This window comes from Oikopleura dioica, chromosome 2 (genome assembly GCF_907165135.1).
Source record: "Oikopleura dioica chromosome 2, OKI2018_I68_1.0, whole genome shotgun sequence".
In the NCBI taxonomy this organism is placed as follows: Eukaryota; Metazoa; Chordata; class Appendicularia; order Copelata; family Oikopleuridae; genus Oikopleura; species Oikopleura dioica.
In genome coordinates this window covers 2,599,547-2,846,512 of record NC_137292.1, presented here as the reverse complement: position 1 = coordinate 2,846,512, position 246,966 = coordinate 2,599,547, and the positions used below count along the sequence as shown (strand labels likewise).

General features: G+C 40.5%; 75 protein-coding genes, 6 long non-coding RNA genes and 2 other non-coding genes across 89 annotated transcripts in view; 30 read left to right on the top strand and 53 right to left on the bottom strand.

The window, feature by feature from the left end:
* The window catches only part of LOC145698607 (uncharacterized), a 6,848-nt gene extending 4,699 nt beyond the window's left edge, over window positions 1-2,149 (top strand). Inside the window, exons 3-8 of the mRNA XM_081775814.1 lie at window positions 1-82; window positions 125-156; window positions 278-824; window positions 900-1,333; window positions 1,527-1,878; window positions 1,924-2,149. The exon at window positions 1-82 is cut by the window's left edge and continues 87 nt beyond it. Of these exons, the coding sequence (XP_081631940.1) occupies window positions 1-82; window positions 125-156; window positions 278-824; window positions 900-1,333; window positions 1,527-1,781 (1,350 nt within the window). The 3' untranslated portion in view covers window positions 1,782-1,878; window positions 1,924-2,149. The remainder of the gene's footprint in view (window positions 83-124; window positions 157-277; window positions 825-899; window positions 1,334-1,526; window positions 1,879-1,923) is intronic.
* Window positions 2,150-4,968: 2,819 nt separating this feature from the next.
* On the bottom strand, window positions 4,969-13,105 carry LOC145698606 (uncharacterized). The gene is made up of 3 exons (XM_081775813.1): window positions 12,801-13,105; window positions 5,990-12,715; window positions 4,969-5,892 (listed from the first exon to the last, which is right to left on the bottom strand). Exons 1-2 carry the CDS (start codon window positions 13,073-13,075, stop codon window positions 5,998-6,000), a joined length of 6,993 nt encoding a protein of 2,330 aa, XP_081631939.1. The 5' UTR covers window positions 13,076-13,105; the 3' UTR covers window positions 4,969-5,892; window positions 5,990-5,997.
* On the bottom strand, window positions 5,123-5,806 carry LOC145697630 (uncharacterized). The gene is made up of 2 exons (XM_081774848.1): window positions 5,372-5,806; window positions 5,123-5,254 (listed from the first exon to the last, which is right to left on the bottom strand). The coding sequence occupies exons 1-2, from the start codon at window positions 5,804-5,806 to the stop codon at window positions 5,123-5,125; spliced, it is 567 nt and encodes a 188-aa protein (XP_081630974.1).
* A 2,995-nt stretch (window positions 13,106-16,100) lies between the features above and the next one.
* LOC145698620 (calsequestrin-1-like) lies at window positions 16,101-18,281 on the bottom strand. Its single transcript, XM_081775830.1, has 9 exons — window positions 17,980-18,281; window positions 17,849-17,914; window positions 17,414-17,690; window positions 17,058-17,233; window positions 16,883-17,011; window positions 16,668-16,845; window positions 16,538-16,627; window positions 16,309-16,492; window positions 16,101-16,262 (listed from the first exon to the last, which is right to left on the bottom strand). The coding sequence occupies exons 1-9, from the start codon at window positions 18,081-18,083 to the stop codon at window positions 16,186-16,188; spliced, it is 1,281 nt and encodes a 426-aa protein (XP_081631956.1). The 5' UTR covers window positions 18,084-18,281; the 3' UTR covers window positions 16,101-16,185.
* Window positions 18,282-19,249: 968 nt separating this feature from the next.
* Window positions 19,250-21,847, top strand: LOC145698633 (uncharacterized). The gene is made up of 4 exons (XM_081775845.1): window positions 19,250-19,722; window positions 19,770-20,207; window positions 20,252-20,421; window positions 20,462-21,847. The coding sequence occupies exons 1-4, from the start codon at window positions 19,665-19,667 to the stop codon at window positions 20,498-20,500; spliced, it is 705 nt and encodes a 234-aa protein (XP_081631971.1). The 5' UTR covers window positions 19,250-19,664; the 3' UTR covers window positions 20,501-21,847.
* Window positions 21,848-22,000: 153 nt separating this feature from the next.
* Window positions 22,001-22,935, bottom strand: LOC145698641 (histone H1-delta-like). Its single transcript, XM_081775855.1, has 2 exons — window positions 22,785-22,935; window positions 22,001-22,662 (listed from the first exon to the last, which is right to left on the bottom strand). The coding sequence occupies exons 1-2, from the start codon at window positions 22,870-22,872 to the stop codon at window positions 22,259-22,261; spliced, it is 492 nt and encodes a 163-aa protein (XP_081631981.1). The 5' UTR covers window positions 22,873-22,935; the 3' UTR covers window positions 22,001-22,258.
* Window positions 22,936-24,153: 1,218 nt separating this feature from the next.
* LOC145698637 (uncharacterized) lies at window positions 24,154-25,353 on the top strand. The gene is made up of 5 exons (XM_081775849.1): window positions 24,154-24,290; window positions 24,571-24,663; window positions 24,765-24,833; window positions 24,872-24,967; window positions 25,093-25,353. Exons 1-5 carry the CDS (start codon window positions 24,216-24,218, stop codon window positions 25,312-25,314), a joined length of 555 nt encoding a protein of 184 aa, XP_081631975.1. The 5' UTR covers window positions 24,154-24,215; the 3' UTR covers window positions 25,315-25,353.
* Window positions 25,354-26,314: 961 nt separating this feature from the next.
* On the bottom strand, window positions 26,315-35,414 carry LOC145698649 (uncharacterized). Its single transcript, XM_081775864.1, is given in 8 exon segments — window positions 26,315-26,900; window positions 27,007-27,794; window positions 29,326-30,596; window positions 31,149-33,832; window positions 34,552-34,613; window positions 34,694-34,819; window positions 34,895-35,230; window positions 35,372-35,414. Coding segments are annotated over 8 exon segments (5,829 nt in total). The 5' UTR covers window positions 35,391-35,414; the 3' UTR covers window positions 26,315-26,357.
* Window positions 35,415-37,205: 1,791 nt separating this feature from the next.
* On the bottom strand, window positions 37,206-38,546 carry LOC145698642 (uncharacterized). Of its 2 annotated transcripts, XM_081775857.1 has the most exons (5): window positions 38,451-38,546; window positions 38,306-38,408; window positions 38,137-38,226; window positions 37,617-38,095; window positions 37,206-37,570 (listed from the first exon to the last, which is right to left on the bottom strand). In XM_081775857.1, the coding sequence occupies exons 3-4, from the start codon at window positions 38,138-38,140 to the stop codon at window positions 37,788-37,790; spliced, it is 312 nt and encodes a 103-aa protein (XP_081631983.1). In that variant the 5' UTR covers window positions 38,141-38,226; window positions 38,306-38,408; window positions 38,451-38,546; the 3' UTR covers window positions 37,206-37,570; window positions 37,617-37,787. The 2 variants fall into 2 exon arrangements, with proteins under 2 accessions (XP_081631983.1, XP_081631982.1); XM_081775856.1 differs by lacking the exon at window positions 38,306-38,408 and having other exon boundaries at window positions 38,137-38,195; window positions 38,477-38,544.
* Window positions 38,547-38,578: 32 nt separating this feature from the next.
* On the bottom strand, window positions 38,579-40,482 carry LOC145698632 (protein GrpE-like). Its single transcript, XM_081775843.1, has 4 exons — window positions 40,278-40,482; window positions 39,957-40,133; window positions 38,908-39,091; window positions 38,579-38,863 (listed from the first exon to the last, which is right to left on the bottom strand). Exons 1-4 carry the CDS (start codon window positions 40,461-40,463, stop codon window positions 38,688-38,690), a joined length of 723 nt encoding a protein of 240 aa, XP_081631969.1. The 5' UTR covers window positions 40,464-40,482; the 3' UTR covers window positions 38,579-38,687.
* Window positions 40,483-40,499: 17 nt separating this feature from the next.
* Window positions 40,500-41,640, bottom strand: LOC145698636 (cobalamin trafficking protein CblD-like). The gene is made up of 4 exons (XM_081775848.1): window positions 41,579-41,640; window positions 41,304-41,535; window positions 40,744-40,965; window positions 40,500-40,697 (listed from the first exon to the last, which is right to left on the bottom strand). The coding sequence occupies exons 1-4, from the start codon at window positions 41,637-41,639 to the stop codon at window positions 40,613-40,615; spliced, it is 600 nt and encodes a 199-aa protein (XP_081631974.1). The 5' UTR covers window position 41,640; the 3' UTR covers window positions 40,500-40,612.
* A 127-nt stretch (window positions 41,641-41,767) lies between these two features.
* On the bottom strand, window positions 41,768-43,912 carry LOC145698616 (uncharacterized). The gene is made up of 5 exons (XM_081775826.1): window positions 43,814-43,912; window positions 43,340-43,766; window positions 42,753-43,232; window positions 42,452-42,707; window positions 41,768-42,406 (listed from the first exon to the last, which is right to left on the bottom strand). The coding sequence occupies exons 1-5, from the start codon at window positions 43,874-43,876 to the stop codon at window positions 41,980-41,982; spliced, it is 1,653 nt and encodes a 550-aa protein (XP_081631952.1). The 5' UTR covers window positions 43,877-43,912; the 3' UTR covers window positions 41,768-41,979.
* A 112-nt stretch (window positions 43,913-44,024) lies between these two features.
* On the bottom strand, window positions 44,025-45,838 carry LOC145698627 (tetraspanin-5-like). The gene is made up of 7 exons (XM_081775837.1): window positions 45,682-45,838; window positions 45,444-45,638; window positions 45,231-45,401; window positions 44,951-45,154; window positions 44,788-44,904; window positions 44,306-44,740; window positions 44,025-44,263 (listed from the first exon to the last, which is right to left on the bottom strand). Exons 1-6 carry the CDS (start codon window positions 45,778-45,780, stop codon window positions 44,669-44,671), a joined length of 858 nt encoding a protein of 285 aa, XP_081631963.1. The 5' UTR covers window positions 45,781-45,838; the 3' UTR covers window positions 44,025-44,263; window positions 44,306-44,668.
* Window positions 45,839-45,870: 32 nt separating this feature from the next.
* LOC145698635 (uncharacterized) lies at window positions 45,871-46,679 on the bottom strand. Its single transcript, XM_081775847.1, has 2 exons — window positions 46,492-46,679; window positions 45,871-46,451 (listed from the first exon to the last, which is right to left on the bottom strand). The coding sequence occupies exons 1-2, from the start codon at window positions 46,621-46,623 to the stop codon at window positions 45,981-45,983; spliced, it is 603 nt and encodes a 200-aa protein (XP_081631973.1). The 5' UTR covers window positions 46,624-46,679; the 3' UTR covers window positions 45,871-45,980.
* A 143-nt stretch (window positions 46,680-46,822) lies between these two features.
* On the top strand, window positions 46,823-48,061 carry LOC145697629 (stomatin-like). The gene is made up of 5 exons (XM_081774847.1): window positions 46,823-46,838; window positions 46,880-47,381; window positions 47,463-47,541; window positions 47,583-47,663; window positions 47,707-48,061. Exons 1-5 carry the CDS (start codon window positions 46,823-46,825, stop codon window positions 47,893-47,895), a joined length of 867 nt encoding a protein of 288 aa, XP_081630973.1. The 3' UTR covers window positions 47,896-48,061.
* A 42-nt stretch (window positions 48,062-48,103) lies between these two features.
* On the bottom strand, window positions 48,104-49,967 carry LOC145698619 (uncharacterized). Its single transcript, XM_081775829.1, has 5 exons — window positions 49,848-49,967; window positions 49,595-49,805; window positions 49,430-49,549; window positions 48,574-49,383; window positions 48,104-48,530 (listed from the first exon to the last, which is right to left on the bottom strand). Exons 1-5 carry the CDS (start codon window positions 49,851-49,853, stop codon window positions 48,157-48,159), a joined length of 1,521 nt encoding a protein of 506 aa, XP_081631955.1. The 5' UTR covers window positions 49,854-49,967; the 3' UTR covers window positions 48,104-48,156.
* Window positions 49,968-50,454: 487 nt separating this feature from the next.
* LOC145698617 (uncharacterized) lies at window positions 50,455-52,456 on the bottom strand. Its single transcript, XM_081775827.1, has 5 exons — window positions 52,372-52,456; window positions 52,115-52,322; window positions 51,910-52,029; window positions 50,983-51,867; window positions 50,455-50,939 (listed from the first exon to the last, which is right to left on the bottom strand). Exons 1-5 carry the CDS (start codon window positions 52,375-52,377, stop codon window positions 50,566-50,568), a joined length of 1,593 nt encoding a protein of 530 aa, XP_081631953.1. The 5' UTR covers window positions 52,378-52,456; the 3' UTR covers window positions 50,455-50,565.
* A 70-nt stretch (window positions 52,457-52,526) lies between these two features.
* On the bottom strand, window positions 52,527-53,114 carry LOC145698643 (uncharacterized). Its single transcript, XM_081775858.1, has 2 exons — window positions 52,825-53,114; window positions 52,527-52,765 (listed from the first exon to the last, which is right to left on the bottom strand). Exons 1-2 carry the CDS (start codon window positions 53,081-53,083, stop codon window positions 52,593-52,595), a joined length of 432 nt encoding a protein of 143 aa, XP_081631984.1. The 5' UTR covers window positions 53,084-53,114; the 3' UTR covers window positions 52,527-52,592.
* A 62-nt stretch (window positions 53,115-53,176) lies between these two features.
* LOC145698650 (uncharacterized) lies at window positions 53,177-57,024 on the bottom strand. The gene is made up of 10 exons (XM_081775865.1): window positions 56,753-57,024; window positions 56,305-56,519; window positions 55,911-56,203; window positions 54,856-55,864; window positions 54,690-54,814; window positions 54,449-54,574; window positions 54,245-54,403; window positions 53,916-54,138; window positions 53,665-53,868; window positions 53,177-53,474 (listed from the first exon to the last, which is right to left on the bottom strand). The coding sequence occupies exons 1-10, from the start codon at window positions 56,878-56,880 to the stop codon at window positions 53,338-53,340; spliced, it is 2,619 nt and encodes an 872-aa protein (XP_081631991.1). The 5' UTR covers window positions 56,881-57,024; the 3' UTR covers window positions 53,177-53,337.
* TRNAD-GUC (transfer RNA aspartic acid (anticodon GUC)) lies at window positions 53,555-53,626 on the bottom strand. The gene has a single exon. It is a non-coding gene; the product is annotated as a tRNA-Asp (tRNA).
* Window positions 57,025-57,219: 195 nt separating the features above from the next.
* On the bottom strand, window positions 57,220-61,012 carry LOC145698615 (stromal interaction molecule 1-like). Of its 3 annotated transcripts, none has more exons than XM_081775824.1 (10): window positions 60,818-61,012; window positions 60,056-60,602; window positions 59,900-60,012; window positions 59,557-59,736; window positions 59,334-59,498; window positions 59,129-59,198; window positions 58,854-59,080; window positions 58,198-58,345; window positions 57,980-58,122; window positions 57,220-57,791 (listed from the first exon to the last, which is right to left on the bottom strand). In XM_081775824.1, exons 1-10 carry the CDS (start codon window positions 60,894-60,896, stop codon window positions 57,775-57,777), a joined length of 1,689 nt encoding a protein of 562 aa, XP_081631950.1. In that variant the 5' UTR covers window positions 60,897-61,012; the 3' UTR covers window positions 57,220-57,774. The 3 variants fall into 3 exon arrangements, with proteins under 3 accessions (XP_081631950.1, XP_081631949.1, XP_081631951.1); XM_081775823.1 differs by having other exon boundaries at window positions 57,222-57,791; window positions 57,980-58,146; XM_081775825.1 differs by having other exon boundaries at window positions 57,224-57,791; window positions 57,980-58,146; window positions 59,557-59,726; window positions 59,920-60,012.
* A 2,241-nt stretch (window positions 61,013-63,253) lies between these two features.
* Window positions 63,254-64,973, bottom strand: LOC145697628 (tetraspanin-8-like). Its single transcript, XM_081774845.1, has 5 exons — window positions 64,934-64,973; window positions 64,177-64,327; window positions 63,923-64,102; window positions 63,560-63,801; window positions 63,254-63,514 (listed from the first exon to the last, which is right to left on the bottom strand). The coding sequence occupies exons 1-5, from the start codon at window positions 64,971-64,973 to the stop codon at window positions 63,273-63,275; spliced, it is 855 nt and encodes a 284-aa protein (XP_081630971.1). The 3' UTR covers window positions 63,254-63,272.
* Window positions 64,974-64,994: 21 nt separating this feature from the next.
* LOC145698648 (uncharacterized) lies at window positions 64,995-65,625 on the bottom strand. The gene is made up of 3 exons (XM_081775862.1): window positions 65,391-65,625; window positions 65,222-65,301; window positions 64,995-65,177 (listed from the first exon to the last, which is right to left on the bottom strand). The coding sequence occupies exons 1-3, from the start codon at window positions 65,538-65,540 to the stop codon at window positions 65,090-65,092; spliced, it is 318 nt and encodes a 105-aa protein (XP_081631988.1). The 5' UTR covers window positions 65,541-65,625; the 3' UTR covers window positions 64,995-65,089.
* A 1,132-nt stretch (window positions 65,626-66,757) lies between these two features.
* Window positions 66,758-68,084, top strand: LOC145698624 (uncharacterized). Its single transcript, XM_081775833.1, has 7 exons — window positions 66,758-66,920; window positions 66,962-67,125; window positions 67,193-67,282; window positions 67,326-67,570; window positions 67,619-67,742; window positions 67,791-67,931; window positions 67,974-68,084. The coding sequence occupies exons 1-7, from the start codon at window positions 66,766-66,768 to the stop codon at window positions 68,060-68,062; spliced, it is 1,008 nt and encodes a 335-aa protein (XP_081631959.1). The 5' UTR covers window positions 66,758-66,765; the 3' UTR covers window positions 68,063-68,084.
* Window positions 68,085-68,470: 386 nt separating this feature from the next.
* Window positions 68,471-71,235, bottom strand: LOC145697627 (uncharacterized). The gene is made up of 4 exons (XM_081774844.1): window positions 71,107-71,235; window positions 70,440-71,039; window positions 68,770-70,325; window positions 68,471-68,727 (listed from the first exon to the last, which is right to left on the bottom strand). Exons 1-4 carry the CDS (start codon window positions 71,150-71,152, stop codon window positions 68,557-68,559), a joined length of 2,373 nt encoding a protein of 790 aa, XP_081630970.1. The 5' UTR covers window positions 71,153-71,235; the 3' UTR covers window positions 68,471-68,556.
* A 1,406-nt stretch (window positions 71,236-72,641) lies between these two features.
* LOC145698613 (uncharacterized) lies at window positions 72,642-77,577 on the bottom strand. Of its 2 annotated transcripts, none has more exons than XM_081775819.1 (4): window positions 77,447-77,577; window positions 75,684-77,403; window positions 72,966-72,978; window positions 72,642-72,922 (listed from the first exon to the last, which is right to left on the bottom strand). In XM_081775819.1, the coding sequence occupies exons 1-4, from the start codon at window positions 77,490-77,492 to the stop codon at window positions 72,752-72,754; spliced, it is 1,950 nt and encodes a 649-aa protein (XP_081631945.1). In that variant the 5' UTR covers window positions 77,493-77,577; the 3' UTR covers window positions 72,642-72,751. The 2 variants fall into 2 exon arrangements, with proteins under 2 accessions (XP_081631945.1, XP_081631946.1); XM_081775820.1 differs by having other exon boundaries at window positions 72,807-72,922; window positions 72,966-72,974; window positions 75,679-77,403.
* A 1,430-nt stretch (window positions 77,578-79,007) lies between these two features.
* LOC145698647 (eukaryotic translation initiation factor 4E-binding protein 2-like) lies at window positions 79,008-80,283 on the bottom strand. Its single transcript, XM_081775861.1, has 4 exons — window positions 80,129-80,283; window positions 79,946-80,083; window positions 79,753-79,813; window positions 79,008-79,194 (listed from the first exon to the last, which is right to left on the bottom strand). The coding sequence occupies exons 1-4, from the start codon at window positions 80,159-80,161 to the stop codon at window positions 79,103-79,105; spliced, it is 324 nt and encodes a 107-aa protein (XP_081631987.1). The 5' UTR covers window positions 80,162-80,283; the 3' UTR covers window positions 79,008-79,102.
* Window positions 80,284-81,606: 1,323 nt separating this feature from the next.
* LOC145697484 (uncharacterized) lies at window positions 81,607-83,853 on the bottom strand. The gene is made up of 7 exons (XM_081774694.1): window positions 83,410-83,853; window positions 82,538-83,004; window positions 82,343-82,497; window positions 82,206-82,300; window positions 82,086-82,163; window positions 81,807-82,044; window positions 81,607-81,758 (listed from the first exon to the last, which is right to left on the bottom strand). The coding sequence occupies exons 1-7, from the start codon at window positions 83,851-83,853 to the stop codon at window positions 81,634-81,636; spliced, it is 1,602 nt and encodes a 533-aa protein (XP_081630820.1). The 3' UTR covers window positions 81,607-81,633.
* A 2,263-nt stretch (window positions 83,854-86,116) lies between these two features.
* On the top strand, window positions 86,117-89,051 carry LOC145696709 (ras-specific guanine nucleotide-releasing factor 2-like). The gene is made up of 4 exons (XM_081773790.1): window positions 86,117-86,292; window positions 87,172-87,935; window positions 87,980-88,512; window positions 88,877-89,051. The coding sequence occupies exons 1-4, from the start codon at window positions 86,191-86,193 to the stop codon at window positions 89,002-89,004; spliced, it is 1,527 nt and encodes a 508-aa protein (XP_081629916.1). The 5' UTR covers window positions 86,117-86,190; the 3' UTR covers window positions 89,005-89,051.
* Window positions 89,052-92,087: 3,036 nt separating this feature from the next.
* LOC145699145 (uncharacterized) lies at window positions 92,088-93,351 on the bottom strand. Its single transcript, XM_081776397.1, has 3 exons — window positions 92,588-93,351; window positions 92,339-92,548; window positions 92,088-92,293 (listed from the first exon to the last, which is right to left on the bottom strand). The coding sequence occupies exons 1-3, from the start codon at window positions 93,349-93,351 to the stop codon at window positions 92,092-92,094; spliced, it is 1,176 nt and encodes a 391-aa protein (XP_081632523.1). The 3' UTR covers window positions 92,088-92,091.
* Window positions 93,352-93,611: 260 nt separating this feature from the next.
* On the bottom strand, window positions 93,612-94,496 carry LOC145697626 (uncharacterized). Its single transcript, XM_081774843.1, has 4 exons — window positions 94,406-94,496; window positions 94,028-94,360; window positions 93,904-93,981; window positions 93,612-93,814 (listed from the first exon to the last, which is right to left on the bottom strand). The coding sequence occupies exons 1-4, from the start codon at window positions 94,494-94,496 to the stop codon at window positions 93,612-93,614; spliced, it is 705 nt and encodes a 234-aa protein (XP_081630969.1).
* A 668-nt stretch (window positions 94,497-95,164) lies between these two features.
* On the top strand, window positions 95,165-97,241 carry LOC145697153 (uncharacterized). Its single transcript, XM_081774315.1, has 5 exons — window positions 95,165-95,427; window positions 95,524-96,819; window positions 96,861-96,950; window positions 96,992-97,067; window positions 97,122-97,241. Exons 2-5 carry the CDS (start codon window positions 96,780-96,782, stop codon window positions 97,222-97,224), a joined length of 309 nt encoding a protein of 102 aa, XP_081630441.1. The 5' UTR covers window positions 95,165-95,427; window positions 95,524-96,779; the 3' UTR covers window positions 97,225-97,241.
* Window positions 97,242-97,598: 357 nt separating this feature from the next.
* Window positions 97,599-100,770, top strand: LOC145697624 (lysosomal alpha-glucosidase-like). The gene is made up of 8 exons (XM_081774842.1): window positions 97,599-97,653; window positions 97,721-97,897; window positions 97,938-97,959; window positions 98,046-98,532; window positions 98,576-98,948; window positions 99,222-99,711; window positions 99,776-100,256; window positions 100,298-100,770. The coding sequence occupies exons 1-8, from the start codon at window positions 97,599-97,601 to the stop codon at window positions 100,745-100,747; spliced, it is 2,535 nt and encodes an 844-aa protein (XP_081630968.1). The 3' UTR covers window positions 100,748-100,770.
* Window positions 100,771-100,916: 146 nt separating this feature from the next.
* Window positions 100,917-103,855, top strand: LOC145697623 (uncharacterized). The gene is made up of 11 exons (XM_081774841.1): window positions 100,917-101,024; window positions 101,305-101,458; window positions 101,499-101,668; window positions 101,740-101,828; window positions 101,873-102,002; window positions 102,148-102,259; window positions 102,301-102,429; window positions 102,503-102,652; window positions 102,691-102,758; window positions 102,845-103,239; window positions 103,643-103,855. Exons 1-11 carry the CDS (start codon window positions 100,950-100,952, stop codon window positions 103,731-103,733), a joined length of 1,563 nt encoding a protein of 520 aa, XP_081630967.1. The 5' UTR covers window positions 100,917-100,949; the 3' UTR covers window positions 103,734-103,855.
* On the bottom strand, window positions 103,248-104,778 carry LOC145696763 (uncharacterized). The gene is made up of 5 exons (XM_081773848.1): window positions 104,674-104,778; window positions 104,372-104,497; window positions 104,197-104,331; window positions 104,058-104,156; window positions 103,248-104,013 (listed from the first exon to the last, which is right to left on the bottom strand). The coding sequence occupies exons 1-5, from the start codon at window positions 104,697-104,699 to the stop codon at window positions 103,944-103,946; spliced, it is 456 nt and encodes a 151-aa protein (XP_081629974.1). The 5' UTR covers window positions 104,700-104,778; the 3' UTR covers window positions 103,248-103,943.
* A 3,091-nt stretch (window positions 104,779-107,869) lies between these two features.
* LOC145699238 (uncharacterized) lies at window positions 107,870-113,574 on the top strand. Its single transcript, XM_081776499.1, has 8 exons — window positions 107,870-107,963; window positions 110,234-110,409; window positions 110,630-110,782; window positions 112,135-112,163; window positions 112,235-112,305; window positions 112,354-112,592; window positions 112,912-113,019; window positions 113,225-113,574. The coding sequence occupies exons 2-8, from the start codon at window positions 110,311-110,313 to the stop codon at window positions 113,363-113,365; spliced, it is 840 nt and encodes a 279-aa protein (XP_081632625.1). The 5' UTR covers window positions 107,870-107,963; window positions 110,234-110,310; the 3' UTR covers window positions 113,366-113,574.
* Window positions 113,575-115,139: 1,565 nt separating this feature from the next.
* Window positions 115,140-116,910, top strand: LOC145697622 (uncharacterized). Its single transcript, XM_081774840.1, has 7 exons — window positions 115,140-115,514; window positions 115,559-115,618; window positions 115,658-115,798; window positions 115,839-115,955; window positions 116,001-116,336; window positions 116,380-116,754; window positions 116,792-116,910. Exons 1-7 carry the CDS (start codon window positions 115,469-115,471, stop codon window positions 116,908-116,910), a joined length of 1,194 nt encoding a protein of 397 aa, XP_081630966.1. The 5' UTR covers window positions 115,140-115,468.
* Window positions 116,911-117,699: 789 nt separating this feature from the next.
* LOC145698704 (carbohydrate sulfotransferase 7-like) lies at window positions 117,700-118,926 on the bottom strand. Its single transcript, XM_081775915.1, has 2 exons — window positions 118,499-118,926; window positions 117,700-118,336 (listed from the first exon to the last, which is right to left on the bottom strand). The coding sequence occupies exons 1-2, from the start codon at window positions 118,844-118,846 to the stop codon at window positions 117,758-117,760; spliced, it is 927 nt and encodes a 308-aa protein (XP_081632041.1). The 5' UTR covers window positions 118,847-118,926; the 3' UTR covers window positions 117,700-117,757.
* LOC145697621 (chondroitin sulfate synthase sqv-5-like) lies at window positions 118,906-122,085 on the bottom strand (the record flags this gene model as incomplete). The annotated part of the gene is made up of 3 exons (XM_081774839.1): window positions 118,906-119,519; window positions 121,012-121,535; window positions 121,669-122,085. Coding segments are annotated over 3 exons (1,497 nt in total), but the record flags the coding sequence as incomplete, so codon positions are not given.
* A 1,036-nt stretch (window positions 122,086-123,121) lies between these two features.
* On the top strand, window positions 123,122-123,754 carry LOC145697620 (tetraspanin-18-like). The gene is made up of 3 exons (XM_081774838.1): window positions 123,122-123,347; window positions 123,389-123,486; window positions 123,530-123,754. The coding sequence occupies exons 1-3, from the start codon at window positions 123,275-123,277 to the stop codon at window positions 123,752-123,754; spliced, it is 396 nt and encodes a 131-aa protein (XP_081630964.1). The 5' UTR covers window positions 123,122-123,274.
* Window positions 123,755-124,117: 363 nt separating this feature from the next.
* Window positions 124,118-126,885, top strand: LOC145700006 (uncharacterized). Its single transcript, XR_014134125.1, has 3 exons — window positions 124,118-124,197; window positions 124,239-124,460; window positions 126,507-126,885. It is a non-coding gene; the product is annotated as an uncharacterized LOC145700006 (long non-coding RNA).
* Window positions 126,886-127,025: 140 nt separating this feature from the next.
* On the top strand, window positions 127,026-128,288 carry LOC145698939 (uncharacterized). The gene is made up of 4 exons (XM_081776178.1): window positions 127,026-127,205; window positions 127,311-127,424; window positions 127,625-127,684; window positions 127,728-128,288. The coding sequence occupies exons 1-4, from the start codon at window positions 127,118-127,120 to the stop codon at window positions 127,820-127,822; spliced, it is 357 nt and encodes a 118-aa protein (XP_081632304.1). The 5' UTR covers window positions 127,026-127,117; the 3' UTR covers window positions 127,823-128,288.
* A 1,716-nt stretch (window positions 128,289-130,004) lies between these two features.
* LOC145696476 (uncharacterized) lies at window positions 130,005-131,232 on the top strand. Its single transcript, XM_081773522.1, has 5 exons — window positions 130,005-130,250; window positions 130,486-130,632; window positions 130,683-130,859; window positions 130,905-130,969; window positions 131,107-131,232. The coding sequence occupies exons 1-5, from the start codon at window positions 130,141-130,143 to the stop codon at window positions 131,193-131,195; spliced, it is 588 nt and encodes a 195-aa protein (XP_081629648.1). The 5' UTR covers window positions 130,005-130,140; the 3' UTR covers window positions 131,196-131,232.
* A 312-nt stretch (window positions 131,233-131,544) lies between these two features.
* On the top strand, window positions 131,545-137,509 carry LOC145696475 (uromodulin-like). Its single transcript, XM_081773520.1, has 9 exons — window positions 131,545-131,683; window positions 133,390-133,434; window positions 135,093-135,217; window positions 135,865-136,018; window positions 136,139-136,250; window positions 136,297-136,399; window positions 136,473-136,618; window positions 136,736-137,163; window positions 137,308-137,509. The coding sequence occupies exons 2-9, from the start codon at window positions 133,392-133,394 to the stop codon at window positions 137,436-137,438; spliced, it is 1,242 nt and encodes a 413-aa protein (XP_081629646.1). The 5' UTR covers window positions 131,545-131,683; window positions 133,390-133,391; the 3' UTR covers window positions 137,439-137,509.
* Window positions 137,510-137,613: 104 nt separating this feature from the next.
* Window positions 137,614-138,410, top strand: LOC145697430 (protein P80-like). Its single transcript, XM_081774633.1, has 4 exons — window positions 137,614-137,772; window positions 137,954-138,050; window positions 138,089-138,199; window positions 138,239-138,410. The coding sequence occupies exons 1-4, from the start codon at window positions 137,704-137,706 to the stop codon at window positions 138,382-138,384; spliced, it is 423 nt and encodes a 140-aa protein (XP_081630759.1). The 5' UTR covers window positions 137,614-137,703; the 3' UTR covers window positions 138,385-138,410.
* Window positions 138,292-143,865, bottom strand: LOC145697429 (uncharacterized). The gene is made up of 8 exons (XM_081774632.1): window positions 143,730-143,865; window positions 143,623-143,685; window positions 143,148-143,448; window positions 142,881-143,103; window positions 142,105-142,700; window positions 141,596-142,061; window positions 138,938-141,551; window positions 138,292-138,895 (listed from the first exon to the last, which is right to left on the bottom strand). Exons 1-8 carry the CDS (start codon window positions 143,826-143,828, stop codon window positions 138,764-138,766), a joined length of 4,494 nt encoding a protein of 1,497 aa, XP_081630758.1. The 5' UTR covers window positions 143,829-143,865; the 3' UTR covers window positions 138,292-138,763.
* A 646-nt stretch (window positions 143,866-144,511) lies between these two features.
* On the bottom strand, window positions 144,512-145,184 carry LOC145699611 (uncharacterized). The gene is made up of 4 exons (XR_014134048.1): window positions 145,029-145,184; window positions 144,902-144,985; window positions 144,788-144,857; window positions 144,512-144,623 (listed from the first exon to the last, which is right to left on the bottom strand). It is a non-coding gene; the product is annotated as an uncharacterized LOC145699611 (long non-coding RNA).
* A 379-nt stretch (window positions 145,185-145,563) lies between these two features.
* LOC145697619 (uncharacterized) lies at window positions 145,564-146,449 on the bottom strand. Its single transcript, XM_081774837.1, has 5 exons — window positions 146,379-146,449; window positions 146,223-146,335; window positions 146,045-146,181; window positions 145,733-146,002; window positions 145,564-145,689 (listed from the first exon to the last, which is right to left on the bottom strand). The coding sequence occupies exons 1-5, from the start codon at window positions 146,444-146,446 to the stop codon at window positions 145,564-145,566; spliced, it is 714 nt and encodes a 237-aa protein (XP_081630963.1). The 5' UTR covers window positions 146,447-146,449.
* Window positions 146,450-148,351: 1,902 nt separating this feature from the next.
* On the bottom strand, window positions 148,352-150,587 carry LOC145697618 (uncharacterized). Its single transcript, XM_081774836.1, has 8 exons — window positions 150,485-150,587; window positions 150,297-150,404; window positions 149,932-150,131; window positions 149,699-149,758; window positions 149,096-149,174; window positions 148,925-149,049; window positions 148,724-148,775; window positions 148,352-148,623 (listed from the first exon to the last, which is right to left on the bottom strand). The coding sequence occupies exons 1-8, from the start codon at window positions 150,585-150,587 to the stop codon at window positions 148,352-148,354; spliced, it is 999 nt and encodes a 332-aa protein (XP_081630962.1).
* On the bottom strand, window positions 150,176-150,247 carry TRNAQ-CUG (transfer RNA glutamine (anticodon CUG)). The gene has a single exon. It is a non-coding gene; the product is annotated as a tRNA-Gln (tRNA).
* A 1,074-nt stretch (window positions 150,588-151,661) lies between the features above and the next one.
* On the top strand, window positions 151,662-152,534 carry LOC145699217 (uncharacterized). The gene is made up of 4 exons (XM_081776480.1): window positions 151,662-151,716; window positions 151,768-151,987; window positions 152,031-152,270; window positions 152,312-152,534. Exons 1-4 carry the CDS (start codon window positions 151,687-151,689, stop codon window positions 152,500-152,502), a joined length of 681 nt encoding a protein of 226 aa, XP_081632606.1. The 5' UTR covers window positions 151,662-151,686; the 3' UTR covers window positions 152,503-152,534.
* Window positions 152,535-154,329: 1,795 nt separating this feature from the next.
* On the top strand, window positions 154,330-155,677 carry LOC145697500 (uncharacterized). Its single transcript, XM_081774712.1, has 5 exons — window positions 154,330-154,507; window positions 154,590-154,725; window positions 154,796-155,036; window positions 155,081-155,192; window positions 155,292-155,677. The coding sequence occupies exons 1-5, from the start codon at window positions 154,386-154,388 to the stop codon at window positions 155,380-155,382; spliced, it is 702 nt and encodes a 233-aa protein (XP_081630838.1). The 5' UTR covers window positions 154,330-154,385; the 3' UTR covers window positions 155,383-155,677.
* Window positions 155,678-155,834: 157 nt separating this feature from the next.
* On the top strand, window positions 155,835-160,493 carry LOC145697617 (uncharacterized). Its single transcript, XM_081774834.1, has 9 exons — window positions 155,835-155,876; window positions 155,918-156,648; window positions 158,388-159,241; window positions 159,409-159,676; window positions 159,716-159,836; window positions 159,877-159,978; window positions 160,018-160,101; window positions 160,142-160,269; window positions 160,312-160,493. The coding sequence occupies exons 1-9, from the start codon at window positions 155,835-155,837 to the stop codon at window positions 160,490-160,492; spliced, it is 2,511 nt and encodes an 836-aa protein (XP_081630960.1). The 3' UTR covers window position 160,493.
* Window positions 160,494-160,725: 232 nt separating this feature from the next.
* LOC145700168 (uncharacterized) lies at window positions 160,726-167,042 on the bottom strand. 2 transcript variants are annotated; one of them, XM_081777419.1, is made up of 9 exons: window positions 166,928-167,042; window positions 165,260-166,881; window positions 164,701-165,215; window positions 164,516-164,658; window positions 162,402-164,017; window positions 161,845-162,353; window positions 161,660-161,802; window positions 161,289-161,570; window positions 160,726-161,241 (listed from the first exon to the last, which is right to left on the bottom strand). In XM_081777419.1, the coding sequence occupies exons 1-8, from the start codon at window positions 166,938-166,940 to the stop codon at window positions 161,551-161,553; spliced, it is 4,581 nt and encodes a 1,526-aa protein (XP_081633545.1). In that variant the 5' UTR covers window positions 166,941-167,042; the 3' UTR covers window positions 160,726-161,241; window positions 161,289-161,550. The 2 variants fall into 2 exon arrangements, with proteins under 2 accessions (XP_081633545.1, XP_081633544.1); XM_081777418.1 differs by having other exon boundaries at window positions 160,726-161,234.
* A 321-nt stretch (window positions 167,043-167,363) lies between these two features.
* Window positions 167,364-169,716, top strand: LOC145700169 (CCN family member 3-like). The gene is made up of 9 exons (XM_081777420.1): window positions 167,364-167,547; window positions 168,252-168,491; window positions 168,545-168,623; window positions 168,667-168,770; window positions 168,812-168,914; window positions 168,958-169,106; window positions 169,150-169,415; window positions 169,458-169,562; window positions 169,606-169,716. Exons 1-9 carry the CDS (start codon window positions 167,518-167,520, stop codon window positions 169,643-169,645), a joined length of 1,116 nt encoding a protein of 371 aa, XP_081633546.1. The 5' UTR covers window positions 167,364-167,517; the 3' UTR covers window positions 169,646-169,716.
* A 91-nt stretch (window positions 169,717-169,807) lies between these two features.
* LOC145697616 (gamma-butyrobetaine dioxygenase-like) lies at window positions 169,808-170,827 on the bottom strand. Its single transcript, XM_081774833.1, has 5 exons — window positions 170,491-170,827; window positions 170,255-170,444; window positions 170,066-170,211; window positions 169,956-170,027; window positions 169,808-169,914 (listed from the first exon to the last, which is right to left on the bottom strand). Exons 1-5 carry the CDS (start codon window positions 170,825-170,827, stop codon window positions 169,808-169,810), a joined length of 852 nt encoding a protein of 283 aa, XP_081630959.1.
* Window positions 170,828-172,972: 2,145 nt separating this feature from the next.
* On the top strand, window positions 172,973-175,885 carry LOC145697449 (cholinesterase-like). Its single transcript, XM_081774656.1, has 13 exons — window positions 172,973-173,336; window positions 173,390-173,545; window positions 173,589-173,654; window positions 173,741-173,817; window positions 174,024-174,335; window positions 174,374-174,900; window positions 174,961-175,038; window positions 175,080-175,132; window positions 175,174-175,317; window positions 175,360-175,428; window positions 175,476-175,560; window positions 175,616-175,690; window positions 175,734-175,885. Exons 1-13 carry the CDS (start codon window positions 173,172-173,174, stop codon window positions 175,775-175,777), a joined length of 1,851 nt encoding a protein of 616 aa, XP_081630782.1. The 5' UTR covers window positions 172,973-173,171; the 3' UTR covers window positions 175,778-175,885.
* Window positions 175,886-175,888: 3 nt separating this feature from the next.
* Window positions 175,889-178,471, bottom strand: LOC145697447 (uncharacterized). Its single transcript, XM_081774655.1, has 10 exons — window positions 178,057-178,471; window positions 177,838-178,008; window positions 177,618-177,797; window positions 177,487-177,575; window positions 177,232-177,344; window positions 177,037-177,183; window positions 176,650-176,831; window positions 176,464-176,608; window positions 176,314-176,419; window positions 175,889-176,270 (listed from the first exon to the last, which is right to left on the bottom strand). The coding sequence occupies exons 1-10, from the start codon at window positions 178,385-178,387 to the stop codon at window positions 176,142-176,144; spliced, it is 1,593 nt and encodes a 530-aa protein (XP_081630781.1). The 5' UTR covers window positions 178,388-178,471; the 3' UTR covers window positions 175,889-176,141.
* Window positions 178,472-178,547: 76 nt separating this feature from the next.
* LOC145697448 (uncharacterized) lies at window positions 178,548-179,694 on the bottom strand. Its single transcript, XR_014133879.1, has 2 exons — window positions 179,414-179,694; window positions 178,548-178,792 (listed from the first exon to the last, which is right to left on the bottom strand). It is a non-coding gene; the product is annotated as an uncharacterized LOC145697448 (long non-coding RNA).
* Window positions 179,695-181,198: 1,504 nt separating this feature from the next.
* LOC145699071 (uncharacterized) lies at window positions 181,199-182,507 on the bottom strand. Its single transcript, XM_081776321.1, has 6 exons — window positions 182,360-182,507; window positions 181,996-182,161; window positions 181,809-181,922; window positions 181,572-181,765; window positions 181,385-181,530; window positions 181,199-181,345 (listed from the first exon to the last, which is right to left on the bottom strand). The coding sequence occupies exons 1-6, from the start codon at window positions 182,468-182,470 to the stop codon at window positions 181,285-181,287; spliced, it is 792 nt and encodes a 263-aa protein (XP_081632447.1). The 5' UTR covers window positions 182,471-182,507; the 3' UTR covers window positions 181,199-181,284.
* A 40-nt stretch (window positions 182,508-182,547) lies between these two features.
* Window positions 182,548-184,261, bottom strand: LOC145697615 (beta-1,4-galactosyltransferase 4-like). The gene is made up of 3 exons (XM_081774832.1): window positions 184,035-184,261; window positions 183,366-183,791; window positions 182,548-183,211 (listed from the first exon to the last, which is right to left on the bottom strand). The coding sequence occupies exons 1-3, from the start codon at window positions 184,121-184,123 to the stop codon at window positions 182,548-182,550; spliced, it is 1,179 nt and encodes a 392-aa protein (XP_081630958.1). The 5' UTR covers window positions 184,124-184,261.
* A 342-nt stretch (window positions 184,262-184,603) lies between these two features.
* On the top strand, window positions 184,604-185,100 carry LOC145699686 (uncharacterized). 2 transcript variants are annotated; one of them, XR_014134062.1, is made up of 3 exons: window positions 184,604-184,719; window positions 184,762-184,868; window positions 184,912-185,100. It is a non-coding gene; the product is annotated as an uncharacterized LOC145699686 (long non-coding RNA). The 2 variants fall into 2 exon arrangements; XR_014134061.1 differs by having other exon boundaries at window positions 184,903-185,100.
* Window positions 185,101-187,488: 2,388 nt separating this feature from the next.
* LOC145696453 (serine/threonine-protein kinase Pink1, mitochondrial-like) lies at window positions 187,489-189,636 on the bottom strand. Its single transcript, XM_081773492.1, has 5 exons — window positions 189,419-189,636; window positions 188,825-189,377; window positions 188,278-188,367; window positions 187,974-188,238; window positions 187,489-187,931 (listed from the first exon to the last, which is right to left on the bottom strand). The coding sequence occupies exons 1-5, from the start codon at window positions 189,568-189,570 to the stop codon at window positions 187,504-187,506; spliced, it is 1,488 nt and encodes a 495-aa protein (XP_081629618.1). The 5' UTR covers window positions 189,571-189,636; the 3' UTR covers window positions 187,489-187,503.
* A 37-nt stretch (window positions 189,637-189,673) lies between these two features.
* On the bottom strand, window positions 189,674-191,657 carry LOC145699907 (uncharacterized). Its single transcript, XM_081777168.1, has 3 exons — window positions 191,386-191,657; window positions 190,198-190,340; window positions 189,674-190,155 (listed from the first exon to the last, which is right to left on the bottom strand). The coding sequence occupies exons 1-3, from the start codon at window positions 191,593-191,595 to the stop codon at window positions 189,861-189,863; spliced, it is 648 nt and encodes a 215-aa protein (XP_081633294.1). The 5' UTR covers window positions 191,596-191,657; the 3' UTR covers window positions 189,674-189,860.
* On the top strand, window positions 190,441-191,379 carry LOC145699908 (uncharacterized). Its single transcript, XM_081777169.1, has 5 exons — window positions 190,441-190,586; window positions 190,689-190,791; window positions 190,831-191,024; window positions 191,065-191,156; window positions 191,199-191,379. The coding sequence occupies exons 1-5, from the start codon at window positions 190,523-190,525 to the stop codon at window positions 191,370-191,372; spliced, it is 627 nt and encodes a 208-aa protein (XP_081633295.1). The 5' UTR covers window positions 190,441-190,522; the 3' UTR covers window positions 191,373-191,379.
* Window positions 191,629-197,736, bottom strand: LOC145699906 (serine/threonine-protein kinase mig-15-like). Its single transcript, XM_081777167.1, has 15 exons — window positions 197,481-197,736; window positions 196,936-197,363; window positions 195,798-195,924; window positions 195,591-195,698; window positions 195,388-195,543; window positions 195,209-195,324; window positions 194,967-195,165; window positions 194,558-194,656; window positions 194,218-194,423; window positions 193,903-194,101; window positions 193,669-193,860; window positions 193,551-193,625; window positions 193,299-193,483; window positions 193,099-193,256; window positions 191,629-192,719 (listed from the first exon to the last, which is right to left on the bottom strand). Exons 1-15 carry the CDS (start codon window positions 197,704-197,706, stop codon window positions 192,671-192,673), a joined length of 2,523 nt encoding a protein of 840 aa, XP_081633293.1. The 5' UTR covers window positions 197,707-197,736; the 3' UTR covers window positions 191,629-192,670.
* A 2,335-nt stretch (window positions 197,737-200,071) lies between these two features.
* Window positions 200,072-202,501, top strand: LOC145700725 (uncharacterized). The gene is made up of 6 exons (XM_081778050.1): window positions 200,072-200,331; window positions 200,476-200,551; window positions 200,595-200,768; window positions 200,809-202,007; window positions 202,052-202,324; window positions 202,365-202,501. The coding sequence occupies exons 1-6, from the start codon at window positions 200,072-200,074 to the stop codon at window positions 202,477-202,479; spliced, it is 2,097 nt and encodes a 698-aa protein (XP_081634176.1). The 3' UTR covers window positions 202,480-202,501.
* Window positions 202,502-202,523: 22 nt separating this feature from the next.
* LOC145700726 (ras GTPase-activating protein-binding protein 1-like) lies at window positions 202,524-206,051 on the top strand. The gene is made up of 7 exons (XM_081778051.1): window positions 202,524-202,683; window positions 202,731-203,025; window positions 203,671-203,860; window positions 203,902-204,101; window positions 204,144-204,423; window positions 204,478-204,676; window positions 204,724-206,051. Exons 1-7 carry the CDS (start codon window positions 202,630-202,632, stop codon window positions 204,982-204,984), a joined length of 1,479 nt encoding a protein of 492 aa, XP_081634177.1. The 5' UTR covers window positions 202,524-202,629; the 3' UTR covers window positions 204,985-206,051.
* An 87-nt stretch (window positions 206,052-206,138) lies between these two features.
* On the top strand, window positions 206,139-207,568 carry LOC145700727 (retinol dehydrogenase 12-like). Its single transcript, XM_081778052.1, has 4 exons — window positions 206,139-206,545; window positions 206,588-206,891; window positions 206,936-207,308; window positions 207,353-207,568. The coding sequence occupies exons 1-4, from the start codon at window positions 206,418-206,420 to the stop codon at window positions 207,523-207,525; spliced, it is 978 nt and encodes a 325-aa protein (XP_081634178.1). The 5' UTR covers window positions 206,139-206,417; the 3' UTR covers window positions 207,526-207,568.
* Window positions 207,569-207,803: 235 nt separating this feature from the next.
* On the top strand, window positions 207,804-208,855 carry LOC145697613 (uncharacterized). The gene is made up of 5 exons (XM_081774831.1): window positions 207,804-207,920; window positions 207,966-208,041; window positions 208,086-208,199; window positions 208,242-208,755; window positions 208,807-208,855. The coding sequence occupies exons 1-5, from the start codon at window positions 207,804-207,806 to the stop codon at window positions 208,853-208,855; spliced, it is 870 nt and encodes a 289-aa protein (XP_081630957.1).
* A 22-nt stretch (window positions 208,856-208,877) lies between these two features.
* On the bottom strand, window positions 208,878-211,470 carry LOC145697612 (uncharacterized). Its single transcript, XM_081774830.1, has 5 exons — window positions 210,597-211,470; window positions 209,698-210,549; window positions 209,475-209,653; window positions 209,276-209,433; window positions 208,878-209,217 (listed from the first exon to the last, which is right to left on the bottom strand). Exons 1-5 carry the CDS (start codon window positions 211,156-211,158, stop codon window positions 208,929-208,931), a joined length of 2,040 nt encoding a protein of 679 aa, XP_081630956.1. The 5' UTR covers window positions 211,159-211,470; the 3' UTR covers window positions 208,878-208,928.
* A 34-nt stretch (window positions 211,471-211,504) lies between these two features.
* LOC145697611 (uncharacterized) lies at window positions 211,505-212,232 on the bottom strand. Its single transcript, XM_081774829.1, has 3 exons — window positions 212,071-212,232; window positions 211,726-211,975; window positions 211,505-211,614 (listed from the first exon to the last, which is right to left on the bottom strand). Exons 1-3 carry the CDS (start codon window positions 212,158-212,160, stop codon window positions 211,505-211,507), a joined length of 450 nt encoding a protein of 149 aa, XP_081630955.1. The 5' UTR covers window positions 212,161-212,232.
* A 3,704-nt stretch (window positions 212,233-215,936) lies between these two features.
* On the bottom strand, window positions 215,937-219,028 carry LOC145697610 (uncharacterized). Its single transcript, XM_081774828.1, has 12 exons — window positions 218,813-219,028; window positions 218,151-218,406; window positions 217,854-217,914; window positions 217,628-217,812; window positions 217,481-217,585; window positions 217,351-217,411; window positions 217,183-217,306; window positions 217,038-217,141; window positions 216,846-216,997; window positions 216,686-216,712; window positions 216,355-216,563; window positions 215,937-216,313 (listed from the first exon to the last, which is right to left on the bottom strand). The coding sequence occupies exons 1-12, from the start codon at window positions 219,026-219,028 to the stop codon at window positions 216,137-216,139; spliced, it is 1,677 nt and encodes a 558-aa protein (XP_081630954.1). The 3' UTR covers window positions 215,937-216,136.
* A 736-nt stretch (window positions 219,029-219,764) lies between these two features.
* On the bottom strand, window positions 219,765-223,588 carry LOC145697609 (uncharacterized). The gene is made up of 7 exons (XM_081774827.1): window positions 223,008-223,588; window positions 222,883-222,966; window positions 221,192-222,837; window positions 220,928-221,151; window positions 220,383-220,851; window positions 220,060-220,339; window positions 219,765-219,982 (listed from the first exon to the last, which is right to left on the bottom strand). The coding sequence occupies exons 1-7, from the start codon at window positions 223,445-223,447 to the stop codon at window positions 219,847-219,849; spliced, it is 3,279 nt and encodes a 1,092-aa protein (XP_081630953.1). The 5' UTR covers window positions 223,448-223,588; the 3' UTR covers window positions 219,765-219,846.
* A 1,696-nt stretch (window positions 223,589-225,284) lies between these two features.
* On the bottom strand, window positions 225,285-226,732 carry LOC145697608 (beta-1,4-galactosyltransferase 4-like). Its single transcript, XM_081774826.1, has 4 exons — window positions 226,463-226,732; window positions 226,058-226,330; window positions 225,704-226,016; window positions 225,285-225,666 (listed from the first exon to the last, which is right to left on the bottom strand). The coding sequence occupies exons 1-4, from the start codon at window positions 226,605-226,607 to the stop codon at window positions 225,285-225,287; spliced, it is 1,113 nt and encodes a 370-aa protein (XP_081630952.1). The 5' UTR covers window positions 226,608-226,732.
* Window positions 226,733-228,357: 1,625 nt separating this feature from the next.
* Window positions 228,358-230,442, bottom strand: LOC145697607 (uncharacterized). Its single transcript, XM_081774825.1, has 6 exons — window positions 230,192-230,442; window positions 229,933-230,028; window positions 229,128-229,209; window positions 228,866-229,085; window positions 228,674-228,816; window positions 228,358-228,625 (listed from the first exon to the last, which is right to left on the bottom strand). Exons 1-6 carry the CDS (start codon window positions 230,280-230,282, stop codon window positions 228,358-228,360), a joined length of 900 nt encoding a protein of 299 aa, XP_081630951.1. The 5' UTR covers window positions 230,283-230,442.
* A 1,514-nt stretch (window positions 230,443-231,956) lies between these two features.
* LOC145699538 (uncharacterized) lies at window positions 231,957-232,395 on the top strand. The gene is made up of 2 exons (XM_081776807.1): window positions 231,957-232,050; window positions 232,095-232,395. Exons 1-2 carry the CDS (start codon window positions 231,963-231,965, stop codon window positions 232,373-232,375), a joined length of 369 nt encoding a protein of 122 aa, XP_081632933.1. The 5' UTR covers window positions 231,957-231,962; the 3' UTR covers window positions 232,376-232,395.
* A 6-nt stretch (window positions 232,396-232,401) lies between these two features.
* Window positions 232,402-232,771, bottom strand: LOC145699540 (uncharacterized). Its single transcript, XR_014134041.1, has 2 exons — window positions 232,619-232,771; window positions 232,402-232,519 (listed from the first exon to the last, which is right to left on the bottom strand). It is a non-coding gene; the product is annotated as an uncharacterized LOC145699540 (long non-coding RNA).
* A 235-nt stretch (window positions 232,772-233,006) lies between these two features.
* LOC145697606 (N-acetylgalactosamine-6-O-sulfatase-like) lies at window positions 233,007-235,269 on the bottom strand. The gene is made up of 4 exons (XM_081774823.1): window positions 234,320-235,269; window positions 233,784-234,174; window positions 233,181-233,557; window positions 233,007-233,117 (listed from the first exon to the last, which is right to left on the bottom strand). Exons 1-4 carry the CDS (start codon window positions 235,178-235,180, stop codon window positions 233,007-233,009), a joined length of 1,740 nt encoding a protein of 579 aa, XP_081630949.1. The 5' UTR covers window positions 235,181-235,269.
* A 104-nt stretch (window positions 235,270-235,373) lies between these two features.
* Window positions 235,374-237,296, bottom strand: LOC145698793 (GDP-D-glucose phosphorylase 1-like). The gene is made up of 4 exons (XM_081776016.1): window positions 236,803-237,296; window positions 235,661-236,096; window positions 235,505-235,616; window positions 235,374-235,467 (listed from the first exon to the last, which is right to left on the bottom strand). Exons 1-2 carry the CDS (start codon window positions 237,254-237,256, stop codon window positions 235,870-235,872), a joined length of 681 nt encoding a protein of 226 aa, XP_081632142.1. The 5' UTR covers window positions 237,257-237,296; the 3' UTR covers window positions 235,374-235,467; window positions 235,505-235,616; window positions 235,661-235,869.
* A 2,562-nt stretch (window positions 237,297-239,858) lies between these two features.
* Window positions 239,859-241,239, top strand: LOC145697605 (uncharacterized). Its single transcript, XM_081774822.1, has 2 exons — window positions 239,859-240,996; window positions 241,034-241,239. Exons 1-2 carry the CDS (start codon window positions 239,859-239,861, stop codon window positions 241,237-241,239), a joined length of 1,344 nt encoding a protein of 447 aa, XP_081630948.1.
* A 116-nt stretch (window positions 241,240-241,355) lies between these two features.
* Window positions 241,356-243,175, bottom strand: LOC145698918 (uncharacterized). Its single transcript, XM_081776156.1, has 3 exons — window positions 243,054-243,175; window positions 241,614-243,013; window positions 241,356-241,576 (listed from the first exon to the last, which is right to left on the bottom strand). Exons 2-3 carry the CDS (start codon window positions 242,821-242,823, stop codon window positions 241,374-241,376), a joined length of 1,413 nt encoding a protein of 470 aa, XP_081632282.1. The 5' UTR covers window positions 242,824-243,013; window positions 243,054-243,175; the 3' UTR covers window positions 241,356-241,373.
* Window positions 243,176-245,643: 2,468 nt separating this feature from the next.
* LOC145699765 (uncharacterized) lies at window positions 245,644-246,094 on the bottom strand. The gene is made up of 3 exons (XR_014134076.1): window positions 245,977-246,094; window positions 245,848-245,920; window positions 245,644-245,755 (listed from the first exon to the last, which is right to left on the bottom strand). It is a non-coding gene; the product is annotated as an uncharacterized LOC145699765 (long non-coding RNA).
* Between the last annotated feature and the right edge of the window lie 872 nt (window positions 246,095-246,966).

Genomic DNA, 246,966 nt, shown 5'->3' with positions numbered 1-246,966 from the left:
GAATCGATCGCCTCGATAACTGAGTCAGAGTCTCTCGAAAAAGTCCGATCGGATAAGCTAGTTCTCGAAGATGAAGCTCCAGGTTCATTTTCTTAAAAACCTTCATTTTGACGAAAATCTTTAGAAAATATCCAAACTGAATTTGCTTTGGAACAGGTTTATAACTAAATGTCCTGACTAAAATCAGTGCTCATTTTTTGACAAAATGTTTTGTGAAATATTTTTGATGTTCGTGGAGTGAACTCATCGTTTTCCCAACTAACAATTCATTTTGTAGCAAGTTACTGAAGAAGTCAAGGAGGAAATTGCAGAGCTCAGGAGCTCGAGCTTCGCTCCTCAAGAAGAAGAAGAGAAGCAAGAGGAAGAAATCGTCGACGAGGTGAAAGTTGATGAAAGCGCCGATGTTGACAAATTCGTCGGAGAACTCGTCAGCGAAGCCGTTCAGAAAGCAAAAGACGAAGATCAAGAGAAAAATGAAGAAGTCATCGAAAAAACCGAAGACGCTGAGTCATCAGAACCAACTCAAGTCGAAGAAACTTCCGCTGAAACCAAGCAAAAAACTGTGGACGAGCCAGTGGACGAAATCAACGAGGACAATAAGGAAACTGAGCCAGAAATTTCTGAAGAAAAGGCGGAAGAGATTCCAGTTCTTGAGGAGAAAATTGACCCGGAAGATCAGATTGAAATCGTCTCGTCCTCGGCGGAAATCGACGATCGCAAGGTTGACGATGAAAAAGTAGAAGAAGGAAAGGTCGAAGAAGTCGGTGAGGAAAAAGACGATGGAGAGGACAACTTAGAAGAAATCAAAGAAATTGAAACTAAAGGTTGGTTGAAAAAAAAACATATTCTTTTTTTTTTGCAAACAATTTTTCTTTTTTTTTGAATACAATTATCTTAAGAATTCCCGGAAATCGAGACCGCGATCTCTGATGTCCAAGAATCGCAAGACAACTCTGCCCGAAAATCACCATCTCCCGCCCCCGAAGAACAAAAAGAAGCCTCGATTCCCGAGCCAAAGGAGGATTCTCCCGAGATTCCTCTGACAGTCATTCCAGACCCAGAAGAAAAAGCCGCGATCGAGGAAGCCGTCAAAGCTCTTTCTAGACCTTCTGAAGAATCGGAGCCAGCTCAGGTGGAGGACGAAGAGGTGGATGAGATTCTGGAAGAAACCGATTTGGTCAAACAGGCGATCAGCAGCGCGGTCGACGCGATCAACAGCGAACCAGCTTCTTCGACTGAGAAAGAGAAGGTTGAACAGAATGATGAGGAGCCGAAGGGTGAGGAAAGCTATCAAGGAAGTGATCCGAAGGAGCTTGAAGACGCGATCATCAAGGTAAGAATTTCGGGTACAAATACGAGTTTAGTGCTAGTATAAATTAAAATCTCATATTAATTGATAAAGAATATGACAGAACTAACGATGTTTGTGAAACTTAGATTATCAAATCAATTTTTTAAAGTATTTAAACTATATAAAACTCTTCATCACTGCTCTGTTATGGTTTTGTTTTAAAAATTCTCTTCAGGAGAGCATAAAAGAAGGAGTCGCAGCTCTGAACAAAACCGACGATTCCGGCGCAGCAGGCCTCTCGGAAACCTCCGCTGAAAACGTGGAAGTAGTCGAGCCAAGTGAAGTTGAACTCCCCGCTTCGGAAGTTGAAGAATCGAAAGAACAAACTATCGACGAGAAAAAGGACGAAACGTCACTTTTGAAAGACGAAGGCATCAGTGATCATTTCACGAGCGAAAAAGCAGCAGCGGCGCCATCTGGCGAACATTGAACAAAGCACGACCAGCTTGCCGCTTCAACGGTTAAACTATTTCTTTCGCCGTAGGATTATTACTTGTGCCTTGCCAACCAATCACGACTTCATACCGGTAAGTTTCAATGAGCAGAACAGCCCTAATCGAAGGCTTTTTTAGATAGCCCGGAAAATATTTATCACAACTCGCAAAACAACTCAAGCTGCTTCCTGATTGCTCAAAAAATGAAAAACAAAAAATATTCTTTCTTTTTGCCGTTGTCTCAATTCTCGTGAAGCTGGTGTTCTTAACTCTTTTCACTCCTTTTCTGATAATTAAAAATCCCTCTTTTTTATATTCTTTTGTTAATAAAGCACCTTTCATTTTTTAAAATAAAGTAACCAAAACTGAAGAAACTTCTTGTCTCTTTTATTATTTAAAAGAATAAATCATCAAAGAGCATAGCAGCAGCGATGAGAAGAGCTTTGTGTTCCACATTTAGAGTACTAAAGGAGACAAGTAAGACATTCATGCATAATTTGGCTACTTTTAGATAGGCTTGTACCTTGGAAGTTTTAAGTGTAGATTGTCGAATTTAGAAATTGTTCCAATGCCGAATTTTTCCATGGAGAGAATTGGGAAGCTCAGGCGGCTAAAATGATGAGAATGAGAGTTCAAATTTAGGTTTTACTTGTGGCAGGGAAAACTAAGGACAGGCCCACGAATTCGACAGACAGGTGCTCCTTGGGCATCTTGGACTTCGAAGGCTTTTCTTGTTCAGGAAAAAGTTTTCAATAGATGACAAGTGTTTTAAATAACCAGAACTTATAGATTACCCTGATCGTACAAACAAAAATTGTGATATTTAATTGGCGTCGTTCATCTACAAAATAAAAAAAAATATATTTTGCTTTTGTAATATCTTTTTATGGTTTCCTGGAAAAAGATTCTGTGATAATCTAATCTTATAAGTACCCCGGTATAACCCCGGAAGAAAACTAAGCTGATCGACAAACGAGACCTGGAAGAAAAACTTTGCACAACTGTTGAATCTTTCCAACAATAACGCCATTCGACCTTATGATCACAAAGCGTCGACAAAGACAAACTGCGCAGCAGTGGCAACTCGCGCTCCATTCAATTTCTTTCTCAAAATTATTCAACAATCTCATTGACATTCGGTGGATAATTTTGAACCCTGTCAATATTGCACGAGCCATCCATATTGTAAAGATCTATTGTAAAACCTCTTCCGTGAATGAGGTTCGGGATTATTTGGACTTTTCGCATGATGAAGAGGATTTCGTTTTCCTGGTTCTTCAGAGCAGCAATCTTAATGACACCCTTATTCTCTCGTCTCAAAAATGACTCGTACCTTTGAATGCGATAAATGATCTGGGTTAAAGACCTCTCCTCTAAGACACAAAGGAACATCAAGAATCGCTGGATCTTCGAACCACTCCAAATGGCTTCAAAATGAACTCTTCTAGCTCTAGAATCAGTTTCTAACCACAAGTTCAGGCCCTTTCCCGACTCCAACTAGAACATGCAGGCCTTTAGGCGCAAGTCTCGTTTCGATTTTTGTCAGAGCCTCTGTAATAACGATCTTTTTTCCGTTGATCTTAAATTTTGAGGAGAACGAGTCTATCAGACAATATCCCGTATTCTTTGTTTTAAGATTATTGAACCGAGCGGTTAAGAAGCCTCGCGCCAATTCAGAACTTGAGGCGTTTCTTTTTTAAAAATTGATTCCAAAGGACTGATTGCCCGAAATCAAAGTTGTCCATCATCTAATATTAAAAATCAACGGGCCTTTGTTTTTTCGTCAATTTTCGACATTATCGTTGCCTTTTCCGTCTTCTTTCGAAACGTTCTTTTTGGCCTGTAGCTGGCATTGTTACAGCTGTGCATACGAAGGCTGCAAATATGAGGCTTTTCTTCGCGGTATGGTAGTATGATCTCAAAATTCGGCCAAATGCCGAATTTTCATAAACTCATATTTTGAATGAATAATTCGGCCAGGTTGGCCGAATTTTTCGACCGAAATTGAACGATTTTTGAATGAAAAATTCGGTCCCCAAGAATAAAGGCCGCGTCCTAAACCCACTAATTTATTCAGAGTCTCCATTTTATCAGAAGAAAATAATCTAATCAAATGGTCCTAACCTCGGGGCTCCGCCCCTTCGGGCCTAAGATGCCGGGGTCTAGTCTAGGGTTACTTAGGGTTACCTTCGGTAACCCTAACTAACCCTAGCCTATCCCCCTCGGGTAATTTGTTCCGTCATTTTTGCAGGTGCCCCCTAACCCTAACCTTTATACTAGCAATACTACAATTATAATTTTCTTGACGAAAAAATAGTCTTGGGGGAGCTGCAACTTTCTCCTAGCCATCTAGGGCAAATCAGTTATTATTATAACGAGGTCGATCGGAATTTTCGTGGTAATGAAAAGTCGAGTTACATTCCTAGATATTCGAATTATCAGAATTGATAACAAGCATTCATAGCGATTGAAAGAGCCCTCAAAAAAGAATAATGAGTGTCCACCCAGAATTTCGCTGACCGAATTTTTCACCAGAATACTTTGTGAAATCTGCCCAATAATTCGGCCAGTTTGGCCGAATTTTTCATTCAGAATGATTGAAAATTCAGACGAATAATTCGGCTATAGGTGGCCGAATTTTGAGATCATACTACGCGCGGTATTTGTAGAGACAGCCGAAGATGACAAGGAGAAGTTGGTCGTAGAAACCGTGATTGGGGTAGACAGATGGCTCTTTATGAAATTTCAGAAATATAATGAATCATTTTATGTAGATGTATAACATTCTTCAAATTATGCTAACCTTAACAAGGACACCTGTACAAGTGATTGAGGATTATTTTCAATATCTATTAATTGAAAAAAAATTTCATATAATATCATTTTGGTATTTTATTGTTTCACTTTAATTCTCTAGAAAAAAAAAAGTTTAATTTGAAATTTTTCCTGCAGGTAAGCCGGTGCTGGGAAGCTGAAGAGTCGCCGTTTCCGTCGCCATTTTCTCTGGCCTAAGTTCTTGAACCTAGGAAGGAACTTTTGTTCTTCTCTATTATTGTGAGGGTCAATGAAGCAAGGTTCTGACACGGGGAGGCAATGAATACTTGATGCCGACCCCTTGTGCCGCTGAGTATCGCCCAGAGAGGTGGTCTCCTTCAGTAATTTGTTAAATTCAGAAAACTTCAATTAACATTCTTGAGATGTTTATTATGCAGAAAGAAGATAAAGAAAAAGATAAAATAAAATGTTTCCAGTATTCAAGTCAGTCCAGGCAAATTTTGACAAAATGGTTTCTCAAAATTTTATATTCGTTTTTCCAGTTTTGTTCGTTGGTTCTTTCTCAATTGCAGATTGATTGAGAATCAGACTTGTCGCAAACAACGACAGCGCAGATGATCTCTTCTGTCATCGGACTGTAGTCATCTCCAAGATCGAATCGGAAAGCGGTGAACTTTATTTTCGCCGAGTTAGTCTTTCAATGGCTTATATAAAATCTGATCTTAAAAATAAATGAGATTGCAAAGATAAAAAATAATAGTAAGCCAAGTTCCTGATCGAATGGCAGTTCATTCAAGAATTCCGCTCCAACCATTTGATTCGCCACTCCTTCCTCGATAAATTTGAAGCTTTGATTATGCTCCGCATTCACAACCGTACACTCCTTCACCATGAAATTGACATTCTGTGGCAGATTTGGCGCTTCGACGGCAAAGAAAACTTCCTCACCAACTCTGATGATGTCTTGTGATGGAACTGGTTGAGTGAAGCTTTCAGAGACATATTTGACCAGGTTGAATTGGAATTCTCCATCGCTCGAGTCTGATCCTTTGCCGACGACATCATGGACTGTTATTGTATCTGTGACGTCAACTGTACTGTCATAATGACACTCAAAGCTGAGGAGGATCGCGTTTGATAGGGTGAAGATTCCGGAGTCCTGGAAGATGGTGATTGTATTTCGGAAGATAAGCTTATCCGACTGCTGGAAGACTTCAGTACCACAGTTGTCAAGCTCAGTTGTCATGTTCAGGTATGAATTTGAGTCGATGACACCGGAAGATTTACAGTCAGAGGAGCCACCGTCGATCCAAGCTGCGTTGTAATTGTATTCTGAGAAAAGACACTTTTTGTGATTTTGAAAAAAAAAAATTCAGAATCGAAAATTTTTTCAAAAGAAATTCTATTTGATAATTAGGGAAGGTATTACCTTTAAAATCATTCCTGATCGATGACAGCATTCATTGAACTTGTTGAGCAGGACACTTCTGCCATGCCAGTTTTCGGTCTGCACCCTTCGGTGGTCATGACCCAGCAATCCGACGGGCATGGTACAAGTGGCTGCGTAGTGGTTGTCTCAAACGTTGTTGTTGTCGTAACAATTGTTGTCGTAGTTGAAACGGGCTCAGTTGTTGCGGTCGTCAGCTCAGTTGTTGTCGGAACATCTGTCGTGGTTGTTGGCATGAAGCAGTTGCTAGTATCGACAATGGATGGCCAATTACAGATTTTTGAAATCGGGTCGAAAACAGTTCCTGGTCCGCAAGATTTTACAAATGTCTGAGAAGGAAGCCCACATTGATAGAACTTCTCACATTCTGGATGCGCTTGGAGCGAGTTTGGAGCTTTGTCGCAGCAGAAACCGAAGCATGGATTCGTAGTCGTTGTTGTGGTGGTCGTTGTGGTGGTCGTTGTGGTGGGGTTGACATTAATGTTCACGGAGATATCGATTGTCACATTGATATTAGTTGCCGCGGAATTGATTCCACCAGATTGAATACCAAGATTGATTGACACCGAAACATCAAGGTTCACTTTTTGACCAAGTGCTTTCTTGTCTTTATCAGATTTGCGACCTGGGAAGCCAAAAGAAACGCTCATATCAATCTTTAGTCCAAAACTGAAGAATCTTTCTGATCTAGCGAGAGAGTTCTCTGGAGTGTTCTCATATCGGCTCAGTATGCACTCATGGTCGGCGATATATCCACCGTTTTCAGTTGCAGTGTTTTCGTGATCAGCTTGCAGTTGTTTTTTCATTTCTTCGCATTTCGCTATCGATTCTGGCGAGTTCGGATCGTCATATGCTTCCTCGTACGGCTCGTCTAATGGAACAGAGAAATCGGATTTGACAATTGTGACTTCTTCGACTTCGCCGCAGGTTTCACCCAAAGCGTCTTGACCGAGAGGGCATCTGCAGATTGATTGATGGTCAGCTGTTACTGCGGTTTCGATATCGCCGAGGAAATAGTTCACACAGACAGCTTCGCCGGTGCAGCTCAAATCGCACGTAGCATCACTTCTCGCAAAACATTCAGATAAGTCGATATCAATTTCTGATTCTTGATCTCCTGATCCATCTCCAGATCCGGATCCCTCTGCTCCTTCAATGCCCTTGCAGATGATTTCAACATCAGTGAATCCTTGATTGACAAGATCGTCATAAACGGGAGTCTCGCATGACTTTGACTCCTCGTCAAAGATGAATCCATGTTCGCAGCTGCATGTATAGAAGGTGCCGTCAACGTTGTACTCTTTGTTCTCACAAATGCCTTCTCCACAGATATTGGAGTCCGAGCACTCATCAACGTCAATACACGGCCAGGAATTATCAGTAAAATCAATTGTCGATTCATAACCTTCCTGGCAAGAGCAATCAGTTATCGAATTACCGATGCCATAGTACGCTTGCTTGCACTTGTAATTTTCTGGTCTGCCAAATCCGCATGGACTTGCTTCACAAAGATCATCAGACGTGCACCGGCAGAAATTTCCCGAGGTTATTTCGCACTCGCAAATATCAGCACAATTCAGATCATCACAGCTCGCAGAAACGCAGACACCATCTTCCATTAGGTAACCTTCATTACAGAAACACTGGTATACTTCTTCTCCGACTGTTGCATCACCGTCAATACAGAAACTGTTTTCTGGACAAAGTGCCGAGCCAAAAGAACATTCATCAATATTCACGCATGAGTGCGTCATTTGACCGGCTTCAAAGATTATTCGATCTTCAGTGCCCTCCCGGCAAGAGCAGTGAGTTCCAAAATGAGCTCCGCCATTTATATCAAATGAGAAAATATTCGAGCATTTGCCGAAATCGCAAATTGGGGCTTCTCCAGAAGCCTCGCCCGATCCAGACCCTTCTCCCGATCCTTCACCAGATCCTTCTAATTGACAGAAATCTTCATCAACGCACATGCAATCGTCGCTGTTGATCACATTATCGCCTTCGTAGAAACAAGCGCAAGAATTTTCACAATCGAGATTCTCACACGACATTCTCTCACAAACATCGTTTTTCATGAAGAATCCTGGGAGACATACACATTCATATTTTTCACCATCTTGTTCCGGACTTCTATCGATACAATCAGATGTTTCCAAGTCACATGGAATTTCCGTCTCGCATTCGTTGATATTTTCGCATTCAAATTGAACTTCTGAGCCAACGAATCGCATTTGCTCACTTGTTCCATCTGGACAGGAGCAATATGAGCCGAAGTTTACATCAGTTTCATTGGCGACAAATATATTGAAACAAGTTTCGATCGAGCATCCGAAATCGGCATCTGATCCATCAAATCTATTTGCACATCCGTCTTCCCAGTGGCACTTACAGTAAGTGTCATCAACAATGTCTCCTTTGAAACAGGCGCACGAACTCGGGCAGTTCAAATTCTCGCATGTTGCTTGCTCACAAGAATAAGATGACTTATTGAAAAAGAAGCCTTCTTCGCAAGTACAGGTGAACTTGGATTCATCAATTGATGGATCCAGATCAAGACAATTTGCGTCGATAGGGCAAGTGTATGAACCAACGGCACATTCATCGATATTGACGCACGACATTCGGACTGGATTCTGAGTGAAATCAAATTGCTGCTCAGTTCCATCGATGCAGTCACAGACGGGAAATGAACCGGCGTCAGTCAACATCTGTGAGCATGATTGACCAGCAGCACATGAGCTGCCATCGCAGAAGTCGACTTCTTCGCATCTACAATCGGTGTGATCGACGGCAGTTTCTCCATTTTCAAGACTTGCTCTGCAGGAGCACGAGACATCACAGTTCAAATTCTCACAAGTTGCAAGTAGACACGAATTAGACGACTCATCGAATATGAAACCCTCCTCACAAAGACATGTGAATTTTGGCTCATCACTTGAGGGAACAAGATCGATACACGTTGCAGTAGATGGGCAAGTGTCAGTTCCAAGGGCACATTCATCAATATTGAGGCACAGTAGTTCAACTGGATTCTTGGTGAAGTCAAGATGCTTTTCAGTTCCATCAATACAATTACAGACTGGGAATGATCCTGCAAAAGTGAATATCTGTGAACATTCTTGAGAATCGTTACAGCTATGGTTTTCGCAATGATTTTCTGCCTCGCATTTGCATTGTGAATGATCGACCGCGCTTTCTCCGTTCTGAAGGCCTAATTTGCAAGAACAAGAAGAGTTGCAATTAAGAGCATCACAGGAGGCGAAATCGATGCACGATGCTTCATCCAAGGCGAGGAACTGGGTTTCGGAGCAGACGAGAGGTGTCGTTGTCGTAGACGTTGTAGTTGTCGTAGTTGTCGTCGAAGTTGTCGTCGTTGGCGTTGTCGTACTTGTAGTTGTGGTTGTAGTTGTCGAAGTTGTTGTTGTCGTCGTCGTCGTGCTTGTAGTTGTGGATGTTGTTGTAGTTGATGTTGTCGTAGTAGTCGTAGTTGTTGTACTTGTAGTTGTCGTACTTGTAGTCGTGGTTGTAGTTGTCGAAGTTGTTGTAGTCGTTGTCGTTGTCGTACTTGTTGTTGTCGTCGTCGTCGTGCTTGTAGTTGTGGATGTCGTTGTAGTTGATGTTGTCGATGTAGTCGTAGTTGTTGTACTTGTAGTCGTGGTTGTAGTTGTCGAAGTTGTTGTAGTCGTTGTCGTACTTGTAGTTGTCGTCGTTGTGCTTGTAGTCGTGGTTGTTGTTGTAGTTGTACTTGAAGTAGTTGTTGTGGTTGTTGTGGTTGTCGTCGTGGTTGGCTCAACAGTTTTCTCCACAGAAACTTCAGTTGCAACAGCGACTGGTGCTATCGCATTGATAGAACCGTCATTGATTTTTTCATTAACAATTGTTTCGACGCCTGAGCCAATATTCTCACCAAGTTCGTTTCTTGCGTTTTCAGATTTTCGTCCCTCGAAACTGAACTCTACTTCAAAGTCTAGTCGAAGATAAAGTTCTGCCGATCTTGATTCGCCAGCGATCCTGGGATAGCTAGATGTGGAGCAGTCTTGATTTGTGACATGACCACCATGTTGATCAGCAGTACTTGCGATTTCGTCTTCAAACGTCTGTTGGACCTCATCACATGTTTCCCAAGGTGTTTTGAAAAGAGATCCGTCCAACGAATCGTCGTATGATTCGTCCATTGACACACTAAATCTAGCCAATACAATGGTTGTTTCAATAACTTCTCCACATGTGTCCCCGAGATCATCTTCACCAAGTGGGCATTTACAGACTGATTGATGACTCCTTTCAAGAGAGTCAAGAATATCTCCTTCAAAATAGTTTACGCAGACTTTATCTCCCGAGCAAGAGAAATCACAAGTCGCATTTATTCTAGCGAAGCACTGAGAAAGGTCAATTTCAACTTCATAGGACTCGCCAGAACCCTCACCAGATCCTGAACCTTCGCCAGAGCTTTCGATGAATGAACCTTGGCAAATAATTTCTGTATCTGAGAACCCCTGGCTAACGAGATCGTCATAGACGGGAACATCGCAAAATCCATCCTCTGTTGGAATGAAGCCGTAATCACAAGTACAATCAGTAGGAGAGCATCTGAGAGGAGTCGTTGTTGTTGTCGTTGTAGTGGTTGTCGTAGTTGTAGTTGTTGTTGTCGTCATAGTCGTTGTCGTTGTTGTAGTTGTTGTGGCTGATGTGGTCGTAGTTGTTGTTGTTGTTGTTGTGGTCGTAGTGCTTGTGGTTGTCGTTGTCGTGGATGTTGTTGTCGTTGTCGTTGTTGTGGTCGTTGTGCTTGTGGTTGTAGTTGTAGACGTTGTTGTAGTTGTAGACGTTGTTGTAGTTGTAGGCGTTGTTGTCGTGGTAGTGGTTGTTGTAGTTGTAGGCGTTGTTGTCGTGGTAGTGGTTGTTGTAGTAGATGATGTGGTAGATGTTGTTGAAGTTGTTGTGCTTGATGTCTTAGTAGAAGTAGTTGATGTCGTCGTTATGGTGGAACACGTGTACCCAAGCTCACCAACAACCTGACTAGAATTACGATTGATACAGATTTGCTCTTCTTTACAATTATGAACTCCTTTTTCGCATTCATTCAATTCAACGCATGATTGATCAAATATAAAAGTCGACAGGTTGAATTCCATCTTCATTTCTTGACCAGAAGGACATGCGCAATTTTCTCTGCTTCCAGTATCCGAGAAAAAATGTCTTGGGACCATGCCACTAGGACAGCTCGTTTTTGATACGAGATCTGTATTGCACCGGCATTTATTTGTCAAGAACAAAACACTGCCATCTTCGCTGTTACCCAGGAGACACTCGCAAGCGCTGAATGTCTCGACGTTACTTGTGGCATCACCGGAACAATTAAGAATTTCGCAGTGCTCTGTTGGTAGAGTTAAGTCCTTTGAAGTCGTTGTCGTAGATGTGGTTGTAGAGGTCGTTGTTGTGGAAGTTGTTGTTGTGCTAGTCGTACTGGTAGTCGTTGTAGATGTTGTGGTTGTGGTTGTGGTTGATGTTGTAGTGGTAGATGTTGTTGTCGTGCTTGTTGTTGTGGATGACTTAGTGGTTGACGTTGTAGTTGTTGTCGATTTCTTAGTGGAGGTTGTACTCGTTGTCGTGATTTCTTCAGTTGTCAGTTCTTTTGTAGTTGTGCTTGTTGTTGTGGTTGTGGTTGTCGTTATTTTGTTACACGCAAACCAATTCATGGGGTCCCGTTCATAACCGTTCGAGCACTCACAGTCGTATCCGATTCCCATCAGTGAAGTTCCACTGTCAACATTTACGCATTCCGAATTCGGCCCGCACTTATTGTCATCTGCTTTTTTGCACTCGTTCATCTCCCCACAAGTGGTGACTATAGAAAATGTGACGAGGCTGAAAGACGTCGTTGGAGTCATTCCATCAGTGCAGGTACACACGGACTTGACTCGTCCGAAGCTGTCATGATGGTATCTTTTGACAAGAGGAGCAGTACAGTCTTGAACTAGGGACTCGAAGGACTCATCGAGGCATTCGCAAATGTGATTGTTGATTTTCCATCCTTCTTGTTCATTCGTAGTTGAGAGACAAGAACATTCGCCAGCGCAATTGAGAATTCCGCAGTGATCAGCATCTGGTGAGTCTTCCGTCACTTTGGGCTCAGTTGTTGTCAGCGCAGAGTTGCAGCGGAAACCGCCCTCGGCAGGAGACAGATTAATGCATTCTTGGTCTTCCTTGCAGTTGTGAACTTTGAATTCGCATTCATTGTAGGCTTTGCAAGTCGAGACCATCTTAAACGTCTTCCAATCGAAAGCACTGTCTCTTTTGTACCCACGCGGACAGTCGCAGCGATTTCTGATCCGACCATTCGCGTAAATTGTCTGACAGACAAGAGGATCAGTGCACTTCTTCGGATTGGACTCGCATCCGAAATCTGAGCACTGGCAGCTGGTGTAATCAATCCGCCCGACGTCGAACTTATCCTTCATGACGTCACAGGCACACTCGAGACCGTGTGAGCCGCAATCAAGAGCTTCGCAGTCACGCTTGCCTCCACCGCTTCTCATCCAGTTCGGCCGGTTGTTTCTTTCTCCCAGAAGGCTCGACTCTGGAGCGCACCGGAAAAGTCCTTCCGAAGAGGGAAGATCGATGCATTCTTCGTCAAGACCGCAGTCGTCCAGCTCTTCCTCGCATTCGTTGATTTCTTCGCAGTGAGTTTTGAATTGAAAACTCCACGCACTATAATAATTTTGAAATCAAGTTTTGCAAAGATTAGTTTTCTCAAAGGGAAAGGAATTAAATAATGATGAAAAAAGGAAATTACCTGAATCGTGAAACCGGTTTCGTTCCAGCCGGACAATGGCAGATTTGTCTGACTGTTTCGCTTTTATCAAACGTTCCAACGCATTCTAGCGGCGAGTCGCAGCTTTCTTCACAAGTTTGATCCGTACACTGGCACTGGTCGAAGTTGATTTTTCCAGCGTCGTTCTCTTTCTCTAGAAGACAGCTGCATCCCGCCGCGCAACCGAGTCGGTGGCAATAGTCGACTGAACTGCCAGCTATGTGACCGACCGTCAGCAACAAAAATGCTAGTTTCATTTTTCGTCACTGCCGCTTGTGCCTTCATTTTCATCCTCATTTTATAGCGGCAAGAGTTATCGAAACCCAAAAATCTGACAGCTACAAAAGCGCGATTTGACAAACAAGCCCGGCTCAGAGATTTCCATAAGCCGAAAATTTACCGGGCTCTCCACGTTTTTATGGACACAATTTCACGTCAATGGAAGCCGCTAGAAGGTCGAGCCAAAAAGTCTGACAGTCACATGATAAGAAACAAGGCTCCAAGCCCGCTTTTGAAGATTTTTTTCTTTTTCTTGTTTGCGAACAATTCCCTCCCTTTTGTCCCGTTCGCTCAGATTCAAAGTAAAATTAAACACTTGATTTACCGCCAAGTTTCGAACTCTTTTGAAATCAGATATTTGATAGATTCGAAAGAAACAATTTGCGGCGAGAGGATAGGTCATAAAATGTTGCGGATGTGCTCTGGTGAGCGTTTTTAATGAACCTGACCGCGGTTCGTCATACGTTTAAGGCTCGTAATCACCCCTTTAGAGAATCAGGAGACGTAATAGTCCGTTTGAAATCGGAAAAGGGAGATATTTTATCGAAATGAGAGAGAATTGAGAAAGGAAGAATAGAGGATGAGCAGCAATCTTCATCTGCAAGGTTTAGACTTTTATTTTATCGAAATTTAGTCATTCAGAAATTTTAAAGATATTTTGAATTCGAGGATAACCAAGAAGAGAACCATAAACGATTTTCCATCTTTTTACTTTTGAGTTTTTTCTTGAATTATTTCTGTGGTTAAATTTTATCAATCAAAAGAATCAAAAGTGCCAATTTTCGGAAAATTTTCGTACAAAAAATCTTCTTTCAGTCAGTTTACGACGAGCATCGGCATCTGGCGACCTTTCCGAGGTCATTAGACTTGTCGAGTCGGAGAAAGCGGAAATAAATGGACGTGGAAAAACTGGCTGGTCGGCTCTCCACAAAGCTGCGGAACACGGACAAGCGAAAGTCATTAGATATTTGTGCCGAAAAGGAGCGGAGGTGAACTGTTCTGGAGGCCTGTTCGATGGAACGCCTTTGCATCATGCTGTTTATTGGGGACAAGTCAGAGCCGTGCAGCAGTTGTTAAAGTCTGGCGCTGATCCGAGCATCGAAAACTCAAATGGAGATACGTCGCTCACGATCGCAAGGGATAGAAATTATGAGACGATAATCATGCTCATGGAAAATCATGACCCGAGTTTGATAAAGTAAGTTTTCTCTCCTTTCTTTGACTTTTTAGCTTCTAATGCTCATAACATCAAAAATATTTATTGCGCATCGCGACTCGTAAACTCAAATTTGCGATTTGATATGTTTAATACATCAAAATTGATTTATTTTGTCAAGAGAAGCGACGCTATCGATAAATAACGATGTAAAAAGAGGAAAGAATGGTTTTAATAATTAGAAAAACTTTCGAAAAACTTGAAAAGTCAAAAATATGGGGCTTCATAAAGTAAGTTTAAAGCTGTTGAAAGTGTTTCTTATTCAAGATCATCAATTTTTGGCTGAGCTTGAATGATATTCCGGGACACAAAAAGCATAAAAACAAAGCTCATAATGCGCGGATCAGCTACAATCAAACTTTTCTCTCACGAAAAAGTTTCAGATCTCCAAAAGAAAAAGAGAACATTCCAGCTTTCTTTCCACCTGCAGAAGAAAAAGTCTCGAAAGAAGAAGTTTCGAAAGCTGACACAGAAAAAGAGCTCTCCGAGAAACATGAAGAGAAAATAGAGAAAGAAGCTGAAATTCCGATGCGATCTCCGGGAACAGAATCAGAATTCGACCTGGATAACTCGTTTGCTGAGACTCAAGAAAGCGAAAATGCGCCCAGAAAGAGACCATCGATGCAAATTGTGAGAAAACCGTCGAATGATCCGGAAGAGAGCAAACCAACAGTAGCATTCAAAATCCCACTCCCGCGCCAAGAAGTTCCTGTCCAACCATTCTTCCATCTCAAAAGAAAAAGGAAGAACTAAAAGTTCCAAACCACCGATCCTCAGTTTCGGTTCTTCAACAAGCAAATTATTACGACACGAAGCTTCAAGGTAAATTAAGCCCTTTAAAAACTCGTTCTTATTTATACCAAGGCGTTATCCCGGCAAAAGTAAGCGAGGTGCGAGCTACCCCCGATGCTCTACTTGAGAAGAATCACGTGTCGAATTTGATCTTTCAATTTTCGCAAAAGAAAGAGGCGCCAAGTCAAAGAAGAAGCGTGAGCTCGATTGAAAGAAATTCCAACTCTGACGCGTCAGAAGTCTCAAGTAAAATTCCAGAGGAGAGAAAGGTAAGCCGCTCTTCAGATTCTTTTCATAACCAAACTTCAAGACCGAAATGAGCGAGAGAAAAGAGGAAGATGGGGAAATGACGATGATTTCGCCGACTGAGGAGGCTCTAGAAGATTTACTTTCGATTATTCCGCAGTTGCATAGTGGAACTGGGGAATTAAGGTAAAAGTCCTGAATTAAAAACCATAAAATAAACTATTCTTTAGTCGAATATAATGTTTTAATTATTATTTTCGAGGATTTTCTTCTCGAAAAATTAGGACACAAATAAAGTCTCGCCTTTCGTTACGTATTTTGTCGAATAAAAAACTCCTTTAGAAACTTGAAATTTTCTGAAGACTTCCGGCCAAAATGGGATTATGTCGCTGAAATTTTCGTCGATCTCATGGACCTTCACGATGATCCGTCTATCCCGGTCATCATCGACACAATAAACGAGTAAATCAACCCCTCCTCAAGCCTATTTTCAACCTTTTTTAAGTCTACGAGGAGGAGATTCTATTGGAACTTTACTGCAAGACATTACCAGTGCAGTTGCGCGCATCCAAGGTTAGCATGTAACTTTGGAAGGGAATGAAAAACTAACTGTAGAGATTTTTATGCGAGAAATTTTTGACATCGGAAAATTTCACCAACTCACATTTAACCTTTTAGACCACCGCCAGGCGAATTATCGCTCCCGTCCGAGGGCGCAAGTAATGTTTCATACTGTATAAAGAATAAAATATCTATCTGAATCTGTGATTTTATTTTTACAGGATTGGTTGATAAGCAGGCAAATTGATGATTATTTTGAAGAATCGCAGGTTTCTAGAGCTCATCTTTTTCGTCATCATCATCATCATCATCGTCGTCGGCATCGGCATCATCTTCATCTTCCGCGGAATCTTTAAATTTGAAATTTTGCCTTCTTAGAAATTCAAAATCGCTTACCATCATCGTCGTCATCATCATCGTTGTCATCTTCATCGTCGTCGTCATCGTCATCATCTTCATCATAATAATTCAGATCGAAATCTTTGTCATCATTTTCCGTCGAGATTCGACCCTCGAGAACATCAACGATCCACTTATCCAGCTCTTCTACAGTTGGGCATCGTGTATTTCGCATCTCCATCTTGCAAAAAATTTTCAAAAAATGCAGGCCAAAATGAACATTTACCCAGACAGAATCAGCATCTGTAACATTGACGATTCCAATCTGTGGCTCCTTGAGGTCGATTCCAAAAGTTCGCTCCCAGTACTCATGCATCTAAATACAGTCTTATAGCTGAATAGGAAGACTATCTTACCAGTGGGAATTCATCAGGGTCGATCCAGACGATTGAAAGCTCCTCATTGTCGGTATGAATTTGAGCAGCTGCCTTGAGGTTTTGAGAGAATTCGTAGCCTTCTGGATCTTCGTCATCGGAGAAAGCGACGATGTGGATACCGTTGATTTCGTCTTCCCAGACTTCGTACATGTTCAGCCTGAAATGATGGCGAAGCTCTTCATAATTCGACTTACTTGGTGAGTTGTCGGAGAGTTGCTCGTTTGTGTCGAGCGATAAAAGCTTCCAAATCGATGTTGTCATGTGGTGGCTCTCCTTCCATAGGAATGCCTTTGTTCATAAATGGCTCGTAAAATTGAACTTCGCTGAATAAAAAGCCCTTCAGAAAGTATTTCTCATAAGAAAAATTACCCGACAGTTTTCATTCCCAAACTCTTCGCGAGCTGCTTGTTTGAAACTGTGTAGAAAGAGATGAGAGGGACAAAATCGAGGGCAGCGTCGACGAACTCGTCATAGGCGACAGATTTCTTTGTGTCAATGTAGCTGACGACTTTTGCGGAGTCATCTCGAAGAAAAGCATCAAGCTCCTTAGAAATATTCATTAAGTATAACTCGGGCAATATGATAGCACTCTGTTCGCAGATGACTGTCTTTCTATGCTAAAATTAACGAATTCATTGAATAATCGAAAATAAAAATCGATATTGTGAAATAAATCTCATCATTACGGTGTTAATTTTTAGAGTTTGGATATTCATGAAAAAAACCTTTTTATTATTAATGTCTTCGACTGGATACTCATCAAGTTCGAGCAAAAACTCGACCAAAACGTCGGCAGATCTCTGGCCATTGAATTCCACTTCATGTCCTCGATGAAAGCACCAGATCGCACCGATCTCAAAGATCTGAAGTTTCTTCGCCAATTTCTTATCTTTCGACAAGTCAACAACTCCAATCCCGACACCTTCGCGTTCAACGATCTGGGCGGATAGTTCAAGCATTCGCTCAGTCAACTGCCAGTTTGTTTCTTCAGCAGAATTGCTTTTTTATAGATTGAGGATTAAACTCGATAGACTTTTGTTGGCCTATTTTTCTTTTCGCTTCATCTTCTAATTCAATAAAAGGTCGTAAAATAAAAATGGGGTTGATAATTAAAATAATTAATTATGGTCAGTCATTTATTTTCTTTCAATCCGTTCCTTGGAGGAGAATAAAAATAAACAACGAGGATTTCATATTTCTTCGTGAATCGGTCGAAATTCTTTTTGCTAAAAACGTATTGGTAAGAAAAAAATGTTCAATTTTTAATTTGGAAAAGGCAAGTATATTTTACCTCAAATTGATAATTCTATCTTTTCCATCATGAACTGGAAACTCAAGTCCTTGTTCAGCCGATATCAAAGCTATCAAACTCGCGAAAATCGCCCAACTTCTCATCGTCCGACAAATTTTCTCTTTGAATAAACGTCAATTGCAAAAAAAAGCTGCTGCTGCTTTGGGCACACAGTGACAGATTTCGCTGAAAAGAGGAGCAGTCAAGTGGCACTTTTTTTTTCTCTCGTTTTAAAATGCGATGACAGTTACTGTTTTTTGGCTTGATTAAATGAGGATGCTCTTTTTTGAAATATTATTTGTGAGTTGTGGTCTGAGTTAGGTCAGGTGTTGGCCCCTGCGGCGGGTGACGAGCGGCGACGTGGGTGATTAGGGAAATGCAGAAATTAACGACAAAAGTGATAAGGCGGCGTGGATATAAATTCTAACCATAATTGTATTGAACCGTTTCGAAACATACATCATTTCCAGAATTTAAGGGTACTACCGTCGATTACCCCAATGACCGGTTATGTTAAATTTTTCATCGGAAATCAATTCCTCAAAAATTTTGACCAAAAAAGGTCCGAACGTTTCATTCATAACGTCAAGCGTTTTCATAATAATAAGAATTCTTTTGGTATTTTAATTGATTTCTGTACTAGAAAGAATTTTTTCCGAAAAAATTTTTGGTGTCCGATTCCTTCAAATAAGGGCTCGTTTTGAAGCTTAGAACAAGATGAGGATTATGGTGAGCTCATAAATTCTTGAACTAAGATACCTAGATATTTTAGCTTCTAGAGACAAAAATGCGTCGCCAAATTTTGAAAAATGCTCAATTTTAGCAAAATCATAGAGACACAATTTTCAAAAAATAAATTTTGGTATTTTTCCTTTTTCAATCAAGAAAACCTTCTGTCATTTTTAAGATGAAGGTTCAATTTACACATAAAAAATAAAATCAGGCAGAGTTTTCAAGCTACTTTTCGAGCTATTTCGCCGTTTATTCAATCTATTTTTGCAACAATGATATTTTTAAGCTAGAAATTAGCCGACTTTTCATTGAGCTATTCAAAAACGCCTCTGACAGATTAAAGATCTAAGATAGTTTAACTTTTAGAGGCCATATGATACCCGCTATCCATGCCACGTTAAGGGTTATTCTAGGCTAAAGTTGGGGAAATCGAAGGTAGTACCCTTAAACATAATTTCTTGGCAGATTTTCTTGGTACATTGTTTCATGGCAGCTTCAGGCACAGAAACTACCTCCTCAAGAAGAGAGGCAGCAAGTACTGACTTGGGAGCATCTTTGGCAGCTTCGAGTGCTTTCTTGAATTTGATAGCAGCGAGTTCGGCCTCATTTTTCTGCAATCCACCGGCGAAATATTGAAATGTATACTTTTTTATAAATTAACCTAAATGGCTCTATTTTTCTCATTTAAAAACACCATCATTCGTGAATCAGATCAATTTCCACCAAAATGCTTAAATTTTTAACCGGTCCGGGACGCTGAATAAACCCAGTCGATGATTCAAGCACCTTCTCAACACTCTTTTTCAAGCAGAAACTGGCAGAGCGCATCGGCCGCGGGCGAAAATTACCTCCTTTAGCCATTATAAAAAAGCTAGTTTCGCTTTTTACTCGGAAAAAGACATAAGAAAACTTTTTTATTAGCAAACAAATCTTTATCGAAAAAGCAAGAGAAAATGTCAGAAGAAACAAAAGTGAAGCTAAATCATAGAAGAACATCAGTAGCTGGGCTTGGTAAGAAGATCAGTAAAACTGAGAAATTTTCATTTTTAACATTCAAGGAATGGCCAGTTTGGGTCTCATAATAACGGGCCTTGGAGTTGTTGAAATCGCGATTTCATCCCTTTTACGATATCTGACAGTAAAGAACGGAATCGCGAGCGTTGTGGCTGGTGGATCCTTAATCTTTGTCGGCGGTCTTGGCATGATTGCTTCCAGGAACGGTTTAAATCTTAATCTTTTTTTTAAGAAAGGCTTTAAGAATATCTATTTGAAAACCGACAAAAGGTCGCGATTACATCTTTACGTTCTCATGTCATGTTTCGCAATTGGCGACATCATCGTCTTGGCTTTGTTATTGACAGACATTGTCGCCGAATTCCAGGAACTTTCCTCGGCATATTCGAGCAGAAATACGTACTGGTCAAACATGGCGACCCAGCTAAATATGACGCTGCCGGAGATAAGCTCCAGCAAACTGAGTCCTTCTGAAGCACTTGGTAAACTAGAGAGACAAAAAATAATAATCACAAACTCCTTTTAGATTCAACAACGCTATCTTCGTTATCGGACAAATGCTACAAAGTGGCAAATGATATCAACAAAGAATACCTTGAAGCCAGGGCTAAAAATGAAACGTTCGAAACTCCAAATCTCGAAAACTGCGATGGCTGGCGATTCTTCGAAACCGCTGGGATCCTCTCTGTCACTCAGGTAGCTGTTTATTCGTGCGCTTCAGTCCTCTTATTTTCAGATAACCCTCGCTGTTTTGGGAATCGTGCTGACTCTCTGAGTGGTCTCCGTTTGCCCAAGTCGCCGTTTGCCCAAGTCGCCGTCTGCCCAAGATCGCCGTTTGCCCAACTTGGGCAGACGGAGACTTGGGCAAACGGCGATCAAATTGAAAATATAATCATAATTCAATTAAGAAATTAATTCAAGGTTTCAGAAGGCGCAAAGGATACGCCATGAAGTGATCAACTTAATCCAAAGTCCAAAAACTGTTGCGGGGAGATTACTCGGGATGATTATAATAGGTGAAAATATTTTTGTGAGATTAATAGACACCTTAATGGCATTTTTTGGTCGCAGGTAATCCGAAAGGACCCAGAATCAACGGCCCTGGTGGTAAAGTTAAATCGCTAGTTTTACGTCCGAGGGCTACAGATTGAGGGAACGATGGATGCGCCGAGTCCTCACAAGCGCTAATCCGAACTTGGTTGAATTGATGGTTTCCCATATTGCTGTTTCTTGTGATTCATTTTCGGTTCGTTCTATTTTTGGAGTTGTTTCTGATTGAAACTGAGGGAAATCAGTCATTGTGAGAATTGAGAAAAAGAGAAAAAGGGGAAAACTGATGAAACTCTTCCCAAACCTTCTCTTAGCGAAGAGGAGTACTCAGGCTTGTTTTACAAACATCAAATGCACAATCTAATCACAACCGAATCCGATCCCGTCTCAGTAAACCGGAGCCTTTTTTCTTCTTGATAAACTCTTACGAGAATAATTTATTAGGACTTTGATTGAGAATTTAGCGACTCTCATAATTAAACCATCAGTTACGAAGGCACTTCGTTATCAATGTAAACGATGTCATAATTCGGAAAGCTCCCTTAGAGTCCACGATACTGTTTTTTTTTCATTTCGTCTCTCTCTGATTATGCTGTGTTATGAGAATTTATTCGAAAATCGGATACAACTATTGAAAAACAATGAAAATTGTGGTGGTCTTGTCAAGGATCGCCGCCCACGGAGTCAGCAGACTCAGTGATGATAATGAAATTGTCGCCTTACTTCTATCATTTTATGATCAATCAATTGAAAAAAAAATCACATCGCCGTTTGCCTAAGATCTCCGTCTGCCCAAGTTGGGCAAACTGCGACTTGGGCAGACGGCGACTTGGGCAAACGGCGACTTGGGCAAACGGAGACCACTCGACTCTCTACGTGATGTTAATTGTGCTCAAAATCAATCCTCTCAAAAAAATGCGAAACATTCCAAAAACCTCCGAAACTCCAACAGAACTGACCGCTAGTAATACTGTCATTGCAAACTCCAACACAGAAGCCGATCAGAAGTAAAACTAGTTTCCTCTTGTACAAAATCAAATAAAAAAATGATATTCTCGACTTGAAAAGACAATTTCTAAAAATATCAATTGAATCGTTTTCGAGAAACAACAACTTCAAATTCTTTGAAGCGTGAAAATTAAGGGTATCGACTCGAAAAAGACTTCTTTTTAATCTGAAAATTCTCATGCTAAAAAGGAAGAGGCGGAAGAAAACGATATTTTGAGTTTTGTAGATTTTTATTGTAAATATTTTAATTTGTGTTTTTTGCAATTTAGTTTATGAACAGGGTTGAACATGATATATTCGGCAGGTGAGAAATAGGTTTGCGTGGAGTCAGTTTTGCTTTTTTTCGAGACTTATCCCTTTGCGGCTATTGAGCTGAAACTTTTGCTGCAGAGGGATAAAAAGGTTTTTTTCAAGACTTAGATGTTTTCGTTTCCTGAGGTCGCGAATTCGTTGTTTCTCCTTTTCGAGAAGGTTTTTACTTCTTGCCGGTCTTCTTTGCTGGCTTCTTCGCGGCTTTTTTGGCTGCTGGCTTCTTCGCCACGGTCTTCTTGACGGTCACCTTCTTGGCTGGCTTTTTGGCGGCAGCCTTCTTGGTTGGAGACTTTTTAGCAGCGGGCTTCTTTGCAGCCTTCTTTGCGACGGGTTTTTTGGCAGCAGGCTTGGCCTTGGGAGCGGCCTTCTTGGCGGCGGGAGCGGGCTTGACTGGAGCAGCGAGCTTGAAAGAACCGGCGAGGCCGACTCCCTTGACCTTGACGAGGGATTTGTCCTCAATGCCTCGCTTGAGAGCCATCTTGAGAGAAGTTTCGTGTCGGGGACCGAGTCCCTTCTGGTTGGCCTGGATCATCTTGGAGATGGCGATGACGGAGAGTCCCTTTCGACCTGGAAATAAACGGTTAATCTTTGCTCATTTCGTTTAGATTAGAATAGGTTAAATTTATTTGGTTTCGAAAGCCGCGAGCGGCTTTCTCAACTGTTTTTTTTCCTTTGTTTCTCTAGCTTACCTTGACCCTTGAGAGTTTCAGCGATCATCTGCTTGTATGGTGGGTGAGATTGGGCGGCTTTCTTGTCTGCGGCTTTGGCAGCTGGCATGGTGGTAGAGTTGGTAAGTTGTCGGTGAAGAAAACTGTAAAATTCAAGTTTTAGCTGAAAAGCTGAAGTGAGCTTGATGCGCAGCGCGCGTGGTTTAAATGTGCTGCGAGGTGACGGGAGGGAGACAACCTCAGCGCTGGGCGATTTCGCTCGCGCGCCCCGTGCTTTGTGTGTTTCTTGCGCTCTTTTACAGGCGATTTCTGACCGTTCTGTTTATCGGATTCTTTTCAAACCTTCAAAGATGCTCATTCAGATATTAATCTTATGAAATAAAGAAGAAATTTCAAAATTGATTGGTATTAAGGATGTCTAAAGAGCATCAAAGTGGACCTAACCATGAAAGCAAAATGAGCAAACCCCACAAAACCCCTAAATAACCTAAGACGCCGATATCATACGAACATCAAACTTCCGCAGATGGAAACTTCATCGTTTTTACACTAGAAAAAGTGAAAATTGCATGGAAATCGGCCCGCTGGGCAGCAGTAGAGAGCGTTGGAAAAGTGGAAGAAACACAATTTCGGGCAGCGTGGAGCGGCATAGGAGGCACGGGCGAGAGCATTCAAAAGGATTGAACTGAAGAAATACCGAAAGAAACTGGATTGGAGCTGAATTAAGACGACTGCAAGGGGATCTCAACGATAATAAGTAATAGGAAATAAAAATATGAAAGTGTGAAAAAGTGAGAATTGAAAAACAAAAGTCATTTTTCATTAATTAGAATACGGACCCGGGCAAACGTTTCTTTCCAAATAAGGATTCACAGACTTTGATTAAGGGCAACAAACAGGGACTGTTAAACTTGTTAATAAGCTCAATATGAATCAATACAGTAATGATATCATCAGTCTTCGAACATCAAAATGTAAATTTACAATTAATTATAGGCTATAATTTATAGCAATGGTTAAAAAAACAACTTCACTCAAATATTTTATGCCAACGGCAGTGATAGAAATGAGAAAATCAAGAAGAAAACCATTTCAAATTTTAGAAAAAAATTTTTTATAAAGAAGTAAGTTTATTCCCGTGAGGATAATCCTAAGTAATAAAGACAAGATAACAAAACATGATCAGATTAAGAGCAAAAATCATCATTTGCAAAATCCTCGGTCAAAAAAGGCTCAGTTCAATAAATGAAAAGAAGAAAACACGATATGAAGCTCTCGACAGCAAATCCAGCTCAGAGCACTAGAATTTCGCCAGCTAAATTCGCTCAATCCGGGCTCGCGCGTGCTATAAATGCTTGATCAAAAACGTGATGGCCCTCACATTTCAAGCAGAATACGTATTTGTCAGATTTTTGGAAAAAAACACAGAGCTTCTAAAAACAAACTAAAAAAATGAGGACAGTTTTTCTTTTGATCGCTCAACCGCATCAAGCTCTTGCCGAGCACGATAATGGCTATTTACGAGAGGTAACGGGGAGCGCAGCAGGTTTAGATGCCGGATATGGACTTTTGGTGTTGGCAAGGGTCGGTTGTGAATTATTGATTGAGTGGTAATTAAATTGATTTTCAATGAGGCCCTTGATGATGTCAAGACTTGATTAGAAAAATATATTTGTAAATAACCGACTACCTATTCCCACAGAAGAAGCTGTGTTTCTATGTTTTACTCTTTTATCAAACTGTCATTACTAGAAAAATCTATATTTTCTGAAATCAGAGCATAGATATGGTTTTCAATCTCATTCAGATCGCGAGACAACAAAATATCGGCTACCATGCTCGACCCGTCCAAGCGAGCTATTCATTGTCATCCTCCTCAAACATCAACAGTTTTCGCCAAGTAAGTGCAAACAGGGAATTTTTTCGGGCGCGTCGATCCAGCACTTATGATTTTACGCCCCACTTATTTTCCAAAAAGATAAACCTAAAGCCTCGTTTTAGAGGTCAGCTGTTGTTCCGCGGAGTGATGATGACTTCGGAGCGTATGATTACTACTATGCTGGTTTACAGGTAGATTTACAGTCGCTGCGGATTCGTAGAACTTCTAGGATGAAACTTCCGATATAGCAATTAAAAAAGTGTCCCGGATCGCTGGACAAGCACGAGACTGGATCGAAAACAACGTCCAAAGCGACTACATAAAGGTCACTGGGGTCACTCTCATAAATCATACTGTAAAAATATGTCTCCAACTGTGCCGTTTCGAAATTGAAAAACGGTGAATCGATGAATCTGAAAACGAGCGTTATAAAAAAGTGACCCCCTGAAGCGCGGAAAATTGGATCGCGCGATCAAAAAGGTTGAAGACAAACTGCTCAAAACGTTGAGCCGCCCCTGTGCAAAAGATGAACTCACTCAGGAGGAAAGTTTGGCGTTGCAGTCTACCTTTTTGAGTGCGAAAAGGTCCACTGCGCCGTTGGATGAGATTTTAAGGTTTACTACGATTTGGCGAAAGGAACGGATTCTCGTTTTCATTGAATGTCTTGATTAAGGGATCACCCCCCGATTTTTCAAAACCTTGGCACGGGTCATTATCCCCTATTATTATATTCCTCGTGTTCTGAGGATCATTTTGATATATGATAGTACCCCTTTACATAAATACATCCCCAAAATTTTGGCGCCCAAAGTTCGGGAAAATGCATGTAAATTGTACTTAGCGTGAAAATTGCAATTTTTTTCGATTTTTCACTGTCATCGAAATAGGACAAATAAGGTGTCTATTGAAAGCTTAGAATGTGTAGATTACGAAAATAATAACCGCACTAGAATTTTCGGCCAATTGTTGGCGCTAGAGAGCATTTAAACACCCAAAAAACGGCAAAAATGGTTTCAAAAAGTTTTAAAACTAGAATTTTTTTATTTACTTATCCGATAATGCTGATTCTACCAGAATATGAAGTTTAGGGTCTGAACTTTCTAGCAAAACAAAAAGATTCTTAATCAAAAAGGCCACAAAAAAGTAGATACACTTTGAAAATGGTCTAAAATGGCCATTTTCGCGAATCTTAATCACTTTGATGGCCTCTAATGCATAAGCAAATTTTGAGCTAGGAAGCTGATTCTACCAAAATATGCTCATTAAAAAACGAGCTTTTAAATGAGCTACTAACCAGCCTCACACGTATGACCAGAAAAAAGTAGATACGGGTCAAAGTTCGGGAAATCGGGGGGGGATCCCTTAATCTTATTGGCTAGATAAAAGAAAAAAATTGTAGCACAATGTTTTTTTCATCACCTGAATCCGATGAAAGATGGCCACAACGTACCTTGTCGACTGTCCAAGAATGGAAAAACTCAAAAACAAAATTTTCAAGTTTCAGAAGCAATTCGTCAATCATTTGGACAAATCCAAAAAAGACTAATGCATAAAATATTTTATCTATGAAAATTTCTACTTGTACTCATTTTCCTTCTTCATTAAAAATCTCCGTCCTTCTAGTCTGTAAACATCGTTTTCTCCATTGAATAAATTTCACATTTTTTCACGGCAAAAGAACTTTATTATAAATAATGTCGAAAGTCAAGAGATTCTTAGTATTTTGAGTGAGTTCGAATCTTGCAAAGAGCAGCTTCAGCAGTTTCCGCTCGCTCCTCGGCTTCGTCCAATTCGTGGTGGAATTTTCGGTAGAGAGCAAGATTCTTGTTAGCATTTTCTTCAGCTTCTTCGGCGGCGCGCTTGTACGACTTGACCTTGAGTTGAAGCTGATCTGCGAGGTCCTGAAGCCGTCCGGATTTTTTCGAGTCCTCTTCAGTCGCGTACTGGAGTTCCTTGAGCTTTCTTTCGGATTTTCTCAGCATCTTCTGAGCATCACAGCCGCGTCGGGTTTCAGCTTCTAGCTCACTTTCCAACTCTCGAATCTTCGCTTCCAACCGCTGCTGTTGCTTCTTGCCGCCCTTGAGCGCTTGTTGTTCAGTATCAGTGAGTCGTTGTTGGAGTTCCTTGACGACTCCTTCAAGAGTTTTTCGAGCCTTTTGGAGATGCATGGATTGATCTTGTTCTTTTCGCAAATCGTCGGCCATTCCACAAGCATCGGTGACAGCTTTTTTGGCTTTTTCAGCGGCATTTTTCGCTTCCTGAAAAACAAGTATACAGAGCTGAAGTAAGGCTTAGATAATCATGATCGTAAAATATGGGAAACTCTTTATCAATAGCGAAAAATTCATACTTATAGTCTGTTACCTGAGTAGCTTCATCAACTTCATCGGTCAACGCCTGAACATCCTTGTCAAACTTTCTCTTTTGATTCATCAGCGCTGCGTTCTGCGTATGCAGCATATTTGCCCGATCCCTTGCCTCATTCAACTCGCCCTCAGCCACCTTTCTCGCTCTTTCAAGCGATTCAAAGTTGCTTCGAAGGTCGCTAATCTCTTCAGCAAGCATCTTGTTTCGTCGGTCGGAGATGGCGAAGTTTTCTCGAATGGACTCGTTGACTCGCTCATATTCGTCGATTCTAGCGTCGTTGTCTTTGATTTCGGCCATGATGTCCTTCACCTGTCGCTGGAATTCGTTCTTTTGGCGGAGAGAATGAGCAAGTTGAACTTCAATATCGGCCATTTCACCTTCGAGCTTCTTTTTCGATTTGATCGCATCAGCACGTGATTTAGTTTCCGCATCAAGAGAGTTTTGAAGAGAATCGGAGCTTCGTTGGCAATTTCGTCTAGACGAGTCGATATCGTCTTCCTTCTCACGAATGCGAATGTCATAGTCATTTTTGAGCTGATTAAGCTCGACTTGGATTCGGAGGATCTTGTTCTCTTCCTGCTCAACGGCCGCTTCGGATTCCTCGTACTGCGCTTGGAGCTGATTAAGTTCAACCTCACTCTCACGTTTCGCACGTTCCAGCTCGGAGATGTGACGCTGGGCCTCGGCGTTTTGGTCTTGGTAGTCGATCAGTTCTTCTTGCGTCTGTTTGACCTCGCGCATGAGAGTTTCAGTATGCTCCAAGGATTCTTCATATGCGTTTCGTACTGAAATTAAACTCAAGTTAAACTTTACGAGCGCACGCTGGTCGTTTTTTCAAAGGTCGCTCTAAAAACCGGAGCGCCACAAGCAATAATCCGTTTTGTCGACTGAGCTAAAAAACTAGTTCACTCACGTGTTTATGGAAATGAACGATTTATCTACAGAATCAGAGAGTCCCTTAGACACAACTACTGATACTGAAATTTTGAATCTGCCGCAGGTAAATTTTGTAAAATATTTTAGTTGTTTTTGAAAAATGTAACTGGATATTAAGGGATCCCCCGTTTTCGCCATTTTCAACGGCGAACTACTTTTTTTTGGGCTAACAATTTTACGCGTGCAATAGGCTATTGCCAATAGCGCAAATGAAAGCTCGTTCATAGCGGCTAATTCTCTAGTACAGAGATAAAAATCCATAGACGCAAACCTACCACACGGGGGCGCTGAAGTTAGTGTATTTTGAAAAAACGCTGTTTTTGGCCATTTTCATCGGCAAACTACTTTTTTTAGGGCTTAGCTAGTATAAATTTGGGACTAGATTTAGAAAGAGTAGAGTTTAATCTAAAAACTCTAGTACAGAGAAGTCATTTCATCAAGTAATAAAAATTTTTTCTTAAGAACAACCAAATGTACCCATTTTTGGCGTTTTTTGGTGTTTTTTTGCTCTCTAGCGCCAACATAAGGCCGATATTTCTAGTGCGGTTATTATTTTCTTATTCAGTCAATTCTAAGCTTTCGATAGACCCCTTATATGTCTTATTTCGATGATATTGAAAAACCGAAAAAAATTCCGATTTTCACGCTAAGTACAATTTACATGCATTTTTGAAATTTTTGAAGGCTAAAATTTTGGGGAAAGATGTTCATAAGGGGGTCATATGATACATCAAAATGATCCTCAGAACACGAGGAATCTAAAAATATCAAAGATAGACCCTTATCAAGTACTTGAAAAAACAGGGGGGGATCCCTTAAGACACCGAAAAAATCGACGCCACATAGAAAACCTTTGCGGCAGCTGAATCTTCACACTGAAAAATGCCAAATATCTTGCTGCGATGCGATGGTCTGCGAGAGAAAATGGCTAGACCTTGTGGTCGAGCTAAAAGAAGTTTTTTATAAGTTACGTTTGATATATTATCCCTTTTCTTAGAAAGCAAAAGCTTTGAAACAAGACCACAAGTCGATCTGTGAAGAACTTGAAAATGAAAAATGGGCGTTCAAAAATCAACTTCACGAAAACAAGCTTTTGAAAGAGAACCACAAAAACGAGATGAAAGCTTGGGCAGAGGAGAAACGAAAACTGTTATCGTCAATAAATTTGAAGGACCAAAAAATCAAGGAGTTGGAAGAGGAGTTAGCCATTGTGAATAACTCAGAGCCAACCAAACAACGGAAGAAATGTAGACTGTCGCAAGATAGTGGCCTTGGCGACGAAAACTGCCACAAATAGCTTTTCCCTTTTTAATTACGATTTAAATTCAAACAATGCAACATTTTGCGCTATTTGCTCAGGAAATTAATAAAGAATCTTACATTTGTACACTTCTGTGCTTCGTTCTCTAGCAGCTTTGTTCGCAGCGTCAACTTCAGATTGCAATTGATTTTGTCTTGCAACGCAGTCTTCTACTTGCTTATCAAAAGTTTTCTGCTTCTTTTCTAACGTGGAAATCTGGTTGTTTGTCTTTTCGAGCGAAACGGTGATCGTCTCAATTTCTCCTTGATATCGAGTCTTTGACTTATCTAGAGATCCGCACTTGGCAGAAATTGACTCAACTTGTTCTTCAACGTCTCCAAGTCTAGTAGACAGCTTCTTTTTTGCATCCTCGAGCTCTTCTGTCTTCTGAATCGCGTCAGTCTCATACTTGCCCTTCCAATGTTGAATTTCTCCTTGCGACTTCGTCAGCTGAGTTTGAAGCTCGACTTTAGCTTCAACTTCATCATCGTATTGTTCTTTTAGCAATTCAGCATCGTGAAGAGCATTTTGATACTGATGGGCGAGCGAGTTCTTGACTTTCTGCTCCTCTTCGAATGTTCGTTTTGTTTCCTCGATTTGCTGATTGACGGAGTTTTGCTGACGCTTCAACTGGCTGTTCATCGCTTCTTTTTCCTCCACAAGTCGCTTCAACTCGTTCAACTCGGCAATGCCCCGCGCTTTGGATGCATTGGCATCGGCGACTTCTCGCTCGGACTTTTCGTATTTTTCTTGGAGGTCGTTGAACTGATCTTCGACGGTTCTCATTTGCTTTTCAAGAAGAACTCGCTGCTTGGTTAGGGTGTCGATGGTGGAGAGAAGATCATCAGCTTCCATTCGCATCTCAGATCGTTCTTTTTCCAACTTGGCCTTGATTCGAGTCAGGTTTTCGATCGTTTCGCCAATTTCCGAAGTATGATCAGCATGTTTTTTTCGAAGAACAACGATTTGCGATTCCTGAGCCAAAGTCAGTTCCTCCATGTCTCTAGCCAACTTCGCCAGCTCGGCGTCTCGCTTCTTCGACTTTTCAATTTGCGAAGTTGTCGCATTCGTCGCAATATCAAGCCGCTCGGCAAATTCTTCAAGCTCTCGGGAAATCTCCATTCGAGCTTTTTCGGATTTCGCCTTGGCAGCTCGCTCGGCTTCTAGCTCTTCTTCTAGTTCTTCGATTCGGGCGAGAAGCTCTTTGATCTTTTTGGAAAGCTGGGCGATGAGGGCTTGCTCATCTTCGCATTTGGTTCGGATTTGGTTGCATTCGAATTCGGCCTTTTTGATCTTTTCTTCAAGACGCTGCTTGTCGTTTTCAAGATCCATGATAGTTTCCTGGTTGAGTCTGTTTCATGATCAAAAATGCTCTAGAATAAAAATTTTTTTATTTTCATTTTGAAAATAGTTTTTTTTTTCAAAATTCTTCTAGATCGTTTACATAATCGTTTTTCAATGTTGTCAAGTCCCGTTTTTGCCCGATTTCATTTTGCTGGAAGACGAAGCTTGGGTCGTCGGGATCTGTGCTGAGAAGCCCTGAGAAAATGATAAGCTGTCTCACAAGTATCTTGAACCCATGCTGCGTCATTCCAAAATCGACGAGAGAATGCATCTTTCTTATCGATAGACAATTAGAGATCGGATTTGTGTTTGAAAGGCGTGCTGAGGTTTTTGGGTAAAAGAACTTTTCTCAAGTCCTCTCTCGTCTTCAAATCACCAGATTCAAAATCGACAAATTCGAAAAAGAGATTCAAAAAAAAAAATAAGAAAAGCAAAGAAGGGTCGCGTATATCTGACCTGAAAGAAATTAAAATCTCTCTGAGCGGAAACACTGCCCTCCTTTGCTTTTTCTTACAATCGCCATTATATTTCTAACTCTAGAATCTCGGAAAATTTTGACCATTTCCTGAGATCTCCCTCCAACTTGCGCTTCTGTCTCTCCAGATCCACCCTGCATTTCTTCTCGTGAGAAAGCGCTGAGTCCAAATCATCAACCAGCTGTTCCATCTTATTTTTCGATTTCGTTAGAGAATGGACCTTGTCTTCTTCAACTTGAAGATCGTCGAGGACCTGCTGGTGCTGCTCCTGAAGCGCTCTTTTTTCCTTGGCCAGCTTGTCCATGTGCTCTTCTGTCGTAGCCAGTGCCTCGCAATTGCTCTTGACTTTGTCTTCCAAAGAGTTCTTCTCCTGCTCCACCCTGGAAAGGGTCGACTCGAGTTCTTCTATGTCTTTTTGCAACTCGCGTTTCTCCCGGTCAAGTTTTGCCTTCTTATTGTTCAGATCTTGGTTGATCTCTTCTTCGTCCTCGAGTCGCTCCTGAAGCTCCTTGATTTGACCATCGAGCTGAATTTTTGATTTAGCCAAGGCTTCGGCTCGATCTTCCGCATCAGCAAGTGCATCTCCCTCGCCACTCAGCATGGCCATGAACTTGTTTTTCTCCTGTGTGAATTTGATGTACGCATCTTCGAGCTTCTTTCTCAGCGCCGTTTCGACTTCAAGCTGTTTCTTGATGTCATCATATTCGGCCTTGAGCTCGTCCATTTCTTTTCTCTTCTCAGCGGAGTTGAGCAAAGGTCGGATCTTGTACATGAGATGCATCCACGGCCAGTCGGCGAGTTGAATGTAGGCTCTCCAATTGGCCTGAATGACCATTGCTCCATCTCTTTCAGCAACCACCCGCTGGTATTTCTCCTTTGCGAGTTTCGCCCGAATAAAAGACTGGAGCTTAGTCAAGATTTGACCAATTTTGTCATCTCTTAGTTCTTCCAAATGACCGATAACACCAGCCTTGAAGAAAAGCTTCGTATGGCCGAATCGATAGAGATCTGGTGAAAGTTCTTCAGCAAGACTTTCAAGAAGCTTCTCACAGGCCTTTTTGTTGTCCATGAATCCCTTCTGAGGAATGACCTTGGCGTTAAGAATGGTATATCGCTGCTTCCATTCAGCATATTCAACTCGCGATGGGAAACCCTTTCGGCAAATTCGGATTCCTTCGAGGACACCGTTACATCGGAGTTGATGAAGGACCAGGTTGTTGTCCATGTATCCGGGCTTCTTCTTCTCGTTCGGGATGATGCAACGGACGAAGTGGGGCTGAGTTGATCGAAGATTGGTCATCAATCGACCGAGGGATTCTCGATGAAGAGCAGAGACAGTTTGGAAGGAGCCACCTTTTTGTCGCTTTCCCTTTTTTCCTCCTCCACCGCCGCCAGAGGCAGCGTCTTCAGGAGAGACATAGGTCGACCAGATCTCGTTCATGACCTTGACCGTCGATTTCTTGTACAGACCGACGACACTGTTATTCAAAGGATCCTTGTTCTTCAAGAGCCAATCAATAACATTATAAGCGACAGTACCGGCGTAGTGATGAATTTCAAAGTGAGACTCAAACTTCGTTTTGGAGCTAGGAGTTGGTTTCCCAAAGCATTTTTTCTTCCCAAGATGAGTCGCCATCAACTTGTCTTTGTAAGTCATATCACTGGCTTTTGGCATCATGCATTCCTCCTCCAATAGCGACATGATTCCGAGTGGCTTTTCGATGAGATCGAGGGTGTCTTGAAGATCCATTCCGAAATCAACAAAAGTCCATTCAATTCCTTCTCGTTTGTATTCTTCCTGTTCAAGGATGAACATATGGTGGTTGAAAAACTGCTGCAGCTTTTCGTTGGTATAATTGATGCAGAGCTGCTCGAAGGTGTTGAAGTCGAAAATTTCGAAACCGGCGATATCGAGGATACCAATGAAGAAATCTCGTGGAAGATCAGTACCTAGCGCCCGGTTGATAATGTCAACAAGCCACTTGAAAATACGCTCGTAGCAGGCTTTTGTAATCGCACCAAGACCGTAGTACACTTGCTCGACAGTCTGTCCCTTGGTGACATATTCGGATCCGACCTTTACTTTAGGGTGGCACATGCCCTTGACCCACTCGGCGCCAGAGACACCGAAAAGGAAGCCGAGCTTTTCGGTGCAATCTGTTCCATCGATTTCAGCCTGTTCTTCTCGTGGCTTCTGCTTGAATTTGGCATTGCCACTGTGCATCAAACCAGCAACTAACTTATAGATAGCGTTTTTCTCCTCAGCAGTAAACCCCAGAATATCGAATGACTCATCAGTAGCGTCAAGTTCGTCGGAATCGTTGATCGACTTGACCGTGATTTCGCCGATGGAGCAATATCTGTAGTCGTAAGGATCGGTAGAAATCATGCACATCTCGTTGATTTCTGGCTTGTGACCAGTGCACATTTGGTAGAAGATATGGAAGCATCGCTCAGTTGGGAGCTGGAAAATGACTCGCGATTTTTCGAGCAAATAAGTATCAATATCTCCAGATGACAACTTGCCACTGCCGCCAAAGTGAATTCGAATGAATTTACCAAATCGAGAGGAGTTGTCATTTCTGATTGTTTTGGCGTTACCAAAAGCTTCCATGGCCGGATTAGCCGCGACAATTTGATCCTCGAGGGTTCCACCTCCTTTCAGTTTGCAATCAGCACCTCCTGCTGCATCATCTTTGCCAATGGCAGCAACAGTTGCAAAGTACTGGATGACTCGCTTGGTGTTGACGGTTTTTCCTGCACCAGACTCACCCAGAGTTTGAAATGCTCGCAAATGCTCGCGAGCGAAAAGAGCGAGAGCGAAAATTTATCGTTGCTCTCAGAGCAGGGGAGCGGGAGCATGAAATGAAGTTGGCTCGAGAGCCAAAAGAGCGCGAGCCCAGACTTGAAACCGCTCGCGAGCGCAGAGAGCACGAGCGCATATGTTGGCAATGCTCGGGAGCTAGACGAGCGGGAGCGGCTGCTCTCGTGCTCGCCATGAAATTGACTCACGAGCGGCTCGCGAGCAAAATTAAAAGAAAAATTTTTCGCATAATTATTCACTTTCATAAATATATTTCTTCTTGGGTCAATTTCTCGTGTTTTCCGTTTTGTGAAAGCTTCATTAGGTACGTTATCTCGGCAGTAGAACGCGTAAAGCCGAGATTAAACAGATAAAACATGCCCACCGCGAGGTGCTAACTCCTGGGAGAGGGACTCATTTGGAATTAGTCACGGGGCCTTCGAATCATTTTAGGCTCTGGAAGGCTGCTCGCGAGTCAATTTTTTTAGCTCGAGAGCCGATCGAGCGAGAGCACAATTCGACCAGTGCTCGGGAGCCAAGAGAGCGAGAGCGCAAAATGAAATGCGCTCGCGAGCGCAAAGAGCGCGAGCGCAGAAATCAATATGCTCGGGAGCGCAAAGAGCATCATGCTCGTGCTCGCTCGCTCTCAAGTGAGCCGCTCGCGAGTCACGAAAATTTCAAACTCTGGACTCACCAGTGATCAGCATGGACTGGTTTTCGCGGTTTCGAAGCATATCGTTGTACGCTGAAAAAAACAATCGCTTCAAGATTTCCGGAAAAAAGGAACGCTGATTAAAAAATGCTGTGTCTACCAGACAGCCTTACCATTGTCGGAAACCGAGAAAATATGCGGCGGCATTTCAGTCTTCCGCTTGTTCGCGTAGCATCCTACAACATGTGAATCATAGACGGGGAGCCACTTGTACGGATTGACGGTAACACAGAAGAGACCTAAATATTAAATCTATTTGAATCTTTTTGTTACGGTTCCTGCATTCTGAACGATGAGAATTTGTTCCAGGTTACCTGAATAAGTGTAGATCAGAAATCGTTCGTATCGGCTATGAAGATTATGGATGACAGTAGCTTCGGACAGATTCGTCATGTTAGCCATGTCTTCAAGGAGTTCGTATTTGGGAGGATTTTGCTGCTCAACTTGCTCAGGCTTGTAGAGTTTGACCTTGTCGTCAGCGCGCTTGACCTCGATCTTGCCATCCTTTTCGCCGAGTTTCTCGCCCTTTATGTAGCCGATTTCCTTGTCAGGAACCCAACAGGCAGTTTTGGCCGAATACGGAGCATTACGGATGTCCAGGAGGGTCATCTCGTCCAGACGAAGGAAGATTGCTGCATTTCCAGCGGCTTCTAAATTTTGCTTGAGCAACAGCTCCTTGGGAATAAAAACGGTATCTAGGCTTGTTCCTAAGAACGATTTAAATCCATTCGGCATTTCAAGATGAAGGGTAAATATTCAAAACTCAAAAATATAATCAAACAATTACAAACCTGGATCCCACATCGCCATCTTGACAAAAATTTATCAAAACTCTGTGTGACTGAAGAGTTCATCCCCATCCCCTCAGTATTTATCCTAGCGTGCCGCTTACAGTTTCCCTGTCAGTTCCGAAAATGAGCAACTGCATTTTGATTTTCCTTCCATCCTGTAGGAAACAATAAACTAGCTTTTGAAAGATCTGTGAGATGACTTTTGCCGGGTCTGGAGATACTGTGTTTAATCGGTTAAAAATAAAGTTGCTTCGGTTAATAAATAATTAAAATAAAAAATGAAACTTGTCGCATAAAATGTTTCCTTCGATAAAAACCCGTATAACTTGGCATATATTTAATGCGCAGCAGACGAAAAAAATAAAATAAATTATTCAATATCATGATGAAATCGTTAGACTCTGCGATATAATTCTGACAATTATCTGCCACGTAGAAAAATAAAACAGAGAAAAAAATTGACAAAAAAAAAGATTCATGGAAAATGAGCTGAGCTGTTGGAGATTTGCTCCGGAAAAGTTCTATCTAAGCCGAAAAACTTGTTATTTTCAGAATTACTAAAGAAGAACTTGAAAAGATAATTATCGCCGTCATAACTTTTCTGATCATTAGCACATGTTTCTTCATTGAAGGCACTCAATACGACCTGTATGTTCACGGAAAGCTTTTCAATAAAAGCTCGACGTTAATTGCTTTAGCCCAGGATTTAAACATTGACGACTGTTTTTTGTCTTTGAGCAAGTTTGTAGAAAAATCCAATTAAGAACACTTCTACAAATTCTGAAACGCCCGGCTCTGCTAACCGCAATGACTGGGAGACGTTAACGCAGGTAAATTTTTAACCGAATTTAGAAACGTTATCTGATCGCGAAGTCAGAATATTCTGGTTTGCTTCGCTAAAAGATCTATCAATAAAGTATGCATACATTAATTAATAATTGTTGACGTGCTCAAACTTTAACATGCATGTATTTTTATGTCTGATGTAAGTTATTTGTTCTGACTTTAAAATTCTAATACTGTATAAATAATACTGTATAATAATAATTTATACTGTATTTCTTAAGAAAAAGGATAATGTCTTCAAGGATCAAAATTAAACCGCACATGTACTCAGTTATAACATCAATTCATTCCTCGAACTGTTTAATAGCAAATGACCGGCAAGAAAGCGATTAAGTCCCGAGGTTTTTAAAAATTTATCAGAACGTATGGTATAAAGATGCTCACCCTTTCCCTCAAGTCAATTAGCACTACCCTTCGATTGACAAGAAACATTGACACGCGCCCTAAAAATGAAACTAGAGCTAATTTTTTTCTTTGTTACAGGAAATGCCTTCACGGTTTGATTAAATCTTTCATAATAGAAATCTAAGAATATCTTTTTTAAAGATCACTGCCGAAAGAAAACGAGGTCCGTCGTGGCTCAATAGAGCAATCGTCTCTCTCGCTGATGGAATTTCGAAGAATAATCTTGAAGGAGACAACAACGACTGTAAATCGATAGAATGCTTCGAAGCACAACTGCTTGCAAATATGTAAACATGTTTCAAAAAAACAACTGCTACTGCATCTTTTTCTAATAAAAACTTGTCAAAAGAACGGCTAAACTTGCTAGACACGGTATTACTCAAGAAAATAAATCAGAAAAATAGTGCTTGAAAAAAACATCGCGTCCCTTGCAGATGAAAAACCTGCCCAAGAAAGAAAACGGAGAATGCAAAATGATAGAGTGCTTTGAGGCTCATTTGCTTGCGAATATGTAAAAGTTAAAAGAAATGAAAATAAAGAATTACTCAGAAAGAATTCTTTTTCAATGTACAACTTTTAGTGAAGAAATAATTTTTATTGTTGAGCAGGAAGGGATAAAAGAAGAGGCAGTAAGAGGATTAAATGCATCACAATTTTGACAGCTGCTGATGATTATTTTTGGAGAGAAAAGAAGCTTTGCACCAGGTTTTTATTCCCTAACACGGAGTCGGTAGCCTGAAGAAGGTTGAAAGCGCATTTGCTTTATTGTTTCCTTATTTTTTCCAACCCTTTCCTTTGAAGAAAGATTTGTCCAAATGATGAGCGGCGGATTGTCGCTCCTGCTCAGTCTTGAAGAAAAGTAGCGCAGTTCTTCGCCCGCGTCGCATCACAATTTCAAAGTGCACCACATCGCCAGCGAAGACGAAGAAGTTCAGCGTTTCTGAATCACTAAAACCCAATTTTAACGAAAAGAAAACAACTCGCTAGAACTCACGTAGCGTCGTCAGGAAGATTTTCTATGTTCAAAAAGAAGGGAGTCTCTTCTTTCCCTTTTTTCATAGGTTTTTCGGCTTTCTTGTCTTGATTTTCTTTACTGGAATTAAACAGTAAGATTCGTGAACGGAATTCATGCAGGGCTTTAACCATTCAAGCGCTCATTTCAGGCTCATTTCACCGAAACATTTCCATGCAAAAAATATCGTGCCAGATTTTTCCAGAGCGAATAGTAAGACAGAAAGAAATACTTCGTTGTCGGGGGTGAAGCTTTGCGTTTTTGTGGTCTTGAGGTGTTCGTTTTTCTATTGCTTCTTTCTTGTTTCGGAGAGGTCTTCGGTTCAGAAAGATATTCCATCGCTTTGATGACATTCACGGAGAGGCATTCTTCAAGGTTGAGAATTGATCCTTTGAGAGAGGTTCGATTCAGATACTGAATCGCATCGTCGCGCGATTTTCCGCAGTCGAATTTGATTATTCCTTGATTTAGGTAAGCAAAAGAAGACAGCTTAGGTTCCTACCCATTCCATAATCAATTAGGACGTCAGTAACATGTCCAATCTGCTCGAAGTAATCTCCTGTTCTTTGGTTACAGGTAAAGATCTTTTTTGCTAAGTTCTGATAAATCCAGCAGTCAAAGTAAAAGATCTTATTTAGAAGAAACCGAAAATATGGGCAGTAAATATTCACCTTGATGATAATAAGCGAACGGAAGGCTCAAACTAAGAAAACATCGGGAGTTTTTTCAAAAAACCGCAAAACACGCTTCATATAAGTTTCAGAGAGACTTTCTCTGAAGAACTAATTATTAGTATTACTGAAATCATTGAATAACCTTGCATTTTTGATGAAACCATTCCTAGTTCTGTAGTAGATATGTCGTTGGTGACTCCTCCTACATACATCCAGCAGGAAATATCTATCATATTCCTTCTAAAAATAAAGTCCACGATAATTGAAGAATCTCAATTACTAAATGTCCATATTAGGAAGCAAAAAGGGCAGAATCAGTTTTGAACTCGATCAGACACAAACAGTAATCAACTATTAATAACGAAAGAAGATTGAAGTGTTATTCTGAAACGACGCCAACCCAGCATGGTCTGAGCACTTGATCTTTAATATTGTAGCCGGTCTTTTGGACGAAAGCGATTGTGTTTGGCTCGTTGTCCGGCATTTGCGCTCGAGGAACCCGCATGACGGCTTCGTGGAGATTAGCGTCGAATTCAGCGCCAATTTCCGGGTTGACTAAAAACCGCCATAAAAAAATTAACAACCAGCTCAACAAGTACCTAAGATAATTTGATTCTTCTCAAAAGCCTTGCTTATTTGCTGTTGAGTCATTTCAATACCCTCCTTAAGATCGTTCAGAGCTTTATTTTCTTCGAGCTCAGCAGCTGGTACATTCTCTAGGGCGAGTTGGAGCTGATCTGCGACTGGTAAGAGGTCTTTGGCGAAGCTTTTGATTCCATAGACCTAAATATATAATTGTTTGTTGAGAGCACTGAGTGGAAAATTGATGCGCGTTATGAATTTGCGACGATTATATACTGATCCACCACAAAATATTCATATAATGATGATTAAATAATATTGAAAATTTAGGATATCAATTTTGAAAAATGATGTCTTTATTCATGAAAAAGATAGAACAGTATAAATCATGGGGAAAACAAAGATGTTTTCAGTTAGATTCGACGTGAAGCTGATACATGCGCTGCTGTCGCTCGAGCGATCTGTACTTGTCCATCAGTTGCTCATTAATTCTCTTCCGCTCATTCAGCTTTGGCACCATCGTCTTGTACTGCAAGTGAAAGTAGCCCGCGTCGATGGCAGTTCGCCGAATACTCCCCGACAGGTTCTTCAAGTTGTCTACTTGTTCGTGCTGCATCTTGCCAAGTGACGTCCTGAAGTACTGGTTCGTTTCGAGAACGGAAACAAGCTCGGTCTCGATCTTAGCGCGTTTCTTGTGCGACTCTTGGAGCTTTTCTCGGGCGGCTTTGATTTCCAACTGAAGGGATTCTAACTGCGTGTCGAAGTATTCTTCGTTTTTGGCGGCAAAGGACTTTTTAGACGCACAAGCTCCCATTTTTGGAGTTTTTCGTTGTTTGAAAGTTGAAATTGAAGCTTTCAAGTTTGATTTGATGCTATTTTCTCTTTAGACCTCAGTTTTATACAGTAAGAAAGCAGATGTTCAAGCGCTAATGAGCGGAAGCACTCTTTTCACGCAGATGTATTTCAAAGAAAACTAATCACGAGATACACAATTTGAAATCGAGATCGCTATCAACGAACTTCCGGGATCTATCATATCCAGCTGCGATCTAAGAAGACAACTTACTTTCGCTTTTTCAGCTTCCCTGTCCAATCTGGTCTTTTGGCTCTTCATTTCTTGGGCGATCTCGGAAAGTCTGTATTTGAAGTCTTTTTCTTCTTTTTCGCGAGCCGCTTTGGCTTCGGACAATTGGGATTCAAGGGAGTTGATTTGCTCGATAGCTTCTTCCAGAGTAATATTTAGCTTAAATGGTAATAACGAGGGGCTTTTTAAGGACTTCTTGTTCGTTAAATTGTAGTGGTCAAAGCAAGTTGAAAGCTGGTTCTAGTTATTTCCGATAAAAAATAGCTATAGCTACGCATATGCGTTTCTCTATGAGAAACGAACCTGCTCAGTTTCACCCTCAGTTTGTTCCTTCTTCTCGGCCTTCTTCTCTTCTTCATCCTTTTTCCCGAAGAAACTGCGTCTGCTGATCACAACTGTACTCGTAGCAGGCATGTTAAACTGTGTGGCTCGGACGAAATTTGCTCTTCTGAGAGAAAAAGCTCCGAATCGCATCGCTCGAAAAGTCATTTTGCTCCTTTCTGAAAATTCAAGCAAGAACAAGAGCTGGATAAATAAAATGCTATTCGCACCGACGATTTGGTAATAAGTTAGAAATCATACTGTATGTCATTTTACAGTTGTGAAAGAAAAGGAACAGAAGTAGCAGTTGTCTCTTTTTATTTATAGAAGACGAAGCCAGAGATAGAATTGGTTCCATAGGTAAGATGCTTGAGAATTGTGCAGCAGCCGAGATCTTCAACTCTTGAAAAAAGGATAATTAGGGAAGATTATTCCCTTTGGAACTTACTCAAAGTCGTCGAGATCGGCAAAACGAGCGTCAGATTCGATGATCAAACCGGACTCGATTTCTGACCCAAAGATGGCTTTTCCAGTGGTTGGATCGATAGCATCTGCCCAGAATCCTTGAGCAACGACCTCCAAGGCGACTTGAGTCAGATCAGTCTTGAGTTTTTCGACGATGATTTTTCGCTCGACTTCCATTTCGTTTGACCACTTTCCCATGTCGTTCCTTTTGAAAAAGAATATTCAGATCAGCTTCATAAAATGGGTGTAGGGCGGCTACATTCGAAATTTCGAACGCCGTTTAAAAAATTTCTGAAATTGCTTATAAAAATGACTCATTTTTGAGCTCAGAGCTTATATGCGCTCCGCGCCTGATTTGTAAGTAAACTCTCCCATAAATCATGGGCCATAATGATGCCAACTTCCTTTACTTACACGATTTCAATGATTTCAGCCCATATTTTGGCAAAGATATTTTGGAAATTTCGAACGCCATTCTAAAAATGGGCCCAAAAACCGATTTCGAACGTAGTCGCCCGCCACCCCATAAAATATGTTCCTTACTTTGTTTCGTAGGTGATAACTAGGACTTTATCAGGGCTTTGGTTCAAGAATTCCGAGGCGAGAGAAGAGGGACATTTGTCAAACTTGAGAGTATGTCCCTCACTGAGGCAAGATACAGTAGGGTTGAGGGAAGAAGCTTGAGTCGCGAATTGAGTTGTTGAATCGAGAGTTGATGGAGAGAGAATTGTGTTGGCAAGTTCTCGCTGGCTGAGTTCTGCTTGAGATGACAGTGCTTAAGATGGATATCTATGGAAAGGTCGTTTCGAAGTAGAAACCTGTTGAAGCGGAATAATTATTAACGATCGAGGAGAGTGCTCTTTTCTGCGTTGATCTCATTCTTTAAAAATAAAACTTAACTCATGCAAAAAGATACACCAAAACTAACGTGCGTGGTGAATTTCTTACTAAGAGATATTCATTGAAGTTATCTGTGACTGAATAAAATCTAATAAACTTGACGATGATTTAAAATGTGAGGTTTTATTTCTGTAGAATTCGGCAGATTTTGAACTAATTTGGGCAAATAATTGGAACATGCGAAGTGAAAGTGGCATGAGAATAAATGTGTGAGCAGTTATTGTGATAAAAGCAGCTTGAAAATAACGGTAAAATATTCCAATATAATGTTGGTTTCCTGAGAAAAAGATCGAAAATGGGCTTTGGCTTTTGGTTTTTTCTACTTGTTGAGTTTCATTTTCTTCTTTAGTCGATCCTGATTGTCCGCCCATTCTTTCATTCTCTTCAGCTCCGATCTTGAGCTGCTGGCGTGCAAGTTCTCAAACGAGTTTTCATATCTTCTTGTGGCGACGATTCGATCCAGCGGAGTTGATTGGCCAGGGAATGTTCGCGTTGGGTTTTGGTACGGTGATGGCATATCTTTTGCGTATTCTTGACAGCGAGTTAACTGATCTTCATCGGCTTGTGGAATCTTCAATGGCTCTGGATTGACTTGATGGGGACGAGGATCGAGCACAAGTCGACGACGACTCTTCTGAATCGGACTCTGCAAAGAGCCGGCAGGTGCATTTTTCCGGCGACTTAGAGGGCTCGGATTCTCGATAAAATTTCGAACCAATAACTTTTCGACCAAAATGTCTCTTTGGCTGAAAAAGACGATAGTTGTTATTTGAGAAACATGATTTATTTACCGTTGAACCTCATTGTCGTCTTCTTGCTTGACGATTTTTGGCGACGAGAAAGTATATTCTTCAGGTTCTATGGTCAGATCAATCCAAGGAGTATTTGGGCCTCGAAAATCGCCGGATGTTCCTTCAAGTTGAAAGCCCGAATCTGGTTCTACGAAGTTTTTATTCGAATCAACACTGATCAGCGGCTTTTCGGTGACTTCAGCGACATCTTCCTTGCTTGATTCAATCGTAGACTCTGAGTCGGACTCTTCAGAATCTATAAAAAAACCCTCGTTAAAATTAGCAACGAAATGTGACATACCTTCTGCGAATGACGGTTTGAAAATTCGCTCCCCACTCTCATTGACCATCATGCATCCACTCTCGACAGATTCAGAGCTTCCCGGATCCTCATTTTTCTCGTCATCTTTCACTGGAAAGAGCTCGTCAACTCCACCATCATCTTGTTGTTTTACTTCATCGGGGTTCTTGTCTTTCGTTTTATCTTTTAATTCTACTGCTTCAGGAAGCCGGTCGATTTCTGGTCGTGCATCTTTCATTTCTTCTGTCTCCTCGATCAAATCAGCATCAACTGGATCTTGGATTTTCTGATTTTCGGGGAAAATGGATTTAATGCCGTCAGTTGCCCATTCAACAAGAGGAATTTCTGGTGATAGAGGCGTTTCCTCACGAAGATCAGGTTCAATCTTTTTTTGGTTCGTATCTAGCTCTTTAATGGCAGCGATTGCTTCTATCGAAGAAGATTCTGGTATTGCAGCAGATTCTTGGGGAGCATCAAATCCTAAAGATCAGAAAGTTAAAGAGAAAATCAAAAGCTAAAGTTCATATTAATCAAAAGCCGCAAGCCGCTCGATTCTGTATCTAATCTTTATCGGTTTCAATAGATACCTTGCTCTTGACGTGATTCTTCAGCCGTACTCTTTTCGGAATCTTTCTTTATTTTTAGCAACGGGGTCGAAGAAGAAGCTGGTATCATGGGTTTTTTGAACTGATCGTCGTTGAACATGTCGTTGAAAATGTCTTTTCGCCTGTCCAAACGATTCCTCAATTTTTCGGGCAAGTCCTGCTTGATCATGTCATGCAACGCATCTGCAAAAGGGTTCACAAAGTGTCTTCCTTCCATGTGCGGCTCTGCCCAAAGAAGCGTCTCGCCAACCGGGCTCTCATCTTTCACAGAATAGGGATTGTTATTTTTGTTCTTAACCCAGTCCCAGTTCTCATACTCGTCTTCAGGTCTCCCTTTCTTCTGACTGAGCCGCTCCGAAACCGGCTTTTCGTAAGACTTGACGATCTCACGAAGGGTCTTTTTCCGCGGCTAAAGAGAGAAGTAGGATCGACAGAACTTGGGGCTTTCTATCAAACCTTTCTAATGCGGCATTTGCTCTTTAACTGCTGGATTAAAAACTCGTTTCCATTGCAAGCCATTCTTTAGCCCCTCACTCCGCTAACAATCTAAATGACCACCTTTTTAAATCTAGTTTTTTACGCAAAATCGAAGCCTTCATATATAGATTTTAAGCTAAGAAACGACTGATAAACTCGAGAAAACATTATAAACACTTAAAGGTTTAGTTTATTGCTCTCCATTTTCGGAGTCGTCATTTTTTCAAATAGAATTTCATACAGTAAAATACAGTGTACAGTAATCGTCTTAAGTTTTGGAAAAAAACGTAAGTGAGAGGTTAAAGTCTTCATTTCGTTTTTGTGGAAATTTTTCTTTGTCGCGGAAGCACCGTTTTCGTTATTTAATATAATTGTTATTATAATCTACTTTTCTCTCGTCCTTCTTATCACCTTTCGGCCCTCCATTGCCTAAAAATAATCAGGTTTTAGAGGGACTAAAATCCAACTTACAGGCCATCGTTCTTTTTTGCTAACTTCTGTCTAATTTAAAGAAACGCGTTGATGCTCCTTTTATACTGTCATATTCGGATAGAATTTACAGAATTTATTGATGCGGTTTTTCGCGAAAACTTTTTCAAAGAGTGGACCTAGCAAGGACGAGTTCAATTCGTAATCGCCAAAGGAGTTTATCTTCATTGAATTACATCAGGATCATTTTTGAAGAAGTTTTATTTCGGAATAATGAAATAATTTGGAAGAACAAGAAATCAAGCTCTAACGAGTCGGAACAGAAGGAGTTGAACAGAAAGTTTGAAAGAATAAGCATTTTTTTTTCTTTTTTGGTGAAGATTCACGGAAGCTTTTTAGGTCATTTCATCGTACCCAGGTCGCCTTGATTGCCTCAATATCGGATATCATGTTCTGCGCAAAGCAAATTGGCACGATCTGAAAGGTATAGTTGCGTTATGCCTGTTCGAACGGGCTTTTTGTACCTGCAGCAAAGCAACACCAATAAATATTCCAGAAACAAAGATAGTTTCTTGTCTCAAGAACTGTTCGAATTTTTCAATGCATCCGTCGGTCCAAATATCTTCGCTCCAATCAGATTCCTAGATTTTTCAATAGGGGGATCGTAAAATTTTCAAGAGATTGTACCTTTTTGGTGCGAACTCCGTATCCACATTGAGTATTCGCGATCCCATCAAAATTGACATCTCCATGAGCGCAGCAAGAAAACGGCACACCACAAGACTCGACCGGCCGGTACGCTATCCCATTCAACTCAATAGAACTCGAGCAGTTGAAATAAATATTGCTCTCCCAGTCTTGTGGTCCTTGCACGCCCCCACAGCATTCGAGCTACAAGAAAAAATAGACGTCACGCAGAGGAATTTGCGCGTGGGCTGTGATTAACCGCTGGAAACCGCAGTTTTACTTTTTGCTGGCCGAAGTCGATAATATTTTGTAGATCGGGATCGTCGCGGTATTTTGTGATTGTCGTATCGATGAAGTCGTTAAACTTCTGATTGAACCAATCTTTGTAGAGGAAGGTCAGAATAGTACACACCAGCTCGCTGAAGAAAATGATCCCCAAGATTGTCGAGAACTAGATTTATAGTAGAAAAAAGTTTTTCGGGGATGGACTTACGAATTTCAAGAGGCAAATATTCTCCCTCAGCGATCCAACACAACCGGCAAAAGAAAGGATGAACATCACCATTCCAATCGAAATGATGAGCACAACTGGGTCAAAGGGAATATCAGAGACTTGACTGATATTGTCGAAGAACCCTTTTTCTGTCCATGCCCAAACACCAATTGCTATCAAGGCAATTCCAATAAGCTTAAATTTTCCTATGAAAATGAACTCATCCTTTCAAAAGTACCCAAAATAAAGTGTTGAAGCCGAAGAGAAAGAATTTCGTACAAATGGAGATTTCTACCTTCCGCCCTCCGTAAACGAGGATTTGTCCCTGAGTTGTCATCCTTTCAAGCGCCTTTTAAAGCTTTCTAGAGCTTTCCAGAGTCCTCTACTTTTGGCGCATTTCTAAACAAAAAAATGATCAGAAAAGAGGTCCCTAATAATTCTTTATTAAAATCGAAAATTGAACAGTCTGAACACAAAAACTACGAGCACAAATATATGGAAAGAAAAGGATTAACTAATTTTAAAAGAGCAATGAAATTAGCAAATAGTGACTGCAGCACAGGCCAAAGTGGCATCAATGTCGACCAAGTGGCTCTGAGCCATTGGGTTGAAAGCAGCCATTTCTTTTCTGCAGTATTTGACCTCAAAATAAGGAATGTTGGTGCAGAAGTCGTCGGTGAACTGGCTCCAGATGGCGTTCCACCAGTCAGAATCGTACTTGGCGATCTTGGACAAATCATCAGTGAAGGTCGTGCAAGTGCCGCAATGATCGAAAGCAAAGAGGCTTGGGGAGTTGGAGTCGCAAAGCGTATAAGACTCGCACCAGGCTTCAGGGTCGGCCTGAGCGGCTCCGTTCCAAAAGTTCATGAATCCTTGATCGAGGGAGATCTGGCAAAGCGGTGGCTGGGAAGAGGTGTTGTTGCAGGCAATGTTGATCTGGTTGAGGAACGCTTTGACGATGTTGTTGTTAGGGCCTTCGGCTTCATCTTTGATCAGATTGTTGAAGGCCTAAATGTTCTGTTTGGTAAAATTTGCAATCAAGGCTTACCTTGCAGTCCTGGCAGGCTTGCTCTTTGGTGGGGGCCTGAGCCGCGGAAAAAGCAATAAGACACGCGAGGAACACTTTCATTTTGGTGTGGTCGACGTTTTGAAATTTGAAAGTGCTGTATTCCACGAGCATGTGTCATCTTCCCAACAGTGTGATATCAAATATGCTATTCTTTTACAAAATACAGTTAAATTCTGTTTTTATCTGACGATTCTGCTCGCATAACATCGTCCACGCATTTAGTCCTCCCTTTTTTCGATTATTCATTCAGACCGGAAATGGACTTTGCAAGGGATGCGTTTCATTTGATCTTTTCAAATTCAATTTTGAAATGTCAGAGAAAAAGGGTATATATTTTTTTTTATCTAAAAGGTCGAAACAATTTCAGAATCTTCAGAAGCTGACGGGGAAATAGTTGAAATCCCCAAGGATGTTCAAGACAACTCTTATTCGCAAAATGCTCCCGATTTCGACTGCTGCTCGAACTTTCTCATTTTCCTAGGATGGCTCGTGAGCATCTGTATTTTTCCGATCTTTTTGTTCGGCGGAATCCGCGTTATTTCGGAGTTCGAACGCGCCGTTATCTTCCGTCTAGGTCGGATCAAAGAAGGCAAGGCCGTCGGCCCAGGTCTCTTCTTTATCAACGCGTTCTGCGATGACGTCAAAACTGTCGACATCCGAACCATTTCTTTCGACATTCCCCCACAAGAAATCCTCACGAGCGACAATGTCACAGTTTCTGTCGACGCAGTTGTCTATTACAAAGTCGCTCAGCCAATCGCATCTGTAACAAATGTTGAAAATGCTAGCTCGTCAACACGACTTTTGGCCCAGACAACTTTGAGAAACATTCTTGGCACTAGAACTCTTACACAGCTACTTACAGAAAGGTAAAGATATAGAGAGTTAACCGCCAGGCAGACTCATGATCTTCCTCAATCGGCAAAATGAGTGACGTTATTTGTAAATAGAGAGGAGATCGCAAATGAAATGCAACAGATCTTGGACGACGCTACAGATCCATGGGGAATTTCCGTCGAGCGTGTTGAGGTATAGATTCAGTATAAAATTCAAAATCAATCTCTTTTTAGGTGAAAAACGTCGTCCTCCCACAATCACTCCAGCGAGCCATGGCCGCCGAAGCAGAAGCAGCCCGTGAAGCTAAAGCTAAGGTACTCTTACTAACTTGAGTTCATGTTCTTTAAAGTGTTTAAGATAATCGCTGCTGAGGGGGAAATGAATGCATCTAAGAATTTACGCGAAGCTGCTCAAATTATCAGCGAGTCGCCATCCGCGCTTCAGCTTCGATATCTCCAAACACTCAACTCTATCGCAGCTGAAAAGAACTCGACTATTATTTTCCCACTTCCGCTTGAGCTCATTCCTCAACAACATTCTGCGTAAATTTAAAAACTACCCGATTTCTGCTTGATCAAAAGTCTTTTAGACAAGCTCGAGCAAACATGATTGATTAAAAATTCATACGTAAGCAGAATAAATAGAAATTCATTCTGAATAACAAGTTCTCTTTTTTTAACTAATATCTGAAAAACCATTCATGATGGAGCCTTCATCGAACATGATCTTCATCCCCTTGATGCTCCAGCCTGGCAAAGGAATCTGGCAAATTTTTATTCAAAGAATATGACATATGGATTCAGACGTTCAAGGGTTTGCAGCAATAGTATCAGCGACCCAGGTGTCAGTATGAATAGCGGTGTAAATTCCTGGGTGTCCTTCATCAGCGCAACCAACACCTCGTGAGACGACACCGACAAGAGTAGCAGCTCCATTGACATTACAAACAAGCGGTCCACCAGAATCGCCCTGGCAGGAGTCTACTCCAGGATCTGTCAGTCCATTGCCGTCCAAGTCGGGTAATCCAGCGCAAATATCATCAGGGAGAAGAGCTCCGTTGTTGCTGTTGGCAGAGCAATATTCCTGGCCGAGAATGTTGACACCAACACTCTGGAGAAGATTAGGTGAACTGCCACCTGAAGATAAGGCTCCCCATCCAGCAACCCAGCAGGCCTTTCCGTCTTAAAATATAAATTTACAAGAGTAGAACGCAGAAAGACTAACGATCTGGGTAGGCGGTCGACAGACAAACCGGAGCAGTTCCAGTTCGGCCAGTGACCAGGTTGTCATTGAATTTAATCAAGCAGATGTCCATGTTGCTTCCACTTCCATCAGCAGTATCACCATATCCAGGGTGATTGAACATAGTAGTAGAAGTGACTTGAAACTCGCCAGCTTCAATAGTATCCTTCGCCGCATCATTAAGAGTAGCGTCGACCTCGGCGAGAAGACCACCGTTATTGTCTTCGCAACAATGAGCGGCAGTAATGATCCAATTCTCGTTGATGATTGCACCACCACAAGCGAAACCGCTCATGTCTCCAACGTTTTCTTTGAAGAAAAGTCGTGCGATCCAAGGCCAGTGAGCTTGATTAGCGTCAACACCATTGACGATCTTTTCGAGAGTGGTTCTTGAGCCAACTGTACATGTTGTGAGCGAACTTGGGATGTTGTTAGTAAGTGGCTCGAATTCGGGAGCAGGGCCAGTGGTACTTGCTGGTCCAGTGGTGCTTGCAGGGCCGCCGGTTGTTCCTGGAGCAGCGGTTGTGCTAGCTGGCGGAGCAGGAGTTGTTGTTGGTGGCACAGTTGTTGGAGCAGCAGGACAAGTAAATCCAGATACTTCAGCATCAGTGATCATTCCGCCCATTTTGCGAGCATTCCAGCCGCAAACTCGGTTATTCCATCGTGGACAAGCGCAAAGAGTCGTTACTTGTCCCCAGCTGTTTGCTCCTGACTGGATATCCTCGCCGTTGGCACACTTGTAAGTGCACTTTTTCTTTCCCATGAAGTTGAAACCGCAAGTCATATCGACTCCTAAAAATGGTCAGTGCAAATGATTCGCGATGAGACTTTTACATACCAGCAGGAGGAGCACCAAGATCAGCACAAGTTTCACATGCGCCGAGCTGTCTCTTCCAGAAAAAGCCATTTGCGTTGTTGAATCTGCATTTGGTTCGTCTTCGACCTGTGGCAACGAAGTCTTGGAAAGGAATGAATACCTTTTTAATTTTTACATAAAGCCTACCTTCGTTACAAATCAAGGCGCAAGTAGACTGGTCACAGACGATAGAAGCATTTTCGGGTGTGGTCAAAGCCGGGCAAAGTGTGTGTAAAGCAGCAATTCTGTCAGTTGGATGACCCCATCCTGATTTCTTCTGGCTCACAGCCCGAAGAAAATCAGTATACTTGGGCTGTTCGTATGCGCTTGAGATGGTAGAAATAACGGCAAGTGAGACCTGAAAATTGCTTAAAAATCAGATAAAGCATCAAAAACGAACCTTCATGGTCTAGACTTCTCTTTCCGATATTCGGAATGACCATTATTATCGAGACGATGCGATATAAATAGAGTTCCAAATTATCCATTAAAAGTCAAAGAAATATCAAATGATATGAAATGAATTTAATTGAATTAGACACGTTGATTATGATTTGGAAACCGTGACCATACCTAGACGGATTTAATGCAATGAGACGAGTCCTGTTGGGTATGCTTCTTAATACTTTCTATTTCTTATCAATCTCGAATGAAAGCCTGTTTTTACTATTTCTTACATTTTCGGCCCGTTCACATCGGGTAAATAAGATCGTAAGAGAGAGTTATAAACTTGCCATCAGGCATATTCAGGGCTTCTCTCAAACGAGTTGTCCGATCAAGATCAAGAATTGAAAATTAAAAAGTACCTGAAAATTCTTGGAATTGAGCCTATGACGGCGATTAAAAACCGCGGTCTCTCAACCTCTACACAGCCTCACCGGTTATTTGTTCTTTTAGTTGAGATCTTCATCTCATATGAAATAAAAAATTTCGAAGGTATTAATATATGTCGGCCGTGACCAAATCGACCTTTTTTCTTTTAAAAAGAATGAAGAAACAACAATTAATGAAAGTTCCTGAGCAAGCATTTAAAGCGCTTATTTATTGTCAATAATATCAAAGAAAATTTGAACATTTAGATCTGGAATTGTATTTTTTATTCATATGAATTGAGATGTTCAAGGGTTTGCAGCAATAGTATCAGCGACCCAGGTATCAGTATGAATAGCAGTGTAAATGCCTGGGAATCCTTCTCGTGCGCAACCAACACCTCGTGAAACAACACCGACAAGAGTGGCAGCACCGTTGACATCGCAGACGAGTGGTCCACCAGAATCACCCTGGCAGGAGTCGATTCCGGCATCTGTTAGTCCATTGCCATCAACATCTGGCAATCCGGCGCAAATGTCGTCGGGGAGGAGAGGACTGTTGTTCGTGTTGGCATTGCAGTAGTCCTGGCCGAGAATGTTGACTCCAACGCTCTGGAGAAGATTGGCTGTGTTTCCACCCTCAGATGTTGTTCCCCATCCGGCGACCCAGCAAGCCTTTCCATCTCGAAGAAGTGGTTATTTTTCAGTACAATTTGATAAACTTACGATCAGGATAGGAAGTAGAAAGACAAACAGGAGCAGTGCCAGTTCTGCCAGTGACAAGATTGTCGTTGAATTTCATCAAGCAGATGTCCATGTTGCTTCCGCTTCCATCAGCAGTATCACCATATCCAGGGTGGTTGAAAATGCTAGTGGTAGTGACAGTAAACTCGCCAGATTCAAATGTATTTTGAGCGGCATCATTCAATGTCGCATCAATCTCAACAATGCCTTCACAGCAATGAGCCGCAGAGATGATCCAGTTCTCGTTGATGATCGCTCCACCACACTGGAAACCGGAGCCAGCACCCACAGATTCCTTGAGGAAGAGGCGGGCGATCCACGGCCAGTGAGTCTGGGTTGCGTCGACGCCGTTGACAATCTTGTCGATGGCGGTTCGGGCGCCAACAGTGCAAGTTGTGAGCGAGCTTGGGATGTTGTTGGTTAGTGGCTCAAACTCAGGTGGAGCCTGAGTGGTGGTGGGTGGAGGGGGCGGTGCGGTCGTGGTTGGTGCGGGTGGTGCAGCGGTCGTTGTTGCTGGTGGAGCTGGTGGAGTGGTTGTTGCAGGTGGAGCGGGTGGAGTGGTAGTTGCTGGACCGCCGGTGGTTCCTGGAGCAGCGGTTGTGCTAGCTGGAGGGGCGGGAGTTGTTGTTGGTGGCACAGTTGTTGGAGCTGCAGGACAGGTAAATCCAGAGACGTCAGCATCAGTAATCATTCCGCCCATTTTGCGAGTATTCCAGCCGCAAACTCGGTTATTCCATCGTGGACAGGTGCACAGCGATGTAACGGCTCCCCAGCTGCTTGCACCAGACTGGATGTCTTCGCCGTTGGCACACTTGTACGTGCATTTCTTCTTGCCTCTGGAGTTGAAGCCGCAGGTCACCTCGACTCCTTAGGATAACAGTTAGTTTCGTCAAAGGGAGAATCTTTTACCAGCTGGTGGGGCAGCAAGGTCAGCACAAGTGTCACAACCGCCGAGCTGTCTCTTCCAGAAAAAGCCATTTGCGTTGTTAAATCGGCATTTGGTTCGTCTTCGACCAGTGGCGACAAAACCTAGATAAGAGATGTCAGAATTTATTTATAAAAATAAGCTTTTTTTTCATAAATATTAATTGTCATTAAAAATCGAGAAGAATACCTTCGTTACAGACCAAGGCACAGGTAGACTGGTCACAGACGACGGAAGCATTATCGGGTTCGGTCAGAGATGGGCAAAGAGAAAACAAAGCAGCGACCTTATCAGTTGGATGACCCCAGCCAGAACTCTTTTGGCTCAAAGAATCAAGGAAGTCATTGTACTTGGGCTGCTCGTAAGCGCTAGCGACGGCGGCGATGGTTGGCAAGAGCTAAAAAATGCTTAAATTACATGTCTCTTGATAATTGAATTAAAATCACCTTCATTCTCTCCCCGATATTCGTATTGAATGGCTATTTTGGCGTCGAACACCGATATTTGTCGAATCATCAGATGCATCTTGAAAATATCATTGCATTAAAATTCAATAAGAAAATGAAATTTTGTTTCTACAAAAAGGGCGCTACGTCATGTGAAGATACGATAAATAACCTTAATTTCAAGGAGTTTTATTTTCATAGGAGAAATTGGCAGAAAAAGTTTAGCGCAACAGCTTGGCTAGATCATAAATTCTATCAGCAAGGGCGATAAGGCCGTGGCGAAGCAGCTTTTTCGCCGGCTGAACGGCTTGAGAAATTGATGATGGAGGTCCGTACTGGCGGATTTGAGGGATGTACGAGGCGACCAAATCGAATTGGAACATGTAGAAGTAAACTTAAGACGATTAACACGCAAGAACTCCCTGATTACTAATCAGTGATTAGTTAGCTTACCGATGATTGAAAGAACTAAGAGCAGCTTGAAAGCAGTTCTAGCTAAATGGGCGATCATTCGAAGCATAAAAATCACCATCCAAACAACCGACACCGTCATTGCAATCACTCGAATTTGATCAACTTCTGACCCCTGACCATGGAAATAAGAAGAGTGTGGCGAGTTTTGAATCCAATTCTGTGCGGATTTAGAGTTTAAAATTGTGTAGAGGGAGTATCCTGTGAAACCAAAAATGAAGAGATCTCGTAAAATCGACATTTCTTTCTTTAAAAAAGTGGTTGAACATTTGAACAACTTATTATTGATTATTATTATTGGTGGTACAGAAAATAATTCAAACAAGATTTTTTCAATTTTTAAAAATGGAAACTCAAGAAACTGAAGAAATTGCGACAACTGGACATTTTTGAAGATAGTAGAACGAAAAGATAGAGAAACGAAATAGAAAAAAGCGATAGAAAATGAAATATAATTATTTTGAGATTTAGCCTAGGTAAGGTAAATTTAAAGATTCATAAATAGACGGGTTGATCTTGACCCGTGAGGAGGCGGAACATGGCGGCGGGCATCGTTTTCATGTGGATTTCGCCCACGGATGTGACGAGTAGTCGGACTATTTTGTCGTGTTGCGTTGCTACCACCGACTCGTCTAAAAATAAAAATGAGCACAATTAACTAACAGTATTTGATTCTTCATTTAACGATTTTTTCGTAAAAATGAAAAAAATCCTCCGTGTCGGGGAATCGAACCCCGGTCGCCCGCGTGACAGGCGGGAATACTCACCACTATACTAACACGGATCTGCAGGGGACCCAATTCTAGCGCTTTAAATGCTTACCATTAATTTCAATAATTCTGTGTCCAACTCGTACTCCTCCCTTTTCCGCGATTCCACCGCGCATTAACGAGCAAATGATTCCGTTTTGAACAGAAAAACCGAGTTGGTGGCGCAAATCTGGTCGCTTGATGATGACTGTTACCACTGGAGGACAGGAGACCATGTTCAATCGCACGCAGCGTTCGGGTTTGACACCCTTTATCACTAGAAAAGATGATGATAGCGCTCAAGTCTTGAGCCCTAGGGTGTACCTTGATGAACACTACTGAGTGGAAGACCAACAAGACTGGTGCCATTCACGGACATAATTTGATCACCAATGTTCAGCTTGCCGCTTCGTTCCGCCGGGGATGAGTGCTGAATATTTGCTAGAATAACCGTTGGCAGAATTGATCCCCATCCAGATTCGACGAGAGCAACGCCTAAAGATTCACCGCGTTTCTTTTCAATCCAGATTTCTTTCGCGTTTTCTCTCTGAAAAAGGGTTGAAAAAAAGGGCTAAATAAGGGTAAGAGGTTGGGGCCGAACATCTCGCCTAAGAAAACGACTTTGATGAAGAAGCCTCATTCGCCTTGTTTACCTTTGAATAGTGGACCAAGTCATCATGATAAACTTCCGCTAGTTCCTGAACTGCTTCTGTATCGCTCGGTGGCGGGATGCCATTAATTTGCAGGAAAAGTTGAAATGCAAGTTGAAAACACTGTCCAAGTGCAGAAGACATCATCTCGGCCTCGGCAGACTAGATGAATGAATTGAAACTTAATGAGAAACGAGAAATGATTACCTGTAACACGTGACAGACAACACGCTGCTGAGGTTTTCCGCTGTCAGATACAGGGCGATGGAGTTCGCTTTCTTCCACATCTTTTCGCTTGGCAATGAGGACGAGTATGTCGCCGATATCGGCTTTTGAATGGTTCAATTAACAGACAAAAAGATTTATGAGCGAAAATGAAAAGATCTTATGGCCACAATTATCGGCAGAAAAATTGAGAAGTCGGCCCGTTTTTTGATCCATTTCCTATGTAGCTAATACTCCTCAACGGATGTTCCATGATTACTTCTTGAGTTTTCGCGTTCAAAATCTTGATTTTGCTTGTTGACGCGAAGAGATCTACTTCTACACTTGGCTGGCTTTCTCCTGCAGGGGCTAAAAATAATTTGAAATTCTTGATTCATGAAGTCGATTACCTTTGACCCTGGTCATTGCCTCTTGCGCTTGCATCATTCTAGCGGTTTTCGTCGAATTCTTATCGACTTTAAGCTGGGTTGATCCGAGATAATTCGACGAAAAGAGGACACCGTCGATTAGGTCTTCAGGATCGCAAGGTCCGGGAACTTGTGGAATGACTCGCTCTTGGATCGGAGGCGGTGGGAGCTGCATTTTCTGATCTGGAGGATTTTGAAAAGGTTGATGTTTTTGCTGTGACTGACTAGAACTTTGATTTGAACTTCTTCGTTGCCAAGGACAATCGTCAGCGAGCTGTTGATCTGGTTTCGAAGAAGGCTGATGTTGATGTTGACCAATTTCTGATTGCTGATTGTGCTTTTGGCTCGCCTCTCCGAGAGCTTTGAAAAGAGCTTCGTATTTCTGATTACTTTCTATGGCTCTTTGATGATCCTCATCTGAGCTTTGGCGCTGGTGATTTGATTGATAGGAAGAGTCTCGCTCTTCTCGCTGCACTAAAAGTCGACTGCTTGGATCGTGCGGTGGGTTATCGGGATGCATTTGATGATGGGGTGGATTAAGCGGATGTAGTTGCTTGTTTGGCCGTTTGTGCATCTGATGATGCATTTGATCGAGCTGGTCTTGGGTCGGCAGAGGCGGTGGAATGTCCGGAATTGGCCGCTGAAACTGTTGCCTACTTGAGTTTGGGTTAGACTGTGGTCCGTTTCGAGAGTGAGGAGGAGGGAATTGGGGGTCTGGATGCTGCGCGCTCGGGAATCCATGAGGAAGAACAGGGGGACCTTGAGTGTTTGGGCTATTCCAAAGTCGGAGAGGCGGCGGTGGAATATGGCTTGATTCTCGAGGATCTGAATTTCCACCCATTTCATGTCCGTTGGAAGGCCCAGGCCGCGCCGCATGAGGAGGAATATGTTGTTGGGGTATCTGAGCAATAAGCTGAGGCGGAAGTCGCTGTGGAAAACCCTGGACTTGCCCTCGAAACTGCCCTTGAAAATGGTTCTGCATTTGTAAAGCCTAATAAAATTTTTAGTTCTGGAAAATAAAAACGTGGGTTTATTACCTGTATAAGCTGCTGCTGATAAAGCGCTTGTTGCTGGGCAAGATGAGGAGGTAGCATCTGTGGACAAAATGGCAAACTATCTGGATTCAACTTTGAACTGGCATTTATTTGAGGCGGATTCGGAAGATGAGGGCTTCCAAGCGCACTTGAGTTCAGCGAATTGTTATTGCTTACTGAAGGTAGGCTACTGACGGGAGTACGGAGCGTACTGCAAGTATTGCTGAAGTCTGCTGGCTTTCGAAACTCCGATTCCTCCGCAGTTGGCGTGTTGAGAGTGTTCTTATCAAGATCATCTGTATTTAAAAAGTTAGGTTAGTTGAGAAAGGAAACACCAACTCAAATTGAAGAGAAACAGGGAAATAAATAATTAAGTCGCTGCAAAAATATAACAAACCTTGTTGGGAGAGCTCACGCGTGCTGGTCTCAAGGGGACTTGCAATTTCGTCTAGTGCCAATTTCGAAAGTGAAGCTTCAACAAGTGATGAGCTGTCCTCGCAATCTTTTGCGTATTCGCTGTTTGGTAATGGAGGGTTATTGCTTGAATTGGATGGGGAGGGATTGGCGTCGAGATTGCTGCGAATTTGATCTGGTGAATTGGTTTTTAACGCACTAGAATTGACAATTTGAGACAAATTTATAATAACTCGACAATTCAACAGACATCTGGATACAAACTAAATATTTAACTCAATACTTTACTAAATTTTAGACATCTTTGGTAATCTCAATACATCTAAAGTTAGTTGTCAAGATGAGTAGATCTACAGACATATGGAAACATCTCGACGCGAAAAAATCAGGAGGATCAAACGATGAATAATTCAATTAAATGATCCACTTACCATGAATGCAGATCATCCATGCTGCTTCTTTCATTTGCCATGTTCTCAATATTCTGATTCTGCTGGTTTTCATGATTCGCGTGATAATTCTCAGAGTTCACGATTTCGACTTCCTCAATCACTTCCATCTCTCAAAGAATCGGTTCCGAACCCGTTATTTCAATAAAGTCTCAATTCGTTTTGCGGGGGAATAGTGCTTCAACTAACTGTACGCTAATTTGAAGGGGAAAATCGTTGGCAGAGTGATATCACGTTAGACTTGTGGCTCGTTTCTGCGCGATCGATTTTTGAATTCAAATGTGCACGGTATTGATCCTTCATCCCTTTCTTCCAGATCAATACTGATACTGCCGCTCGACTCATTGGAGTCTCAATGGCGGCGGTAATTAATTGACAATTAAATCCTCGAGTGAATTTTTGATCAACAATTGTTTTTGATATACGATTTTATTTTTATATGGAATAGAGCAGAAGAAATGGCTCATACAGTGTGAGAGACAGTAGATTACTTTGACTAGTTTTATTTTTGCTTTCATCATTTATGCTGTCCTCGACAACCTATGGCGAAACCTTACTCAGGGTTCTGCCAGAGGTTTTTCAAATTATTATTGGCGAAGCCGCTTGATTCACAAACCCTGGCTCAGGTTTTTGCACAGGTTGCTGAACCCAGAATTTATTCAATTGAAAAAGAAGTTCATGCTTGGCGAGAGGATTTTTTGGCGACGATGCTTAGATTTCTTTTAAAAAATGAACCTTGAAGATAGTTTGACTTGATTTTATCAATACTGGCGCTAGTAAGAGTTATGTAATAAAATATATTTTACAGCAGATTGCACAATAATTAACTTTGAGAGGTGAAAAGAATACTTTTTCTTGATGAACTTGGAGTAAAGTTGTCTTGAGTACGAGCGAAGAGTTGTCTTTTTGGTTATTGAAAATGTACAGCGGTAGAATGAATTAGAGTTATTCTAGTAGCAGAGTTCCTTGTAGAAGTGGTGCGAAGAATGTTTTTTATGGACATTTTACTCATTCTTTTTGGCTAAAAATTGAAATAAGGTTGGATATTATGATGACATCCATATCGGATATTATATTCTTGGACATCTTTGTCGACATCTTAAGATATTAACAGACATCTATAGAGATCTTTAGACATTAAAGACATTCATGGACATCTTTAAAGACTTAAGAGATCAGATGACATCTGCAAACTAAGTTTTTACTTACATTTATTCTTCCTAAAGCTCAAATAAGAGAGTTTTCTTTTGTCGAAGAGCTTAAACTTTGGTTTTTTCGTCTTGACATGCGTTGACGCAGACGCACTTCGCAGCGACGTCGTCGATTCTTCTTCCGCAGTCGATGACGCTACGCTGTTTCCATTTATTTCAGAAATGCTAGATTTACAAAATCGTTCTCGATGTTCTATTCTAGCACTTTTAGCTTACCATGTTCGCGAGGGGGGTTCAGAAGTGTCCCTTTCAGACTCGTGCGTTCCCGTCTGCGTGTAAATGCATGAATCCGTGCTGATTGTACTGTCCATTTGTCGCAATTCCGGTCGGGTGGAAGTTGGAGAGTTGTCTTCCGACATTGTTTCTGAAGAAAAAAAGTGAAAAGAACGTTCAATTTTACGAGGGTAATCATCAAGAATCGATCCAAATAAACAAATTGATACCCTTATTTAATTTGACTAATAGAAACTTCAAACCCTTAGTTACTAACTAAAGGGTCTTGCCAAGGCACTTTCAGAGACCTGGCGTATAAAAATAAGGGTGTCACTAACATATGTTTATTTTCAATAAAAATCCGATCTTGATTTCTGCCCCCTTAGATACAAAAAATAAAGAAATAACATCAATATCTTTCCGGTTTCCGCGACACCAACTTGAATTTTATTTACTTTTTCACCACTTACTTAAACTCTAAAAAGCTCCTTCGACTTTACCCAGTCTCAAAAATGGCGCAATAGATGCAGCGGGTTTCTTTACAATGTGACTGTTTCTGCTCAGTGCGGCCCTGTACATCACAGGCAACAAGTATCTCGAGCCGTAAGGATAATTGCGGAGCAGTTCGGGCACTGATTGCGAAAATGACTGAAAATTACCATTGCTGTGGCTGTTGCCGTGGAGTTGCAGGCCGGAAGGGATGGAACTGACGGGCTTGACACCCGCTCGATTCTGATGATGGTTTGACAAGGCGATTTGATGAAGAGACTCGTTGTGGATGCTCCTCGCCGCGGAAGAAGGAGGACGCTCGGAAAGGATCGGCGTCGAGTAGATATCCGGACTCGATTCGCCGTTTTCCATCTGTTTCTGGCGCATGATCGGGATGCTGAAAGAAGTTATAGAGATGCGAAAGATGAAAAAAGAGCCAGCTTACTTAAAAATTTTTTCTATTTTTCGCCAACGATCGTGGGATTCTTTCTGGGAACTGACGATGTCTTCGATGGCTAAAAAAGAGCGTCAGAATCTGAACATTCCAAAAAAGGAGTTGAAATGAAGAAGCTGCTTGCGGCTTTGAGACGTAGAAAGAAAAGCAGCGGCTAAAGAAGCAAACGGCTTCTTGATTTGAAGCGATTGTTTACCCTTGTGTGCTTGCATTAGCGCCGCGTCAAGATGATCAAGTTGATGCGAATGAAGCAATCTGACGGAGCTGAAAAAATTGGTGTTTGCTCGTTCAAGTTTCTTCATATTCTCCGTCGCCACATGTTCCTTCTTTCGCGCGTCGCGTTTTCGAAAGTCCAAATTGTCTTAATTTCATTTGAATACAAACTGGTTGATTAGGATTTCCTAAGAGTTTACTCTTACGTTTCTCCGCACGATAAGTCTTAATGAGAATTTCTTTCACATCACTTGTCACGACTATTTTGTCGAGGGAGTAGCCATTTTGCATCTTTCTCAACTCCTTGTGAGCTTCTTCTAGGGAGGCTTGAAGCTGGTCGTTTTGCTTTTTCAGAGTTGCGAGAGAGCTTAGTTCTTCACCGCCGTCTTTACATGATTTTTGAGGCACTTTTTTAGTTTTGATTTTTTGTTAATTTGAATTTGGATAGATTTGACGCTGAAATTGGGGATCGAGCGAGTCAATTTCAGGAAGATTTTTGATCGTTTTGAGATTAATTTGGGCGTTTATTCTGATTCTCGGAAGAATAACCTGTATTTTGACGGTTTCCTGCTGGGAGATCAAGAACTGTAGAAACGGAATCATGATCAAGCGGCGTTTCGGCGTATTCTTTCCACATGTTGTCCAGTTCTTCCAGTCTCGTACTAGAATAATGGGCGTATATGGTTGATGATAAGGGGCATTTACCTTTCTGCTTTGAGTCTTGACTTGACATCCTTAAACTGTCGCTTGAGCCGAATAATGAAGGTGACGGAAAAGATCATGAACACAGCCAAAACTGCCAAGATCAAGTCTTTGACAAGAGAATCATTCACCGGCGGTCCGAAGAGAATCGCGTCCATCGATCGAAGCGCAATCTTTCGCCTGAGCAAATGCTGCCTGATTCCGATCTTCTTCAAAAACGTCTGTTCGAGTTTCGCTAGGAGCGGGAAGCATCTTCCAGTGACCCGATGCATTTGAAAAATCGCAGAAATCTGGTCAGCAATGTCGCTTCGAAAGCCAAGATCTGCTCCACGGAGCCAAGTGACCACATCGTCTGTTGTCCAGTTGTGAACGGTGGAGCGCTTCCAGGCTTTTAGAAATTCGTCTTTGGAAACGAGACCGTCATTATCTTCGAGAAGAGCTCCGATGGCAGATGCGCCGCCGCCGTATTCGTTGATGAAGGCGCGGTTTTCGGTCGAAGAGATTGATCCGTCGTCGTCATCGTCCAAATCGTCGTGAAGCTCGAAGATTGCTAAAAGAAAGGATAAGGAGAGAAAATGGCGTCATGAAATTCTAGGATGACTGGCGGTAAAATATATAACAATCAATAATTTAAAATTTGATTTGCGTCATTTTCAAGTTTCAAGCTAAAAATCGGGGAAATTCTCACCCACATTGGAGAATTTTAAATTCAAAAATCATTGACTCAATATTGACAAAAGCATAAATTTTCGACATTTTTCTCACCGCTATCTGTTTCCTCCGAATCGCAGTAATCGCCCACAACAGCTCCAAACGAAATAAAGATGGCGAAAATGAGTTTCATCGTTTCTGCCTTTTTGGTTCTTTTTTCTGTTCTCGTGGAGGCTCCTTAACTCGTCATTTTTTCATTGAAACCGTTTTCGAATTTCTAAAAAAGAGCGCTTTGAAATAAAGTTAATAAAAGGATCCAGCAGGGTGCACAGCGTGAAAAATCAAAAGAAAAAAATATATAAATCGGGACAGAAAATGTCTGTCTCTTTTCAAATGCAACTATTTGGAGGAGAGGGGATTTCAGATAAGCAGGGAAGCTCAAGGTCACATCTGGCTCAAGTTGAGTTCAGAAAAGTGGCTTCAGGGGTCAGAATTTTGCTCTGAAGGCTAAGTTACGCAACCTGAGTAGAAAACCTGAGACAGTGCTTTCTTTTTCTTCAGCTTAAAGCCGCAAGCGGCTTCTCGTTTTGTAAGAAATAGCGGTAAAACGCTCAAAATGCCTTCCTTTTTTATTTTTTCTCTGTGAATAGAGTCGTTCTCTCAATTAGGGAATCGGAGAAGAAAGAGGACAATTCAGTCTGGCTCGGAGGGGATTTGGTGTCATTAAGGTGGAGTCTTGGCTAATTCAAATTGACAAAAGCGTATTTGGGCAGCCACGGCCCAGTGACAGCAGGACCCGGATGATCTAAGACGCAAATGAAAAAAGACGAAAAATTGTGTCGATTGCGCTTTTACGCAAATTTCGCGTCAGGCGCATCTGGCTAAGGCTTTTCTGAATGGACAGGATAAAGAAATTGAGAGGGTACATGAATACTTCCAGCACTAGAAGTCGATACTGACATTGGATGCTGATAAGAAAAATGGGGCTTGAAAAGAGATTTGACGTGCGAAGAGGATCGATTACATGTTACACTAATTTTCCTTTCACGTCAATTGTGCCCGAAAATCAAGCGCATCTTTTGCAATTTTCATTAATCTTTCAGAAAAAGGCTCTAGAAATACCGCGTAAAAATGGATTTCAACTTCAAAAAAATATGAAAGTCGAGTAAAAGACTGCAAAGTCTGCATTTTCACGAAGAAATATAAAAAAAGAATAATTGAATGAAATGATATTTAACGCAGATATTATCAATTTTACGCTAAAATGAGAATTTTCTCGATGATTTTATGTCAAAATTACGTGTTTTTATGAAGGACTGTTGTGGGCCATTTCAACTGTCAACAATTAAAATTCTAAAATATCATTATTTTATATTTTTTTCTAGAAATTTTAGGTTCTTCAATTTTCTGGAATTTCTCTATTTTCTGCATCTTTCTTCTTGGCGGAAGCCTGGGTGTTTCGTTTTGAGTCGATTTATGGAGATGCACTTTAAAGAATTTATTTTTTCATTTTAAAAACTGCGATAATTTAAATTGGAAGGGGCGCGAGTGTGGCGCCAATTGGCCACGGCGCTCTTTTGGTTCGATCTCGAATCTGGCTTCCCCTCCTAAAAGGACTAGAGTAACGATGCACTGGAGGTGACGATACAGAAACGTACATTGTAGAGTCTACATTGGACGAAATAAATCGTAATTAACGTGCTGGATAAAAATTTTTCAAATCGAGTTAATTTTGCTTTTATCGGATTCAGCGTGTTCGAAAACCTAGGAAAAAATAGTACTTTTTGACTTCGGGTGTGAAATAGCGATAAGCGCGGCACTTCAAAAGTGAAAAGTATGTCACTTTTGGAAATAGATTTCTAGCGATGCGTCAATGATATAAAAATTCTAACTAAACAGACTTTTAGATAATTGTCTAATCTAGTTGGGACTTTTTTAAAATCTTTAAAAAGTTAATGTTTACCCTACCTTTCGAGCGCTCAAAGATGAACCGTCTGAAAATCGAGTGGTAATCAACGTCCGCCTGGTCCCCAGCGGGACTCCCCAGCGTGAGTTCAGCGGACGAAAAATGAGAGCGGGCGCGCTGGGTGATCATAATCGCTCGAAAAGTAGGGTAAACATTAACTTTTTGAAGATTTTAAAAAAGTGCCAACTAGATTAGACAATTATCTAAAAGTCTGTACGATTAGAATTTTTATATCATTGACGCATCGCTAGAAATCTATTTCCAAAAGTGACATACTTTTCACTTTTGAAGTGCCGCGCTTATCGCTATTTCACACCCGAAGTCAAAAAGTACTATTTTTTCCTAGGTTTTCGAACACGCTGAATCCGATAAAAGCAAAATTAACTCGATTTGAAAAATTTTTATCCAGCACGTTAATTACGATTTATTTCGTCCATTGTAGACTTGATTTCTTTCGTTGCGCAATTTTAACAAAAAGTAACTTCTTTCGATAAAAAAACTTAATTTGTCGGGAATCGAACTCGTGCGACTTAGGTTCACAACTTTTTTTCATAGGAGATGGAGAATATGGTGAATATGAAAGTTTATTTGAATAAATTTTTTTTACATCTTTTCTTGAATAATTTTCGGCGATTTTTCTTCTTTCAATTGTTTTAAATATACAGAAGTTACAATAATTCCCAGCAGTTCAGAAATAAACGAAAAGAAAAACGCTATCCCTGTTAGATGCGCGTATAAGAGTGCTTTTTCTTCGCAGCCGATGAAATTACTCGCCCCTTTTGTACAGTAACTCCGGCTTACTTGCCGATTGTCTCGGGCAATTTCGCTTCTTTCCGTCAAATTATCTAGAATTTTGATAACAAGAGTTATTTGTGTCGGAGGTTTTTTACCTTCATTACAGCAAGTCGCAGGAATCTTCTGAAAATGCGAGTCGATCCAATCATTCTGCCCACTGAGACCGCAGCATTGATTTTTCTTCTGGATATCCTCCCAAACGACTGAAACCATCGGTGACGCGATTTCATACAGCATCTCTCGCTCTTCGGAATTTTGAGTCCAGCGGCCATTCATGAGCACATCCGCCCAGCCTGATTTTTCGACTTTGAATTTCTTCTGTACAAAGCACAATTCCCTAAATTTTATAATTATCTTCAAGATTTCTTTCGTTAGGGTTAGGTTTTATCAATTGGTCTTGAGCTCGGCAACCTGAGTCAGGGTCCTGACTAGAGCTGAAAAAGGATATCCGAAGTCACCTTTTATTTTGATCCTCAATTTCCAGGCAAGGAGATAGAATCTCCTCATTTGAATAAATATCCATTGTTTTCTTGACAAATGTCTTCCCTTCAGGATAATTGACAAATGTGACGATCGCTCCGATCCACTGTATAAGCAGGATCGTTACAGTCAACGCCAGGAATAAGCCAAGCCCGCATCTTTTCCATATGTTCGAAAATAATAATGCTCATACGAAATGAGATCCCTGAAATCGAGATTAAAGAACACTGGCCTATTTTGTCTGACGGCAGCTGCGCATCCAATAATACCGAGTAGGAATAGGCCAACGCCGGCAGATATCATCATGTAAATGCCTTGGAAGATCGGAGCGATCTCAGGTCGATAAATTATGAACTCACGTAAGCTACTTGTATTTGTAATTACTTAATAGAGTTCAAACTTATTACGGTGATAATACTAGGGCAGTCTTTGCTCAAGGCTTTTGACAGATGACGTTTGTCATATGACGCTGTAGTAACAAAAAAGGGATAAAAAAATATTTGCCAAAATTTTTTATAATGAAACATTTTTATTAACATCCCGTAAATCGAGGGAAAATCGCAAATATACGAGAGAATGGATTAATTCGGGAGAATATACAATAAAAAGATGAGAATTCATTTTTAAGTTTATTTGAAAAACTTCATTTATACTGAGAATCTTTATTTCAAAAAACATTACTGAAAAAAATTATAAAATGATTCTGAATCTGTAACAAGTTTCTTCCATGGAACGACGTGATTCGTCAATAAACTCTCCTATTGTCAAGTTTGAACTCTTCCTAAGCTTCCCGCAACAAGCAAAAACATCCCGGAAGTAATATACAGGACATTCAAAAAGTACAGAAAGCATCTTGAGCAGGAGAGCTTGCAGCTCATCTTTTCTTTCTCTCTTTGATTTTTCGACTAATTTTCTGCTGAAAACATTCCAGACCCTATCTTTCTAACTGTTTCTGAAGATCGAGGTTGTTCAGTGTCGATTGGCCGTACCAGCGCTGTACGTTCCATGCCTCAGGCGATGTTCCTGCATTTTTACTACGAGATGGAGACAAGAGAAATTTATTTGATTATTTGAGGAAAAGTGGTTGAACTTGTGGAAATTGATGATTTGAACTTGGAGGATTTGGATTACTGAGCTCTTTTTTTTTACAGAACGTATTCAGGAACGGACTTAGTTCTTGGCATCTTTGGTGAGTTTTTCGCACTATATTCGCTCAGCTCACAGGCGATTGTCCTGAAGAAGATACTGTAGAAAAGTTTAGATGATTGTTTGTTTACCTAGAAGCAGTGATGGTATCGTATGTATGAGGCATGAAAGTCTCCTTTGCTTTTGGGCATTCTTTTGACGACTTTTTAATCTCAATAATTGATTTAATGCTGTATTTCTTGCTAAAATTAACTTTCTTTTGAGACTTTCTGACCTCAAAATACCTTTATATTCTCATACCTTTCTGTTGTCCCTGAAATGCCAGACAATAAAGTAGACCAAAGTCAAACAAACAATCCCTGTTATCACTCCAGTCTCTATCAACTGTGTCCTTCTCGACTTTTTCGGCTCATAAACTGGCCACTCTGTCTGTTCATTTACAGACTCCATCAAACTAGAATTCGAAACTCTTTTTTGCCTGAAATTCTTGTTAGAATTCTGAGTTGAGCAAATATTAGCTCGATTCCGCTCAGAAGGGCCCACACACGAACGACTTTCGCGAGTTCTGATTCTTTCGAATTACGCCAAGCAGAAAATACGTCTCTTTGTAAAACAAAATTGCTGGGTTTGAAATCTTCTCGTGTTGAAATCAAGGAGGAGCATTTTTATTTCGAAAACAAAAGAAAATCAAGCTCTCGTAAAACGTAAAATTGCGGAAATTCGGCGATGCAAATTGGTCTCCTACTATTGTGGCTCTGAACTTCAAGTCATTTTGTATTCAACAACAGGAAAACATTTATTTTTATGAGTTTTTCGAGATCATCGAATTTTTAGACTTTTCAGACGAGCTCAAGTCGGTTTTATCCTTCTCTTCTGAGATCACCGAGAGGGTTCTTAGCGAAGTTCGCGAGTGCTTTTTCAGGCTAGAAATTCTTCGCTTCAATTTTTTACCGCGGCTCGTTTGACCTCGTTTCTCTTGAAAAGTGAAGAGAAAAATTATTTCAGAGTAAGAGACTTACCTCTTTCTTTACAAAATGATCCACAACAATATTTGAAAATCCCGGAGATCGACAAGCCAAGATTCAGCTGGACGATTATTAAGGATGCAAGTATAATGATGATGACAGTAACAAAAAGAGCATACAGTTGGTTGACCGTTTTCGAATGAGCACACAATTGCTAAAAATTGAAAATATTTTATCTAAAATGCGAGAACTTACTGCTTGGGACATGTAAAGCGGGGCAGCTCTTTTAGCGCCAAACATTCGCGCATACTTTTCGAATTTCTCCGGATTTCTTAAAAGCCATTCTTTGAAAAAGAAGTTCATTTTTGCGGCGAAGAGGAAAATGAGAGTCTTTATTTATGTGTGATCGCTAAAAAGAATCATTAGAAAGTGACTTATGATGAAAGCGCTTTTCACTTGGAGAAATAAGCTCTCTTGAAATTTGACTGAAGGCAATCATGGACTTTTTGCAACGATAGATGTGGAGAATACAGAATGATCGTTTCTGTATAATTCATGGAAAGCTTTTGTCACCAAGAAGAAAAAAATTTTCAATATTCTATTTTTGTCCGTAAAAATTGCAGCGTGCAAATATTGATTTTAATAAGGCTTGTACTGAGTAAGTACCACGCCCTTAGTTCTGGTGCGTCGGAATTATTCTTGTCTTTAAAATGGAAGACGAATCAAAGTTTGAAAAAATCCTCGAAGGGAGTAAAGAGAAGGGGCTCTTTGACGGGCCGTTGACGAAGCCGGATTGGTACGACGATGAAAGATTTCAAAACGGAAGGCGATACTATAAAAATCACGTGGCTGCTTGCATGTTCAGGTATCGAGATAAGAATGACAACGGCTAAGTGGTAACTGTAGCATGGTGATATCGTTACTGTCCGGATTGACATTCAAGAGTCTGCTAGACGTTCTTGTTTACACTGGAAAATCGGACGAGAAAAACAAGGCTTACTGGAGATACAATCATACTGGCATTCATGTTCGTTCGTGGATTTACTCTGATGTTTGGGACCCGAGCTCAGGAATCGATCAGATTTTTAATTTTCTGAACGTATTATAGATTCTAGAGCAATGAAAATCGTTTCAAAGAGGGACATAAGTCTCTGAAACAAGTCCGCCTCATTCACAAATCAGTGGCTCAACGAATCACTAAAGATCGGAAAAACGAGAATGGCGATCGTTAGTTTCGCTCTATCAACCTTACCTTTTAAACTAGTTCTAGAGTGGGTCTCTCAATCTGATCTTGCCTTTACTCTGGTCGGTTTCGTCGGGAGCATTACAATCGCCCCCGAAGGTTTCGGTGTTGAAGAATCAAAAGATCTCCACGATTACTTGTATTTCTGGCGCGTGATGGGTCACTTGCATGGATTGAAGGACGAGTACAATCCGTTCTCTGGGTCTGTTCTTGGGGCGAAAAGAACCGTCTATGATATGGCAAAATATTGCTTGCTCCCTTCACTTATAAAGGTTCACAAAATCAACCCCTGAACAAAAAGTAATGATCCTATTTTCCAGCCGCCAAAGGAATTCGAGCCCATGGCAAGAGCAGTTTCAGACAACTACGGCCTCCTGTATCCTTTTATCCGATACGCAGTCGATCTTGCCATGGACTTCAACGGATGCCACGGTGAAGCAGTTGGTAAGAAAACTATTGAATTACGCGATGGGCCAACGTGTTTCTTTTCAGACGAATCTTACCGGGAGATACTTGCAAAAGTTTACCCTCTTGATTCTAAAGCAGGCAAACGTCAGATAGCAATCATGAAGTGGACTTATCAAACGGCGTATAGATATACAATAGTGCGCTGGATACTGAATCTCAATGCAAGTGAGTAATCTCTCCCCTTGAAAATGCATTTTTGAGTTTTAGACTTTTACCTTGAGCTGTTAAAATTCCGAGTGAGATTTGCGACCTGGCTGAGAGATAGAACTGGATGGAAAAGTCTTCTTGCCATGTGATGCAAATAAAAAAATGACGTCAAATTTTTCGTTCAAAATTTACCTTCTCTTATTATTTTCGCCTAGCCAAAATCCTGCTTATCCAAAAGGGAAAATAGCTAGTCTGGATTCCTAAAATTCTCCTTCAAAAAGAACGCGCGTGTTATCTTTTTGTGGCTTGCGGAAAAATGCTAGAGCTAGAAATTACTGTGTCCAAACGCGGTTTCTAGCGAGATTCGTACAAAATGAATGGTAATTGCTAGTTTTGTTTTGGCAACTCGTATTCTATGGAGCACTTTGAGTTTTGGCAAGAAACGCCGTATTTTGTGAACGGAAACTTGTTTACACGATTTTTTGTTACAACAAAAATGCAAGAAACTCTGAAAGGCCAAAATCGTCGGAAATAGAAATGTAAAACTGTGTTTTAGTTTGACTTTATGTAGCTTTTTTATTGTCATGCAAAAAATAAGAAAAATTTGCAGGCTTCAAATCTTTCAAATTTTTAAAGGGATGATCTAGCAGCCAAGGGCAGCGTTGACTTTGCTTGTGAACTGCTTGAGCTGTTTTTCTGACTTTTTCATTTTCTTTCGGAGGTTTTTGTTTTCCTTTTTGAGGTCCTTGGCACCAACGTTAAAGCCCCACTGTTCGACGCAGGCCCATCGCTTCAGGAATCGGTTGTTGGCGGTCTAGAAAATATGCTTAAACCTGAAAATCTAAGAGTATCTTACAGCAAGATCCTTGGCATAAGAGCAGGCATCGCTGATGTCCCAGCCGAGAAGCTCTTCTTCTTGTCCAGAAATATCATCAGCTTCAGCAGCTTCAATGATAGCATTGGCTTCGCGCTTGTTCATGCACTCAGATACGTAGTTGTCGACATGTTTCATTGGGTACTTCTTAAGGGCCTTGTTGAACTTCTTGGCAACCTTGGAATTGTCGATACCAGCGGCATCCGAGTCAAAAGCGGCAAGTCGATCTTGAATTTCAGCTTGATTAAGAAGACCAATGTCAGTACAGGTGACTCCGTCGCCCTTGAAGTCAAAGTTGCAAGTGCAAGTCTGGGAGCCATCGGCATTATTGTCGCAAGAAGCGTTGGAATCGCATGGATTGCTTTCAGAAGCGCAGACATCGACGTGGCAAGCAACTTCGTCTCTTAGATCGCCAGTTGACCCCTCAACAGTTGTGGTGCCTTCGTAGAAACCAGCATTACAGGTGCATGAAAACGAGTCGCCTTCGTTGGTGCAAGTTGAATCGACTTGGCAAGGGCTGGTTGCGCAAGAGTCGAAGAAACATTCATCACCGTCGCCGTAGAATCCATCGTTGCAAACACAGCTTTGGGATCCGTCAATCTCGTTCGAGCAAGTGGCGTCGACATCGCATGGGTTAGCAGAGTCGCAAACATCAACATGACAGGCATCATCACCTTCGCTATCTTCACCGAGGTAGAAACCTTCGTTACATGTGCACGTGTAGCTATCACCAGTATTGGCACAGGTTGAGTCAGCCTGGCATGGGCTTAGAGCGCAAGAATCGACGAAGCACTCATAGCCATCCCCGTAGAATCCATCGTTACAAGAACAGCTTTGTGAACCATCGTCATTATTGGAGCAAGCAGCATCAGCGTCACATGGGTTCGCGGAGGCACAGACGTCGATGTGACAAGCAGCTGGATCGTCCCAGGTAGAACCTTCGCCGGATCCTTCATATGGAGCGTAACCGAGGTAGAAGCCGTCATTGCATGTACACGTATACTCATCACCAACGTTGGCGCACGTTGCGTCATCTTGGCAAGGGCTGAGGGCGCATGAATCAACAAAACACTCGTATCCATCACCGTAGAAACCGTCGTTGCAGGCGCAGGATTGAGAGCCGTCCGGATTGTTGAAGCAAGCAGCATCGACATCGCATGGATTTGCGGAGGCACAGACATCAACATGGCATGCATCAGGATTTTCCCAGGTTGAGCCCTCTCCAGATCCCTCGTAGGGTGCAAAACCGAGGTAATATCCGAAGTTGCATGTGCAGGTGTAATCATCACCGATGTTTTCGCAAGCAGAATTATCCTGGCACGGGCTAAGGGCACAGGAGTCGACGAAGCATTCGTATCCGTCACCGTAGAAGCCGGCGTTGCAAGCGCAGCTGGTAGAACCATCAGCGTTGTTGGTGCAAGCGGCGTCAGCATCACATGGGTTGGCAGAATCGCAGACATCGACGTGGCAGGCCGCTGGGTCGTCCCAGGTGGAACCTTCACCTGAACCTTCATATGGAGCGTATCCGAGGTAGAAGCCTTCGTTGCAAGTACAGGTGAAGTCGTCACCGACGTTAGCGCAGGTGGCGTCATCTTGGCATGGGCTCAGAGCGCAAGAGTCGACGAAGCATTCCTCTCCATCGCCATAGAAGCCGGCATTGCAAGTGCAGGAGTTCTGACCGTTACCGTCCTCATCGGGAAGATCGACGGAGCAGGTAGCGTCGGCATCACAACCACCAGTACCAGCGGCACAGTTGTCTGGGACGCAAAGAGAAGCATCACCGTTGAAGTCGAAGAATCCAGCGGAGCAGGAGCAGACGTGGGAGTCACCATCGGCGGTGCAATCGGCGTTATCAGCACATGGGTCAGTAGCGCAAGAGTCAAAGAAGCAAACGTCTTCGAATTCGGCGTCTCCGGAACCGGATCCTTCGATTTCTACGGAGGACTGGTAGTAACCGTCATCGCAGGTCCAGAAAGCGTTGCCGTCGGCGTCGACATCGCATGTGGAGTGGTCTGGGATTACGGCGGTGAAACAGGAATCAAAGCATGAGCCCTTTCGGTAGTCTTCTGGTGCGTAATCGATGAAACCTTCCTTACAGACACACTCGAAGTTCCAGCCTCGGATCTTTGTGCAGTCGGCATTGGGACCACAGGCAGACCAGTTGGCGACGTCTTCGGCGGTGACAGCGTAGTTGTAGTTCTCGTCATGTCCGAGGATGATAGTGCCTACTGGTGGCGTGTTGCTGCATGAGTCTGAAATATTTAAGTTGAAAGTCTATCTCTTAGTGAAAGTAATCTCTGATGTAATCAAGGCGTTTACTTTTTCTCGCTGCAGCAACTGCTATGACAGTCGCCAGGAGCTTCATCGGTAAAAAAGTTTTTTGTGTGTCAGCCGCGTTGAAAGAAACCGAATGAGCATATTTTCTAGAATTATGATGGTACTCGCGAACTAAGCCAAACGCCACCTAGGGATCATTTCCTGACTAAAAGAAATGCGTTTGTCTCGTGCTTCCACTTTTCAAAATACTCATAACTTGTTTGTATTTCAAACACGATCCATACTGAATTCGTCTTTCAAAAAACGTTACAAATAATTCTTCTAGTTTTGAGAAAGAGTAGGATGAGGAAGAGGATTTGCGAATCATTTACCTCGGGTACCCGATTTAATGCCGCCCAATTTAATGCCGCTTTTTTTGAAAAATCGGTAACCTGCAAATTCCAATTTAATGCCGCTTTTTTCGGAGAGGTGGTCGAAACTTTTCTGCATGTAGAACTACTCTGCAAAAAATGGAACTATTCTGCAAAAAGAAGAGCTATTCAGAATAGCCTATTCTGCGCTCAACAAAACTATTCTGCCGAATGCAGAACTATTAACGGTCCTTGCTCGCGACTTCTTGTAGGGAACTTATTTTTGAAGATGACGGACTTTCAGAAAGAGACTCTACTCTCGCGGCTTCTTTGATAGAAGTTGTTTTTCTTATATGCAGCACTATTCTGCATGCAGAATTATTTCGTCTGTAAATAGCCCTTTTTTGATTGTCCATTATGTTGTTTTGAGTAGTATCGCTTAAAATCAAAAGCAGTTAACAAAAAACTCTGTCTACAGACTCTTTTAATAACCAAAAATCTCGACCAAATCAATTCCAAGATCGATTCCAATTTAATGCCGGATTTTCGAAATTTTGGTGCCAAAAAAGCGGCAGTAAATCAGGTACCCGAGGTAATTCTAAACGTTATAAAAGGGGGGGTCACAATTATAACGGGCAAATGCTTCCCGCGGCACACAATTATAACGGGTTCAATATTCTTCCCTAGACTCACTAAGTTAACGGGTTTCAGATTCTCAAAATGAATTGAGCGAACTCAGTTGAACTTGAAATCGGCGAACCAATTGAATTTTGTTCTTGGCATTTCTAGAAAATCCAAACTACACTTCTAGAAAAAAACGAAGAGCAAGTTTGCCATGGGCGCTCAATTCATTTCGCGAATCTGAAACCCGTTAACTTAGTAAGCCCAGGGAAGAATATTGAACCCGTTATATTGTGTGGTAATTGTGTGCTTCGGGAAGAATTTGCCCGTAATTGTGACCCCCCCTTTTATACGTAAAAATGAATGGTCATTCGATATGTGGAGGCAATATTTTATTGAAAAATGAGGCGCTCTCTGTATTCTTGTCCATGCATGAAAATACTGATTTCTCAATTTTATTGCCTAAAAGAACCTAAAAAGAAATCTATATTTTTCTATTCGCAACAATGTGAGTTTTTAATAAATTTATTGCTCAAAATCTCAGCTACATTTCTTTATTTTAGAAATCACAATATTTTGACAACACAATAAAAACGCAAGAAAGTATTCTTGAAATATGTTTATTGAACATAAAGGAGTAGTTGATCTTGTGAGGTAAGTTAATTTATCAAAAATTTGCGGATTTCAAATTCTTGATAACAGAAGGAAAGAGAAAATTAGCATTTGAGGGCGGCGTTGACCTTGCTCGAGAACTGCTTGAGTTTCTTTTCGACCTTCTTCATCTTCTTTCGGAGGTTCTTGTTTTCTTTCTTGAGGTCCTTGGCATCAGCGTTAAAGTTCCACTGGTCGACGCAGGCCCATCGCTTCAGGAATCGGTTGTTGGCGGTCTAAAAATTTAGTCAGAAACAGTAACTCTTTTAAAGTTCTTACAGCAAGATCCTTGGCATAAGTAGGGTCCACGCTCAAAAAATAGCTACCCGAAATAATGCTCGTATAATTCCAAAAATTAGATATGAAAGACAACTATAAAAAACAAGCATTTTGACACTTGAACAAAAAAAATCTATAAAAGGGTTGAGAAATTATGAGGCCACAAAGTGGGCGAAAATGCAAAATCACCCAAGAACACCCGTTTTTAAAAATTTAAAATGTTAAAAATATGAAATTTTGTATAAATAATTCGAAACTGAAATCTGTTTTTTGGAGGATGGCCTAACTTTTAAGAAATCGACAATTTTTCGTAAATTCTGAGCCATTTTCAAAGAGCGCGCGGCGCGATGCCTCAGGCGCTGCAAGGGTGTCCACAAAGAAAACAAATTTTCTTTGATATAAAATTTGGCTTTTCTCTTTTTCTGCCATAATAAATGTAAAATAAAATATTTTTAAGGAATGAAAACATAAAATTTAACTAAAAATAACTTTCATTAATAACAATTTAATAAAAACTCGGTTCTTCTAAATTAAATTTAAAAATCTAAATTCTAAAAATGTTTATCCCTCTTTTTTTTGTCACAGCCCCATCCCTGGCTTTTAAAATTAAATGGGCTTGACGGCCCTTCGGGCCGTCTCAGCCCCATCCCTGGCTTTTAAAATTAAATGGGCTTGACGGCCCTTCGGGCCGTCTCAGCCCCATCCCTGGCTTTTAAAATTAAATGGGCTTGACGGCCCTTCGGGCCGTCTCAGCCCCATCCCTGGCTTTTAAAATTAAATGGGCTTGACGGCCCTTCGGGCCGTCTCAGCCCCATCCCTGGCTTTTAAAATTAAATGGGCTTGACGGCCCTTCGGGCCGTCTCAGCCCCATCCCTGGCTTTTAAAATTAAATGGGCTTGACGGCCCTTCGGGCCGTCTCAGCCCCATCCCTGGCTTTTAAAATTAAATGGGCTTGACGGCCCTTCGGGCCGTCTCAGCCCCATCCCTGGCTTTTAAAATTAAATGGGCTTGACGGCCCTTCGGGCCGTCTCAGCCCCATCCCTGGCTTTTAAAATTAAATGGGCTTGACGGCCCTTCGGGCCGTCTCAGCCCCATCCCTGGCTTTTAAAATTAAATGGGCTTGACGGCCCTTCGGGCCGTCTCAGCCCCATCCCTGGCTTTTAAAATTAAATGGGCTTGACGGCCCTTCGGGCCGTCTCAGCCCCATCCCTGGCTTTTAAAATTAAATGGGCTTGACGGCCCTTCGGGCCGTCTCAGCCCCATCCCTGGCTTTTAAAATTAAATGGGCTTGACGGCCCTTCGGGCCGTCTCAGCCCCATCCCTGGCTTTTAAAATTAAATGGGCTTGACGGCCCTTCGGGCCGTCTCAGCCCCATCCCTGGCTTTTAAAATTAAATGGGCTTGACGGCCCTTCGGGCCGTCTCAGCCCCATCCCTGGCTTTTAAAATTAAATGGGCTTGACGGCCCTTCGGGCCGTCTCAGCCCCATCCCTGGCTTTTAAAATTAAATGGGCTTGACGGCCCTTCGGGCCGTCTCAGCCCCATCCCTGGCTTTTAAAATTAAATGGGCTTGACGGCCCTTCGGGCCGTCTCAGCCCCATCCCTGGCTTTTAAAATTAAATGGGCTTGACGGCCCTTCGGGCCGTCTCAGCCCCATCCCTGGCTTTTAAAATTAAATGGGCTTGACGGCCCTTCGGGCCGTCTCAGCCCCATCCCTGGCTTTTAAAATTAAATGGGCTTGACGGCCCTTCGGGCCGTCTCAGCCCCATCCCTGGCTTTTAAAATTAAATGGGCTTGACGGCCCTTCGGGCCGTCTCAGCCCCATCCCTGGCTTTTAAAATTAAATGGGCTTGACGGCCCTTCGGGCCGTCTCAGCCCCATCCCTGGCTTTTAAAATTAAATGGGCTTGACGGCCCTTCGGGCCGTCTCAGCCCCATCCCTGGCTTTTAAAATTAAATGGGCTTGACGGCCCTTCGGGCCGTCTCAGCCCCATCCCTGGCTTTTAAAATTAAATGGGCTTGACGGCCCTTCGGGCCGTCTCAGCCCCATCCCTGGCTTTTAAAATTAAATGGGCTTGACATAGGCCGTCAACTCTACCCGGCTGATTTTGTTTAGCCCAGCCATGTCCCCAACCCCACCCTCACCCGTATTATTAGTTTTTCTTATTTTTCATTTATTTTTTTATATTATGGTCTTTACAAAACAGAAAAAAATTTCTAAATTTTCTCAAAATTTATGACTTTGTTGAAAATTTATTCTTTTTTTAGTTTTTTCATCATATTTTTCCGACTTCTTTATTATTATTTTATTTTAACTAATACTTATTTGAAAATTATGAATTTCTGAAGAAGTTTCGTCGCGGCCACCCTTGCGGTGCCCTTAGGCGGTCGCGCGCTCAGCGAGCTGCGCGCCGCTGATTTTCGCATTTTTTGCGCCATATTTACGGGATTACTGACGAAGAACTTCATCCTCCAAAAAATTTATGGTCGATTTAGGGTTAAAAAAGGGCTTCAATTTCCCCTGTGTTGATTAAAAATTTTTTCGAGTCGTTCTTCATGGTTTTCTGGGTGTTTCTTCGTCATAACTCCTCAACCCTTTTTTATATCGGGTTGAAATTTTGTTTATTTTACTCTTTTCTTCGAGATCTTTAACTTTTATATTGATGAAAACAGCCCAAAAGCAATATTTAAAAAGTTTCATTTTTTGAGCGTGGACCCTAGGCATAAGAGCAGGCATCGGAGATATCCCATCCAAGGAGTTCTTCTTCTGCGGAAATGTCGTCAGCTTCAGCTTCTTCGATGAGAGCATTAACCTCTCGCTTGTTCATGCACTCAGACACGTAGTTGTCGACATGGCTGGTTGGGTACTTGCCCATGGCCTTGTTGAATTTTTTGGCGATCTTGGGATCGTCGATACCAGCTGCGTCAGAGTCGAAGTCAGAAAGTCTAGCAAGGATCTCGGCCTGGTTCAAGAGACCAATATCGGTACAGTCGACACCGTCACCCTTGAAGTCAAAGTTGCAAGTGCAAGTTTGGGAACCATCAGCGTTGTTGTCGCACGAGGCGTTAGCATTGCATGGGTTAGAGGCAGAATCGCAGATATCGGCATGGCAAGCGACCTCGTCTCGGAAGTCTCCAGTAGATCCTTCAACGGTCGTGAAGCCTTCGTAGAAACCGGCGTTGCAAGTGCAAGAGAACGAATCACCTTCGTTGGCACAAGTGGAGTCGGCTTGGCATGGGCTGAGGGCGCAGGAGTCAACGAAGCATTCAATTCCGTCACCGTAGAAACCGGCGTTGCAAGTGCAAGTCTGGGAGCCATCAGCGTTGTTGGCGCAGGAAGCATCAGCATCGCAAGGGTTGGCGGAAGCGCAGACATCAACATGGCAGGCGTCCTCGTCTCTCCAGTCTCCGGAAGAGCCCTCGACAGACACGGTACCGTAGTAGAAACCAGCATTGCAAGTACAGGTGTAGTCATCTCCGTCGTTGGCGCAAGTGGAGTCGGCCTGGCATGGGCTGAGGGCACAGGAATCGACAAAGCACTCGTATCCGTCACCATAGAAGCCGGCGTTGCAAGCGCAGCTGGTGGAACCATCAGCGTTGTTGGTGCAAGCAGCATCGACATCGCATGGGTTGGCGGAAGCGCAGACATCGACGTGGCAGGCTGCTGGGTCGTCCCAGGTGGAACCTTCACCGGAACCTTCATATGGAGCGTATCCGAGGTAGAAGCCTTCATTGCAAGTACAGGTGAAGTCATCACCAACGTTAGCGCAGGTGGCGTCATCTTGGCATGGGCTCAGAGCGCAAGAGTCGACGAAGCATTCCTCTCCATCGCCGTAGAAGCCGGCGTTGCAAGTGCAGGAGTTCTGACCGTTGCCGTCCTCATCGGGAAGATCGACGGAGCAGGTAGCGTCGGCATCACATCCACCAGTACCAGCAGCACAGTTGTCTGGAACACAGAGTGAAGCATCACCGTTGAAGTCGAAGAATCCAGCGGAGCAGGAGCAGACGTGGGAGTCACCATCGGCAGCGCAGTCGGCGTTGTCAGCGCATGGATCGGTAGCGCAAGAGTCAAAGAAGCAAACGTCTTCGAATTCGGCGTCTCCGGAACCGGATCCTTCGATTTCTACGGAAGACTGGTAGTAACCGTCATCGCAGGTCCAGAAAGCATTGCCGTCAGCATCGACATCGCAAGATGAGTTGTCTGGGATGACAGCGGTGAAGCAGGAATCGTAGCACGAGCCCTTTCGGTAGTCTTCTGGGGCGTAATCGATGAAACCTTCTTTACAGGCACACTCGAAGTTCCAGCCTCGGATTTTGGTGCAGTCGGCGTTGGGGCCACAAGCGGACCAGTTGGCGACGTCTTCGGCAGTGACGGCGTAGTTGAAGTTCTCGTCATGGCCGAGGATGATGGTTCCCTCTGGTGGAGTGTTGTTGCATGAGTCTAGAAAATCGGTTAATCTTAGTTTTGTCTCTGAAATTCTCACCTTTTCGTGCAGCAGCGAGGGTAACAACGGTGGCGAGCAACTTCATTTTGAAGTGTTCTCAATTTTTTCGCGTCGAAGAAATTGACTGACGAGAGCAGATGGAGATAGGGTTTTACTCAAGCGCGGGTTTGAAAGCGCCACCTAGGAAATTCCATATTCCAGCGTTCGGAATAAGGCGCCCTCCAAATAGTACCGTACTCATCGATCATTATGATATGATAACCATTTGAATGAAATCAAAGTTAAAATGGAATTCAATTTTAAAATTTTGCTCTATTTTTCCATTAATAAATAATTTTTTTTTGATTTAGGTTACACCCTTTTCTATATCATGTATATTGTTTAATATATATCTACCTATGGTATGTTGTTTTTTGGCGGACATCTGTACGCAAAGAACGTGGTAACTAGAGAATAATTCAGTTCTTTATGTGGCTTAATTTATCCAGCATAAATAATTAAGTTAAATTTATTGATGTTAAATTCAAATGTTATGAAAATGAATCTTTGAGTTTTACCAAAAGCTTTATAACATTTCCCTCTCGTTAGTTAAGCAATTATTTTGACGACAGAACTTGTCTGACCCAACAACAAACTTGCGCACAATTCTGAGAAGCAGCGTTCGTGCTTAGCATCAAGCTCTTGAAAATTAGGATGACGCGCTGAGAGTAAACGGAAGAGCGCGTTATACGTTCCAGACCTCTCCTGTATTTACGAAGCACGAAATTTGCATCCTTATCACAATCCTCAACGATAAGAGCGAGCGATGCGATAATCGGCTTTTGTCGATAATGAAAGTCGGTGTTATTCTAATTTATGCCACGTGGAAAGTGAGGCATCTTTATCAGCCGAATATACGTAAAATTTGGATATCCAATTTACGGTAAAATATAGAAGCATGAACTTTCGTTTTCGTAACTGAGCGGAAGCGGTTCCCGAAAATAGAAAGAACATCGTATTTTGCGGAAAATACCCTGCTGATGCTTGCGGCCGGGCGTGGCATTCTCAAACATGCCACTTTTGCATGGGCTGATCCATATCTCCCGAACACGGGAAAAATGGTAAGCGTTTCCGACCACAGTCTGCTCTTTATCTTGCCAGCACAAGGGTACTTTTAAAAGGTACTTTGCATTAAGCGTTCCCAAGATTGGACGCTTTAAAGTGCAGGTGATCCTTTCTTCTGAAATTCCAAGGGTTCGGGTACTTATGCACTAGCAGCGCTTTGAGGAGATGCGGGTTATGGAAATTTGAAACTTCTTGACTTTTTGAATAGCCTGACTCAGAATCTTTTCGAAAAGCTATCTTTTCTCAAGACTTAAACTAAGTGCTACAGGATCTCTTCCCAATAAAAATGATTTTGAGGCCCTTACAGACAAAAAAATAAGGTCAAGTTGGTCCACTTCCTTTTTGTTGAGAGGAGAGGCCGAACTTGAACTCTCCATATCACGATGTCCTCGAGACTATGACCCCAAAACACGTTAAAAAGCGTTTACGACTTTCATTTTAGCCCAAGCCTGCGTCAATTTCTCCTAAAATGCGTCATTCGATTTCGTTTTTTTATTTTTATTTGTACTTTTTGAGCAGTGATACAGGTATTCCTCGCAAAAAAGAATAGCTACTAGTCAGTTTAGGGATCGTGATTTTGGTTTGAAGTTTCTAGAGCTCCATGTCATCGTCATGTTGCTCTTCTTCTTGCTCCTCTTCGACTTCTGGTTCCTTTTCTTCTTTGATAGTGCCGCTGCAGGACTCTAAAAGAGAGTTTTAGAAAAAATAAAACTTTAATTGGAAATTAAGTGCTCTTAAAATAGGCTTGTCTGAGCCAGCTATTTATTTTCCCTACTTGAAACTAATTAATGAGACACGTTTGTTCTCGAATAATTTAAAAAAAGTAAGAAAATGTCTGACTCAGTTGATTCTTTTTGAAAAGGTTTGTTGAACAAACTTCCTGGTTTCGGGAATATTTAGCCCAAAATGATCGGCCCGTTCGTACGAGGATGTCATTTTGTTTTCATTCCGCGAAATGACGCTCTGTTGGTTTTGATATGGTTACAAAATACAGGGCAATTTTGTCTTTCTCAAAATCATACGTAAAAACTAATTTGATTTTCAGAGTTCAACTCGTGTTGCTGATTGAAAATGAATAGATACCGATAGTATCGTTGTTTTCGGCTCATCATATCAAGAAAATACCGTGACTCAAGCCCGAAATTGTCAAATTTATCAAAATTTAAAGCTCAATTTCAGAAGTTTTTCCTTCGTATTTTAGTTTTTCACAACGAGTTCCGTTAAATCAAAGCCGATTTTACCTGTAGCAAGTGGAGAAGTCGGGGTGGTAACACCTGGAATATTTGGCAGGTTTGGTTTTCCCTAGAAACAATTGTAGAACGTTTTTAAGCATAATTTGTTAATTGAAGAGTTTAAACAAAACTGTCTTATCTTCACAAAATCAAAATTGTCAAGGAAAAAGAGAGAAAAGTAGCTCTCCCCTAGCATTCTTACCTTTGAAGCTGGAGAATGCTTGAGGTGGAGGAGGAAGTCCCGGTCGTAGATGATCTTAGTTCCACCGGGAGTGAAGGCGAACATGGTTCCTCCGGGAGTTTCAGCGGCGTTTTCTGGCAGTTCGGAAGCGCTGTTCACCTGAAACACCATCTTCGTCAAAAAGAAATTATCACGTGATCTCACCTTAACTCGTTTAATCTTCATGGCAACCGACATCTTCAAATCGTTAGTTTTCTTTTTAGATTTCAAAAAAGAATCAGAAACCGCTCTCTTTTGAAATTAAATCAAAGTCGTTTTCTTTTTTCTTTCTGTTTTGCCTTCTGACAATAAGAATAAAATTCTGCTGAGGGCCAATGGGCGCCCGGGTGACTTGTGACCAAGGCAGGTAAACTGTGTGGTCGCGTGTGTGTCACGGGTTCGGAAGATGGTGAAAGCGCGTTACGTAATAGACACCAAGCACGTCTGGAACGAGGCTCTACGGCGGATCTAGAGAGTTTTTGTTGATTTTCATGATGTTTATTAGACATCGCAGAATGTACAGACTTGACAAGAAAATAGACATTGTCTTTAACCCTATCTCGAGCGCGAGCGCATCTTCATGCGCTCGTGGTCTAGAAGATTTTTTCGCAAATCTAACCACTCACAATGGATTATTCTTGCCTAAGACGCGCATGTTGGTGTTTTCTAGGTCTCGGAGACGTGGAAAATAAGCCATTTCAAGAGAAATTGCCTCTATTTGGCATCTGGCAAAAAATCTTCTAGACCACGAGCGCATGAAGATGCGCTCGCGCTCGAGATAGGCTAATTTTAAGCGCTCGAGACCTAGGGTCGGCACCGACCCGACCAAAAAACCCGACCTGGTCGGAAATGGTCGGGTTTTTATGGGCACCAACCAGCCCGACCTCAGATTTTGTACCTCGATTTTGGATGGTCGGCTTTTGGTCGGTTTTGGTCGGTTTTTTTGTGTCTTTTGGTCGGGTTGGTCGGTTTTTGGTCGGTTTTAACCTACGCATTTTAGCGATTTTTTTTTATTTCTCTCCGGCGACAAGAGAAAAATCGACGGCGAGTCCGGGCTAAAGCTTTTGAAAATTTAACTTTTCATGGCAAATCGACTGTCACAGTAAAATGCTTCGATCCGAGGCCCTCGAGGGCTGTGTGCGATAGAAGAATGTTGACAAATGTTAATTTTGCTCTTTAAAAAAACCGACCAAAAAAACCGACCGAAAAAGCCGACCCGACCGACCAAAACGACCACGGATTCGGCCTCTTTTCACGGGGACCGACCAAACCGACCACGAAAAATGGTGGTCGGTGCCGACCCTAGCTCGAGACAGGGTTAAGTTCTTTCAAAAACATACAACATCACGAAATTCACGCTCCTCTGATAACGTAGATCCCATCGATGTTAGACAGAACGATTGGATTTGTTGAATCTTCGACGATAATTTTGTGTCTTATTTGAGTTCGAAACCTTCTTTAATCTTATATTATCGATTATTCTAAAACTCATGTCTAAGAATCGCTGTCTCCCGAGAAGCACTCCTTCGTTTTCTACTGTTGCTTGTCAAAGATGAAAATAATGCGTCATTTCCGACGAGAGAGCAGTTCGAGACTCCATTGCAGAAGACATTGTCGTAGACATCACAAATTAATTGGGAGAACTGAAATGAAGCCGTGTTTTTCTGAAATCAAGGAGGAGAACTCGCCTCAAAGTGAATTTCTTGTGAAGTTGTGAATCTGAAAACTTTCCACTTGAAAGTCCGACCATTCGTTGAGACTGAATCAGTGCTGAATTGAGCACATCCATCAGTTACTAAAAGTTTTCGTTCCATCTCTTTTTCTTTAAGAAAATCTCTCTTACCTAAAGAAATCTCGTCAGAAGAGCTAGAGGTCGCTTTAATTTTGATGGAGTCAATACGCATCCCAAATCCCTTCTCCAACTTGTCAAAATCAATTACGATCTCACTCCCGACTTGAATCTTTGAGAGCGTGTTGAGATCACAAGTCTGGGAGCTGGTATACTCGCAGAAATCGGGCGACCCGAGTTCGGAAGGAATGACCAGAGATGTTTTGTTAGTTTGTTTAATATCATCGATGCTCTTAATCGTGATAAGCAGTTTTACAAAGAGGAAAAATTTACCAAAGTTATATTGCTCGAAAAGTCGGAGTCGACGGAACAAGTGAATTGAAAAGGAGTAAGAGTCAGGGCATCAGTCAACTGAAATTATTGAAAATGTCTAGCTTCAGAATTTCAACTTACATTGAGTCTCTCCTCGACCGCAAAGTTTAACGTAAAATCAATTTTCGATAGGTCTTCTTTAGCTTTGCTCGTAACTCCGCATTCATCAAAATTAACTTCGAAAAAATTTTGGTCTCGAATCTTATTTTACTTTGAACCTGATTTAGACGATATTATATTATTTTGGGAGCAAGGCGTGTCAAAGACAATTCTGTTCGTAAATTCCGCCCTGTTAAAAAAGAAGTCGAAGGTATTCTGATCAAGAGTGAGATTGAAGTTCATTTCAGAACAGTCCAAAGAGAAGATCGGATGGCTTAATTTATGAAGAAAAACGTAAAAGAATCAAAATTAACCTTGTTAAAGTCGCTGCCGTGAGGTCAAACTGAAATCCCTTAGTCGTAACCGTCTCGTCACTCTCAAACAAAATCGTGGCAGAGCCACCTTGGATGGATAAGGTTTCGAATTCGGTCCCGCAGAAAGTTTTCGGGATTCCTGTGCCGTCCGTTATTTGCACATAATCAAAGCAATTGCCGGTATTGGTACTCCTGCTCTCGAGCTGGAAGTTTTGTTTGACAATGTTGAAGCCAACAACGTCGCCAAGCTCGATAGTCCAGACACAATTGAGATCGTTAAAATACGCGAGGCAATCAGAATCGAAGCCGGGGGAAGTGATCGTTTGAAAATCGCTGATGTTTCCCCCACATGTTGTTGATCTTGCAGTTGTTGATATATTGGCGTCCTCACAGCTTGTGTTGTGGTCAATTCGGCAAGAGAAATAATAACCTGCATTGCAACTCCAATCGTGCCATTTATGCGAAGACTGGACAGAACCAAGAACAGGAAGTGATTTTATGGATCTGGGTTTTCATTGGCCGGTAGTAAAGTAGGCCAGAAAAGGATGAAGTCTTCAGATCCTGTTCAAACTTTCAGAGGTCATTACAGTGGGCCTTTGTAAAGTGAGTTTCAAAAACTTTCTGACTGAGAAAAACAGTAAAACTTGAATACTAAAACCCCGCCTACGCAAAAAAGTACAGTTTTGAATACCGATTTCGGAGGTCTTCCCCTCAACTTGCCTACTTGTATTGGGTATCAAAATGTTCGCCTCGTCGAGATCTATCAGAATCTGCAATAAAATTTGCTGAAATGAGACTTTACTTTTTTCTTGGCCTACCCTAGCCGGTAGGCCAAATACAGAAAGCTTATTAGTCTTCCAAAAATGCACTACCTTTTCTTGGTTTGTGCTAAAATAATTGCTGCTATAAGTGCAATCTTCCCCGCTGCTCGGCTGTCCACTAGCCCAATTCAAAACAGTGCTCTCAACACCATTCATATTTGTCCAGGTGCTTCCATTTGTAAGTTGGATTCCGACCCACTCGTTTCGATGACATCTTACAGCGTTGTAGGCATCCAATTCTTGCTCGTTATTGAAAAATGGCAAGTCACCTCCTATTTCTTGGCATCTTTCCTGAGCAGTTGAAAAAGCAAATGTTGAAACGCCCATGTTTCGGAACTCGACACAAGCTGCTGTTGTCGTTGTCGTTGTCGTTGTCGTTGTTGTTGTCGTTGTCGTTGTCGTTGTCGTTGTCGTTGTCGTTGTAGTTGTAGTTGTTGTCGTTGTAGTTGCAGAAGTGCACAGAAAAAAATACGAAAAAATAAACCTTAGCCTCATTTTCTCTGACGAAATCTCACAATGTGGCGTTAAAATTGGTAAAAATCGTAAAAAGACAAGAAAAAATCACATAACAATAAATAAAATCAGTAATAAAAGTCACGCTCGCGAAAAATAACTCGTTTGATATGAGTAGGGTTTTAAGATCTGACAAGCAAATTTCGACCAAAATAAGATCGTCAATATGTAGATGGTTGACTTCGTTAATAATCACAAGTTTGATTGTAGAACGTTTTCGATTTTATTTCAAATCATCATCAGTACTAATTAAAGTTATAAGGAAGAACATTTGTAAAATACCTCTGTTTATGAGAAAGCGACCTTACGCTAACTGAAATCAAAAACGCTTGTTTTCGCCTTCTCGCGTTTTTGATTTCAGTTAGCGTAAGTTCGCTTTCTCATAAACAGAGGTATTTTACAAATGTTCTTCCTTATAACTTTAATTAGTACTGATGATGATTTGAAATAAAATCGAAAACGTTCTACAATCAAACCTGTGATTAAGATCGTCAATAAAAATTATGATTCTGACTAATTCGAGGGGCTTTTTTCTTCTGAATATACATAAATGATGACGAGTTCGAAATGACGTTTTTCCCAAAAACTTGATGATGGATATAAAAAGCTGAACACGCTCTTGCCCGTTCCAATAAAAACCGGAATTGAAAGCGTCCGTGTGCGTTGAATTGTGGAAAATGTACTTCCGACAAGAACCGTCATTCATGCTCTGTTTAACGGGGTCGGAAGAGAATTGAATTTGCTTCGTCTTGCTGAGCAAATTGGAGGAGCAAACCGCGACGATAAAAGAGTGCGTAGAAACTACTGTTTCTCGATACAGTAACAGAATTAGGGCAACAAAATTCAAAATTCAAGCGAAAGCTTTTCAAAAACATTGCCTATCTGATGGTGTTCTTCCTTGATTTCATTTTTTCTAAACCTGAAAATCGAGTTTCCCGAAAATGTAAAGAAACGAAACCTCAGAAATCGCCATATTTCCTGATAAGCAATCACCATCTTATCACCTCCTTACTGTATTCATTTTTATTTCCGATCAATACAGCCTCAAAAACCAGCTCCGCAACGTCTCCTTTGACCTCGATAACAATCCCCTTACTCATCAAAAAAGACCAAACACACCTTGCCGATTAAAAAAAAATCAGTTGAAGTAAAAAAAACCGTGACGAAACCGATTTCTAGGCACACGCCGAGCGCCCCTGACCTTGATGAAAGAAAAAGATCAGTCAAAAATGATCAATCATTTGATCTTTCATCTTCAGGTGGGGCAAAAATGATTGATTTACAATTTATAAGTGAGCAAAATTTAATTTGAAAATTATTGATCATCATAAATATTCTCGAGAAAACAAACATGCAATAAAAAAGAGAGTAAGCAGGTGGCGATGAGTGTAAATAGCAAGTTCTGACTTTCGATGACATTTCGGAGCTCATAAATTAGCGAAATCAACGAGATTTTTTGAGATTTTCAGTCATAAAAACTAAATCGCCGGTTTGTCTACCCGGAATCGTCGAGAAGACAGTGACGATTCAGGCCTAAGATTGTTAATGAAGCTCTTTTTTTGAACATCAACGATGATCAATTCTGACAAAGACCAGGTCAAAAATAAGTTGACCTTGAGATACAGCGATAAATCCTGACCTTTCTTCCTGAGTCCGTGAGTGAACAGTAAGAGTCTGATGTTTGCGTTTTGAATATTCCACAAGAGAAGCTCGCCAAGTTCTATTTACACGGCAGTTTGTCTTCATGTTGGTTTTTAGCTCTTGTCTTCGAAACTTCAGAAAAGCTCGAGTGGCTCTTCCGACTTTTTATTTCGACAAAAGTAAATAGCCATTTTCCCGTCAGAAAAAAACTTCAGTAAAACTTCATCTGATATTTTTTGAATCTGAAAATTTGAATTTTATTTTTTCATGATAAATATATTTAAGGTCAAAATTGAAAAATTCTTAACGAAATTTTGACGAAATTTTGTATAATTTTCATCGAAAAAGCCCTCTTTTAACGACCTTGATCACCTTAATCGACCTAAAAGACCTTGAACAAGCCTTAGTCTCCTCCAAATTTAATATTATCCTCGTAGAGACATTCTGTTGAATCCTGCTGTCGCCAATCAACAAAAAAGATCCTCCCCAGACGGCGGCATCAGCTGTTCAACGAGGCAATTTGCGCCGAATCGCGCGCAGCCGCATTTTCGCACTCTCGCGCCCTCACTCGAGTACGGAGGAAGAACGGGAGGGGACTATGGGAGTCCATTTTAATTATTTCTGACAAACCAAAAAAAAAATACCGAATCCAAAAGAATTTTCTACAAGAGAGATAGAATGTACGGTACTTTACCGAAATCAACAAGGACTAAAACGAAATTTACCAAAGAAGATTACGCGAAACTAATCGTCGAAAAAATCGTCAAAGAAAAAAGCCAAGTAAGTTTCTCAATGAAAAAATTTAAAAAAGGAACATTTAAACAATAATTTATTTTAATAAATAATTTAGAAATTTATCAGATTTCCTAGTGCAATCTTTGTTTTTCCTGACTTCTTTCACTACGAATAATTTTCAGGGCATTTTTGATAGGTTCCAACGGTCCTGAACTTTTTTACGCGCCAAAATCAGCCGCAATAAAACAATAACTCCCTTCCTCATATTTTCCCACTCGGCATAAAATTTCCCTATCCACCCGGCAGCGGCCCCGTTCCCAGGCGGATTTCGCGGCCAGTGGGGTTGTGTTAATTTTCAATTTCGCGATCTCGCCGGTGACCTTATTCTCAGAACCTCGGACAACAATTTTGTTTATCAAACCGTTCTTTCTTTATTATGCAAATTTAAAGCCATCTAATTTGCATATTAATTGAGCCTCAATTCATTTTTTCAACGGCCCTCCTCTTTCCAGCTGATAGAAATATTGACCAGCTCAATATCGAGTCGCGGTTTTTGACGAAAAAGCCACTCCAAACATATTCTATAAACATTTATTCAATTTCGTTGATCACAAAAGTGTGATCAAACTAGCAAATTTGGAAGGCAAATAAATCTTCGCTCTAGCAACTGTGATATAAATAAACAACAGGCGTCATAGAATTTCTAATTGCAGCTTTTTTGGGGGATTTTTAAGGGAGTTTCTTGTCAAAAAAATGAAATGAATAAGGGTGTCACTATGTTAAATTTGAACCAAAAAGACATTAGCCCTTTCCAATTATTGCCAATAATTAATAAAAGAAAACACCGCAGAATGATTTTTCCCACCCAATTCTTTCATTGAATTATTGATATCGCTCTGACAAAATGCTTTACATAATTTATAGGAAACGATTTCAACCCTGCTCTCCTGCTGCCAGCTTTACACCACCCCGCTTTTGATCATTCGCGAGTTGCGCCATCTCTTCAACAATCACTCAAACAGTAACAAGTCTACTGTAATGGCAAAATGCAAGACTGCTCAAATTGTGAGTACCGCGAATTATCACACGATCCGTCGCCCTCGAAAAGTGCCAAAGGAGCCCAAAGCTGACGATGAGCTCGAAGAGATCCTCCTCCAAATCAAAGATCTAAAGCTCAAGCTCTTCGATAGCCAATTAGAAGAACCGTACTCACGTGATTCCGGCATCGCTTCTTCCGTCATTTCGGACGATGAGCTCGTTCTTCCCGAAATTCCTCAATTGACCAGTTTGGACACAAGGTCGAGAATCACTGAAATCGTAGTCGATTGGATCAAACGAGAACCGATGGTTTTCGTCGACGACATCGTCTTCCACGTGATGCGCAAGTTCCTCGATGAAATCGTCGCCGCCAAGTTCTTGCCTCAAAATCAACGCGCGACGGTAGAATCCTCGATGAAAACCAACACCAGAGTCTCGACCAACTTCTTTTGCAAAATCACTCCTCTCAGCGAACCCATCACAAATCTCAAAAACTTCGACATCCAGAAAACTATCGGTCCACTTGCCGCGCACATCAATTTCATGGATGGGACTTTCTACAAGAATCTTTCCAGGGATGTTATTATTTCTCAGTTGGTTCAAACTGGGGTCAGACCAAGATGGAATTCTTACTTGAATTCGATGGCAAGGTAAGCAATCCTCAGAAAAATGAGAAAAATATCACTATTTTCAGGCTTAACTCCTTGATCTCCATCGCCATCCTCAAATCGTCCTCCCCACTCGACGCGGCAAAAATGATCGACCTGTTCATCATCCTGGCCTGCTGCTGTCGACGCGCAAAAAACTACAACGCAACTGTCACCATCACCACTGCCCTGCTTTCCAAGCCGATCCAGAGACTTTCAAAAACTTGGTCAAAGGTCACAGAGCTCAAAAACTTCGCCAGTTTAAAATTACTCGCCAATCCGTCGAACAACTTCCGATCCCTGCGAAAGGAACTCACGCTTGCCAGTTCGAAGGGAGAGATTCTAGCGCCGTATTTGACGCTTGTTGGAAAGGACGTTTTCTGGATTGCCCAGGGAGCGAATGATTCTCAAAGCATCCATGAAGTGGAATCAAGGACGAAAATGCTGGCGAGCGCGATTCCCAGACCGGCGAGGCGGATTCCAGAGCCCTGTCAGATCTGCAAAGGCGGACAGAACAGTGCGACGGAAAAGTGCAAAGTGATGGAAGTTCTGACGACGTTTACGATCTTCTCTGATGATGGTAAGTTTTTGAGACAAATTTTCGAGAGATTTTTTAAACGAATTTTTTTCCGAATCCCTCTTTGAAATTTCTATAAGCCCCTATTTTACACTTCAAAGAAAAGAGGCATTAGCGGCGTAATCATATTTTGGCGCGAAAAAGGAGTGATTCTTCAAAGACACGCCAGGGTGCCGCGAAGATTAATTCAATTTTCTGTCCGTTTCACGCTGAGGAGCGCGATGGGAAGTTGTAAAATCCCGAGTCCAAGCTAAAAATAAATTTCTTCGTTTTGTCCTCACAAACCCTTTGGTACGGCGAAATTTTTTAACGGCGGCTATAAAAATCAGTCAGTTTCATGGACAAGGAAATTAAAAATCTGTTTAAGTGCTGTATCATCTGTCGTACAAGATGGAGTCTCCGGTCAATTCGTTTGAAAAAGAAGAGTTCAAGTCGCTGAAGCCAAAGAAGAAGTCTGTTCGCTCGCTGAGAAAACTTATTCAGCTTTTAGTCTGACCTACCTGTAATTAATCTTATGTAAAGTTTTCCCAAAGAAATAAAGACAAAAGATTACCTCAGATTTTTCTTATGTTTTTTAGTCTTCAGTCGAGAATCGGTTAATTCTTTTCAATTAAAAAACGCCCTCCCCAATTGCCTCAATTTGAAATTCAACGCAGCGAAATTTCAAGTTGAAATTTTCGAAAGAAAAGAGAGAGAAAAAAAAGATGTCAGGTGTAAGCTTTGAAGGATCAAGCGGGGTTCAAGTTGGTTATTCTTCTTTATTCTTTATTTTGCTTTCCGAGCTCGCCGGTAAGAATGGAGTCAAAGAGGATTAACTTGACAAAAACTTCTAAATTTCAGTAATTCTCGTTCAAGTTCTTTATTTGCTCAAACCAGGGCACGAGAAATCGGGAAAGACGGAAGTAGCTGGATGGACAAAAGAACTGGCGATCAAGTTGAGGAAGAATCCGAGCCAGAAATCGGCAAATAAAAATCTTCTCAATCAGAACTGAACCCTTTTGAATCTGTCGCCAAGTTTCTGTCTCCTTCCTGGCGCCGAGATTCCTCCGGTCGGGTTCTTAGCTTCCAGAACTTAGAAAAATAAAAAGCAATTATTAAATTTTCACCCAATTTTCTTGTTTAATGTAGTTTATATTCTAACAATGTTTTGTTAAACAGGCTTATCAAAATCTTCTCTTTGGAACTTGAAATAGATGAAATCTCTTGTCCATTCGGAAAACTGTTTCTTCTCTTTGTTGTGTACTTCAGAGATATAAGATCGAAAACGAGCATTTTTGATTTTTCTCCCAAGCAGATTAGATTTTTTTCATCGGAGAAACATTTTTGAATCGCTTTCTATAATAAGGAGTTTCCCTCGATTTTTGTAAAATAACGTACTTTATACCTTCTTGAAAGCAGTTTTTCGAATTTTCTTTATGCTCTTTTCATTGCTATCAATTTTCGCAAAGTTCATCCTTTTCCGTTTTCTATCCAAATAAAAGGCAATGACGCCGCATTCAACCCGGTTGAAGCAAAAAGAGCTGAAACCAACCGCCGCTTCTCTTCCTTGTTTTCTTTGTCTTCGATAAACCGCTAAAACTGATATAAGCAAGCTGAATCTTTTCAGATGTAAGCTCAACCTGCGTTTTTTAAAGTAAGAAGACTGTTTTTCCCCGACGCAATGTTTTGGAACACAATTTTTCGGCTGTTTGCTTTATGGTAAATCAGGACAGAATTGACGACGCAGAAAGATTGACTCGCCATCGGATGAGCTTTTAGTGGGTGTGATGGGCTTTGAAGGACCTTGCGGTGCTTGACCTTCAATAGAGGTAAAAATGAAAAGTGATACGGCTGTAAAAAGCAAAAGGAGAAATTGAATATTTCTTATTGAAATATTTTCGAACCCATTTCGAGTTTGATCGTTTCTCCTTTGTCTCCGAAGATCGTCTCAAAAACTCCTCCATTCTTCTTAACTTTTATTTTACTTGACTTTCGAATAAAACTACCGATTCCGGAGTGTTCCATATTTTCCTTGTCAATGGATCAATCGACATCGAGCTAATTAGTGACTGATTTGTTGTTTTGAAGAGCTTCCAATTTTGCCTGTTTAATATTATGGTTGAATTTTGAGCATTTCTTGAGTCAAGCTAGATAATAAAATTCAACCCTTTTCTTCGGTTTTCTGCAGTTCTCGATGTCCAGTAAAGATTATGGGCGATAGTTTTTGAAAAAAAAGAAGAAGGCCTCCTAGGTTTATGAAAATCAGACACAGTTGAAATCCTCCGAGCACCTTTCTCTCCATTTTAGTTTGATACAGGTCCACTTTCTTTTCCACCGATTTGTTTTAAATTGGCACGTGCCTTTATACAGTATCTTTTGTGAATTAACTTTTATTGTACTTTCGAAAAGTGTCAATAAAGCGCAAAACATAAAAACAACAAGAAAACGAACGAACAAACAATCAGATTAGTAATGATATAATGGTGTTGCCGATGGCATTCCATATTTAGTACTGTCAATACTGTATCGGCAATACAGTATTGGCTTTCCAATATTTTTGCGAAAAATGCAATTTCGGTATTTTCGGTATCTTCCATAGAAGTTGAAGGTTTGGATAGAGGAGTAACTCTTATTATCGTTAGTTGATGGACACAAACGCCCAATTGAATTAAATATTCAGTAGAAAAGCGAACTGATTTAACGCGCTGAGGCAGATAAAAATCATATAAAAGAAGTAGAAAGCAAGAATGAGAGAAAGAGAAAAAGAGGGAATTATTTTTGAGCGGCTTTGATGACCGGAGACAACGAAGAGAAAGTGCAGCAAAATCAGCAGTTTTGGTGCAAAGAATTGAACAAAATTGAAATTTTATTTTGAGTTGATTATTAATTTTGAAAAAGTTCTTTAACTCAGCACAACATTGGTCAGGAAGGGCTTCAAAATAAGAATTAAATTTTGAGTAATTTAATAATAAATTAATGAGCCCAATTTTCAGTAGATTGGAAAAGTCAAAACCTCGCAAATTGTCTCAAAAAGTGACGCGCTCTTCTTTTCTTTTGAATCAAAATTCAATAAATTAAGAGCGAGTTTTAAGCTTTGAGATATTTGATCGGAGTTTGGTAAATTATGTCTGCGAGTCCAACTTCTCTTTCTCAATCACTTTTACTCATTCGTAATTTCAGCTACCTCATTTTGTGCCTTTCCGTTTTACTCAGGGTCTATCATTCAAAAATTTTATCAAAGAAAATTTCTTCGAATAATGATTGAAAGTTCTTCTGATGAGTTGCTGTGAAAGACCTCAACCGAGGGAGTCGAGAAAATGCTTCAGGAAGAAAGCGAATAGTAATTGGCAAACGGAGATTATCAGGACTGGTTTTGTTTTTTCAGATTTTCGAGGCAAAATACGATGAAAAAAATCCGATCAAAGAAATACGCTGACAGCCAGCCGCCTTGCTAATAACATCGATGACGAAAAACTTAGTCCTTCTGATAGCTTGGTCTCAATCAAATCAAACAAGAGCTACCAGGGATCAACGATGGAAGTCTACATCAATAAGTTTCATGAAAGTTCAGTTTGAAAATTTTATGAATAAAGCTGGTTTTTATTAGTACGAAGGCTTGTAGCAGTTTTGACTGATTGAGTTGAGAACGGGAATGTCTCTCATGATCGTTTCCTTGAGCGAGTCTTTTCCGCACTCGCTGTCGATGTAGCGGATGATGTCTGTTAGACTGTTCGAGAAATCGGAAATCGTTCGGGAGGTCGAAAAGTTGAGAAGAAAGCAGGGAGCCTCGAAGGTTCGGTAGATACTGAAAAGGGTCAATAAGTAGAAAAAGCAAATTGGTCGATCTTACCAGTGACGATCGCCATCTCCAACAACAGATAATCTCGTAATTTCAAGCAGAACTCTTCCAGCAACATGGCTGAACTCATCAAAACAGCTGTAATTTTCTTTTCTGAATTTATCCAGCCGAGCGAAGATGCAGACAAATGAGTACTTCACTTGGCACTCAGTAGGATTGTTGACAAAATTTGGCACGATCAAATTTTCATTAGGACAGTAGCTGAAAAATCATAAAGAAAATAAAGTCATTTTTTTCTACCTTGGAGGATTTTCGACAAATTCGGGAAAATGGACGATTTCGGTTATTTCCGGCTCGTAAGGTTGATAGGTGAAGGAATAAGTCGATGTAGTCGTCGATGTAGTGGTTGTAGTGGTGGTTGTTTTGTATGTTGTCGTTTTCTTCGTTCGTGTTGGTCGGGGAATATAGCCTGAGCCCGAGCCGCTACTATCGGATTCTGACACGAGAAAAGCTGGGGCGAGGAAGAAAGGAGGATTTTTTAGCGTGCGGTGGCGAAGGGAGAATTCTTTGGTATTGACTGAACTGGGGATTTTGTCGATTAGTTCGTTTAGTTTATAATCGTTGCAGTGCTTTTTTGTGTTCTTGAGAAATGAAAAGAATTTTTCGGCGGTCTTTCTCGCCGTTTTTGCTTCGAAAAAATCGCATGGAAGTTCATCCCCTCCGCATTTATCGTAAACATCGAAGAAATCGCTGATGTATTTTCCGATCACAAGATTTCCATAGTTCTCGTTTTTCAGAGTTCTTCGCAGGTTGTAGCCAATTTTGATGAAGCCGCAGTATTTCGCGTTTTTCTCTTCGATGATTTGGAAGTCGAACTTGATCAGTTTCTTTTTTCCGTATTTGTCCGTGACTGTATACCAGTCCTCTCCTTCCTTGATCTCTAGAAGCGCGGAACTACCGGTGTTTCCTGGATCCGAGTATTTATTTTTCTTTCCTGTTTCGTAGTCATAATCGTAGTCGTAAGCAAACGCGTTGAAAATTCCGAAAAATGCGAAAACCAACATTTCCTTTTCTCGAAAAAATGATAATGAGCGCTAAGAAAATGATGGAAGGCATACATATTTATCGACAATATCTAGTCGCGTTTTTAGAATGTCGCAAGCTGTGGTGGACAGCGCTTATCATCAGTCTGCTAGGCAAGCGAAAACTCAAATTGTGCGATTTTTATAAGAGGCTTTTTCAGAAGATTTTTCAGAAGAACTGACTTTGGAGAAGAAAAAATGAAGCAATAGAGAAAGATTTTAATAGTATAGAAAAGACATTTTTACATATTTACATCAATAATTTTGTCATTACAGTCATTTTCGTCGCAAAACTCTCTCCTCGCTTTCGCAAATTGGCCATTGTACCAGTCTCTACTGACCGATTCAAAGCCGGATTCTAGAGCAAAAGCAGAGCATCCACGATAGATTTCTTTTCCGGTTGTATTTCCCAAAGGTGCAGCATCAATACTGTAAGAAGAAAACGCTTCAAAACGGTCACAAATTTGTCTCGGACTTATTTTCAAAATCAATTATCCTCTTAAATTTGAATAAAAACTTTATTCCGACCGGTGCCTGAAAAGCATCCCTCTGAGAGATAAGGCGGGCAGACTTCTGATTCCAAATTATCTGATTCTTCGCAGTTAGCATCACCTTAATTTATAAACGTTTAATGATCCCAGCCGTTTTTCTTTATAACCTTCTCCATTGATATTAGCACACACCAAGCAAGTCTCGATTTTTCCTACGCTGTCAATTTCGCCAGCGCTTAGATCATTGTTACAGGCATGTCCACTACAGTATTTTTGGCAGTCTTTTGCTCGCCCGCCAGATTGCTCGTAATATTTACAGGTTGGTTCTTTCTCCGTTGATCCGGCGCAGAAACGGTCGATTTTGATTAGTTGGCGACCATTTATCGTCCAGTCGAAGCTCATTTTGTCCAGGCAGAAGCCAGAGCAGGGAATGAGGGAATCTGATGTTGGTTTGAAACAGTTGCTGCCGCTGAGTATCGCGCCTGTATGATCCCTTGTTTCTTGAAAAAGGGTTTAATACGTTGGGAGGGGTTTTGATTTAGTACCTGAGCAGACATGGCAGCTGTTTTCAATTTCCTTCAATTTGAAGCTGAAGACGGAAATTATTCCAACTTGCGCGAAAGTAAAAAGTTTCATGTCTATCTTCTGATAAAAATCTAACGTAACCATCCATCTTTTTATATGGCCAGACAAAGTGCACGACATTTGCGAAGTTAACCACCGCAATTTCAAGGAAATTTTGATTTGCAAAGAATCTTATGGAAAATTCCAGAAGGTCGAATAGAAGACGATTAAAAAGTAGAAATTTGCCCTCTGAAATTTACGGTCGTTCTGGTTCCTGATTCCGTACAAAGAAAAAAACTAGCAGAATCGGATCGTTGTTCTTCTTTTGTCGCTGGATTTTTGGCGAACAATTGCTTCCCTACTGCGCGAGAAAAATATAAAGAACAAGATTAAACGCCTCCTGCTCTGCTGGATGTCTCCACTTTTTACCGTTAGAAAAAGGGGACTCATGAATATGGAGATTTTGAAAATCAAGAACGACTAGAGCTAAAAAACGATGACGAGGAAAGACATGACGGCGAGTATACTGAAGTCACGGTTCAGAGAAAGACATAATTTAGTTTACGCGCCACAAAGTCTCTTTAGACCGATAATCTCAAATTCAGAGAAATGCTGATGAAAAAGATAAATGGTAGGGTGGCAAGAATTTTTATCAAAAACAAGCCAGAGCCTTTTGAATCGGAAATTGAGACTGCTTCTCTCCTGAGAAGCTGGCTCATCAGTTGAGGGCCCTTGATCGTAAGCGCTGTTTAAACTGGCTACTCTTTTCGAGCCTTAGAAGAGGCCAGCTTTTTTATTTTCAAGAAAATATTTTCTATCAAGCCAAGTTTTCCAAAGCAGCGCTTTTTGTCACTGGAAATGATGAATGAGCTAGGCAGGGGCCATCAACTCTTCTGAAGGTTTTTTCTTCTAATTTTTGAACCGTGAGAAAAGTCGCCGAGTTGGAGAAAGAGGCACAGAATGAGCCAGTTTGAGATTAATATTTCGCCTAAGAAGATAAACGGTAGGAAGAGAAGGAGTTTAAAATAAGATGAATTTGTTTCTAATAAAAATTTCTCATCAATTTAAAAAAAACCGGGAGCCGTAGATTCTGCTTTAGTTTTGGCTTATGCCGTCATTCCCGCCCTCCTGGGGCTGACCACTTTGACCAGTGTGTAATATGGGCAATGCTAAGCGCTAATCCTTTGAGATCCGATAAATACGCGATGGGCTCCCACGGTGCATCTTGCCGATAAAATTTACTAATGATAACTAATAAATAAATGATACAAATAAGTATAACTATTGAAAGAAAAGGGTTATTATATATCCTGAAGGGAGAAGTTCACTGATAATTTATCAGTGATAAAGCACCGAAACCAGATTTTTTTAATTTCCGTTATTTTCGTCAAATGCGATGCCATGTTTTGGGCAACTTTCGAAGCAATTCTGCATGCAAAATAGTTCTCATATAAGAAAAACGACTTTTGTCAAAGGAGGCGCGAGAGTAGAGAAACTTGGCCAGCTTCAGAAATGAGTTCCCTACCAGAACTTGCGCGCAAGGGCCGTAGACCCGCAGCGTGCTTTCGAACACTGAAACTTAGTCTCTAAATGAAGATAATTTTTTCGACACTATGCAGAATAGTTCTGCGAAGCGCAGAATAGTTTCACTTTTTGCAGAATAGTTCTGCATGCAGAATAGATTTCCTTCTTAATAATACCCATTCTGATTAGATCCGAAGATTTTCAGTTATTGAAATGCCGGAAATCTGATGGACCGTGCACTCTCTGTCGAGGAAGGCGCTAAGTCGCCCTGATGGAGGAGTAATGTGCCCACCACCAGGTGTAAACTCCTGCAGAGGCTTCTCCTTGGCCCAACTCGACGCAACGCTTGTCACAAGTTGAGCCGAGGAGTGTCACTGGATGAGTTAGCACATTTCGGTGGGCATGTTGCATCTTTTGTGCTCATGAACGCATAGCCTATCCGGGATAGGGAAGGTGATAGATCGACAAGTTTTATCGGCGAGATGCACCGTGGGAGCTCATTTCGTATTTATCAGAGCTCAAAGGATTAGCGCTTAGCATTGCCCATATTACACACTGGTCAAAGTGGTCCACCCCGCCCTCCTGACAACTGCCCTCCAAGCCACTTGCCTCACCTCAAATTACTGGTTCGAGCAGGTCATCGTTTCAACCAACACTTCCAGCATTCCTTTCGCTCAAGAAATTCACTTCGGCTTATTCCGACATTGCACCAGAAGGATTCCCCTCGGAGGATCAGAAAGGGAAGGATCAATTTGTCAAAATCTTGACAATGTTGACATCGGAAGAGTCGACGAAAAACTGCCGGAAGATGTTGAGACGCTGAGGATAACGATGATTGTGCATTTTGTTTTCAGCGCTCTTCTGGCAGCAGGTGGGAGAAAGTAAAGAGAGCTGAAAGAAAAGGCATTTTAGCTTTGATGGGAATGTCGCTCGAAACAGTATGTTTCGATTTTGGGAAGAAGAGGAGAATCGTTGTGGCATTTGCATTTTCTCTTGGAATTCGTAAGTTTGATGGAAATGCTCGAAATTCAAGAGTTTTTTAGTTCTCTCACTCATCTGTATGCTCGCATATGTCACGTGGTCCCGTTCTCGATCCCAGCCCTCTTTACTTATTGGCGGGTAAGCATCATATTTTTGATAATTATCAAATTTTTTGATCGATCAAAAATCTAGGACAACGATACAACCCGGCGTTGGATTTGTCCTTGCATGGATTTCTTCCGCTGCCCACTTCTGTACATTGCTGACTGTATGTCTTTCATTTTACTTGAAATAATAAATGCTAATTGCCCCTCGTCTGGTTTGAATGAGCAGGAAGGTCAGACATTGACCTAGAAACGAGGTTCAAGTTGTATCATAACCGGGAGAAAATATTAGCTTTAATTGTTCACGATGAAATTTTATTGAATTGACTTTTCTATCATGCACTTGATTTACAGTATTTCCGCGAAAATTTTGAGCTGGTTCTTTAGCGAGCTACAGTAATTTTGAATTTGGCGCGCTCCCACCGAGGCAGATTTTGGCACGAACCAAGTGCGTGACCGATTTTGAGAAAATCGACAAATGTTGCGGAAAAATAAAAGTCTCGGTTTTTTTCCATTTATAAAAATTGAGAGATAAACGAAGAAGAAAATTTAGCAAAGCCGCTTGATGGCGCTCTTTGCCGTGCAATTTCTTTTCGCGGTTGGATTGGCCCAAGGAAACGGTTTTTAAAGTTTGATATTTTTATTTGAAAATAATTATCTAAAACTCATCTTAAAATCATTTAAAAGAATGCGGAGTAGAACATTATGATTGCCGACCAAACACGCCAACTGATGAGTGGGACTGTATGAAATCGAACTGTTGTTGGGTCCCTAGTGATGAGAAAGGAGCTCCTTGGTGTACCTACACGACAGGGACAGATTATACTGTCGTTCAACACGGGCTGATCAATCCGAATAGGAATGGTAAATTTTATTCTAGATTCAGTTTTTAAACGACATAAAGCTAAAAATTCTTTTGGAAATATGTATATTAAAATTGCAGAGCTCTTGAATCAAAATAAAGAAAACTTCCATGATCATGATACAGACCAAATTTCGTTACCTAAAACAGTGGCTTTGCCAAACTCACTCGCATAGAGCACCCAACCTGGCCTGACACCCTGCTCAACCTCTTCTACCAAATCGACCGGCAAACCTTTTCCGAAAACTCTTTCGTCGATCGAATCCAAATCACTGATGGTTCTGACTCCCGACATCGCCATCCCGAAACACCTGTTTTCACTCCCAATTCGACTTTTGTTCCGAGTGTCAATGATGGCGACAAACTTGGAAAAGACTACTTCACTGGCCCTCTGGTTTTCTCTGATCAATTCATCGAGTTTTCTATCCCTCTTGATCCCGAAACGCCTGTCTACGGAATTGGGGAAAGAAGAGGACCCCTGGTCGTACCGCGTGACGGGTGGGCCCATTCGATTTGGACAAGGGATGTGCCTCCAATCGTTGATCTTAATTTGTATGGAGATCAGCCGGTTTTTCTCATTGGAAATACAGGCTACATCTTCTGGAATTCTAATGGCAAGCAGTTTCAGGCTTTCAAGGTATAAGATTTTTCTTTATCACTCCCTTATTGTTTTTATCTAGGACAGAATGACGATCAGAGCAATCGGAGGAATGATCGACCTTTTTGTCATCCGCGGAAATTCGACCGAAAACGCCGTTTCTATCATCCAAGAGATCATCGGCGCAACCTACTCCCCTCCCGAGTGGGCTTTTGGTTACCACCTCTGTCGCTGGGGCTACAATTCTTCCGCTGAAACCTGGAACGTCAATCAGAAAATGCGTGAAGCAAAGATGCCGCAGGAAGTGCAATGGAACGATATTGATTACATGGATGGAAAGAAGGACTTTACTTTTGATCCTGATGCTTATGGAACGTTGCCGCAAGTGATAAAAGATATACATGCTCAAGGACAGAAATATGTCGTAATTATTGATCCAGCGATATCTACTCAAGGTCGAGTTTAATAAGTTTGCTTTTTGTGATGTCAAATTTGTCATGTTTTCTTCTGTATAATTTAAAGTTATCCTCAAAATGGGAAAACTCGAATAGCTTGATTTCATTTGTGTTTATCTTCAAGCAATATACAACTCAGAAATTACATAAAACAGTAACTTTTCTTTACTTTCTGGTGTTCAGCAGTCTGTTTTTAAAAAATGTCTAGAGACTTTTCCCATTTTTCCTAGTCTTGTACGCTCATTGCGAAGTACCATTTGTAACTCCCAAAAGACAACTACCTGCCCTACTCAAATGGAATCGAAGAAGACATCTTCATCAAGGACGAAACCGGCAAACCTGCCGTTGGAGAAGTCTGGCCCGGCGCAACCGTTTTCCCCGACTTCACTCACCCTGGCATAAACAACTACTGGCTCGAAATGTTCTCTTACTTGTACACTCAAGGAGTCGAGTTCGACGGAATATGGATCGACATGAACGAACCATCAAACTTCGTCGCTGGAAGTTCCAACGGCTGCCCAAGCAGTCCTCTCAATTCGCCCAAATTTGAACTTCCAGTTGTGGACAAAAGCTTGTTCGCGAAAACTCTTTGCCCAAGTTACAATCAGAGCGCTGGCACCCACTACGATCTTCACAATCTTTACGGGCTTGACGAGTCGAAAGCAACCAGTTATGCATTGAAGGCGCTTAATCCTGATTTGAAGCCGTTTATTTTGTCGAGAAGTACTGCTCTGACGTCAGGAAGACATACAGGAATGGGAAACTATTCTAGAGCTTATTTTTTTTCTGAATCTTTCTTTTTTGTTTCCTCAAAAAGCGCATTGGACTGGAGACAATTTCTCGAAATGGGAAGATTTGAAATATTCGATCACTGCGATGATCAATCTTAACATTTTCGGCATCAAAATGGCAGGTGTCGACGTCTGCGGCTTCCAAGGACCTGATGCGGACGAAGAAATGTGCGTCCGTTGGCATCAAATGGGAGTCTTTCTCTACAGCTTCTTCCGAAACCACAATACCATCGGCGCTCCTGGACAAGAACCATTCGTTTGGAGCAAAAATGGCCAGCACGCGATAAGAATAGCGCTGGAGAAACGCGTCCAGCTGGTTCCTTACTTTACTTCAACTTTTGCGAACGAGTCAATGTACATCCGACCGATTTGGAATTCCACAATCGACACTCAATTCTGGGTCGGTGAGCAAATCATGGTCTGTCCCGTTCTTGGACCAGGGATGAAAAATGTCGAGTGCTATTTTCCAAAGGCAGGCGATTGGTGCAACGTTTACGATACTTCTGTCTGCTTTACTGTAAGTCGCAAAAATGATTCTAAATTAATTGTTTTTTGAAGGTCAAATCTCCTGGAACTCTTCAAATCCCGACAGACCCAAATCGAATTCCCGCTTTCTATCCTCCCGAAACCGCCATGATTCTTCAGAAGAAAGCGATGACTCTTTCTGAAGCTCGAAAACTGCCCCTCGATCTTGTCTTGAATCTGAAAAATGGCTTCGCAAATGGAGAATTTATTTTTGATGATGGAGAAACGGACAATTCTGAGTTCGTCAAGATCAAGCTGTTTGTCGAAAACGATCAATTAAAAATCACCTGTGACGCCAGCGCCGAATCAGAAAGATTGGAGGCAAAATTGAAGCGAAACTTTAACTTGGAGAAAATTTCTGTAACTGGAAGCTACAGTTATCAGCAGAATAAGCTCAGATTCCGCCCAGATTCATTTTTGCTCAACAAAAATTTACTGCAACTGACCAATTTCTGCGAAACCGAATTCAAAATGAATCTATAATAAAATAAACATTGTTCTTTGAATCATTACAGTAACTTGTAAAGTAGAAACGAAGATGAAATATCAAGTGATGAAACATTAACGGCTCCCATATGCACTTTTTTGAAGATTTCTTGCTTTTTCCTCGAGTTTAGCACCTCTCAATCTTTAATAATCGCGGCCACGAAATCGAGAAAAGACTAATTTTCACCAAGAAAAAAGAATGGGAAGAAGGGACTCTTGGAAAGCAGTTGGCTTTTCTGCTGCTTCGAAGTCGCAAGAGAATGATCCTTTCAAGGTAGAAATATTTGGCATGTTGAAAATTTTTTCAAAAAGGCACCATAAAATCGAAAGTTCCAATGCAAAAAGGAATTTTTAAATATTATCATTAGATCGAGATTTAAAATTAACCAAATCTGCACCCGATATCGCTTTCGAAACACTTTATGAATCAAAAATATCAACAGTACCATAACTTTGCGGTTGAAAATGAAGAATTGGTCACTCACCTATAAATTCCTCACTACCTGTTAATTGCTCTCGGATGATCAAGCCTTTATCAACCACAAATCATTCAGGGCATCGAAAAGCTCAAGAACGAAAACGCAGTGAAGCACACTTACGATACTTCTTCCCAAAAATGGCGAAAAACGCGGATCCAGATCAAAATGGAATCCGAACAGTTCGCAGAGGGCTGTATGCGCCGAGCTTTCAAGGCAAAATTTCTCGAAGGTAAAAAACTTGAAAAATCAACGAAAAGAAGCTGAAATAGGTCGTGACTCGGATTGGTCTCATGCCACAAATGTCGTTTTGAAGGAATATCTGGACTTTGCTCCAACGGAGAATTACTATCAAGATGCTCAGTGCCAATCTTTGGCGAAATATTATTCCGAAGAATACAACAAACTCAAGCCGCACAAGAAAATTGACTTTCTGCCATGGGCTCAAATTCTTTTAACTTACCTTATTTTTGAATTCCAAGTATTGAATATTTTTGAGCAGCAGTTTTAAAGCAACTGAGCGTGGTGGAATTTCAGGAGCGCGAGTTTTCTCCATGTTTTCACTGTGAATCTTTCATTGAGGGCGATTATCAAAAACACAAGTAAGGCAAGAGTTATGAAAGAGATAAGCTTATCTTCTGGAAAGTTCAAATGCTGGATACGTCAACGCGGGAAGTGAAGAGGGCAAGGCACGAACAACGCCACACGCCTTTTCGCACTTTACTTTTGTCAAGTCGCAGTACAAGCATATTGTCGTCGATATTCAGGGTGTCCAGGTAATGGTTTATCATTCCAGTGGTGTCAGGAATATCCAGTGTGTTATTATTAGTTTTCAGCTAAGATCAACATTATAAATTTCTTTTGTATGATTTGATTTTAAAATTATGGTTTCACGGTGAATTTTCAAACTCAAAATTTAAGGATATCTTCACCGATCCCTGTATCCACACAATCGATGGCGAAGGCTATGGAGAATCGAACCTTGGTCTTCGTGGAATCTCATTATTCTTCCTTTCTCATCGATGTAACAAAGGTTTACCCTTCTTTTTCACTCGTTTTCTACCACAATAATAGAGTGCAAGAGGCTGAAACTGAAAGAAATAGAACTTCATCCGGCAGAAATCACAGAAGAAATGACAATGGCGATCCAAGACACAATTTTTGAGATGACGCAGAAAATGACTGTTCGCCGCAGAACTACTGGTAGTCAAATTCTATATGCAAACCATACTGTAGAAATATGTGAAGAACGAACGAACTAACATTTAACCAAAAGGCACCCTGCCGCCGCTAGAAGAAGACACCTGGGTTCCAGCAGAAACCTCCGCAATTACTGAAAAGCATGAACCGACTTCGTCGAGAGTCTCTAGAATCGAAAAACTGCCAGTGTCGACGAAAGAACACGAATCCCATCCGATAGCTTCAGGTTTTGAAAAACCACTCCTTGTTGATTGACAGCTTTAGTTCATTATGGAATTGCGGACTTGTACTGTAGTGGCTGGTACATGGATTTGGTCACTGAGGAAAAGCTTTAAAATTAGCCAGAAAACGAACTTAAATTTCTCTAAGGCGCAGATATCAAAAAGATTAATGAGCAAAAATAAAAACTTTAAAAAAGGCAGCAATTTTCCACCTAAATCTGGCGGCGCGAGAATATAAAAATCTGAAAGCAATGACAATCTTGGGCACAAAACTACTCGGCCAAGACACAGACGAGCTCGAAGACCTCGAAATTCCGAAAGACACAGCTGCTGGCTGGGAATTGATTCAAGAAGCGGCCCTCTTCGGCGACAAAAATTGCATCTGGAAAATGGCGCAGCGCTATCATCATATGGAGCGAGATCCGAGAAAGGCTCTTCAGTGGTACACTGTGCTTTACGATTCTGGAACAAACACCCCCTTCATTCGATATCACATGATCATTTCAAATATTGCGGATATTTATTTCAAAGGACATGGATTAGGAATGGGCACGAATGAGCGACTCGAACTGGCTTGCGACTTCTATCAAAGGTAATTAACCTTGCCCCGCCAAATGCAATTTTCGAACCCGTTTTTTCGGGTCTTCAACTTAGGTAGAACTTTCACTCTCATAGTATATAAAAGATACTGAAGAGTTCTCTTGAATAAGGGATTATTTCGAAAAAATCACATCGTGCAGAAGAAATTATGAGCGATTGAAAATTTGAAAAATCGAAAAATGCACCTCCTGAGGTGCATTTGGCGGGGCAGGGTTAAACGCGCTATTAATTTTATGTTACGACCGGGAATCAAGATTCGATTTTGTCTGACGTTTTTTTTTTGAAAGAGAAATTAACAATGTTAAAATGAAACTTTTCGGACTGAATTAGGTTGAATTCGTATGGCAATGGAAAAGCTGATCGACAGAGTAAATTCCTAATTATAATAATAAAAGGGCCGCTGATGATGCGAAACGAGATGGCAGAATCCGTCAAGCTGCCAAGTATTCTGAACTCGTCGAAGAAATTTTTGAGAAAATGGGATGAAACCTTCTGATTATGTATCTAAAAATATAATTTTCTTCAATGATATTCTTTTGCGAATTATTTGACTTATTTTTCTGACAAAATAACAATTCATCGATGAAGAGAATTTTCGGCGTTTTGAAACATATGTCTTCGTAAAAAATAAAATAAAGCTTTATTGTAAGAAAATGTAAGAAAAAAAAAGAATACTGAAATAAATGACTCTTTTTTCTATTTCTTGGAGACTTGAACATTTGAATTCGGCGCCCCTTGATCTGTGATTCCTTTGATTTGGACGTTGCTAGAAAGTTTATAAATAGATCACGTCAGAGTGACAGTATTTACTCGAATAAATTTGCCATCAGTGCAGCCTCGAAAAAGAAAAGAATAAGATCAAACCACCAGAAGCAATTTGCAGCGATTTTGGCACTGTTCTTTCCGTTTCTTAAAAATAAGGGGGTCGCAATGTTCATCATTGTCTTACGAGATAGTTATGATCGCTGCAGCGTAGACGAAGTGGTACAGAATGAACCACATAATCTTCTCGAGCGTTGACATTCCACTCCAAGAGAAGCACTTCAATTTGTCTTGGAGAATAAGCAGGATCCACCAAAACAAGCTGCAAAAGCATCAATCTGACAGTTCATTATTTTTTTTACCTGATAACTGAGACAGAAAAAGCAAAGGCCCAGCTGGTACTGAACCGACATCCATCATGCTTGTCGTCGCAGACGCCTACCAAGGCACAGATAAAGGCAATAAGCTCGAAAAGGATATGCAAGCCTCTTTTTTCGTTTTAAATAAAAAACCATAATTTTGATAAGTTTATGTTTTTATGAGAATTTTTCTCCGTTAAAATCATTGGAGAAATTATTTAAATCATTTTACCACCCAATTATTGAGGGACGGACAATTTAAAGAAATAGAGTACATATTATAACAATTAATTTAAAACGTAAACCTGAAAATAAGACTCTGATCACCCATTTCTTTCCTTCTCTTTTTTACAAAAAAGTGAGCTTCAAAAGGTGTGGAGACTTAAGACCTCAGAGTTTTGTTTGAGAGAACGTCAGAAAATGGTCTGGATGCTACAACAAATTCTCGCAAAAGAGCGTGATTCCATTTCCGTGCAAATTTGCGTAACCATCATTTTTGGTTTCTTATCGGTTGTAAAAATTAAGGCGCTCTTCTAGCTTCACCTTATTTTTGTGCATTTTGCTAATCCCGTCCAGACCTGCTTCGATCTGAACAGGCTTTGAGTCTGAAGCCGGATTAATCTAACACCGATTACCTCCTCCTCCGCCGCCAACAATCCAGTATCTTTCGCCGCTAACAAATGCCGCCCTTTTACAACTTTCCACCAATGACCTTTTTTGAGCACCTTTGATTTTATTCCATCCCCAAAATTAATTTCGCGGTTCCTTTCAGAAAGTAACAGATTATGTAAACCAAAAACCGATCATTTCATGAAAAACCGGATTTTAAATTTCAAAAAGCCGTTTCTGAGGAAAAATTGTTGAGTCAATTAAATCACGTGTTCGTCAATTAGGTTTAGAAATGTTGCATAACTTCCGGTCTACACGCGCCAGTTTCTAATCCGTCTCTCGTCGAAAAATCTTTTCGCTGTCAGATTTCGCGCATAGAATTCAACTGCCCAAAGGAAGAGATCATCGTTTTGTTCATGGAAGGTGTCTCGTGATTTTCCTTCCCCAGATCCGGAAGTTACTCATTTTAGGAGGCTTTTCCTTTTAACAAAGGGACACCCTTATTTTCATCTGCATTTTTCTTCTCCGAGAAAAACTGAAACATAGAACTACTCAAGTGCTTGAAAAAATCATCAAGTACTAGTTGGCTTCTTGCCAAAAAAAATTTTAGAAAACGAAATCTGAGCTAGAATCTGAAATAAAATATTTCCGGTCAGAAATTAAAAAAATAAAAAAATCGCGACGGAATTGAACTATTGAATAGTAGTAGCTGGGCTGGGCGAATCCTAAAGGATTGATAATTGGCTTAGGCCCTCGTCCGCGTTTAGATGAACTTTCTCGCCACTCTGGAAAAACGTCATGCTGGCTCCTTATCTGGTCTTTCATTAAAAATATTTCAACAAGATAATTTCCCCTCCGCTGCGACTTGGAATTGAACAGTTCGGCAAAGGCGAAAATTTCAAATTTGCTAATTCTTGATTTTCTTAAACGACAAAACTATCTGTTTATTTACAAAAATTAGCCTGTTTGTCTGCAACAAATTTTTACGTCAGAAACATTGAGTCATAAGATCTGTTCTCCTTTTTCTCGGAGGATTTGAGTAAACATTGATTATTTGGTATGTTACAATAATAACGCGATTTGCGATTGTCGTGTCTTTTTTTAATTGATTTAGGGGGTGAATAGCACCTAAACACATTTCTGTTTGATTTTCAAATCAATAAACGAAAAATAAAAAAGCTTGAAATTTGACTTTAAAATTTTCAATATGAATATTGAAACAAGAGAATTTATAGAAAAAATTGTACTGAGAATCGTGAGGTAGACGGGATTCTGGGCACTTACTGAATATACTTTATCAGCCCCGCTTGTTTACAAATACTCTTCTTCTTCACGCCAAAGCTTGAAAGAAGCTTGAAGCATTGTCAGCGTATCGCCGCGAGTTTTCACGAAAACTCAAATTCTTCCGCCACCGCGATAAGCTCAGACGAAACAAATGAATTACTTGGAATCGAAACTCGAGAAGACCTTAACCAGCACGATCCGAAAAAAGGATGAGAGCAAAAAGGCAAAACGTGGAAATAGTTGTATCTCGCCATTTCCGTCCCCTCGAATTTTTCGCTACGATGATAGATCGTCCATCAACTGCTAATCAAGTCGTCAAATGCATTCCGCTCCGATCAGATATTACTGGTCCTAAAAAAGAGGACGAATTCAAGTTTCACATGAATCTTTTTTTCCGTTGACGGGCGTTTTAGAAAGTTTAATGTTCGTTCAAACATGCCAAATAACTAAACTGTTCAACATGGTGGCACGTGGCTAAAGAAGTAATGTTCATGAGGTTTGGGAGCAGCCAGCAAAGCAGAAGGAACGAAATGACATCATCAATTACAGTTGGGATCTTCTAATATAAAAACAATAATTTGATTTTTGAAAATAGGGTGTCACTAAGCTATTATTTTTTGCTTCATTTCTAATTTTTCCAAATATAATTTCGATATTTTGTTTGGAAAAAATATAAATAGAGCAAAAAAAATAATAGCTTGGTGACACCCTTAATTCAAAAATTCGATTGACATCTCAAAATCCATTAAATTTAAAATAAAAATAATTTAGATAAATATTTAAAAATTGTTTTTTCGGTGAAAAATTCTGATTTTAAGTTATTTTGAAATTTTTTATACAAAAGCTTTTTGCTTGAAACCAAGTGCTTGAAGATGAAAATGCGCACTTTTGACGAAATTGGCGGCGATCTTGAGGGTTTTCAGACGATTTCGGCACTTTGAGCGTCCTTCAATCGCTGCAATCTTTATTTTTCTTTCTTGTCCAAAACAGATTTTCTCTTGAAGATACTGTATCGATCATGCGACAAGCTTTTTTGGTCGAAAAGATGCTGATTGAATCAGACGGTGTTATTATCTGTTTTCATCAAGTTCAAAATAAATGTCGTCAATCAATAAACAACCAAAATAAACCGTCATCTAGGTTGAGCCCGAGCTTTATTTTCATCAAAATTTCACGTTTATGTCTTCGTTTCCGGGAGAAGACTGAATTCAAGCGTGCGTTTTTTTCAATTATTAACGCAATTTTGATTTTTTTGACAATCAAATAATGGCAAGCACCCTTATTTTACCAAAAATGCAGTACCGCAAAGAAGAATATTGAAAAATGGCTTTCTTATCGTAACTCTTACTCTTAACTTATAAATTTTTTTGTACTCCCTTCTATAAAATTCAATAAGGAGTTATTATTTGAGGTCAATGGGAAATTTTGCAAATATGATTGCGTTTTATTTAGATTCTTTTATCAACCATTCAATATTTATAATGATAAATAATCATCACAGACACACATTCATTGATTCATTAATTCGTGACAACTCATGAGTCGCGCTCCTCCTTTTGAGAGCGCCACCTATCGCACTTTCCCAACCGCGCTCTGACTCGGAGTTGATGGAAGAAAATTTTGTCAAAAGATAAATCAAGAGAAGCAAGCCAAAAACGACCTTTTTCTTTCTTCATTTGCTGTCATAGTCAGTTTTCTAGAGGTAATCTATCGAATCAAGATTATTATTAAAAAGCCATAAGAGCTGAATTTGATTCTTGAATTTGCATTTAAGAAAAATTGTTTCCTTGAAAATCACCTGATGTAGCTACTAGTACGGGTAGTGGTACAACAGCTCGTAAACTTGATAGATAAGATAAAAATCTTTATAATTCTCTTAAAAATTTAAAAAATATACCATCTTTTGTTAAGAAATTTTCTTCGGTGAAAAGTAGTTATCAATTTTCAATGGCGGTTTTATCCGCTTTCGAGGTAGAAGCGCTGGAAATTTCGCGGTGACTTACCGGTTATTGCCTGCTCAAATGTGGTCAAGACCACTTTAAAAAAATTTTGGCCGACCACGAGCCACGCTTTATCGAATACCTTTCCAAGCTTATCAGCTCTCCTCTTAACTGAAGAATAATTGAGCTTTTATGACTTTACAGTGGTTTCTTTTTTTAAAATGAGCTTCGCAAGAAGCATCTTAGTTGACGAAAGATATCAACATCGTCGTCGCGTTTTGGTTACAGTGTTGCCCGTAAAGTTGAAGTTTTTTTGAAAAGTTGAAGTTTTGGAAGCCGGAAAATAGCCGCAAAATGAGATAATCTGGGTTTTTCTTGTTTTCTTCGCGCTTTTAGGCGGTCTTTAGAACGCAAAATATTATTATCGCACCCAGCATCGGTCCCATGTGTCCACCAAAAACAAAAATCCAGCTCATCCGAAAACTCGATAAAAGGACTTTTTGATGATTGTTCCCGGTTCAATTCAAAATAACTTATCGTATGTGGGCACACCTATTCATTTGAGTGGGATGAATCAGACTTTTTTTTTGATGGAGTTCTTTAAACTGATAATTTTTATTTATTAATAATAGTAACACGGTGTTACTAACACCCTTATTCTGTTGTTTGTCTATAAATAAGGGTGTCACCATAGTAGTTTCTTTGAAAAAGAGCAAAACATAGATCATCAGAAGAATGTGTATACCCTTAATTTAATTTCTTCTTATTATAAGACTTTTTATTAAAAAAAGAAAAGACTACAATGAATAGTGACACCCTTATTTTTCCATATTTTTAGGGCAACCACAGGTTAAATTCTCTCAATACGAACTTAACTTAGATCGATTAACGGATGTGTACCCCCTTAATTATTTCTAATGAGAACAACCTTTTTGAACATAAAGAAAGATCGATCATCCTTAGAAGGCTGAGGAAAACACAATTTTTTTGTAAATTGAGCATTTTTTCTTCCTCCAGAAAAATGATCGATCAATGTTAGAATGTTCAAAATTCTCGCATTTGTGCGCAATTTCCCATGCATTTTTCAGACTAGGGACAAAAACAACAATTTGAAATTTTAGCAAAGTTCAAATTCTGAAGATTTCAGTTTAATAAGGCTACTTTATCAAAAAAGAATGCTCTTGTCGTTTTTTTAATCGGCTGAACTTTTTCTTATCAAAAAGACGCATCCCTTGCTCTCTTATCTAAAGAAAAAACGACACGAATAAGAAACAGCTATGTACATCCGTCAACACACGTTTTGCCAAAATGTTTTTCCTTATTGCTGATAACAGAAAATAACATTATGATAAAGCCACCAAATGAACCTGCTGCAAATTAATGTCTCTCTTCTGACCTTGATAAACTTAGAGCTCCATTTAATTTACCAAACATCACTTTTAAGGTCTTTTCTATCAAAATAAGGGGATAAGGGTTAGATTTAAACAAACAAAGGGGTACCCCCTTAAGTTTAATATAAGGGTGTCACTTTGATATTGACAATCTTGACAAAAGAAATGACAAAAGAACTTGAACTTTTGGAGGCAAGAATCGACAAAAATTGATAACGAGCAAAAATTGACAGAAATTTTGAAGCTGCGTTCGATTATTTAAATTACTTTCAAATCATTTTTTCACGATCGGCCAGTTCTAAACGTCATCTTGACGAATGTTCAACTGTCAAGCTTGCGGGCAACTAATTGAAAATCCAAATTTTATGCCTGATCCTTTCAGCCCTTCCGAAATAGGTCCGTGGATACCCTTAGTTTTAGAAGAGTTCCTGGGGAGAGAATAAGTCCGGTATATTTAGATAATCCCGCGAATCAAATAAATGTGCTGATCCCTCTCCTCGTACACGCCCTTAAAACTTAAGAGTTTCCCCTTCACAGTTGTAAAAACCATTTCTAAGTCCGCTCACGTGACCAGAGTATCTTCAGCTTTATTTCAAAACATTCATCGAACACGAAATCAATTCCACTCAACTCATTTTTAGAGCAACTACAGACGTTCACAGAGAAGTAAAAAGAAAGAAAAGAGAAGACAGTGAAAAATAAGGGAGGAGACGTCACTATGGGTCAAGTTACTTTTCAACAAATCTTCAAAGCATTCGCCGTTTTCTTTCTCGGATACACAGTATATTCGACGGAAAGAGCTATTCGAAATAAACAGGTGCGTTTTTAGAGAATAAATAACGAGATAAACTAATTTAGATAAAAATCTAATTATTTATTGGTTGATAATTAAGTTTTTTTCATTAAATTTTATGAAAAGAATTTTGATAAAAAAAATAAAATTTTATTTAAAAAATAAATTAAGAAAAACCTTATAACAAAAACAGTAAAAGATTGAATTCAATATGAATGACCTAATCCTTGAAAATGAAATTCAGGCGCGGCACCAGTTCCGGCGATCAGCGACAACAAATCAAAGCCCTTTTGCCAGTAAAATTCAGGAAGCTTCAAAATCGAGCCATCCAGACTACCAAAAAGTCTATATTCTCAAAATCGAGCCCGCTGAAGTCGTTTTTCCACAAGACGCAGAGGTAAAGAATAGTTGGAATTTCGCAAATTTCGCAAAAGCAAAAATTGGCGCAAATTGAACACGTAACAAAGAAACGTAGCTAATCCGCAGTGGGCTTAAAACTATTTCTAAATGTGCACCAAGTTTGAGCGTTGTTTATTTCCACGCTGGCGGGTTAAAAGGAGCAATACTTCTGTTGACCTGCTTCGTGGTTTGTGGATTTAAACAGAATTAACAAGCAGGAAGTTTTGAAAGAGATTTTTTGAGCTAAGAAAAGCTAATTCGACAACAAGATGAAGCTCCTTGAAATTTTTCTTTATCAATAATGACTCATTATGTAGCATTTATTAGAAAAGATATGATATTTCGATATCGAGAACTCAAGGATGGTTATGTATCATTTCAGTCGAAACAGATTAAGGGGGAGGTCGACGAGAATCGGGATTTCCGTGACCAAAAATGCGGAGAAACCCGATTAGATAGGAAAATTCTGACATTTCAGATTGAAAGAAAAGGGTTTGAAAAATTAACCGGCGAAAAGCAGAAAAAAAAATTTTTTGAAAAATTTTTCAAAAATTAGGGTTGAAGTGGGGGTGTCTCGTGACCAAAAAATCTCAAAAACCGAGTTTTTTTTTCCTCATCAAATATAATTAATAAATAGTTTAGACCCTTAAATATTAACCGGCGATCAAAAAATTAAGGGTTACTTTCATAAAAATTTTTTTCTTATTGATTAAAAATATTCGATTTTCGTCAAAATCGTCATTTTTACCCATTTTTTCATGGAAATTTCTACAAAAATCACAAAGACTCGGATTTTTTAAAAATAATTAGTCAGAAATCATTTGAAAACAATGCCTAGTGCATAATAATCAGTTTTAGATAGTTTTTGGACGAAATCACCAACTAATAATTTTCAAGAAACTTCAAATTCGAGACTTAAAATCGAAAATTTTACATTAAAAAGTTAACAAGATGAGAAAAAGCTAGGGACCAAAAATACTCCATTTTTATCGGGGAATCCAAAAATATAATCAAAATTTTGAAAAGGCGAAAAAAATTTTCTCGACGACCTCCCCCTTAAGTCGTAGAAAAATTAATTAGGGTCGAAAAAAAGAAATAATACCAGGAGAAGTTATACCAGCATTTGAAGGGGTTTTTGATTACATTTTATTTTAGCGGACAAAATCCGCGATCTCCATTCTTATACGTTTTTTTGGCAGGTGGTGCTATTGTGTCGATAATCTGATCTGATTTAGATCAACCCAACCTAGTATTTACTTGCCTAATAGAACTTGGTTTAATTTAAAACCGAACCATCTGATTTCCTGAACTTGAGTTTTGTAGTAATATCAAGCCTAAAATCTACTTTAGGAGCGCCAACAATATGAAGAAACATTCAGGAAAGGGTTAAATCTGAGCTGCGTGTCTTGAAACGTTTTTGAGCCGTGCCAGCCAGTTAATCCCGTCTAAGCAAGTCTAATTACACCAAGTATCAGTTCCCGGACTACGTGAATGTTCCACTATCTGAACTCGGCGTTGTTTGTATGTCTAAACAGTATTTTCCAAAATTTATTTTTTATCCAAATTTAGATTACAACGGAATTCCTTTCTATCGACAAGGAGTTCAAACTGCTCCGCAATACGACATTTCCCTCGCCGGGCCAAACACTCGATCAAGTATCAAGGACGAAAAGTGCCCCGGAAAACCAAAAGCTGCTAAAAAGGAGCCAGCTGAAGAGCCGGAAGAATCAGTAATGCAATTTGATGTTGGGGTGAATTGGGAGCCAGAGGAGCCAGAAGAGAAGCCAGAAAAAGAAGAAAAGGAAGAGGTAAACTGGAAGAAATTTCGAAAGCGTAGGCGTAATCGCAGACTTCTTATTGGATCTTCGCAATAATTAGGGATTCTGATTGGATTTGAGTTCAAAAAAATTTGAAATTTTGATCTTATTAAAATTAAAGCTTTTTAAAAATATTATTTTTATAATTTTAATCACAAACAAATTCATTCGACCAGACGCGTTTCTACCCGGAAAATATTTTCATAAGAAAATCTCCTTCAACCCAAAATAATCTTCGCCTCGGATGATCCAGCTCAAAGGCGTGCTTTAGCTTTACTTTTAAAGCCTTTTTCAAGAAACTGATTTTTAGGTTCACCAAATCGGCTGCTGCAATGGAATGCCTTACAACACCAACAAACGATGCTGCTGCAGACGAGCGAGCTTTAACAAGGACGAGAAATTCTGCTGCGCGATTAATGTGAGTTTAAGAGAAATTCTAGCGCTAGAAAATTCTTAAATATCAGCGGAAATGCGCGCTAGTAATACGTGGCCGGCGAGCTAGAATCGAATTTAGCTCGACCGCGGCGCCGTCATTTTTTAACATCCTCGAAAACCTCGTTTCTCGATTCTCAATTCTTAATTCTTTGGACAGCTCCGGCCATAATCGACCTTTTTCTTTTCAGGGCTGCGGGGATTTTAAAATTATGAAAAAATCCGAAGCCAACTACGACATGTGCAATTCTTTATCCGGAGTCGTCGTGCAGGAATATGGCTACCACAAGATGGCGGGAGCGAGAGATATGGGATTCATGAAGAACAACTAAGAAATCAACCCTTTTGAAAAGAAAAGTACAAAAATCAACGACAAAACACTCGCGAAAACAAAAAAAAGTAAACAATTTTACTGACACATAACTGAAAACTCCCTCTGTACAAAAAACAATCCCTGTATGAATCATGACATACTGTAAGTACTAAAACTGTTTCTTTATCAACCCTTTTTCTGAAAATTCTGTGAAATAAACTGTCCAATACAATCTTTCCCCAGCGCTCAGAAAAAAGATGAAACCAAAGGCGACAGAAAATCAAGAAATCTGACATTTTTGAAATATCAAGATCGTAAAAATGAAATCTTCTGAAATCGGTCAGGACTCTTGAAAAGAACTTCGAGCGAGAAAATCGAGTCATAGAGAAAATGCGGGTTTTTGTTTGGTTCTTCTTTGTAACTAACTTTTATAATATTAAAAAGTTTGATTCACTATTGCTTTAGCTACAGCTGTTCACGGAAGAGGCGGTAAGGGAGGCAAATGCGGTAAAGGAGACAAAGATGACAGGGGAGGCAAAGGTGATAAAGATGGAAAAGATGATCACGGACAGACGAAGTCAAAAAAATACAGTTACGAAGATATTCCGATAGCGCACAAAGGTCAGCCAGGATTTTTTAATCTCATTAATTTTCATCAAGAAAGCCCATGCTTTGATGATGGAGGGCACAACTGCCACGAATACGAGCATTGCGTCCCCGAAGGTCAACATCTATACAAGTGTTGCCGGAATTATTTCCAGTGTCGTCAAGGAAATCGTAAGTAAAAAGATTCTCTCTAGCTAACTACTTTCTTGACAAGCGCATCCTTGTCTTGGAAAACACGCCTGCAACGATGGCGAGTTCTGCCAAAGGACTGTCAAGGCAAATGAGGAATCCAATGACTTTAATTGTATCAAAAAGGATGATAAATGTATCGGTGAGAGATTCTTCTCCAAACTTCTTTTCATATTTTTAAGGAATGGCTATGTGCACTAAGCATTACTTCGGATCCTGCTCTGCCAACAACAAGGACCCTCCTAAACGAACCGTTGTCCAGTCCGTTGATGATTGCTTCAACAAGTGCAAGAACAACAAAAATTGCAAGGGTTTTGATCTCGACAGTAAGGGAGGATGTCTCCTGGCCTTCCAGAGTTGCACCGAAGATGAGCTGATAGACCACCCGATTTACGATGAAGACGATATGGATTTTGGTAACGATCCTCGAAAAGAAAGATGGTATGAATTGCACATGCAATGGCAAATGTATGAAAACTTACAATACACTTACTATCCGATGGAAGGATGCAAGACTCCAGGTAAGAGCTCGATCAACGAAAGACAAATTAATCGTATGCCAGAACGGTCGCCCGAATGCGATGAAACTTTGGCGGATAAAGTTGATGAGCACATGGGTACGATCATGCAGAGCATCAATTCAATGATGCCGTATTTTGAGACGCTCAACGAAGAACTATCGAATAACAGCGATGGCGACAAGCATTTTCGAATGATAGTTAGGGACATCATCGTTGCCTTTGGGACTCTAAGCGGCATTCTCCTTCTAGCGATTCTGGCGGTGAAGCTCAACAAGACCTGTCAAGAGAAAGACAACACCGTTGGAAACATACCCATGCCCGAATCTCAACAAAGCAACACTCAGGTCAACAACCAGACAACTGTCGGCGGCGCTGTTATCAATATACTCCCTCGACTTCGAGAGGAACACCCTTACAATGGTATATTATTCAGCGAATTCGAAAACAAATTATTTTTTAAGAATTCACCGACGATGATCCTGCTCCAGATTACAACACAACTCTTTCTGTTGAGCCGATCGCGAGCATCCCAGAAGAGCTGGAAAAGTCCCCAGAGGGGCCAAAAGAAAATATTCTTCCATGAAATTAAGAAGTTTTCTGCATGCTAGAGAAGTAGTTTTCCCTTCAGTAATAAAACAGGATATTCCTCTGTCTAAACGGTTCGTAAAGTAGCATGGTTTCTTGAGGAACCGGAATCAACTAGAAAACGAATCCGACGGCAATCTGACTTTTTTGAAAGATCAAGCTCGTAAAAAAAGAATCCCTCGAAATCAGAGGCATCTGGAGAAGCTTCAAAAACAAGAATTATGAGAGAAGAAATGATGTTGGTACTTACTTGTTTAATTCAGTTTTGTAAGTATCATAATTTGGTATCGAAAAATCATTATGGTTTCTAGCGCTGGTTCAAGGGAGGATTGATATGTCGTGGTATAAAGATATCCCTGTTGCGTACGAAGGTAACCTAAACTAAGAATCTTTTATCTATTTTTCTCGAGAGAGCCCATGCTTTCAAAAAAGCACCGATCTTACCCCAAAGCACAAATGCAACGAATACGAAAAATGTGTACCAGAAGGACAGCATCTTTACAACTGCTGCCGATACAACACTGGTACTTTCCAATGTCGCCCTGGAAATCGTGAGACGCTAAAGCAATCTCTAGAGTTAGGTTCTTTCAGCGCATCCATGTCTTGGCAAAAATCCCTGCAGCAAAGATGAGTTCTGCCATCGAATAGTCAAGGCGAATGAGGAATCGAACGATTTTGAGTGTATAAAGAAAGATGAGGATTGTATCGGTAAAACCTCAATACGAGATTACCACAGTGACGATTTTTTTCAAGGAATGACGATGTGTACTGAGCATTACTTTGGATCGTGCTCGGCTAATAACGAAAATCCCCCAGAGCGAATTATCGTTCAATCCGTCGATGACTGCTACAATGAATGCAAAAGCGACGAGAAATGCAAGGGCTTCGATCTGGATAGCAAAGGAGGATGCCTTCTTGCCTATAAGTCGTGCAGCAAGAACGAGTTGGTTGAACATCCAATTTTCGACGACGATGATTCGAATAATTATGGTCACTTTCAGCAGATGTATATGAAGTTCTTCATGCACAGGCAGAATTTCGAAAATTTGCAGTTCACATACTACCCAATGGATGGATGCAAAACACCAGGTAAGTGTCGAATAAAATGTGATTTACTGAAATTTCCACCTAGAGCGGTCGCCGGAATGCGATAAAACATTGGCGGACAAAATCGATGAGCACATGGCTCTTATCATGCAAAGCCTCCATTCAATGATGCCCTACTTTGATCAGCTTAATGACCAGCTTGATGAAAATACGGAGGACGATGAACAATTCCGAAGCATACTTAGGGATATCATCGTAGCTTTCGGCTCCGTAGGTGGCGTTCTTCTACTTGCGATACTAGCGGTGAAGTTAAACAAGCTTTGTACCCAGAAAGATAATGCTGTTGGTAATGCTCCGATGGCGGAATCTCAGCTCAATACTCCTGCAAATAACCAAACAACTGTTGGTGGCGCTGTTATCAACATCCTCCCACGACTGCGCGACGAGCCATCTTTCAACGGTAATGATTATCTTTTTCCAGTACTTACTTACGCTAGAATTTCCTGAAGATCCTGCTCCTGATTACGAAACAACTCTATCAGTAACACCAATCACAACTATCCCTGAAGAACCAGAAAAGTCTCCAGAAGGGCCAAAAGATAACAATCTTCCATGAGATTCATTGAACAAGTTCTATTGCATGCTTTTAGTAGTAGGGAAGTTTATTATTATTATTATTCGGCAATAAAAGAATACAAACAGTTGTAGCCTTAGACAAGATAGGTGTTTCCTTCGAAACTGAACGAGTCAATGTTGTCGTTGCCGCCAAGTTCAGTCGAGGTAGGTCGGAAAGTGACGGGCAGGTAGCCGAGGCGCCGCATTGGTGACTCGCACATTTGCTGGATTTTTGCAACAGCGCTGTTTGACGAGCTCTAGAATTGATCGAAAGGGATCTTTTAAAAGAAAAACCCCATAAAGCTTTTTTATGACAATGCTCATCGTCGATGAGTGATCGAGAACTCTTCCTTGATTGCAAATTTTCCATCCAGCTGTTGACACTTTTCTGATCAACATTCAACCCATCAATGTAAGCCTTGACCTTCGAGTCCGAACCCAATCCAGAATGTCTCAGAATTTGTGTAGTTTCAATTCCTCTATTCATCACAAAGTCTTCATATCGGATAATATGCGATCGGGAGCTCAGCCAAGGGTCGTTTTGAATTTGACTGAGGATTTTTTCTGTGTGCTTGCAGACGAAATCCATCGAATTTATTTTATCATCGGTAGCGACTAGTGGGCCAAAGTTGCCTGTTGTTTTTGTGAGTCTTCAAAGAGCTCAAATTTTATTTCGATTAAAAATTAAAAGAAATCATAAATTTCTTTTTAATTACACATAAACGAATTTTATTTTTACTAGCCGAGCGAAACTCTGGTACTAAATCTATGAGAGTTAGCTCGATGCAGATTCCTTAATTTGAAAACCTTTAATCATTGATCGAAGAATATGCTTTCATATTTTCTTCTCAATGAAAATTCGCTAAATCGGTTTGTAACTTATAATTTTTAAGTGTTTTTGAACTCTTCCTTGATTCCAAAATACCCCGAGGATCTCTGGTCAAAAACATTATCTTCAAGTCAAGGTTCATCCTCACGGCCATGCTCTTTATCTTCTCAATTTCCACAAATCTGATAACCTTAGCCACCGTAACCAAGGGCTCGCAGCTTGATTTGAGCTGCTCAACATTCGCAGGAGGACAAACACTTTCACACTTTTTCAAATCGTCGGAAAGATCCAAATGGCAGAAGGGCGGAGCGCAGAGCTTTCGATGTTTGCTTCGAAAAGGAAAGTTGCCGTGTTGGTCGAGTTTTTGGTCGGCGGTGATGTCTTGCGAGTATTTTGCCCAGGAGAGGCGCTGGTCGTATTGATCCTCGAAGTTGCAGCTGAGCTGGTTGCCGAGAAGGTTGAGTCGGGGAATGACGGAGCTGCTTTTGAAACCGAGCTTGTAGAGCGGATGCAGGGGTTCGTGGATGTAGAACGCTTCTTCGTGCGAATTGAAGATCTCACCGATAAAGTCATCACCAGACTTTCCAAACGTCAGGAGCTACAAAAACGATTATATACTGCCGTCTTTTTTCTTTCATTTAATATTATCAAAGTATTGCAATTTTGAAAAGAATCATCCATTCGGAAAATCCAATTAATCCTCTATCAATTAAAAATATTCAATACTTGAAAGTAAAACTAAGAGAATATTCTCGCTTACCAGCACCGCTTTTTTCCTGTTGATAGGCATGGGAGGCGAGACAATCATCTGATCCGTCTCCAAAAACTCCAAGAATTTATTCGAGTTTTTCAGGTGAATATCTCCCATCTTCTTCAAATTCATCCTGTGTTCCAAATTGACCTTGACACAAGCAGAATACTGCGTTGTTTCTTTGGGCAGGCCTTCGCAATTCTTCGCATGCCAGGGGTGAAAGATTCCAGCGTCGCGGGAGCGGGAAAATTTTATCTTTTTGGTGATGAAGTTCTCGTACAACTCAGTATCTTCATTTCCCCAGCCAGAGATGGTTTGATTGTAGCGATCTGATGAGTCGTAGGTTTTCTTTGTCATGGCTACAGGACCAACACCCCAGGTTCGCCAGAAGCCGTTCGTTTCTGTCACCTCTTTTAATATGGTTGAGACTTGTTCAAAGAATTGCAATTTAGAAAAGAATGCAAAAAGCGCGTGTCAACCGTTCCCTGGTCCATTTTTCTTCGACGCTTCGAATTGACTAAGCAAAACTGGAAAGTAAACTTCCGACTCGGTCACAGCTCGAATCCTCCTCAAGAAACCTTGATCAATAATCAGGTCCACATCGTAAACGAAGAACAAATCTTCCCCCTTCAACAGATCGATTCCTTTTTGAAGACAATCGGCCTTCTTGAACGGAATATTGCACGTGATCACCTTCACGGCTCGTTGATACGAGGTCGTCGGTAAAATTGACTGAATAACGTCGATCAAAGAAAATCGCTCTTCAGGCGTTCCAGAGAGTGAAACAATTAGATTGAGATCATCGTCTGTTTCTGTCAGAGTTTTGAAAACACCAAGGAAGCGTTTGAAATTGTCCATTCGGCCAAAAAGCGGTACAATTAAAGTAACAGATCTTTGCGCTTTCTTCTCCAAGTCGATTTTAAGAGGCGTTGGCTCGCGAAAAAAGGATGAGGACGAGATTTTTTGAGAAAACATCGTCAAATGCCAGCGAGACAGCTCGTAAAAGGATCGTAAATAGGCCTTCATGTCGCTAGAAATTTGATTTAAGAACTCGCAATGGCGGTCTTCAATATCGCGTGTGTGGAAAAAGGGCAATTATTTCATACAAGACTCTTCAAACTCTTTTGTTAAGCGTAAATATTGACATCTGACTGTACTTTTGTTGAAGGGAAAATACTGAAGCTAAGACTACTGCTCTGTTCAATTAATAATTTATAAAGACGAAAATAATTTTTTGAGAAATGTCGCAAAATTCGAAATACTCTGAAAGCATCGTAACATATGACAGAGAAAACGACTCGCGTTCTCATGAATCTCAAAACCTTTCAAAGGCAGAGATCGAAATGATTATCGAGAGCAAACTTCAATTCTACAGGACCAAGATAGGCAATTACGAGGAAGAACAATACCAGCTGAAAAAGAAAAATGAAGAACTCATTGAAAAAGTGGCGGATTTTGAGAATCAAGTCGAAAATCACAATCTTAGAACAAATGCGTTCGAAGAAAAAGTGGAATTGATGACAATTGAGAGTGAAAATCAAGCAATTCAAGGGATAATTGAATCGGCGACCGACAAGATTATTGAAGGCAAGCTTCAACTCATTAAAGCCGAGCTGACGAAGATAAAACAGGAGCAGCTCGAAATGAAAAACAAACATGATGAGCTGATTGAAAACATCAATCTTGAAAAAATGCGTCAAATTGAGAGCCAAGCTTTACTTATGGCTTCATTTGAAGAAAGAATGAATAATTTGATAAATCAAATTGACAATTATAGTTGGAACATAAGCAAACTTAATTCAAAATTGATATCGTTTGAAGATCAGTTTAGATCTGACAGCAGAATATTGAAGATTTATACTTATTTACCACTGAGCATCACGATAATAGTGGGTATTTTGGCTATCGCGGTGGCGATAAAAGTATTCTAATTGAATCTGATGATAATCAGACAATCAAATATGCACATACTCTTAATTTTTCAGATTTCTTGAAAAGGATGATCAAATAAATTCAAATACCGAAACTTTCCGTATTTCGTCATTTATCTAAGGTGGCATGCAAACTGCTTGAAGAATTGTCAAAAAAAAGGCCCAAAATGCCCTTGTATCAGCCAAGTTTTAGAAGAAGATGGATTTGTATGCCAATCAATACCGAATTAAATTTAACGCTTGAAAGGGGGCCAAATCAAGACTATCAAAAATCGAAACCAAGCAGGGGGGAGGATTGATTTTTTGTAGATATAAACGAAGAATCGCTTAGAGATTCAATATCAGAAGTTGCAAGATTTGATTTTTAAATGAAACTTTAGAGTCATCCAGAATTATAAGTGAATTGAACGTATGCTGAAAATATCAGACTACTGATGAAGATAATTTTGTCTTGAAATGAATCGTGAGCATATCAAATTGTTGTGCATGCATTTCCTCCTTCAATAAAAACTATTTTATATTGATGAATCAAATAGTACTGCCTTTTACAAATATTAACCGTGATAATAAATCCATACTTCATACGATTACCTTGTTACGCATTGATAGAGCATGTGATTGAGAGTCATGTCCTTCTTCACATATTTCAGCTGTCGAATCGCAGTCAAAAACGGCTCAACCAATTTCAGCTGCGGAATCGGATCCAAACTGAACAAACTTGTCGTGTATTTCGTATCGATGTTCTTCACATAATCCCAAATACACCCATTCATCTGCTCTTTCATTCGCCCGTGCGAGCTCTTGATCATTTTCTGCAGTTCCTGAGTCCTGTTGAACATAAGTTCTCCTCGATGTCGCAGAATTCTCATTCGGACGGAAATTTGAGAAGACGGATTTTTGACAGCATGTAGCGTGATCGCGCTCCGGAGAATTTTGTCGTCGAGGTCGAGTTCGGCGTCGATGTCGTTTTTGTAGCCGATTTCGCCAGGTGCAACATGCTTTTTCCAGTTTTGATGGAGGATTGCGTTGGTTTCGTAAGATTTGGTACAGTCCATGTTCAAATGAGTCCAAATGCAGCGGCCAACTTCTACATCTTCGTGTTCGGTCATCAGGTTCTAGAATTTTGAGTAAAAAAGCATAACTCTACAAGCAAATTTTGTTGGATAATTTTTCTCAATCTGTCGTTATGTTGACAATTCTAAGAAACTCTTATGTAGATACGGAATATGGAGAATGCTTCCATGATACCTTTATACATGTCGTCAGATAGGGTCTCAAATTTCTGATAAGTTTATGAGAAAAGATGACACCAGAGCCGCCCATGCAAAAAGCCGTGCCATGAGGAATATAATCATCAGCATTTCTTCCAAATCCAGTTCCTCCAATGTAATGCGGCTCGTCCGGGTTTATTTTGTTCAAAAATTGAATAAGAAGATCGAACTGAAGATGGAGATCGTCGTCGACGCGGATGAACCAGTCGTAGTCGTCGGCGATGGAGTTGAAGTATGCATAGAGCTTGAATGATTTTTTCTGCGGCGGGTAGGCGTAATCGTCGACGCCAGGGAGGGTTAGAGTCGGGAAACCTGGGACGGGGGAGGAGATAAAACGGACGGTTGCGATTCGAGGGTCGATTTCTTGGAGCCAGGTGTCTTTTATTGCCTGTTTAAAAGCTCGAAAAAGGGTTTGTTTTGAATGCCAATGGGATGATGATACAACTAAAGACTAGAAAATTCCTTTTTGGAGCATTTCCTGGCCACGAGTAAGCAAATAATCAGGCGTTGAGTGAATAGCAATAAAAACTCGTTTCTTTCTCTTTCCCCCAATTTCTTGCCGGATTCGATCAAAATTATTTTCTTCAGAAGATGATTGTGAGTTTGAAATGCCAAAGTCAACTTCTGGAGCTTCTTGGAGGTCAAAATTTGAGGGTTGAAATCGAAGCTTGGCTTTTGACTCGAGACGGGCGCGGATGAGCTCGGGAAGGCAGCGTTTTTGCTTGAGGTATGCTTGCAAGACGTCGCCAATGAGAAATCTGAAGATGAAGAACTTGGGACCCTGGGTCTTCAAAAATACAACTTACCCAATCGCCAGAGCGATGAGAAAATCCAGCAGCGATTTTCTCTTCATCTGTTTTTTTTCGGAAAGCGTTTAAGCTATCAACTTTTCTCTCCTCTCTGGCTTCTCATTTCGTCACTGGAGAATTACGAGCGGCGATTTTACGATTCAATTTATCGCCCAAAAATCAAATCTAAGCTCCTTTTCACTTCTGAACTTTCTCGTAAACTGACATTGATACTCGCCAAATCTTCGAAAAAAATAATTGTCCGGGCGAATTTTTTTTACGCTTGGCGCGAAATCAAAACAAAAGATTTTTCTTTATATTTTCAAAGCTAAGGTTAAACATACGTTTTGCGCGAAATCTCATAATGCATCTTTTTTGTTTTATTTTTAGTTTGATTGGCCAAAGATTGTCGACTTATTTTTATGATGATTGATGAAGATAGTCGATTTTAGGATCGACAGACTCAAAAAAAGGCTGAAAACGGGAAAGGGCTGACGTAAATACGCAAGATCAAATGGACGACAACTTCAAAAAGCACTCGAGCTAATTAATCAAATCAACGAACTTGCCAAGTTTGAAAATGAGAAAAACAGCGAAAAAAAGGAGGAGGAGAAGTCGCAGCTCAGAAAAATAGAGAAAATGCAACAATCCTCAGGCCCGTTTTTTTCAAAATTTTTCAAAAAAAATATTGCAGCGTTGAAAAAGGCGTGAACAGCAAAATGTCTCAAATACTCAGTCTTTACTTTCAATTTCATTTTCTTCATCGCAGGGGTTCTTTTGCTAACATGCGGTTTTATGGCGATGAAAATGAGCTCCGAGTTTACGAAAATCATTGAATCGGTCGAGCAGCTTTCCCTTGTAAACAAAGGTACCTCGCCTTGTTTAAACCAATGTTAAACTAATTTCTAGCGCTGTATTTGGTCATTCTATCCGGAGGACTCCTCACAATCATCGGCTTTTTCGGCTGCTACGGTGCCCTCCGTGAGAATAAATGCCTCTTGAGCTTGGTAAACTTTACTCTTTGATGTTTTTCTTTTTTAATGTTTTAAGTTCTTTACAATCATCTTTGTAATTTTGGTGATTGAGCTGACTGCTGGGACAATTATCTTCCTCAATGCTTCTGAAGCGCGCCAATTCGTCAACCAAAGCCTCAACATCTATCGCTACAGGAAACCCGCATTTTTAAATATGATCATAGAATCTTTTGGTTATCTTCTATACATAATATCGAGTGAAATTGGAACGCGGCTGAAAGTTGTGATCAAACGGAGCTGAGGACTTTAAAGGCTGAAAATTCGACTGTTCCTAAGTTTTGCACGATATCTCAAGAAACTCAGGTGCTGCAACAATAAAGACAACTATATACTTCAATTTCTAGCAGAAGAAAAAAGGAGGTGATGGGGAAAACAACGACTGGATTGATAATTTAATCACGCATGACTGGAAAAGGACCGGTTTTAAGTGATAAAAGGAAATGAAGGATTATCATAATTGCGATCATAATGCTTCAATTATAACATAAGTTGCTACTTAAGTAAATTCGAGATCCTTTAGTTTATTCTAGCAGATGAATAATAATGAATAAGTAGTTTTAATGAAGAAATAAGTATTATAATTCTCAGCCGTTTAATACTCATTAAAGTGGTGAAATTCCCGTGGAGATTATTCAAATTGGAGCTCCCGTTGTTCAGCAACTTTGGGATAATGTTCATGAATTGGTAATCATTCAAACTTCATCCCAAGAGTCTATTTTTTTCAGTTCCAATGCTGCGGGATCAACGGAATCAGCGACTGGACGACATTTTCCAACCAAACTCGATTTTTCGGAAAGATTCCAAAAACCTGCTGCTCTCCCGAATCTCGCGTTAATGAAACGATCATTCCGACAAATTCAAGCGAACAATTCTTGTTTGAATTTTGCCCGGATGATGGAGAAATAAGCAACGATTATGGCTGTGGGGATCGAATAAATGTCTACTCGGTAAGTACAATTAAATTGATAATCTGGTTGAAAATTGATGCTCAAAGGATAATTGTTGAACATCTATATAATCTAACTCTTGTCGGACTGTTTTTCTTTGATAAAATCGTGCTATCGATTATATCGCAAAATTTGATAACTTATCACCTTAGGTTCAGAAAGAAAGCTCTTTTCCGATAAGAATATCCTCAAAAGACCTCTTCCAGATAGACGATACAGGAAATAAAATATTATTTCTTATTGTTAAATTATTTCTCGAAATAGCGTGAACAAAAAGAATTAAGGCTATAACCTCTCTTTTGGCCTCTCTGGAAAACGGACTTCCCTTGGTCGATTTCAAAAATTTAAAGGGCAAACATACTTGATTTCTCCAAAAGAATTCAAAAATGCCATCAAAAAATACTTTTCTCTGGTAATTTTTTGCTCTAGAATCATTCAAAAATCGCCGATCGGTTTTCCGAGAAAACTGGAAGCTCTGAGGTAGAATAAATCCGACAATAATATTAAGTAGGGCATATTCTATGATCCCTTTGGAAAAAATATCAAGAAATTGTCTAAATTATGATTATAATTTTCTCTTCTTTCAAATCTCTTTTGTTTATAGACGGACGCTTGAGATCCACGCGGCCAATCAGAGCGCGATGAATCGCTTGACTCACACGCTCGCCAACAGCGCTCTCTTTTTGGCCTGGAGGAAAGCACTCCGCGCAGCGCGTCCACGCGCATTTTTATCCTCAGGTGCCAGCACTAACATGGCCCTAGAATGAAAATTTGAAGAGATTTCGAAGATTTTTTCCATAGGGATTGTAGAGAAGGCTTTAATCTATTAATTGATCAAAAAAAATCTGCCTCTGTAATGGTAAAATTCTTCGGAAAACCGATCGGCGTTTTTTAAATGATTGTAAAGTCGAAATTTCAAATGAAAAATTAATTTTTGATAGCATTTCTGAAATCTACGATAGATTTTGAGTATATGAGTCTTTTTAATTTTTGAAATCGACCAAGGGTAGTCGGTTTTCCGAAGAGGCCAAAAGAGAGGTTATAGCCTTAAGTTATTTTTGAATTAAGGGATCCCCTCCCGATTTGAAAAATATCATCGAAAGCCTTCGTGTGATATATTTTTGGATTCTCCGTTGTTTGGCGATCATTTTCATATATTATGTCAAGGGGGGTCCGTCACGTGGTTAACCGTGACAAAGCTTTGAAAATGGCTTATTTTAATGAAAAATTTTACTTAGAAAAAATTCGCAATTTTTTCGACTTTTCAAAGTCGACATAATCAGATGAATAAGGGCTCTTTAGAAAGCTTAGAAAAAACTGAATTAGAAAAAAGTAGATTTAATAAAATATCTAACCACGAAAAGGCGCTAGAGAGCATGGAAAGTCGTAAAAATGGCAAAAATCAGTTGAAAAACATCTTGTTAAGAAAAATTCTACAATCCTTGACAGAATCACATGCCTGTACTAGAGATTGTAGATAAGGGATCAAGGAAGACAGTTGTTATTGATTAAGGGCTCTATCTAAGAGCAGAAAAAACTAGTTCGATTTTGAAAATGGCCCAAAATGGGGTTTTTCGCGAGTATCAATGTTTTCAGCCCGTCTTTTCGAGGTGTTCCCCCTGATGAAAATTAATTTCTATACTAGAGTTTGTTCATTAAAAAACGGGCTTCAAAATGAGCCCTTATCCTTGTAAAAAGCTCAGCCCTAAAAAAAGTAGTTCGGAGTCAAAGTTGACGAAATCGGGGGGGGGATCCCTTAAAATAATGTTAAATTATCCACTTTTGAGTAAAAATAGCCTACTGGTATCTAAAATAGTTATCTTAAACCGGGATAGTGTCTAGAACCGACAAAAAAATTTCGACAAATTTTGCGTGGGCGGCTACTCGACTGCTGATTGGGTGGATTGCCGAATCCCGGCTTCTGATTGGTTGGGAATTTTTCACACGAAATTTGTCGAAATTTTTTTTCGGTTCCAGACACCTTCGGTCGGCATTTATGATACCTTCTACCTTGTTCTGTACATAATGTCAAATCTTTTTTTTTAGAATCTTTTGCTGAGCATATCAGTTTCGGCCGGTTTCGTCCAAATCGTCGCCCTTGGTGTTTCCTGCCTACTCTGTAGGAATATTGGCATATTTTTAAATATCTTGTAAAAAGGCTCAAAAGCTCATGAAGAAATTAAATTCAAAAATATGAAAAACAGGGGACTTGATCAAAAACGATCGGAGAAGAAGATGAAGCAAAAAAGCAATATTCCCAGCAATTATTCGGAGGATAGAATGAACGGCTCTCATAAAAAGTGCACTACGAAAAGTTCAAGAAGAATCTTTTTATTTGAGAAATAATTATATGAGAGCTGAATTAAAGACAATATCTTTCTTTGAATCCAACTGTTGAGTGTGTAAAATTCAAGAATAAAGTCTAATAAACAGTTTCTTATATGCAACTATAAGCTATTCTAGTCAGAATGAAGCTACAGTCATACAAAAGCAAAAAAGCCTCTGATCAGCAAACAGTCGCGTTTTGGACAAACATCGTTTATCCAAATATTTCACTGATGCTCGAGCAAATTGTCAATTTCCGAGGACATTTTATCTTTCAAACAGCGGATTTTTTTTTGTCGAACTAGAGTTTCCCCTCCCGAGATTGTGAAATAATGAGCGATTGGAAAACCGGACTTTTTGGTTGTTTTTCGAAGTTGCCGATGATGTTTGCTTCTTGTTTTGCAACGCCCTTAATTCAAGGTAACATTTATGTTTATTTTTAAGATTTAAATTGTTTCTACTATCGGTTTATTTATGAATAAATCGCTGTTACATGAGTCTTCATGAGTTCTAGAAATATCTAAGGAAAAAACGCAGAATCAATCGGAGAAGATGCCACCCTCTGGGCAATGATGTCTTTTGCCCCTTGCATAAATGCTCTTCTCAGGCAGCAAATAAGAAAGAAACATGGAATTGAAGGTGAGTAAGAACAATCTAAGGCGAGGATGCATATCTCCGGCTTCAAAAGGACAATTATTATTGTTCAACATCTCATATAAATTTTACGCATTAGCAAAGTAACAAATGTTATGTAACTTCAATTAATTATAATTTAAAATAACTACGTTAAATAAATTCAAATAATATAGACATAAATAATGCATTTTAATCATTTTTAGGTGAGCTTTGGAAAGATGTTCTTTTCTGGTGCTGCTGCCCTTGCTGTGCTGCTGGTCAAGGTAAGACATGGGAATCAAAAGAAACACGAATTCTCAATTCTAGAGGCGATTCAAACCGGATCGATGGACTATCTTTTGGACGACAAAACCCTGAACGAAGGCGCTCAAAAATACGAACAAGATATTGCCAGAACATAATACAACACAGCTGTAGAAAACAAGATGTTTTTCGTTGTTAAAGAATCAAGAAACGACCCCTTTTGTGTTAGAATTCTACTTTTACTTTGTTTGGAAAATGGGACTACTATGTTTAATTGGTCTGAAGCTAAATGGGAATATTTTTATATAAAGGACTTTTTTTGAAGTTCCATTGGCGCAGTGATTATAGAAATTATTCAGGCAAGAAATGAGGCGTCTCTCGCGCGCCATGTAGCAGCATTTTCAGATCCTTTTCTCCCTCGAATTCCTTCTGATAGTAAAACCAAACCGACTCATGAGTCCAATAATGAACAGCAGTGAAGAGTCTTTTAGAGAATTTGAAAGTATTGGTAAAAACTGGACGCGGATTGAAATTGAAATTGATGAAGACTTTGACGGATATTTTGTGACGTTTGAGAGGCGAAGTCCGCTTTTACTCATGTAAGTACGAATATTTCGTATTGAAAATAAAAATATAGCTCCATTTTACCTATTTTTTCGTCAGAACGGGATCTGAAAAACAGACTTGAAAAATCGAGTTTTCGATTCTCCTCTATGATTTCAAATTTTTTTTGCTTAAAAATTCAAATTATAAATTCATCAAAATGCTTCATTAATGATGGTTAGGCTGGTCTGATCTGTTGATAATTTTAATTTTTCAGAAAAAATTTGCTTTGATTGTTCACAGTAAAAATTAAAGGTGAGCTTATTTATTCATTTCAGATTAATTATTTGGCTATGCGCGGCGATAATTGTAACAATGATCACATGTTTTCTAAAATACAAAATTGACGCCGTCAGGAGACTGAGGAGACAACAAGATGTAAGAAACAATCACGTGCGTTTTCAAAGAAAAAGGTGAGACATCTTCAAAACAATTTAATTATGCTTGTTTTTATTTTTAATATTTTAATAATCGTTTCTTTTCCAGGCAAGAAACCGAAAAAAGCAAAAGAACAACTCAAAAGCTAACGATAAGAACATCCAATTTCTGATGCTTTTGACTCCCTTTATCCACCTTATTTATTCACATTATTCACCAAAACTGCCATTGCCAACTGTAAATAAACCAGCATATTCCACTGACAAGAAATGAGTTCGGAAGATCTTGTGATTGGAAAATCTGAAGGTGACCGGACTCACGGCGCCCAGAGCATGTTACGCTTTGTTAGAGGAATTTCTAATTTCTTGAAGCGATGGGGGAAAAATGAAATGGCTAATATTGACCTTTCGTGCAGCGCAGAAGATCAAATAGAGATGAAACTCATAAGAGAATTTTTTCAGAAAAAAAGTTTTCATCTTTCAGCTGAGAAATAACTAAAAGACGACAAAATTATTGTTCGCCAATTATTTTATTGATCTCCGCGGCTTCGTTAGAAAATGAAAGAATATAACCGGTTGATACCGTATGGTATTCAGAACTAACTCATTCAAATTGAATACTTCCATTAACCTTCCAAGGTCCAAAATGCTCTGAGGTCCCCCAAAGGGGCCATTTATTAACCCAATTAACATTCCCAACTAAAATTCATCTCAACAAGCGGAGAGGATGATCATCGATCCCCAGTTGTGTGGAACCCATCGATTCCTTTTCAATCTATTCTTATCTCCCACTTCTTTGATATAATTTTTTTCTTCAAAGCTTATCTTTTTTTACTCTTTTTGAACGTGACTATGGCCACGTGACGATCATTGATCAAACCAATAGAGCAGAAATCAATAGGAGACATTTTAGGTACAAAATAGAGAATTTTTGGTAAAAACAGAAAAAGAGAGATTCCGCAATTGAGGACCCCGAACCCTAAGCAACTTGTCAAATAATTATTTTAAGGGTGTCGAATCGACAAATCATGTTTCTTTAGACATTTTTACGACAGGAAAGGTACCGCGCGCGAGAAAATATCGAAAAGCGTACTTGAGCTCTCATAAAATCCCCGGTTTTTTTACAATTCGCATTTTTCGTTAAAAGATATACATATATCTAAGAAAGAAAACAACAAAGAAAGTAGAGAAGAGAGAAGAGTGTAAAGTATTTTTTAAACAATTCAAACAAAAGGACCTCAGATCAAAATAAAGCAGAATATCCTCTCTTGAGAACTGAAAAGGGCGCCCAGGCGCTCGTAAATCAAAGAAGAGCTACTTTTTCTTATTTTTTTATAGAGAGAAATCAAGAAGAATTTTCTATCCAAATGAACATTTAAATAGAGCTGCTTGTAAGTTCAGTTCTGAACCCTCTGACATAAGAAAGCTCCTGTACTTTCTTCTTTCTTTTTAGATTGAGATCTGACGTTTATTAAATTTCATTTTTGAAATCAACGATGAGTTCTGACGAGCCCCGATCTCAGATCGTTTATGACGATCCAGGAAGTGTTACAGACATTCGAAAGCGATTTGGACAAATAAAAGGCGAAAGTGCCGCTCAGTTCAGGTACTTTTACTATTATGCCACTTGCGATTTAGTCAGGCGTGTAATTGTTTTATCTGGAATTAATTGGAGGTTCGGGCTAATCGTCTTTGTTATCAAGTGTAATTATCGTGATATTAAAAAGACAATGATCGCTGCAAAACATTTATGGAGACTAGTCATTTCAAATTTGATAAGCTCAATAAGCCAATAAAATTTTTTATGCACATAATTGACTCAAGAAATTCATGCTTTTCAGACCGAAACCCTTGATCTCCCCTCGCCCGCGTCCCGGATCCATCAAAGACGGATCTCTGTCGCCAAGACCGATCACTCCTTCTCGAAAAAGCTCAAGCTCAAGCTCAGGCAATCGATCATCCTTCAATTCCTTCAAAGATCGTCCCAAGTAAGTCTCTTTCTTATCCCTCTTATCTAATCATCTGTTCTTTCATGAAGCTCAGAAGCTTACGAATCAATCCACGAGGATTTCACTCAATCAACTCAAATTGCTCAACAACAGTTCGAAAATTCGCAATTCGATTTTCCGAAACCGCCACCTCAAGTAGCGAGCCAAAAGCCTGCTTTGAGACCGAAACCAGCGTTGCCAGCGAGGAAATTTGAAAGAAGAAGAAGGTAGGCCCTACCCTCCCAAGAATGATGATGATGATCTTTTCATAGTTCAAATGCATCATCTGTTTATGTCGTTGAATCTGCACCGAACGATGCGCTTGTGGAAAAAATGAGTAAGAGAATATTCAATCGGTGATAGCCTATCAGTTGAAATTTCTCTATCTGATTGGCTTTTATCAAATCAAAGACGAGAAATCCTTTTGAGAACCAATAAAATTTGAGAGATAGAGAAAAGAAAAATTCTTTTCAGATGCAATTTCGTTGAGCGAAACGGATGATTTCGACGAAGCTGTCCGTGAATTCTACAGAAACTTGCAAATCTTCGAATCAACCCGATAACTGTTCAATCCTAAATAAACTCCAATAATTCTTATCTTCAATATCCCCGATATTATATCGGCAACGATTGTATCAACTTCTTTGGTTAAAACTTTGATAACAATATTTATCGAATATTGTCAGAATAATAACTTCCATCAAAGAAATTCGAAAATACAGTTTTTCGACTGCTCTGAAAACACATGTTCAACTGAGAAAATTGTAAGTTGCTGTCGCTAATTTGCGTAGCAGGCGTGTTTTCTTGCAACTTGCGGCGGAGGAACATTTTTCTGACGCATGAGAAAAGTTGCGCTGCGGGGAGGGCGCGCGCGAGCAAAACGGTTCGGAATGAGGATTCATGATTTTTCTTCTTTTACGAGTACTGCTTTATCAAAAGAAAAATTATTAAATAATAATAGTAGAAATTTTTATAAAAGAGAAAACCAAAGAAGAAAGTCCTCTCCGAACCGCGCTTTTTTGAAGAACGGAAAAGAAGATAATTTTTGAAAGTAAGTTTTTAACATAATATTGTTTCTCTTATTCCCAAATGGGATTAATCTCCAACGGAGCATTAATTAAACAGGTCAGAAGAGAGAGAATTTAAAAAAATATAAAAGAATCTTCGGAGTCAGATTTATGGTTTTCGATTATAATTTTTTTTCTGAAATTTCTGAAAAAGTTTTGCTAGTCAAATAGAAAGTCAAGTTTTGAGTCTACTCCCCGTTGAGTTTCTAATGCAAAAGAAGGTTCCTGGAAGACAGGAAAACGTTGTCCAAAAATCAAATTCAAAATACGATTGACCCGTGTTTTTGGCCAAACCTCGATGGAGAAAGCTCTATTTGAACCAAAAATAATTGAGCTAATCAAAATAACGATAAACTAAAATGGAATTAACGTCAGTTAGATCTGCTTCTTTTCTAAGAACAAAACGTCGCATCATCTTTTTCGTTTATTTCTTTTCTAAAGTCAGCGAATTTTTTTTTCTAAAAATCAATCCTCCTTTTGCTTTTTTTACATCAGCAAAGCGGTCATGTGCCGGGCTTTCCGAGGATCTAGAAGAGATTATTTGCTTTCGGCCGGGATCCGCTAAGCACGGCTTCCCACCTGCCATAATTTTTTCGAATTTTTTTATCATCAGAAAACAGCGCCCGCCCACTTTCTTACTTATCGGAAAATATTTTCAAGAGAGGGTCTCACGTTTTTCGTGGAACAGTTTCTATTTCTATCAAATTACGAATCCATCACATATAAACATCGGATTTTCCCGTTAACTTAACATTGTGACCCCCTTATTTTCAACAAACAATTACTCTATCATATTACCATTTTCTATCTCAAAGAAATTGAAAGCCCGATTTGAAATTCGGAAAAATTTCTTTGAGATCGAAAATGGACTCAGAATAATTGTTTGTTGAAAATAAGGGGGTCACAATGTTAAGCTCACTCACACTGTGTTGCTCAGGTTTTACACATATTTCTGATCCCTTATCTAACCACATAATAATGGACCATTAATAATATAATAATATAATAAATAAAATAATAAATAAATAATATAATTATAATATATTAATTAATAATGCTCTATTATTAATGGTTATCATATTGTTAGACTTTTTTCAATAAATTTTCGAGACAGATACGGAATAAAGACGCTTTGAAGAGAGATTATTCAATCAAGCTGCTGATCCAGGCTATAGAAAACGCGCAATGACATGTTTTAACCGCTCACGTGATAATTATGATAATTCTGATTTTCCGGTGGCCTGTGTCACAAGAACGTCACCGGGGACCTGGGATACATGCGATTTTTGGCTCTGCTCGATTTCATACCAGAAAATTCATTGCATAAAGAAACTCAATTGATTTAGCTCTCTCTCTTGAAAATCAGCAGGAGCGGAGGAAATTGAGTATTGTCACAGTGGGATTACTTTAACCGAGCGTTTATTTTGACTTGCTTGCTTTTCGGTTTTTCGAGTTTTTTGCGGCCTCAAATCTGTTGGAATAACATTGTCTCAGCAATTTTAAAAATCGGGGACTTGCGGTTCTATTTCAATTAATAAAAAAATTCAAAAAAAACTTTCTTTTTTTTTTCTACTGATCGAGTTACTGATAACGAATTTCATCATCAAGCCTTCTGATTGGTCCATTTTGATTTTCATGAATCATGAAAGAAAATTTATCTTGAAATTCACGCCTTTAATAATTTGTTCAGAAATGCAGCAAAACGATGTTGTGGAGAAAATTCTAGAGGAAAACTGTAAGTAGTACTTTCAAATTGATGAAACACCTGAAAACGTGTTGCGAAAATTCTCTGAATTCAACGTTCGAGAGCTTAACTCAAGCACGAAGAGGCTTACCCACCGGACTAAGTGAGCAGCGGAAGCTTTAGGTTATACCACCCTTATTCAATTTCTGCTAGAAATTGATGCTAGCATTATGAAAAAAAGAGGACGAGGACACGTGGGATTTTTCAACATGATATATCGAAGTGTATAGGATTTAATACCGCCGTGGCAAAGCGGATTAAAATGATAATTTTCTAGAGCATTTATGATTTTGACTCAAATTTTCAAAATTTCAAAAGACGGAAATTTTCAATCTTGCTTTTGAGAGATATTTTAGCCTGTTGTCGTGGTTGTTTGAGCTTCCCTGCATTATTGAATCCCCAAATCACGTGGCCTGTTATGTTATGTATCGTTATATGGCAATATAATGATTTCTAATTTGTGCTTGTTATCAGCCCAAAGACGTGGCTTGAACAAGATCGAGCTTTGATTTTCTCCTCCGACAGCTTGTTCTTCGGTTTTTCCGACACCTCCTCGCTCAACTCAAAAACAACTCATAGATGCTCATCAATTTGGTCCGACCGTTGGGTCGGTTGCATAAGTCCAAATAGGAGCGGGAGAAATAAAGATAATTGAACGAAACATATGTGGAAAGAACTAAGTACGTGGCTTTCTGTCCTGACAAAGGGCAGCTTTTTCATATCTTATCAGAGAGTGAGACAGGTAATAAGCTGCTTGGAAGGTGCTCTTAGGTTAATTTTACAGGAAGATAAAGCATAAATATTATGTGCTACGACAAAAAAGAGCGGATAAGGCTTTTTCTTTGCAAATTTTTTGAATATTTTTCAGCGAAAGTTGCCTACATCTTTTTTATAAGACGGATAAAAAGATCGAAAATTTTAATTGGCGGTTTTTAAAAATAAAGCATTTTGATTGGCCGTTTTAGAAAATCGAGCATTTTGATTGGCCGTTTTAGAAAACCAAGTATTGTGATTGGCCCTTTAAGAAAATCGTGCATTTTGATTGGTTGTTCTAAAAAATCGAGCATTTTGATTGGCTGTTTTATAAAATCGAGCATTTTAATTCCCTGTTTTTTTTTACAATAGTGCATTTTTAGTCGAATTATTATCATGAATTGGATCAAACATAAAAGTAATTAACGAACCAAAAAATAAAATAAGTATTCGCCACTTGAAAAGATAAAGCGACCGCGGCAAAGTGAGTGACGAAGCTTATCGGGAAACAATCCGTGTCTAAGTGCTCGTGCCTTATCTTCTTACGACATCGCACCATCTTCATTTTTTTGTAATATCGAAAGTATGATATGAGAAAATTCACCGAGGCGAAGCGTATTTTTCAATTCCGAGTGTGGTTTCAAGACACTTGGTTCGGGGAACATCGTGGGGTTTTCTCTTGACCGCGGGGTGGTTGATTTCCACTCAATTTGAATGAGAAATTTTAAATTACGCTCAATCAACTTTACTCACCAAATTTGTTTTTAAAGATAACGAAGTGACACCCTTATTTTTCTCTTTGAATTTTTGTAAATTTAAAGATAGAAAAATAAGGGTGTCACTTCGCTAGCTTTTAAAAATGTTAAAGAGAATCGTTTTTTAACAGATTGTTCTAGTGGAGCTGTCATGCGAACTCGACGAAATCTGCCTGGAGCTAGAAGAGCAGTTCTTCATCGACCACGATATTCGAAGTCCCGAGAAAATCCACCTGAAAGATTCTAGCTGCTTTGGCGAGCGAGAGGTACTCATTCTAACTGAAAAGATCTTTTTCTAATTGAAAAGGGGCTCGTTTTGAAAAAAGCGTAATTGGATGACGGAGTAAAAATACCACTCCTAAAGGTGCAGCGGCTAGCGAGCACGTTTCGCGGTTGCATGGCTAAACGTAATTTCGAGCCTCTAAAATTTCTAATCACTGGATTTTGCCATTTAGTTCTTGAGATCTTGATCGCCCAAGTACGGTTTTCGAAGAAAAAATGGAGGGATGGGAAAGGTTTTTGTTCGTTGCGAAATGATTGAATAAAAGCGCATGTCTTAGGCACGGAGCTCTTGAATTTCTCAGAGCCCGGGCTTGAAAATTAGAAACTGTGAACACTGTTCCAAAAGCATCCTAAGCTAAACTTACCGTTTTTGGTTTTGAGTATTTTACCGTTGAAAAAGCGACCAATAGCGTTAATTTCTTGAAAAAAATTTTGTATTCAAGCAAATGCTAAACCTTCACGATGCTTCATTTAATCAGATCCTCTTCGGGGTTCAGCGAAATCTGTCACGCGACAAATACACGCGCGCCAGGATTTGGCAGCACCGTGCTTATCACATTTTAAATACCCAGGGCCGTGTATTCTAGGAACAGACATAAATAATCATTAGTTAAAACTGCTACTTTTTCAGAAAACTGAAAGTGGAAAATGGCGCTGGTGCACTAGAAGAAGCGAAAACGAAGATGGGCTTCTCGAGCCGAATTTCGACTGTTTAACGGAGAGCGAAGTTAACTCCACCCATATTGTCTACCGCAACGCCCTAAAGCGCGACGTACTTCCAGGAGGTAAGGGCTTTTCATAAGATGATAAAACACGTACTTTTTCTTCCGCTGAGGGGAACTTTTGAACTAAACAAAAATCAGAGCTCCGTTTTGAGAAAAATTGTCTCATTGTATTTTCTCTAGAAATCATCATCGGAAACGACATTCCCCGCGCAATCTCGATGCCATTCGGTTGTGCTTGGCCCCTGAATGTCTTCGTCTCTACTTCTCACGAATCAGAATTCGAACTTCATGAGTAACATCAATTTTATCTTCCTGGATTTCAACTAAGCTTTCTTTAGCACGGTCGAAATCGTATCAGATGTAATCGGCGAGGGCGTGTATTCTGCCAAGATGCACCTGTACAGCGACGAAAGCTTCTCCGAGCCCTTGGACGATATTCCAGTAAGTCCCTTAAAACCAAAATCGAAACAGCTTTGAACAAGATGCGGCTTTGAAACTAGATTCTTTCTTTCAGGAGCTTGGAATTGATGATAACGTTTTTGTTGGAGTGGAACTTTTGACCTCAGACACAGGAGTGAATATCATTGTCGAAAAAGCGTGGGCTACACCCTTACCGACGGCAAGCGGAAGTCCGATTAATATTCCTATTGTTGATGACAGGTAATGACGGGCATAAATAAGGGTGTCACTTTATGAATTTCGGCGAATAACTGCTTGGAATTAAGGATGACCCCTAAAATCGTGAATCTAACACTATCTTCATTTTTGCCAATTCAGATGTCCAAGTCTGGCGTTTCTGGATAGTCTTGACGTGAAATTATACACAAACGGCGAGTCGAATCTGTCAACATTCTCGACTGGCGTTTTCAAATTCGCCAACTTCGAAAAGGCGTATTTACACGCAAAGGTGCGTGTCTGCTTTCAGGACAACGAGACTTGTCCGAAAAAGGACGAGGAAGAATGCGACTCGAATTCTAGAACTCGGAGATTTGCACAGGACCTTCCGGAAGACGGGGAGGTCGTGTCTATCGGCCCGTTTTACATTTCAAAGGAGAAAAATAACGATTTAGAAAACTTTGAAAACGGGCCACGGGTAATTTTGAGACACAGCAAAAACGAGGATTTTGATGAGTTCGGGGCTCCAGTATTGATCAAAAATGGATTTCAACTCAGTCAGACGGATGTTTTGATCGCAGCACTTTTAGGTAGGCCTCCTTGCTTTGACATTGCTATTTATTAATTTAAATCCCATTTTCTTGAATAAAACAACAAGAATCTAAGGAGCAATTATCACTGTTTGTCCCTCCCAATTATTTCCTTCCTACAAGAATTCTAACAAGATAATTCAGGCGTCGTACTGATGTTATCAGTATCAGTGATCACTCTCTACTGCCGCTGGCGTCACGCCGTCCAATCACGACGCTTTCAGCTGAGAAAGATGTCACTTGGTGGCGCGCTGCCGATTTCCGTCATGCGCTGATTGGATGATGAAATCAAGGAAGAGTACAAGATGAAACCGATGCATTATTTCTTCATTTTTCAGAAAACTGTGAATAAACTCATTTGTAAATTATGAAATGATATTATAAAATGACTATTTGCCTTCAACGAAATCAAAATGAAAGAGAAGAGGTTTCCCAACGATGTGTGAAAAAGTCACGCAGGGGCTTTGTTCGGAAAATTTATAAGTGGGCTTGAGAGCTTGAAAAAGAGGGTATTTGAAGGTTTTTGTGAAAGAGAGAAAGATGGAAGATCAGGAAAATATGGAGATGATGATGATGCCGATGTATTTTTCAAACCACTGGGGATTTTATGAAAGTTTCTGAAAACCATAATTGCTCATTTTGGTATATTTTCTTAATTTTTTTCTCGACTCATTGATTCGATTATCCTATAAGACCATAGTATCTATTGTCACTGACGAATCGACCATAGTCGGATAGTTCGTAATAATTATTTTGACAATTGATTTCTCTCTTGAGAAACTTTAAACAGCTTCTTTGGGAAAAATGGATGATCATGAGCGCGAAGCAAGAAATTGGTGCGTGTTTTGCATTTTTCTTCATGGCAATATTTTTTGAAGGAATCAAAGGTATCTTGTCCTTTTCATCGTGTGTCATAAAATTCTAGCGTTGAGATTTTACTTCGAGCAAAAAATCACTGATGATATCTACTTCGGTTTTCGGGAAATTGCCTTTAGCAAGTTTTACGTTCTTTCAAGTCTTCTCTACATCCCTCAAGGTGGAAATAATATACAACCATGAGTTCACCGTTTTACAGTAACATTTGGCTACTACATCATGCTGGCAACAATGAGCTACAACTACGGGGTCTTCTTTTCAATCGTCTTCGGCCTGGCAACTGGCAACTTTTTATTCTCCTGGCGAAGCGTCGGCAAGAAAATAGAAGGCGATGGTTGTTGCTAGAAACAAACCTCATTCTGTACATTGTTTATTAAATAATTTATTCATCAACAGTCTTTTTTCAAATTTTCAGCTCAAATTGATGCCACAACTTTGAGTGTGAATCTGCAGAAGAAGCATTTCACCGAATGAGCCGTTGCATTTGATGCATTGAAAAGGAAGGGCGACTGATTTCATGTGACGAAATTGATGGTAGAATTGACTGTGGTTCGCTTGGATGTGGTTCTTTCAAGAGTGTTACTGATTATTAACAAAAAAGGTTATTTTTAATCCCCGCTAATGAATGCAGAAAAAAATCACGTATTATTTGTAATTTACTTACGACGTATATTGGTTTCATCAATCAAGCCTATTTTATAAAATTTAAATAGCTTTAAATCGTTTACTTCTTTATGGTATCCAAAATTTTAACTCTTTCCTGTAAGATTTTGCTGTCTCCAGAGATTTCTTCGCCACAATATGGACAGGGAACTCTTGAAGCTCTTTGGCATGTTTGCGCAAAAGTCAGGCAATCCTAAAATAGTATAATTCTCCGTCTCTTGAAATCATTTTATACCTGCATGCTTGAAGCATGCCTGACCATCTCCTGCCTGGATCGCATAGGCACAAAGCAATAGGAGCAAGTTCCAAGGACAGAATTACCGTAGCGATTTGGCTGGTCGAGCTGGAGGATTTGCCGGTTAACTGGCCCCTGAGAGACAGGAGTTTGAGCGGCGGTCAGAAAATTTGGGACGGGGATGTTTGTGTTGAGATATTGCTGATTCTGGCGCTGATTGAGAAATTGGAGAGGGTTGTTTTGTTGATTATTCTGAGCAGAGGAAGCTTGATGAGCTTGGAAAGAGGCATGGAGGGCGTTTGCCAGGGCTTGGTGCTGTTGGAGATTTTGATTATTGAACGGAAAGGAGTTTAGTTGTTGGCTTTTCTTGGGGATTGAAAGAGTTGGGGAGATACTGGCGAGATTCGTCGGAGAAACCGCTGAAAGATTGGGAGACAGGCCTGATGAAATATTTAAATTTGGGAGAATTAGATGAGGACTTTTTGAATTGGATGCGATCGATCCCTTTGGAGAAGGAATCGGATTTGCTTGTTTAGGTGGAGTAGGCTCTGGAGTTTTTGGAAGATCAGCAGGTTCATCCGCCGGACCATCAAGAGCCGTGAAGAAATCTCGTTTCGCTTGAATGTTCATTTTGCATTGTTGTTTCTGATGATGTTGTTCTTTTTCGTGGTTTGAGATGAAATGAAAACCGCATTTGGAGCACTTGATTTTCAGGAGTTTGGACTCTTTTAGGCGGAAAATGATTTGGAAGTCTTGATGTTCTTCGTCCACGTGATGCAGAAGTTCTTTACCGTTCAGGGTGATTTTGCAAAACGGACATTCGTGGCCATCCCCGTCGATTTCTTTGGTGATGGTTTTCTGAGCGGTGCAGAGAACGCTAGAATGGGAAAATTCGGCACTTGGGAAGAACCAAGAGCATTTATCGCATTTGAAGCTCAATCTGGCTTTCTTTGACGATCTGATTCGATAATACTCTTCGATACCGTGTGATTCTATCAAGTGACCAAAGAGATTTTTCTGATCTGGAAAGATCAATGAACAAATCTCACACTTCTCAAGAATTTCTACCTTTTTGTCCTCCGGAGCTGTTTCAGAAAGATTCAACGCAAGAATTGGCAAGCCGTCTGATTCCATCGAAATCCCAAAATTGAAACGAAAGGCTTTGAACTTTCGGCAGTTTTTGACCTGCCCTGGGGCTTTGTGCCTATCATGTTGCTCTTGTGATTGGCTTCGGTAGCCGCAATCTTGGCATTGAAAGTTGAAATATCTGGTAGTAGCTCTGAACCGAATGTAATCAGAAGTAGAGTGATCGATTTGAACATGAGAAGTGAGTTCAGATAATGTATCGCATTGCACATCACAGGCATTTTCTACGCAGCACTTGAACTTGTAGGTTTCGAAACTCGGAAAAGAAGCTTTTATGATTTCTTCAGGACTTTTTCTGGTTTCGACCTCAGGAGAAACGATTTTTTCAATTGGCTCAGGCTCTAAAATGTTCTCGGAGACCACAGGCACAGGCTTTTTTTCGATTTGCTCTTGCTCGGTTCCGGCTTGCTCGGGCTCAATTATGACTGCTTCTTGACCCGGAGATGCTTCTGGAGCTTCAATTATGGGTTCATCTACTTCCATTCTTTGCTTCTTGGACGGAGGCTGCACAGATTCTTCAATAGTATCCTTATCTTTTGGCGTCTTTATTGGTGTGAGTGGAATCGTTAAAGGCTGGGTCTGCTCATCAGGGTTGGTTTTTATTATTTTGACGGGATCGACGAGCTCTCTTACTGGAAGTTGATCTTGCACTTCAGGATTCGCAACTGTGTTGGCTTCCTCTTCAGTTTTTCCAGTTTCGTCTTCTTTCTCCGTTCGATTAATGACTTCTTCAGCATCATCCTCACGAGGGCGCTTCAGCATTTCCCTTGATTCAGTTGGTATATCTGTGTTTTCCGGAGATAGATCAATTTTAACATGACCACTTCTTTTCCTCTCCTTGTCGATTGTAGGTTCGTCATTCGTAGCGTTTTCCTCGATGTCTTCTTTCTGCTGAGATTCAGTGTCATCTTCATTCTCAGAATCGGACAATTCTAAATTTTCGGCTGAAGAATTTGGTTCTATTTTCGCCTCCAACAGTGGAACGAGGTTCAAAGAGGGCACCACTCTTTCAGAGGAGCCTCTTTTTGCCTCCCCGACCTGCGATTCTGAGTTCGAATTATTCTCATTCGCAATTTTTTCCGAGATATTTGGCGTTTCTTCGGTAGACTCTTCAACTGGCGCTGGAATATCTTTGACTTCCTTTTCTCTTGATATTTTTCGTTTTTCTTGGAAGATTCTTTCGATTCTTTGCTGTGGCGTTTCATCAACTGCTTCTTGGACGACGACTTTCGGCTCGACGAATTGAAGAACGATAGATTCATCGAGTCCTTTTCTTATGATTTCATCCCTTGTTTTCTTGTTCCGAGTACAAACAGCGGCAACTTGATGAAAATGGTTCTTGATCTGGCCTTCCGTAAAAGCCCAAGAGCATTTTTGACAAACGTAGGGACAGTCTGTAGTTGGGATGATCCGGAAAACGGCGTATTCATCCCTTGTATGGCATTTTCTGATGTGTGACGAAAGAAGACTGAAATAAAACGATTAACCTGAACACTTTCCGATCGAGAGTACCTGAAGGATTTGGCGATGACAGCAGAGCATTCTGGAAAGGGACAAATCAATTTCCCGCTTTCCGGATCCCTTTTTAGTTGTTTGAGCAGCGATCCACTTTGAGAAACGATTCTTGACTCGACTTCTTTCTCCTTTTCGTGATGTTTTTCAATATGCTCATCTAGCTTGTCCTTTGAAGTGTACAACCGGCCGCATTTGAAAGGACAGGGATGAAGATGATCCCGATTCTTTCGCTTTTCTTGCTCCTGGACCATCATTTGATTTCGTTCGCAGCGGTTCATTTCGATGTGTTTTTGGAGAGAAGATCGTTGGGTGAAATGGAAGTTGCAAGCATGGCATTTTACTGGAAGAAGGGAGGACTTCTTTGTTCGAAACTTGACGTTCATCGCTGGATGGCGGAAGAGATGATTCAGTATGAGCTGCAGTTTTCCGACAAAAGGACATTTTGGAAACGGACAATTGTACTCTGAAAAAACTCATTAAGGGGTAAAAAAGGAAAATTTTCTTACCAATATTTTTCGCTGGATCGACCAAATCAGTATCATCTCTCTCCGGCCGCTTGCACATGCTCTTCGTTTTTCCTCTAGAATTATAATGTTTCCTCATACTCTCCTTTCCCGCAAATTGAAGCTTGCAGCTCAGGCACTTGTACGGCAAAATATCCTTGTAAGCTTTGTCTTTTCTGAATTTCTCGGAGTGCAGTGCGTGCGAGTAGCCGACATGCTGGACGATTCCCCGTCTAGTCACGACCATTTCGCAGAAGGGACACTTCACGCGATCAGAAGAGCTGGGCTCGGGTTTGGATTGATTTCGCGTGAGGCGGGGGTTTTCGCGAGGGGTAAGAATGATCACTTCGTCCAGGGCCATGTCGTCTTCTTCTGGAATCTTCTGCTCAGATGTTTGGGGTTGGGAAATATTCGCTGGTTCAGGATTAGAGGAAGAGCTAGACGTAGAGTTTGAAGTTGGGGTAGATGTTTCTTTTGGTTGATTTTCGGGTTGAATAGGTTTCTGTGATTTTCCAATTTTTTCTTGAGATTTCTCCTTTGCTTGATTCTTGACGAGAGCAGATTTTCTACTCGATGAAATTTCTTCCAGTGGTGTCAAACTTTGATCGGGTGAGCAATTATATTTTCTGGTTACCTTGAATATTTTCGATATCAAAATATGAATGGCCCATTCTGTATCCCCAATCTGTATTATAACCTCACCCATTCTGTAATACATTCAGAATGGGCAAGAAAATAAACTTTCTGCTCTGATTGTAAGAGATTTACTTAGCCGATACCTTGGTGGCTCTTCTGTTTTAGATTTTCTCTTTGATTTTCCTTGGCGATCATTTCTCTTTGTAAAAAATTTCTCGAGCTCTTTTCGAATATTTTCCTTCCGGACAGAAATCGGGTAGAGCGTACCTTGCTCTTCCGCTTCAGTTATTTGCCGCCGGTGCACTTCTTCGACATGCTCTGCCAATTCTGCAGGCCATGGGGACTCGAAATCGCAATTTATCTCGTCTTGCAAATCGGTCAGATTTATATCACGTGTTTTAGCATCGTACCTCTGCATGGATAAATGGCGATTTTATGGCGAGAAATAATGTGCTGTTTGATCTTCTTTTCGATCTTTTTGCTGCTTTTTGGAATTAATCCACAAAGGGGACATTTTTTCGCTAATTTAACAGCTTCTGCTAATCGAGAATACAGATCTCCAACCCAATCGTATTCTTCCTCTTGCCCTTCGAAGTTTTCTGGAGTGGGATGACTGTATCCTTCAGGAGGGATGCAGGGAGAAATTCCGAAGGATTTGAGATGTGTTTGGAGCTTTCTGCAGTTTTCAAGTTGATCGTCGTTTTTGTGAATCTATTAAAAAATTTTTAAAAGAAATTTTGCGGATCACGATTTTCAAGCTGATTTCTGTATGATATAATGCTAAGATACCCTTATTAATCTGAGTAAAGTCAAGCTTGAAAATCTGAATCGTTCCTTTTTACTTTCTTTTCGACCATTTCTTGTATATATATTTGATATTCATACATTCTCAGCCCCGGCAAGTCCACATTCTCTACATTGTTTTTCCACAAAATATCCGTTCGTCGCCTAAAAACTCAAATTCTAGCGCTAGCCCATTCTCAACAAAAAACCTGCAGTAAAAACTCTTCAATTTTATGATCTTTCTTCAAGTGTTTCAAAAAATTCTCTTGGTTATCTCTTTTGTCGCAGAAGAGACACTCGATCAGCATTATAATCGTGGTTGCAATAAAATCGAGTTATAGCGGGGCGAGCAGAGTTGGTGGTGGAGAACGGGAGCCAACCGTACTCGGCTGGATGTGGCCGCCGCGCCCGCCAGGCATCCACACGCGACTGAACATACCTAGACTTCTATAAACATCGCAATTTGACATTTCCAAAGGATGGGTAGTGTTTTTTATGGCAAACTTGAAGACACGAACAACTCGCACATTGTCGAGGGATGATTTGCTTCGGAATAAGTTTCAACGATTAATGTGTGCAGTTATCAGACTTAGAGAGTCATAAACTATTTGCATTTCGTTATTAAGGACCCCCGTCAACAATTTTCGAAAAATCTATTTTCGGAATTTCAAAATTTTGACCCCGGAAATGGATTCTACGGGTGAAAAAACGATTTTAAGGCTTCATTTTTTGGGGGTCTATCTCGACTCTAACACCCTCAAAATCGCCTTTGAAAATTGGACTTTCTGACGAAAAATGACGAAAAAGTCCCAAATTTGCTATAATTTTCGATTTTTATTGGTCAAAAAGTGCTCCGAACAAGTTTTTATGGTGTATAAATTTTATACTATAAAACTTCCAGGAACACAAAGAAGCCAAGATATGGCTTTTTTGAAATTTTCGATTTTTTGAGGAAAATTGTTGACGGGGGGGTCCTTAAGCAATTTTGTAAGCAACTTTATACGTTTGATTTTATTGAAACAGAAAAATACAAGTATGAAAGTTCAGAAACACTTTTTATTCGCCAGTAAGCATTTTCATGTCTTGTCGCTCCAGAATCGCCTCTAAATAACTGTATGATTTTCTTTTCACACCAAGGCAGCTCGTAAATTGAAGTGAGAATTGCTCGAGTTAATAACACGATAACAGTAAAAATTTATCGACTAACGAAAAGGTCTTTCTCTGGACAAAAACAAGGACCTACACTGAAGTAAGGAAAACAACTTACGAATGTTTTTGTAGTTTGATCGGGCTTGGTATTTGAGGTCTTCTACGTAAGAACCAAAGCATCGGATATCCTAAAAGGGCGATTTTCGGGTCTTGAGGTGATGAAGGGACTTACTTTTTGCAAAACTTGTAGATTTTTGGTCAAACTGAGTGCTCTGGTGTTCAAAACATTAGTTTCTTTTCGCATTCTCAAATTATCCTTGAAGTAAAATAAGACTTTTGAAAGATAAAAACGACGCTACCTGGAATTGCTGGTTCATTTTTCGAACAACAAGTTCTCTTTCGGCAAATTTTGGCATTTTTAGAGATATTCTACTTGATCGTTGGAAGGGGCCTTTTGAAGGTCTGTGTGTTGAAAAGTGAGGGTCGATATTAGGGAAGATTATCAGACTCTTAATTTATAGCGTTTAGACCATGAGTTAGAAAATTGGAAAGATTTGCGTGTTTCTGTCTCCTAAATCAACTTAACTAGAGGCAAGGTTGGGAAGAATAATGCTGATGGAAAAGAAATTATGCTGAATGATTCATTTAAACAGAGTTGTCTTCCTTGATTCCTTAAATTTTGAATCAAAGGCTTCGCAACCACTTTTTAATTATAAAAATATTTTTGCGAGTCAAAATCATAAAAGATAATTGATAAGTTCAATTTATTGGCGAACAAATGTCCAGAGATATTCTTCATTTTCCATGTTGACCGATTCTTCGTAAAAAATTCTTGGAGCTTATTTTGATATGAATGAGTTTTTTAGTTGAAAAATCTTTTCTAAAAATCTTATTTTATATCTTTCCGTAAATCGTATCTTCCATCGCGAAAGAATTGTAGAGAATTGAAAGAACATTGCGGTCATTGATATTGTTGTCATAGTGATAGTCAGTATCCAAATGGATTTGAAAAGTATCCGGCTTGAAAAGTTTACTTGTGATGCGCACTTGAGGACGCACTAACCATAGTAGGATGAGGAACAAATCGCCAGAAATCACCTTCGTCAATAACTCGCTCCATCATATTTCCTCCGTTTTGAGCTAGCCAAGAAATTCTTCTCCACTGCTCATTTGTTTTAACATCCTCAATCTTGCCTCTTTTGATTCCTCCTTCGAGAATTTCCATTTCTACAATTCGAACAGCGTCACCCAGCGTGTCAACTGGCCAAAGAACATACATTCCATTCAAAAAGGCTTCAGAAACTCCGCGGCCCTTGATTCTCGGCTCGGCAACCTACCTGTATGTAGAAATATGAGTCAGGTTGCCGAGCCAAGCCTTGATTATTGGATAGAAGATGCCGTTGTCGTCAGAAACTGTTGTTTGAATGGACTCTGTTGTCGGGCAAATCGGATTTTCACAGCATTCGCATCCATTTGGACAGTTTTCTCCACAAGGGCAATCGTTGTTGCATTCTTAATTTCTTATTATCCTAGTTCTCTTCGATTCTTCAAACTGTCAAAATTCGAGGAGCAAATCGATAGACAATACTCAGTCTCACAAAGAAGTCGGCAAGCAGTGTAGTCAACGCGGCAAATTCCAATGCAGTCTTGTTGAAGATCTTGGTCACTAGAATTTTCGTCAAATTAAAGCTCAAAGCGGAATAACTAACATGCAAACTTCGTCTTCAATTGCTACCCGAGCGGACACAGCTGACAGAAAAAGAATAAGTCGCCGCATCTCTGGAAAATGTCAGAATGTATTGAAAATCATTAAATTGGTCTTGGTGAACTTTTTGATATTTGCCTGCTTGGAGATGACCTTTATTTTCCGGGCTATGACCACACATAACAAGTCAAAAACAGGGTTACTTAATTTATCCTGATTTTTGAAGGACTCATTGCCCAATAAAACTCTCCGAAAGAAGCTCTGTCTGTGACTGACATGACATTGCTCACTTTCTTAGCAAAATCGCAAGAGCAATCTCAAAAACGTCGCTGGAATTTGGAAGGTCGTAATGAAAGGCGATTCGATTTTCGCGTAAATACGATCGCCAACAAACCGCAAAAGCCCGTGATGAAATGTCAAATCTGAGTTCCACACTTTTCCTTTTTCGCTGAAGTTCATTTTCAGTGAACCTTGCACAACTGATTCTTTAAAAAACAGTGTTCGCATCTACTTTTGGCTTGTTTTTTCGCCACCGCGAAGAATGCCTTCGCGATCCAACTTCGTAAAATCGTTGTCACCGCATTTTTAAATTCCAAAAGCGCATATTTCTTTTCAGGGGTGACGATATTTGAACCAATTTGATAATCTAATCCTCTTTGTTAATTACGCTTGTGGCTTGTCCACGACACCGCGTTTTTTCTCGCCTCTTTTTCTTGTCTGGACCGAGTTCTTAACTTGGTCAGGACTTGAGGTTGGGGCAGCTTACTCTTGAACCTATCTTCCCTTTCATACGATTGATAAGGCTCAGAAAAGGCCTTGGAGGCTCTGAAAAGGCGTAAATGAAAAGCCGCATAGCGGATTTTTTTATAATCGAAGCCGCAAAGCGGCTTCGCAATTACAACCAATTCAATCTTATCCTAAATTCTTTAGTTTTTGAGTCATTTCATGAGTTGAACTCGTGGTCCTCAAAAGAAAGTTCGTCAGCGCTTATTTTCCTGCCCCGATCAAAAATTCCCGGAAGCCGAAAGTATTCATTTTCCGCTGCGGGGGAACTTCTTTCGGGATCCAAAACCTTCTCAGCACTGGTCCAGAATCTCGCCAGTTATGCTTGATTTTATATTTTTATCTTATCTTTCGAAATATATTTATCTTTGAGGTATCTAAAGTTAAAACTTTTAAATCTTCGAAGGTGACTTAAATTTTAGATTTCAAAAGAACAATCCTTTGAAAATCCAGCTTGTCAAAGGTTAATTGCCGCCGAGTCTGCATTTAGCGCTTTAACCCCGCGACCCAAAACGCGTTGTAAATGTGTCGTGTATTAGAACGAAGGGAATCAGCGAAAAAGAAGATGATACTAGTGTAATTGGTTTCAACCCTTTTGGTTTTGCTGGCGTTGCTGCTGCTTCTTCGACTTTCGCGTCTTTTTTCGGTTTCTTCTTTTTTGCTACAAATAGATTCAATTTTCATGGTTGCTTTTTTTCGTGAAAACTTACTTTTCTTTGAGCTTGAAGTTGTTGTCGCTTGTTCCTTTTCTCCCTTCTTCGCTCTTTCTTGAGTTTCTTCGAACGTGATTTATGGCCGCTATCTTGACTTATTCTGAGTTATTCAAAACCGCTGGTTCAACCGCAGCTTCGTACCCTGATAAGCTTTCTTTCTTCAATTCAAAGTAGTTGAGAGTTTCGAAAAATTTAATTTTCTTAATTTAATTTTCGTTTTTCTTTTCTAAAAATTTCGCTCACGCTCAGAATTTATCATTTGCACGTGTGGCAAAAAATGAGAAAAGAGAAAAAGGTAATGAGTTGAAATGCGTGATAAGCTTGAGAGTGGGATTTTAAATCACGTGCCCGCTTGGATTTATCTTTTTCGCTTTTGACTCGCTCTCGACCTTTTTATCGGATGTATTTTAAAATAGCTTTCTTTTTCTAAAAACTACTTCCAGTGCAATATTTTTGCACTAACCAATCAAAAATCTAAGGTTCAAGAGCCATTTATCGATTCGAAAATTTGATTGGCTCGAACAAAAAGATCGGATTTTTGATTGGTTGAGAGCTTGAAACCCTTTCTCTGATTGGTTCCTAAAAAAGAATAATAATTTTTTGATTCTAGTGATCCGATTCCTTTCGATTTTGCTGGCTTGGGCGCTGATGTTGGCAATAAATCGTTAGCTCTCATGTAGTCCTTCGTAAATCTCGCCTTCAAAATCGGAAATTCCATCACCGATCTGTCCATTTGAGCATTCATATGAGCTTATTTCCAAGTTCAACATATTTTTTTTTTGTTTTCAATAAGGGCTTGCGTGCATTTTTTCAACACCTGTACGCTTTTAAGAATGTGCGAACTTGTTTCCTTCGACGAGAACTTTCGTTGCCGAACACGATTCTATGCAGTTGACGCATGAGTCCTGAAAAACAAGCATGGTGGAGAACTTGTTAAAAAAGGGCGTAGCTGTATTTTTCAGAAGAAATTTGAGAAGAAAAATTTCAACCTCGATTCGCCAAATTCGCTGTTATGCTTTTAATATTGCCCTGTTGAAAAAAAATGATAGGCTACCTGTGTTTCTGGACATTGCCGTTTGAAGCAGTCAATGTGACAATCAGAATCAGAATTTTGGCATTCTCCATCACACGCGGTTTTGCAATCGTTTGCCGCAGGAATTGACGGGCAATTCATGGATTCTAAAAAAGCTCAAGAATCCGCCCTTGTAACCCATTTTCGTCTTACCATTACTGGCACATTCACTGGCGCAGTCGACAGTATAACCGTAATGCATCTGCAGATCGTATTCCGTGGCGCAGTTTTTCTGAAACGAACCAAAATTCGAAATTCGGAAGTAAGAGTAAATTTTAAATTTGCAAATTGAAATGGCCGGTGTCTCCTGCGAGACAGGGAAACTGAATTTACGAATTCAGCTCGGATGAGCTGGCTGACGCTTTTTCTAAACAGAAATGCACAGCGAGCAGCATCTGTTTGCATTTTTTCCAGTTTGTAATTTTTACGATTTCGGCATTTCGGATCGGAAGGGGGAATTCGGGAAGTATTTTCTGGAAAATTTTTGGGGCATCACAAGAAATCGTCTTCCAAGAAAGTTCAATTTATAGAAATTACATTCAGGATCGGATATTAGGGTTCAAACAAGAAAATATGCCGAAAAACGGCAATTCTTCTCAATTTTCCGCAAAAAAAAACCGTAATTTTGAAGCTTTTGAGTCGAAATTTTCGACAAAAAAGCCCGGACAACAGCCTTGACTGTAACTAGCCTGACTCTAACCCTAACCCTAATCGTAAACACTAACTGTAGGGCAATTTTCGTAAGTTGAAAATTACCTGTATCATACAAGCCAAGCAATCCTCTTGTCTCCACCTGGACGGAATTCCAAAAAGTTCCTGAATTCAACGTTACAAATCCCCTTTGATCTCTTTTGTCCCTGAGAGAAGCGATCGTGGATTTTGAGGAACGCTCTTTGAATCTGAAAATTAAAGGGTCTTCTCCCTTCAAGTGGCTATTACCGCTCATCCCTATTTCGTGTCGTTCTTTTTCGAAGAAATACGGTCCTTACTCTTGGCTGTAGCTCCTCGTGACATTGTTCGTGACATTTGCTCTTGCCACATTTTCTTAACGAGTCGAGGTCCAAGCACTTCCAGCGAACGAGGCAAAGACGGCATTCGACGTTGGTGTAGAAATCCGCTTTCGAACTGGAAAACCGGCAAACGTCGTAACACTTGGAAGATGGGGTTTTGACGCATTCGTCTTTTACGGCTGAAAAAAGGGATGAAAAGAGGGAAAAGGGATGAGAAAAAGAGAGGTCCTACCGAGATTTGAACTCGGATCGCTGGATTCAGAGTCCAGAGTGCTAACCGTTACACCATAAGACCGCTGGGATTCCCATAGAAATAATTGATTACAAATGTACAGTGAACTTACTGTTGGTATAAACGAATTCACTGTGTCCATCAGCATCCGTGATTCCAATAAAACGGAGATGATCAGGACTGTCTGTTCTCGGCTGGATTACAGTAAGAGAGATTTTCGCTAGGGAAGGGAAATCCTTATCAGTTGAAAAAATATAACTCGCCCGGGAAAGGAAATTTTTAATCTTGTTTATTTTGAACCAACTCCGATATTCGCGCATCCACGATCTCTACGGCACCTCGCGCGCCAGGAGAAAATTGCTGTTTTCTTCAAAAATTTTTCTCCAAAAAACCACGTGTTCATCAAATCGAAATGTAGCTAAGCGCGCATTTTTGAAGTGAACCCCCTTGCTGTTGTCTAATCGGGCGAAAAGGGGATTAGGAGTGCTTATTTTCGGAAGACCGGGTTGTTGAAAGACTTTGTTGTTTGGAAACAATTAAAACGTTTCAGAAGGGTCTACGGATAAATAAGGGAGAAGAGGTCTTTAAATTCATTTTTTGGGGATAGGTTTTTGAAATTAAGGGTATCACTTTGTTATTTTTAATTAAAAAATACTGTTAATAAATTTTCCTGTTCATTATCAACCCTTTTTTGAGAGTTTTCGATCATCATTGATGTAAAAATAAATACTGAAATTTCAAGAGATACGCCCTTATTCTTAGTCCAACTCTTGAAAAAAGAAGAAGCTAGAAAAAGAAAACTATCGAGGCTTTTCGTTCGCCCCTTTTTTGACAAATTCCTTTTTTTACCGGTTTTATTTTTACGAAAACTTCACGTCCGAAGAAGCGGAATTTACACTTGCATGTGTGAATTTACGTGTAAATATGATAATCAATATTTAGAAGCTGTCGCGATTTCTCGAGAATCTTGCTAAATGTTAATTATATTCAAAGGCTCGCATATTGACTTGAAACAAGAATCTGAACTCGTTTTTAGAACCGAATACTTTTCAACATCAATACGCGTCATTGACTGGCAAAACGTGTCAAAAAATGAAACAAGGCTTGTTAGGCGGTCAAATTCGCCGACAAGCAAGTGATAAGCGTTCAAATTGTTGAAATAAATCGACTTTTTATCATTCAAAATTAATCAAATTTCTTTTTTTTTTTTGTTGAAATTTCAGCATTATGAGGAGGAGGATAAAGACAAGCTTGACATGAATCTTATTTAATTTTCTCAAGTGCTTTAGTTACCAATAAACAGATGTTCCTACAATCGACTATGTTATGGCTAGAAAAATTCCTACGAGTCTTCTGTATTTCCCTATCGTGTCAAAAATATCCGACCTTCGTCTGATAAACACGGTAACCATGAATATCAATGGTGACGACAAATAGACAGGGCCTTTATATTGCTTCTGCTCTAGAAAAACTCAGTAGAGAGAATCGTCTTGTAACAAGAGATGAAGCATAATTATCAAAGTGTTTCAAAGGTTTTGATCTTTGTACCAGTACAAGTCTTTTAAATTGGAGACTTTTTTAAGGCAATAGGAGCGACCCTCATATCTTTCTCCATCCTTCTCATTATCGTTGATTCGACATGGATTTGGATGGATGTGTATTCGGGGTATTTTTGGATATGCTCATGGACATTTGGAACAGGAATCATCGCTGGAGGACTGGGCATTGCAGCTGGATCGTTAGGTGTTAGCGTATCGAAAAATAAAGAACTTGTAGACTTTTTCGCCAAATTTGGACCAACAGGTAAGATTTCAGTATAAAAACCGATTTTTAATGTCAAACAAAGCGGCTATGGGAAATGCTGCTGGATCTGTTGCTGCTGTGTTTTATGGCTATATCACTTGGTGTGTTTTTTACCATCTTTACGGCATGCCAACGACAAGCGGGCCGTTTTGGGGTTCTTTCGTTGCCATCGTCATCTGTGAATGGATCTTCTTGACTCTCGTCATGGCTCTTTCTTTCTTCCAAGCTAACTTTATCGGTTGCACATGTTGCTGCAGAGACCCCTCTGATTCCGGAGCAATTGGTAAGAAGTTTTCTCCAAGACTCCGCCAAATGATTTCTTAGAACCTGTTAACGAAGCCGTCTCTGCGATTCAAGGATACCCAACTGTTCCCTACCAAGGGTACCCTTCACAAGGTCAGCCCGAGATGATGCCTACCTATGGACAGTACCATCCGTATCCAGCTCCTAAAGAAGTTGAAGAATCATCATCGGATTCTTCTGACTCTTCTTCCTCAAACTCTGATTCCGACTGATTATAACCACATGATTTAATAAAAGAATTTTTTCTTTTCTTCCTTTGGGTAATTGTCGAGGTGCCTGAGTGCGTGTAATACTGTAATAGGTTAAGACACGCTCAAGCCGCAAGGAACACCCGCAGCAAGGGGTTAAATCTGACCAAGTCTTCGTCACCCGGAAATCCTTTAATTATTGTATGAGCTCTCCCATTAGAACACCAGTTTCCCCGAAAAAAAGTTCAAAAACGCGTCGAGGAGTTAAAAAATTAAAAATCAAAAAGAGCAGATTATGCACTTTTGTACAAAAAAGCAACATTTGGTGAGCCCAAAATAGGGCTAATCGTAACGGGCATTTTTCTGGCATAAATCTTTCCTGTTACGTTGAATCGCCAAATCCAGTATTTTGACTATAGATTCGATTCCATTTTTAAAATATACAAAAAAGAACTTCGCAGAGGAAAATAGGCTAAGAATCAACCTTTTTTCTCGGTACATCAAAATTCGCGTCATTTCTGAAGACTTCGAAAATCTCTTTCCTGAAACATAGCTCTGTGCGTTCGTGAAATTCCATAACAGAAAATTTATCAATTTTATTTTTACTATTTTTCTCATTTTTAGGGAGAAAATCTTAATGAATGGAACGGGCGAAAACGTGATGAACCAGCGCTCAACTTTGTGGTTTCTTCAAAGAGCCTTCAAATCAAGCTCTTTTTTTTCATAATGACACCCTTATTTTATGAACCCCTTAATTGAAAAATAAGGGTGTCACAACATAAACTTCCTAGCGAAAAATCCTCTCAAGAAACTCGCAAACTCCTGATCCTTTTCCAGCGAAAATTTTCCCAGAGGATTATTCAGAGTTGTTTTTAGAGCTTTTTCCTATCTGAGTTTTATAATTGCCGCGTTCAGTTTCTTTTGAAGCTTTCTCGAAGCGCAAATTTTACTCGGAAAGCCAGCGCACCCTTACTTTTCTCCATTTTATCAAAACAGCTGATCAATTTCAAAAGTCGTTCTCTCTGTTTTACTAAAATGAATCAGAGGGAATTTTAAGTTGATCAGTTCCTGGACCACGAATCCCTTTGCCAACCTTTTCGCCCTTCAGTATTCTTGACCACGTGAGCCCGAGTTGATTGTAAATCTGCAGTGCACATTTCGGCAAATCCCCTCTGATCCTGTTTTTGGGAACTCAGTTGTTGCATTTCCGAACGGAACTCCATTTGAAGATTTATTTTTCTTGAACTTTGAGCACCACTCAGACCTTTCATAAACTTTGGATCCGACGGATTTTTATTTTTTGACAGCGGACGTGCGTTTTTGGTCATTCAGGTGGGGAGAGGTGCTTATAGATATTTCAACCTGTCGAAGTTCAATTCATTTCTTTTCAAAGTAGAATTTTATACGCTAAAATCTTTGATTTCTTTTCATTTTTCCCTGCAAAAAAGACCAATTATGAGCTTTCATGATAACTTATCATCGCATTTTTAGATTTTCGCTATCTATTTTAATTTATAATTTATAACCACTAAAAACCGGTAATACCCATTACTAATGGGGTATCCTCTAATTGCCCTTAATTTTAAGCGTTCTATTGATCTCCAGAACCCCTTTTCTTTTTGAGAAAACTAAAAAAGGAAAAGCTTTCTTTTTTATAATTTTTACCAATTTTCTGAAATAAATTACTATGCATTTTCAATCAATCTTCAGGAAATCGTCAAAATCGACTCGGACAATTTTTCATGACAACTCGCGCTCTCTGCTTTCGCCTCTCTCGCGCCCTCTGCGCTGAGCGCGCGCGCTTGACTTTAAAAACGCATCTCAGAGCGCTGATTCTGTAGAAGTCTCTTCCCTTGTAAATTTCAAATACTTTTTCTCGCTTTTCGATCAAGAAAAAATACACAAAAATGAAAATTTTGTCTTCCATCCTCTTTGCTGTCAGTTCCGCAGAAGGACTTTTCAAAGCGCCGAAGAAAGATGCCGATGGAAACAGAATCAAGGCGAGCCATCCCCAGAGACGACTTCAAGCGTAAGTATAGTTCTTTGGCGATTCTAGACCCATAAAACCCCTCAATCATAAGAGAATCCGGTGATTTATATTTTTCGTTTAGTTTGAACCAATTTCTCTGCTCCTGGAGCCAAAGCGGCCTCCCTGATGGAAAGAACGATCGATTCTGCACTAGAATGACGAGTTTCATCAACCAACTTGACGAAGCTTTCAACCGAGAACAATGCAGCTTCTACGATGTAAGTCCTTTTTTTCTAAAGATTTTCTAATATACAAGAGAATTTCATTTTTCTTACTCCTTCTTTTTAGCCCGCTGTGAAAAACGGTGGTCCAAATCCAGATGAAGAAACGCGAGGAATGGTGCTGCGCAAGAACCCGAACGCCAAAGGTCGAAGCGTCTACCGCCACCGACTTGTCAACGGGAAGCACCCCGTTCGTCGACGAAGACGAAATGCGGATGAGGAGGACTGCGAGGGTATGTCCGATCTTGCTTGCGACCGATTGGCGATCCAGGACTTGAGCACTTGCACTGAGGAAGACAAGGCTGATCGTAAGTTTATATCTCGAAAATTAGGTCATGATGAGTTTTTTTAGCATCATTGGCTGCTTTTTGCTCTCCAGAAGAATTGAAGCTAATGCGATCCCAGAACTCTTCTGATCGAAAATTGAAGCGATTGACGACTGGAATCAAGAAATGGTGTGACAGGTACTGTAAACACAGAAGATATTTTATCAAAAAAAAAATTTTTTTGAGAAATTATCTTTTTTTTTCAACCCTAACCATAACCTCATTGTCTACTTTCAGATACATCTACGACTGCCACGGCCCAAGAGTGAAAGAAACCTGCGAAACCCGTGCACGAAACATTTTATTAAACAACAAATCAGACAGCTAGACACTTAACCTTGTATCAAGAATAATTCTGGTTCAATTTTCCGAAGTGAAAAATCTTCCAAAATTATCAAAATATGCCCTTTCCATCTATTTTTGAATTTTTCCATCTCATGTTTTGAAAATATTTCAATTTTAAAAATGGCCAAGAGATATTTTATGATTGAAAACATGAGAGGGTTAAATGACTGTAATTTGACAATTCTGTACTTTGTAAAAATGATATATCGTTTCTGCCAAGCCCCATTATTATGTTTTTTGTAAATGTTTAATTGTTTTTAATAAAATACAAAAATTAATTTGTTGAAAATGAAAAATCGAGAAGTTGAAGGAAAAAGCGGCTGAAAAGTCGAATGCGCATTTCGACCTTTATGAAAATCCGTGAATTCAATTCTGAGCAGCGCTTTTAGCCCTGATAAGATTTAAAAAGCGATATCGGCGGAGTAAGAGAGAATCATGAAGCTGTTCTCCGCGTTTGTGCTCGCTGCGAAGGCTCAGGTTGAGGTTAATCCAGGAATGGTTACAAAAAATCAAGTCAGCGAGAAACTAGTAAAGCAGAATTAATTTGTTTTGAAATCATAAAAGACGCATTTGCCGCATTTGAAGGCCCCGGTGCATTAGCTGCTTCCTTCCAAGCTTACGAAAACGACTACGAAAATGCTGTCTACGGCTACTACGCCGACTACGACACCGACTACGGCGAGAAAGCTCGACCTCCAGCAAAGTGGTTCAACAAGCCAACCAAGCGGCCAATCAAGAAGGTCACTCCAAAGCCCCGTCCAACCCGGCCTTCCCAAAACCAACAAAAGCAAACTCAACGGCCCAGTCGACCAAATCAGCGGCCAACCCAGCGACCGACTCAGCGACCTAAAAATCGACCAACTCAGCGGCCAAAAACTGAGGCTCCTCGAAAAACTCAGCGGCCAACCAAGAAACCAGTCACCCAAAAACCACGACCAAACGCTCAAAAACAACAGCAGCAGAATAACAACAAGAACACTGGAAACAAGAACACATACGAAGGACTTTACGCTCCAAACGAAGAGGTCAACTACACCAACAACAATGGCAACGTGTATTCTCAGCCTGATGTGAACGAGTGCTACAAGGGAACTGACAACTGTCACTACAATGCTCGATGCGTTAATACTGTCGGGTCATTCCAGTGCATTTGCAAGAATGGCTACCAAGGCAACGGAGTTAACTGCACTCCGAAGGATGTGAACGAATGCGCTAATGGAAGTCATAACTGCGATACATACGCACAATGGTAAATAGAGACTTTTATTGAAAGATGTTAGTAGACTCGGTTTATATCAGAAGCATTTGCTCTTTTGTTGCAAACTGGGCAGCGGCCATTACTTTGTAAAGAGTCGCGAATGCAGTTTTCCCCGAAAGTATGACCACATTTGAGTGTCGCTTGAAAATGTAGATTTGTATCGTAGATCTCATGGCAAATCTTGCACGTGGGTGAGAGCCCTTTCAATGAATTTGAACTTATCTATAAAATTGTATCAAAAAACCTCGGCTTTCCATAAATTGAACGCTGAATTGACCAAACATCTCGCTCATATTTTCATAGTCCGATTTAATTTTCATGAGATCTGTATTTTCAGAAACCAATTTATCGTTTCGCTTTTTGAGCTGTTGGAGTTCTTTTTGCAAATCGGCAATCGTTTTATCTTTTGTTTTTAGATTTGAAGCCATTGACACTTTTTCAGTTTCTAGAAGATGCAATTGCCTTTGAAGGGAATAGATTTCTTTTTGTTGCGTCTCGAAGAAATGTGTGTTTTTTTCCTCGTTCTCTTTGATGGTCTTCGCTAGTTCTAACAGCGTATCTCCATAAGTAGGTAAACTTGATGAAAAATGAGCTCATTTTAGAGCTTATAAATCAGGGAATATAATACAGTTTTAGAATCCTCAGAAGCTAGGGATCATTTTGACTATTCATACTTGGGGGTTTTGCTCATGTCCTGAGGGGTTTTGGGCCTTCCAAAGTCTCAATTAATTTATTCTTTGAAAATGAGAGCGATGAATTCGCAGGAGAATGATTCAAATTGTTAACTTCTCTCTTGAAGCCGCCATTGACAAAGCTGAACTTGCCCTCATCATAGAACTGTTATCTTTTTCATTTTTGTATTTTACCAGTTATTTTGGTCCATAAATTATCGACCATTAATAATGGTCTATTATGTATCTACTTATTTATTTATATTTAACCCCTATACCCGAAGTGTACAATTTTTGTCGATTTCGGGATTTAATCACCCGCTGAATGGAACTGGTGGGTCGGAATGACCTGAAAACTCAAATGAGTATTCGCACAAGACTTACGCACCTTTTCGCAAAATTTCGGCGTGATAAGCCCAGTTAGTACTCCACGAGTACTGATTTTCTCACGCCACCCAGCTCGCTCCAAGAAAGGAAAAATTTCCCTCTATCTCTTGGAGTCACCTTTCCGCCGGTTTTGAGTTTTTCAATAGGTTTTCCAGTATGGAGAATTCGAAAATCATCATTAGAAAAGAATAAGAAAAGTTTTTTTACGTAGTCGTCACATAAAAATTTTATAGTAACAAAATAACTTATATCAGTTTAACCGCTAAGTATTCATTTTTCGGAAAATCTTAAAGTGCAGTTCGAAACAAAATCATTGATTTGGTATGATCTGAGATTTTCAGAAGATTATCTCGAGAGGAAGGTCAAATCGACAAAAATTGTACACTTCGGGTAAGAGGGTTCTTTAGGCAGCTTCGAGTATAGGGATTGAATTCTGAAAAATTTCCTTAGCCGGATAGTGATGACCATGTTGCGGCGGCTCTTCATTTAGTTTTGTTACAAATTCAGGTTTTTTTATAGAACGAGTCCAATCAATTAAATCCGACTGGCGAGGCTCTTTTGTTTTTCTGTCTGATTTTTTTGAATAATTTTTAAGCATTCTCTCAATGTCAAATGAGATCTTGCCTGGAGAATCTTCAATATTTGATTCAATTTGATCTTATTTATTTTAAGCGTCAACACCGTGGGAAGCTATGCGTGCACTTGCAATAACGGCTACAACGGCAATGGCTACACTTGCAAGCCTAACGAAGTCAACGAATGTGCCACTGGTCAGCACAATTGCCACGTCAACGCCTACTGCACTGACCTTCCCAACAATTACGGTCAGTACAAGTGCACCTGCAACAACGGCTACCAAGGTAACGGCTATCAGTGCTCGCCTGTATACGTCAATCCCTGCGACGCTGCAAATTGCGATCCAATGGCAACTTGTCAACCAGGCGCTTACGGTGGCTACACCTGTGTTTGCCCATCTGGCTACACCGGCTCAGGCGTCGGCAGCTACGGATGCAAGGATATCGATGAGTGCTATTCCAACACTGACAACTGTGCTCCTAACGCCACTTGCATGAACACTCCTGGTAGCTATTCTTGCGCCTGTAGCACAGGCTACTCAGGCAACGGCTATTCCTGCGAACAAGACGACGTTGACGAGTGTGCCCTTGGAACTCACAACTGTGCGTCCAACGCCTCTTGTACCAACACTCAAACTGGTTTCAACTGCACTTGCCCAAGCGGATGGACTGGCGATGGAATCACTTGCTATGCTCCCATGCAGACTTGTGGCGACTACAACCCTTGTGTCGGTGGCGCCACTTGCCAGGACACTAGCAATGGTCCTCAGTGCATGTGCGGCAAAGGTCTTAAAGGAAATGGACGAATGGCGCCAGGTGATGGCGATCGAGCTAAACCTGATTGGGCGTCGACTTATGATGCTTCTACTGGCACGATTAGCACTGGCAATGCCCCAGCTGGTTCAGCTACATACCCAAGCTCCAGTTACCCAGCTTCCTCTGGATCATCCGGTTCCAACTACCCATCTTCATCTTCTGGATCAAGCTATTCAAACTCCGGATCATCTGGATCATCAACTTACCCTTCTTCAAGCGGAACCTACACTGGATCATCAGGAAAAGATTTATTTTATAACAGATACGTTTTTCCAAAACGATATTATTTCATCTTCTCAAAGGCAACAATTATCAAGCAGCTACCTACAGTGATGCCGGAAATGGCTGTGGCGATATCGACGAGTGCGCCCCTTGCAACTCTGCTAATTCCTACGCCGGCGGCTGTCCTTGCTCCGAGCCAATGCCTGTTTGTACCAACACTGTTGGCTCTTATTACTGCAGCAGCATGGCTGGCTACGGTGATCCCCACTTCCGAGTTACATCTCCTGGCGAGACTCCCGTCTGTCTCGATGTGAATGCTGTCTCTGGATCGATCATCGATCTCATCAGGTATTTTAAACATTGTCTATCTAATTGACACCCGCTTAGTGATGCGAGCTCAAACTTGGAATTGAACGGTCTTTTCAAAAACGTCCAGAAGGGCAAGAAGCAATTCCTCACTGCCATTGGCTACACCAGTCCTCAAGGAACCCAAATGGCTCTTACTCGAGTAATTATTCAATTCAAGATCTAGAAAAAAGGTTTTCTAGGACACTCTCGAAGTCTACGAAAATGGCAAATTGCTGATCAAATACAATCCATCCGAGGACACCGTTGATGAGTACTTTTACGATGTTCATCTCAAAATGAAGGTGAGAAAGGAAGATTTATTCAATGATCAGCAGTTCTAGCCCGCTGACCACGAGCACCACCGAAACAGACACAATGTCGAGATCGTTCAGCAAGATGGTTTCCGATTCCGACTTACTGTCAAGGTAATGCCTCTCCCTGTTTAACAGCAAAAGACTTTTTTAGCCGGGAGTTGGAAGCTTGGGAATCGAGTTGGAAGATGTTTTCGGAATCAAAAATCCAGAAGGTCTTATGGGTCAGTTCTTGAACGAAGGCTCTTACACCATCGACAACGAAGGAACAATTTCGACAAAGTAAGAAAAAACCTCGTCCATTGTTTTCCATCATCGTTCTAGATCTGGTCAAATTGAGTCCGAAGCTCATGCATGGCACGAGGGCGACAAATGCTTCCAGATTGAAGAGCGCTCCGTCGAAACCTTCTTGGGACAGCCGATTTCGAACTACTACGTCGAAAACCTTTTCGCTGAAATGTTTTACAAGGGTGCTGCTCTTCTTGAAGATACTGTTGAAAAATAAACCTGTCTCTTTATTATTTTAGAACCCCACTATTTCAAATATTTTTTAATCTCTGATCTCCGCTATATCATATGATAAAATGATGATATTCAATATTGTATATAGTATATTGAATATACCTATCTTTGATGGAAGCTCACAAAGGTGCACCAAACCTTGATCAAATATCACTTTGTTCCACAGAAAATTTTTACTTATTTTTGTAATAATTATGAAAACTGATAGTAGGATGAGTAAATGTTTATTTTTCAAGTAGAAATCAATATCGAGAAGAATGGCGGAAACATTCTTTATTGTTCTTGGCATAGGTTGTTCGAGTTACAAAACTCATTATTTCCGCAATTTATGTCACTAAGGCACTCCACAGCTTGGCATCTGTTGTCGCTACAGATTTCGCCGACTTGACAATGACTGTTTTTCTTGCACTCGACCTTACGGCATGAATGCTGAAAGCAAACTTCCGCGGCTCCACAATCGTTATTCCATACGCACTCTACTTTGACGCATTTTTTCGAGTTTTTGTCACAGACCTGTCTTGCTCCGGAGAATCTGCAGTCGTTGCAATGTCGATTCGCCGTGCACTCGACAGCTTTGCAAATGTTCGACTCGCAGATTTCCTGGTCGGAACAATGTCTTTTTCGAGTGCATTCGACGACTTGACAGGTGTTTTCTTGACAAATACAGCTGCCATCGCGACATTGGGGAGTGGTGTTGCTCAGGCAATCCTTATTCTTGTAACATTCTTAACACTGGTTATGCGTCGTCGACCTCTCATTTTATCATAAGAATATCTTACCTGTTGTTTCACCATTTGCAATAGCAAGCAGAAGAACGGAGAAGAAAAGTTTCATATTGATTATTTTTGAGATATTTGATATTTTCTCGATTTTTTTATGAACTCTTCCGTTGGTCTCTTGCTTTTATGTTGTCGAAAGTGGAGCAACACATGCACTTGTGGCTAACGGAAATGTGATGTTGTGGTCTCGTCCCCGCTCCTCGTACCACCAACAATGTGTTGGCCTTGAAAATAACATACCGCGATTAAATTTTGACTTCAGCTAGAACTTGCCCTGGTGACCTAGATAAGAAGAGAAATTTTCACGTTCAATTTTTACGAACATTACTGCTATTTGTTCTGATATTTTCATAGTATTCAATGAATTTTACCATTAGCATCAAAAGTATGGTAGTATCCATTTTGATAGACTCTCATGTGCCCGATTTCATCGCCAAGAGCATTGAGTGCGTTACATTCTTCTTCGTATCCATAATCATGAATGATTCCGTTTTCGTCCGCAAGATTGATTTTTCTTAAAAAAAACGTACGGTCGATCCTTCAAATTCAGTTTTACCCGTTCAGTTCTTTGATATTTTTTATCTGTCCGAAGGAGTGGTTTTCTGGGAAAGTTCCGTTTCGAATGAATTGTCCCCAAAAATCGAGACCAGCCTGTCGCCAAGCCTTTTCAAGTTGATTTCCTGCGATTGGGTTTTTTCCAAAAACCCACGCTGCATCTTGACAGTGGCATGCTCTTGTATTTGCGACGCAGTTTTCTTTAAAAAGCTCGAGTGGATAAATTGGTCCGATATCGGGATCGGTCATTGGAGCGCCAGAAAAGCCATATTGGGTGTTGCAGCTCCACATTTGAGCGTTCATGTATCGATTCATTTTTGGTTTGCAGTCCACGATTTCCCCATTTTCTCCATTTGGGCAGCCAAAGAGGTCGACGAGGTGACGGTTGAAAAGTTCTTCTCCGAAAGTTGTCTTGAGCATCGCATCCGTCCAATTTGATGGATAGAAGAAACCAGACGCTGTTTGGACATCAACCAACACGTCTACTTTGTCATGGTACTCGACCATCGACTAAAAAAAGAAAAACCAAATTATCACCGTCTTTGTAAAATCACTTACGCCAATGATCCCAGGAAGCCTGTTTCCAAGAAGATTCCAAACGTCATCTCGATTGTAATTCCATGAAATCGGCGTATTTTTTCTGACTTCTCCATCGAAAAGCGCTTCAAGAGGAGTCTTGCTGGCTAAAATTCCATCCACATGTGGTCCAAATCCAGTAGCGTGGAATACTTCTGGAATGTTGATTCCTCCAAGTCCACCGACGCCTGCAAAATGCTTATTCAAATCGTCAACCGATTTGGTACGGAGACAATCAACATCTGGGCAATTCACTTGTTCAGCGACGTAATCGTTCCACATTTTGTTCACTTCGATGCTCGTCGGCTCGTCGTACTGGCCGTAAACCCCGATTCCGTTTGAAATTGCTCTGTGGAAATATGGCCAGGAGCTGGGCATTGTGAGATGGTACCAAGTCGACCAACTTCCAGCTGAGCACCCACCAATCGTTACTTGGTCAATGTCACCGCCAAAGGCCTCGCCAAATTGTTGAATCCACTGAAGGGCCACTTGCTGATCGAGGAATCCCCAGTTGCCTTTGTGTTCTTCTGGGCCATCGTGATCATACAAAAACCCATACGGTCCGACGCGATATGCCATCGAGAAAAGGACTACATCTTCAGTATCGACCAATAGGTTGTATTCTCTTCGATTATCTCCTCCGACCAGTCCGCCGCCGTGGATAAACGCAAGGATTGGTTTTTTCTCGCCGTTTTGGATGTACTCGGGCTTTGTGATTACATTCATGTAGAGGCAGTCTTCAGAATATTCATCGGCATTAGGGGAGGATGATTTCCACCAGTCAGTCATGCATATCTGGCCATATTCAGTCGCGTCATAAGTCGCTTCCCAACTTGTTTTCATTACCGGAGATCTCCATCTTTCAGCAGTGGCGTACTTGATGCCTTTGAAATGTACATTGTTTTCTGCTGTCAATTCTCCCGTAAAAGTGGTGTCCCCGAGAGCAAATGAGAAAGTGCCGTCAGGTGGCGAGCTTGTTGTTGAAGTCGTCGTAGGAGGCGCAGTTGTTGTAGCACCACCAGCGGGAACGATAAATGACTCATCTTGGTAGAAATCCTCGAGTTCGTTGTTGTTGCCTTTGTAGACCAAGTACAATGCGTAGTTGAAATTGTCTGGGTTTCCGTTCGCACTTTCTCTCGGATTCCAATCGATATCGATTCCCATCCAGACAGAATCCTTCGTCCCGGCTGGAACAGAGTATGTTTCAGAAATAGCAAGATATTTGTTCGAGTTGTCTGACTTTTTGTTGCATCTGACCATCATCTTCACCCATCCAGGTTGATTCTCAGCTGCTGGTTTGAAGAAAACGCGGCCGATGTAATCCTGATCAAGGAGAGTAGTCCCGTCAAATTCTTGAGCAAGAACTGCACCAGGAGTGCCTCGACCAGAGACGAAAACGGCATTGTCAGAGTAGTAGCCTGGCTGGACAATCGAAGCAGAGCATTGAGCAGTCGCGCAAGTCCAATCATCCATGGAGTCGAAGGTTCCGCCATCGCCGAAGATGTTCGATCCATCAGTGTAAACAGAGCATGGTTCAATATTGCAAGGCTCGTTTGCAATCGTTACACCTCCGTCACAACGAGCGGAACATGTTTCAGCTGAATATTTCATTGATATTGGGCAAAATTAAGCGGAGGCGTAAAAATAAGCAGCACCCTTCATATCTATTTTCTTGGGATTTGACATTATCAAGAGAATAACTTACGAAAAGTCGAATTCACTAGCATCTATCATAAAGAAAATGAGGAGACACTCAAAGTTAATGCTTGTAAAAATAATTTTATTGGTGTGTGAAGAAAAGAAAAGCAAGGATTCATGAAGATTGTAATACAGAGGAATAGAGTTGAGTTGAGTAGAAATTCTGTTCATGAGGTAGAAAAAGAAATAAGGAAGCGAATAAAAAACGGAATAAATTCAATTGATATTTTAGCCCTTCTTTTTCTGAAACCTTGCTCTTCTTTTATTCAAAAAAGCATTTTTTGAGCGAAATTTACTCCGCTTTTTGGGTGATTTCGAAGTTGAACCTTGAAATTCGGGGTTTTTGAGATAAGATTTTTGTTCTGATTTATTCGATTTTTTATAAAATCTGTTCTTACCATTGCCGTCGAAAGTATGGTAATATCCATCTTGATAAACTCTCATGTGCCCGATTTCATCTCCAAGAGCATTGAGCGCGTTGCATTCCTCCTCGTAGGCGAAGTCGTGGACGATACCGTTTTCATCGACCAGATTAATTTTGCTAAATTCTTTTTCACTTTTGAATATAAATCTTGCTTTTTACCCGTCAAGTTCCTTGATATTCTTCATTTCTCCGAATGAATTGTTTTCTGGGAAAGTTCCGTTTCGAATAAATTGTCCCCAATAATCTCGCCCGGCTTGTCGGTAAGTTCTCTCGATTTCAGGCAAGCCGTTGTGGATGTTATTGTTTCCGAAAACCCAGCTTGCGTCCTGACAGTGGCAGGCAAGCGTGAGATCTTCACAGTTTTCCTTATGAAGCTCAAGGGGGTAGATTGGGCCGATTTCAGGGTCCGTAAGCGGGGCACCGGTAAAGCCGTATTGAGTATTGCAAGTCCATTTTTTGGCCGTTGTGAATCTGTTCATCGTATATTTGCAATCCATTACCTCGCCATGTTCTCCATCTGGGCAGCCAAAGACGTCGATGAGATGCTTCTCCCAGAGTTCCTGGCCGTAAGTCGTGGCAAACAACTGGTCGGTGAGATTTGAGGGAAATTCGAAGCCAGAGGATGTTTGAATGGCAATCAACTCGTCGAGTCGGTCTTCAAATTCGACCATAGACTGAAATCAAAAATGATTATGACTTTTGAAAAAGCTAAACTTACGCCTAGAGCGCTGTTGAGTTTTCCACCGAGTAGATTCCACGAGTCATCGCGGTTGTAGTTCCAGGAAATGGGAGTATTCTTTCTTATGTCCCCATCATACAGCGCTTCAAGAGGTGTTTTGAACACTAAAACTCCATCCACATGCGGCCCGTAAAAATGTTCGTGGAGAACTTCAGGGATGTTAAACTGATTCGAAATGCCAGTGAAGTAGAAATTGAGTTCATCGACAGTTTTTGTACGGAGGCACTCAACGTCTGGACAATCAAGCTCGTCCATTACGTAATCGTTGTACATTCTGTTGACCTCGATGCTAGCTGGCTCATCGTACTGGCCAAAGACGCCGATTCCGTTAGTGATAGCTCTGTGAAAATATGGCCAAGAGCTGGGCATCGTCAAATGATACCATGTCGACCAACTTCCTGCAGAGCACCCTCCAAGTGTGACTTGATCAACATCGCCGCCGAAGTAGCCACCAAACTGCTGAATCCACTGAAGAGCCATCTGCTGATCGAGGAATCCCCAGTTTGCCTTATTTTCCGCTACCCCATCGTGATCGTAGAGAAAACCGTAAGGGCCGAGGCGATATTGAATTGAAAACATCACCACGCCTTGTTTTTCGATCAATTCATTGTAATTCTTTCGATTGTCTCCTCCGACTAAACCACCACCGTGGATATACGCTAGAATCGGCCGTTTTTCCCCGTTCTCAATGTATTCTGGCCGTGTGTGAACGTTAATGTACAGACAATCTTCAGAGAAATCAGCTCCTCCAGTCCACCAAGATTTCCAACCGTGTGTCATGCAAACCTTGCCCCATTGAGTAGCATCGTACTCGGATTCCCACGAAGTTGTCATCACGGGAGCTCGCCATCTTTCTGCAGTCGCGAATTCGATTCCTTTGAAGTGAACATTGCCAAAATCAGTCAACTCCCCAGTGAAAGTGGTGTCCCCAAGCGCGAAGGAAAATGTCGGAACAGGCTCTCCTGTTGTCGTCGGAGGGGCGGTTGTGGTTGGAGCATCTCCAGCTGGGATAATAAAAGACTCGTCTTGGTAGAAGTCCTCTAGCTCGTTGTTGTCTCCTTTGTAGACCAAGTACAGCGCATAGTTGAAATTGGCAGGATTGCCGTTTACACTCTCTCGCGGATTCCAAGCAATGTCGATTCCCATCCAAGGGGAATCTTCTGTTCCAGCGGGGACTTGATGAGTCAGAGAAATAGCAATCCATTTGTTTGAATTGTCCGCTTTTTTGTTGTTTCTCACCATCATTTTCACCGTTCCGGGCTGATTACCTGCTGCTGGTTTGAAGAAAACCCGACCAGTGTAGTCCTGATCTAGAAGAGTTGCTCCGTCAAATTCTTGAGCAAGAACAGCGCCTGCAGTTTCCCTGTCAGAAACGAAAGCAGCGTTGTCCGAGTAATAGCCCGGCTGGGAAAGAGAAACGGAGCATTTGTTCCATGTCCAATCGTCGAGGGAATCAAAGGTTCCTCCGTTGCCAAATATGTTTGAACCATCTGTGTAGATCGAGCACGGTTGTGTGTTACATGGCTCGTTTTCTGAGGTAACTCCTCCATCACATCTTGCAGAACAAGTTTCAGCTCCGAGGGAGCGAGCCAAAAGCGCCGCTAGAATTTTTAATTTGACTTTGTTCTAAATTCGCTTTTAATTAACCTCCAAGCTTCATTTCTCAACTTTTCTCTTGTTTAGAATTGTCCTGGGTTCTGCGGTTTTATCTCCGGTCGATGATCGCTTCGGTTCGCACGAGCGGTTGAGCGGGAAAAGTCAGTGAATTATCAGCCATTTCGGACATGATTATTCGCCGCTGATCTTATCAGAATTCAATTCTGACGAATTCCAAATTGAAGAAGCGTTTTCTGGAAAAACCGAATTTTACGGTTTTATTCTTCATAAATACAGTATTTTCATTTTTTCTTCAGAAGAACAATTTCAGTATGACCAGCCTTCTTTATGTCGTCTCCTCATTGTATTCCTCATTGTCTCCGATCTTCCAAAATTTGACGTCAATCGCGTTAGTGTTGACTTTTTCGCTCAATAAAAGAAATTAATAAAAGGTTGCGGCGCTCTTGATCTTCTCGAGGAAGTTGAACATCACTTCGGAAAAAGTAAATTTGGACAGCTCGTGTTCAGAACTACTTCGCACCTCTTTTTATTGAATCGAGAAAAAAGTTCAAGAGGAGCAGGGGGTCATCATCTTAGAGACTTACAAGAAAAATCTAAGCGAAGAGGGGAAGAAAAGAACAATGAAGATTTCTGTTTTCTTTCAAATATCGGTAAGTTATTCGACAAATAATGCTCTTTTATATATGAATGAAAAAAAAATTTGAAACAGGAACCATAAAGTCATAGTTTTTAAGACAAATCTGAACTTCGATAATTTTTGTCGAATCGGTATATATTATTTAAAAAAATCCCTTTCTTAAAAGAGAAAATGAAGTAATGAACTTTCAGGAAAAGTTCCAAAAAGAATTTGCGAACTCAATCCACTTGAAACTTGTTGATTGATGATCAGAGAGTCGATCATCGACTCTCTGCCAGATTTTGAAAGTGCTAGACCGCACGTTCTGGATTTCCGCCCGCACGTTTTTTCGTGCAAAAATTAACACTTTGTTAAAATAGATTTCTACCTTTAGGTGGTGTTTATTTTTCCTTCATCACCCCCTTTACACGCTTTTCTGAAATTCAATTCATGTTCATTTTTTCATTGATCTATGAATAATTTACAACTGCTTGACGGATGGTAATAACGAGTAACCGGGGGTCGTTAACCTTCGTAATTACCATTTTCGACATCGTAAGAGTCTGAAGAAAGAGCATCTGATTTATCAGAAGATCAATCCATCACCCCTCAGATCGACAATTTGACAGTGAGTTGGACAAACAAACTCGAAGGGGATTAATCATTCGATTATAAATTTGACAGAGGCCAGGGGAAAGGGCTCATTATAATCCATTCCACAGTTCAAGGTCATTTCAGGCGGCATATGCGTCCCGAAGAAGCTCTCATTGTCCAGCCAAGCATCAATGCAACCAAGATTTTTGTGGAAAAAATGCGCTCTCTTGGGCGGGTAACTTGAGAGGGGAAGATGTTCAGTGCAAACCGGGAGTTGCCCATTTATGGGACGAGTGCGACTGCTGCCAGAAATGTGCAAAACAACAAGGAGAAAAATGCGATATGATGAATCCATGTGATCATACTAAGGGCCTGGCTTGTTTGGTAAGTGCAAAATTTGACGGTTGGAAAAGAGCCCATAAATTTGATTTCTCTAGAAACAAGGAAACGAGTTCAAATGCGCGTCAGATCCAAAGCTCAAAAAATGTTTCATTTCTGGAATCATCAAAAGCTCAGGTAAACGCAATCTTCTACTTCCCCCCGCTACGATGAAACTTAGGCGATGAATTTTTCCCAAATCCAAAGTCCTGCCAGCTGACCTGCGTCTGCGTCGATGGTGACATCGGCTGCTACCCGACTTGCGCGCAAAAACCTCCAGCAAATGTCAGACATACCCTCGAGACACACTTATTTATTAAATTCAGTGTTTGAACCCTCGATACGAAGAATCAAACGATCCAACTGCCTGCTGTGGAGAATGGACTTGCGGATCTGCTGATCGACCTCAGCTTCGACCTCTCAAAATTCGTAAGATTATGTTTGAAAAAATAAGATTAAAAAAAGTTTTCAGAAAAGAGCGTTTTTGGCGCGGCGCACAGAAAAGTGCCAAAGATCTCTTACAACAGCGAGACAAAATGCATGGTCCAAACGACTGAGTGGTCCGAGTGCTCGAGAGAATGCGGCTGGGGTGTTCGGGAGCGAGTTACCAACAATAATGAGGTCGACATCTGCTCTTTTTCTGTTTGATAAAAATATTTTTAAGGAATGTGATATGAAAAAGGAAACTAAACTGTGCCAAGTGCGCCCTTGTGATGCGTCGCACAGTCTTGAAATCGAGAACCTCTTCAAAACCAAGCCCAGACTTCGCAACAAAATGTGTCTCGAAAAAGTCCGCGTGACGGAGCCCATTCAATTCGAGTTCTCTGGCTGCCGATCTGATCAAAAATACAGACCACGATATTGCGGAAGCTGCAAAAATGACTATTGCTGCAAGCCCAGCAAGACTGAAACGATCGATGTTGATTTCACGTGAGAAAAGTTTTTTTTATATTCGATTAAACTTTTTAAAAGTTGCGACGAAAACGGCAAGAAGAATAAATTCACCAAGAAAATGGACAAAATCATCACTTGCGAATGCACGAATCAGTGTGGCGACGGACTAGCCTCTCTTTTCAGGTAAAACGAGACTCCTTGTTGATTTCAAAAGTGGAAATTATAGCTCATTCCGGCCAATGGTCAATGATGTCTACAACAATTAGGATGCCGAAGTGACAGTTGTGTTAATAATTATGAAATACCGTATCTATCGAATAAACGCGCAATACGACGACTTTTTTGCTCTTTTTTATTGGTCAGTAAAAGGGGTCAAAATTGATTTCAGGCAGATTTCAGGTTTTGATATTTTCGTTTCTTCGGAGTTGTCAAATCGTATTTTGATTTCCGATCATCTTCACCAACTCTCCATCACCTTGAGTGATCTCGAGCACTTGCGCTCTTGAACGGAATTCGCAAATGTTCAAAAACGCCACTAAGCAGATTTTAGGCAAATGTGACCACAGAAATTCTTACATTCAAGAAGACGGGTTCCTCCGTTCAATTCAAACTCGTTTCGTCCATGCAACATTCGTCGATTATTGAAAACTAGCAGAATATTATTTTTGAAATTATTTCAATTTTACCGAGGCATTCTCCTGCTTCAAGTTTTCGAACCGTTTTTGTCGGAGACTCGTTTACTTTTTGCAAGAACAATCTGTAGGCCTTCAAATACTCAGCTGTCATAGAGTCGTTTTTGCTTTTTCCTTCAAACGCTGGTCCCCAGTTGATTCTGAAAACAGTCATTTACAAGCTGAAAAATGCATTACTTCTACCTTGTGATTGTTCCTTCACTGTCGACGACGATATGAGGCTGCTCCCATTCCATGTAGACCGGATCGTCTCGATCCCAGTGAATTTTCTGGTATCGAACTGGGACTTCGCAGAGGACTTTGAAATCTTCAGGGGAACATCTTCTTATTTCTTCCGCAACTTCGAATGCATCAATAAGAATCGACTCACCACCTTTAAAAATAATGATTATTCTGAGCCTTCGCTTTTTTTTATTTACCTTCAACAGACTCATCGTTTCTTCGACAAAGCATAAAAGAAATTCCCGGGGGCGACTCGTAGTAAGGAAAGTCCATGTGCGGACCGAGATAGATGCCCGAAAATGCGATATTCCTCGGAGTCGGTTCCGTCTTGATTTCTTGCGTGAAGCCGTACATTGTCGACTGAGGAACTGCGATTTTGCTGGCGATTTCGAAGACACTGTCTTTGAAGTTGTCGCAGTTTTTGATGACGCAGTAGCCGTTGTCCATGACGTTTTTTGTAAGTGCGTATTGGCCAGCTTCATCTTGGTATTCGGAAAAATCGACCACCGGATTGACAACAGGAGAGAAACTCATTTTCGTCTGTGCGCTATTTCGCGCATCTTCATCGCTTTTACCGAAATTTCAACACTTTTCAATAGTATTGACAGTGCCTCTTTATTTTAGAGAGAAAAGTTAAAAGTGAAATAAGATTTGAAACTTTGCCTGACAAATTTTCGAAGAACGTCTCCTGGAATCACACCCACATGGTCTTCACCCTCAAGGGTAAATTTCAGGACGTCATCCTCGAAAACAGCATGCTCCAGCTTGAGTTCGCTTGGCCAGGAAAGAGGAGAGATTGTCTTTTGACCCGATCCTTGTTGTCGGCAATCAGGGCAGTGGCAATTGAATCTTAAAAAGTCATAACGCTCTTTGCTCTTTTTTTAAAGATTGCTGCTTTAATAAACCTTAGCCAAATTGCTGAGAAATCAGCCTCTCTTTGCTTTCCATCTATTCTAAGATGGACTTTTGCAGGTTCCGTTGTAAAACAATCGACTTTAAAAAATCGTCGAAAAAAATCGGGGACTTAAAGTTTTCAGCATTCTCTGAATAAAGATATTTACGAGTCAGAGCTTTCAGAAGACAACTAAGCTGGAAGTGGCGGAATCAGAACTTTGCCTAAGGCATTGACTACTTAGGTATATCTTCTAGAATAAACCGGGATTATAATCAATGCCTTTGGCAAAGGCGAGAGTGGGTTGGTTCAACTGGTTTCTTCTGACGAAACTATGTAACCTCTCTTGGTCTCAAGACGTACCTCAGCCAAATTGCGGAGAAATCAGCCTCTCTTAGCTTTCCGTTTATTCCAAGAAAAACCCTCGCTGATGTTGCCGTGAAATTATCGACTTTAAAAAATCGTCGAAAAAATTGAGGTTTCAAAGTTTTAAGCATGGTCAGCGTATTTTCGAATGAAAGCTTCGACTCAAGAATTGTTCAGTTTTTAACTGGGAGTGGCGGTGCTAGAAGCAATAACTGACCTACTTACAGGGAAAAAGTCTATAAAGGAAAACAGGGTCATTTGGCCTTCTATTGTCTAAAAATTTCATAAGGCAAAAAATAGACATCTGACATGTCTATTTAGGACATGTTCCTCATCGACATAAAAAAATACGCCCTTGAGGCAAGAAAAAAAGCCCTTAACTCAGCCAGATTGTCGAAAAATCGTTTGATTTCTGCTGTCCGTCAATAGAAAACGAAACACTCGCCAAATCAGGGGAAAATTGATTGACTTTGAAAAATCGCTGGAAAAATCGAGGTCGAATAGTTTTGAGCATTTTCAGACTTGTGAATAAAGCAAAAAATCATTGTCATTCATTTTAATACTCTAATCCGGCTGTGGCGGTAGAGCACTTATTAGCTCAAAAACGGTCATAATGGAGGAAAACAGACGAGTCCATCGGGTCGAGTTTGTTTTCAAGTTTTACGGTATCACGAGGACAGGCTGTACGAGAATGGACCCGTTTTTATTTAACTTCCACGGATATCAAACTAAAAAGGTACGCTCAAATCTCCATTTGGAGAAAATTTTACCTCGCACGCCCACCGTTGCTATGAAACAGGCGACCCCAAAGAATAAGCCAAGATTACGAAGGCAGATTATTTTCGGAGAATCGATCTTAGTTTATTTTTTAACCAGTTGGAACTGGTTTTATTTTTGTCTTTGAGTCGTCTTTTATTTGACCTTCACTATTAGTGAATCACTAAGATCAAAATACACGGGGCAGGTTCAAGGAAATTCAGTCTTATGGCATTTTTAAAAAGGAGGGATCAGATGAGTCCTCGTTGATTTCGGAGGCAGGGTTCGGGAGCAAAGATGGCGGCACACCTATGAGATGAAGTCGTCTCCGATTATTTATTTTGACGGGACTTTTCCAGCTTTCAGACTTCTTTTCATTGAATTTCGCATTCAACTTATGAGTTTATAAATACAGTAAAGTGAGTTAAGCGATGATATACAGGAGCCTAATGTCGCCGAGTGACAGCCCCTGCTGGGCAAATTATCACCACAATGGAGCGTTTGATATCTTCGCACATTACTGAGCGCTCTTGATAAGCACGCGCATTTCCTTTCTCGCGCTAAAATTGAGACTGTAGCTGACTAGAGAGGAAAACAAGAAGATATATAGACAGCAAAATTGACCCCTAACAGTCTTTATTCGACCCTTCAAATTGTTATTTTCCGCAGAAGGGCGAAGTTAGAGCTCATCAAAAATATATACCCATCAATGCGAATCATAAAAGCACTTACGTGACATATCCTTTTTAGCTGAATAAAAAGAAAGGGATGAAAATTTAATGTTGCATCTTTTTTAGCATCAGCTTGTGGTCGATTTACTCAGGGACGGGAAACAACAAAAGAGAGAGAGAGAGTCAGAAGATAATGCTGTTTTTGCTGCTTTTTGGGACGATATGTCCTGGAAACGCGTTTACTGCAGAGGTTCCTGTTCATGTCAAATTGGCCGACGGAAGTCCGATTAGAGGGAAAAAGGTGAAATCGGTTAATGATACGGAGATTGAGGCGTATTTGGGAATCAGATATGCCAAGGTAAGTCTTATCAAAATTGATACCGGAAGATTTGATTTTTTCGAAAAAATAAGGCGCCGATTGGTGAGAAACGATTTGCGCCACCGGAACCAGTCGATGGCTGGAGCGCTCAGTACAACGCGACTCGTTTCGGAAACAGTTGTTGGCAAACTAATGATGATACGTACGGCGAATTCAAGGGCTCAGCAATGTGGAATCCTAACACAAAGGTCTTTCTTTCGTTAATTGCGTTTCATCATTTGATTATTTTAGAAAGATGAAGATTGCCTCTTTTTGAATGTCTGGACCAGCGGAAAAACAAAGAAAAAAGCTGTTATGTTAATGGGTCTGAAAAATTCGATAATTCTAGAGTCAAGACTCTAGAAAGCGGCAAAAGAAACACCATATTTCAGAACCAAGAGTAGATTTGGATTTATGGAGGATCGTTTAATTCTGGAACTGCCTCGTTGGAAGTTTATGATGGCCGAGTTATTGCCGCTCTAGGAAGGATTTTAATGTTTTTGCAAGAACCATAATCTTCGCTTCTTTTTTTAAGAATGGAAATTTTGAAATACTATTTCTATTGATAATTTAATGCTATATATGCTAATTGTATGAAGGCAATTCATTTTCAAATGACAGACTACAATTGTAGTATTGTGTACGTATTTACGTGTAATTTTTATTATGCTTGCTAAAAATCATAAAAGGCGATGTTGTTGTCGTTTCACTAAACTACCGACTCGGTCCCTTTGGCTTCATGCCCCGATTAGACAAGACAGTCGCTGATAACGCTGGTCTACTCGATCAGCGTTTGGCAATGAAGTGGGTCCAGAAAAATATCCACAAGTTCGGCGGTGATCCCGACAACGTCACTATCTTTGGCGAATCAGCAGGAGGAGCTTCTGTTGGAATGCATCTCATTTCACCGGACTCGTGGCCACTTTATAACCGGGCGATTATGCAGTCGGGGTCCACCATGTCTGACTGGGCTAGTGCAACAGAAGAACTCGCCATCAGGTAAAGAAGGCATACTTGATTTTAGGTAAAATTTTCAGCAAAACTCTTGAGCTCGGCCGAAAAGCGGGAATCCAATCATGTGACGTGTCTTCACCTACAGATCGACGTCGATTTTTGGCTTCCCTACGAGATCTCGACGCACAGACCTTGACTGATTCGCAGTGGGTGGACTCTGCTGATGAGATTTTCGAGTTTTCCTTTGTCCCAATTATTGGCAAGACTGGCGACACTCTCCCAGGCGACCCAAAGGAGCTTTTCCGTCAGGGTAAATTCAAGAAAACAGATATCATCTTCGGCTGGAATAAAAACGAAGGCTCTTGGTTCAATACCTATGTTTTGGAAGGATTTGATGTGAATACGGACTCGCTTATTTCTCCAGATTCTTATGAAAAAAATCTCTACAAATGCGGCTTGGGATTGGACAAAGTCGGTCTTGCTTCTGTCGCATTCGAATATGCTCCCTGGGACAGTCCAGCTGATATGGCTGGCTACAGAGATGCCTTAGATCAAATTGTCGGACATAAGCACGTGACCTGCCCTGGAATCGAATTGCTTCAAAATGTCGGAAAGTGCCATCTGAAAATATTTTTATTTTGAAAAAAGCAAATAAAAAGGCATCAAACAGCGAAATTCAGGAATTTGCGCGCATATGGCTACCAACTTGACTCTTTTATTTCTTCGAATCCTTGGCCAAAGTGGATGGGTACACTCTTGTTGTTGAATATGTTGGTTTATATTTTATAGGTGTAATGCACGGTTATGAAATCGAATATGTTTTCGGAACGATTCTTCTGCAGGTTTGTAAATATAAGCCCTCCACTTTGCCAATAGAATTAAGGGACAAGGATTCTATCCGATGGTTAACTTTAACCCTGAAGAATTTGTTCTGACCAAACGAATGATTCAATACTGGACGAATTTTGCGAAAACTGGCTCTCCGATGGGCAACGCTGATAGCAACAAAAATTATCAGCTCAAAAACGTAAGTTTAAAAAGCCAATCGTTTCCTCGAAAATCTTTTTAGTTGCCAAATTGGGAGCAGTTCGACAGTGAATTCAATCGATATCTTATTCTCGATCAAGTCCCAAACCAGGTGAGTCTTTCTTGATTTCAACACTTTTTGAAAAATGTGAATTTGAGACCATGCTCAAATCTGAAATCCTCCCTTATCATCGAAAATGCGAATTTTGGACGCGACAGATTCCAGAGCTCAAGCGTCTAACCTGTAAGTTTTCAATCAAAGACCCACCGAAATGGCAAAGAAAACATAATATTTCTAGCGTCGATTACTGACGATATGACCGCTTGGAAAGATGATCTTGGTCGATGGTCCTCTGCGATGGATCGATGGGAAGGTATGAGACCCTCCGAATATCCCTTTGGTACTTTTTCTTCTAGAAGCTTTTGATGATTATACCCGTGGTCGCAGAAGTCGCAACTAGACGAAAAAGGCGCTTCATGTTGAACCTCGAAATTCGATGATTTTCTTTCGCGCGACTGATAGCATGAAACAGGCGAATACACAAATAATAAATCAGTCAAAAATCTAAGTCGTCGACATTTATTCATGACAGTATAAAACGTTCTTATTTACAAAAAAGAAGCAACAGTGTCAATGCAAAATGGTCCAAAATTTTCACCTCAGGAAGCGTTCTCACCCTAGCGCATTCCTCACCAGAAAAAGGCCATTTTTGACCATTTTTCTAGCGTCGAGCTTTGCCTCTTAGGCCGAAAGACAAAGCTCAATCGGTAAAAATTGCATTTGGTCATTTTGCGCTTTTTATGAATTATCTGCCAGCTCATTAATCAGGGCCAGGGAAGAACGACTGTTGATGATTTTACTTCGCCAAGGCGATCAATTGACTCGCAAATGTTCGAATCGTGATTTTCTTCTTTCCAATTCCAGATGTCGCAGAGTTCGCGGAAGATTTCAGTCTAAAAATTTGCCATTTCGGTTGTTTTAAAATGTTTTTATTACCTTTTTATGAGCTCTGATTCCTCCATCAACCATCAATTGAGGTTTTCCGCGGCCGGATGCGTTTCTATCAAGCTCTCTCATTGACAAAATTACAGATGGTTGGATCCTTAAAAAAACAACTTAGGCTTCAGTAGAATATTTAAAAAGCACCTTGCTTCAGAAAGATGCCCAAATAGCTTCATTTCGTTATTGCTCGGATCAAATCTCCAAATTTTATCAGACTTTTGATCCTTTGTTCCGACGAACCAGGCAAAATCTTTTCTTGGGTTCCAAATCGGGCTCCCGGGCTCAAAATCTGAAAAGATAAGCAGCTGATTCCTTTTCGAAGTGCCTTACCGGAGTGAGGAATATTCCACGGGAACATTTTCCAAGATTTGCTTGTTGAAGAGAAGATTTCAAGAGAGGTACTTTGGTCATTGCCGCCGAAGACGTAGAGTGTGCGTGATGTAGCTAAGATGGAATGGCCCGCGCGAGGGGCGTTCATTGAAGCTTCCTCGACCCAGTCGGTTCCGTTCCAACTAAAGACAAATACCTTTTAAACATAACTTTATTTATAGTGGTTTAACAGTAATAGTTAACTATCATCGGATCATATAGTCGAGAATCCACGTCTACGTAGTCTATACCTATTCTTCTACTTGTATATCATCAAACCCACAGTATAAATATATATGTAATAAAAACGAAAAAATGTGAAATTTTATGGTGTTTATTTTATTTTACCTGAAACATTTGTCTGATCGAATATTCTCCTCCTTATTCAGAAATCCTCCGCATCTCCAAATCTTTCTCGGGCTCGCGACGCAGCCAGCTTCAGTTGTATCTTCAGGAATTCCACCGATTCGTTCCCAGCTTTCAGTCTCGTTATTACTTTAATCATAGATGAGAACGTTTTTGAGATAAAAATACTTCAGGTACCTCTTGAAAAAGGCTCGATGTGAGTCGCTTTCGTGCTGGGCAAGGACGTAGATGGACCCTTTCAGTTTGACATAACAGTCAATGTTGATAAAAGGGGACGATTTTGGAACGCCCTTAATTTCGTTCAGTTGATTGAAAAAACTGATTTTTATGTGTCACGGCAGTTAAAAATTATTGTTAGTTCTCGAACATATTGAAAACAAATAATCTGCTTTAATCATATCATAAGCCAAGTTAGGGTTTTAACATCGTTACCTTCAGATTTGCATCAAGTGCTGAAATCTTCCCTCTTCGTGTGTCAAAGATTTCAATCGGCTTATCTTCTTGAATCGACAAAATATACTCTAAAAGCCGTCAACCCTAAATCAACCCTCAAGTTCTCTTACTGCATCCAACTCTATTCGTATGATACTCAATTTCTTTCTTCGGTCCTTCACAAGTTTGTTCATTTTTGGGTATTTCGAGACAAGTTCCATTTGCCAAGCAGTTTTGACACTCGCGAAATCTTCTTGATTCACAACGATCACTTGGTGCTGTCCACTCGGTCCAAATCGCCCATTGAACGCCTTTCAAAATAATTATCGAAAGAATAACCTTGCTCCTTACATTTTACTCCAACAGCACAAAGAGTAGAATCAGTGGATGCTTCTTCGCCACCTTCACACATTTGAGAAGAAAGAGGATGAAGAATTTCGCGTGTAGTTTCGTTACAGAGCGCGGCATCTCGTTTTGTTATCGCGCATTCTCCTTTGTAAAAACAGCTTCTTTTTCGATGCGCTAGAAAAGAATGAAATCTTAGGGTTCTAAAGCAAGTCTTTATCTTACCGACTCCTCCATCACAACTCGAGCTGCATTGGCTCCACTCGCCCCAGGCGCCCCATTCCGTCTTGCAGAACTCTCCCAGGCCGGGTTGATCAATAGACGATCCATTTTTCAAAAACGTCCAAGCCCCAATTCCACATTTTATCTTCCAGACTCTCGGTTCCTCACTTCCGTCTTCATTCAAAATCCGATTGGGGCACTTTATCCTCGCAATGTCGCCAAACTTGATGTTCTCAGAAATGTCTCGATCGATGTAAAACGGTTGGTTTTTGTCCAAATCACCGGGGCATTGAGAAACCGCGCGACCGATGCTGCCGCAATTTGGAATTTTCATCGGGACCCAATCAAGTCGGCCGTTTTCTTTTCGGTAGGGCTCCCAATCGCCCGGAAGATGACCATGTTGGCGGGTTCGGTTATTTCCTCTCGTTCAATTTTCAACAACAGAGAGTCAGAAATCCCGAATTCTCAAGAGAGAGACAAATAGAGTTGACAAAATTGTTCCTGAAAATTAGCGATTCTTTTGGCACATATTTATAAGCCGTCTCTAATCCGCAATTTCGCTCGTCACGTGTTCGCCTGCACTTGCACTGTACTGATCGCCAACGCCACCTTTCATCCTGAGACGAAATAAATCGACACTTATCTCCATTTTTCCATTTGTATGGGTCTTCATTTGTGCATCCGCGGAAGCGAAATTTACGGTCGTTGCAATTTGGTGGGAGGACTGTGCAGCCGAGGTCTTAAAAATGGGTTGAATTCATTGAAAATAATTTCTTATTAACGATGGAACGCATGAAATAGTTTTTTCCCGGAACGCATATCGTCGATATGATATTGATCAATTTTTGGGTAAGAGGCCGTAGACCCGTTTTCTTGCTTATATCAGCCCAAATTTTTTCATAAGTATGATCTTCAGACAATAAACTTCAAAAATAGATACATACGATATCTCTCATCTGTTGTTTTAGCACGAGAAAATGATGATTTCTGAAGGCATATTTCAGCGCCTTGCCCAAAAATGGGTCGATATGCGTTCCGGCGTTAAGCTTCTTGAAAACGATAAATTTTAGATAAGAGCACTTTTTTTACGGTATAAGTTATACCGTATAACATAGACCTTAAAAAACGAATATTATCTTAGATAATTTATCTATAAAAACCATAAATCTGAGACCTAAAGGTTGAACCGGATTCTATTTTTTCAGTAGTATTTGAAATACACTTAAAAGTTTTCGAAATATCTGTAGTGATCCCCAGACTTAGTCATAATTATGACATTTATTCACATTTGTGAATGAATTCGACTGTTCTAAAAACTGAAGTAGAAAAAATTGACAAAGCCGTACTTCATGGTCCTTACCTTCATCATCATCTTCATCAAATCTTTGCTTTTCCTTCTCGATAAAATTTCCCACATCTCTGTCTTTTCTCGCTTCCGCATTTCTCTCCTTTTTCCACGATTTAAATTTCTCTTCCAATTCTTCTAGTCCTTCTAGTGTTCTGAGTTCTTCATCTGATGGGGCATTTTCATATGTTTCATTAACAAAACTTTGAAAATTGTAATTTTGCTCTTCGTTGATTTTTTCAACGATTTTTTCGACTTTCTTGTCGATCTTTTTTTGCCCTGTATCGTCGATTTCTACTTCTGAAAAGGGATAAAATATAGAGAATTTAACTGTCAATTCTAGCAGTAAATAGATTTATTCATCCCTTTCCTATAGCATTTATCAGCGTTATAACAGCCCATAAAATTTGCATTGCTCTATCTTTTTTTCCTTCTTTTTTAAAACCCTATTTTATTTGTTGACTAGGTGGGGTTGAGAAAAATGATGTTTTTGCACCGGGTGGTGGCACAATTTAGTTTCCGTGGCGCGTTGTTTTCATTAGTGCGATACATTAGGAAATTTCAGTGTGACGAATTTAAGGTTTTCTGCTGCGTTCGGCTAAGCGCTGAGGCGGCTTTTAGAAAAGAGGATTTTTCGATAAGTGGCTTTTGCGTTTGTTTTCTCGAAAATGGGGCAATTAAGTAATCACGGAGGATTTTTCTAATTCGAAATGACATTATGAAAAATAGAAAAAGACATGTTGTATAAAAAGACTGTTTTCAAAAGATTTTTCTTCTTCGAAAAGACTTTTCGAAATGCAAATTTTACTCCCAGAGATAATTTGGTCCGTTCAAAGATCACGGCAAGGGTCCGTCAATTCTATTTATGACCAAAAGAAAGGGATCTCTCGGAGTAATTTTTCATCCGAAAAAGAAATAAAATCCCTTGTATAGCGAGGAAGCTGTGATGCGCCAAAGCATCCGACAATATCTGCGTTGCTTTATTCTAATGCCAGATTTCAGGGGTTGTTTTGAAAGAAAAATTTAGGTTTGATATCAATGAAGCGTTTTCAACCCTTAAAAAGTTCCCGGAAAATCAGCATCGCTTCAGTTTTGTAAAATTTATTTTCCAAACTGAGCATTTTGATCTTAATTTCTAGGGCGCACTCGCAGTTGCCAGAAGAAATAAACCGAAAAAAGAGCTCATGTGAGTAGATGTTTTATCGGACTGTATATTTCGATTGCGCACTGTAGACGTACCGGATTCCTGAAACAGGAAGCTAATAATTCACTTCCAAGTCTGCTGGGAGTAGTGATAACTCGAGATGCAATAATGGAGCTTGAAATTTTGCGTTCAGATCGCCGTGGTTGCGGCCTGGAATCTGCTTGGTGGTTTCACAAAATTGGTTGAGTGAATTTTTATTATAAACGCGCTGTTTACTTAACAGAAGCACTAAACCAGGCGAAGCACAATCATTTGCGCCGCGGTTATAATCATCGCTGCTCTTTTTTGCCTCCTCATTTCGAGAAGGCATAAAGATGTTTTCAAAGATGTCTCGTTTTACATGAGTATCAGTTTGGTTTTTATTGGATTTTTGACGTTTTCCATTGGTTCGGTCTGCCTTATCCTCGGGTAAGCAAAGGGGAGATTTGAACTAAGGGTCTCACAAAAGTAATCTTAGTCGAAAAATCATGGAATATCAATTTTCAAAGCTGAAATAATTCTAGTGAGCGGAAGAGACGACTGATTTTGGAAGAAAAAGAAGATTTTTGACAAAAAAGAATGTACTGCATATATAAGTTTATTTTCGTTTTGTTGGCAGATGCTGATTTTAGTGGTAGTAAATACAATTATATATAATACTCCTCTTCCATTTTTGGCAGTTTTGCTAGTTATTTAAAATCTTCTAATTTGTCTGGGCAGATTTGTCAAAATATTTCTCCAGGTTTGTTTTGAACGTTTGGAATCTGAAAATGTTGAAGAGAATAAAAATAAGGGGAGCATACGGAATGGCATTAGCCCATGGTGTTCCCTTGAAGAGTTGAGCTGCAGACGCCGTCGCAAGGATGCGATTATCTTCAGCTTGATTTTGGGTGGTGACTCGGAACGCCCAGCGGAGCTCAAACATCGGCTGCCCGATTACATCCGTGATCTGTAATTTTTTATTTTATAAATTTTTTTCCAAAGAATTACCTTTGTCAAGACAGTGTACCAGCCCGGTGCCGGCGTCGGAATATCAACTTGAAATTCTGTTCCTTCTCTTGCGTCCAATTTAGTACCAGGTGCCATCAACTCTATCTGCAAGACTTCATCTACGGCTTGTCCTTCCCAAACAAGAGCATGCCGGTAGTAGACTCCCTTGTCACCTCCATTTATCCAGTGAAAGCCTTAATCGAAAACTATGAAGCTTTTTAGAGAAAAGGGAATTACCGAGGTCGATTTTGAAGCTCGCTTTTTCCTTCATTTTCAAAGGATCTTCAATCACGTGCAGCCGCATTTGTGATCCAAGCTCTTGGTGATGATAAACAACAGGATGATCTTCAGGTGTCACTTTTCTCAAGGCTCAAAATATGCCCGTAAAGATCGAAAAATGCAAAAGTTGAATATAAAGGTAGAGCCGATCCTTCAGGAGGACATCCTCCCTTTTCGCATGGGCATCCATCGGATCTAGTAGCAGTTGCTGCGGAAATGAGCTGGGAAACTTCCCGAAGATTGAAGCCGGTGGAGGCATCGGGAGAGTTAGGATGAACAATCGCGATACAGTAGTCGGAGAATTGAGTGCACTGAGGATATCATTTAATTTCTAATCATTTGATTTGAAAATTTAACGAAATCGTGCAATTGCAATTTAATTCTTTAGTGTGAGTTATTCATTGGATTTCGGATGCTTACGTCTAAACACGTTTTGTTATATTAGTTCGCTTCAACATGAGTAGAAAAATTCATATTGAAACTTGATACTATAAATTTATGGTCTCCACCTTATCCAAAGCAGATTTCTTGCTAGCTTTCCAGTTTGAGAGCCATTTCATGACACTTGAAAATCCGAAATCCTTGCAAATATAGGTGTCTTTCAACTCGATATATTTCATATCTTTCTTGTTGTACGTATCGATTTTCAGTAGAGGGGGGCCTTTCTCAAGATCAACATGAGTTCTCGTACTTTGATCTACCAAAATGTTATTTGATCTTTTCCTGAAGTCAAACTTATATCAATCTTCTTCACATCCAATGGTCGGAAATCAACAAAAAGTTTGATATGACTCGGCTCTTTTTCCTCCTTCTCGACTTTGTATTCGATCGACGAAATGCCCTCGAACTTCGATCTTTTTTTCACAAGCCCAATGCTTTGAAGACTCAAAAATCGAAGATCCGAGTTTTTGTCAGTGATCCGATTATTTCTAAACGCCCAGGGATGTTGATGTGGAATCATGGAATATCTTCCAGAATCGTAGTTAACTGGCTTTCGGATTGTCAGGCCTGCAGCTTTGACTCGATAAACCATGTCGTCATCTTCTTTTCCCCAGCCCCAAAACAGGTTGGAATATCCATTGGCAGCTAAGTAATGCTCCTTTTTCAACATCGTCACTCCCCCAAACTCCGTTCCATAGTGATCTTTGTAGTGAAATTTGTCAATGAACGGCGACAAATGAACAGGGCCATCCTGGCATTGGTAGATATTCCGATCATCTTCCAGCAGCATATCTACATCATGAAGAATGATGCAATCAAAACCCCTGTTGATAGCTTCCTTGGCAGCTGCATTCATCGTCGATCCTTTGTTAAAGTGTCCTGAACCCATCGGTTCTGACACGAACACGCAGTACGATCGCCTTTGACAGGTTTTTAACATGGCGACAGGGTAGAAGAATGGAGGAAATGGGATTATCCTCCGTTTTGACGCGGCCCTGTTTTACTGTAAATAAATCAACAAGAATAAAAAACGCACTCTTCAGTAATTAGAAAAATAACTTTCATATTGAAAACCAGTTCCTTTGTCTCACCAGCATCTGATGCATGTGCCAGAGCCACTTGAGCAAATGATCTTCCCGGTCTTTGTAAGGAATAATAATCGCCACTTTCTCTACTGGAATACAATCGCTCGGCTCGTGGCAGCCATCAACAATGTCCAATGATTTCGAAAGTGCGTGAATATCCCGCCAAGTTGGCAAAAACGCTGCTGGTCGATGATTGTCTCCTTCCAAATCGTCCGTTTCATATGGGCATTCTTTTTTCGGGCCGGAAATGGGCTTCAAGGGGTCGATGTCGATCACGGGCTCTTTCTCGTCTGTAGTGGTTGTGGCTGTAGTTGCGGTCGTGCTGACTTGAGTCTCAGGCTGCTTGATGAAGAATTCTTCGTGTTTGTGCTGGACAGGCTTGGGCCGGGATTTGTGGGAAGGATTTGATAGAAGGCTTTAAATCAAGTTAGAAAAAGAATCGACCAAGTAAGAATTTTAATAAAAAAAAATTCTCGACTGAGAAAGATCTGAATGAAATCATGTAATTTTCTTGTTAATCAAACTTTTTTCGCGCGTAGCAAAAAGGTTAAACGTGTAATTCAAAAATAATCTATCATCAACCTAAGCAGGTGCTGCCGCAATGTCTCGACCCCTTTACTCGCCCCTGAGTTCCTCTAAGGTCGTCTAAAATCCTTACCTTCCATGCAACAGCGCTTTCGAAACGATTAAGCCGATGCTGATCCCGAGGATGAAATTCAAAACGTTCTTTCTCGTCACGCGTGCCATTTTTCGGATTTGCAGATTTCGAAGATTTGTTTCTCAAAAATTAATTTTTGGACTAAGAAAAAGACTTTGCAAATTTCATTTTTAAAAATGAAAAAGTTCAGCTTGTTCTAGTACTTGATCAACTTTAGAATTCGAGAAAAAAATAGGTCCCGCCAGATTCGGACCAGCCGCCTCCACCACCAAAAAATGATGGCCGCGGGCGGTTGCGAAGCATTAAAAAATATTAAGCTCCGCACCCGGATGCACCGCACCCAAAATCTGTTTCATTTTCTTAGAACAGTAAATTGATTTGGCAAATCAACTGGCTTTGAAATAAGGGCTTTTATAATATGTCTTCTACGATCATTTTTTAATTCATAATGTCTTCAATAAAATTAATCTTTCTGTCAAAGATAGCCGGATTATCTGTAATTTCTGCGAAAAACATATTTTCAATGACGCAATTCGACCCAATTTTGCCCTTATAACATACCGGCCAGAATGAACTGCTCTGTAGTGCCCATCCCATAAGTTGTTTCTTCAGCTTCATCATATAAAATCCCGGTTCACAAGGAACGAGAGCACGAGTTTGAAATCTATCATGAATTTCATAGGAGGTAAGGAAATCTTGACAAAATTTATTAAATAAAAATCTTTAGTGTTTTCTCTGTTTGTCAGTAGCCAGGCATTTTTCTTCCGCAGCCCACCGAGAAGACAAGTGGTCGAGAAAAAAGACAAGTCTGATGACGCGCAGCTCGAGAGACAGGTTTGATAGTTAGAATTATTTTTAATCTGTAAAGATTTCTCAGAAGGAATTCGAAGAGTTTGTTCGACAAATGAAAATGATGATGATGAAAAACCCGGAGAAGCCTGTCAAATCGAGACACATGTACATTTCTCCTCTTTTCTGAATTCTTCTTTTATCTTCTTTTCTTTATTTTTCTTGTAACTTGTTTCCTGTTTCATTTTTATTCTGATGGCAATATATTATACTGAAGTCATGCATGCATAATTTCTTGTTTTTGTCATCATTTGACAAACACAGTAGCTTATTTGAAATAAGACAGTTGGAATTTTAGTAAAACAGTCAAAATAGAAGAAAAATATTTAATAAAAGAAAATGAAATTAGATGTGAATGTGTTGCATACACAAACAGTTGTGCTCGTGATCATCCAGGTCTAAGAAAAACTTAATGAGCAAGTAAGTCGAAAAATGAGTTACCGTGAACTTTGCACTCGATTTTCTCCGACGATCGATTAAGATCAGGAATTTCAGGGTTGCTCAACTTGAAGTACGGAATATGTATATATATTTATATATATGTATATATATGTATATATATTTATCGAAATATTCGCAACCAACTGAATCGAAAGCATTTCTGTGACTTTCGAGCACTGGAGATGATAATTGAAGACCTTCATCAATCCAGTAGTGGTCAGTTTGATAAACATCTCCTCTTGCCAAATTCCATCGACCTTTTCTTTTATTGTTTTCGATCAGTGCTTAAATATAAATGATAACAAACAAAAAATATTATTTATGTGATATTAATACTGCTTTTTGATTTGTATCCCATCCAGAGTTTGTCTCCAGGACAAGTTAGTCGTATAAACTGAAGAATTTTCTGCGCTTGTTCTTCTGATTCTAACTGGAGCGGTTTGTCTCCATAAGAGTTGCAGTAATCAACGCATTCGTCCCAGCCCATGACGGAAGTTTCGTTCCCGCATTCGAATCTAGAATAATTATTGTTTTCCTAAATTTTTGATCTTACTCTGGAATTGGTATTAATGATGTTGAAGTTGTACTCGTTGTTGTTGTCGATGTACTTGGTGCTGCCTTTGTCGTTGTAGAAGTTTGGGATGCGGTCGTTGTCGTTGTATTCGATTTTGACCCTCCATCTATCTTTCCAACGATTGCTGGGCCAGTAAAAGCGAATGTGACGGATAAGAGACAGGTAATGCTCAGAACGAGTAAAACTATCTTCTTCGTTCGCTCTTCCATCTTTGACCTTCTACCTTCCTCGGGAAAGTCTCCTCTACTAGTGCGATTACCGAAATCAAACTTCTACCTTTAATTCGCCATGCAAATATGTTTATGCGCAGTCAACACCTGCGAGATTAATCTTATCGGTTGAATAATACTGACTCTATCTAACAGCTTATAATGAATTTGTCTCCGTTCATGTTTGATTTTTTTATGCTAGTTCGAGTTAGAATTATTTGACATGGTTGCCATAGTTAAAACGGTTCTCGAAGACTTTGAGTTCTGCACCTTGATATTTTTATTTTCCGACAAAAAGGCAGTTTTCAAATAAGAACATAATGAAGGAAGCGCGATAAATTTCTGAATTCGTCGTTCTCAAAGTGTCATGTGTCTCATACAAACGCAGTTGTGCTCGTGATCGTATCGCTTTTAAAAAAATTAAAAAGAGAAAATAACAAGGCGACTCTTACTGTGAACTTTGCACTCGACGCTTCCCTTCTTTGAAATAAGGAGGTATGGAACTGCATTTTTGTCCTTGTGGTCAAAATATTTGCAGCCAATTGATTTTGTTCCGTCAATATGACCTTGAGGAACTGGAGTTTTGAACTTGAGATTCTTATTTAGCCAGTAGTGAATTTTCTCTTCTGTTTTGTATCCCATCCACACTTTTTTGTCTGGACATTCTTCGATGATTACTTGCTTTATGAGTTCTGCTTCCTGAACCGACGCGATTTGGAGTGGTTTGTCTTGGTGGGATTTGCAAAAATCGACGCAATTATCCCAGGACATCAGTGACGCTGAATCCTCACATTTAAACCTATGAAAATTTTTGAGAAAATATTAAGCTAGAAACTCATACTCTGGGATCGGTGGAAGGGTAGTTGTAGTTGTAGTTGTAGTTGTAGTTGTAGTTGTAGTTGTAGTTGTAGTTGTAGTTGTAGTTGTAGTTGTAGTTGTATTTGTAGTTGTAATTGTAGTTGTAGTTGTAGTTGTAGTTGTAGTTGTAGTTGTTGTCGTAGATGTAGTTGTTGTCGTAGATGTAATTGTTGTCGTAGTTGTAGTCGCAAAAGCTTTTTTGTTCTTTTCGAAGCCATTTTTGCTCTACAGCTGTATGCTGAAATCCCAACTGCCATGAAGATCCGGCAAATTTAAGTTGGAAAAAGATATTTACTTATGCATCTCAAGCACCTGCGGAAGTTAGTGCATATCGCTTCGGAAAACATTCGTTTTTGACAATTGATAACGAGTCCTTGCACAATGATTATGAAATATTTATGCGGATACCATGGTGAGAAGAAAAATGCTTATGCATTCAAAGAGATCGAAAATCTTTTTGGTTTCATAGAAAAAATGAGAAGCGAATTTCGTCAAAGAAATCTGCTTCCATATATTTGCAAGAACATGAACTATATTTTTATTTTCTGAGAATCCCGATGTCGAAAAAGGGTTGAAACGTAGAAGTCGTCATATTGCGCAAGAAACAGAGTTTTATACAGTTGATAGTTTCGGAAACGTTTTGAGACTTGTGAAGAATGCTTTGGTAGAGGTCGATGAGCCAGTTGTCAAGGCGATCGAGAGAAGCGACAGGGTCGGTAGGTGACAATTTAGGACGGTTGAAGACATGACAGAAGATTTCCTCAGGGACCTTTCGAGTTGAAAGACGTTTTGAAGGCTCCCGCCAGAGCATCTTCTTAATTTTTGAGAAGATGCTTGTTGGAACATCTGGAGGTTTATTCACGTAGAAATCAAGATCCGAGTCGTCATAAGATCCATTTTTCAGTAACTGACGGTTTCGAACTGGATAGAAGGGGTTTCCACGGGAGCGGCCTCCATGAAGAATATCTGAAGAAAGTTTCAAAATTAAGAGGACATTCATGTTATTACCTAGTGCAACTAAAGAAATAGACCAGCAGTCTGCCCTTGAATAATCCAGCTCCTTCCCTCGATCAGCGTTGACGATTTCCGGAGGGCAATAGGCACCATTCCCTTTTCTCAGGTCATAACGGCCAGTTGGTTCTTCGTTCATAAACTTTAGCTTGTCTGTCGCACAGCCCCAGTCGCCGAGAAGAACCAAGGGAGGACCCGATTCAGAGACGTTTTTGACAAAGATGTTGTCGGGCTTGATATCACGATGACAGTAGCCGATTTTCTGAAGGACATGAATCGTAAGAATAAGCACTCATCTCACCTCCAGATGTCGAACTGCCTCAAAGAGCTGATAGCACATCAACAGCCTGTCGGTTAATGAAAGGGAAGCATCGTTCTTCTCAATTTTCTTTCAAGAGTTTTAAATATGTAAATCTGTTAAATAGAAATAACACATCCAAGAGGCTAATCCCCTGACCGTTGAGGCTCAAGCCAACGATCATATCGTACATTGATTAAAATTTAAAAGGGTCTTTGTTAAAAAGAATCGTTGCCATCATATTATACTCAAATAAGAATTTCAAACATTTAAATACGAACCATGCTCCTGACCCGATTTTCATTATTTCTCGGACTTTGCTCCGGAAAAGCCGTATCAGGCGAAGACTTTTTGGAGAAGGTAATGAGCGGGGACAATACATTGATAGATGATTATGACACAAGACAACTCTTGAATCATGCTAGAGAAATGCAGCAGTTTGGAATTTTGTAAAGGGGATAAATACGTGTTTAGCTGCGTTATCATATGTGAAATGACTTAAAATTTATCCTTCAAAAGAACGGACATTTTTTATGAAAAACTCTTCCTTGAATAAACCATTCAAATCTGTATCCATCTTTCTTGAGACTAAATACAAAGTCCTATCCATGCCGGATCGGTCCGGACAGGCATCTCTGTACTTGTTCTTCTGCGGATGATCGACAAATGCTCCGGTGAATTTGCGCTCGATGGGCATGATGAAGGGATGTATCAGCTTTCGTTTCGAGTACTCGTCTTTGTTGAAAAGTTCTTCTTCTTGAAAGGCGGAGAAGATCGAGTTCGTATCGTACGCGCTGTAGTTGAACATTTGCTTGATTACCAAGTCGCTCTTTTTGTCTTTAAATTCGTTTGAAAGGTCGAAATCAGGAGCATTTTCTTTTTCCTTCAACTTGGCACTGAAGGCGACACCGTTACAGCCTTTCCCAAGGACTTTTCCTAGCGTAAAATCTTCTACTTTTCGCCCTTCCTTGTCGCCAAGCAAAAATGACCCTTGGAACGGATGCAGCTTTTTGATACGCATCGATATGTCTCTTATCAAGCTTTTCGTCTGATTCGTTCGCTCGTAGAGGCAGTAAAGGGCGTTGAAGAGAGCATTATCTTGTCTAAGAAAGGATCGAGAATGTATAAGGGCGTTAAACGGTACCTAAGACGATCGAGGGTAATGAGTGGCGCCATTTTGACAGGACTGGGATTGATTCTCTTCCTGATAATCGCTCGGAAAACAATCCCTCTCGTACCTTTTGCAATTACCCTTGGCGCAGGGCGCGCAATTCGAGTCATGATCCGCGCAAACATTGTTTGACACTCACTCTATTTTTCCGACTTTTATAGACAGCGCTTTCAGATTATTTTATCGAAGTTCATTCTAGTGAGAGAGAAAATGTTATATTCAAAGATGTTCTTGTTTCGTCCGGTTTATTTCATTTGAATGTGTCGAGTTTTAACTTTTAAATGAAGTTTTGGTTTTTTAATGTGGCAGTCAATACGCTCAAAGTCGTCGTTAAGAAAGGTGGATAAAAAAGGGAAAGTGCAGGATAACTTTGAAGACGAATTCTATTTCTTTTTGTTTATTTACAGTTGATTTTTCAATTCATGATTTGACGACGTCCTCGTCCACGACCACGGCCGACAGCAGCAGCGGGCGGCTCTTGCATTTCGTTCCGCGGCGCTGCTCCTTGTGGAACGTGATTTTCCAGATTCCAAGCTTGTTCTTCCTCTTTTTTCTCCGGCTGAGGAGCTGGAGCCTGTCGGACGCCAAGATTGTCCAGTGGATTGTTTCTCTGGCGAACTTGCTGAAGCATCTGTCCTCGACCGATCGATGGTCCTTGCACTTTTGGGTGGCTTCTTGCTTCTTGACGCGCGATATTCGCTGCTTTTATCCTTTGAAATCGGTGAAAAAAGACTGAGAAATTGTTGACTTACTCTGCTTTCTTCCGTTTTGCCTCTTCAGACTCGGTCTTTTGATCTTTCTGCACCCAGAGATGCTGCTCTTCTGCGAATCGAAACTCAATTCCTTCCTGTTTTCGCCAAGCCGCGTGCGCATCTGCTTGCTCCTTTATCTTGCGCTAGAATGAAAACTCATTAGATGATAAAGATTCTAGAATGGGAGAGAATGAGCTTCGGGAGTTGTTTTGGACATTTTCAAAAGAAAATGAGAGCTTTGATTTTAATTATAGCAGTAATTTCCGGAGTCCAAGGGTTCTTATGGACGGCTGAGGTGGATTTGAAGGATGTTATTCATAAGTTGATGCATGCTCAAGATCATCAAGCCCCACACATTCGAAAGAAACTTGTTGCCAAAGCAATAACAGGTATATTTCAAAAGGAAAATGGGGAAAACGGCTTTTCTTTAATATTTTCTGTTTGCTTCTTGAGCTTAGAAATTTTTTACGATACTATCATATGCGTTTTAGGAATAAGCCAGAAGCAAAAGAAATTGAAGGAAATTGGAAGTGCAAAACAAAAAGAAGCAAAAACATACGATGAGCTTGTTGAATACCTAGATGAGAATTGCAGGTAAAGCATTTTCCCCTCTATTTTTTGTAAAAAATCAAGAAACAAACATCTAAAAGAACTGGAAGAGTGGGCAGACTATCATAGTATCTACCAGCTTGCAAAAGTGACGAAAAATCTCCGAGAAAGTTGCAAAGGCGTTGATTTTTACTCAAAACGAATCAAGCTCAATGAACGAGTTCATGAAGCAAAGAAGCTTATAGCAAGCTTAGAAAAAGAAGGAGTCGGCTGCATCGGTAAATGGTCCATTGAATGTTAATCCAACTGGTTTTTAAGCGTATACAAGAGTGATTAGACTGGTAGAAATTGGTTTTTCAATCGACACAACAATCAAAGACCCTCGCTGGCGAAAGTTTTGGCAAAATACTGTAAGAAAAAACTCTCTTTCAACTTCTATTGCTCTATTTTAGGTGACGAAGGATGAAATAGAACTAACTCTCGAAAAGATGGCGAACTTGCTAAACGATTTTGCCTTAGAATTCTCCTTCAATTGCCCAAATATCAACACGAAAAATTTCGTCCTGAACGTCATCAATTTCAAAAAGAAATGGTACCGAAAAAACTCCTTCAAAAAGCTCGAATAAACTTTCTACTTACCAAATCTTCTTCTGTCATTAAATCATCGGGAACATAGAGACATTGAATCGGTGGCCTCTGTAACTTGTTGGCGAATTCGCCATGTTTGTAATTTGGATCGGCGCGAAAATCGCGCTGTGCTCCGAAGGTCTGCTGTCTTTCTCCTCCTCCACCGCCACGGGGATGAAAATTGGGATTTGATCCGCCTCGACCGCGTCCACGATGGGCCATTTTTTCTTTAATTTATAAAAATGGTTAAGTTCATAGAAGAAATGCTTGAATTTATTGTAAACATTTACTTTGAACGAGGTTTTTTGAAAGAAATCGAAGCGAAAAAAAATCCGACAATATTTGCAGCCTAGGCTTTTGATTGGCCGAAACACGAAATGAAGGCTTCTTGTTGGCCGAATGCTGCCTTCTGATTCAGCTATTAGCTGAATTCTGGTCCTTGATTAGCGCAAAATAATTTGTCGGACTTTTTTCGCTACTTCATGATTTCAGCCATTTTTTGGAAATATTGAATAGAAATAGAAATCAAGAACAGGATTTAACCAGAAAGGGAGGAAAGAAGAATCACCAAATGTTGGAATGTAGAATAACCTATGTAAATAAAGTTAAGGAGGACACATGCTTTGATTTTGATCGAAGAAAACGACTTTACTGTAACTGTAACTGCTATTGTATACCGACAGGTTTTGAGATAACTCTGGAAATACTGTAAGAAAAGTGGACTGCACGGTTTAATTTGACTACTAGTCAAAGACTAGGGTTGCTTTTAAGGAAGACAAAGACGATTTTGAATTGATTTCTAGGAGCTCTAATCTCTTTCTAGATAATAATACCGAGAATAAAAGAAGTCCTCGATAGTCTAGAGATGCTGATGCACATAATTTATTCTATTTATTTATTCTAGAGACAAAAGTTGAGACAAGTTGTAAGGCTATAGAATGGCAACGATGTTAAATTATCTTATGAGCGAAAGATTGAAAATAAAACAGAGGAAAGCTGGTACTTGCTGCTTTTTAAAGATTCCTGATAAGAAAATAGTGATAAGAGAGATTTTGTACAGGCAATTTGTTGTATTTTTCCTTTTGTTGCTTTTTTTCTTTATACAGTAGGGAACGTTGTTTAGGTCAGTTTGAGTGAGAAACAGTCAAGTGGCAAATCTTAAATATAGTTGGATTCACAATTTTTAAATCTTGGAAGGGATTCTTGAAGAAACTTTCGCCATAGTAAAGGGAGCTGTTGTCAGTTAAATTTTCTGCGGCATTTTGGTGATTTTCACGATTTTTTTTTTTCGATTATTTTATGTTTGGTATGAAGGCGCGCGTGATGGGAGTGACATAAAATAGACTGTAACTGTGTTTGAAATTTGTAAAAAGAAGCCTTTGTTTATATTGGTTAGGGTTGTCCGCCAGGCTCGGGAACCTGCGGAAACCTGAGTCAAGGTAAGGACTGAAAGCGCTTTATAACCCTGACTCAGGTTTCTGCAAAGGTCTCAGAGCCCAGTTAGTCTGATTTAAAGCAAAAGAATACCGTCAAGATTCGAAAGAATCTCGATTAAACGATCTTGATTTTAAAGCTTTTCTTGTTAGCTCTCTCTCTTTTCTAGGACTGTTTATGACTCTAGAAGAGTTTCTAGCGTTTCTATTAGAAAGAGCCTTTTGTTGTTGCTCTAATGGGAGATTGGCGAGTTCTCTCAGAACTTTTGATGAAAATTTCAAACACTGAACTTGCGAATTGGAAGGCGACTGGACGGATGCAAAGAAGACTTTGTCATTTCTTTCGCAGAGGAATTTGAGTTTGTTCGCGCGCTTGTGCATGAATACGCCGTCGAGCAAGCCTTGAGAAACAGATCTGATTTCAATGGCCTTCTCGCCCCAGCCCATGACCTAAGATTGGATTAATAATGACAAAAAGTGAAGAAAACGGACCTGGCCCGAGCGAATGTAAGCAACTGAGGCGGGCATTTCGCCCCACTGCATCATCACATCTTTGGTCACCTCGGCGTATGTGTTGACATAGACTCCTTCATCGTTGTAGCATAATAAGAGCTCGTTTCCGTCGGACTCTGGGAGGACCACGATGGCATGAGGAATAATTGGCGGCGTTTGATGACCTTGAAGAAGGATATAAGGACAAGAAAATTTGAGAGTCCAATGTTATCAATTGATATTAGGTGTTACCTGGAATATAAAGATCTATCTGCGCCGTCGTCTCCATATCTATCGCATGAAATCCTCTTTCTGAGCCGAATAATACTTGAAAAGTCAGGTCAGATTTTGGAGGAAAAAGTAAGCTTACATTTTAACCTCGTTCCATCTTCAACAGTGAGATCGACAATGAGCGGCCTGTGTATTAAGTTTTGAAAGGTCTTGTAGAGCATAAAGCGATTGTAAGGTTTCGGAGCCCAGGCGAACACATCGACGCCATTTCGCATTGCAACGACGAGGAATTTGATGCGCTCGAATTTGACGAGTTTATACGACGCGCAACCTAAAGAACCCTTCTTGATTCCTCGACTCTACTGTAACGTACCTTCAAGGTCGCCAACAGAAATGTAGCCCTGTCGTTCAACTCCATCTTTTGCCGGCTGCGTGTTTAGGAATTTCGACTTGAGCCAGGATAAATAGTAACAACGCAGTTTATTCTTCTTCCCTGATATCGATAAAACGAGGTTGTTGTTTTCAAGAACGTCTATTTGTTGAAATTTTCTGTTTTGAATAAGTGGATACACCTGGCCTTAGTCATCGGATTTTCATCGTTTCTGACTCAAGGTAATAATTCGGGAAGCCTTTGCGGCTTTTTATTCAAACTATCGCAAGACCCTCACTTAGGCTTATGATGAAAAACCGTGCCTTGGCCACTTCTGTCTAATAATAAAAGTCCATTGTTAGTTCCTATCAGCAGGTTGACGCCCCAGAGGCTCGCACAATTGATTTCCGAGTTGAAACGTTTCTTGTATTTTCTGATTTCAGGCATTTGATCTGCTGCTTGTTGCGGGCGAACATTGACTGGTCCTTGGTTCGACCCTTGTGGAGCATTTTGTCTGTACATTGCTAAAAGGGAAGATGATGAAGGGACAGACGTCGAATTCCTATGAGCGATCTGTCTGTAGAATCGCATTAAACTAATGCGATTAGACACGGAAAGATTGTGTCTGTCGCTTGCTCAATTAGATTCTCTAACTTACGATGATTGTTTGTGTGATTATTTGAGACGACGTCTGGAAGCGAGTTTTGAGCAATTGGTTGACCTTGGTTTCTGAGCGGATGAGCAACATGGCCAGATCCTGAAAGAAGAAAATAATGCTACTGATAAGGATATCAGACTCTGATAATCAGAGTACATAGCTGCTTGCGAAAATAACCCTTCTAAAGGGTGGCAAATATTCTTTCATAGTCTCAGATTTCTTCCAGAAGAACAAAGCTGGCAAAAAAGACAGTACTTTGTTTCTTCTTAGACTTGAATAATCATCGTCTTGAATAATGGAAGTATCGTAAATCGAATTAAGGTGAGTTTATAACACCTGTTTTAATACACACTTCTTGTTAAAACTGCTGATTTATGCTGTTTCCTGCACTTTCTAGAGCTTGATTTACCTTGTCTTTGATGAGGATTTCGCTGAATAGTGTCGCCTTCTTCCCCGTAAGACGGTCTCGGGGGCGTGTTTGAGTGATTTGGAAGAGGTCTAGGTGGCTGTCGATTCTGATGCTGTGGAGGATGATTCGGGTACTGTTGTTGATTGTTTCGTGGCGGTGCTCTTGGCGCTACGTCTTGTCTGTGCTGTGCCGCGTGCAGCTAGTAAGAAAATGAGGAAGGGAAAAAATGGTTCAGAACGCACCTCTTGACTGATTTGTCTTTGTCTATCTGCCTCTCGCCTCCTTCGATCGTCTTCTTCCCGTCTTCTTTGCTCCTCAGCGCGTCGCTGCTCATCTCGTTGTTTTCTGCTTTCTTCAGCTAAAGGGAAAATTGTTTCATTTATCAATAATGCCACTCGCAAGAGGCGACATACGACAGTACCTTGATGAATTTTCTTGAGCGTCAAGTCGTTGGCAAAATTCCTGGTCGCCGTATCAGTCGGATCAAAGTCATTCTCTTCGTCGTCAACAGCCGCGTGATTCTCAAGAAGAACCTCATCTGGCGAAGCGTTTTTCCGCGTCGTCTTATCGATGTGCTCTGAATTCATTGTCGATTTGGAAAAGGGAAGGGAAGGCGTCGCAAACCTTTGAGCTCGTTTCTGACGCGTCGTTCGATGGATTGCTGGTTCACAAATTGATGCTTTAGTAGTTGATCAGCAGGGGGTCGTTTGTGGTAGTCTTTTAGCAGTGACTAATCACGGGGATCGGCAAATTTGATAATTGAAAAATATCTAGGTTAATGGCAATTAGGATAGCTGAAGGAAAGTACGTCGGAGAGACGACCCGTGCCCTGAGAAACGAAGTTCTGGAAGACGGAAGACCACTTGCCTCGTTGTTTGAGTTTGGGAGGCGCTTGTCGCGGGATTACGAAAAGGGCACGCATCGGATGTTGTTCGCATAGTGGGGGCTGTCCTTCCGCCTGAAAATTCCATTATTAATGATTCTTTCCGGAAAGAATTCTATTCATAAATCGTCAGAGCAAAAATATTTGAATAAAAAGTGTCTCGTCACTTTAACTCCTATTCAAATGCAATAAAAAAGTTGCTGATTCAATAATTTTGGAAGTACATAAAAAGTAGGCCAGTTCTTGAATACGACAAAACCGCGAGAACAGATGTTTGGTGCTATTTTCAAAATTGGAATTCTTGAGTAGCGAGTACGCTTGTTATTTTTCATGTCTGTGAGTCGGGGACTCTGAGAGACTCGTTGAACTTGATGAAGATCTCACCCAAAAATTGTGGCTCATTTCAAGATCAACATTCGGTCAGACGAGACAGGCTCGTCCGCACTCCTGAGAAGATCCTTTTTGCAATTGGTATCAATTGATAAACAAAACGATATTTTAACGAAGCCGGTTTCGATTATCAATGAATCGTCCCCAATTTCATCACAGACAGAGATAAAATCGAAAACCTGCTTCTGGCATTCGTGAGACGAGAGAAACAGGGACAGAACAAGAAGTAATAAATATTTTGCTAAAGTAAGACAGTCAGGGTGTTTTTCTGTCTGCCCCGGATTATAAGAACGCGGCCCCGGGTCCAAGATCCGCCAGAGCGCGAGAAAAAAGCGCAAAGAGATAAAAAAGACCAACAATCAAAAATTTAAAAATGAATCTTTACGAAAGTGCTCTAGTGATGTCAGGACTCTATTTATGTTCGAGGAAAAATAGCTTTCTGGAGCATATTTAGGCCCTGATTCCACTCGAACCGCTGAAAACGACAGAAAAAGAGAGCAACTTTGAGAATCGGAAGAATTTGTGATTGGAAGGAAAAATGTCAGGATCGAGGTTGTGCTTCGAAATCGTTAAAGAAAGCAAGCATAATCGCGATTCTGATTTTTGACGTTCCAAAAAATCGACTAAAAATGAACCCTAGGCTTTTCGCTCAAAAAATATGCCGCAAGAGATGTTCGGTGAGAATCAGTTTCTTACCATTTCGATTGCTGTAATTCCAAGCGACCAAATGTCTGATCTACTGTCGTAAGTCTTGTGCGGATCCTGATCGCAAGCAATAACTTCGGGCGCCATCCAATAGGGCGTTCCAATGAACGTATTCCGCTTCCCGATCGTCTTGTCTAACTGCGCGGAGACGCCAAAGTCGACGAGTTTGACATTCGCATCCGAGGTCAAAAGCACGTTCTGGCCCTTGATGTCTCTGTGTATCACTTTCGCCTGGTGGAGATGCGCCAGCCCGCAGAGCACTTCGCGGCAAATGTAGCTGATCCATTCTTCGCGCAACGAGCGTTTCGGCGAGTTTTTCAACAAATCTGTGACTGATCCAGCGCCGCAGTACTCCATTACAAGCCACAGTTGATCGTCTGTTCTAGCGTTGTGTTTCACGAAAACGCCGAAATATGTAGCTAGAATAAAGAAGTGAGGAAACTTTCAAGAGAAGATTTTTGGGGTTAAGCGGCTCCTCGATTTGACTTTTTTCTTTGATAACAAGAGTAAAAATGCCTTGAAGTAAAACGTCTTACCGATGTTTTTGTGATGTGAATGTTTCTTGAGCATGTTGACTTCGAGCTTCAGCTCTTCTTCCTCATCAGCTGTGACGGGCATGCATTTGATGGCAGCAAGGCCGCCAGTGGGAATGTGGCGGCCTTTGTAGACTTGTCCATAAGTTCCAGATCCGATTTGCTCGACCAGCTCGAAAATCCCGGAAGGGTCTTTGCATTCCGACAGGTCTATGTCATCCAATCCCATTCTACATAATCGAAATTTGTTAAAGCATCTCATTCTGTCTCTAGGTTAAATAAGCAGTCACGATTTTTACAAGCGCTTTTGAAGAAAGAAAAAGATCATGATGGCGCTTGAATTTTCAAAATGAGTCAATTAGCGATCATAAAAAGGAAAATTTTTCCCTAGAACTCAACATTGATTCAAGAGCTTTCGCTGTTGATTTCTCTTATTCACAATTGAACCTAGAATTCAAGTCCATTTCCGCTTGAGAAAACGCATCTATTCATCTCTTTCTATGAAAGAAAAATGACTGGTAAAATCAGCGTGCAAATAAAGATTGAATCAGCCATTTCTTTCTCTCCTCTCTCTATCCCGATTTCAATGCAGCCAATTGGCAAAATCAAGAGTAAATTGAAATTCAAGAATTTGTTTTAGCAAAAGCGCGAGAAGGCATTACGGAGAAGCATGAATCAGCACCGCATGCTTCTATCATAATTTGACTTCGAAAATGAGTTCAATGAATTATTGTTAAAATTTTCCTTTCGTGAAAACTATTCGTTTAAAATTGATTAAACATTGATGGGAAAAAACTTGGTAAAAGTATCAATATCACTAATCACTAGGAAAAGACTTAATTTTTGAGACAAAAGAAGGAAACAAAGAAGCTCGGGCGACTTTTCAGCTTTTGTTCATAAAGAGCCGCTTTTGCGAGGCTCATTCTCAAATCTTGAATCACGAGCCTTTTCTACAGGCTTATTCGGCGCTTTACTTGGCAAAATTCTCAATAACTCAACTTTTTAGTAAACTTTAAAGCCAGCAATGATGACAAATGAACATAAAAATGCAATATTTATCAGTTTTCTTCGGATAAAAAGGGGTTATTCCTCCAGTGAATTATTTTCTTTCTCTCTTTCAAAGTACAAATTCTTCAATAAAAAAAAAGACTGCCGGACTTGTGCATATTGGAAAAAATATGACTGACTGGGGCACGGAAGCGGCGTGGTCCTTTGATCCCGCCGCTCCAAATTTTTAAATTGCCACAAACATCGATGTTTCACTTCAATAAAAAATATCCCCCCGTTTTATTCTTTCTCTTGATCCCAGAAGGGCAATTCAGAAACTGGTTTTCTTTCGGAAAAAAAAGAACGAAACCTAAACGTCTTCCTGCATCATTTGAATAAAAAGTTATCAAGAAAAGATTCACGTGTTGAAGAAAAAGCCGCTTCCGGCTAGACTCGGTTGAAAAGAATCCTGAGTCAGGGTACTGAAGCAGGTTTCTGCGTCATCTGAGGAGAAAGGTAAATATAGAGGAGAAAACTTGAAAAGCGAAAATTTCTGAATATCATTTTTACTCGCTGATGAAAACGTTAAACGAAATGAAATCATGAGTAAATTGTACAGTAGGTCCACGATACAGAAAGAGTCCATAGAAATCGTCCATTTGTCGAATACTCGTCAGAAAATGGAGCAGTAACGATAGACCCGGCTCTAACTAATTTTCGGTAAAACAGGGCGCTATCAACTCACTGCCTAATTTTCTGGCGAAACTTTGAAACCTTCTCAAAATGAAAAAAAAAACGCGGAGCGGCGAACGAGAGAGGGGCGAAAAGACGAATGAATGTTTGGGTTGGTCTCTCGCTGGCTTTGTGTGTGTTTGAAAAATGATGTGATGGTTTTGGTTCGAACCAAGTTGAGAAAATTGCGCTCAGGGAGCCAATCAGCGGGCGCTCTCCACCTACGCGGGGGACACCGTGGCAGCGGAAATTCTCTTCAAAAATTACCATATTTATTTGTTTATTTACGACTAACTAATAATCCAGAAGAAAAGAAATATTTATCATTTTGACTGTTAGCATTTGTTCCTTTCTTTAATCTTAAAAATTCTTATTTTTCAGTTATCAAATTGTCCTAAATTCTTAGCTTTGTTCATAAAAATATCTTTGAAGATTTTAGTTTTTACATAAGTTATAAAAATCATTCAGCTTTTGTATCGTTTTGTATATAAAAACTCTCTCGAAAAAAGCCTTAAACCCCTCTGTCATTCTGCTCTATTCTCAACTTCGCTGGAAAAGATTGAGTCATCGGCGCATCGCCGGCCAATGAGAAGGCGTTTTGACCGCCGCGCCGAGCGAGTAGTAAATTGGTTCGGACCTATGCGCGGCGCTGCGCTAATTTCAGAGACTTTTTTATGAGAAGATTTCGCGGTCGAGTGATTTTAAAGAACTTTCTTTATGATTCTAGAGTCTAGAATCTAGACCAATTTCTTGGAATAAAAATATTTTGCTCTCTAGGTGAAATTTTACGTAGAATTGCTAATCGATTTCTGTTCGATAAACTTTAAAACCCATGTTTTAACTACTGATAACATACTAATTTGTTCTTACTTTAGATGTCGCGAAATGTCCGCCAAATTTCGGCAAGCGAAAGCGAGCGCCTCCACCGCTCAAATATTGAGATGGAGCAGCGGCTGATCGAGGTCAAGAGACTTTTCGAAAAAGAAAAGACGAAACGGGAGCGAGAAGCGTTAAATTGGGCCAGTTCCGCCGGACTGGGAGATGGAAGCATCGGTCAGAGGGGAGTCAAGAACTCAAGGTCGAAGGGGGCGCTTGATTCGCAAAGCAGGAAGATTCTTGGGAAAGGATATGATAGGAAAAGGTTGAAAATCAGGCGTTTTTGATAAGTTTCAGTTTTTTGGTAGGTCTCGCGAGTTTTTGAGCTTTTTCTGGACATACCAAATTAAAACTAATTCACCTTTTTCTTCGTAAAAAGCCGCTTATCAACCTTTTTTCAAAGAAATCTCAAATTTAAAGTGCTGAAAGACAAGCCCTTGGATGTCCCCAAACGCCCTGCCGACCAAGAAATGGCCAATGTCAGTAAAATTCGTCCCTTTTTCATCTCATATTTTCCTGTAGTTCATCGCGAGTGAAAAAGCCCGTTTGGCAGCAGAAGTAAAGCAGACCAAAAGACGAGTCTCAAATTCAAACGCTCCTCAAGCATCCTACCCTCCGCTTACCAGATCTCCTCCGAAACGATCGCCTTTTGGATCAGCTAATAGAAGAAGTCCTAAATCGCTGGAACCAGTCGAGGTAATCCGCTCTACTCCTACACTTTTCCCAACCGTTTTAGGAATACATCCTGTTCTCCGACTCCCAAAACAGCGAAATATACGAACTCCCTCTAACGCGCGAAGGCGATCTCGACCTAAACACAGTCAAAACCGTGGCTTCTGCTCGAACCGTCGGAGTTTACACCATTCGCGAAGGGAGGAAGCGACTGATGCCCTGCGACCCGAGCACAGGTCGGGTTATTCGCCCCGCGAGTGGCTGGAAACAATGCACCTACTACCCGCTCATCCCTCCAAGAAGCTCAAGGCCTGGGACTGCACGCTCCCAAGTCCCTCAATCTCAATCTGGACAGACAAGTCTCTCGACATCCGCGGAGTTCTCCCTCAAGCCATTGAGCCCATCGTTCTCTGGTCCGACCGGCTTCACTCCAAGAAACGTTGAGTCCCTTCCCGTCGTCCCGATTGGCCAGGAAACATCTCTGCTTCACGGGACCTACGATGAAGAAGCTGCAGCGCGGGAATTTCAACAAGCAGTGGCTGAATTTCGCGGTGATCGACGAGTGACTCCTAGAGCCGATTATCACAAACCGACTTTTTCTGCCCGATCATCGAAATCAGGAGAAGTCGGGACAGGAGAAGAAATGCCAGCTTTACCGCATGAAGTGCCAATCGAAAAGAAACTAGACGAGCTTGAAAAGATGTTTGAGCAGAAAACGAACATCACTGCCGTTGAAAGGATTTATCTCGAGCAAGCCAGGTCTGCAAGTCGAATGATCGCTGCTTCCCAAGAATTCGGCGAAGAAGAAGCTCCCGAAAATAATGACGATGACGACGATGATGATCGATTCAAGACCGAGGAAGACTACGAGCTGGAAGAGGATCGAAACGAGCTGCGGGAAATGTTGCTTGACTCGATCTCCTCCCACTCGCTCAACGTCGAGAAACCTAAAGAACACCCAGTACTAATCGAAGAAAAAGGCGCAGCGGCTCCTTTAGAAGTCGTCATCGAGAAACAACTGACCCCGAGACCACCATCAGCGCCTAAACCCAGCCAGAATCGTCGAAAACCAAGCCCAAGAGCACTAAAAGTGAGCGACTACGAGCCAATGTGGATGCCAACGCCAGGGGTCAACTTTGACAACGACGTCGAATCGCGAGTTTCAATGGACTCACTTGAAGACAACGACGAGTTACAAGCTATTACAGTCGCTTCTAGCAACACATCCGTCGAAGAAATACATCGGCCAGAGCTCCAATCAAGGTAACTCTACAAAATGTCTTTTCAAAGTCTTATCTTGTTCGTAGATTCGACGAGCAGCTCCTATCACCAGAAGAACGCATCTTCCAAGAAACCGTCCATCAAACAATCTACTCCGACGGGACGGTAGTTAACAACGTGGTCACAGTCGAGCTCTCCCACGATGAATACAATGCTGAGAACGACTACGATTTCGAGCACGACAACGAGTGGCAAGAAGAACTGCTACGTCAGCAGGAACAAGAGCTTTTTGATGCTCATAGTCGACGGTTCTCCGAGCAAATGACTAGTCAGCCAAATGGAGAGCACGAGGCTCCTCGGTAAAGCCTTCATTCGATCCCTTTTTCAACCCTTTTCTAGGCCAGCATCTCGCTCATCTATCTACACAGATGACGATCTCGCTGACAACTTCGACATGACTTCTCAACTAAACGAAATCGAGTCTCGATACCTACCCGACGATGACGACTACTAAACTCAAAAAACTTCAATCAGCCTAACACTATTTTTGTATTCAATTTCGCACAGTTCCATTATTTACTATTTTTGTACCGCCAAAATTTTCTTTTTCTAAAAATCAGTTCATTCCTTTTTGTCTCTTTCAGATTAATATTTATATAAAGCAATGGTCGAGAAAGTTCTTACCGCGAAGGCCGTCGGACGGGAGTTTGTCAGACAGGTACTGTTAATCTTTCCTATTACAGTCTCCCTTTACGAGCTTTGTAGTACTACACCATGTTGAACAAACAGCCGAAATTCCTGCACCGCTTCTACGGAACGAACTCGGAGATGATCCACGGCGATTTCAGCGAGCAGACACCGGTCATTGGCCAGCTCAAGATCCGCGAGCGCTTCCGCGACCTCAAATTCGAGGATTGCTACACCAAGGTCGCCTGCCTCGACGCCTTTCTCACCATTGGCAACGGCATCGTCGTCCAAGTTGTAGGCGAGATCTCAAACAATTGCTCCCCATTGCGACGATTTGCACAGACTTTCGTTCTCGGACCACAAGAGCGACAAGGTAAATTAACCTGACCTAGGCTCGGCAAACTGTGTCAGGAACAGACACAGGAACAGGAAAAAAAATTCTGTCCCATATTTTACACAGGTACACAGGTCAGGAAGCAAAAATATCCTGATTTTAGACAGGTACTCAGACAGGTTTTTTTACATAGCTTATCAAACAGGTTACACGGGTCAGGGCCTGCATGAACAGGTCGGAGCAGGTCAGAAAACAGGAAACAGGCCCTGTGACAGGACAAAAAACAGGGTATTTCTGAGAAAAATTATTACAAAGAAACAAAAAGACGCGAATTTATCGGTTATTTTGATTGTTGAACTCCTTTTACGTCTTTCGCTATTGATTTCTTTAAACATTTTCCCTGACTTATGCGGTTCCTGACCTGGTTACACAGGAACCTGTCTACGGTCAGGACCTGAGCGGGAAACACAGGCCTGTTTAAGACAGGAACAGGGACAGCTAAAGAAAATTTTTTCCCCAATTTTACACAGGTACACAGGACAGGCCCAAATTATTACCCGATTTTACACAGGTACTCAGACAGGTTCCCCAAAAACAGGAAACAGGACCTGTGACAGGTTTTTACACAGCTCAGTTTGCTGAGCCCAGAACCTGACATCCATGTTTTCTCATCAAATTCAATAGGTGTTGAAGCCGGTACCTCGTTCTACATCCACAACGACATCTTCCGATACCAGGATGAAATCTACGAGGAAGTCCAGGCGGAGGATAATGGCGAAGAAGCCCTCGAATCCGTTCAAACTAATGGTGTATCCACTCATGACCTCCAGGCTCACGGCGACGCCCCTGAGCCAGCAAACTTAATCCAGAACAAGTAAACCATTCCATTCAGCTTTTCTCTATCATCTTTTCTAGCTACGCCGAGCCGGTTCTCACTGAAGCCCCCAAGCAAGTTGAAGAGCCGCAGATCGTCGAAGCTGCTCCAGTTACCAACGGATTTGAGCAGTTGTCGGCTGAGCCAGCTGCTCCAGTCGCACCCGAGCCCGTTCCAGAGCCATTTGAGACACCTGTCGTTGAGCCAGAACCAGTTGTTGCCGAGCCTGAGCCAGTCAAAGGTACCAGATCATTATATTTCGCTCTTTTATCGTTTATTTCAGAACCCGAACCAGTCGCACCGGCTCCAGAACCTGTAAAGCCAGTGGAACCAGTCGCTCCTGCTCAGCCAGCAAAACCAGCCGGTCCCATGTCCTGGGCTGCTCGAATGCGAGGCGGTGCCGCTGCTGCTCCAGCTCCTGCACCAGTCCCTGTCCAGGCGCCAAAGCCAGTCGCACCAAAGCCGGTCGAGCCAAAGCCAGAGCCTGTTAAACCGGCAGAGCCAGAACAAGTCGAAACTTCGGAGCAGCGTGATCAAGGCCGACCGCAGTACGATCGATCTCGGTAAGTTTGTGGCTTCTTAGCTCCAAAAACATCATCGGCTTAATTCAATTCTAGATATAATGACAGCTGCCAGATTTTCGTTGGAGCTCTTCCTCGACAAATGACCGAGGAGGACATCAAAAGCGTCTTTGAGCAGTTTGGTGAGGTCCAACACATTCGAATCAACCAGGGCAGCCGGGCAGATGCCAAAAATGGTTTCGGTTTCGTCACTTTCAAATCGGAAGACAGCGTCAAAAATGCTCTTGAAAAGAAAGTAAGCTCGCCCACCACTGTAACGCGTGTATTAACAAATACTTCAAGCACGATATCTCTTGGAACAACTACTCATTGAACATCGAGGAGAAGAAGACCCGCCAGGGTGGCTACCGCGAAGGTGGCGGCCGAGGCGGTTACAGAGGTGGCCGCGGGGGCGGCAACTACAACGGCCCGCGCGAGGGAGGACAGAACAACCGCGGTCCACCACGAGGCGGCCAGCGCGGAGGCGAGTACAACGGGGGCGACGGCGGCTACCGAAACAACCGTGGAGACAACAGAGGCCCACCACGAAACAAACAATATTAAAACAAAAAGAAAGAACGATATTTTTCCTTCCCCGAAAACCTAGATGTTTATTCTAGAGCTAGTCACTATTTTTCCCAATTTTTCAAGTTTCCCTCGCGTAAAAAATATATCTTTTATTGTGTGTAAGTAAAGAATGAATTATCAAGTCAGTTGTCTGCTAGTCACGTGTCGGGGATATTTGTATTGCCTAAAACTGCTCTTTTTCAACTGGAAAGAACTGTAATTATTAAAATGAAAGAAAAGAAATGAGAAGACCTGTTCAAAATTAAAATTTACTTCTCATTTCTGATATCCGACAACCCCAGTTTTGGTAATCCGCGGTTTTGGGCACTAGAACTTTCCTCAAGCGCGTATTCTTTTCTATTCTATATCACATGTACCCGCTTTTTTCTTCGTTTGATGCGTTCACCAATTCACATTTGCCTCCGGGGCATGTTGATCATGGCTCGGGGCGAGTGATTATTTCCGGCGATCAAAGAAGAATATCATTGGCGAGCTTAAAAATATAAATCATTCTAGAGCAATTAAAATAGAACTTCTTCAAAAGACACAACTCCCCTTCCCCTAAAGAGAGATTGCCCCTTTTTTGCTTCGCTCAAGGTTCAAAAGAGAGTTACGTAACAAAACAAAACCACTATCGATATACTATACCTACAGTACCATACTTACAGTCACCTCATCCGTTCATTCTCCTCCCTTCTTAATATTTTCCACCCCCATCCTTCCAAATTCCCGTAACATGCTAGATCACCTGCCATGATTTATAAATTCTATTTTTATTGTACTGATTATTATTATTACAATTAAATTACAAATCCACGTAACCTGAAATGACAGTAACGAATTTATTCATAAAAAAGTGAACAAGTTAAATCCTAAAATGCACACACTTTCACATCTTTATAGGATATTCGAAGAAGAAGCTTCAAAACTTCAGCGAGATTTTTTCGAACGCTTCTTTCTCAAAACAAGTTTAAAGTTACAGTATTGTCCCCTTGAATTCTCAATTATTACATGTACCAAAAAGTAAGACCAACTTTCTCCCACTTTATTTGGAAAAAAGAACTGTTCCACAATAACAATATTTGAAGCTGCCATTCATTACAAAAAAAAACAACAAATCTGCTCACTGAAAGTTTTTATAGCTAAGAATTTTCGGTTTTTGGCTTGTGTTCATTCCTGCAGGATCTAAGATGCATCATTTTCGAATTTGTGGAAGACCCAGTGAGGAAGAAGAGTTCAATCTACCAATAAACTTATTTTAACGACCTTTTCGATGCTCTTTTTCGAGCCCTGGTTTTAAAGTAGTGAATGAGAAGTTAGCAGACTGTCGTTATTTGCAGAGCTCCTCTTCTTTGTGTTTTCTTTATTAGCTCTTCCGAAGCGAGAACGCGAATTGAACTTCAAACATTTTTATATTAGAGAGGTTGAAGATGGTTTTCTGGTTAGGCTCAGCATGGTTCGATCGAGAGCAAAAACATCGACTTGATGGAAAACTCGTAGCAATTACAGGAGCATCGTGCGGAATCGGCCTTTCTACAGCCATCATGTGTGCTCAAAGGTATAGAAACATTGTTTTGTTTTCGTTTTTAAGTCTTTTTAGGGGCGCTTCTTTGCTTCTCCTTTGCCGAAATCAGGAAAAAATGTCAGCTGCAGCCGAAGAAATCCGCCAAAAATCTCCTGGGGCTAAAATTCTCGAGTTTCAGCTCGATCTTGCAGACACCAAAACTGTTTCCAGAGCGATCAAAGACATAAAAGATCGGAAAATAATGATCGACGTTCTTGTTCTCAACGCGGGACTATACTATTACGACAAGACGGAATGCCTGTACAATATCAACTCGGTTCAAGTGGTCAATCACTACAGCCATTTTTATTTGCTCAATGAGTTGCTTGGAAATTTAAAGGTTTGAAATTTAAATAGTAGTTAATATCTATAATTACTTTTAAGGGAACAGAGGATGATCCAGCTCGGGTCGTAGCTCTTTCGAGCATGGCACACATGGGTGCAACTGGGGACGGAAAATTCTGGAAAACTTATTCTTCTCCTGAAGAACTAACGGCGACCTTGGGAACGAGTATTCACAAAATCGGAATGCAAGCGTATTGCGAGTCTAAATTGGCAAATATTTTGCACATGCGCGAAATGGCAAAGAGACATCCTTCCATCAAATTCATGTCCGTTCATCCTGGCGTGGTGAATTCGAGTTTTGCGGACAAGATCATTGAGACTGATGGAGCGACGGATACCTGGTTTGGTTGGTTGATGAGCTCTAGGTTTTGTAAATGGCTTTTCCCTCTGTTGATAAAATCTTCTGATCAAGGTTTGTTATTAAGTTTAATCTGCTAAAGAATTACATCTTCTCAGGTGCTCAAACTTCGATGTACTGTATCTGCTCTCCAGACGCGGAATCCTGGCATTACTACAAAGAATGCGCCCAAGCTCAAGTCAAAATCAAAGGTTCGAAGAACATCAACGAAGCTCAAGATGAACTGTGGAATCTGTCAATGAAATTTATTTCCGACAACTGTAGACATTAAAATGTGCAATAAAGGTTCATAATGAACTTCATTCTCAAAGAAACAGTTTCATCAGTCTTATCGAAATTATTCAAAATTGACTGAGAAAGAGAACTATTCATCAATTATTCTTATTCAGCTTGAATTGAAAGCCTTTTTTCCGCTCGAAAAGACATTCTTTTCGAAAATAAGATTTTCGGAGGTACTTTCCTCACGGATAGAAAAAAAAAATGAAGATTTTACAATTTTCCGCTCTCGCTATTTTACTATCTTCCTCGCTTTGCCTCTATTTCATAGGCATGCTAAAACCGATAGAGACCCATGATGAGCAATTGAAAATTATCAGCGACGATCTTGAAGACTTTTCGAAAGAGAAAGCAATTATTAGATTCATTGAGAGTCAAAAAGTGTGTCAGGTAAAAATTTGAAGCAAAGAACTCTTTACCATGCAGAAAATTAAGACCGTCATCTCCTACAAACCGGAATTCTTCTCCATAGCGGACAGGCTGTGCACCGAAATTAACGGGACTATTGCAGGTGATTTCATCATTGAATAAAACTTTATTAACATCTGAAATTAGACGCTCCTTTCGAAGTTGGGTTAAAATCGAGAAAATTGCCAGCAGAAGCGTTCTCAGTTAAATGCTTCTGGACGACTGGGAATGTCACGAAGAATGGAGAATACGTTGGTCCAGGTTTTCAGGGAGTCCATATTCTTTGATTTGATTGCTTTTTAGCTATTTATGAAAATGCAGCGCTAGACAAATTCGACGAAATAAAACGATTCGTTGAAGAAGAACTGAATGTTCTTGGCTTTGTGACTGGCGACTTGTGCTTATCTAAACCAGTAAGTTCGTTTCTTTTCTCGAAAGGCGAGGAAGATCAAATGTCTGCAAACTTCTTCTGCGAGAATACCCTCTTTGACAACGATGGAAGACTTGTAATGTTCCATGGAAAGCCCGATTTCTGCGAACATCTTCAATTGAACAAGAGTTTTATTCTTGAGCATCATCTCTTCGACTCGGATTTTCTCGGGGAAAGCTTTGTGATCGTCAATTTGCACGAGCCCAATCAAAGCTGGATTCCGTTTTGGAGCAATTTTAAAAGTGGCTGGAAAGCAAACGAAAATGTGGATGGCTCAGAAATGCCGTTTTGTTTGGAAGAACCGGAGGCTTATCATGTCCAGTATTGTCTTCCGGAAGGCGAAAGTGGAAGATGGAGTGTCCAGATGACGACTTCAAAGACGCAAACGTAAGTTTTAAGGTTCGTTTCTCAGCTAATCGTGCCGAAATGATATTTCAGGGCTTCAACAGTCTGTGTCAACTCTGATTTAACTGCTCCATGCGAGTGATGCTTGTTTCTCTCTTTTATGAAAAATTTATGTATTAAAAGCTCTTAATTTACAAAATATCTCTATCAGTTTTTCAACAAGTGGTATAAAACAGAACATAAGCCTTTTCCGACAGGACCGATTCTAGAGCTGAAACCTTCTCGTCCGAAATTGAGAACCAACTTCCATTGTCTTTGACTGAGGCGACGTAGTGGCCACTGGAGGTAGATTTGCCCTCGTGATTGATGACGGAGGAGAGTTGGAATTTTGAGGAGTCAAGGAGGAGAGGGGACGAAACAGGGAATTTTATCAAGGAGCTGTCTTTCGATTTGGACGAAAATCGCTTGAGGTGCAAAAGAAGAACTTTCGGTATTCTCGAAATTCTTAAAAATATCATTATTACCGTGAACTTCACGGTGTGAAGGAAAAATGATTGCAAACCTGAGGGTCTTGGTCATATCGCATTTTTTCTGGCAAGCGTCGCAGAAAGGCTGGTCTTCGTCAGAAAGCGTCTCGCTCTTTTGAAACTCCTCGATGCATTCTTCAATCGAGCTGCTTCCAGAAATCGGGAGCGAGATATTCCAAAATGACTCCCAATTCTAAACGGCTTAATGTTTCTGCTTAAGGATTGATTTCTCACCTTCGTTGACTCTTGACAAGAAAGACAAGTGAGCGTTGATTCCGCCTGACCGACAAAAAGAGATGTAAGGAACGAGTTTTCTTCAGAAATGTATTGATTCCACGCTTCTTCTGATGTTTTTGGAGAATTTTCTGACTCGGTAAAGCCGGTTGATTTCTCCAAATCGAGGTGAAGTCCGTCTAAAATTCATTAAACTAAAGATAATTGATGAAAGATATCTTACCAATGAGGGTCAACAGAAACTCTTCCGCGTCTTCCTGCTCATCGTCCTCAAACATTCCCGAAAACTCAGCAACTGCTTCTTTCAAATCTTCCACCGAGATGTTCTTTTCCAAATTTTTCATCTTTCCGAAGATTTCTGCCGTCAGTTCCGCAATTTCTCCATCAGCGGGAGAAGTTTCGTTCAGATGTTTTTTGTACTCGCCCGAAAGAAGAAATTCTCGAAGAGGTTCTATTTGATAAAGGCATTGGAGAGCGACAGAGATGTAGCATGTATTTCCGCTGTTTTTGATTCCAATGAGATTTTTTGTCAAATCAGGAGGGGAGACTTTTGCAGGAGCAGATTTTGCTTTCAAAGCTTTTCTACTAGAATTTTGTTTTATCTTATTTATATAAGCGCTATTCTTCATAATTTTGGTTATGAGCTTAAAAGCCATTCCTTGGTCGGAAATCGGTGTCGCCTCAGATTTGGACCTCTCCGGCGCCGATTGATCCTCAAGTCCGACGTTTGCACCGAATATCTTTGCCATTGCTGTAACAGAGCACTTTGGCGGCACATAGACTTCCTTCGTCCCAAATGGATTTTCAGGATTTTGATAGACGACGTTTTCGCTTTTTACTGGCGCAACTGGCGTTGATTTGATGACTTCAGGTTTTGCTTGCTTCGGTTTGACCGGAGCTACTTCGATTTTTCGCGGGACGCTGGTAGCGCGTGGTTTCGGCTTGAGCTTTCCTGCTACTTCGAGGACAGCGGCGTGCTCGATTTCTGTTCGGGGCTTGAAATTGACGGCGTCAGTGTTTCCAGGTTCGGTGGCGTTTTTTCGCGCTTGCAGTTTCGCCATAAACGCTCGCTCATCTGAAAAGGATCAAGAATGAAATGTTCATTGCTATTGAATTATTTACCTGCATCTTTTCTTTGAGCTAATTGTGTAGCATTCAATTTAGGCTTGGCTACAACTTTTAGAGCTTGGACTGGTTCTGGTTCATGCGATGACGGAGGGACTTGATAGGAGCTGGGTATAGTCGAAAGACTGTCTAAGCTGTTATTTACGGGTTTCCGGCTAAGCGGTTGCGGCTTTGCCGGTGGTTGCGCAACTGTGATTGTTCTGGTTGGCTTTAGCTCTTGCTTTGGTTTGATGGCCTTTTCACCAGTGGCTTGAGTAGTTTTGGCTGATTTGGAGCTTGAATCTTTCGACTTCGACTTTTGACTTTTCTTTGAGCGTGATTTTTCAGACGCGGATTTATCGGAACCAGAAATTTCGATAACTCTGTTTTCTGATTCTTTCACCTTCTTTGACTTTTTCTTTTCATCCTTTTTGATTGGCCCAGCAGCGGCGGAAATTTTCTGCTCTTTTCTTTTTATTTCGTTTGATTCCTCCTGACTTCTTATTCGTTCCCATCGATCCTCGCCGCTAGATGTCGATCGAGAGAGCGCATCGAGTGTATTCCGCAACACATCGTTCATGTCAAACAAATCCTTCGCGCTCACAGTTGAGCTGTTGCTCGCGGTCGAGTTCGAAGCAGAAGATACAGTTGATGAACTGATGGACGAGACCCGTTTCGGTTTTTGAAGCGTTTTTGGGGGAATCTTCTGCTCGCTGGTGGATCTTCTCGTTGACTTACTTGAAGCTTGAGTTTTTGAGCTTTTGGGTTTTGAACTTTGTCGTCTCCCGGAAGAGTCGAATTGTTTCAGAGGGCCGTCGTAGAAGATTTCATATGAAGATGGAGTTCTTTATTTTTGGTAAGCAACATTCTTCTTGTAGTTAGAAAATAATGTTTTTAGAAAAATCTATGTTATATGCGCAGATTCGTTATGTTAAATAGCAATGAATCATTGCGTAACCATAACTGTCCGCACGTTTTGATATGTTTTGGTAAACGGGCTCGTCAGTGGAAAAGTGGAGCTGAGAGTTGAACTGCCCTAAAAATTGCGCTGTCAGTTTGTTGTTGGTTGCATCAGAGAGGTTGGAAGGTCGAAGGTTGGAGTTTTTAGTTAGGCTTTGAAAGGGGATTAAATCGAAAGGTACGTTACCGGAAGGGCGAAACAGCTTAGTCGCGTTTAGTAGGTTCCCAGAGTCGGGTAAGTTCCCTGGGTAGGAATCGTTTCGTGGCACTGGAGCAGCGATTGTGACAGAATTCGCGTTGATGTAGTAGGCTGCTGCAGGAGGAGGAGCACCAGAAGGTTGGGATATCGAGCGCTGAAGGAAGGAGTTTTCCTCGAAAATTGGGTCGCGTGAGTAGGTTGTAGCATTATGCGAGTAAGTACGGTATGTATGCTCTGCCTTAATTTAAGAGTAAAAGATTAGTATTTGATGTATTTTCGATAGTGTTAAAGATGAAGAAACCATTATTTCAATTTGTCTCTGATAAAACTTACGAAAGATGAAGAGGAATCTACAAGCATTCTACTGTCCTTTTTCTTATTTCGCGGAGGTATTTTCACGTCGATTACTTTTCTCTCTCTCATTTTGGTTCTTTCTTGTTTCTCAATTAGGCAACACGTTTTCTGATTATTGTCTTCTGAGTGGAGAAAAATAAAGCTTACTCGTGGTTTCGTTTATGCTTTTAGCTTCTTTCGGTGGTGGCGCGGCGCGCGCGTTTGGTGGCGCGGTTTCCTCGCGGTTTTCCGTCTTCAAAAACAAAACAAAACCAAATATTACAATTAGCACCATGAGCTGCTGAATTTTCTCGCCACATATGATTGACTTCATTATCGTTTCGTTGCTTTGCCGAAATAAAACGTTCTGAATAGACCCGAAATAAGACCTTAGAATGAAAATTTTTCTGAAAAATTTTTATTGTAAAAGGCGAGATTTTTAGGCAGGAACGGCACGGCAATGCGTAAAAATAGACTGTTTTCAGTTAAAATTATTCAAGGAGGCTTCGAAACAAGTGTAGCTTGTGACCCACTGCTGTTGGGTCAATGGCATATGCTGGCGTTATTGGTTTAAACATCCGCGAACCATAATTTACTCAATTTTATTACGCAAACATCTAAAAACTTGAACGAAGGACCAACCGTGAAGAAGATGTCAATTTTGAAAGGGCTTAATAAATTATTAATAATAATATTGTAGCGATGCCAGCTTGTACCCCTTAGTACCCACTTGGTAAAAGCGGCATTAAAATGCCATCTTTTATCAAAAAAGATGGAGAAAAACAAATTATTGATCATCAGTCAATTTTCTATTGACCGTACGGAATGGTGTAATCTTGATCGCCATTTCTGATCTTTTGGAGAATGACTACGGCATTTCCGTCAAACATGAAATTGAAAATTGCATCGTGGACTCTGACCATCCACAATATTCTAATTCGATAATTCTTCCTTTGAGTTTTGTAATCATAATAAATTTCAGATTTGTCGAACATCGTTTATACCATTTTTCACGTTTCGTTTATACCCATACACGTGGCTCTGAGCTTTCCTGACTTTAATAAATAGCCGTCACAACAGTTGAATCTATTATGATCTGTATAAGAAAGAAGAGTTCTAAAATGAATCTCCCCTAACACGAATTTAAAAGTAAAACACCAAGAAGTGGGCTTATATTCCCATCATCTTTTATTCTGCGTAAGTTTTGTTGCTCAAACTGCCCAGTTATTAAGATTCGTTTGCGTTTGCAAATCCATTAATCTAAGGCGTCATATTCAAACATTAGATTTCCTCCGCTTCTCCTGTCTGCCTCAGTAGTTATCTCTCCTCAAATGGACCAGAGACTTGCTTTAGTAAATTTTCTCCGCCCCAGAAATGGAGCGTCAATGTTCAATGCTCATCCTAAAATCCAACCGGTTGTGAGAAGACAAGAAGAAAAGCAAGAAATAACTCATTTTGATAAGCCGCTCGAAGAACTGAGAGATCTTTTGAATCAACAAGGAGCAGAGGCGAAATATTTCGCAGAAGAGCTTTGCGAGGGTTTCTTCCGAGTTCGATGCAAGATCGTAAAGTTGAACGTCATCGAGGATGCATTTTCCGACACCAAGCAGGAAGCAATGGAAAAAGTCGCGACATCACTTTTGAGATTGTTTATAACCTGTTTCTCCAAGCGAATTACACCCACGATTCTCCGGATATTAGCGAAAGCACGCATTACTTGATGAAAACTGTCCCTTCGAATCGAATGAGGCCAATTTTTCTACCTGATACTGACGCGAAATCCTGCTTCAACCTTCTTCGGTAAGGCCAAAACGAGAGAAATCGAGGGAGTGACCGCCTAAGCGTGAGTACCTACAGTAAGAAAAAGTGCGGAAAAGTCGCTAGATATGGCGCACCAGAGTTGTTACGCGAAGGCGGCCGGGTGTATCTAGCGAAAATTCTGTCGATTGGAACCTTCTGGAAGCGAAGAAACGCGCTAACGCGACGGCGACTCTCTTGCGCCGTATTTAGAGACTCTTTCAAAATTTTTCAGTACCGTAGGTATTCATGATTACCGACAAATATTCCGATTTTCGCAAATTAATTTTAGGCAAAATACGAATGATTTCCTCGGCAAACTTGTTGGATTCGATATTGACGATTTTCAACGATCCGGTGGAAGTCATAATCCAATGTTTTATTTGCACGGCACTCTGGTCTTTCAAACCGTCGTCAAACACAAAGGATTTCGAAAGAAAATCCCGGTTTTCATCACTGAGGGCGCTATTGGTAAGTTTCTTCAACTGATCTTCCCAAATGTTCTTTTAGGGGGGAATAAGAAAACAACGACGAATCGAGCGTACGCTCGGATGCTCAATAAGATGGTCCGACTGATGAAAAACCTTGAATTGGAAAATTTCGACCCGACTCCTGAAAATGACCCGACACTCGAAATCGGTATGACCGAGATCGTCCCAGCCCTACCAGCTGCTGGAGAAAAAGATGAAGAGGAGGATGAGCCGAAGTTGACCAAGAAAGAGTGGATGGCACTGATGAACAAATCGTCTGAGTCTTCTGAGCCAAAAGCAAAGGAGGCAAAGAAAATAGAAGAATCCCCAAAAGTTCCAATAATCGAAGCGGCGATGACAGAGATGGGAGACAGCGATCTCTATTCAGGTTTTTCCTGAAAGCATTTTATCAATTTATAAGTCTTTCAGACATAATTGAGGCATATCCCGATGATTTCACTCTTCTCCGCGACGATTTTCCTCCTCTGACTCCGATCACAAAACCAACTGCACAGAAAAACGCAAATAAACCGATACCTGCGCAAGAATCTCCAACGAAACCGAAAACACCGGAACTCGCTTCACAAGCAAAAGAAGAAAAAAGTGACAGAGAAAAAGCACTTGAAGATAAAATTGACCGGTTAGAGAATCTCGTCCTGAAACTTCTTGAAGACAAAACGAAGAGCAAGAAGAAATCAAAGAAACGGAAAGAAGAAAGTAGCTCTTCAGAGGCGAGTTCTGAAGACTCCGACTTGTGATTTCTCACCAATAAAAATGATTATCACCAAAATAAGCTTGATGTTAAAAATTTGAAAGTTAAATTAAGGGATGTGGGACCTCAAAGATGGCAAAATTAACAAAAAATAAAGAGGAGTGCCTTTGCAAAGCAGGAGAAAACAAAGACAATGATCTCAAAAAGCCAGTCAAAGCTATCTTTATCTATGAGAAATAAAAAGAATCTGGCATGAGTTGATGAGTTTTGTTGTAGTCGAATGTAATCAGTAGATCATAAGCACGAATAACTTGATGCGGAGCGGACTGAGAAGCGCTTAGCTGCACGAAGTCTTTGATCGCTTCGGCTGGACTGTCTTTCAGAGGCAGAAAAAAGACAAACTGATTTGATAGAAAAGAGAAACGAGACACATGAAAACTTGCTTTTTAGTTTTGGAAGGGCTTTCAAAGTTAAATTGTGACTCATCAAATCTGAATTATAGTTGATAATAAAGCGAATTTATTTAAAAGCCCTCAGTGCCATGTATTTACCGTCACAAGATGCCACTATGGATACCTTCATCCTCCTGGCTCTCTTGTGAACTCGATGACGCCAGCTGTTGTCCGACATATAAACGAATATATTGGTATGTTCCCGATCAACAATTATTAAGTTTTCTCAAAGATCAAATCTACAATTATGACTTTCAATCGGATCCGCTTAATGTGAAGAACTCAAAACACAACAAAATCGACTGGAACTCGGTGATCAAAAGGGGAGGACTTTTTAAATCAGCACCGGAGTCGATCGAAAGTACAATCAATGAAAAATTTTGAAAGCCTCATCAATTTTTAAGCATTCATAATAAATTGCAGTCAAAGTTTGGATCAAATATATAATGTTTTATTAATAATGAGCTTTGTAAAAGTGAATATAAATATTTCAGGAAGGAAAAATGTTGCTGATTGATCTTTTAGAAAATCATTATCCCTCAAAAAATTAAACCTGTTTCATTTTTTGCTTTATAAATATTTTCCCAAAAGATTAATCAAATGATTTGATTCAAATCATTGAACTAAATAATTTGTTACATAATGTCGACCTCTTCAACTGTCGTAGTACAGGAAGGATCACCGGCTGCAACTATTTGACCGTTACAGCAAGATTGGGAGTCGAGGAGAAAGTATCGAAGATTGCCATTTGAAAGTTGGCAACATCCGTGCTGAGCGGAAGCGATCGGTTTTGAGCCACAGCATTGGTCCGGCTAGATTTTTTTGAAAGAAAAAATGGAAATGAAGGATTTACCTTGACCCAGAGTGGATTTGGTTGACTTGGAATATTTTTATTTCCGCCCAAACAGCTTGAACTGGCGAGGACTTCGTTCAATTCTCCCGAGATTTGAGTGTCAATATCACTGATGAGATTGTCCACATTGCCTGTATTCACAGTCACATCAGCAGTGACAGTAATTGCATCAACAACCATTTGTTTGATTTCAGCCGCAGTGACTCCAGCTAGAATTAAACAAGTAAGCTAAATATAAAATTATTGATTGAAAAATTGTAAAAAAATAAAGAAGCACGCTACAAATAAATGCAGATTCACAAAAGAAAAAGCATAACAATCGGAGTCTTACTTTGATGATATGGCCTTATCGGGAGGACTGAAACATTTAAGATATTTTTTAAAGATATTGTTTTTTTGAATATCTCAAATATCAGAGTGATTTTTTAAGAATATTTTTAATATTCAAGGCTTTAAGTTAAAGCCTTTAACAGAAAGTTCTCGTAACTCACATGCATCAACGCCGACGGTGAAATCGATCGAATCGATGTCGGAGTTTAGCGCATCGGTCGCGACGGCGATGTCATTCAGGGCGGTGGTGATGTCGGCGAAGTTGTTGAAGGAAGATGTATCCATCCAAACTCCGAGTTCATCCAAAAGGTCACTGAATGAGATCTTGAGGTGTGTTAAAAAAAAGACTGTACATGAAATCAGGACCAGTAGGTGTTGTAACAGCTCGGCGCATTCTCGAGATATCGTCAGCTTCTCTTCTGACGATTCGGCGGACTCCATCGATATGCATTGAGTTCTAAGAATAGATAATATGTGTTCAAAGTGAGAGAAACTCACGGGTAAGGAGAGATTGTCGTTGATCTGCATGGCGACGGCGAATTTCAGAAGAACGAGCCAAAGAAGCTGCCCAAGAGTCGTTAATTTAGTGACGTCGATTCCGGCCAGAAGGGAGAATGGGGTGCTTCAAAATAGTTTTGATTTCTTTAATAGAGAAAGAGTACTCACTTGCCAAGAGCGTCGAGAGAAATGCTCACAGCATTGATTTGAACGAATGTGTTTGTAACCTTTACTTTGATATCAAAAAGACACAGTTTCTTGCTGACTTATGGCATGAATCGTTTTTGAGACCATTCCTGTTTGCATCGATAGGTTTCGGATGTTCTTGGATTAATTGGCGTCGACCACGAAGTGTAATATTGATCAGCTTCGTAAATGCACTGTGCTGGGAACTTCTTGTTGCCTGAAATTTTTGTTTTTTTATTTTCAATCACAATATCATTACCAGAAGCGTCGATGGCAAATCCATCATAGCAGGAGGCAATCGCTTCCCAAAAGAAGCCTAAGGAAGAGGAGGAAGCGACGGTTTTGTAGACGAGCTCGGTTTGATACTGCTCGTTGTAGTCGTTCTTGTACTCGCCGCACTCGGAGAAACTGGCCGAATGGGTGCAGGAAAGAAAGTCAACCAAGCTGAATTATGATTTGAAAACAGAAGATGAAGAAAGAGTTACCTGAAGAGATATTGCTCGTTTCCGCCATCAGTTGCATCACTGATTGTTGAGAGACAGAGTGCTAGAATTTAAGTTCATTCGTCTAATATTATGATTTAAATAAGATTCATTTAAATATTTAAAGCTATAGCTTTCTAAATAGAAACAATTGTCAACAACACGGGAGACATTGATTTCCTCTATGACTAAGACTATTTGTAAATTAACCGGTTTCTTGTTCGCTCAAAAAAATTCTAAAAGATCAAAAGAAAGAGCGAGTTATGGTCTTTACTAAAATTTTATTATTATGAAACTTACCGTCGCGGCCTTTATGGGTCAAAATTCCTGCATAAGCATCTGCTCCGTTATTTCCTTGCGCCGTTGAAAAATCAGGAGTTGTTGAGTCATAACTCAGTAAAGCAAAATGCAATCCTCCGTTGGATGTCAACACCAATTGAGAGCTTCCAGGAGTTCCAGTTCCGCCAGTAGCGCTATCCCAAGTGACGACCAAGTTGTAGGAAGAGGCATAAGTGGGGTAGGAAGAGTGAGTCTGTACAAAAGCATCGACAGCTGACTTTAAATGAGTTTTTTAAAGATGAAATCATAACGGCAATTACGATCTCGACGCTTCTGATTTTATGGGTTGCGTTTATTTTTCCGCAGAAAGTTGTAAATTTGACCCTACCACGTCACATTCTCATGACTATCTGAAACGCTCTATCGACTAGACTTGATTCAAGAACGAAAATGAAAGCTTCTCAAGGTGTAAAGGCAATATTTCATTTTGAAAACTCATTCCTTTGATGCAGTAGATAGGGTCTGATCGTAATACGTCGTCACAGATGCAAAATCGCCAAGATACGGGCCGATGACGATTTTATGAGGGTCACTCGGCTGCAAAGTCTGACTTCCTCGTCATCAAGGTTCATAAATTTACATGTCTTATTGCCTTCTGTTGGGTAAAAGGGGCCTTTATGAACCTTTCCTGCGTTGATATTCAAAAATTCCTTGTCGAAACTCACTGATCCGGCTTCGTTGACGTAAACATTTGTGAATTCTCTTGTACCAAACAACTCCAAAGGCGTTGAAAGAGTAACATCAGCAAAGGCAGAGGAGAGCTGTGTTCCCGTGTTAAAATCGGAAACAAGCAGCGTGCCTTGGGCCGCTTGTGCCAAGGCCGCTGTAAGAAGCTTCATTTTCGGTGACTTTGAGAGGCTTAAAATTGTCGAATTTATGTTTTGATTGGATTAAAAAAAAAACGGAACTTAATAATCAAAAAGAACCATAAAGTGGTTTTCTTAATTTCACTTTTAGTTTTTCAGTATTCTTAATCTGCGATGATGAATATAAAATGATTGTAAATCCTTTCAATAAATGATCTTCTTCCGAAATTCTTGACCTCTTCCCTATTTCAAAGTTTGATTTCTCTCTCCCTCTCTTCCTTTCGCTTTTGTTTCTTTTCTGTCTCTTGTCTCGCAGGTAAAAATGATCAAGAGCTCGGAGTTGCTCTCTGCTACGCAGGTCGTAATCTCATATAATTACGCTAGGTCACAATCAGTCTCCATACAACTCATTAAACCAGCGCCAATTTTGACCATTTTCTGTTAACCAGAAGCTTTAATTAGGGAATTAAGATGTTTTTCCGAAGCTTTTCCGGTGTGAAAATTGATACTCGTTCTCAGAGCGAAGTCGTTATTTTTGACTCTAAAGTTGACATTAAGATTCTTGCCCGACAAAATGGAATTTATAAATAAAAATTTATGTTTGATTTTCTATTAATCTAAGATAGACTTCCCTTATACACTTTCTTTTGATGATAAATCGGATTTAACAGCTTAGGCGGCCAAATTGACATGAAAAAAATTAACTAAGATAACAATAATTGCGGTTGGATTCATAGCAATCGAAAATTCCTAAGTCTTAATGTCCATTTTGCAATTTAATCATCATAAATATTGGGCAACAAGGGAGTTTTACTTTACAATGCGGTGGTTTTACAATTTTAAAATGATGATCAGGCAGTATATCCAAAGTTTTGAGTTGCTGATGAGCTCGTTTGGTACGCATCGTTGAAAAGTTCTGTCGATTCTTTCGAAAAAGAGGCTTGGATATCCGCAGAGTAGCCAGTGTTGACGACAATTTCGTGCTCACTAGAATATTTGATTTGGACTTATGACCATGAAATATGAAACTTATGAAGCAAGGACCATAATTTTGTTTTCCTTACCCATATCCGCCAACAGGCAATTTTCCAGACGCACCACTCTCTTGTTGGTCTCTCCGACAATCTGAAGAGAGATGCAAGTTCTTCAAAAACTCCTCATTAGCAACTCCTTTTCGAATCTGAACAAGGACATTCGCATAGTGTTTGAAATTCCTTCTCTTCTTCCTGTCATACGCCCAGCATTCCGTCAACGTATGCCAAGTCATGTTCAAATAATCGTCTCCATTTAGGATTTCCGGGCGATATGGGATTGCTCGACGGATTGCAACCTTTTCCCGAAGCTCTAGAATTGTCGGATCAAAAAAGAATCTCTTTTAGGGGAGTACCTTCGAGGCCGGAAACAGAATATGGAGCACAACCCCTAGTAATCGTCTGCCACATGAGAATTCCAAAGGCCCAGATGTCCGAGTAAGTCGAGAACTCCAAGTCTGTCAAAACTTCCGGCGAGCGATTTTCAACTGGAAGAGCTCTCTTTGTCTCGGCAGTGTAGTAAGCCGTCTGAAACTCCTTCTCTGAATATTTCGCCAATCCAAAGTCGGTGATTTTCGGTCGGAATCGCTCGTCAAGAAGAACGTTTCGTAGAGCGATGTCTCGGTGAATGATGCTTCGCTGGGCGAGATAGTCGAGGGCATCTGCGCAGTTGATGAGGATTTCTAGAGCTGACAGAAAGCGTAAAGGAGCTGGGGACTTGACGAGCGATTCGAGTGTGCCATTCGAACAGTAGGGGAGAATGATGATCGGGTGGTAGAATTTGTCCACAGAAACAGCTGTGATTGACTTATCATGGATACGATTCTGTTTGTCACAAAAAAAACAAGATATTGCAGCTAACATGTTACATGTGTGTATATCATCTTATCCGTTCCAAAACATGCTCATGCTCAAAAGTGCACATGAGTCCGGCTTCCATCAGCAGCTCGTTAACACTCGGGCAGTTCATCCCTTTTCCCTCGCAGCAAGTTTTATGAAGCGATTTTACCGCGACTTTGATCTTCTTCGATCCGCCATCAGTTCCAACGATATCGAGCGTTCCGCACGTGACCTTTCCATAATGACCTTTGCCAAGAATTTCCTCCTGGTTGTTTTCAAGTTGATCTGAAACCTTGGTTACGGGCTACTTTAGGGTTTGCATTACCAATTTTGACGAACTTATCAACAAGCGCGTCGCTGAATTTTTCGTTCAAATTGCTCGGCAAAATTTGGCGAAAATACTTGCTGTTCATTCCGAAAGCATATCTGATCTTCTTCGCCGCCAATTTCGTAACAATCACAAGAAGAACAACTGTTATCAAGGAAAGAACAGCGATGATGAACAATGCCCAGGGATTATTCGCCACTTCTTCGGGTGGAATTACTGGGACTTCCTCGACTAGCCTTTCAGAGAAGCATTTTGGAAATTTTTCAAACATCAATGGTATTTTTGCCTGCTCATTTTCGTTGGACTCAATTTTGTACCAAGAATTGACAGTGTTGGGAAACTCAGCTGCTAGATCATTTGTCTGCTCTAGAATTTCCCCATCTTTGTTGATCAATGTCCAATGTAGCGTGTTTTCATGTCTTTTTAAAACATGATTGTCGTTTTCCGACCACCAGACTCCTGCTTCGTCTTTGGACAAGGCAAGCCAAAGACTGTCGATTTTAATAAATGGGCAATGCTTAAAATAAGGCCTTGGCCGAGTCAAATTGGTGAAAAATCGACCTCCAAGGAAGCTATCATTAGTGAGGCAAGGTGTTGTTTGCGCGAGCCCGTTTTCATCGAAAAATGTTACCATGTCTGGACATTGGCCTTCAAATTTAGCCTGCAGGGTTGTTGAGTTTCCAAGCATGCCCCACTGATCATAAGTTACTTCGAACTTCCAGAGATTATTTTCAAGGTAAATTCTTGATTGAATATGCTCATCGTTAAATGTCGACCAGGTGTTGGTTCCGTTGATCTGTCCCATGACAATCGGCATATCAGGAAAAGCCCAAAAGAAGCAGCTCTTCGGGCACTCTCGGTCCGGAGAATCAATTTGGTGAAAAGGAAGGCCAATCGAGTACTTTTCATTTGAATTTTCCATGCATGACTCGGTCTTATTGTAGACGAAATCAAGGTCACCAACGCACCAGTTAAGTGATTCCGCCTCAGCTGTTGCCACTCTGCAGCGTCTGTTCTTCTCTCCCTTGAAGATAGACACGATTCCTGGCTCGTTGATTGGATCCTCCGAGATTTCCAACACATCACCTTTGTACCTCGAAACGTCTGTCAAGAATGACGATATCATTAATGTCTCATTTCCAAAAGAGACACTCGATGGGCAAATTCGCTTGTTGAAGGTCGAAATGTCTGGCAGACAGCGAGAATAGACGTTGAAAAGTCTTTGATACTCATGTTCTTCTACATCTTCTTTTCCGTCAAGTTTTTTCAGGAAAAACGCTGAGCATCCTCGAAAGATGCTCATGTCTTTATTGCTCCAGTAATGGTAACTTGACCAGAATTTAACTCTTCTCCCGTCAAAATTGACATCTGGACAGGTAAATGTTTCACAAGCATTATGCCAGTCAAACGAATCGTTTTCGCGCTCCTTGACGATGTCCTTTTCAAAGAGCGGCTTCTCGCAGCCCATGGAATCGCAAACACCGAACGAGTTCCTAAGCTGGCTCGGGCACTTGGCTAAGCCATATGATCGCGAGTAAATAAGACGACTTCCACTCTCTGACTGTTCTTTATACAACGTCCATCTATCGTCCCACAAGTTGCTCAGCGTATCACGCTCAAATATCAGTTTTTCTGTTGAAGACCTGAATAAATATTTGAAAGAGATAAGTCTGAGTTTCTGAATTTACTCGATGCATGTCCATTTGTTGGTATAGTCAGTTCGGGTCATGAAGATTTGTTTAGTTTCGTGCGTGTTCTTCTTAAAGGGGTACCTTTAAATGTCTTGTATTTGCTAGAAGAACCATTGCCATACCGAAAAATGTTGCAGTTTTCTTTCTCACAGGAAGGGAGCTGATTTTTTTGGGGCGAAAATTCACTGACTGTGCCAAAATTATTATCGGAGAAGTACTCAAGATTCGAATCAATCTCAAGCCCACTGATTTTACCCGTGTCCGGATGGAAGTCTTTTAGCAGCCACTCGTAGCTGCAGAATCCAGCATATTGGCGGTAAATTTGGTCGTCTTTCGTTTGCCACAGCATCCAGTTGTTTTCGAGGCAATAGGAGTCCCACTCGCTGGTGATAAAGGAGTAGTACTCATCGAATACTTTGATCTCGTAGTGTAGAGCTTCTCTGTTGATGGTAGCTTTTTGAATGGAGTCACCAGGGCTGTCCGATGAAGGAATTGTCATTGGCAGAACTTGATCGGGCAAAGACGAGTGACACGGGCGGACTTTACTGCAAGAAATCGACATATCAGGTCCACGGACGTTGAAGAATTTCGATTTTCCGCAAGGGCAGATTTCATCTCGAAAGCATTCACAGTGAACTTTCCAGGGAGAAAGTTTCTCAGGGCAGAACTGATCGGTTAATGGAGAATGAGCCGAAAGAAAATCATCCTTTTTCAGGGTTTTAAAACTTTGGGACTATTTTTGGAAAAATTTTTTCAATAAATTTGATCAATTTTTCTAAGTTTTAAAACCAATTTCTTGATGACTTTCCAGTTTGTCTCCTTACTATCGTAAAAAATCAAATCTGTACTGGAGGCGGTTCCATTCTCTAAGAGGTTGACGTAGAAGAACGAGATGTCTTTTAATCTGATGAAGGGGACTGCCAAATACGGGAATTCATACTTTTCAGTCAGGAAACCGCTATTTATCGACCACTTGAGCCCGCCAAAATAAAGCCTAAAATTTATAAGAAAATTTCATCATCAAAGAATTACTTTTCTGGGCAGTTTTGGAACCAAATATCTTGAGGTGGTTTCTCTCTCTTTTTTCTCATGATTTTCTGCTTTCTCAAGACTGTTTTCATGTTTTTTGACTTCTATGGAATTTTGGTGCTATCAACTATTTGCGCTCTTGCTTGTCAAGCTGCCCGAGGATTACATTGATCGATTCCGTTCTCAAGAACCGAAAGTATTTATAACGAAACGTAATTGTCTTGATTTTCCAAGACGTCTCTTGACCAAAAGTGAGAGGGCTGCTCTTCTTCTTCCGAGCTTGGATACAAGCAAACGCTACCGTGGATTACGAAGTGTTATTTTCTGATAGTTCTGATCTTCTGATAAGCCCACTGGTATTTCAAAATTCACACCAAAAAATGAAACGATCTTTTTTCGCAATAAAATTTCTCTGACTAGACCTCTTCAGACAATCGTTAAACGCTGATGATCACAATTAATGACGATAAGGATTCGATTGATGATGTCATTGATGGGCAAGCCGCCCCTCCTGCAAAGTGCTTTTTCAGTTTAAGGGACCCGGGCGAGTAACGCGAAGGCCAACTTCACGCGCTCGCCATTGATCTTTCAGAAAAGCTTTTTTGAAATTTCTTTTTGCTAAACATATTTTCATTCACTCAGCTTTCATCTCCTACTTTCAGATATTTTATATCATACTTAATTCTTGAGCTAGAGTGAAAAAGAGAAGTTCAACTTCAAAAGGCATCAACTCCTGCAAACTCCATTTGATTGACATGAAACCAGCACCATTGAAAAGCCCATTAAATTCTGAACAGATCATACTTAATGCGCTAAGCTGAAACTGCAGTAATGAGCGATTAAGGCCAGGTAAACAAGAAAACTTAGTGCGCGCGCAGCGGGAATCATGTCCCGGGAGCCCAAAATAGCCCGATCGGAGTGTCCTGCCTTGCTGCGAGCGCTCAGTCCGTTCGTTTATCAGCGCGTTCAGGGCAATTAGTAGAGTTCCAGCTTAGCGCATTAAGTATGATCTGTTCAGAATTTAATGAGCTTTTCAATGGTGCTGGTTTCATGTCAATAGAATGAAGTTTGCAGGAGTTGATGCCCTTTGAAGTTGAACTTCTCTTTTTCACTCTAGCTCAAGATTTAAGTATGATATAAAAAATCTGAAAATTGGAGATGAAAGCTGAGTAAATGAAGATATGTTTAGCAAAAACAAATTTCAAAAAAGCTTTTCTGAAAGATCAATGGCGAGCGCGTGAAGTTGGCCTTCGCGTTACTCGCCCGGGTCCCTTAAAATATTCAATTAGCTCAAAATTATTGAAATTTTTCCTTTTTCGAAACGTCAATTTTGAAATTCAGAATCCATTATGATTTTTTTGAAGTCTTTATTAGGCAGTTATTCGCTTCTTATTAAAAATTTCATCCGGTAGCTCGTCCAGCATAAGCTCTTCTGGACTCGCTCTGTGTTCATACAGTATATCAACAGTGACATTGACAAAACAATGATTTACATACTTGTCGACGACTTCATATTCCAAGTTATTGAGCCCGTCCATTTTCCAGAACTTCTTCTCTACCAAAGGTGGGTAGTTCCATCTGTTGACCATTGGTCGTCTTTCAAGATTCTTGCGATTACCGGATTCGTGTTTGTGTTCGATCATTTTGTACCGCGCGTACTTCGATTCTTTTCGACGAATTTGAAGCTGCTCTCCTTGTTCCACTCGTCGGAACATGTCGTCGTCTTCTCCTCCCCAGCCCCAAAACTCGTTGCTGAAAATATAATGAATAGAAGACTTTCATCTCTTACCTGAAACCATTGAGAGACCTAAAAGTCTCCCTGTCCAGCTGAATGATACCGCCGAATATCTTCTCATAGGGAACTCGATATCTGAACTTATCAATCGCCACGGAATAGTGATTTGGATAGCCATCACATGAATACAAGCATCGGTCGTTTTCCAGAACAAGATCAACATCGTGAAAAACGAAGCAGTCCATCGTCGAGTCATCTTTTAATGCTTCAACAAATCCAATGTTCAGCAATTTTGCTCGGTTAAATGGAGCTCCGGGGAGTTGATTGATAATGTAGAAGCGAAAATGAAGCTGCTGTCTTTTCAGCACTAGAATTTTCGGTCATATTGATCTGCAAGCCTTTTCTTACCAGGAATCATGTACTGAAGTAAATATTGAAGATGTCTTGTTCTTGTTTTCGCTTTTGCTTCGTCTCGGAATGGAATGATGATTGCGACACGCGAGTTTTTTGGAGGAATGCATGTGCTTGCTGTAAATAGGGCAGTTGAATCTGGGCTTTCTCTTCTTGCTATTTCGGCGAAGGAAAGAGGAAGCTGGTGGAAACTGATATTGAGGTGGCCTTGGTATTCAATGTCTGTGTCAGAACAGTATTTTTGCGTCAAGTAGTCGTGTTTTTGTTTTTCTTGAAAATGATTATAATGAAGCTGATAAGCCAATTAATCATGGGGACAAAATCTGGATGTTCATTATTTAGATAAACAAAAATTTATATAAAAATAACTTTTTTAATGAACTTATGGTATTTCCTGTTTACCTTTTTGATGGCCACAAACATTACTCTTCAGTAAATCAGCCAATTTCTCAATATAAAAAAGATTAATTCCGAATAAGATAAAAACGCCGAGAATTTTATTTCCATTTAAAAATTTGCAAAAGGCTTCGATTATTTTCTGCAGCATAGTTTTTCTTCTCTCTTTCTCTCTCGGTTGTTTTAAATTGACGGAAGGGGCATAAAACCGCACGTTTTGTGATTTTACCCGGCGGGCGCTCAGTGAGAAAAATTCAAAATTTCAGATCATGTGAACAAAAAAAAAATGGCACGTTGGATTATTCTTCACTCTTAGTCCTAGAGTTTTGGAGTCTATCTTGACGGTATCTCAATCAGCCTATTTTAACGTTGTCAGCGCGTATTGATTTAGGTGGCTCTCCAGAAGAGGCTTTTCTTGAGGGTTATCTTCTCTTGCTTTTTTGATTTCTTATTTCAGCTTTTTTGAGAGTGGGCAAGTTAGGTTCTAATTTGGAACAGGAGGAAGCTTGTAAAGGCTTTTGACCATTATTTTACCATTATCGCCTATTTTGAATGGGTCATTTATGTCAGATTCGGCTGTTTTATGATAATTTTTCAACGCTTTTTTTGATAATTTTCGCCAAATTTTAATAAATCTGCATATTTCCCAACTATAGAATGCCTGTCAAAATCTGCGATCACCAGTAATTAGTTTGTATATCAAGACTGTCAGTTTTTTGAATACCAAAAAATTGACTGGAAGCCGATCGACTCGCGGTTTTCTTTATTCCGTCTCTTCAGTAAAGCGCGGCTTTTATTTTTTTTTACAAAAATGATCAAAGAACGATTTTACTACAACTAGGGCTGTGATACAAAAAATAGCCCATCTCTAGGATTACGTAATCCCCAAATTTTGTTTTCTGGGACATACTAAGTTGGAACTGGGCTTTCTAAAAAAAATAAAATTTTTGAAAAATTTAAGGGTCTAGCCCCCAAAAACTCACTTTTTCGTCAAAAATCTTGGTTTTTTGGTCAGCGAGGGACGGGAATCAATATTTTTTGGGTTTTTATTCCGCCAGCATCTTCTTCAGGACCTTTGAAAACCCCAGTGAGTGCATCTCGGGATAAAAAAATTTTCGCTTCAGAAAATTTTTGAAAAACCATAATTAAGCGGAAAACTTGAATAAATTGTATTTTCATCCCTAATGGGTGTGGGTGGGGTTGGGGACATAACTGGGATTGATCACCTCAGAGTCCGACGCCGATCTCAAGCCCCTTAAATTTAATAGTCAAGGAAGCCGTCAAAGGCGGCGAACCTAAAATTTTACGAAAATCCTTTCCGGTTTTTTCAAAAATTTTCTGAAGCGAAATTTTTTTATCCCGAGATGCACTGACTGGGGTTAGAAAATGTAGCGAAGAAGATGCTGCCGCCGAGAAAAGGCCAAAAATTGGTCCAAATTTCCTCGCTGGCCAAAAAACCGATTTCGGCCATTTTTCGTATTTTCAATATGAAAAATCAGAGGGATTCCCTTAGAGAATCGATTTTTTTTTGGTCCACAAGTTTTTGGGGGTCCCAAAGAACCTAGAAGAAATAGTCGGATGTACCCCCTTAAGGTATTTCTTGGGGCCGATTTTTGTATCACAGCCCTAACTACAACCAAAACACTCCAGAGAGAATGAACTCGCTCGGGAAGATTTATGCTTATATCATCGCTTTTGGTTAGCTCTGAATGAAATTCTAAAAAACGATGAAAATTTATTTTTAGCTGCGATTCTTTACGCGATCTTGATTATTGCGTCATTTTATATTCATGGGCACTGCTTTGAAAATGGAAAACATTGAAAAAATGACTGTATTAAAAAATGCTATTTATTTGCAGATGAACAAAGAACAAAAAATAATCATGTTTGAAACTGATTTTTTAAACGACATCCAGATCTTCGTTTTTGATCTCTTCATTTTCCCCACCAATCTCTTCATCTCGTTGCTCTTGATTCGCTCTTGTAGGGCTTGAATCAGTTTCGGCCTCCGAGACGACAGAAACGCTAGCTTGAGGCTCGACAGAAGCATGTGGAAATTGAACAGGAGGGATGTGGAAAAGTGGAGGGAAGCGAAGAAGTGGGGAGATCAGCGCTGGTTGACGGAGGCGCTGCAGCTGGAGCAGAGCGGAGAGTCGCGCAAATTGAGCGCTAGAATTGAGGAATTAAGCCTTGAAGACTCTTATTGGTGGTTTTTACCTGTCATTAGCTTGATGATAAGCAGAAAGAAGAGAGCGGGAAACCAAGTCATCGCACATTTGGATCGGCGGTTGAATCGCGACCGGTAGTTGAGGTCGACAGGATGATACAATCCCGCCTGATCGCATTGCGAATCCAGCCATCTAAAAATCCACGATGAGAAATGACTATTCGCAAGTCTTTGACACATACCTTTGCATGTTGTCGAAGAGTGCCCGGAATGGAAGCGTGAGTCGCCTCGTTGGATTCTTGCTTTCGCGATTTTGCTCTTCGATTTTGAAACCAGACTTGCACTCGGGCTTCGGAAAGACCGAGATTTTGACTGAGCTCTTCGCGCATGAATGCATCTGGGTAGTGAGTTTGCTCGAAGAGTGTTTCTAGCGCGTGGATCTGTTCCATCGTAAAATTGGTTCTAGAAAAGAATTGAAGTCTGAACTGTTTGCTTTGTTTGAACCTTGATCTTCGTTGTTTTTGCTTGTCTTTGCTAAGATTTTCAGGCGAGATTTGCGGATCTTGATGGTTGATGTTCGTTGTTCCTGTAATAGAATTTTAAGCTCCTGGTTGATAATAAAAGGAAAATCGATTGATTTCAACAACTTTGGTCTAATAAATCAATTTGGAGCTTGTTTGTTGCGCCGCAAGTTGAGTAATTGATTGCATTATTGCGCTACTAAGTTACAGTAATGATATAATTAAAATATTACCGGCAATGCAATTATCAGTCTCGGTTAAATCTAAGCTAATTAACAGCAAGAGGGGAATAGGATTATTTTACCAAATTAAGATGTTATCATCAGATTAAGCCAGGAGACTGTATTTTTCGTGTGTTTCATTATAATGGAGCGTAATTTTTGATTTGAAGTGAGAAGCCTCCAACTTAATTCGCCGCTTACAAAAAGGGGAGGTAGATTGATTTGATCAATATTTGATTAAATTTGTATTTAATAATTATCGCGCTTCAATTAAATCGCAATTCCGTCCCATTAGTGGAATGCAATTTGTCAAATTTCATGCCGCAATGAGCTAAATTTACCGCGGCAAAATGCTTTTCTGCCAAAATACAAAACCGCAATTGTTATTTAACAATTATCAATAAATAGATAACGCTAAGTGGCTCAATCAACATTCACTGTGCAATGCACAGTCTGTGCATGATGCGCAATTGACAATCAAGAATCAATTCGAAGCCATACTCGGGTTAGGGTTCAGCTTCAACTTGAGGGGTAAAATAAATATCTGCAAAGAACTTGGAAACTTACTTGGAGAAAGATCAAGAGCTGGAACATGCTCATGCGGTCGGAAAAGCCTCGTCTTTGGCGCTGGGTCTTGCATCTCAGAAAGACCATTTTCCTGCTCTAAAAATTTCAAGTTATTTGGATGAAAAAATAAAAAAGGGAATATTTCGCATTCAAATTCAGCTTTCTTTCCGCGAAAAATAAGCCATAAACCACGCGCGCCTTTAATTAACATTTGATTTGAAGCTGTAGTCGGCTTTCAAGATATTGAAGAAAAAGTTACCTTCGGTCTTGAGAATATCCTTGAAGCGTCTCTCAGCTGCGATTTTTGGCGAAGCGAATTGTCCGGAAACGAATTTGGCGAGTTCTTCCATGATTTCAAAAGTTAGAAAAGAGTTTGATTTTTGGTTGAGAAAAATCGGCAACTCGTTTGCTTGCTAAGTGAATACAACGAGGGATAATTGTATTTTTAATTGTATTTAAAAGGTGAGCGCCACATGCGGGCGATGAAAATGCACCTTTCTTGGAGGTGCGCCGCCGCTTTTGATAGTACCGCGCCTCGGGGTAGGTCAATCCTCCCTCGCGGCGCTGATTCTCAATTAGCAGCAAATTAAGAAACGCGTGAAGATAAAAGAACATTTATTTATTGGAAACCTTCCTGGATGATTGATGACTGAATTCAGGTTGAAAGGCTACTATTTCGTGAGAGTGGAGGACTCTCGCCCAAGTGGACTCTCGCCCAAGTGGACTCCCGCCCAAAGGACTCTCGCCCAACTTGGGCGGGAGTCCATCTTAGGCGAGAGTCCATGTGGAAATTTTCAAACATGAGAAACAGAAAGTTGGGCGAGAGTCCATCTTGGGCGAGAGTCCACTTCGGCGAGAGTCCTCCACTCCAATTGTTAATGACTATTCAATGACAAAAGAAAGCAATGAGCTGTATATAATATAGATGCAATGTACTTTATAACCCTAAAGTTAGGGTTAGGGGGCACTGGGCAAAATGACAGAACAACCTTACCCGAGGGTAACCCTAAGTAACCCTAGACTAGACCCCGGAATCTTAGGACCTAAGGGGCGAAGCCCCGTGGTAAGGGGCAATTAGATTTGATAATTTTGGCTGACAAGAGGTGCAGTAGGACTGACCTTCTCTTTCAACCTAGTCGAAGATTAGCACTTTTTGAGAGTTCCAGTTTCGGTTTGTCCAGCAAGATAAGCGAAAGCATAAATTCTTTGATGTGAGAAAATATTGCGCTTCGCTTATAAAACTGGAACTCTCAAAAAGTGCTAATCCTCGACTAGGTTGAAAGAGAAGGTTAGTCCTACTGCACCACTTTTCATCCGAAATTATCAAATCTAATTGCCCCTTACCACGGGGCTTCGCCCCTTAGGTCCTAAAATGCCGGGGTCTAGTCTACGGTTACTTAGGGTTACCTTCAGTAACCCTAACTATTCCTAGCCTATCCGGGATAGGCTATCCCCCTCGGGTAAGGTTGTTCTGTCATTTTGCCCAGTGCCCCCTAACCCTAACTTTAATTTATATAAAGTACATTGCATATTTATTACATACAGCTCATTGCTTTCTTTTGTCATTGAAAAGTAATTAACAATTGGAGTGGAGGACTCTCGCCCAAGATGGACTCTCGCCCAACTTTCTGTTTCTCATTGTTGAAAATTTCCACATGGACTCTTGCCCAAAAGGACTCTCGCCCAACTTGGGCGGGAGTCCATCCTGGGCGGGAGTCCACTTGGGCGAGAGTCCACTTGGGCGAGAGTCCTCCACTCATTTCGTGAATATCGGTTCAGTTTTTTACTCCTGATTATTGTGATAATTGGTCGTTTTCAATTTCTCAGAAAAACTAAAAAAAGATATGATAAATTAACCTTTTATGATTTTCTTAAATATCGCTTAGTCATTTTTGAAATCGTTTTGGAGCTTTTGAGCAATAAGATAATCTTAGTTGCCAATATCTTTAACAAAACAATCAGCTGTTTACATAGTCAGCGCTCGGGTTTCTCATCCTTCGGGGGATTCGGTTCAAACCCTTTTTTTAAAAATGAGGATTTCAAGCTTTTGTATATGGCAAGTTTGTTTTTCAGAGAATTTAAAAACAGACGGGAACCCATGCAAAAATGGTGTTACAGGTGAAAATTGTCCGAAAAAGTCAAAGTCTAAATTTCAAAATCAGTTAAAAATCTGCCCGAGTGGGAGGGCAACTACGTCCTCGACGGTCAATCTGATAATGGCCACCCTATCTACGTGGCAAATGGCGACGAAAGGTATCTCTACGTCATCGAAACCTTTGGCGTGAAAAAGTGGCATTTTTCCTACCTTCCCGACGGCCTTGGAGCGTATGCTTGGGGTAACTTCCACAAGAATTGCCCCTCAGAGCAGGAAGATACCGAATGGTGGCTGTTCAAGGTTGATGAGTGGAGAAACTTTGATACTGTTCTGACAGAGATTGAATGAAAATATAGGAATTTCAATGAAGGGAACACAGGACTTTTCTTTTATTCATTGACAAAAACGACAAGGTAAAAGTGGATGCAGAGCATGACAAGGACGCAGAAAACGGCGATGAGGACGGAAACTTGACAACATCGAACTCGAAGGCTGAAATTTTCGATGAAATAAAACTGCAATTAATTATTTAGCGTTCGAGGCTTTTTCCTTTTCAAAATGGGTTGAGAACATTTCTTTGCTTGAATTTACCGGTTGCTTATTTTTTCTTCTGAAATCTCGTCAAAATCGTCATCCGGTTTTCTAGCTTCTTCTCGATCGACCTCGTCCATTTCTGCCGCTCGAACGAGAAAATTTGCTTATATATCTATTTTTTTATTTGATGATTTCTCCCTCGAATATCTCTATTTCTGGATCATTTGATCGACTGTGAAAGAGACATGCAGAGGGGCTGAAAGGGCAATAAAAGTTGTTGACAGTTTCTATCACACGTATCCAGGTGATGAAATTAACACGATAGCTGGAGCTGTATAAAAAGAGAGAGAGGTGACGTTGAAAATGAATTTGAGCTTGTCACAATGCTTTTTTATTGAAAAAACTTGTCGGATACATATTTTAATACAGGAAGATAGGTGGACATTTACATGCAGATTTCTAGAGCGCCTTCGTTTTGAAGAGCTTCTCGCTCATCGATTTTTGCGAGAATTTCATTAAGAGTTTCGTTCATTTGTCTTTTGACGGGTTTCAAAAGCTTATTTTTTCAATGAAATTCGATAATTTTTAACTAAAAATTGATTTCAAAACCGTTCCTTACAAGTGCCGGGCGATCTTCATATTTATTCCTCTTTTCTGATCGATCAGCTCCGATATGAAACAATTCATTCGTTCCTGGAATCCATTTCCAGTCCCCTTGTCTCAGCGCTACTCCACCCAAACTGATTTTATGCGCGACCGAGTGGTGAATCACTTCTTCAGGAAATGGCTTCTCTCCTTTTTCGATGAGTGGGACGAGCGATCGACTGTCGGGAGCTTCGTTGCATTTTCGCTCGTAGCCGATGATGTCAGCGAGAGTTCCAAAGACGTCAAGGTAGGAGACTGTTGTTGTTTCAATGGTTTGTGGAGCCCATTTTGCTGGCCAGCGCCACATGAAAGAATTTCTGTGGCCGCCTTCATATGGAGTGTTTTTTGTTCCTGAAATGAAAATGTAAAAACCGTAACGTAATATTCTTATAAAACAATAAATACTTTTCAATTCGACTCTCGGTGAATTACACCGTAAATCTCCATTATCCCGTCGAATCATTACGTTACTCTTGGCAGTGGGAATTGCCTTTCCGACCAAATTTCGAATTCTTCTTTAGGTGGATAATTGTCAATAATATATTGATTCAATCGTGATATCGTTATATAACATTACCTCTAAGTGGAACTGATGGCCGATCATCAATATCCATCGAGTTCTGCATGTGTCCATATTTCATCCAGCTAAAATCCGAGCTCTGATCTGCTCCATTATCAGACATGAAAACCATCAGAGTATCATCATCGATGCCGAGTTCTTCCAACTTGTCGAACAGGATTCCAACGTTCTCGTCGACTTCTTTGATCATTTCGCCAACAAGGCCAGCTTCGGTTGTATTTCTGTATCGCTCAGGAGAGTTGAAAGGACGATGACCGGAGCGAAGGCCGTAGTACATGAAAAAGGGCTCATCTTGGTTCGCGTTTTCCTCGATGAAGTTGAGGGCTCTGGGAAGAATGACATCTTCGGCATTTCGCGAGTCATAAGAGTTCTTGTAGGTTGTTTTTATCTGTAAATATCTATCAAAAACATCACGTCTGAATACCATACCAATTTCGCTTTTTCAATGGCTATCGACTATCTATCCAAAAAATCTTCATACTCATACGACTAATATTGTTATTATGGTGTTTATTAAAACAACTTTCCTGAACAAGAATCGAGCTTGGATAGTTTCCCATCAAAACTGGTCCATATTCTGGCTCTTCAAAGAATGGCTCTGCGACGTAACCGCTCTTGAACCGCGCGGTAATACTCTCTTCTTCCGTAGACCATCTGTAGAAAGGATTGAATGTGTGGTATGACCAAAAATCATCTCGCTTTGCAATTTCTTCGGAGAAACCATCTTTGCTTCGATTTTCAACGCCTTCTGGAAATGGCCGCTGAATTGCGTATCTGTCGAAGGGCTCGATCCCGACTCCGTTTTCAAAGAAACCAGCAGGAAGACAGCAAGGTGAAGTTGAGGTGAAAGCATAGTCGTAATTGAAGTCTTTTTGGCTGACGGTCATTTTGTAGTCGCCCGGAACGTAGAAATTCTTATTGTCCATTCCCGGATCTCGGACCATATCTTCGCCGAAGTTCTTCTTTTTGTAGGCGATTCTAGCGTTCATGATTTCGTTAGCTTTTTCGTTGCTGATGCTGGTGTTCTTGATCTTGACATTGAGCGGTTGATCTTTTCCGATGACCGCTGTTCTGTAGCCTGCTTTTTTGAACATTTCGCCAAGATGCGGAGTTCCCTTCTTCAAAATTCTGTTTCGCTCGATTCCCAGACTGTATCTTCCCGTCATGAGCATGTACCGACTTGGAGCACATCGACTTGAAGCACTGTGACCATCGCGGAAGTTGATTCCTTCTTTTCCGATTCTGTCAATGTTGGGAGTTGGGACTTTGGCGCGGGAATTATTGATTTGAAAGTCGCCCATGCCAAAATCATCGGCGAGAAGTAGGATCACATTTGGTCTCTTTACATTTTCTTCACTCAAGGAAAAAGCAAATAAGCTTGGTAAAATTTTCATTTTCTCTTTTCTTAAATTTTTCTCTCTTTTTAGTGACTGAGGTTCTGAATTCAACGTGAAAGGAACTCCTGATTTTTGGTTGAGCTCTTGATCCCCGTAGGCCACGAATTCGACCGTAATAGTTATTTAATTCACCTGCGCCCGGTTTACAATTTCGTAAGAACAAGGAGTCGCACTAAACTCAATTTATTAACTCGTCTATTTCGCAGTTTATTTTGAAAAGATAGATGTGAAAAGCGCCATAGTTTCTCCAGTAACGCGTTCGAACTCTTCACCAATATCGTAAGCTAAAAATTGTAAAGAAAAAATGATAAGAAATCAGACCTGATAGGTTTTGGACAATGTCGTCTGCGATCCAGTTTTTGTGCTGCTGCTCAGTGCCGAAGTAGCAATCGCCGATGAGTTCTGTCACCGCGCAGTGGAAATCTTCGAAATTCTAGAGCAAAAAGTAACACTGTATTTATGCGATAAAGGAATTACTCTTTCTCCGAGAGTTGGTCTTCTTGGCCAAATGTAAACTCTCAAGACAAACTCATCGTTATCAATCTCGTGATGAAGATGCTTGCCTCTGATTAGTGCGACGTTGTGGGCCATATTTGCTTTTGCCCAAGAGTTGGTCAATTTCGCAACGAATTCCGCTACTTTTTCTTTGCTCGGATGATGAATATAATATTTCTAAAAATAATTTTCTATAATTTAATATCCGATCCTAGATTTCGGTCGTTTGCTTCAACAATAAATCCTCTGACTGGAAAGGTTCGTTTGATGGCGTACAATTTCTCCTCCACTTGCCGGCCGGAGTCGGACTTTGAAACGCAAGAATGAATTGGGTCGCACTCAATGTCTTCTGATGGAATTCTGTAGTCATTGTAGTAGCATTGGAAATGAAGGTGATTTACTGAGCCGCAACCGCAGACTTAAGGGGGTGGTAGTCGAGAAAAGTTTTTTCGACTTTTTGAAATTTTTATATTATTTTTAGATTCCTTGATAAAAAAGGAGCATTTTTGGTCGCTAGCTTTTTTTGATTGGACCAACTTTATTTAAGAAAATTTTAGATTTTATGCTATGAAATCGCCATTTTCGGGAGTTTTGAAACGCGTTTTTCTCACTTAAACCGACTCAAAATTGTTTTTTCATTGCGAGGTTATGTTTCTTGATTATGTTTCAATTATAAAAATCTAAAAAAATTACGATTATTGTGAGGTTTACGAAAATTTCATTAAAAAATGAGTGAAATGACGATTTTTCAGAAAACAACATGTTTTCATTCAATTACTATTTTCTTTTCTAACAAGGTGAACTTTCTAAAACTAAGCCGCCCACACGCTAAAGGGTCTAAACTTTGCTCTTAGTAAGTTTTATTTCGAAAAAATAATAAGGGGATCGAGTTTTTTAGGTCAAGAGATGGGTCTACTTTGAAAAAATTTTCACCATTTTTTCGAAAAAATATTTTTTGCAAATATAGCCGCCCACATAAATTGGACCTTTTTTAACTTATTTTCGATTAGAGAAAAAAAATTTTTTTTGAAAAAGTTGGAGTTTTTTTAGGTTGAAAAAAGTCTTAGTCTCGACCACCACCCCCTTAAATGATTTAAACATTTTTCTAGAGCGAAAAATCCTACTTGAGTTGAACATCATTCTGAATCCAACAGCATTGCTCTGGAACATTGTCTCGATTGCCGTCTCGATCGCGTCTTTCGTCAACAACTGCGGGAACTCTGCTTTCGGTTCTGGAATCAGCAGAGAGTGGCCAAAAGCATAGGGGGAGTTGTTGATAATCATTTCGTATCGTTTCCCTTTATTCTCGAACTCGAATAGTCGCTCCTCATCCTTAACTTTTGAGAAGTTGAACTTTTCTCTGGGAAAGTCTTGAATCACAGTCTTGAAATTCGGAGTCGATCGTTTCTTGCTCGCGCGAACTGGAGAAAAGACCCCGACCCAGCCGCGTTTTCCTTCAAAATGTCGAACTTGTCCATCAACAGGATGAAGAAAAGCCCCGTTTTCCATCGCCTCGTTCCATTTTCTCTTGAGAATCTTATCCAAAGGCCCATCATCTTGATTATATCTCCTTCTCATGCCAGCGATCAGCTTAACCCGCCGGTCAGCATAATCGATCGTGAATCTAAACGAGTTAAGATCGTGGCATTTTTGCTGGAAATTACTTCTCTAGGCTCATCTGGAGAACTATATTATTGATTTGTTATTAGGACAAATTTTCATTCCGCCGGAAAACGGAATTAGCCTAGGGCAGTACCGCACTTGAATAAATTTGTATCAGCAATTGCGAATAGCGCTTATTATTAATGCTTATTTAACGCATTTCTATTTCTCAAGATCCAGCAACATATAAACACGGGTGTATTTGAAATACAGTATTTCCTCAACTGAAATTCACTGAGAATCACTCGATAGTAACTAAGTTTCCGGAACACAAGTATTTAAAAACGCATGATAAAAGCGGGAGAAGAAGAATTTAATTAACAGTCTTCGAATCGACAGGCAAACTTGATTTTTGCATCGCACCAAAAATCATTGAAAGTTTCGAATTTTGTCATGCCGACGCAATATTCAATTCCATCCATGTTATTGGGCTCACCAGGCTGCCATTTGACAAAAGTTGCTTCATTTCCGTCATCTGTGTAAAACGTAGAGAGGTCGCACGAATGATAGCCTTATGAGATTTTAACTAAGAACTTAAAATTATTTACCTAAATATTCATTCGCGTAATCTTGCCAATCATCATTATATCTTGGACGAGCTCGTAAATAGTTGTTGTATTCAATTCTATTTCTGAAAAATGCAACATAGCCACCTTGGCTGCGGCAGATCTCATTCGCAGTAGCATAATTCGTTTCAATAAAATTTCCAGACTCATCTTTTTGAAAAACGAAACTTGGATTACAGCTTTTTTGACCAGACAAATCTAACTCATTAGCCTCTGAAAGCTTTAATGTGCTTTGTTTGTGATTACAGACGATCGCATGATGGCAAAAATATTCTTCACAGGTATCCATGGTGAGGCAAACTTGAGGCAACCGACAGGAAAACTCAAGCTCTTTATCGCATCGAATATCGTTCATTTTCAAGAAAGAATAAATCTGCACGCAGTTTTCTTTTCTACCCTGATTATTATACCCTGAAGAAGAGATCATCATTACCATCAACAGTTTTGAAATTTGGGTGATCACATGAAAACATCCCGAGATATTCTGTATGCGCATTGTAGCCAGAGCTGTTAGTATACATATCGAGCTCATTCTGATCCAGAAAGAATGTAAGATAGCCTCCATTATCATTGCAAAGCTTATGCGCTACTTCAAAAGTAGCTTTTAGAGGGCGTCCATCATCATCGTATTGCTTTTCGAAAAGAGGTGGACATTCACAATCATCGCCAGTATATGAAGTTGGACACTTTTGTTGTTCATACTCACAGATTCTCCCGACGTTGCAGAAGAAGTCATAACAAGTGAGTTTCTCTGGTTCGCCTACCAAGCTCATATGTGTTGTTGGAAGGTAAGCGCTTGTTGTGATCACACTTAGGGGAGTCGATTTCCTTGATTGATCGGTAGTGGTCTTAGCGCTTTCTTTTGAAGTCGTCGTTTTCTCTGTTGTTATTACGATTTTTGTTTAAATTTCAACGGCTTCTGTTGTCAAATGCGTTCTTGAAATGATTTTTGAGGTCGACAATCCTGTTATTTCCGAAATACTCGAAATAACTTCAATCTTAGCTGTTGTTGCCTTGGTTCTTTCTGGTATATAAGTAACTTCACTTGGATTCGTTTTAATTTCTTTCGTGGTTAGTTCTGGCGTTGTTATTGAATTTGATTGGGTTGTCTGATCGGTTTCAGCGCAAATTGGGTTCGAGCAGTCGATGCAGCCATTTTGGCAATTTTTTCCACAAGGACAGTCTTCGTTACATTCATCGAATGCTTCCTTGCAAATGCTCTGGCAGTACTGAGTCTCACACAGGATACGACAGTTTTGATAATGTTTGCATCTGTCCCGACATTGAGATTGCAGATGTTGATCCCTGAAAATTTTAGAAAATAAAGCAAAAATTGACCAACTTGCAGGGGCGAAGGTCGTATACTCTCTTATTAAGAAATACGAGTGAGCTCAAAATTGTGCCGACTGACGCCAAAGCTGCCATAATAGCGAAGAAAAACAGACATTTCTCCATTTCGGCGGCATTTTTTGAGAAAAATGTCTTATTTCGCAGTGCGAGTTTGATTTTTAAGGTCATGACTTTAAGACTGATTGAACTCTTGACTTTTGTATGAATATAATGCATAACTATCTGAATCGATAATTTTGTGATTTGCTCAAAAAAAAGAGCAGGATCAGTAGATAAAATCCAAATTGTCAGATACTTCTTTTGAGAAAAAAACACTATCAATCATTTTTGAAATTTTTGAAAACGGAACTAGCCTAACAGAAGGGCAGTACCGAACTTGAATAACTTTGCATCAGAAATTGCAAATTGCGGTTATTATCAACGCTGATTAATCGCAGTAGCCAAGATACGGCACATGTGAAATCTGTTTTTTATCTATGACATATTGACACTAGCTTATTTCCCCAACTAAAATTCCGAAAGAATCGCTCGATAGCACCATTGAGTTTCCGATAACCAGCATTTATTTTTGGTGAAATACAGAATTTCTGAAAAAGACCAAAATGGCTAGAAAACGAGACCGTTTTTTATTTTTCCTCGGCCTAACACTTTCTTTTGCGGCAATCGGGACGATTTTGAGCTCTCCAAAGTTCTTCAAGAAAATATTATTCGAAGAACATGAGTCCTCGGAAGATCAAGAAACGACTTTTGCACTAGAAGCATCGACAACAGGACCATCGACGAAGGCAACAAAAGAAACATTGTCAGCATCAACTTCAGAGGTTTTGACTATTTCGAGTATTTCAGCAACAACGACAACATCAACAACGACTAAACCACTTAAAACAACAATAAAAACGACAGTTACAGAGATTATTCCTACAAAAGGAGCAGCAACTAAAGAATTTGCCACAACACGACCGCAAACTTGCGAAGAATATTTTCGGGAACTCACAGAAGAAGAAAATCCGATACAAGATTGCCCAACTTCTGTGACTGGTGAGAATTGCAAGTGTCCATCGAAATTCGAAAGACAAAGAGATAACAACGGGAATTTCATGAAAGCAGACTATTCAACAGCGCACAAGCATTGTCGGAATCAAGGAGGATATCTTGCTTTTTTCTTGGATCAAAAAGAATTTGATGATTACAAACTCAATAATAATCAGGAGTATATTGGCTATTGGTCATGTGATCATCCGAATTTTATGACAGCTGATGGGAACGAAGCGGAGTTTACCAACTGGGGCTGGGGCGAACCGAATAATGACAATGGAAATGAGGTTTGTATCTCTCTCCTCCCTAATGGAAAAATGAGCAGTGTTCCATGCGATAGAGAATACGAGTTCTCTTGTCGACTGCCTCAACTTTGTCTGTCTCAAGATAACTGTGAGGAATACTTTTGTCGCTATGGAAATATTTGTTATCACAATGATGACGTCTCGACATCCGAAAAACCAAAGTGTCCGACTTCTTACAGTGGACAGAATTGTGAATGCGGCCCTATTTTTGTCCCTCAAACAGACGAGTTCGGAAAGTTCATCGAAGCAGATTACGCAACTGCGAATAAGATTTGCCGTCGTCAAGGCGGCTTTCTTGCGTTTCTTTTGAATCAGAAGGAACACGATGATTACACGAGTTCTGTTTGGTTTCCAAAAAGTGACACGAGTGATGCATTTGCTTATGGCACTGAATACTTAGGTAAAACAGAAGGTTTTCTCTCTGAAAAATTGTTAAGGCTATCACTCTTGTGGGCTTCCTACATTCTACACAGATGATGGAAACGAGGCGACGTGGATAAACGAAATTTGGGCACAAGGCGAGCCAAACAACAGGGATGGGATCGAGTACTGTGTTGCCATGACTTATTGGAAAGAGTTTAATGATTATTACTGTGATAAATCTCTTCCATTTGCCTGTCGATTTTCCAAAAATTGTCAATAATAATTGATACAATAAATCAAATAATGCATAATGCGATGAATAAAGCTTTCTTCTATCAAAATACTTTGTATTTCCTCGAATCTGTTCTCGTGTGAATTCTAAATGAGAAATTTTAACAAAAAGAATTGATTTTATTAACAGTTTTTAGAAAATCTGCAGGCAAAGGGGAGATTTTCAGTACATTTATAATCATTAAATGTCTTCCATCTTGTATTCACAACACAGTATTCAATTCCATGAAGGTTATTTGGTTCGCCTTCTTTCCAATTCTCATGTATCCACTCTGCCTCTTTTCCAGCATCTGTGTAGAATGTTGGAAGCTCACATGAATGGTAGCCTTAACAATCATTTATTGAATAATCTTTTTTCCTTACCGAAGTATTCAGTGGCATAATTGAAGGCATCACCTTCAAACTTCGAGAAATCAACAGAACTTAAGTAATCTTTGTATTCTTTTCGATCCAAAATAAACGCCAAGAAGCCGCCTTGGCGACGGCAAATTTTATTAGCAGTAGCGTAATCTGCTTTGATAATGTTTCCAACCGCATCTGTCTGTGGAACAAAAACAGGACCACACTCACAATTCTCCCCACTGTAAGAAGTTGGACATTCACTTCTTTCCAATTTTCGGTGGCCCACTTGATCATTGCATATTTTACCATAATGACAAAAATATTCCTCGCATGTGTCAGTAGACAGACAAACTTGAGGCAAGCGACAAGAAAACTCAAGTCTTCTGTCGCACCGAGCATTGTCCATTTTTCCATTTGGTCGAAGAACGCCGCAAAATTGGTTTTCTCCTTGATAACTAGGCACGGTTTCGTCCCAGTCAGTAAAAGAAGCTTCATCGCCGTCTACTGTCTTGAAATTCTGATGATCACAGGACCAATAACCAATGTATTCTTGATCTGTATTTACTCGATAATTATCCTTGTAATTATCGAACTCATCCGAATTCAAGAAAAAGGCAAGATAACCTTGTTTGCTTTCGCAATGATTATGAGCCGTCGCGTAATCAGCTTTCATGAAGTTTCCACTTTCGTCCTGTTGTCTTTCGAAGATTGCAGGGCAGTCGCAATCCTTTCCTGTAACAGAAGTCGGGCAATTTTGTTCTGGTAATTCTCCTGTTAGTTCGCCAAAATATTTTTCGCAAGTATTCGAGGCAGTAGTATCAGCTTTAGTTGTTGTAGTTGTAGTTGTAGTTGTTATTTTCATCGTTGATGTCGCCTCTGTAGTTGATTTTTTAATATCTACTTTCCTTGTGGTTGATACTTCTATTGTAGTTGTCGATGGATATTCGCTCGAAAACTCCTCTTCCTTTGTCGTTGTCATCGTTGATGTTTTTGATGTTGATGTCACTGATTCACTCTCATACTCATAATGGCCATCTGTTGATATCGCTGATGTTGAAGTCGTTGATTCTGAGCTTGTAAAAATATCATCGATCGCTGTTGTTGTTTTCATCTCTTGGGTTGTCGTTGTTTTTGCTGAACTTGATTCGCCCTTCGTCGTTGTTGTCGTTAGTGTTGTTCTTGCTATTTGGATTGTCGTTGATTTGAAAACCGAAGAATAAATTTGATCCATTACGACGCAAATCGGATTGCTACACTCCTCGCAACCTTGTTCACAGTTCTTACCGCATGGGCAATTCTCAAAACATTCTTCAGAAACATCCTTGCATCTGGTTTGGCAATATTCTGTTTCACACAAAAGTCGGCATTGAGCAAATTCCACTTTGCAAACGTCCTGGCATTGAGTTTGTAATTTTTCATCCCTTAAAAATACCTAAAACTCAAACTGGTAAACTGACCCACTTGCAAAATTCCTGCGCAAAAGCTCTCTTCTTTAAAAAAGACGGCGAGCTCAAAATTGTCCCAATCGAAGCAAGACTCACTAAAATCGCAAAGAAAAAAAGAACTTTCTGCCATTTCGGTGTCATTTCTATCATAAACTGAGATCATGAATCCAAGACTGATTGAACTCTTGACTTTTTATCTCAGAAGTGCATAACTATCAGATCTGATAATTTTCAGATTTGTCTAAAAGAAGAGCCACATCAGCAAACATAACCAGTACTGTCCGCTCCAAGAATTGGAAAGTCAAAATGTCAATCTTATTTTAAATCAACAAGGAGATCAGAATACATCGTTTCGATAAGATTTTTGAAGTTTTTTATTTACAGACAGTATAAACATAATAGTGAGCATGTATAAAAATGAGCTGGAGAAATAAATGTAGTTAGAATTTTTCAAAAAGTGCTTGTAAACTCGCTGAAGTATCAAACATCTCCACCACGCGGCCCAAGTTCGAATCTGGCTCTGGCAACGGGCAAGGAAGGATTGTTTTCTGAGTCGCGACGTTTGGCAGGTGAATTTCTTGCATCAAAATGACAAGGAGGAAGATAAACAAGTTTCCAGCGCCAAAGATAATCGCGAAAAGAGTTGGAGTGATGATTTTTCTTTTCAAAAGCGAAATGCCGAAAAACATCATTGAAAACATCCAAGTTGTTGGGACGTAGACAAAACTCGTGAAGCTCAGTCGCTGGGCTGGGTAGAGTTCTTGGACGCACTCGATCCATTCTGATCCTCCTTGCCAAAGCTGGAATGGGAAAGCGGAAATAATCAGGACAAGGATGGAAGTTCCGCCGACGGCGAGGATAAACCACCATTTGTTTAGCTTGTTATCTCTTCGCATGTTGGTCCAACCGGCCCAGAAGAGGAGGCAATTGCAGATCATCAGGGTTCCGAACATGGCGGTATCAGCGAATTGAAAAACGGTCTCAGTTATGTGTCGGTATTCAACGGGAACGGGGACGAGTAGCTCATCTGGTCGAAGTCGGAAGCAAAGGTAAGCAAATGCGAGTTGCAGAAGCGCTCCAAGCTGGTAGCAGATTTTGACGAGGGCGGCGGTGGAGCGGGTAAGGATGATTCCGGAAATGGCGTTGACCAGGGCGGAAAAAATGAAAACATAGAGGACCCAGCTTTTGACTAGCGTGAAATTTCCGATGATCGAGCAGATCGTCAGCACAAGGCCGAGGGTGAGACAGATGATGCCGGAAAGTCCGTGTGGCAAGTAGAGAGCTGGAGTAAGCCATTTGAGGCGTTGCATCTTTTCCATGGGAGTTTTCATCTCTTTTATTTTGTAGTTTTGAGTTTTTGGATGAGAATCGGTGACTTGCAGGTTGGTTTTATAGAGGAGCAAACAAGACCAATTCGTTGAACGCGGTCGCTGATGAACGGGCTTAGCAGAGTGCGCATAATCGGCAGACAAACACAAAGCGTTCACAAAATGAACCTGGCCAAATATTGCAGGATGAATTTTGCAAAAGTTTCTAACTTTAAATTTCAATTTCTGAACAAAAAAAAATGAATTAAAGCTCTCACCACCGTTTTTTGTTCAAATACAGGCAAAAAGTGGTCTCTTTTTGGGCTAAAATTGAATTTTCGAAGGTTATTTTAGATAAATTTATTGAAGAGAATGAATAACGCTGTTTGGTTATAATATAGAAGGAAGTTTTCAGCTTCTTTTTACGATGTTATTTTTCAAAAAAAAGGGATAAATTCAAATTTAAATATCGTAGACGAGTGTTCCCTGCATTCCTTTCTTCCTAAACTTTCCTAGGGTCTATCAACAATTTTTGCGGCAGTTGTGCTTTCCTGGTGTTTACTCGAATTCGAGAACTCGAGATAATCCATTTTCGACGAACGCGTGTTTTTCAGTACCCATCTCCAGATTGCCTCTTGGCTCGTTACTAGTCAGAAGTAAACACAAGAAAAACTAATCTTATGTTCCTCAGTTACGGCCAAATTAGATAACTGAGTCTTAAAACGGCTCTTTTTTGACCTGATGCCCTTAAAAACACGTGTTCAGTTTACATAACCAAAAACTTCCGGTGCGTCATTTTCGAAAAAACTTGGGCTCCCGCCCAATATGCGAAACAAGAATCGCAAAACACAAATCGCGTCAACATCGGACAATGTCGCATTTTAAAAATTTTCCAATCCAAAGTTTATTTTCAAACAAACTAACTAAATTTTTCGATGGCAGATGTACGGGCGCTTCGTTCTCTCGCAATTGTCAATTTTCCAAACGCTTTATTCAGGATCTTATAATTATTATTTGGAAGTAATAACGGTATAAAAAATACTATAAATAAAACGATATTACTTATACGATATAAATCGAACGGTATAAGTAATTGTAAGTAAGTGTTTGTCATCGGTAGGTTAAAAATTATTTTCATAAAGATACTATCAATAAAAATCATTAAAGATAAAATCAATAATTATCTTATGGTTTCATAAGTATACTTTCTGGAAGCATCTGTTATCTTATTTTGACTTTTAATGTAAAATTATAACAAATAATATCAGACGTTTTTCTGTCCTATCAATGATGTACTCTCGAAACAAATAAGACCCTGTTCCCATAGTTCTCCTGAGACATAAATGCTGAGCATTCCGACGGATGAAGCGTGTGCCTTTTCGCTCTTTGAACATCATTGTATGACCAGTTCCTAAAAAAGATATATAATCCTTTAAACTTTCAACCCTTGGGTGGCCATCAAACTCAGGACAGGAGGATTTGTTAAAGCTCAAAAGTTCTTACCGTCTTTTTTGACGATCGTTGACGAGCGAGAAGTCGGACACCCAGCGCATGCTTCCTTGGAAATTCACGATTCCTAAAAGGTTTCGATAAGTTCGGAGAGCAAATAATAACCGGAAGAAAAAGACTGACCTATCCATGGATTGAGCCGTTGCCAGTGGCGGATGGCCAATTGGGACTGCTGGATCCGGTCGGAAATGTTCGCTAATGTCTGGCTTTTTTAAAGGGCTCGGTTTTATGATGTTTGGATTGCACTAGAGTTTTGCAATTAAACATTTTTCTCCGGGCGTCAAAGTAAATGGCAAAATTGAAGATTTGGCAAAATCGGACCCGATTTTAATTGACCCCGTTTAGTTGCCTGTTTATAATTGAATGACTTTGATGCTTATTTTATCAATCAGCCCTTTCCCGCGCTCATCACAGAGCTGAACCGCTTCAAGAAATGTCACAGGGTCTGCGTACAAGTAGTCTGAAAAGTTAATTTCATAATTGTCATTGTCAGGAAGGAGATAATTACATTTCAGCCCTCGGACGGTCGTCGATTGCACATGTTTCGGAAGAGTCGTGGATTTTTGTGTTCGTGAGAAACTCGAATTGATGCAAGCAATGAGCGCTTTTGATGTTGAAAATATAAGTATTTGTCGAACAGGAAACTTGCTCTACCAATCATTAAACTTTTGAACGATGTTCGTCACTAATCAATGTTAATTAATGAATCTAATTCTATAATCAAAAAAAAATATTTATTGTTTTTGCAATAATTACAACGAAAAATATTAATCAGTATTTTTCTCTTTTGAACTCTTGTTTTTTTTTATTTCTTTTCAACTTCCTGAAAACTTCAAAATCTTCATTCCAATGATCATTCTCTCTTTTTTGGTTCTTTTCAATTCTTTTTTTTTTCTTGAAGTTCTTGACTTCCCGGACTTCCTGTTTGGCTGTTTTATGGAATGCACGGGGCGCTAGTAAAATCCCCTTGCGGAGTTGAACTTGGCAAAGGTGTCGGTAAAACAATAATAAAGGGCGCTTATTTCGAGCTCCGCAGCGCTCTCCGTAAATTTTCGCCGAGCCCTTTTGGACAGCCAAACAAGAGTGTCCGCCTTTGATCCGCCGACTCGGGCA

Coding starts and splice junctions, on each gene's coding strand:
- LOC145698616 (XM_081775826.1), bottom strand. CDS start 43,876: ATGGCTTGCAATGGAAACGAGTTTTTAATCCAGCAGTTAAAGAGCAAA. Junction 43,233..43,339: donor AGAATCACGTCAAGAGCAAG/GTATCTATTGAA, acceptor TCTGATCTTTAG/GATTTGATGCTCCCCAAGAA. Junction 42,708..42,752: donor CAAACCGTCATTCGCAGAAG/GTATGTCACATT, acceptor GTTTTTTTATAG/ATTCTGAAGAGTCCGACTCA.
- LOC145698624 (XM_081775833.1), top strand. CDS start 66,766: ATGGAAGACGAATCAAAGTTTGAAAAAATCCTCGAAGGGAGTAAAGAG. Junction 67,571..67,618: donor TGCTCCCTTCACTTATAAAG/GTTCACAAAATC, acceptor CCTATTTTCCAG/CCGCCAAAGGAATTCGAGCC. Junction 67,743..67,790: donor ATGCCACGGTGAAGCAGTTG/GTAAGAAAACTA, acceptor GTTTCTTTTCAG/ACGAATCTTACCGGGAGATA.
- LOC145697615 (XM_081774832.1), bottom strand. CDS start 184,123: ATGGCACGCGTGACGAGAAAGAACGTTTTGAATTTCATCCTCGGGATC. Junction 183,792..184,034: donor AAAGCGCTGTTGCATGGAAG/GTAAGGATTTTA, acceptor CTTGATTTAAAG/CCTTCTATCAAATCCTTCCC. Junction 183,212..183,365: donor CTGGTGAGACAAAGGAACTG/GTTTTCAATATG, acceptor AACCTGTCAAAG/GCGATCGTACTGCGTGTTCG.
- LOC145697153 (XM_081774315.1), top strand. CDS start 96,780: ATGATTGTGCATTTTGTTTTCAGCGCTCTTCTGGCAGCAG. Junction 96,820..96,860: donor CAGCGCTCTTCTGGCAGCAG/GTGGGAGAAAGT, acceptor AAGGCATTTTAG/CTTTGATGGGAATGTCGCTC. Junction 96,951..96,991: donor TGCATTTTCTCTTGGAATTC/GTAAGTTTGATG, acceptor AGAGTTTTTTAG/TTCTCTCACTCATCTGTATG.
- LOC145697622 (XM_081774840.1), top strand. CDS start 115,469: ATGAGAGAAGAAATGATGTTGGTACTTACTTGTTTAATTCAGTTTT. Junction 115,515..115,558: donor TACTTGTTTAATTCAGTTTT/GTAAGTATCATA, acceptor TATGGTTTCTAG/CGCTGGTTCAAGGGAGGATT. Junction 116,755..116,791: donor CGACGAGCCATCTTTCAACG/GTAATGATTATC, acceptor TACTTACGCTAG/AATTTCCTGAAGATCCTGCT.
- LOC145697617 (XM_081774834.1), top strand. CDS start 155,835: ATGAAGCTGTTCTCCGCGTTTGTGCTCGCTGCGAAGGCTCAG. Junction 159,677..159,715: donor TCGATCATCGATCTCATCAG/GTATTTTAAACA, acceptor ACACCCGCTTAG/TGATGCGAGCTCAAACTTGG. Junction 159,979..160,017: donor ATGTTCATCTCAAAATGAAG/GTGAGAAAGGAA, acceptor CAGCAGTTCTAG/CCCGCTGACCACGAGCACCA.
- LOC145698606 (XM_081775813.1), bottom strand. CDS start 13,075: ATGAAACTAGCATTTTTGTTGCTGACGGTCGGTCACATAGCTGGCAGT. Junction 12,716..12,800: donor AAACCGGTTTCACGATTCAG/GTAATTTCCTTT, acceptor AAATTATTATAG/TGCGTGGAGTTTTCAATTCA.
- LOC145697612 (XM_081774830.1), bottom strand. CDS start 211,158: ATGAACGATGTGTTGCGGAATACACTCGATGCGCTCTCTCGATCGACA. Junction 209,654..209,697: donor GTTTCTGTTGACCCTCATTG/GTAAGATATCTT, acceptor AATGAATTTTAG/ACGGACTTCACCTCGATTTG. Junction 209,218..209,275: donor GATATGACCAAGACCCTCAG/GTTTGCAATCAT, acceptor GATATTTTTAAG/AATTTCGAGAATACCGAAAG.
- LOC145697611 (XM_081774829.1), bottom strand. CDS start 212,160: ATGAGAGAGAGAAAAGTAATCGACGTGAAAATACCTCCGCGAAATAAG. Junction 211,976..212,070: donor TAGATTCCTCTTCATCTTTC/GTAAGTTTTATC, acceptor TCTTAAATTAAG/GCAGAGCATACATACCGTAC. Junction 211,615..211,725: donor TAAGCTGTTTCGCCCTTCCG/GTAACGTACCTT, acceptor CGCAATTTTTAG/GGCAGTTCAACTCTCAGCTC.
- LOC145699538 (XM_081776807.1), top strand. CDS start 231,963: ATGAGGATTTCAAGCTTTTGTATATGGCAAGTTTGTTTTTCAGAGAAT. Junction 232,051..232,094: donor ATGCAAAAATGGTGTTACAG/GTGAAAATTGTC, acceptor TTTCAAAATCAG/TTAAAAATCTGCCCGAGTGG.
- LOC145697618 (XM_081774836.1), bottom strand. CDS start 150,587: ATGAACACGTGGTTTTTTGGAGAAAAATTTTTGAAGAAAACAGCAATT. Junction 149,175..149,698: donor GCTTGGCTTGTATGATACAG/GTAATTTTCAAC, acceptor GGTTCGTTTCAG/AAAAACTGCGCCACGGAATA. Junction 149,050..149,095: donor CAGTGAATGTGCCAGTAATG/GTAAGACGAAAA, acceptor GAGCTTTTTTAG/AATCCATGAATTGCCCGTCA.
- LOC145697447 (XM_081774655.1), bottom strand. CDS start 178,387: ATGAAAATTCCAAATTGCGGCAGCATCGGTCGCGCGGTTTCTCAATGC. Junction 178,009..178,056: donor GAGTTGTGATGGAGGAGTCG/GTAAGATAAAGA, acceptor ATTCTTTTCTAG/CGCATCGAAAAAGAAGCTGT. Junction 176,420..176,463: donor GGGCATCTTTCTGAAGCAAG/GTGCTTTTTAAA, acceptor TGTTTTTTTAAG/GATCCAACCATCTGTAATTT.
- LOC145698627 (XM_081775837.1), bottom strand. CDS start 45,780: ATGACAACTCAGGGACAAATCCTCGTTTACGGAGGGCGGAAGGTAGAA. Junction 45,639..45,681: donor GCTTCAACACTTTATTTTGG/GTACTTTTGAAA, acceptor GGAAAATTTAAG/CTTATTGGAATTGCCTTGAT. Junction 44,905..44,950: donor ACGGAGTTCGCACCAAAAAG/GTACAATCTCTT, acceptor TGAAAAATCTAG/GAATCTGATTGGAGCGAAGA.
- LOC145698619 (XM_081775829.1), bottom strand. Junction 49,550..49,594: donor CGCCTTGATTTGTAACGAAG/GTAGGCTTTATG, acceptor TTCCTTTCCAAG/ACTTCGTTGCCACAGGTCGA. Junction 49,384..49,429: donor TCTTGGTGCTCCTCCTGCTG/GTATGTAAAAGT, acceptor GACCATTTTTAG/GAGTCGATATGACTTGCGGT.
- LOC145699071 (XM_081776321.1), bottom strand. CDS start 182,470: ATGAAATATATCGAGTTGAAAGACACCTATATTTGCAAGGATTTCGGA. Junction 181,766..181,808: donor GAGCTTCAAAATCGACCTCG/GTAATTCCCTTT, acceptor TTTTCGATTAAG/GCTTTCACTGGATAAATGGA. Junction 181,346..181,384: donor CCATGGGCTAATGCCATTCC/GTATGCTCCCCT, acceptor CAACATTTTCAG/ATTCCAAACGTTCAAAACAA.
- LOC145700168 (XM_081777419.1), bottom strand. Junction 164,018..164,515: donor CCATACTTTCGACGGCAATG/GTAAGAACAGAT, acceptor TGAAATATTCAG/CTGAAACATGTTCCGCTCGT. Junction 162,354..162,401: donor GGCTTCCTGGGATCATTGGC/GTAAGTGATTTT, acceptor TTCTTTTTTTAG/TCGATGGTCGAGTACCATGA.
- LOC145696763 (XM_081773848.1), bottom strand. CDS start 104,699: ATGGGTGATCAGAGTCTTATTTTCAG. Junction 104,498..104,673: donor GATCAGAGTCTTATTTTCAG/GTTTACGTTTTA, acceptor AAACGAAAAAAG/AGGCTTGCATATCCTTTTCG. Junction 104,332..104,371: donor TTTTCTGTCTCAGTTATCAG/GTAAAAAAAATA, acceptor ATGCTTTTGCAG/CTTGTTTTGGTGGATCCTGC.
- LOC145699907 (XM_081777168.1), bottom strand. CDS start 191,595: ATGGCCCATCGTGGACGCGGTCGAGGCGGATCAAATCCCAATTTTCAT. Junction 190,341..191,385: donor TAATGACAGAAGAAGATTTG/GTAAGTAGAAAG, acceptor TTTTCATTCTAG/CGCAAGATAAAGGAGCAAGC. Junction 190,156..190,197: donor GCAAAACGGAAGAAAGCAGA/GTAAGTCAACAA, acceptor CCGATTTCAAAG/GATAAAAGCAGCGAATATCG.
- LOC145698620 (XM_081775830.1), bottom strand. CDS start 18,083: ATGAGAAGTTGGGCGATTTTCGCGAGTTTGATAGCTTTGATATCGGCT. Junction 17,915..17,979: donor GATAGAATTATCAATTTGAG/GTAAAATATACT, acceptor ATACGTTTTTAG/CAAAAAGAATTTCGACCGAT. Junction 17,691..17,848: donor GTTTATTTTTATTCTCCTCC/AAGGAACGGATT, acceptor CAATCTATAAAA/AAGCAATTCTGCTGAAGAAA.
- LOC145697609 (XM_081774827.1), bottom strand. CDS start 223,447: ATGTCGATTTCTTGCAGTAAAGTCCGCCCGTGTCACTCGTCTTTGCCC. Junction 220,852..220,927: donor GCACTTTTGAGCATGAGCAT/GTTTTGGAACGG, acceptor TGTGACAAACAG/AATCGTATCCATGATAAGTC. Junction 219,983..220,059: donor TTGCCTGTTGGCGGATATGG/GTAAGGAAAACA, acceptor CAAATATTCTAG/TGAGCACGAAATTGTCGTCA.
- LOC145699217 (XM_081776480.1), top strand. CDS start 151,687: ATGAAGCATAATTATCAAAGTGTTTCAAAG. Junction 151,988..152,030: donor CGCCAAATTTGGACCAACAG/GTAAGATTTCAG, acceptor TGTCAAACAAAG/CGGCTATGGGAAATGCTGCT. Junction 152,271..152,311: donor CTCTGATTCCGGAGCAATTG/GTAAGAAGTTTT, acceptor ATGATTTCTTAG/AACCTGTTAACGAAGCCGTC.
- LOC145698648 (XM_081775862.1), bottom strand. CDS start 65,540: ATGGAGTCTGTAAATGAACAGACAGAGTGGCCAGTTTATGAGCCGAAA. Junction 65,302..65,390: donor ATTTCAGGGACAACAGAAAG/GTATGAGAATAT, acceptor TCAATTATTGAG/ATTAAAAAGTCGTCAAAAGA. Junction 65,178..65,221: donor GATACCATCACTGCTTCTAG/GTAAACAAACAA, acceptor TATCTTCTTCAG/GACAATCGCCTGTGAGCTGA.
- LOC145696453 (XM_081773492.1), bottom strand. CDS start 189,570: ATGTTTGCGCGGATCATGACTCGAATTGCGCGCCCTGCGCCAAGGGTA. Junction 188,239..188,277: donor AGGCAGTTCGACATCTGGAG/GTGAGATGAGTG, acceptor CATGTCCTTCAG/AAAATCGGCTACTGTCATCG. Junction 187,932..187,973: donor TATTTCTTTAGTTGCACTAG/GTAATAACATGA, acceptor AACTTTCTTCAG/ATATTCTTCATGGAGGCCGC.
- LOC145697620 (XM_081774838.1), top strand. CDS start 123,275: ATGGCGATGAAAATGAGCTCCGAGTTTACGAAAATCATTGAATCGGTC. Junction 123,348..123,388: donor GCTTTCCCTTGTAAACAAAG/GTACCTCGCCTT, acceptor ACTAATTTCTAG/CGCTGTATTTGGTCATTCTA. Junction 123,487..123,529: donor ATAAATGCCTCTTGAGCTTG/GTAAACTTTACT, acceptor TAATGTTTTAAG/TTCTTTACAATCATCTTTGT.
- LOC145696475 (XM_081773520.1), top strand. CDS start 133,392: ATGCAGCAAAACGATGTTGTGGAGAAAATTCTAGAGGAAAACT. Junction 135,218..135,864: donor GCTGCTTTGGCGAGCGAGAG/GTACTCATTCTA, acceptor CTACTTTTTCAG/AAAACTGAAAGTGGAAAATG. Junction 136,019..136,138: donor GCGCGACGTACTTCCAGGAG/GTAAGGGCTTTT, acceptor TATTTTCTCTAG/AAATCATCATCGGAAACGAC.
- LOC145700725 (XM_081778050.1), top strand. CDS start 200,072: ATGTCGCGAAATGTCCGCCAAATTTCGGCAAGCGAAAGCGAGCGCCTC. Junction 200,332..200,475: donor CTTGGGAAAGGATATGATAG/GAAAAGGTTGAA, acceptor CTTTTTTCAAAG/AAATCTCAAATTTAAAGTGC. Junction 202,008..202,051: donor CGGCCAGAGCTCCAATCAAG/GTAACTCTACAA, acceptor TCTTGTTCGTAG/ATTCGACGAGCAGCTCCTAT.
- LOC145698632 (XM_081775843.1), bottom strand. CDS start 40,463: ATGACTTTTCGAGCGATGCGATTCGGAGCTTTTTCTCTCAGAAGAGCA. Junction 39,092..39,956: donor GGGAAGCTGAAAAAGCGAAA/GTAAGTTGTCTT, acceptor TTATATATTTAG/GTCTATGGAATCAAAAGCTT. Junction 38,864..38,907: donor GAAGAATCAAATTATCTTAG/GTACTTGTTGAG, acceptor GGCGGTTTTTAG/TCAACCCGGAAATTGGCGCT.
- LOC145698650 (XM_081775865.1), bottom strand. CDS start 56,880: ATGGAAGTGATTGAGGAAGTCGAAATCGTGAACTCTGAGAATTATCAC. Junction 54,575..54,689: donor CGTTGAGGAGTATTAGCTAC/ATAGGAAATGGA, acceptor TTGAACCATTCA/AAAGCCGATATCGGCGACAT. Junction 54,404..54,448: donor TTGTCTGTCACGTGTTACAG/GTAATCATTTCT, acceptor TCATTCATCTAG/TCTGCCGAGGCCGAGATGAT.
- LOC145698793 (XM_081776016.1), bottom strand. CDS start 237,256: ATGAGAAGGAGATATAATCAAGATGATGGGCCTTTGGATAAGATTCTC. Junction 236,097..236,802: donor CAGAATGATGTTCAACTCAA/GTAGGATTTTTC, acceptor CACCCCCTTAAG/TCTGCGGTTGCGGCTCAGTA.
- LOC145697627 (XM_081774844.1), bottom strand. CDS start 71,152: ATGAAGCTCCTGGCGACTGTCATAGCAGTTGCTGCAGCGAGAAAAA. Junction 71,040..71,106: donor AGTTGCTGCAGCGAGAAAAA/GTAAACGCCTTG, acceptor TAAATATTTCAG/ACTCATGCAGCAACACGCCA. Junction 70,326..70,439: donor CTCCTGCACTTGCAATGCCG/GCTTCTATGGCG, acceptor CTTGCAACGAAG/GCTTCTACCTCGGATACGCT.
- LOC145699906 (XM_081777167.1), bottom strand. CDS start 197,706: ATGGGATTGGATGACATAGACCTGTCGGAATGCAAAGACCCTTCCGGG. Junction 195,925..196,935: donor GAATTACAGCAATCGAAATG/GTAAGAAACTGA, acceptor TGGAATTTTCAG/GCGGAAGGACAGCCCCCACT. Junction 192,720..193,098: donor CAGTCGCCTTCCAATTCGCA/AGTTCAGTGTTT, acceptor AAACACAGTTAC/AGTCTATTTTATGTCACTCC.
- LOC145698647 (XM_081775861.1), bottom strand. CDS start 80,161: ATGTCGGTTGCCATGAAGATTAAACGAGTTAAG. Junction 79,814..79,945: donor AGCATTCTCCAGCTTCAAAG/GTAAGAATGCTA, acceptor AATTGTTTCTAG/GGAAAACCAAACCTGCCAAA. Junction 79,195..79,752: donor GACTTCTCCACTTGCTACAG/GTAAAATCGGCT, acceptor ACTCTCTTTTAG/AGTCCTGCAGCGGCACTATC.
- LOC145698613 (XM_081775819.1), bottom strand. CDS start 77,492: ATGAAGTTGCTCGCCACCGTTGTTACCCTCGCTGCTGCACGAAAAG. Junction 77,404..77,446: donor CCTCGCTGCTGCACGAAAAG/GTGAGAATTTCA, acceptor CCGATTTTCTAG/ACTCATGCAACAACACTCCA.
- LOC145697429 (XM_081774632.1), bottom strand. CDS start 143,828: ATGCTGATCGAGTGTCTCTTCTGCGACAAAAGAGATAACCAAGAGAAT. Junction 142,062..142,104: donor CGATCCAGCGAAAAATATTG/GTAAGAAAATTT, acceptor GAGTTTTTTCAG/AGTACAATTGTCCGTTTCCA. Junction 141,552..141,595: donor GTCATCGCCAAATCCTTCAG/GTACTCTCGATC, acceptor GTTTTATTTCAG/TCTTCTTTCGTCACACATCA.
- LOC145698635 (XM_081775847.1), bottom strand. CDS start 46,623: ATGCTCGTGGAATACAGCACTTTCAAATTTCAAAACGTCGACCACACC. Junction 46,452..46,491: donor AAGCCTGCCAGGACTGCAAG/GTAAGCCTTGAT, acceptor CAGAACATTTAG/GCCTTCAACAATCTGATCAA.
- LOC145697613 (XM_081774831.1), top strand. CDS start 207,804: ATGCTAAAACCGATAGAGACCCATGATGAGCAATTGAAAATTATCAGC. Junction 208,200..208,241: donor TGGAGAATACGTTGGTCCAG/GTTTTCAGGGAG, acceptor ATTGCTTTTTAG/CTATTTATGAAAATGCAGCG. Junction 208,756..208,806: donor ACGACTTCAAAGACGCAAAC/GTAAGTTTTAAG, acceptor ATGATATTTCAG/GGCTTCAACAGTCTGTGTCA.
- LOC145697610 (XM_081774828.1), bottom strand. CDS start 219,028: ATGAAGCTTCTTACAGCGGCCTTGGCACAAGCGGCCCAAGGCACGCTG. Junction 216,998..217,037: donor CCTACTGGTCCTGATTTCAT/GTACAGTCTTTT, acceptor GATCTCATTCAG/TGACCTTTTGGATGAACTCG. Junction 216,713..216,845: donor CACCGTCGGCGTTGATGCAT/GTGAGTTACGAG, acceptor TAAATGTTTCAG/TCCTCCCGATAAGGCCATAT.
- LOC145698636 (XM_081775848.1), bottom strand. CDS start 41,639: ATGAGATCAACGCAGAAAAGAGCACTCTCCTCGATCGTTAATAATTAT. Junction 41,536..41,578: donor TAATTATTCCGCTTCAACAG/GTTTCTACTTCG, acceptor ATCCATCTTAAG/CACTGTCATCTCAAGCAGAA. Junction 40,698..40,743: donor GCCGATCTCGACGACTTTGA/GTAAGTTCCAAA, acceptor CCTTTTTTCAAG/AGTTGAAGATCTCGGCTGCT.
- LOC145700169 (XM_081777420.1), top strand. CDS start 167,518: ATGAAGATTTCTGTTTTCTTTCAAATATCG. Junction 167,548..168,251: donor CTGTTTTCTTTCAAATATCG/GTAAGTTATTCG, acceptor AGGTCATTTCAG/GCGGCATATGCGTCCCGAAG. Junction 168,771..168,811: donor CGCAAAAACCTCCAGCAAAT/GTCAGACATACC, acceptor TATTAAATTCAG/TGTTTGAACCCTCGATACGA.
- LOC145697616 (XM_081774833.1), bottom strand. CDS start 170,827: ATGAGTTTCTCTCCTGTTGTCAATCCGGTGGTCGATTTTTCCGAATAC. Junction 170,028..170,065: donor TGAAGCAGGAGAATGCCTCG/GTAAAATTGAAA, acceptor ATATTCTGCTAG/TTTTCAATAATCGACGAATG. Junction 169,915..169,955: donor AGGAACCCGTCTTCTTGAAT/GTAAGAATTTCT, acceptor AAATCTGCTTAG/TGGCGTTTTTGAACATTTGC.
- LOC145698643 (XM_081775858.1), bottom strand. CDS start 53,083: ATGTCGATTTTACGAGATCTCTTCATTTTTGGTTTCACAGGATACTCC. Junction 52,766..52,824: donor CTTAGTTCTTTCAATCATCG/GTAAGCTAACTA, acceptor AATCGTCTTAAG/TTTACTTCTACATGTTCCAA.
- LOC145698641 (XM_081775855.1), bottom strand. CDS start 22,872: ATGCCAGCTGCCAAAGCCGCAGACAAGAAAGCCGCCCAATCTCACCCA. Junction 22,663..22,784: donor TGAAACTCTCAAGGGTCAAG/GTAAGCTAGAGA, acceptor GTTTATTTCCAG/GTCGAAAGGGACTCTCCGTC.
- LOC145696709 (XM_081773790.1), top strand. CDS start 86,191: ATGTACGGTACTTTACCGAAATCAACAAGGACTAAAACGAAATTTACC. Junction 86,293..87,171: donor TCGTCAAAGAAAAAAGCCAA/GTAAGTTTCTCA, acceptor CATAATTTATAG/GAAACGATTTCAACCCTGCT. Junction 87,936..87,979: donor TACTTGAATTCGATGGCAAG/GTAAGCAATCCT, acceptor CACTATTTTCAG/GCTTAACTCCTTGATCTCCA.
- LOC145698704 (XM_081775915.1), bottom strand. CDS start 118,846: ATGACAAAGAAAACCTACGACTCATCAGATCGCTACAATCAAACCATC. Junction 118,337..118,498: donor ACAGGAAAAAAGCGGTGCTG/GTAAGCGAGAAT, acceptor TCGTTTTTGTAG/CTCCTGACGTTTGGAAAGTC.
- LOC145698617 (XM_081775827.1), bottom strand. Junction 52,030..52,114: donor TGCCTTGGTCTGTAACGAAG/GTATTCTTCTCG, acceptor TCTCTTATCTAG/GTTTTGTCGCCACTGGTCGA. Junction 51,868..51,909: donor CCTTGCTGCCCCACCAGCTG/GTAAAAGATTCT, acceptor TGTTATCCTAAG/GAGTCGAGGTGACCTGCGGC.
- LOC145698642 (XM_081775856.1), bottom strand. CDS start 38,541: ATGATAGATATTTCCTGCTGGATGTATGTAGGAGGAGTCACCAACGAC. Junction 38,196..38,476: donor GACATATCTACTACAGAACT/AGGAATGGTTTC, acceptor TAACCAAAGAAC/AGGAGATTACTTCGAGCAGA. Junction 38,096..38,136: donor CCTAATTGATTATGGAATGG/GTAGGAACCTAA, acceptor ACCTAAATCAAG/GAATAATCAAATTCGACTGC.
- LOC145700727 (XM_081778052.1), top strand. CDS start 206,418: ATGGTTTTCTGGTTAGGCTCAGCATGGTTCGATCGAGAGCAAAAACAT. Junction 206,546..206,587: donor GCCATCATGTGTGCTCAAAG/GTATAGAAACAT, acceptor AAGTCTTTTTAG/GGGCGCTTCTTTGCTTCTCC. Junction 207,309..207,352: donor GATAAAATCTTCTGATCAAG/GTTTGTTATTAA, acceptor ACATCTTCTCAG/GTGCTCAAACTTCGATGTAC.
- LOC145697449 (XM_081774656.1), top strand. CDS start 173,172: ATGCTGTTTTTGCTGCTTTTTGGGACGATATGTCCTGGAAACGCGTTT. Junction 173,655..173,740: donor CAAAGAAAAAAGCTGTTATG/TTAATGGGTCTG, acceptor AACCAAGAGTAG/ATTTGGATTTATGGAGGATC. Junction 175,039..175,079: donor TCCTTGGCCAAAGTGGATGG/GTACACTCTTGT, acceptor TATATTTTATAG/GTGTAATGCACGGTTATGAA.
- LOC145698637 (XM_081775849.1), top strand. CDS start 24,216: ATGAGGACAGTTTTTCTTTTGATCGCTCAACCGCATCAAGCTCTTGCC. Junction 24,291..24,570: donor ATAATGGCTATTTACGAGAG/GTAACGGGGAGC, acceptor AATCTCATTCAG/ATCGCGAGACAACAAAATAT. Junction 24,968..25,092: donor TCCAAAGCGACTACATAAAG/GTCACTGGGGTC, acceptor GACCCCCTGAAG/CGCGGAAAATTGGATCGCGC.
- LOC145697607 (XM_081774825.1), bottom strand. CDS start 230,282: ATGGAAGAACTCGCCAAATTCGTTTCCGGACAATTCGCTTCGCCAAAA. Junction 230,029..230,191: donor GGATATTCTCAAGACCGAAG/GTAACTTTTTCT, acceptor TGAAATTTTTAG/AGCAGGAAAATGGTCTTTCT. Junction 228,817..228,865: donor CTCTTCGACAACATGCAAAG/GTATGTGTCAAA, acceptor GTGGATTTTTAG/ATGGCTGGATTCGCAATGCG.
- LOC145697624 (XM_081774842.1), top strand. CDS start 97,599: ATGGCGCTCTTTGCCGTGCAATTTCTTTTCGCGGTTGGATTGGCCCAA. Junction 97,654..97,720: donor TGGATTGGCCCAAGGAAACG/GTTTTTAAAGTT, acceptor ATCATTTAAAAG/AATGCGGAGTAGAACATTAT. Junction 98,533..98,575: donor AGCAGTTTCAGGCTTTCAAG/GTATAAGATTTT, acceptor GTTTTTATCTAG/GACAGAATGACGATCAGAGC.
- LOC145697619 (XM_081774837.1), bottom strand. CDS start 146,446: ATGCGGCGACTTATTCTTTTTCTGTCAGCTGTGTCCGCTCGGGTAGCA. Junction 146,336..146,378: donor ATTGAAGACGAAGTTTGCAT/GTTAGTTATTCC, acceptor CGAAAATTCTAG/TGACCAAGATCTTCAACAAG. Junction 146,182..146,222: donor TTGCTCCTCGAATTTTGACA/GTTTGAAGAATC, acceptor TAAGAAATTAAG/AATGCAACAACGATTGCCCT.
- LOC145698615 (XM_081775823.1), bottom strand. CDS start 60,896: ATGAAACTCATTTTCGCCATCTTTATTTCGTTTGGAGCTGTTGTGGGC. Junction 60,603..60,817: donor TTCGGAGGAAACAGATAGCG/GTGAGAAAAATG, acceptor CCTTTCTTTTAG/CAATCTTCGAGCTTCACGAC. Junction 60,013..60,055: donor TCAAGACTCAAAGCAGAAAG/GTAAATGCCCCT, acceptor CCATTATTCTAG/TACGAGACTGGAAGAACTGG.
- LOC145697500 (XM_081774712.1), top strand. CDS start 154,386: ATGAAAATTTTGTCTTCCATCCTCTTTGCTGTCAGTTCCGCAGAAGGA. Junction 154,508..154,589: donor CCCCAGAGACGACTTCAAGC/GTAAGTATAGTT, acceptor TTTTTCGTTTAG/TTTGAACCAATTTCTCTGCT. Junction 155,037..155,080: donor TGAGGAAGACAAGGCTGATC/GTAAGTTTATAT, acceptor GAGTTTTTTTAG/CATCATTGGCTGCTTTTTGC.
- LOC145697629 (XM_081774847.1), top strand. Junction 47,542..47,582: donor TTTCCGTCGAGCGTGTTGAG/GTATAGATTCAG, acceptor ATCTCTTTTTAG/GTGAAAAACGTCGTCCTCCC. Junction 47,664..47,706: donor CCCGTGAAGCTAAAGCTAAG/GTACTCTTACTA, acceptor AAAGTGTTTAAG/ATAATCGCTGCTGAGGGGGA.
- LOC145697484 (XM_081774694.1), bottom strand. CDS start 83,853: ATGAGGCTAAGGTTTATTTTTTCGTATTTTTTTCTGTGCACTTCTGCA. Junction 82,164..82,205: donor CGGTCGAGGAGAGACTCAAT/GTAAGTTGAAAT, acceptor CAATAATTTCAG/TTGACTGATGCCCTGACTCT. Junction 81,759..81,806: donor TTCTGACGAGATTTCTTTAG/GTAAGAGAGATT, acceptor GAAAACTTTTAG/TAACTGATGGATGTGCTCAA.
- LOC145696476 (XM_081773522.1), top strand. CDS start 130,141: ATGAGTTCTGACGAGCCCCGATCTCAGATCGTTTATGACGATCCAGGA. Junction 130,251..130,485: donor GAAAGTGCCGCTCAGTTCAG/GTACTTTTACTA, acceptor CATGCTTTTCAG/ACCGAAACCCTTGATCTCCC. Junction 130,633..130,682: donor TCCTTCAAAGATCGTCCCAA/GTAAGTCTCTTT, acceptor TCTTTCATGAAG/CTCAGAAGCTTACGAATCAA.
- LOC145698633 (XM_081775845.1), top strand. CDS start 19,665: ATGTCAGAAGAAACAAAAGTGAAGCTAAATCATAGAAGAACATCAGTA. Junction 19,723..19,769: donor AACATCAGTAGCTGGGCTTG/GTAAGAAGATCA, acceptor TTAACATTCAAG/GAATGGCCAGTTTGGGTCTC. Junction 20,208..20,251: donor GAGTCCTTCTGAAGCACTTG/GTAAACTAGAGA, acceptor AACTCCTTTTAG/ATTCAACAACGCTATCTTCG.
- LOC145697630 (XM_081774848.1), bottom strand. CDS start 5,806: ATGACAACTGAGCTTGACAACTGTGGTACTGAAGTCTTCCAGCAGTCG. Junction 5,255..5,371: donor AAGGAGTGGCGAATCAAATG/GTTGGAGCGGAA, acceptor AGCCATTGAAAG/ACTAACTCGGCGAAAATAAA.
- LOC145697430 (XM_081774633.1), top strand. CDS start 137,704: ATGGAAGATCAGGAAAATATGGAGATGATGATGATGCCGATGTATTTT. Junction 137,773..137,953: donor CAAACCACTGGGGATTTTAT/GAAAGTTTCTGA, acceptor AACTTTAAACAG/CTTCTTTGGGAAAAATGGAT. Junction 138,200..138,238: donor TCTTCTCTACATCCCTCAAG/GTGGAAATAATA, acceptor ACCGTTTTACAG/TAACATTTGGCTACTACATC.
- LOC145699908 (XM_081777169.1), top strand. CDS start 190,523: ATGCATGCTCAAGATCATCAAGCCCCACACATTCGAAAGAAACTTGTT. Junction 190,587..190,688: donor TGTTGCCAAAGCAATAACAG/GTATATTTCAAA, acceptor TATGCGTTTTAG/GAATAAGCCAGAAGCAAAAG. Junction 190,792..190,830: donor TACCTAGATGAGAATTGCAG/GTAAAGCATTTT, acceptor TAAAAAATCAAG/AAACAAACATCTAAAAGAAC.
- LOC145698939 (XM_081776178.1), top strand. CDS start 127,118: ATGAGCGATTGGAAAACCGGACTTTTTGGTTGTTTTTCGAAGTTGCCG. Junction 127,206..127,310: donor TGCAACGCCCTTAATTCAAG/GTAACATTTATG, acceptor GAAATATCTAAG/GAAAAAACGCAGAATCAATC. Junction 127,685..127,727: donor TTGCTGTGCTGCTGGTCAAG/GTAAGACATGGG, acceptor TCTCAATTCTAG/AGGCGATTCAAACCGGATCG.
- LOC145697623 (XM_081774841.1), top strand. CDS start 100,950: ATGGGAAGAAGGGACTCTTGGAAAGCAGTTGGCTTTTCTGCTGCTTCG. Junction 102,260..102,300: donor TTCTCATCGATGTAACAAAG/GTTTACCCTTCT, acceptor CCACAATAATAG/AGTGCAAGAGGCTGAAACTG. Junction 102,653..102,690: donor ATCCCATCCGATAGCTTCAG/GTTTTGAAAAAC, acceptor TGACAGCTTTAG/TTCATTATGGAATTGCGGAC.
- LOC145697608 (XM_081774826.1), bottom strand. CDS start 226,607: ATGCTGCAGAAAATAATCGAAGCCTTTTGCAAATTTTTAAATGGAAAT. Junction 226,017..226,057: donor ACTTCAGTACATGATTCCTG/GTAAGAAAAGGC, acceptor CGAAAATTCTAG/TGCTGAAAAGACAGCAGCTT. Junction 225,667..225,703: donor AGGTCTCTCAATGGTTTCAG/GTAAGAGATGAA, acceptor TTATATTTTCAG/CAACGAGTTTTGGGGCTGGG.
- LOC145699238 (XM_081776499.1), top strand. CDS start 110,311: ATGGGTCAAGTTACTTTTCAACAAATCTTCAAAGCATTCGCCGTTTTC. Junction 110,783..112,134: donor TTTTTCCACAAGACGCAGAG/GTAAAGAATAGT, acceptor AATCTACTTTAG/GAGCGCCAACAATATGAAGA. Junction 112,593..112,911: donor AAAAAGAAGAAAAGGAAGAG/GTAAACTGGAAG, acceptor ACTGATTTTTAG/GTTCACCAAATCGGCTGCTG.
- LOC145697626 (XM_081774843.1), bottom strand. CDS start 94,496: ATGAAACTTTTTACTTTCGCGCAAGTTGGAATAATTTCCGTCTTCAGC. Junction 93,982..94,027: donor TGCTAATATCAATGGAGAAG/GTTATAAAGAAA, acceptor TTATAAATTAAG/GTGATGCTAACTGCGAAGAA. Junction 93,815..93,903: donor CTCAGAGGGATGCTTTTCAG/GCACCGGTCGGA, acceptor ACCGTTTTGAAG/CGTTTTCTTCTTACAGTATT.
- LOC145700726 (XM_081778051.1), top strand. CDS start 202,630: ATGGTCGAGAAAGTTCTTACCGCGAAGGCCGTCGGACGGGAGTTTGTC. Junction 202,684..202,730: donor GACGGGAGTTTGTCAGACAG/GTACTGTTAATC, acceptor CGAGCTTTGTAG/TACTACACCATGTTGAACAA. Junction 204,424..204,477: donor CCGCAGTACGATCGATCTCG/GTAAGTTTGTGG, acceptor ATTCAATTCTAG/ATATAATGACAGCTGCCAGA.
- LOC145697606 (XM_081774823.1), bottom strand. CDS start 235,180: ATGAAAATTTTACCAAGCTTATTTGCTTTTTCCTTGAGTGAAGAAAAT. Junction 233,558..233,783: donor GCCATCAGTTCCACTTAGAG/GTAATGTTATAT, acceptor TTTTCATTTCAG/GAACAAAAAACACTCCATAT. Junction 233,118..233,180: donor ATGAAGATCGCCCGGCACTT/GTAAGGAACGGT, acceptor TGAAAAAATAAG/CTTTTGAAACCCGTCAAAAG.
- LOC145697628 (XM_081774845.1), bottom strand. CDS start 64,973: ATGCAGGAACATCGCCTGAGGCATGGAACGTACAGCGCTG. Junction 63,802..63,922: donor ATTGAGGATCAAAATAAAAG/GTGACTTCGGAT, acceptor TATAAAATTTAG/GGAATTGTGCTTTGTACAGA. Junction 63,515..63,559: donor TGCGACTTGCTGTAATGAAG/GTAAAAAACCTC, acceptor TCAAAATTCTAG/ATAATTTGACGGAAAGAAGC.
- LOC145699145 (XM_081776397.1), bottom strand. CDS start 93,351: ATGTTGGTTTTCGCATTTTTCGGAATTTTCAACGCGTTTGCTTACGAC. Junction 92,549..92,587: donor TTTGTCGAAAATCCTCCAAG/GTAGAAAAAAAT, acceptor ATGATTTTTCAG/CTACTGTCCTAATGAAAATT. Junction 92,294..92,338: donor GGAGATGGCGATCGTCACTG/GTAAGATCGACC, acceptor GACCCTTTTCAG/TATCTACCGAACCTTCGAGG.
- LOC145698918 (XM_081776156.1), bottom strand. CDS start 242,823: ATGGATCAAATTTATTCTTCGGTTTTCAAATCAACGACAATCCAAATA. Junction 241,577..241,613: donor TTATGCCACTGAATACTTCG/GTAAGGAAAAAA, acceptor ATGATTGTTAAG/GCTACCATTCATGTGAGCTT.
- LOC145697605 (XM_081774822.1), top strand. CDS start 239,859: ATGGCTAGAAAACGAGACCGTTTTTTATTTTTCCTCGGCCTAACACTT. Junction 240,997..241,033: donor TTATGGCACTGAATACTTAG/GTAAAACAGAAG, acceptor AAAATTGTTAAG/GCTATCACTCTTGTGGGCTT.